Source organism: Daldinia loculata, assembly GCF_022478755.1.
Source record: "Daldinia loculata strain CBS 113971 unplaced genomic scaffold F4817scaffold_24, whole genome shotgun sequence".
Taxonomy (NCBI): domain Eukaryota; kingdom Fungi; phylum Ascomycota; class Sordariomycetes; order Xylariales; family Hypoxylaceae; genus Daldinia; species Daldinia loculata.
The window spans coordinates 1-249,203 of record NW_026054878.1 but is presented as its reverse complement, the minus strand read 5'-3'; the positions used below and the strand labels follow the sequence as shown (position 1 = coordinate 249,203).

At 44.4% G+C, this 249,203-nt stretch overlaps 93 protein-coding genes and 1 non-coding gene across 94 annotated transcripts in view; 52 read left to right on the top strand and 42 right to left on the bottom strand.

The window, feature by feature from the left end:
• Positions 1–1,467, top strand: part of F4817DRAFT_107054 (MFS general substrate transporter) — a 2,875-nt gene extending 1,408 nt beyond the window's left edge. The window contains exons 4-9 of the mRNA XM_049297421.1: positions 1–124; positions 180–379; positions 438–795; positions 854–919; positions 973–1,026; positions 1,086–1,467. The exon at positions 1–124 is cut by the window's left edge and continues 52 nt beyond it. Of these exons, the coding sequence (XP_049159128.1) occupies positions 1–124; positions 180–379; positions 438–795; positions 854–919; positions 973–1,026; positions 1,086–1,401 (1,118 nt within the window). The 3' untranslated portion in view covers positions 1,402–1,467. The remainder of the gene's footprint in view (positions 125–179; positions 380–437; positions 796–853; positions 920–972; positions 1,027–1,085) is intronic.
• Positions 1,468–1,533: 66 nt separating this feature from the next.
• Positions 1,534–3,351, bottom strand: F4817DRAFT_358719 (heterokaryon incompatibility protein-domain-containing protein; the record flags this gene model as incomplete). The annotated part of the gene is made up of 1 exon (XM_049306062.1): positions 1,534–3,351. One exon carries the CDS (start codon positions 3,349–3,351, stop codon positions 1,534–1,536), a length of 1,818 nt encoding a protein of 605 aa, XP_049159127.1.
• A 919-nt stretch (positions 3,352–4,270) lies between these two features.
• Positions 4,271–6,471, top strand: F4817DRAFT_106982 (putative amidase). Its single transcript, XM_049297418.1, has 5 exons — positions 4,271–4,779; positions 4,828–5,017; positions 5,082–5,914; positions 5,976–6,132; positions 6,192–6,471. Exons 1-5 carry the CDS (start codon positions 4,525–4,527, stop codon positions 6,359–6,361), a joined length of 1,605 nt encoding a protein of 534 aa, XP_049159126.1. The 5' UTR covers positions 4,271–4,524; the 3' UTR covers positions 6,362–6,471.
• Positions 6,472–6,581: 110 nt separating this feature from the next.
• F4817DRAFT_358717 (glycoside hydrolase family 36 protein) lies at positions 6,582–8,961 on the bottom strand (the record flags this gene model as incomplete). Its single annotated transcript, XM_049306061.1, has 3 exons — positions 6,582–8,136; positions 8,198–8,807; positions 8,880–8,961. 3 exons carry the CDS (start codon positions 8,959–8,961, stop codon positions 6,582–6,584), a joined length of 2,247 nt encoding a protein of 748 aa, XP_049159125.1.
• F4817DRAFT_106993 (glycosyl hydrolase) lies at positions 8,914–10,415 on the bottom strand. Its single transcript, XM_049297420.1, has one exon. The coding sequence runs from the start codon at positions 10,204–10,206 to the stop codon at positions 9,535–9,537; it is 672 nt and encodes a 223-aa protein (XP_049159124.1). The 5' UTR covers positions 10,207–10,415; the 3' UTR covers positions 8,914–9,534.
• F4817DRAFT_106992 (uncharacterized protein) lies at positions 10,416–11,448 on the top strand. The gene has a single exon (XM_049297419.1). The coding sequence runs from the start codon at positions 10,625–10,627 to the stop codon at positions 11,339–11,341; it is 717 nt and encodes a 238-aa protein (XP_049159123.1). The 5' UTR covers positions 10,416–10,624; the 3' UTR covers positions 11,342–11,448.
• Positions 11,449–11,809: 361 nt separating this feature from the next.
• Positions 11,810–13,764, top strand: F4817DRAFT_337411 (uncharacterized protein). The gene is made up of 3 exons (XM_049303300.1): positions 11,810–12,452; positions 12,508–12,864; positions 12,926–13,764. Exons 1-3 carry the CDS (start codon positions 12,335–12,337, stop codon positions 13,489–13,491), a joined length of 1,041 nt encoding a protein of 346 aa, XP_049159122.1. The 5' UTR covers positions 11,810–12,334; the 3' UTR covers positions 13,492–13,764.
• Positions 13,765–14,030: 266 nt separating this feature from the next.
• Positions 14,031–15,692, top strand: F4817DRAFT_337410 (uncharacterized protein). Its single transcript, XM_049303299.1, has 3 exons — positions 14,031–14,864; positions 14,929–14,956; positions 15,029–15,692. Exons 1-3 carry the CDS (start codon positions 14,101–14,103, stop codon positions 15,452–15,454), a joined length of 1,218 nt encoding a protein of 405 aa, XP_049159121.1. The 5' UTR covers positions 14,031–14,100; the 3' UTR covers positions 15,455–15,692.
• A 2,239-nt stretch (positions 15,693–17,931) lies between these two features.
• On the top strand, positions 17,932–20,080 carry F4817DRAFT_337409 (FAS1 domain-containing protein). Its single transcript, XM_049303298.1, has 5 exons — positions 17,932–18,222; positions 18,288–18,767; positions 18,820–19,163; positions 19,217–19,644; positions 19,702–20,080. The coding sequence occupies exons 2-5, from the start codon at positions 18,656–18,658 to the stop codon at positions 19,964–19,966; spliced, it is 1,149 nt and encodes a 382-aa protein (XP_049159120.1). The 5' UTR covers positions 17,932–18,222; positions 18,288–18,655; the 3' UTR covers positions 19,967–20,080.
• F4817DRAFT_337406 (proline-specific permease) lies at positions 20,081–21,996 on the bottom strand. Its single transcript, XM_049303297.1, has one exon. The coding sequence runs from the start codon at positions 21,797–21,799 to the stop codon at positions 20,150–20,152; it is 1,650 nt and encodes a 549-aa protein (XP_049159119.1). The 5' UTR covers positions 21,800–21,996; the 3' UTR covers positions 20,081–20,149.
• A 711-nt stretch (positions 21,997–22,707) lies between these two features.
• F4817DRAFT_358713 (fructosyl peptide oxidase) lies at positions 22,708–24,377 on the bottom strand (the record flags this gene model as incomplete). The annotated part of the gene is made up of 7 exons (XM_049306060.1): positions 22,708–22,909; positions 22,956–23,264; positions 23,322–23,428; positions 23,486–23,645; positions 23,715–23,824; positions 23,884–24,042; positions 24,096–24,377. The coding sequence occupies 7 exons, from the start codon at positions 24,375–24,377 to the stop codon at positions 22,708–22,710; spliced, it is 1,329 nt and encodes a 442-aa protein (XP_049159118.1).
• A 567-nt stretch (positions 24,378–24,944) lies between these two features.
• F4817DRAFT_106788 (MFS general substrate transporter) lies at positions 24,945–27,631 on the top strand. The gene is made up of 9 exons (XM_049297416.1): positions 24,945–25,700; positions 25,807–25,892; positions 25,956–26,276; positions 26,351–26,434; positions 26,516–26,692; positions 26,741–26,824; positions 26,883–27,194; positions 27,260–27,334; positions 27,395–27,631. Exons 1-9 carry the CDS (start codon positions 25,503–25,505, stop codon positions 27,543–27,545), a joined length of 1,488 nt encoding a protein of 495 aa, XP_049159117.1. The 5' UTR covers positions 24,945–25,502; the 3' UTR covers positions 27,546–27,631.
• A 240-nt stretch (positions 27,632–27,871) lies between these two features.
• On the bottom strand, positions 27,872–28,984 carry F4817DRAFT_315854 (cyclin-like protein; the record flags this gene model as incomplete). Its single annotated transcript, XM_049300591.1, has 2 exons — positions 27,872–28,114; positions 28,169–28,984. 2 exons carry the CDS (start codon positions 28,982–28,984, stop codon positions 27,872–27,874), a joined length of 1,059 nt encoding a protein of 352 aa, XP_049159116.1.
• Positions 28,985–29,236: 252 nt separating this feature from the next.
• Positions 29,237–31,846, bottom strand: F4817DRAFT_337399 (Metallo-dependent phosphatase). Its single transcript, XM_049303296.1, has 2 exons — positions 30,198–31,846; positions 29,237–30,132 (listed from the first exon to the last, which is right to left on the bottom strand). The coding sequence occupies exons 1-2, from the start codon at positions 31,301–31,303 to the stop codon at positions 29,484–29,486; spliced, it is 1,755 nt and encodes a 584-aa protein (XP_049159115.1). The 5' UTR covers positions 31,304–31,846; the 3' UTR covers positions 29,237–29,483.
• Positions 31,847–34,931: 3,085 nt separating this feature from the next.
• Positions 34,932–36,480, top strand: F4817DRAFT_358709 (BAR-domain-containing protein; the record flags this gene model as incomplete). Its single annotated transcript, XM_049306059.1, has 4 exons — positions 34,932–35,058; positions 35,125–35,295; positions 35,360–35,475; positions 35,539–36,480. The coding sequence occupies 4 exons, from the start codon at positions 34,932–34,934 to the stop codon at positions 36,478–36,480; spliced, it is 1,356 nt and encodes a 451-aa protein (XP_049159114.1).
• Positions 36,481–36,759: 279 nt separating this feature from the next.
• On the bottom strand, positions 36,760–38,745 carry F4817DRAFT_106689 (Clavaminate synthase-like protein). The gene is made up of 5 exons (XM_049297414.1): positions 38,221–38,745; positions 37,922–38,058; positions 37,739–37,816; positions 37,126–37,641; positions 36,760–37,069 (listed from the first exon to the last, which is right to left on the bottom strand). The coding sequence occupies exons 1-5, from the start codon at positions 38,629–38,631 to the stop codon at positions 37,039–37,041; spliced, it is 1,173 nt and encodes a 390-aa protein (XP_049159113.1). The 5' UTR covers positions 38,632–38,745; the 3' UTR covers positions 36,760–37,038.
• A 366-nt stretch (positions 38,746–39,111) lies between these two features.
• F4817DRAFT_106558 (fungal-specific transcription factor domain-containing protein) lies at positions 39,112–40,936 on the top strand. The gene has a single exon (XM_049297411.1). It carries the CDS (start codon positions 39,185–39,187, stop codon positions 40,532–40,534), a length of 1,350 nt encoding a protein of 449 aa, XP_049159112.1. The 5' UTR covers positions 39,112–39,184; the 3' UTR covers positions 40,535–40,936.
• A 21-nt stretch (positions 40,937–40,957) lies between these two features.
• On the top strand, positions 40,958–43,591 carry F4817DRAFT_106632 (Saccharopine dehydrogenase-domain-containing protein). Its single transcript, XM_049297413.1, has 5 exons — positions 40,958–41,548; positions 41,618–41,765; positions 41,832–41,904; positions 41,971–42,095; positions 42,161–43,591. The coding sequence occupies exons 1-5, from the start codon at positions 41,338–41,340 to the stop codon at positions 42,852–42,854; spliced, it is 1,251 nt and encodes a 416-aa protein (XP_049159111.1). The 5' UTR covers positions 40,958–41,337; the 3' UTR covers positions 42,855–43,591.
• A 28-nt stretch (positions 43,592–43,619) lies between these two features.
• Positions 43,620–45,274, top strand: F4817DRAFT_337389 (PLP-dependent transferase). Its single transcript, XM_049303295.1, has 2 exons — positions 43,620–44,580; positions 44,640–45,274. The coding sequence occupies exons 1-2, from the start codon at positions 43,733–43,735 to the stop codon at positions 45,160–45,162; spliced, it is 1,371 nt and encodes a 456-aa protein (XP_049159110.1). The 5' UTR covers positions 43,620–43,732; the 3' UTR covers positions 45,163–45,274.
• Positions 45,018–47,425, bottom strand: F4817DRAFT_106538 (DUF500-domain-containing protein). Its single transcript, XM_049297410.1, has 2 exons — positions 46,353–47,425; positions 45,018–46,269 (listed from the first exon to the last, which is right to left on the bottom strand). The coding sequence occupies exons 1-2, from the start codon at positions 47,089–47,091 to the stop codon at positions 45,452–45,454; spliced, it is 1,557 nt and encodes a 518-aa protein (XP_049159109.1). The 5' UTR covers positions 47,092–47,425; the 3' UTR covers positions 45,018–45,451.
• A 195-nt stretch (positions 47,426–47,620) lies between these two features.
• On the bottom strand, positions 47,621–49,843 carry F4817DRAFT_337386 (26S proteasome subunit P45). Its single transcript, XM_049303294.1, has 4 exons — positions 49,485–49,843; positions 49,357–49,419; positions 48,398–49,207; positions 47,621–48,342 (listed from the first exon to the last, which is right to left on the bottom strand). The coding sequence occupies exons 1-4, from the start codon at positions 49,485–49,487 to the stop codon at positions 47,836–47,838; spliced, it is 1,383 nt and encodes a 460-aa protein (XP_049159108.1). The 5' UTR covers positions 49,488–49,843; the 3' UTR covers positions 47,621–47,835.
• A 171-nt stretch (positions 49,844–50,014) lies between these two features.
• F4817DRAFT_337384 (succinyl-CoA synthetase-like protein) lies at positions 50,015–51,894 on the top strand. Its single transcript, XM_049303293.1, has 5 exons — positions 50,015–50,398; positions 50,539–50,567; positions 50,650–50,776; positions 50,846–50,934; positions 50,988–51,894. Exons 1-5 carry the CDS (start codon positions 50,232–50,234, stop codon positions 51,575–51,577), a joined length of 1,002 nt encoding a protein of 333 aa, XP_049159107.1. The 5' UTR covers positions 50,015–50,231; the 3' UTR covers positions 51,578–51,894.
• Positions 51,895–53,358: 1,464 nt separating this feature from the next.
• F4817DRAFT_106488 (MFS general substrate transporter) lies at positions 53,359–55,806 on the top strand. Its single transcript, XM_049297409.1, has 7 exons — positions 53,359–53,695; positions 53,762–53,787; positions 53,845–53,944; positions 54,004–54,287; positions 54,374–54,702; positions 54,795–55,095; positions 55,172–55,806. The coding sequence occupies exons 1-7, from the start codon at positions 53,540–53,542 to the stop codon at positions 55,701–55,703; spliced, it is 1,728 nt and encodes a 575-aa protein (XP_049159106.1). The 5' UTR covers positions 53,359–53,539; the 3' UTR covers positions 55,704–55,806.
• A 346-nt stretch (positions 55,807–56,152) lies between these two features.
• On the bottom strand, positions 56,153–58,196 carry F4817DRAFT_106478 (uncharacterized protein). Its single transcript, XM_049297408.1, has 2 exons — positions 57,724–58,196; positions 56,153–57,660 (listed from the first exon to the last, which is right to left on the bottom strand). Exons 1-2 carry the CDS (start codon positions 58,013–58,015, stop codon positions 56,234–56,236), a joined length of 1,719 nt encoding a protein of 572 aa, XP_049159105.1. The 5' UTR covers positions 58,016–58,196; the 3' UTR covers positions 56,153–56,233.
• Positions 58,197–58,488: 292 nt separating this feature from the next.
• On the top strand, positions 58,489–60,146 carry F4817DRAFT_337375 (ubiquitin-conjugating enzyme/RWD-like protein). The gene is made up of 3 exons (XM_049303292.1): positions 58,489–59,186; positions 59,272–59,543; positions 59,606–60,146. Exons 1-3 carry the CDS (start codon positions 58,923–58,925, stop codon positions 59,778–59,780), a joined length of 711 nt encoding a protein of 236 aa, XP_049159104.1. The 5' UTR covers positions 58,489–58,922; the 3' UTR covers positions 59,781–60,146.
• Positions 60,147–60,500: 354 nt separating this feature from the next.
• Positions 60,501–61,926, top strand: F4817DRAFT_337373 (uncharacterized protein). Its single transcript, XM_049303291.1, has 2 exons — positions 60,501–61,205; positions 61,273–61,926. The coding sequence occupies exons 1-2, from the start codon at positions 61,050–61,052 to the stop codon at positions 61,639–61,641; spliced, it is 525 nt and encodes a 174-aa protein (XP_049159103.1). The 5' UTR covers positions 60,501–61,049; the 3' UTR covers positions 61,642–61,926.
• On the bottom strand, positions 61,927–63,950 carry F4817DRAFT_337370 (DUF89-domain-containing protein). The gene is made up of 6 exons (XM_049303290.1): positions 63,774–63,950; positions 63,620–63,690; positions 63,424–63,554; positions 63,241–63,357; positions 62,313–63,168; positions 61,927–62,256 (listed from the first exon to the last, which is right to left on the bottom strand). The coding sequence occupies exons 1-6, from the start codon at positions 63,793–63,795 to the stop codon at positions 62,026–62,028; spliced, it is 1,428 nt and encodes a 475-aa protein (XP_049159102.1). The 5' UTR covers positions 63,796–63,950; the 3' UTR covers positions 61,927–62,025.
• A 1,964-nt stretch (positions 63,951–65,914) lies between these two features.
• Positions 65,915–68,533, top strand: F4817DRAFT_106369 (MFS general substrate transporter). Its single transcript, XM_049297407.1, has 5 exons — positions 65,915–66,239; positions 66,294–66,904; positions 66,967–67,219; positions 67,287–67,409; positions 67,466–68,533. The coding sequence occupies exons 1-5, from the start codon at positions 66,031–66,033 to the stop codon at positions 68,031–68,033; spliced, it is 1,764 nt and encodes a 587-aa protein (XP_049159101.1). The 5' UTR covers positions 65,915–66,030; the 3' UTR covers positions 68,034–68,533.
• A 4,212-nt stretch (positions 68,534–72,745) lies between these two features.
• On the top strand, positions 72,746–74,015 carry F4817DRAFT_106336 (uncharacterized protein). Its single transcript, XM_049297406.1, has 2 exons — positions 72,746–73,235; positions 73,289–74,015. Exons 1-2 carry the CDS (start codon positions 72,887–72,889, stop codon positions 73,591–73,593), a joined length of 654 nt encoding a protein of 217 aa, XP_049159100.1. The 5' UTR covers positions 72,746–72,886; the 3' UTR covers positions 73,594–74,015.
• Positions 74,016–76,474: 2,459 nt separating this feature from the next.
• Positions 76,475–77,762, top strand: F4817DRAFT_106304 (uncharacterized protein). Its single transcript, XM_049297405.1, has 3 exons — positions 76,475–76,481; positions 76,539–76,866; positions 77,056–77,762. Exons 2-3 carry the CDS (start codon positions 76,819–76,821, stop codon positions 77,368–77,370), a joined length of 363 nt encoding a protein of 120 aa, XP_049159099.1. The 5' UTR covers positions 76,475–76,481; positions 76,539–76,818; the 3' UTR covers positions 77,371–77,762.
• Positions 77,707–79,000, bottom strand: F4817DRAFT_106274 (uncharacterized protein). The gene has a single exon (XM_049297404.1). It carries the CDS (start codon positions 78,726–78,728, stop codon positions 78,117–78,119), a length of 612 nt encoding a protein of 203 aa, XP_049159098.1. The 5' UTR covers positions 78,729–79,000; the 3' UTR covers positions 77,707–78,116.
• A 211-nt stretch (positions 79,001–79,211) lies between these two features.
• On the bottom strand, positions 79,212–82,930 carry F4817DRAFT_337355 (uncharacterized protein). The gene is made up of 7 exons (XM_049303289.1): positions 81,189–82,930; positions 81,076–81,109; positions 80,518–81,008; positions 80,394–80,418; positions 80,260–80,341; positions 79,893–80,200; positions 79,212–79,832 (listed from the first exon to the last, which is right to left on the bottom strand). The coding sequence occupies exons 1-7, from the start codon at positions 82,262–82,264 to the stop codon at positions 79,599–79,601; spliced, it is 2,250 nt and encodes a 749-aa protein (XP_049159097.1). The 5' UTR covers positions 82,265–82,930; the 3' UTR covers positions 79,212–79,598.
• A 1,420-nt stretch (positions 82,931–84,350) lies between these two features.
• Positions 84,351–84,658, top strand: F4817DRAFT_337342 (uncharacterized protein). The gene has a single exon (XM_049303288.1). The coding sequence runs from the start codon at positions 84,386–84,388 to the stop codon at positions 84,596–84,598; it is 213 nt and encodes a 70-aa protein (XP_049159096.1). The 5' UTR covers positions 84,351–84,385; the 3' UTR covers positions 84,599–84,658.
• An 11-nt stretch (positions 84,659–84,669) lies between these two features.
• Positions 84,670–86,446, top strand: F4817DRAFT_106152 (Clavaminate synthase-like protein). The gene is made up of 5 exons (XM_049297403.1): positions 84,670–85,110; positions 85,170–85,400; positions 85,455–85,528; positions 85,592–85,761; positions 85,828–86,446. Exons 1-5 carry the CDS (start codon positions 84,873–84,875, stop codon positions 86,363–86,365), a joined length of 1,251 nt encoding a protein of 416 aa, XP_049159095.1. The 5' UTR covers positions 84,670–84,872; the 3' UTR covers positions 86,366–86,446.
• A 2,859-nt stretch (positions 86,447–89,305) lies between these two features.
• Positions 89,306–91,186, top strand: F4817DRAFT_315833 (carbohydrate-binding module family 43 protein; the record flags this gene model as incomplete). Its single annotated transcript, XM_049300590.1, has 5 exons — positions 89,306–89,386; positions 89,468–89,891; positions 89,964–90,386; positions 90,441–90,918; positions 90,970–91,186. 5 exons carry the CDS (start codon positions 89,306–89,308, stop codon positions 91,184–91,186), a joined length of 1,623 nt encoding a protein of 540 aa, XP_049159094.1.
• Positions 91,187–91,657: 471 nt separating this feature from the next.
• F4817DRAFT_106049 (uncharacterized protein) lies at positions 91,658–93,180 on the bottom strand. The gene is made up of 2 exons (XM_049297402.1): positions 91,872–93,180; positions 91,658–91,817 (listed from the first exon to the last, which is right to left on the bottom strand). Exons 1-2 carry the CDS (start codon positions 92,812–92,814, stop codon positions 91,711–91,713), a joined length of 1,050 nt encoding a protein of 349 aa, XP_049159093.1. The 5' UTR covers positions 92,815–93,180; the 3' UTR covers positions 91,658–91,710.
• A 331-nt stretch (positions 93,181–93,511) lies between these two features.
• Positions 93,512–95,773, top strand: F4817DRAFT_337333 (acyltransferase-domain-containing protein). Its single transcript, XM_049303287.1, has 4 exons — positions 93,512–94,248; positions 94,308–94,551; positions 94,618–95,066; positions 95,134–95,773. Exons 1-4 carry the CDS (start codon positions 94,034–94,036, stop codon positions 95,489–95,491), a joined length of 1,266 nt encoding a protein of 421 aa, XP_049159092.1. The 5' UTR covers positions 93,512–94,033; the 3' UTR covers positions 95,492–95,773.
• Positions 95,774–95,893: 120 nt separating this feature from the next.
• On the bottom strand, positions 95,894–97,794 carry F4817DRAFT_337329 (oxidoreductase). Its single transcript, XM_049303286.1, has 2 exons — positions 97,423–97,794; positions 95,894–97,330 (listed from the first exon to the last, which is right to left on the bottom strand). The coding sequence occupies exons 1-2, from the start codon at positions 97,473–97,475 to the stop codon at positions 96,262–96,264; spliced, it is 1,122 nt and encodes a 373-aa protein (XP_049159091.1). The 5' UTR covers positions 97,476–97,794; the 3' UTR covers positions 95,894–96,261.
• Positions 97,795–98,055: 261 nt separating this feature from the next.
• F4817DRAFT_337328 (ATP-NAD kinase) lies at positions 98,056–100,216 on the top strand. Its single transcript, XM_049303285.1, has one exon. It carries the CDS (start codon positions 98,578–98,580, stop codon positions 99,985–99,987), a length of 1,410 nt encoding a protein of 469 aa, XP_049159090.1. The 5' UTR covers positions 98,056–98,577; the 3' UTR covers positions 99,988–100,216.
• On the bottom strand, positions 100,217–104,529 carry F4817DRAFT_337326 (uncharacterized protein). The gene is made up of 6 exons (XM_049303284.1): positions 104,508–104,529; positions 104,372–104,406; positions 103,592–104,255; positions 102,754–103,555; positions 101,199–102,572; positions 100,217–101,088 (listed from the first exon to the last, which is right to left on the bottom strand). Exons 3-6 carry the CDS (start codon positions 103,961–103,963, stop codon positions 100,658–100,660), a joined length of 2,979 nt encoding a protein of 992 aa, XP_049159089.1. The 5' UTR covers positions 103,964–104,255; positions 104,372–104,406; positions 104,508–104,529; the 3' UTR covers positions 100,217–100,657.
• A 785-nt stretch (positions 104,530–105,314) lies between these two features.
• Positions 105,315–106,198, top strand: F4817DRAFT_337320 (uncharacterized protein). The gene is made up of 2 exons (XM_049303283.1): positions 105,315–105,755; positions 105,827–106,198. The coding sequence occupies exons 1-2, from the start codon at positions 105,596–105,598 to the stop codon at positions 105,985–105,987; spliced, it is 321 nt and encodes a 106-aa protein (XP_049159088.1). The 5' UTR covers positions 105,315–105,595; the 3' UTR covers positions 105,988–106,198.
• On the bottom strand, positions 106,199–108,100 carry F4817DRAFT_337317 (glycoside hydrolase family 79 protein). Its single transcript, XM_049303282.1, has 5 exons — positions 108,074–108,100; positions 107,753–108,015; positions 107,324–107,691; positions 106,915–107,271; positions 106,199–106,855 (listed from the first exon to the last, which is right to left on the bottom strand). The coding sequence occupies exons 2-5, from the start codon at positions 107,932–107,934 to the stop codon at positions 106,275–106,277; spliced, it is 1,488 nt and encodes a 495-aa protein (XP_049159087.1). The 5' UTR covers positions 107,935–108,015; positions 108,074–108,100; the 3' UTR covers positions 106,199–106,274.
• Positions 108,101–108,402: 302 nt separating this feature from the next.
• On the bottom strand, positions 108,403–110,976 carry F4817DRAFT_358687 (subtilisin-like protein; the record flags this gene model as incomplete). Its single annotated transcript, XM_049306058.1, has 2 exons — positions 108,403–109,783; positions 109,853–110,976. The coding sequence occupies 2 exons, from the start codon at positions 110,974–110,976 to the stop codon at positions 108,403–108,405; spliced, it is 2,505 nt and encodes an 834-aa protein (XP_049159086.1).
• A 1,039-nt stretch (positions 110,977–112,015) lies between these two features.
• On the top strand, positions 112,016–113,184 carry F4817DRAFT_337315 (uncharacterized protein). The gene is made up of 2 exons (XM_049303281.1): positions 112,016–112,166; positions 112,219–113,184. The coding sequence occupies exon 2, from the start codon at positions 112,450–112,452 to the stop codon at positions 113,122–113,124; it is 675 nt and encodes a 224-aa protein (XP_049159085.1). The 5' UTR covers positions 112,016–112,166; positions 112,219–112,449; the 3' UTR covers positions 113,125–113,184.
• On the bottom strand, positions 113,185–114,856 carry F4817DRAFT_337313 (putative cinnamoyl-CoA reductase). Its single transcript, XM_049303280.1, has 2 exons — positions 114,506–114,856; positions 113,185–114,421 (listed from the first exon to the last, which is right to left on the bottom strand). The coding sequence occupies exon 2, from the start codon at positions 114,389–114,391 to the stop codon at positions 113,372–113,374; it is 1,020 nt and encodes a 339-aa protein (XP_049159084.1). The 5' UTR covers positions 114,392–114,421; positions 114,506–114,856; the 3' UTR covers positions 113,185–113,371.
• Positions 114,857–115,498: 642 nt separating this feature from the next.
• F4817DRAFT_105854 (uncharacterized protein) lies at positions 115,499–117,139 on the top strand. The gene is made up of 4 exons (XM_049297401.1): positions 115,499–115,896; positions 115,955–116,414; positions 116,481–116,554; positions 116,603–117,139. Exons 1-4 carry the CDS (start codon positions 115,671–115,673, stop codon positions 116,983–116,985), a joined length of 1,143 nt encoding a protein of 380 aa, XP_049159083.1. The 5' UTR covers positions 115,499–115,670; the 3' UTR covers positions 116,986–117,139.
• Positions 117,140–117,266: 127 nt separating this feature from the next.
• F4817DRAFT_337310 (FAD/NAD(P)-binding domain-containing protein) lies at positions 117,267–119,630 on the bottom strand. The gene is made up of 4 exons (XM_049303279.1): positions 119,133–119,630; positions 118,417–119,077; positions 118,205–118,365; positions 117,267–118,152 (listed from the first exon to the last, which is right to left on the bottom strand). The coding sequence occupies exons 1-4, from the start codon at positions 119,259–119,261 to the stop codon at positions 117,322–117,324; spliced, it is 1,782 nt and encodes a 593-aa protein (XP_049159082.1). The 5' UTR covers positions 119,262–119,630; the 3' UTR covers positions 117,267–117,321.
• F4817DRAFT_337308 (aromatic prenyltransferase) lies at positions 119,631–121,993 on the bottom strand. The gene is made up of 2 exons (XM_049303278.1): positions 120,469–121,993; positions 119,631–120,391 (listed from the first exon to the last, which is right to left on the bottom strand). Exons 1-2 carry the CDS (start codon positions 121,740–121,742, stop codon positions 120,253–120,255), a joined length of 1,413 nt encoding a protein of 470 aa, XP_049159081.1. The 5' UTR covers positions 121,743–121,993; the 3' UTR covers positions 119,631–120,252.
• Positions 121,994–122,131: 138 nt separating this feature from the next.
• Positions 122,132–124,192, top strand: F4817DRAFT_337306 (benzoate 4-monooxygenase cytochrome P450). The gene is made up of 7 exons (XM_049303277.1): positions 122,132–122,571; positions 122,631–122,993; positions 123,047–123,130; positions 123,191–123,330; positions 123,379–123,546; positions 123,621–123,870; positions 123,958–124,192. The coding sequence occupies exons 1-7, from the start codon at positions 122,287–122,289 to the stop codon at positions 124,138–124,140; spliced, it is 1,473 nt and encodes a 490-aa protein (XP_049159080.1). The 5' UTR covers positions 122,132–122,286; the 3' UTR covers positions 124,141–124,192.
• A 972-nt stretch (positions 124,193–125,164) lies between these two features.
• On the top strand, positions 125,165–125,568 carry F4817DRAFT_337304 (uncharacterized protein). Its single transcript, XM_049303276.1, has one exon. It carries the CDS (start codon positions 125,186–125,188, stop codon positions 125,537–125,539), a length of 354 nt encoding a protein of 117 aa, XP_049159079.1. The 5' UTR covers positions 125,165–125,185; the 3' UTR covers positions 125,540–125,568.
• A 420-nt stretch (positions 125,569–125,988) lies between these two features.
• Positions 125,989–128,171, bottom strand: F4817DRAFT_105775 (uncharacterized protein). The gene is made up of 4 exons (XM_049297400.1): positions 127,663–128,171; positions 127,515–127,592; positions 126,596–127,441; positions 125,989–126,540 (listed from the first exon to the last, which is right to left on the bottom strand). Exons 1-4 carry the CDS (start codon positions 127,816–127,818, stop codon positions 126,163–126,165), a joined length of 1,458 nt encoding a protein of 485 aa, XP_049159078.1. The 5' UTR covers positions 127,819–128,171; the 3' UTR covers positions 125,989–126,162.
• A 401-nt stretch (positions 128,172–128,572) lies between these two features.
• Positions 128,573–129,942, top strand: F4817DRAFT_105768 (glutathione S-transferase). The gene is made up of 3 exons (XM_049297399.1): positions 128,573–129,003; positions 129,050–129,361; positions 129,573–129,942. Exons 1-3 carry the CDS (start codon positions 128,924–128,926, stop codon positions 129,832–129,834), a joined length of 654 nt encoding a protein of 217 aa, XP_049159077.1. The 5' UTR covers positions 128,573–128,923; the 3' UTR covers positions 129,835–129,942.
• Positions 129,943–131,419: 1,477 nt separating this feature from the next.
• On the top strand, positions 131,420–133,438 carry F4817DRAFT_337295 (uncharacterized protein). Its single transcript, XM_049303275.1, has 3 exons — positions 131,420–131,899; positions 131,958–132,024; positions 132,078–133,438. The coding sequence occupies exons 1-3, from the start codon at positions 131,739–131,741 to the stop codon at positions 133,125–133,127; spliced, it is 1,278 nt and encodes a 425-aa protein (XP_049159076.1). The 5' UTR covers positions 131,420–131,738; the 3' UTR covers positions 133,128–133,438.
• An 8,964-nt stretch (positions 133,439–142,402) lies between these two features.
• On the top strand, positions 142,403–143,995 carry F4817DRAFT_105685 (putative ACC synthase). Its single transcript, XM_049297397.1, has 4 exons — positions 142,403–142,708; positions 142,758–142,962; positions 143,017–143,429; positions 143,503–143,995. The coding sequence occupies exons 1-4, from the start codon at positions 142,520–142,522 to the stop codon at positions 143,983–143,985; spliced, it is 1,290 nt and encodes a 429-aa protein (XP_049159075.1). The 5' UTR covers positions 142,403–142,519; the 3' UTR covers positions 143,986–143,995.
• On the bottom strand, positions 143,761–145,923 carry F4817DRAFT_105737 (uncharacterized protein). The gene is made up of 3 exons (XM_049297398.1): positions 145,815–145,923; positions 145,106–145,477; positions 143,761–145,035 (listed from the first exon to the last, which is right to left on the bottom strand). Exons 1-3 carry the CDS (start codon positions 145,858–145,860, stop codon positions 144,005–144,007), a joined length of 1,449 nt encoding a protein of 482 aa, XP_049159074.1. The 5' UTR covers positions 145,861–145,923; the 3' UTR covers positions 143,761–144,004.
• A 225-nt stretch (positions 145,924–146,148) lies between these two features.
• F4817DRAFT_337286 (methyltransferase) lies at positions 146,149–147,456 on the top strand. The gene is made up of 5 exons (XM_049303274.1): positions 146,149–146,673; positions 146,725–146,738; positions 146,786–146,872; positions 146,923–147,161; positions 147,217–147,456. The coding sequence occupies exons 1-5, from the start codon at positions 146,266–146,268 to the stop codon at positions 147,330–147,332; spliced, it is 864 nt and encodes a 287-aa protein (XP_049159073.1). The 5' UTR covers positions 146,149–146,265; the 3' UTR covers positions 147,333–147,456.
• F4817DRAFT_337284 (uncharacterized protein) lies at positions 147,410–148,762 on the bottom strand. Its single transcript, XM_049303273.1, has 2 exons — positions 148,201–148,762; positions 147,410–148,142 (listed from the first exon to the last, which is right to left on the bottom strand). The coding sequence occupies exons 1-2, from the start codon at positions 148,648–148,650 to the stop codon at positions 147,828–147,830; spliced, it is 765 nt and encodes a 254-aa protein (XP_049159072.1). The 5' UTR covers positions 148,651–148,762; the 3' UTR covers positions 147,410–147,827.
• Positions 148,763–148,955: 193 nt separating this feature from the next.
• Positions 148,956–149,906, top strand: F4817DRAFT_337283 (uncharacterized protein). Its single transcript, XM_049303272.1, has one exon. The coding sequence runs from the start codon at positions 149,073–149,075 to the stop codon at positions 149,439–149,441; it is 369 nt and encodes a 122-aa protein (XP_049159071.1). The 5' UTR covers positions 148,956–149,072; the 3' UTR covers positions 149,442–149,906.
• A 344-nt stretch (positions 149,907–150,250) lies between these two features.
• On the bottom strand, positions 150,251–151,409 carry F4817DRAFT_337282 (S-adenosyl-L-methionine-dependent methyltransferase). Its single transcript, XM_049303271.1, has one exon. The coding sequence runs from the start codon at positions 151,132–151,134 to the stop codon at positions 150,295–150,297; it is 840 nt and encodes a 279-aa protein (XP_049159070.1). The 5' UTR covers positions 151,135–151,409; the 3' UTR covers positions 150,251–150,294.
• F4817DRAFT_337280 (S-adenosyl-L-methionine-dependent methyltransferase) lies at positions 151,410–152,587 on the top strand. Its single transcript, XM_049303270.1, has 3 exons — positions 151,410–151,692; positions 151,776–152,309; positions 152,377–152,587. Exons 1-3 carry the CDS (start codon positions 151,524–151,526, stop codon positions 152,502–152,504), a joined length of 831 nt encoding a protein of 276 aa, XP_049159069.1. The 5' UTR covers positions 151,410–151,523; the 3' UTR covers positions 152,505–152,587.
• Positions 152,588–153,959, bottom strand: F4817DRAFT_337279 (S-adenosyl-L-methionine-dependent methyltransferase). The gene has a single exon (XM_049303269.1). It carries the CDS (start codon positions 153,558–153,560, stop codon positions 152,733–152,735), a length of 828 nt encoding a protein of 275 aa, XP_049159068.1. The 5' UTR covers positions 153,561–153,959; the 3' UTR covers positions 152,588–152,732.
• Positions 153,960–154,268: 309 nt separating this feature from the next.
• F4817DRAFT_337277 (uncharacterized protein) lies at positions 154,269–156,289 on the bottom strand. Its single transcript, XM_049303268.1, has 4 exons — positions 155,746–156,289; positions 155,569–155,685; positions 155,110–155,486; positions 154,269–155,055 (listed from the first exon to the last, which is right to left on the bottom strand). Exons 1-4 carry the CDS (start codon positions 156,205–156,207, stop codon positions 154,596–154,598), a joined length of 1,416 nt encoding a protein of 471 aa, XP_049159067.1. The 5' UTR covers positions 156,208–156,289; the 3' UTR covers positions 154,269–154,595.
• A 12-nt stretch (positions 156,290–156,301) lies between these two features.
• On the bottom strand, positions 156,302–157,492 carry F4817DRAFT_105574 (thioredoxin reductase). The gene is made up of 2 exons (XM_049297396.1): positions 157,002–157,492; positions 156,302–156,934 (listed from the first exon to the last, which is right to left on the bottom strand). Exons 1-2 carry the CDS (start codon positions 157,400–157,402, stop codon positions 156,397–156,399), a joined length of 939 nt encoding a protein of 312 aa, XP_049159066.1. The 5' UTR covers positions 157,403–157,492; the 3' UTR covers positions 156,302–156,396.
• A 183-nt stretch (positions 157,493–157,675) lies between these two features.
• F4817DRAFT_337275 (uncharacterized protein) lies at positions 157,676–159,228 on the top strand. Its single transcript, XM_049303267.1, has 2 exons — positions 157,676–158,156; positions 158,215–159,228. The coding sequence occupies exons 1-2, from the start codon at positions 157,735–157,737 to the stop codon at positions 158,771–158,773; spliced, it is 981 nt and encodes a 326-aa protein (XP_049159065.1). The 5' UTR covers positions 157,676–157,734; the 3' UTR covers positions 158,774–159,228.
• Positions 159,229–159,279: 51 nt separating this feature from the next.
• F4817DRAFT_337274 (major facilitator superfamily MFS_1) lies at positions 159,280–161,487 on the top strand. The gene has a single exon (XM_049303266.1). The coding sequence runs from the start codon at positions 159,474–159,476 to the stop codon at positions 161,160–161,162; it is 1,689 nt and encodes a 562-aa protein (XP_049159064.1). The 5' UTR covers positions 159,280–159,473; the 3' UTR covers positions 161,163–161,487.
• On the top strand, positions 161,348–162,976 carry F4817DRAFT_105522 (microsomal dipeptidase). Its single transcript, XM_049297394.1, has 3 exons — positions 161,348–161,766; positions 161,839–161,998; positions 162,055–162,976. The coding sequence occupies exons 1-3, from the start codon at positions 161,532–161,534 to the stop codon at positions 162,935–162,937; spliced, it is 1,278 nt and encodes a 425-aa protein (XP_049159063.1). The 5' UTR covers positions 161,348–161,531; the 3' UTR covers positions 162,938–162,976.
• Positions 162,976–164,513, bottom strand: F4817DRAFT_105531 (membrane bound O-acyl transferase family-domain-containing protein). The gene is made up of 3 exons (XM_049297395.1): positions 163,722–164,513; positions 163,576–163,662; positions 162,976–163,461 (listed from the first exon to the last, which is right to left on the bottom strand). Exons 1-3 carry the CDS (start codon positions 164,430–164,432, stop codon positions 163,015–163,017), a joined length of 1,245 nt encoding a protein of 414 aa, XP_049159062.1. The 5' UTR covers positions 164,433–164,513; the 3' UTR covers positions 162,976–163,014.
• Positions 164,514–164,742: 229 nt separating this feature from the next.
• F4817DRAFT_337271 (cytochrome P450) lies at positions 164,743–166,711 on the top strand. Its single transcript, XM_049303265.1, has 7 exons — positions 164,743–164,969; positions 165,021–165,149; positions 165,205–165,301; positions 165,353–165,421; positions 165,478–166,077; positions 166,124–166,358; positions 166,411–166,711. The coding sequence occupies exons 1-7, from the start codon at positions 164,784–164,786 to the stop codon at positions 166,613–166,615; spliced, it is 1,521 nt and encodes a 506-aa protein (XP_049159061.1). The 5' UTR covers positions 164,743–164,783; the 3' UTR covers positions 166,616–166,711.
• Positions 166,712–166,961: 250 nt separating this feature from the next.
• On the top strand, positions 166,962–168,306 carry F4817DRAFT_358666 (S-adenosyl-L-methionine-dependent methyltransferase; the record flags this gene model as incomplete). Its single annotated transcript, XM_049306057.1, has 2 exons — positions 166,962–167,229; positions 167,279–168,306. 2 exons carry the CDS (start codon positions 166,962–166,964, stop codon positions 168,304–168,306), a joined length of 1,296 nt encoding a protein of 431 aa, XP_049159060.1.
• A 513-nt stretch (positions 168,307–168,819) lies between these two features.
• Positions 168,820–170,669, bottom strand: F4817DRAFT_315802 (DUF567-domain-containing protein; the record flags this gene model as incomplete). Its single annotated transcript, XM_049300589.1, has 2 exons — positions 168,820–169,091; positions 170,345–170,669. 2 exons carry the CDS (start codon positions 170,667–170,669, stop codon positions 168,820–168,822), a joined length of 597 nt encoding a protein of 198 aa, XP_049159059.1.
• A 1,362-nt stretch (positions 170,670–172,031) lies between these two features.
• Positions 172,032–173,455, bottom strand: F4817DRAFT_337266 (uncharacterized protein). Its single transcript, XM_049303264.1, has one exon. It carries the CDS (start codon positions 173,084–173,086, stop codon positions 172,295–172,297), a length of 792 nt encoding a protein of 263 aa, XP_049159058.1. The 5' UTR covers positions 173,087–173,455; the 3' UTR covers positions 172,032–172,294.
• A 3,630-nt stretch (positions 173,456–177,085) lies between these two features.
• Positions 177,086–179,209, bottom strand: F4817DRAFT_315800 (uncharacterized protein; the record flags this gene model as incomplete). Its single annotated transcript, XM_049300588.1, has 2 exons — positions 177,086–177,473; positions 178,686–179,209. The coding sequence occupies 2 exons, from the start codon at positions 179,207–179,209 to the stop codon at positions 177,086–177,088; spliced, it is 912 nt and encodes a 303-aa protein (XP_049159057.1).
• A 373-nt stretch (positions 179,210–179,582) lies between these two features.
• On the top strand, positions 179,583–181,659 carry F4817DRAFT_337258 (Prolidase/Aminopeptidase P-like protein). The gene is made up of 4 exons (XM_049303263.1): positions 179,583–179,986; positions 180,067–180,720; positions 180,768–181,105; positions 181,176–181,659. The coding sequence occupies exons 1-4, from the start codon at positions 179,661–179,663 to the stop codon at positions 181,367–181,369; spliced, it is 1,512 nt and encodes a 503-aa protein (XP_049159056.1). The 5' UTR covers positions 179,583–179,660; the 3' UTR covers positions 181,370–181,659.
• Positions 181,660–182,372: 713 nt separating this feature from the next.
• F4817DRAFT_365286 (uncharacterized protein) lies at positions 182,373–182,770 on the top strand (the record flags this gene model as incomplete). The annotated part of the gene is made up of 1 exon (XM_049306851.1): positions 182,373–182,770. Exon 1 carries the CDS (start codon positions 182,471–182,473, stop codon positions 182,768–182,770), a length of 300 nt encoding a protein of 99 aa, XP_049159055.1. The 5' UTR covers positions 182,373–182,470.
• A 1,648-nt stretch (positions 182,771–184,418) lies between these two features.
• F4817DRAFT_358664 (peptidase S28) lies at positions 184,419–186,276 on the top strand (the record flags this gene model as incomplete). Its single annotated transcript, XM_049306056.1, has 4 exons — positions 184,419–184,517; positions 184,637–185,745; positions 185,802–186,084; positions 186,133–186,276. The coding sequence occupies 4 exons, from the start codon at positions 184,419–184,421 to the stop codon at positions 186,274–186,276; spliced, it is 1,635 nt and encodes a 544-aa protein (XP_049159054.1).
• A 772-nt stretch (positions 186,277–187,048) lies between these two features.
• On the bottom strand, positions 187,049–189,166 carry F4817DRAFT_337234 (glycoside hydrolase family 93 protein). The gene has a single exon (XM_049303262.1). The coding sequence runs from the start codon at positions 188,751–188,753 to the stop codon at positions 187,509–187,511; it is 1,245 nt and encodes a 414-aa protein (XP_049159053.1). The 5' UTR covers positions 188,754–189,166; the 3' UTR covers positions 187,049–187,508.
• A 5,249-nt stretch (positions 189,167–194,415) lies between these two features.
• F4817DRAFT_337231 (kinase-like protein) lies at positions 194,416–196,582 on the top strand. The gene has a single exon (XM_049303261.1). The coding sequence runs from the start codon at positions 194,722–194,724 to the stop codon at positions 196,255–196,257; it is 1,536 nt and encodes a 511-aa protein (XP_049159052.1). The 5' UTR covers positions 194,416–194,721; the 3' UTR covers positions 196,258–196,582.
• A 1,159-nt stretch (positions 196,583–197,741) lies between these two features.
• On the top strand, positions 197,742–198,450 carry F4817DRAFT_365285 (uncharacterized protein; the record flags this gene model as incomplete). The annotated part of the gene is made up of 3 exons (XM_049306850.1): positions 197,742–197,891; positions 197,949–198,058; positions 198,111–198,450. The coding sequence occupies 3 exons, from the start codon at positions 197,742–197,744 to the stop codon at positions 198,448–198,450; spliced, it is 600 nt and encodes a 199-aa protein (XP_049159051.1).
• A 1,299-nt stretch (positions 198,451–199,749) lies between these two features.
• Positions 199,750–202,242, bottom strand: F4817DRAFT_337229 (uncharacterized protein). The gene is made up of 3 exons (XM_049303260.1): positions 201,614–202,242; positions 201,115–201,450; positions 199,750–200,938 (listed from the first exon to the last, which is right to left on the bottom strand). The coding sequence occupies exons 1-3, from the start codon at positions 201,696–201,698 to the stop codon at positions 200,412–200,414; spliced, it is 948 nt and encodes a 315-aa protein (XP_049159050.1). The 5' UTR covers positions 201,699–202,242; the 3' UTR covers positions 199,750–200,411.
• Positions 202,243–203,275: 1,033 nt separating this feature from the next.
• On the bottom strand, positions 203,276–205,738 carry F4817DRAFT_105232 (cytochrome P450). The gene is made up of 7 exons (XM_049297392.1): positions 205,457–205,738; positions 205,070–205,387; positions 204,458–205,011; positions 204,141–204,411; positions 203,796–204,078; positions 203,501–203,735; positions 203,276–203,445 (listed from the first exon to the last, which is right to left on the bottom strand). Exons 2-7 carry the CDS (start codon positions 205,139–205,141, stop codon positions 203,289–203,291), a joined length of 1,572 nt encoding a protein of 523 aa, XP_049159049.1. The 5' UTR covers positions 205,142–205,387; positions 205,457–205,738; the 3' UTR covers positions 203,276–203,288.
• F4817DRAFT_105276 (general substrate transporter) lies at positions 205,731–208,074 on the top strand. Its single transcript, XM_049297393.1, has 9 exons — positions 205,731–205,993; positions 206,050–206,159; positions 206,215–206,343; positions 206,400–206,482; positions 206,536–206,575; positions 206,631–207,354; positions 207,417–207,546; positions 207,597–207,663; positions 207,714–208,074. The coding sequence occupies exons 1-9, from the start codon at positions 205,917–205,919 to the stop codon at positions 207,839–207,841; spliced, it is 1,488 nt and encodes a 495-aa protein (XP_049159048.1). The 5' UTR covers positions 205,731–205,916; the 3' UTR covers positions 207,842–208,074.
• A 298-nt stretch (positions 208,075–208,372) lies between these two features.
• On the top strand, positions 208,373–211,304 carry F4817DRAFT_337217 (P-loop containing nucleoside triphosphate hydrolase protein). Its single transcript, XM_049303259.1, has 3 exons — positions 208,373–209,630; positions 209,684–210,825; positions 210,881–211,304. The coding sequence occupies exons 1-3, from the start codon at positions 209,010–209,012 to the stop codon at positions 211,005–211,007; spliced, it is 1,890 nt and encodes a 629-aa protein (XP_049159047.1). The 5' UTR covers positions 208,373–209,009; the 3' UTR covers positions 211,008–211,304.
• A 298-nt stretch (positions 211,305–211,602) lies between these two features.
• Positions 211,603–211,703, top strand: F4817DRAFT_t90. The gene has a single exon. It is a non-coding gene; the product is annotated as a tRNA-Arg (tRNA).
• A 2,285-nt stretch (positions 211,704–213,988) lies between these two features.
• Positions 213,989–216,616, top strand: F4817DRAFT_365276 (ankyrin; the record flags this gene model as incomplete). The annotated part of the gene is made up of 4 exons (XM_049306849.1): positions 213,989–214,943; positions 214,986–215,308; positions 215,348–216,109; positions 216,538–216,616. The coding sequence occupies exons 1-4, from the start codon at positions 214,080–214,082 to the stop codon at positions 216,614–216,616; spliced, it is 2,028 nt and encodes a 675-aa protein (XP_049159046.1). The 5' UTR covers positions 213,989–214,079.
• Positions 216,617–216,803: 187 nt separating this feature from the next.
• Positions 216,804–222,004, bottom strand: F4817DRAFT_337208 (uncharacterized protein). The gene is made up of 3 exons (XM_049303258.1): positions 221,832–222,004; positions 217,461–221,745; positions 216,804–217,393 (listed from the first exon to the last, which is right to left on the bottom strand). Exons 2-3 carry the CDS (start codon positions 221,719–221,721, stop codon positions 217,236–217,238), a joined length of 4,419 nt encoding a protein of 1,472 aa, XP_049159045.1. The 5' UTR covers positions 221,722–221,745; positions 221,832–222,004; the 3' UTR covers positions 216,804–217,235.
• On the bottom strand, positions 221,789–223,739 carry F4817DRAFT_105171 (uncharacterized protein). Its single transcript, XM_049297391.1, has one exon. It carries the CDS (start codon positions 223,501–223,503, stop codon positions 222,451–222,453), a length of 1,053 nt encoding a protein of 350 aa, XP_049159044.1. The 5' UTR covers positions 223,504–223,739; the 3' UTR covers positions 221,789–222,450.
• Positions 223,740–226,347: 2,608 nt separating this feature from the next.
• Positions 226,348–228,883, bottom strand: F4817DRAFT_105157 (uncharacterized protein). The gene is made up of 3 exons (XM_049297390.1): positions 228,686–228,883; positions 228,208–228,633; positions 226,348–228,144 (listed from the first exon to the last, which is right to left on the bottom strand). Exons 1-3 carry the CDS (start codon positions 228,721–228,723, stop codon positions 226,425–226,427), a joined length of 2,184 nt encoding a protein of 727 aa, XP_049159043.1. The 5' UTR covers positions 228,724–228,883; the 3' UTR covers positions 226,348–226,424.
• Positions 228,884–231,667: 2,784 nt separating this feature from the next.
• On the top strand, positions 231,668–232,998 carry F4817DRAFT_105135 (uncharacterized protein). Its single transcript, XM_049297388.1, has 3 exons — positions 231,668–232,436; positions 232,495–232,571; positions 232,624–232,998. Exons 1-3 carry the CDS (start codon positions 232,145–232,147, stop codon positions 232,675–232,677), a joined length of 423 nt encoding a protein of 140 aa, XP_049159042.1. The 5' UTR covers positions 231,668–232,144; the 3' UTR covers positions 232,678–232,998.
• On the bottom strand, positions 232,625–235,402 carry F4817DRAFT_105153 (alpha/beta-hydrolase). The gene is made up of 3 exons (XM_049297389.1): positions 234,499–235,402; positions 234,198–234,447; positions 232,625–234,146 (listed from the first exon to the last, which is right to left on the bottom strand). The coding sequence occupies exons 1-3, from the start codon at positions 235,161–235,163 to the stop codon at positions 233,289–233,291; spliced, it is 1,773 nt and encodes a 590-aa protein (XP_049159041.1). The 5' UTR covers positions 235,164–235,402; the 3' UTR covers positions 232,625–233,288.
• Positions 235,403–236,238: 836 nt separating this feature from the next.
• On the top strand, positions 236,239–240,063 carry F4817DRAFT_337183 (Retinoic acid induced 16-like protein-domain-containing protein). Its single transcript, XM_049303257.1, has 4 exons — positions 236,239–236,463; positions 236,564–236,677; positions 236,745–237,682; positions 237,733–240,063. The coding sequence occupies exons 1-4, from the start codon at positions 236,455–236,457 to the stop codon at positions 239,555–239,557; spliced, it is 2,886 nt and encodes a 961-aa protein (XP_049159040.1). The 5' UTR covers positions 236,239–236,454; the 3' UTR covers positions 239,558–240,063.
• Positions 240,064–240,591: 528 nt separating this feature from the next.
• F4817DRAFT_315783 (ankyrin) lies at positions 240,592–242,700 on the bottom strand (the record flags this gene model as incomplete). Its single annotated transcript, XM_049300587.1, has 1 exon — positions 240,592–242,700. One exon carries the CDS (start codon positions 242,698–242,700, stop codon positions 240,592–240,594), a length of 2,109 nt encoding a protein of 702 aa, XP_049159039.1.
• Positions 242,701–243,419: 719 nt separating this feature from the next.
• On the bottom strand, positions 243,420–244,588 carry F4817DRAFT_337180 (alpha/beta-hydrolase). The gene has a single exon (XM_049303256.1). The coding sequence runs from the start codon at positions 244,524–244,526 to the stop codon at positions 243,558–243,560; it is 969 nt and encodes a 322-aa protein (XP_049159038.1). The 5' UTR covers positions 244,527–244,588; the 3' UTR covers positions 243,420–243,557.
• A 985-nt stretch (positions 244,589–245,573) lies between these two features.
• Positions 245,574–246,749, top strand: F4817DRAFT_104962 (uncharacterized protein). Its single transcript, XM_049297386.1, has one exon. It carries the CDS (start codon positions 245,857–245,859, stop codon positions 246,469–246,471), a length of 615 nt encoding a protein of 204 aa, XP_049159037.1. The 5' UTR covers positions 245,574–245,856; the 3' UTR covers positions 246,472–246,749.
• F4817DRAFT_104997 (putative allantoate permease) lies at positions 246,678–249,012 on the top strand. The gene is made up of 11 exons (XM_049297387.1): positions 246,678–246,949; positions 247,009–247,017; positions 247,074–247,155; positions 247,209–247,432; positions 247,508–247,841; positions 247,899–248,089; positions 248,140–248,202; positions 248,268–248,415; positions 248,471–248,586; positions 248,646–248,736; positions 248,792–249,012. Exons 1-11 carry the CDS (start codon positions 246,838–246,840, stop codon positions 248,919–248,921), a joined length of 1,500 nt encoding a protein of 499 aa, XP_049159036.1. The 5' UTR covers positions 246,678–246,837; the 3' UTR covers positions 248,922–249,012.
• Positions 249,013–249,203: the final 191 nt, after the last annotated feature.

Below are 249,203 nucleotides of genomic sequence, written 5' to 3'. Positions count from 1 at the left end.
TCTCCTCTATTTCGGAAGACTCTTGGCGGTGGATATTCCGTTTGAATTTGCCTCTTACCTTGTTGACCACTTGCTGCGTTGTATTCGTTATGCCGCTAAAGAAAGTGGAGGGGGACTGGAAATTGTAAGAGAACGCCATACCCTTCCTAGTGTTGTCACATGCTAAAGAATACCTCTAGAAAGTTGAAAGCTGTCGACTTTCTCGGTATCGTCCTTACTCTAGCTGGTGTTACCGTCCTAATGCTGGGACTGACATGGGGTGGTTCTGAATACCCATGGGATTCCGCTGCCGTAATCACTACGTTGGTTCTCGGGCTCGTACTATGTGTAGCCTTTGTTCTGTGGCAATGGCGTGGACCACGATATCCTTTAGTACCCCGTAAGCTCATCTTATCTAGTGACTATTTGTATCTACATGTATCTAACCGTCGATTTAGTACATATATTCAAGTCTAAGATCGTCAATGGCGCGTGCCTTACTATGGCTATCAACGGCTGGAACTTCGTCGTCCAAGTCTACTATGTCCCTACGTTCTATCAGCTCGCCTACGGGTACTCCGCAACCAAGGCTGGCGCTATGCTGCTTCCAATTACGCTCATACAGACGCTTAGTAGCACACTATCGGGTCTAGTGGTTCACTGGGTTGGTAGGTACCGCGAATGTATCTTGTTTGGATGGGTCTGCTGGGCTATTGGTCTCGGGTTGATGTCAACACTGGACGAAAACTCAGGACTCGGGAAACAGATAGGATATGCCATCATTATTGGAGTAGGGGTTGGCAATACACTCCAGCCGTGAGTTCCGAGTATCCTTATTCTCATGAAATCATTGAAACTGATACATGATATATAGATCTCTAATAGCCTGTCAAGCTGGAGTCGGGAGGCGAGACATGGCCGTTGTGACGTCTTTTAGAAAGTGAGAATCCCTATTGTTATTAACTAGAGCTTTTTCTAACCAACGTCTTCCAGTTTCGTACGAAATCTTGGAGGAACATTGGGTCTTGCTATCTGTGGCACCCTACTGTAAGCAATTATTCCCAAGATTCATAATTAGCTCTTTTTTGACAGACCTGGTTCTATAGGAATAACATTCTAGCAAGTTCCATTTCATCGCTGGAAATTGACGGCGCCGACCTCAAAGATCTCCTCAACGGCCCGCAATCTTACTTATCGTCTTTACCCTTTGATGAGGCGTTAAGGATCCGCTCGGTTCTCATTCCTGCATACCGCCAAGGATTCAGGGTGATATTCCTTGTAGGAGCATCTCTGGCTGCTTTTGCATTCGTCATTGCTTGGTTCATGATGCCACAAGTTGAATTAAGCCGTCCTGATGATGAAAAACTGAAAGAGGAGGGCCGAAGGCAGCAAACGGCAAAGCAGAATGCCCCAACCCCTTAAAGATATCGCGATGACCATCACAGTTATCAATCCTAGATTTACTACAATGGGGCGGCTCAAAGCTACAAGACAACACAAAATCCAATATTTTCAAATTGCCGTTCGACTCATAAGACTTTAGGTTCTATTTAATCAAATTAGAGTGATATCTTGAAGTTGCCAAAGTCCCTTCCTTTGTCCTTCGACCATGTCTAGATCAATAAGTTCTGGTACCCAACAGCAAGAGACAAACCGATATAGCTCTCTGGACTGACCAACAGGTCGTAGTATGTAAGGCACTGCAGAACCTACGAATACGCACAACTTATCTCCAATATGGACATCCCGGTTTGCCCCCGTACTTCCCATTAGACCCGACGCTGTAATGAAAGGCTTGCGGAAGTTACAATGAATTCCTAACTTTGAGTTCAAGTCTACAATAGCGCGTACTATTAAAGGACCATCGTTCATCAATGGCACTCTTCTGTTACGATTAGTTAGCAGGTCGTAATTTTCGCTCATCTCGGTCTTATCCCCCGGTAGCTCATGAAAGAGTGCGCACTTCCAGGCCTTACGCCGCTCAGCTTTCGTTGTGAATGTTTTGCGTGCACAAGCTTGGCGCTCCATCTCGTCTTCCCATTCAATAAGTCGTGTGTGACAGACTCTTATCGAGTCATTAAGGGTTGCGATTTGAGATGTACCCGATTTGAAGCTTTTGCCTGTGTGCTGGATACTTGGGGTAAAGACGTGTCCTTTGATTGTGACTTCACGTAAATCAACCGAGAAACGCGGTGGGTTTGGCGGTGGTTGCATCCCCTTTAGCTCGTGGATTTGCATGTAGGTCATAATGCCGGTCGAAAGCTTCGAAGCTGTATCACCCTCTAATTCGGAAGTCCATGTCGATGCCCATGATGGTAAGCCCTCCATAGGACCTACCACGGAACAGAGAGCATGGGACAGCAAACCTCCCTTAAATAGGAAAATTCCCAAGTCCCTAAACATATCCGCAACTGGTTTTGTATAGTCGACTTCGAGCAACTTTTCATTTTGCGCATCGCCTTTCAACAACCCAAGGATTCCATACAACCTGTCCCTGGGTTCGGTCTTCTCGAAGAAGCGAGTCTGCCAGAGTAAATCAGCTAGCTCCAGGTGGATCGGCTGGCGAGATCTGTCTTGAGACCTGGCAGTGCGAACCCGTATCCAACATCTCTGTATACTATCCGCTCTCGATGCGCCGCTCAACCGCCAAACATGAGTGTGCTGGCCAAGTTGAAGCCTACGCAGAGCATCTACGGCTTCCAGAACTCGATCCCAATCTATTAACCGGTCTCCGTAAACCACCGTCGCAGACTTTGCCAGCACAATTTCTTGAAGTATCCAGACGCGATTGAACCATGGTTGGAAGAAAAACTTATGCAGTAATTCTATTCCGTATAGTGAATTGCCCATTTTGACCATTATCGTGACTGCAGCTTCGGGATCTTGGGAATTTGTATCAGCCAGTAAGTTCAGTAGGTCGATTGTCTTGTCAGAGACGCATTCGCCTCGGATAGAGGTATCTGGACCCAACCACACAATGATATGCCCAGCCTGGCTATAGATTTTGCCCATTCGACCGACCTCTTGGTTTCGCTCTTGAACATTAGCTTGGTTGATACATAACGCATCCACCCAAATAAGCCTCTTTCTGTCTCGAAGTCGTAATGCGCGCAGGGCAGCCTCGAGGTTTCTTGTTACTTGGAACGGTTTCTTGTTAAGGGTGATAAAAGCTGTGCTAGAAGCGTCGCCCCATACATATGAGAGAGCTTCGTATTCATGACTGTCTATATTTTCAATAAAGGGGAAATTCTCAAGAGTACATTCAATATTTTCGCCTTCCTCTCCTTGGTGAATTGTTACTAGGCGGATTTGAGAGCCATCTGTAGGTAGTGCTCCATAACTATTGGTGTTGGTAGATTTTTCTATTGTCATATTTGAAGTATATAGAAAATATTTTGATGATAATGGGTAACACTGTAGTTGTGATAGGGTGGTCGTTCGAATCTTTAAACCCCCTGCACAGCCTAACAGCCTAACAGCCTGACAGCCTACAAGAATGCCTATTGCTTAGAGGGTGACATTCTTCTATCAACCCCTCACTCTTACTCGCAACATCAAATAAGAAGAGACTTCACAGCCTCTTTTTTGCGGCATAAACTCGGCTTTCACCATCCACAGGAAACGACAAACCAGCCCATAAATTTATGGGCTTCTTGAAGTAATGCTTTAGAGCGAATGTAAGAACTTTACTACATCCCGATGAGTTCATCAGAGCTGATATTAATGCCTTGGATACTTACCTGGGTTAGGTACCTTGCTTAGCATTCCTATCTAATATTCTACAAGATATGAACGGTCAAAAGTGAATCTACGCAGAGAGCTATTCCTTAAAAGAGGAAGAAATAACATTGAAGCAACTAATCTGTCAAAACAAATAGGGTTAACGTTGGTCTCGGATCTTTTTACCATCACAGTATGTTAACTTAGAAGTAAGTGTCCATAAGAATGCCATTACCTAGATTCCGCGGAGATAACTAATTCTAGGTACTTATAAAATGTCTCAAATAACACTATCAACAAGTAGATAACCCTTCTTTACCTATAATACTTGTTATTAATTCTCGGTCTAGAACTGGCATTGCCTAGTAACCGAAATCAGGGGCTTCTTTATTTAGGTAGTTTGTATATACGAAGGCATTAAGGGGAGAAGAAGTATATACACCTCCTAAGGGGTTTATCCAAGTACCTGCCAGTGAATCCCTAAGTTGACCTACTTACATGCATATAAATACATTACGCCGTAGCTCGCAAGATAACGCTATGTTGGTGACAACCATGCTTATCCGTCTCCGATTTGCTTGATCTTCATAGGTGAAGGATTATAATACAACTTCCCCCATATGCACTCCGTACCCCGCCTGCATCACCTGGTGGATATTAAAGCCAAGAGATAAGATCGTGTCAAGCAATTAATATTAGAGCCGAATATATCATTCTATGATGCACCCTGCTTCATCTCTCTCTCTCTTGGTATTCAGAAAGAGACACTATACTCGTAACCTCCTTTAGATAAAGCTTTTTAGGTCCACATTCGCAAAAGCCAGAATGTCAGTCCCTCAGCTAAGAACACCTAGTAGAAGAGTCGTCAAAGACGAATTACAACCGATTCTTGCAAAAGCCGGGCTAGAGCTTCCTACTACTCTCTTAGAAGACCACAGTGCATTTATATCTTCGTTGGATGATATAATTGCGTCTCTCCCAGATGATAAGAGTATATTGCCCTACCCTGACCTCACCAGGTATCCGCGTACGGATATCCATGTCCCCGAGGACAACGAGTTAGGCGCATGGGCAACTAAGGTAGAGTCTACCGAATTGGCCATTTGAAGACTCTAATAGGAAAAATAGGTTACTGCGAAATGTATAAACCCTACGAGCGACCTGCTCAGGGGCCGCACTATAGCACTTAAGGATAACATGGCATTCGCGGGAGTTCGGTGTACGAACGGAACGTCCATGGTGGATTGGACTCCTAATATAGATGCAACAGTCGTGACGAGAGTTCTGGACGCTGGAGCTACCATTGTCGGTAAAGCCGGTATGATTCTTTGACTTAACGAGGTCCTCATTTGTAAAGTTTGCGTGGGGTTAATACGATACAGCATGCGAAAACTCGTGTCTCGAAGGAATGTCTGGAACAGCCGTGACTGGACAGGTCCATAACCCATTCGCAAAGGGATACAGTGCTGGCGGATCAAGTAGCGGATCGGGACGACTCGTGGCGACCGGATCCGTTGATCTGGCCTTTGGCTGCGACCAAGGTGGGAGTATTCGGATCCCCGCTTCATCTTGCGGCATTGTTGGTCTTAAGCCGACTTGGGGCTTAGTACCTTATACTGGTATTCTGAGCTTAGATGCGACTATTGATCACGTAGGCCCGATGACCAAGAACGTGAGAGATTGCGCTTTATTCCTCGAGGCGATTGCGGGACCAGATGGATGGGATGATCGCCAACCACCACTCGGCCTCGAGGGAGATAGATTGAAGTTTGTGGCTCCTGTAGACCTGACACTTGGCAAAGAGCCAGCGAAGATGCTCGAAGGCTTCAAAATCGGCGTGCTAAGCGAGGGTTTTGAAGTCCCTGGGCAAGATACTGCCGTCGTGACATCCGTCAAGTCGGCAATTGAGAAGTTCAAGTCACTTGGAGCGGAAGTCGCTTCGGTTTCGGTGCCGTTACATAAAGAAGCCCCTTTACTTTGGGCATGTGCCTTACCTTTGCCAGGGGGTCGACAGTCCCTCCTTGGCGATATGGATGGGAGGAAACAGCTATACTTAACGGACCGCGCTGAACTAATAGGCTCAAAGCTGACCCAATCTCAGTTTGACGCTCTAGGACCCGGAGCATCCAATATGTATATTGGGTATCTGTGGATCCAAGAGAAATACGGCGCCAAGGTGCAGGGGAAGGCTATGAATCTCTTGAAAGCTACCAGCGTAAGATTTCTTGCTTCAAGTATTACTAGCACATATAGGCTGATTACCTGTTACCTCACAGGATGCCTACGACAAAGCGCTTGAGGCGTTTGACGTTTTAGTTATGCCAACTCTGCCTTACCCACCACCACGTTTGCCAGAGCCCGAATCAAACGAAGGTCCGCGAAACTATTTGGCTCGGACAACTGGATTAATAGCCAATACTTGCCCTTTTAATAGTAGGTGAAAATTCCTGTTCTACTTCAGATAAAGATCACTGACGGATACCACTGAGAAGATTCGGGCCATCCTGCTCTTTCACTGCCCGTTGGTTTCGTGCCTGCTCGGGAAGACCCGACTGTAAAGCTTCCTACGGCCATTCAAATAGTAGGCCGCAAGTATGCAGATGTCGATTGTCTAAAGGTAGCAGCCGCATGGGAGAAGGAATTTGACTGGAAGGTTCTCTAGGATCAAACGGCCGGCCTTAGCCGAAATCCTCCCTCTTGGACGTATCTATGGTTACCGGGAATTAGAAGGGTCTATGGCAGGGAGATTGTCTCTTCATATTTATTGTTGGATTAATGGTTCTATTTAGGTTGTATAAGTGTTTAACAAGTAAACTACACATAGTTCGAGACTTTCCAGACATTGAAGTTAGGCAATTACAGTGAGGCGTACCGCAAAGAACTCAATGTCTATCAAAAGTCAAAATGATACTTTCGTAGTCAGAGGTTGGCCAACTCAAACTCAGTCCGGTATTCATCAATGTTGAGCCAGACCAATTCTGCTCCCAGGTCCCATTGCTCACCGTATATTTTGCATTTGGATCTAAGCCCTGTAGCTTCAGCGGCGGTGGTAATGGTTTCAGGGCAGATCGGATCTGAAAAGCAAATAGGACAGCGGAGTCATGCTCGGGAGAGACGAACATAGCTGCAGGCCAGTTGGACTGATCCGGGAGTGCTAAGCGGTAGAAGTCGCCGTTAATCACGATAGGGTTAATTTTCTGCTGTGTAGATATCAGCTTGGGAATCGCATCGAGTTCCTCTTGGGTAAGCGTAGAAGGATCTAGCTCGAAACCGAACGACCCGCACATCGAGGCAACGGCTGCTCGAAAGGCTAAAGGAGTAGTACGGCCGGTTTGATGATTCGGGACAGCGCTGACGTGACAACCCATTGCTGAGGGCGGATAGGGATACGATGTGCCAAACTGGATGTAAAGACGTTCTAAACCATCTGTATCATCGCTCGTCCAGCTCTGTGGCCAGTAGTGAAGTAAACCGGCGTCGAACCTAGCCCCGCCTGACGCACATCCTTCCCACAGGATCTCTGGGTGTGCAGTCGTGAGATTGTCAACAACTCGATATAATCCCAATATATAAGCGTGGCTTGCAGAAGGAGATGACATCTCATGAATGCCACGGTTATTGTCCCACTTGATATACTTGATAGGAGCAGAATCAAGTATCCTTTCGATTACCGTAATGATATAATCTTGGACTTCTTGAAGGCCAAGGTTTAGAACAAGTTGGTTTCTTTGAAGTGTACGGTTGTGATTTCCCGCATGCATGCACCATCCAGGATGCTGTTTATACAGATCAGAATCGGGACTGACCATTTCCGGCTCAACCCATAGTCCAAACGTCACATGTTCCGAGGTGTTCTGGACCATTATATTATCCACCTGTTCGACATAGGGTCCGAGACCGTCAGGAAACTTGGCTGGATCAGGAGTCCAATCACCCAAGCCGAGACTATCATTATTTCGGGGATAATCAGTACCGAACCATCCATCGTCGTTAACAAAAAGACTACAGCCAAGGTCAGCCGCATCTTGGGCCAATTTAACCATTGAAGACTGATTAAAATCGAAACCAAGACCCTCCCAAGAGTTCAGCAGTGGTGGGCGAGTCTCGAATGTGTGATTTGAGCGAGATAGATGGTTTCTATAAAGCGAATGGAAAGATCGGGACATTCCTCCCAAACCTTGTTCTGAGTAGACAGAAACTACCTCGGGGGAAGTAAATACCTCTCCTGGTGCAATAGACCACGAGAGGTGCAGTGGGTTCAAACCAAGGAGAACTCTAACCCAGCCTGTCGACCAGCGTTCGACGTCGGCGGAGAATGAGCCTGTATAAACCAAAGAATACCCGGTCGCCGGACCGGAAGACTCGGTAGTGCTCGGAGAAGCCAGAGCAAGAAATGGGTTATGGAAGTGAGACGAGTACCCTGCAGACGAGCGGAAGCTAGTAGAATCGTTAGTTGATTAGGTCTATTGGGAGGAGGCCCGGAAGAAGTCCAGCTCACCCTTGTTCTCCGTACGTAACCGGGCGTCTATTAATGCGAGCCTCTGCCGCCCAGTCACCATGGAGATCAATCATCTCTAATTCCTCATTCGGCATATCTATGCTCCAGCTACTAGCTCGAAGCACCGTTACATCCCGGCTTCCGTTATTCGTAATCCTAAAGCTGCGGGTAACAGCGTTATACTTAGGAAAGATGGAGTAGTACAGGTCTGCAGAGATATCGGAGTAGTTGTCGTATAAGTGTATAATGAGTGTTGATACGTCCCCTTCGCTGCCATAAGTGGCCGGTAAGCCGGGGAGAGACGGTTTCCCTGGGATAATATCATAGCCCGTATACGAAAATGCCGATACGGTGTTCCCGTCGGAGTGTTGAATATGGATTGCTGGCACTCGGAAATCGCCACGACCAAGATCGGGAAACTCGCGCCGACTGTACGTGTATGGGGTGCCCCATCCGGATACCACACCGTTAAAGTCGGGAACCGTCTCGGCCGCATAGGCTCCCCAATGATCATGGATTAAATCCAACGTCAACGGATCAACATGGAATTGATAGGAGATATTGGAGGAAGATAAAGAAAACGAATGACCGTCATCACCCACAGAAATCCCTAAGAGGTACCTAGGTAGTTAGAAGCTATTTCAATTGTTCGATTGAGAGATAATGATAAACCGTCCCTTACAATTCGCATTATCTTGACACAACGCCAGCAAGGGGAATAGAGACCCTACCACGGTCGTGGCTAAGGGGGTTTGAATTCTCATATTGTATGGCTCCTTTGTTAAAGAAGGAGAGGGATCAAACGCACAAACGCATCGGTTTTATTTAATCCGCTTAGCTAGGCACATATTTATTATTTCACTTTTTGATCCTTCGGGAGGAATCAATCCATTTCAACTCCGAGATTCCGTGCCGGTAGATACGTCATCTGCAGCCCAAGATTCCTATCCTTGTCAGGTCTATTCAGCTCGGCTCCGGTACATCTGACATCGAGAGCAACTCGTTGCTAAATTAAGAAGTAAACTCTTAAGAATTAGGTTACCTAGATACAAGGTACAATACAATAAGCTATAGCTATCGCGCGTACGACTAGTTATTAGTATAAAGAATTTCCATTTTAAATCTTGAAAGTCTGTCGTAAGGAATGTGGAGGTAAAAGAGACAAAGAGGCAAAGAGGCACTTCGCGCGGAGCTTGGTGTTGTAGTATGCGTCCTTGGCTCTCCTAGCTACTCCGCACGGGCATCGTATCATCCTACCTTGGTCATCATCCCCATGATTATAAAAAGGAGACATGCGGGGAAAAGGTGGATAATACAGATCTAAGACTTAAGTAAGACTACGGTCTGTACGCTGCCCATAGAATACCATTTAGTAAATGTTCCATGAAGTTCTGATCCGAATACGCGTCCCCGAAGTGACCCAGTGATGTGTAAAAAGAACGCCCACCGTCGAACTCTCGACACCATGCTAGCGGATGGTCCTGGCCTAATTTGCCCCCTTTATAAGTCTCTTCGTTGATAGATAGCAGCACGGTAACCTTCGCGCGGGGGTTCGCATCGAAGTTGTACCATTCATCAAACCACTCCCACTTCTCCGGTAGGTCGGAGACGATGACATGGTCTTTCTTTTCAACAGTCAGGACGCCGGGCTGCGGCTCCGGATGATCAGTAAAGACGGCACCGATGAGTTCTCCGTACCACGGTTCTCTCGTCATACCAGCTGCGGCACAGTGAATTCCCACAAACCCTCCCCCGGCTCTCACGTAGCTCTGCAATCCAGCTAATTGTTCGTCATTGAGAAAGTCACCGCTGGTCTGCAAGAATTTGACGACTGCGTACCGGGATAGGTTTTGGCCGCTGATGTGAGATGCATCTTCCGAGGAGTCTACAGCGAACGCATTAGATGTGGCGCCAAGACGTCGGATGCCCTCAATGCCCGCAGGAATTGATTCGTGTCGATAGCCTGCCGTCTTACTAAAGAGGAACACGGCAGGTTTATTAGACGCCATGAAAAGGTATAAACCCGACTACGTCAAATGCTGAAAATATGAAAATAAAGGACATTGAAATAAAAAGAAATCACGCCGGGTAGGCTCGTGTAGGGGCTTGTACTTGGGGACCAGTTGGGGTCATATTATCCTAGCAAGCAAGCTAACCTAAGGCGTAATATTCCCTGGCGGGTTGGTATCGCATATCTTTGGCGACAGAGTACCGCGCGATGAAGCTGAAATAGGAGAAATATATATAGAGATATATCCAGGTGATCTTCTCTTGGTGCTATTAACTTAAGCCACGATCTGGCCGTATGAGTCATTACACAGCACTATTGCGCAGTCAACATAGCTATAAAGCCCATGGACTCGACCATTTGTTGGATCGTCTTTTAGTCAAGTCTCCGTACGTACCTAAGGTGCGATACATTTAATCATGGCAGGACAGGGCAAACCAACCCCTGCATCTGCTATGTTCTCTGAGCCCTATGTGGTTGAACTGGACGATTCTTACTACCACGAAGAAAACGACCCCGAGATGCTAGATCCACAACAGCCCAATCACGAAGGTTACAGATACGGCAACCATAATCTTCAGTTTTCGCAGCTCAATGACTTGGTTCAAAGCCATACTGCCGCGCCCGCAGCTGCGATTAAACGTACTAGACCGTACAACGATTGTCATTCTCGTGAGCTGCATAACGAGCACCAGAGAGCTATCTGGCAGCATATACGAGATCAAGCCGAAGCTGATGCAAATATACCCAAAGCGCTGTTCTCGCCTCCACGGACTTACATTGAAGTGCGGGTATCAGAATGGCCTATTTCGAGTCATTACTGTTGCCCCTGTGACATTGAGGAAACAGACTGCGAAGTCATCGAGATCCGAGCGCCGAAGGATTCAGGGGAGGGTATCACGAAGGATATATTCATTCAGCAAGTTAGCGAGGCGATGTACGGCCGAGCCGTGGATGCAGAGGAAAACAACGAAGGCACCAGATACCGGATAGGTGGTGAAGATGATAGGCCGGTTATCGAGCAATTTGATTATATGATACAGGGTGGGCATTCTAGTGAGGTTAACATCATGGGACACATCTTTGCGCTGACGAAGGGTATTTCGCCAAAGCCGCAGTACGAAAAGGCTACCTAGGTAGTTAATACCTGGTAATCAAGTACACAGCCAGGGATGAGAAATTATGGGAAACGATAGGAGACGTGGGAAACACGCACCCTACCTTGTAAATACCTATGCATAATTCGCGTACACATAGACACAGGGACAGGTTATTGGAAAGTCGCAGCAACTTGCAGCAACTCGGTTGAAAGGGCTATATCAATTCTTGAAAGTTGATTTATTCGGTCGCTCATAGTGTACGTGCATGGATGTGACTGTGACCAAGATGAGACGGCCGTGGGCGACTAAAGTACGAGGGATAGATGATGTTAATAGCAACAACAATGAAAAGAAGGAAAAGAAATTGTAGCTACAAGGCAAATTTTATGATAATGCATTAATAAGTTACACTAATCGACCGCGTCATGCTGTTTGAGCTGTTCTCATTAAACATGATTATTATCTCCGAATATGTGGAGAGAAGTTGGCCGCAGTTTGTTTCTCCACCAAATGAGACGAGATATAGCGAATTAGGACTCAAGGAAGACTCAACACATAGTTGAAGCTCTCGGAGACTCAAGGGGTTTTGTATTTCGGTTCCCTCAAACTCCGAAAGACAAAGCACCCTCATTAGAAGTCCATTACTATGTAGAAGCCGTCGTTTTAGTGCCATGGGGGGCCTTCAAGGTAACTCGACTCGACTACAGGCCGTTTCAAGGGGTCGAGCAAGGGGTCGGGACCAGGGGCGAGGCCCCCCCACCCACACGCAACGGCAGTGGAACGACCTCCTGTTAGATGCTGTTAGATGATATGCTACTAGGTATATATCCGTATAAGATGAGACGGCTCTGGAAAGGATGAGTTTTCTTGTTCTGATCTACGATTTTCCCGTTCATCTCCCGTTCATCTTCGTCATTTTCGTGTGATCAGCCGGTCTGCTTCGATTCTTTGGGTAGTTAATTGTTTTCGTACAGCGTTCTGTCTCTCATTCATTTATACTATTCTTCGTCTTCTAGTTCTGTGAACATCATGTTTTCCCTTAGACAGATCATTACTGCTTCGGCCATTCTGGCAGTGGCTCACGGCCAAGGTGTTATAATCAAAGCGCAAGGAGCGAAAGGATCGCCGGCGAGTCTCGGCCTACAAGGTATGTTTAATAGTCGTGTCTATTCCTAGTGCACATTCACTAATACGCGTTCAAGTTAATCCCGATGACAACGGCGACGCCAACTTCATATCGCAAACCGAGATCGTGACAAACATCGTGAACCAGTGCGGGAGAACTTTACAAGCCGGCAATATCGATGTGGGCGCTAATACCGAGGATGCTCTGGCAGCAAACCAAGTCACCAAGGTGACCAAGGGCAGCAAGGTGAATATCACAATTCGCCAAGTTAACGAGACCGGTGCTGGTCCGTATACTTGTGATATGGACTTTACGGGCAACACGGCTGGAGCCACGGGCCAGGTCAATGTTACAACAACCGAAAGCAAGGCCAACAAAAACGGAGAAATTACTCTCGAAGTGGCGATGCCCAACGACTTGGCATGCATCGGATGTAAGTTCATACCAAACCTAGAACGATCTCAAACGGTATGATTAACGAGTCATCCTCTTAGCATCAACTGGTGACGTTTGTACTATACGATGCCGTAATGCGAACGAATTCGGCGGGTGTGTCGCAGTGCAACAAACCGATACTACGCCAGCTAAAAACACGCCGCAGAACATCCAAGCATTCCAATCGTTGGCGGGCATCACCACTCAGATCCAGCAGAACGTAGCTGATCTTCCAGCGGCTGTCAAGGCGCTCTCGGAATCTGGGAAGTCTGACGCGGAGATCGGTACAGCTATCGTAGACGGAATCCAAGCGGCAGACCCGGCGACCGACGGACTTGCACAGGACCAAGCCAATGCCGGCAACGCCGGTAATACTGGTAATACTGGTAATACTGGTAACACTGGTAACAACAACGGCAATGCCAAGGGCAATGGTAACGGCAACAACCGGAACGGTAACGGCAATGCCAATGCCAATGCCAACGCCAACGCCAACGCCAACGCCAATGCCAACGCCAACGCCAATGCCAACGGTAATGCCAACAACCGCGGAGGAAGAGGTGGTCGCAACGGAGCCAACAACAACCAGCGACGCTCAATGATGCGCCGTCGCAGATCAGCATAGACAGGCGTGTTTTAGGCAGCAGAAGATAATGGAACCTACCTCTCTGCTCAGTTCAGTGCGTGGTTTCGGTGTATCATGGAACTTCGGATGACCAATGAATGATGTACATTGATTGAAAACAATAATCCCACTTGTGTAAATAGCAATATTCATAGACTCAAAGCTCCCGGGTGAGCTCCTTGTATTTGTTTGATCTATTTTTGACCTTCACACCAGTCGACTTTCAAGATATTGGACAATGTTCTAGGAGCACGTTTTGCTAGAGATGACAGGTTAGGTTAGGTACTCTAGGATTGAGTACTTCCGACTATGATATTCCTGTCCGGTCCATCTCATCTATCATATCACACCATTCGAGCCATACCTAAGTGTAACGGTTTTGAATCCAATGTTGGTAAGTTCTAAAGGCGTTAGCCTAAGTTCTAGGGTGTATTAACAGCATGTCAAAATATCCTAGGCGTGTCAGACAGCTCAGTATAACGAAACTTGATTGGACAGTTTCCCTGAACAAATTCGACCTCGTCAAAAGTGAGATTCATGCTAAATATTGCTACTCTCCTAAACACTCTAACTACCTGAGTTTACGTCAGAGCTCCCAGGGCGATCAAGATGCTTGAACGCTTCATAAACCCTTTCTATCCTCCCATCGAGGAGCGTCTGCCGCTACCGATCCTATATACGCCCGGGGCGTTCGTAGTACTGGTGTTCGGCTATGCAATAGGACCCGGTCCAATCCGGATAGCTGCCATCAGCTTATTACTAGTCCTCTTCGCTCTTCAGAGACCATACTATACCGTCGGTAACGCAGCACAGGACTACGGTCTTTCCGGCTGGTTCATCGTTTTCTTACTATTGTTCCTAGACTTCAGTGTTACGAACCCGCGCTGGATAGGCCGAATAGATGAATCCTCATCGAGAAAAGATAGCAAGGGTATCACGCGGCATGATCCCAAGATATGGCCACAGCGCCTCGCGTGGGCACTCCGCCTAGCCGCGACTCTACGTGGTATTGGCTGGGATTGGCAGGTCAAAAGCGTGCCGGAGCATCTGGAGCCAAATGCGCCACGCTTACAATTTGTCGGCAAGAGGGTACTGGACCTCGTCGTACATACTTTGGTGAAGTCAATAGCTCTTTACAGCATCGGGTTCTGCGAGGCAATCCAGCAGAAAGCACTATCATCATCGCCGTGGACTGGTTGGCTTCTTAGAGTTGTTGAAAACTGGTGTGGCGCAATATGGTCCTGGAATACGGTCGGTATTGGGTACGCGGCCATATCGGTAATTGCCGTCCTCCTAGGTATCTCTGAGCCCTGGGAGTGGCCACCAATGTTGAATTCGGTGGCGATGGCTACGAGTGTGAGGAAGACGTGGAGGTAGGTGGTTCGACCGAGTATGCGTAAAACGACAACGACGAATGCTAATACTAAGCCCAAATAGTGTTGCATATCATCAACTCTTGCGTAGGGTGAGTACCTAGACAATCAAAAATTGCATTATGTATACCCAGATTAGATATCTAACGTCAGTTTCCTCATAGACCGTACAGCAACCCGGTATCAGACTCGCACGACTCCTTGGTTTTAAGAAAGGCTCTATCCCTTCTCGCTATGTTCAACTTTATTTAGCATTCTATATCAGCTTTTCTATTCACTGGTGGCAGCAATATGTGATTACACGTGGGGATAAGGGAGAGTTTGCCTTCTTCATGATACAACCCGTAGTTATTACTCTTGAGGATTTTGTTCAGTGGGTTTGGAGAAATGCCATAAATCCTAAGCGAAAGCAGGATCTTCTCTGGTGTGAGCTTGCTGTTGGCTATGTGTGGACGTTTACCGCTTTCGCTTTCACCTTAACGCCTTTCGTAAAGGGGATGGTAGCAACAGGAATTATTGGGGGCAGTCCGGAGGAGGCTATGGCGATGTCACTTGGGCAGAGACACGGTGCCAAATACTTACAGCATTGATGTTAGGTCGACCATGTGTCACACCGGGTATTATTAAGCAAAACGATGAAGCCAGTCAGTATCCTTACTACTTGTTATGAGGTGGAGCAAGAAGCATAGAAACAACTCCGTTGTTCAGTGAGGAACTCTAAGCAGGTACCTGTTACACCTCCTGACATTTATGGGAACTGTTTATAGTTGAATAACACCGTATAAGTCTTAACGCTCTTAAGATAATTTGGGCGAGCCATGATGTGGCGCTATCTCAAAACTGGAATGTCCGACAAGTTAACACAATTAAACTTGAACCAGAGAACTGATTTGAGGAGTATTGAAAGTTGAATTTACCAGGAATCTTTAGTCTACTTTCGCTTCTTGTAAGTGTCCAATACACCTAGTCTACGGATGTCTATATAATTACTTGCCTTTGGTTTCTTATCTCCCGTTTAGACCTTCGCACTATATGAAGGATTCAGCATTGACTCCTTCATGTTGTCAGGTACCTATGCATACCATAAACTGCAGGTACTGGCGGATGACCTATCTTTATATGAGCGCAAAAAAATATCTTTGATGAGCGTAGCGATGTTGGGAAGACTGGATGTCGGTGGACTGGTGAATGATATAACTCAAAACAGTATCATATTGACATATATCATACCACCTTCCATGCATATTTAACAAGGATTTAGATACCCGATGACATCTAGGCCGCCTTATAGTTAAATCCTACATCCTGACTCTATTATTTTTATCTAGAACGGCTATTCCGCCTGGCTGAACGGATATGTAATAGCCTACTATGTCTGCCAAGCATTCAACGAGCCAGGGTTACGATCCTCCCCGCGAATAGAGCTTTACTAGTATACAGAGCTGGAGGTAATTCCTAAAAATATCATGATATTATTCATTGGGTATGGACGCTTTAAAAGAACTTTAGAAGCCAGCTTATGTTGTCGCCTGCGGTCCAGCCATATCTTAAGTGATGCATCTAGACACCTTCAGTAATATCTAACTGATAATTATTTTTCAGAAAACTTCAGCCAATACCAATCAAATCAACGATGTCGATTATACTACTACTGGACCCCCCAACAACTAAACGAAGGGCGTCTTTATTAGAATATTTTACGATTTTAATTCTATTCGTAACCATAATCATTCTAGTTTGGTTGGTACTTCCCGACGGACAGGTTACCATATGGATAAAGAGCAGTGAATTATGGTTGCTGTCTAAATTCAAAGGACCATATACCCTCACCGAGAGTCTATTATTATTAAGCTCGGCATTCAGCTTAGTGGTATCTATATTAATAGAAACTTTTCTTCCATTCTTTCTGAGGAATGCGTCGAAACGTGTAAGAATCTATCAAAATGGCCTATAGAAGCTACGCAGCAATGCTAATCAAAACGATAACACAGGCAAAAACTTGGTTTAGATATACATTAATGGCGATACTCTCTTTGAATGCCATCTTCGCCTTGATTGCATTTATATATGCTTCAGTAAACGCCGGGGTATTTAACGAAGAATGTACCGGGAACCTGAATGATCATACCAAGCAAAACGAAACCAACTTGTCGAAATGGGGTCACAGCAGCCGTACTAATGTCTTTTCACATTCCGACGCAATTCTGTGTGGGCGGCGAGTAACTTCTTGCTGGCTTGGCCTCTTAATTTCCCTTTTCTCTATCGTACTTATGATTTCGGCGTGGCTGGATTTCCGGGAGCAGGATCTACAAGAATCAGTGACTGCAACATCCAGTGAAGAATCACTCAGTGAGAAGGGTCTCATCGAATTTGAGTAGATGTTAGGGAAATTATCAATGCCGTATATTTTGGCTTTCGAGACATTACACATATAGCAGTTAGCAAATCGACCCCTAATAATCCAAGCTTGTGAATGTCTCCATATAATTAGATAGAATAATATATTAACTACCTCCTAGGTAGTCGAGAGCTTTATTGTAGTTATAGATATATTTACCATGAATAATAGGGGACTGGCCTGAAGAACTGGTGCCACTGCAACAGTAAATATATTGAGAAATTTCGAAAATTAGCTTTAAGATGAGGGTCATCTTTCCATCAACGGTGCTACACTTAACAAGTGATAGTGATATTTTACATCTCATTTATTTCCTTCTGTTCCCTCGGTACCAAGTGTTTCGTATGGATACACTTTATCCCCTGCTTCCGCACGCAATCTTTGAGAATAGATATGAGATTACACGATTTCTTTCAGAGCGTAATGCAGAAAATCTACCACGTGCCTGCTTGGCATCATTGCCTTATGTTTTAACGACGCGTTTCCTGTTTAAGTGCTCTTTATTAACCTTCAAGACTAACCGGCCTATTACACCATGATATGTAGATTATGAGTCTATGACGTTTGGAATATTGTGTCGAGGAAGACAGGATTACTATCGTACTGCAAAAGCTACGCACGGTCCATCTCCCGTATAATTCAAGTCTTGTCCAACTATTTTCTATTCTCATAGAAACAATTCAAGTTTAAACATGTTTAGGTACTAAATTACCTAGGTAGGTACCTAAGAAACTCAGCCTCAGCTAGGTACCTAGGTGATCGCTGCTGGAATATGCTGTGTACCAAGCCACTTCGATCTTCCTTGGAAAGATCACGTCAATGGCCATCAGATCCCCGAAATGCGGAGAACAAGCCAACAGCTAACTACAACCATATTTCTAGTTTCGAAGCTAAAGTATCATTTATTGATCAGCTAATCTGATCCTCACTTGACGACATACTTGAATTCTTTACAGAATGGTACGTAAGAAATATGTATCCTTTTGTCTCGGTAGTGTTGAAGTTGTGGCTGACAACTCGGATAGGACGGCTTATACAAGCACGATTAGTGGCCTACGTTAGCTTTTGCCTCGTCATCAACGCCGTGCCAGAAACTAGGCCATAGAATATGTCATCCTTGATTGGCTTCAGGCATGCAATTAGGCCATGCCGTCGTCTTGGCCCTGATTCTCGACATCATGACTTCATCAGGTCTTTGTGTTGGTTAACAACCCCGCCATCGTCGCCGTCAATGGTTGCGGAGAAAGCTTCTTTAAATGGAGGAGAGCACACCCGAACATCTCTCCTCTTCCAATATGTACCAGGTAGTTAACCATTAAGCAACATTCGTGACGCCGGCTTCGTATCACATCCAGTGCAACTTTTTCATCTTTCTCGCCGTCAGTTAGTTACCATGCAGTATAAGAAAGCTCTTCCCTTGGCGCTGGCCTCTCTTGCCGCCGCTCAGACACCGAGCTTGAGTGACGCTCTAGGTTCTCAAAACTCGTCTCTGTCGTCTCTGAATGGTATGACAATCTATACCCCCTAGTACTTGGATTTATGGCTCATACCAGATAGCTCTTATTGCATCTAACTCCCAATTTTTCGAGTCTCTGAATAAGTTGCAAAACGTCACCATTCTGGCCCCCAGCAACGATGCTATTAGTGCTCAGACTAGCAACAATGAAACCGCCTTTCAGCTTGACGACTCCGACTATCTGCAGGCTTTGCTGAGTTACCATATCCTGAATGGGACATACCACAACGATAGTTTTGGAAACGAATCAGTCTTCATTCCTACATTGCTGACCAACAAGACGTACACCAACGTAACTGGTGGTCAGGTTGTTGAAGCCCGGCTTCACGATAATAACGTGACCTTCTTCAGCGCTCTAAAGGAGAATGCCACTATCATCACTCCCGTAAGTACTTCGCCTGAATAGGGAGAGATAAGTCTCGACTAATGATCTCGTAGAATGTGAACTTCACTGGCGGCACAATCCACATTATAAACAGTCTCCTCGTTATCCCCCAGAATGCGACAGAAACTTTGTCCAACGCAAACCTCACTGCTGCTAAGGGTGCTGTCAGCACGGCCAATCTGACTGACTCGGTCATTGACACTCCCAACATTACCATCTTCGCCCCGAACAATGACGCCTTTAACGCTATTGGAAGCGTAATTGGAAACCTTACTTCGAACCAGTTGACTAATATCCTCGGCTACCATGTCGTCAACGGCTCCGTCAACTATAGCACAAAACTGCAAAATACGACACTTACTACCGTCAACGGACAAGACATTACCATCACCGTGGTAAACGGCACTGTATATGCCAACTCGGCAAAGATCACGGTTCCCGATATCTTGTTGGAGAACGGCGTCGTCCACGTAGTCGATCAGTATGCTTCCTCCCATAGCGCAGCCATATGAGCATATTTTGCTAACACATGAAACAGAGTCTTAAACCCGGGTAACACGTCTGCGGCCCCTGATACGACAGCTTCGTCAGCCACACCTGCGTTCACCAACGCCAGCTCCGGATCTGAAGGTGTACCTTTCACTAGTGGCGTTACAACCCCTACTACCACTTTCCCCGCCGCTACATCAGCAGGCGGTCCGGCAGAGTCGTCTAGTCCAGAAGGCGCAGCTATGCCCATGAAGACTGGTGCCGTTGGCGCTGCTGCTCTCTTCGGTGGCGCAGCCATTATCGTAAATTTGTGAGGAATATTGGTTGTGCTCAACTAAGAATTAATACGAAGGGAAGGAAATTATGAGGGGGTATACGTTCCATTAGTGTAATACATAAGGCATATCGCTTATACTAGGCAGTATCTAATACTACTAGGTTATCAAGACAGTCGCTCTGCTCGTTTTCATCAATCGTACCTTTTAGTACCTAGATTTTCATGCAATCCAGAACCAAATTCTTTCTAGGAAGTTCCTTGGCTTCACGTCCGGCCATGTACCCTCCAAACGGTCTACCTCTGCCTTGCCACTCCACAGGTCCATATCGCTTAGTTTAACCAGTTTCGTCCGTTTAATTATTTTATACCCCAAAAACAGGGAGAGAAATATCGGAATGTCAATATAAGGCGGTACGAACGTCTTTGCGCTGAACTTTCCGGGGAAGAAAGCGTCGTACCCATTGAAAATCGCGACAATGAGACAGAAAAATATGGCGAAGTAAGCTAGGAACGGTTGCCAAGGCGACTTATAAGGCAAAGAGTCTCGTGAAATCCCATTATAGCGTAAGCCATAATAGAAGCGCAAGTAGGTAATACAAATAGCCGACCAGACAATTAGCGTTGAGACAGCCGAGATATTTGAGAACCAGAAGAAGACCTCTTCTCCTTGGTTATTTACGTTCATATAGGACAGCAAACTAAGAGCTGTCGTTGCGCCGACACAGGCGTACGGGACACCCCATTTCTCGTACTTAAGAAACTTGGGCGCTTTACCGTCTAATGCGGCGGCATATAGAACTCGGGTTGATGAATAGAAGAAAGAATTGCCAGCGGACCACGCCGAAGTGAGGATAACGGCATTGATAATAGAAGGCAAGACTTTGACTCCACCGTTCTCGATAGCGATGACGAAAGGTGATGCCGCGGCGCCGGGAGCCGAGCTCTTAATGGCATCTAGGAGACGGTCATCCTGGGAAGACACGCATAGAGTGACCAAGAATATAGCGACAACATAAAAGAGGGCAATTCGCCAGAAAACTCGTCGGACTGCCTTGGGGATATTACGCCGTGGGTTCTCGGTCTCGCCGCTAGCAATCACCACCATCTCGGACCCCCCATATGAGAACGTGGCTTGTATGAATACCTTCCAGAAGGCAAGAAATTTCCCGAGTGATCCCGTCGTCAGATATTCGTTCATCGGTCCCGGGTTGTTCCAGTACCTAAACCCAATCCTCTCACCGCTAGGCGTCCCGCCCAAGGTGGTGATAAACATGAGGATGATCAACCCGACGATCGTCGTGAGCTTAATAGCGCCAAAGGCAAACTCTGCTTCGCCATATACACGCACGGGGAAGCAGTTAATAATGACCATCGCCAAGAAGAAGACGGTGATAAGCGCAGATTTGGGAATATCGTTTGGCCAGTAGTCTACAACCACAACTGACACCGTCACCTCGATCGGGCAGCCGATAGCGAGTTGGTACCAATAATTCCAACCGAGGACAAAGCCCAACGCCTCGTCGACATATCGCGAAGCGTACACAGGGACGGCGCCTGGTAAGGGGAGATAGGCTGCCATCTCGCCTAGGCTATGAACCACACAGTAGACGTTGAAAGCCGTGATTAAGTAGGCAAGAAAGGCAGACAAAGGGCCGGCAAGTGATAAGACCTGACCGCTGCCAACGAAAAGCCCCGTGCCAATGGCGCCCGATAAGGCCATGAACTGAACGTGTCGCGACTTAAGCTTGCGATCGAGGGTACCGACATTGCGCATTTCCTGTTCGGCTTTTAGGTCACCGATGACATCTTCCTGGTTATCAGCGACATTCGTCTTGATCTCGTCCTTTTGCCCTGCTTCGACGTCCGCCATTGTTACGACTTATATATACGACATGTACTTCGTAATGCGATTATATCTGCTCGGAGCTGTTATGTGTCGAAGACAAAAAGGAAATCCGCATGGGAACGTAAGTTATAATGATAACCCTCTCGATAACAAAGGAATTTACACATGTATATATATTTATATATATATATACCTACAGGTATTTAGTATTTATCTACTCCGCACGCTGCCAATGTGTTTATCGTGAGGAAGCTCGATACCGGATCAGGGAGGTGGTCGGAACCAAATGCCACGTTACCAGGATATCGTCGCACGTCAGGGAGAACTATTACATCCTGTGATAACACTGCTCGCACTGCTTCTGGTTATCTAGACGTTGGCTTAATTACCGCCGGGACGTAACCGAATCCTCCAAGGCTGGGCGCCCCCCATCTTGCATGGAACATTGCAAGAAATCCGGGGAAACTAGATGAATGCTTACGCGACGGAAATCGACGAATAAATTAGGTCCATACGCCAATAAAGCTTATAGTTCCGTGACAAGGTTACCTGGAGCAGCTGGGGAGATGTTAACTTTTCCGGCATCAGAACATTTCGAATGGGTCGCGTGGTGTAAATTCTTGTTGTACGTTTAGTTGAAAGCAGCTAGGATTCGCTTCCCTACCTAGGTACCTATGTAAAAGATAACGGATGTTTGATTCCTTGTAATAGATTATGAGGAGGTAAGGGACTGTATGTACAGGTGAGAAGCTCACTACCGATGCGTTTTCTAGGTAGAAAGTGGTTTAACGTCTCTTGGCATGTTGCCGGGATGGAATCATACTTGTCGAAAAGTTATCACAACCTGTAACTAATGGAAGATAAGAAAGGCACTCCTCAAATAATATGTTTGCCTGCTGTTTAGGTAGGTAGGTAGTTACCCCTATTCCCGTTCATAGTCTCGCCCTGCTCAAATCATCATCGTGATTCCATCCGGGCATATCTGCAAGGTCTTTCGCAGGCGCCGCACGTCTCGACTTTAGAGCATCGCCTCCTGGTCGCCATCTCCACGCATGCGCAAGGTCTTCTGCTAGATTATTTTCTACAAGTTCGACCACATGCTTACCGATAATAGGTAAGAGTTTGAAAGTGTGTCTGTAGACGTTAGTGACTATTCCTAGCGAGCTATCTGGCCACTTACCCGCTGTCTCCTGTAGCAAGAATGAAGTTCTTCCATCTTGGGTGCTCGCAGATCAGCAATGCTGCGTCCGCGGTGTCTGTACACCAGCACAGCGCTCGATTGAAGAGTTCCTTGTGCTTGAACTGCGGTAAGAACGTCGAAACGGCTCTGCGGATCGACTCCTCTGATGCGTCGGGATACGTGTCTGTAGGGTGCTTTGCGTGAGATCGGGCAACTGATATACGTTTAGGGCTTGCGGCGCCGTATGGCTGATGCTGCTTAAAGCGAGTGAAACCCGGAAACTCATCGCAGACCTTAATTATACCGTCCCTGAAGATTGTTGGCTTCCTAGTTCATTTATATCTTAATTATAGGGTTGTCACTCACTCGTTAGGTTCGAAGAAGAAACCAATATCGCCATTGTATACCACAGGAGAGTCCTTATACTCGACAGCTTCTTGAGGCGACAATTTTATCATGGCATATACCCATGCCTATCATTACTGATTAGTATTACGGCATCTCTACTCATCGAATATCGAAATACGTACTTTAGAACAACATTGATCCTCCAAATCTACCAATGCGGGACTCCAAGCTCCAGTAGCTAGAATGACCTTGTGAGCGTAGTATTTGGTTCCATCTAACGTTTCAACGCCGATGCATATCGTCTCGTCGTCTCCGAAGAGTGGTCGCTTGAAGGATCCTGAGCTATTCGGGTTACAAGTTAGTAAATTCGCAAGTCTACCTAATAAGAGGATTTGTAATATCCTTTCTCACCCCCCGAATCCGAACTTGACTCCTTGATTTCGCAGCTCCTCGCCGATCGCATTGATTGCCTTGCCGGCGGCTAACCAACCACCATCGCTACTAAATATGGCTTTCCACCCCTACGTCATCTTCGTATCAGCACATCTCGCTCACGTATAGACAGACTGGGAGATCTCACCTTGATTTGGTCTCGTTGCAGCAATGGCATCTTAGATAAAATCGCATCTTCGCTATCCAGCCACTCATTACTCTTCTCTAATCCAGCACCTGCGTCAAGTAGGTCTTGATACTGCCGTCGGAGAGAGGCTATACCTTTCTCGGTTCCTTCACAGTCAAGCTAGGTCGCGTCAGCGTCAAAGAGATGCGCGAGAGGGGTGACTTCTAAGTTACTCTGCCAGTATTATGGAAGAAGGGCTTAAACAACTCATCATTCTTCCACATATCTCTCGCCTCCAGGCTCAGCTGTAGGTCGACCTTATTCCGTAATCGGATGCCCATAATCTTGTTAAGGTCATTCCCGGCGGATTGCGCAGAAGGGATAGGATATGTGTCAAGGACGGTGATATTCGACGGTGTATACCCGCTGCGCACAAGATGTAGAGCGGTTGATGAACCGATTGTGCCGCCTCCGCCGACGACGACGATTTTCGTGTTTGCGCGAGACGTGGCCATACTCTCATACAGATAGTATGCCTTAAGTTTTACGATTTGACCTCTATCTAGTCGAGATGTCAATTATTTGAAATTAATATTGACGATTAAATAAAGAAGCATGCCGTGTAAGGTTCCTCCGTCAAAGCCAAATCGCAACCCCCGGTCTTCAGTGGCACGATATTAATCGCGACGTGGACTTACATAGTACTCTTCCCCGGGGTATACGGAATCAAGGCTCAAAGTAACGGCTCCGTTGGCCGGTGACAGGGGAAATTTACTAATAGCGTAAGGCAATGCTCGCCTATTAATTGGGACTGTGGGGAGGTTGAGCTTTTGTCAATACCCCTATCCCTATCTCTATCTACTTGCGATGTAGATTAAAACGTAGCGTTTAGATAACTTCGCTATCTTCCTTCTAATAAGATTGCTCGTCGGCTCTAGAGGCTCAGCAACACACACCTACGCCCAGCTGATAGACTCGCGGGTCGGGACTGTTACGGTTACCAGAATAGGGAAAGCGAGTAATAACGACAAAACTCCTGGCTGTCACTTATCGTTAAGTCACGTATGTTATTGGCCAATGCAGAGTCGTATGCGTCGGCATTGATTCCCTAAAACTTCAAAACGGCACAGTCTAAGGCGGGGCCAGAAAACCAAGCTCTAGGGTCTTTACATGCTCCCATAACTTCGGGACTGCTATCGTTTCCTAAATCGGTCTAATGCTGCCGAGTTGACTATGTACTTTGGCGCTCGCCGCGGTCAAGTAGAGGTGAACCGGATAAGACAGCTTGGTCTTCGAACATACTATTCACGTGGGCTCTCATGCCCAAACCATAACGTAAAGGCTTTCTCAGAGTTTCGCGGGGCCCCAAGATATCTTTACCCTAGTCTGCAGAAGGACTACCCGAGGAAAGAATCCACAGATTATCTAAACCGCCGCCATGATAAGCAGAGGAAAGCTGATGCTCGGTATCAGACTTCGCGATATGGCTGGGGTATATACATATATATCTACCTTGTATATATATCTAGTGAAAGGTCGTGAGCATGTCTACTAAGAACCTCCATTTCACTTCAGTATTCAGTATACCAGACTTGTTATACTCGTACGAATAGTAATAACAGTCGAGACAGCGTCAAGTCATGTCTAAATTCGATGCTGCACCTCCCAATACCCACGCCGGTGGGGACGATGATGCACTTCGAGGACAGGGTTCACTCCCGATGAACCCGACGAACGATGCTGACGAGAGGGTCGATATGGACGCCTACAGGAAAGCAGTTCCGTTATGGAAGCGAATCCATCAGCACAGCTTGACACAGATGCTTCTGCTCAGCGTGGTATGTACGGAAACACAAGGTAGTCTCGGCACCTGAAACTCTTAAACGCCCAAAATACGTTCCAAGTTCCCCTATTTACGGCGGCTGACATTCAGTACCTACGTAGCAAGCGTTCTGCGGTCCAGCAATGGCAGACGCCATCGCGGGTCTCGGTGGCGGTGGTCTAGCAACTCCCCAGACGTCTAACGTAGCGTACGTTCCTAATCCGAGAGAGCACCTCAGAGGTCAACTATTAACTAAGGCCTTTTAAAATAGCACGGCGATTAACTATGCAATGCTCGCTACCGTCTGTATGTTTGGCGGTCCCATCGTCAATAAGCTCGGAACAAAGTGGGCGTTGGTTATTGGCGCCATGTCATTTCCTATCCGCGGATCATCGTATTACTGCAACAGCAAGTTCGGGAATCAATGGTACCTAATTTTCGGCGGCTTCTTTACCGGCATTGGCAGCGGTTGCTGGTACGTCGCAGAGTCGGGATCCATCATGTCACTGGCACCATCCGGTGCTCGTGGTAAATACCTAGCATTGTGGATTGTCGCCAGAAACCTCGGACAGCTAGTCGGAGGTGCTATAAAGTCAGTATTTCGATTGCACCACACCGAAAAACATCGAGAAAACGCAATGCTAATGATGATGATCCTCATCTCAGCTTGTCCAAGAACCACGTGAAAGGAACAGTTGGCGGAGTTACTCCTGACACTTATATCGCTTTCTTAATCATTGAAAGTCTAGCGTAAGTAACGAGCCAACTAAAGCATAACTCATTACATTTGTGTGAACGTATATTAGGAGGTACTTATACTGATATACCTAGGCTGCCGTTCGCGTTCTTAATCTCGCCTCTCGAGAGGGTCGTGCGGTCCGACGGCACGCGCATTCTAGTCTCGGAGAAGCTCACGTTCAAGCAAGAATCTAAGCTCATCAAGTTCACTATGACCTCGAAGCTTATCCTACTTTCATCTTTATGGGCAGTCTGGTCGTTCTTCTACAGGCAAGCTACTACGTCGACGCTGGCTTGACACGAAACTAACCAACGTAGTGGTACATGGTCTACTTATCTTGGTACCTATTTTTCCGTCCGCTCTCGCGCTTTATCTTCACTCGTCTCTCCGTTCTTCTGCATGTAAGCGGGCCTTCTTTTGCTCTTGTGATCTGGGATCTATTGCTAAATAAAGCCGCAGCGTCGGATGCTTCGGTCTTGGCTTTATCCTCGACATGAAGTCTCTCAGCCAACGTCGTAGGGCGCAAGTAGGCCTATTTACCGTCGTTATCCTCAACCTAGGCGTGTACATCTGGTCTATTGTCATGCAAGCCAGATTTAACACTACAAACCCCGGTAAGATCGACTGGGATGAGTCGATCTACGCCTCATCTTTCTTACCATACTTCTTCGTCCAAACCACGGGTCCACTGTCGCAGTCGTATATGTATTGGCTCCTATCATCATTTGCGACAGATGCTCAATCCAATGTTCGTAACGGCGCAGCTTTCCGGTATGTTGGTCGAGCCGACGACGCGTCGCATATGAAGTGAATACAATGATTAACAATTTTGATAGGTGTTTAGAAGCTGTCGGCCAAGCTATTTCGTACGGCATGAATACGCAAATCGAAGCCAACCCCCTGATCGGATTGTATGTGCTGCTCTTCCCTGAGACAAATTGCTGGCATTTGTACTAACAAACATTCCTTAGCTGTGTGACCTTCGCTCTTATGGCAGCTGCTGTAGGTCCAATGCTAGTTCTAGTCAATGCTACGCCAGATCGCATTCCGGCCGACGTGATACTCGAAACACAAGAGGCGCAGAAGGAGGAAAAGCTCCAAGGGCTTAAGACCGAGGCATAGGGCGCTTAAGTACGGGGCAACTATAGAAGCTGATTATTAGCGGAATGTAACGTCTACGACTTATATAGTATAAGAAGAGAGTATAATAAGATTTATAACCGATAAAAAGTAATGTTTTGTCATTTGACTAATTGGATAAAGTCGGGGTTAATTACCTATCCCAATATACCGGGCTCTAGTCCACGACAACACACTATAAGTGATGTCTCTCAAAGGCTCTCGCTACCCTAGCCGTCGTTCAGGAGAAACTAGGATGTATACCTAGTCGAACAACTATCATGCTTGGAAGATAAAGGGGGTTATTTCTTCGGTACTCGTAGACATGTTCATAAGGGAGGTCCAAAAGGGTCACCTCCTTCTGGAACAACTTTTCGTCTTTTCGCGTCTCGCCCTTCGCCGGTTCCATTCCCAAATACCTTCTCATCTGCATCGGAGCCCACCTTTGGTTTCTGCTTCGGCACGGTCTCTTCCCTTCGCGCCTTCTGTAGGGCGACTAGATCGGCTCTATCAGGGTCTCTACATTTAATGAGCTTCCTCCGCAAAGCTTTAATGGCTTTAGTACTTTCCGGCTATCACCTAGTAGTTAGTTACGAAGAATCAGGACCATATCTAAGCTCACTTACATCCGTCCAATAGGTGGCCATCTTCTCTGGAGGTTCCTTCTCCAGCATTTCTTTGCAGTTCTGTATTACGCTCCAAACTTTAGCTTTGGCCTCTTCGCCTTCGCCCGCGAACGCCTCTCGAAGCATACGCTGCACCAATTCCTCATCAGCTATTGCCAGCGCGGCATACATAATCTGGCTGGGTGTGTAGTGGAAATATGCATCGGTAACAAGTGGACTAAATTTCAAGATGTCCCTCGTTCTCTTATGCGCGTGATTTATCCTGTCATGGTCGAAGTCGCCCAGTCTTCTGAGTTCCATAACAGCTCCTTCTAGGGCACGAAACGGATGCCTCACATCGAATGCAAAACGTATGCCCTGGCACAGAACGTATTCGGCAGCCAAAATCATCTCGCCGGTCGTATTCGGAAAGGTATCTGCGATCTTTTGTACACGTATAAAATAACCCTCGGCCTTGCAACCAAAGAATATGCAGGTCTTGATAAGCTCCTGCGGCGGGTAGGTCATTACGCTATTGGTAAGATAAAAGCGCCGTAAAAATATGGCAGCGGTCGCTTGGATATCGGTTGGGAGTTGGCAATAAGGAGCGGCGCGCAGTAGCTCGAGGGTGAAGTGATTCAAGATGGTATATTCTTCGTCGGGGGTCAGGAAGTTAGGTAAAGGGTCCACAGGCGAATCTGAGGCACGCAGACGATTAGAGATGTGAGTTCGTGCGAGGGTGTTAGTCTTCTCGCGAAGGGTAGCGAGATGTGACGGAGTAAAGGACCACAGCCGATATTGGCTTGACTGCCTGTATCGGGCGTCCTCGGTTGCCATGTTTATAGTTGTTGTTGATGTCGCGAGGTAGACTCGATTAGTTGTATTAGGTTATGTACCAAAATTGAATTAGCATGCGGGAATGCGATACTCGGTTTGCGATCTGCTGTTGTGAACTATCTGTTTGATCAGAAGCTTTTAATGTTGTGAAGACCAAATTAACAGGAGGAATTCAGAAGGAATTGTTTACCTAATGTGTACCTGTAATCCTTTGTTGATGGAATGGAATATAGGTACCTAGGTACCTAAGGTAGGTGCTAGGTATACGCAAATCTCCGATAGCTACATGTACCTCCTAGCCCTACATCGTTATCGATATCTCAAGCATCTAACTGAGGTCCTTAATTCTTTTCAAGTCCAACAACAATAAACATTAGGGGCTGCTATGTACATGATTCGGCATGAGATTGTCACCGTGACAATATCTTGGACTATTAAGAATTCCATCGAGTGTTTACTATTCATTAATAACCCCTATACGATTATGCTATTAATTTGTCTATAGCAACACAACACCTAATAGGACTGTTACCCCTAGATATATCGATATCACGCTGCCCACCCCTCCAGCACCATTCGGAGTCGTGGTTGGCACAGGCGCACCGTCCGTAGTCGTAGTATTAGTCCCCGCGTTACCACTAACAGTAGCTATCCTATCATCGAGCTGGAAGTCAATCGGGCTCGTCTTGCGGATATGGTCAACTAGCACCTCGTCTAAAGTATCAAGAATAACCACATCTTGAACCGGTTCTAACATATTGTCACCACCACCGGTTATGAAATCAACTGTGACAACCGTATACTGAGCCTCTTTATCGGCGGGCTTATCACCGATCGTAAGACGAACAAGACGTTCGCCAATAGCGTTATTCGGGTTATACTCGACTTTAACGCCACGGCTGATTTGGAAGAAGCTAGTGACGTTCCGCTGATTGAACTGGTTGACGCCGCTGACGAGACCCTCGAATATCTTCCATAGGTCCGCACCGCTGTAATCAACCTCAACCACGGCATTACCGAAAGGAAAAGACGTGAGCACCTCGCCTCGCGTGATAGGTCCAGAATCGATGGTAGCGCGGATGCCCCCTGCATTCGTGAGAGCAAAGGCTGCTTTGCTCCCACCGTCTACACGATACTGCAGCATTGAGCTGTAGAGATATCTATGTTAGCACCCCCCCGAAGAGATGAATACACACGGCTGTCTACAACTTACTCGGATACCAAGTCACCCAGGGTGCACTCCTGCTTTTGACAGGTCGATTGGTCGAGCACAACGTTCGTTGTACCAATCTCCTCCGCTGCGAACTTTTCGAATGGTTTCCTCCATTCTTCAACCTGCGCCTGCAAGTCCTCGTCTTGCTTAGTGGTGTTCGTCATATGTATCGGGGCACCGTGGTAGGCAAGTATTTTTCCCTCTGAATCGTACGTAACGTCGATGTAACCCAAGTACTCCCCCCAACGATAGGCAGTAACGATGAAGACTTCATCGCCGTCCTTGTTTGTCTCGAGGGTGGGATACTTGCCTTCTGCGCCTTCCATATCGCCAAGTAGCGTGTGACTATGACCACCCATGATGAGTTGAAGGCCGGTAGTCTCACGAGCTAGACGCTTGTCTTCTTCGTACCCGATGTGCGTGATAGCTGCGATTCGAGTGATGTTCGTCGTGCTGCGGATTTCGTCGATCGAGGCCTGAACTGCGGCGATCGCATCCGTGAACTTCGTGCCGTCGCCAGGATTGCTGATCCCGGCTGTTGTCTCAGTTGTCACACCAATAACGGCTAGTTGGTACTGCTCGAAGATATGGTATGGTTTGATGGTAGAGTTTAGCTTCTCATTGTCCGATATAATGTTTGCAGATACGATAGGGAATGTCAGGTTTTTTAAGAAGTCGCCTAACTTGTCGTCGCCGCCATCGAATTCATGATTTCCCAGGGTCATGGCGTCGAACCCGAGTTGATTGAGAGTCTCGGCGATTTTTTCGCCACCGTAGAATGAATAAAACAGTGTGCCCTGAAACTCATCCCCTACGTTCAACAACAAGCTGTCGTTATGATCCGGTCGTGTGTCGTCAATGACCGTCTTGATACGAGCATAACCGCCATAACAGCCCTTTGAAGGATTGGTGCAATCAGTCCCTGATGAAGAGAACTCATCTAGGTGCGCGTGCACATCGTTGACGTGGTAGAAGGATATGTTAAAGTTGCCGTCTGTATCAATGAAGCGCTTCGACAATCGCTTGCTATAGAGCGAGTCTTCAGCTAAAGCCAGGCCAGCTATACTGACGGCTATAGAGAGGACGGAGAAAGAAACGCGAACCATTGTCGCATGACCGAATTAATCTACTTGTTGAGCCTCTATAGTACACGAGAACGACGAGCAACGCAGCGGAATGCTCCCGGCTCTTACTCACAAGCTGGCTAATGAGTGACGACTCTTACTTACACCGGAAAGCAGGAATAGGCGTCGGGTTTAAATAAGGTACGTATGTATGTAGTCCCTTCCGAGCTTTCTTCTCAGTTCGGACCTGTGGTATCACGACGGGAAGCATTTGCGCGACGTCGCGCGACGTCGCGCGGCACAGGTACAAACATTATCTCCAAAGGAGCTTCCAATTCGATCCAGGCCATGCTAGTATCTGGGCCGCTTAACCCGATAAGCCAGGTAGATGAGATACGCAGCCTTGGCGGTGAGCTACAAGAGTTGTCCAAATGCGAATCTCATTAGCACGTGGGAAGTCAAGCCTCAAAAAAGACGTGCATGAGGATAGTATCCCACGTGGGTTAGATAATATCTTACAAATATGTGCAAGGTAATATCTTGATAATAGAGTAGAAATATCGGAAGGCCTTGGCATTGTTATCTATCACAAGTCATGAACAAGCACCAATGGCAATTAAGTGAAGCCATTCGAATTCTTGTTGTCCGGACTGTATTGAAAACCAACATCAGCGTTCTAAGCCAGGGAGATGATGACCACAATTGTTGCGTGCCTTATTACCTTGTTGAGAGACTAGATTACTAGACAGAACCCCCAGAAACCCATGCAAGTCATGCCGTATTACAGCCTCTCAAAGCTGATGCAACGGTATATATATTTGGAAGAATAAGACAACGTCGCGAAGCTGATTCCAACTGGCAAATGTCAAATCAAGAGAAGGGCACAACTATATGTTAAATAGGCGAATATCCTTTAAGCATTAGGGCGTTAAACTTATACCATTAAACAAACTAGGTAGGTATCTACATAGTTAAATTAGCACGTCTCAACTGAATAAAGTCTGCTTGCTTTACTGTTACAGAAAAAAGGGCATGACACGCTACGTCACAGACCAGACGATCGGATGAAGAGTGATGTGTGATCGACAAGTGGGGAGGATATCTGGGGTCGGAACAGTTTGGGATCAGTAGACGAAGAGCGCTTTGACAAGCGCCGGCATGAAACTTTAGCGAAGTCATTGAGACGAAAATTCTAGCTCTCCCACATGTGTATCGAGGAGCTAGACGTTATTGATCATGAGTTGACTTACTACCGGAAGTGGAGTACTGTGAAGAGGTTTACAGTTACCCAATGCTTTGACGGTTTTAGACAATCTATTGTAGTCTGAAAGAGCTTTAGAAGTTTGCTAGCGTTTCTTACTGTTGGATATGAAGATAATTCTATGTACTAGTTTATATTATCATATGTCCTTGGCATCGTGTTTCCAGACGTCTATAATATAGATTCTATATGTACAACGAAAATCTCAAGTTATATGTCATAAGCGTTAGAGTATGCCTTTAAAAGTGTCTAACTACCTACCTGGTAATTAACCATCTTCTTCGCTACTGGACATGTCTATTTGAATTTCATTCAGCCTCGTATCGAGTGTCCTTCAGGAAAACTACTATGGTTGAGTTCTACTCTAGTCTTTTTATTTAGTTAAATACATATGGCTTTGTTAATACTCACATGCTGGCATATTTTACTTAATATTGTCAAATGCGAACAGGGGCTACAATGGAAGGATTAATATAGGTAGAGTATTTAGGTAGATATTTAAGGTAATGATTCGCTTCCGCGAATCTGGACGGTCATTATCAGGAGAAACAAGTTATATCTGTTGTTGTCCTGGTTGTGGCATATGTACAGGGTCCATTTCAACTATCACGACCAATGCTTCAGGAATTTCGGGAGCTCCGATCAGTTTACATGATTTCAAACTTGGGTACGCTAAGGGTTCACTAACATCCCGAATAAAATTCTGTAGCATAACTTATAAAGAATAATACGTAAGGTAGGTAGGTATGTTCCTCTAGACAGCCGCTATAAGCGCTCATTCGGGCGGTAAATGTTGGCGTCAAAACGCTCATTATCCAGCCAGCGGCTACGATTCAGGCGTCGAAAATAGAAAAGAGAGGTGACATGCGTTAATTGAGTAAAGTATTTCGTATTTCATCAGATAATGCAATGCAGTTAAACATCCATCCCCATCCTCATGCAGACCCCCCGTCGGACCAATGCAGTCTAATGGTTCTAGCCGTTCCAATGATTCTACCGGCCAAGTTACAGAAGCCTTGGAACGATTTCATCTCTGTAGTAGTAAAAACAACTGGATAGTAGGTGCGCTTGTTGAAACGGGTACGAAGGGGCGCAGTTCGGTCGTAATACGAATTAGCGGTTTGTAATGGGTAAGACACGGTCGAATTTACTGGGTGCGGGCAATTGTCACTTTTTTGTGAGTCGATGGTGGTATTTAGATCACGTTGAACAAGACGAAGTGGTTTGTTGATTTTGTATTTATTGAAATCTTGTTTTTTTCTTTTTCGAGATTGGAGATTGGAGAAATCCAGGGTCTTGCAGTGGCTGTCCGACCCCGCGGTCGGCGCGTCTACGGTGTATGTATGTAGGTACCTAGGTACATATATGTACAATTCTTGGAAATGGAAGGTGGTTAAACCAATTTATCAATCTCGGTAGCCAATAAAGGCTCCTGCCCGAAGTTCGCAATAATTGTTTATTGTCATCCATCATCTCTTCTCATCCAACGGTATCTGACTAGAATCAAGGTATTTTTAGTGTTTTGGATTGGGTCCGTTCTTATTCGATACGAAGCTTGTTTTCTCATCGGGCAGCTCAAATGCTGAACTCCATTATGTACCTAGGTACTTGAATATAGGTCCACTATCCACCTACAAATACCGTTCCAATTGACCAATCGATAATCGATAAGATACAGGTAGATACATATGCTAGCAGGTACATAATCCATTACGTGACCCCCCCCTCACCCCCCCTTAACCGCCTCAATCTCTATCCGCTCTGCCACTGTAACCTCCTTTTTAGTTGCCACGCTACTACGCTACTACGTTGATCTCGCATTGATAAAACATCCTAGTCGTTCAAGCAGAGCCAAGTTTTAAAACTTGTTTAACTCTGTCTTTACCTTTCATTCTGAGTATATTTTTCCCTTCTTTCTTTCTTCTCTTCTCGCCTTAAATAATACGCCAGAATAATAGAGTTGCTAGGTAGTCTCTTAATCAAAGGAACATCGTCTTTTCCTTATATTTTCCTTATACCAAAAAGGAAATTGGCGTGCGATACTCGGCTCTTATTAACGTACGAGGGTAACCGGGAGCTCTCCTCCGCTTTACCCCCTATTACCCTATCCCCTTGATCTACATCGTACGCGTCTAGCCTTAGATCGATTCTCCACCGCGATCCACCACGTCTACAGCTCGTTCCCCATTCCAGAAGCCCCAGGCCTAGAGCTTCTTCTCCTTGAATCTGTTCTTTATCCACGACCCGAGTCAACGCTAAACATATATCCAATAATTATTCCATACCAACACAACTCTCTTTTGGATTCCCTTTCTTTCTGGTAGCAGGACTCCCATAGTGCATTTTATATTTTCCATTCCTTTTAGACGACCAATCAGCCCGGACACATCAGTTAGAGACGTCGCCAGTATGAATTTCACTAAGAAGATGGATCGCGCCTTTCAATGGGCTGGCGAGAAGATGGGCAATGAGGCCAAAACTGGTCATACGGACGAATTCAAGAGTCTGGAGACAGAGATGGCTCTTCGACATGACGGTATAGAACCCGTACATTATTTGTCGACTTCATTACTAGTTAACTAATGTTCGTTTTATACTATAGGCTACGAACGTCTTCAGAAATCTATGAACACCTATGTCAAGTCGCTTTCTCGCAAGGGTGAGACATTCGAAGACAAGGAGAAGGGTCTCCCTGTCAGCTACCTTGGACGGACAATGATGAGCCACGGCGAGGATTTCGAGCCGGACTCAGAATTTGGCAATTGCTTAGTTGGTATGTTGTAATATCGGGACGAAGAATATGATGAGCAACAGCTGACATTGGAACGATGGTGTAGCCATGGGCAGGGCCAACGAACGCATCGCTGGCATTCAGGAGACATACGTTGCGCATGCTACCTCTTACTGGTTAGAAGGGCTAGAGCGGTCTCTGGCTATGATGAAAGAATATCAGGTTTGTTATCCAATACTCGTACGTGAAGGTGTTGTTAGACAGGCTAACGCCAGCTTCTATTAGTCTGCCCGTAAGAAGCTCGAGAACCGTCGTCTCACATATGATGCAAGCATGATAAAGATGCAAAAAGCGAAACGGGAAGATTTTAGACTTGAAGACGAGCTTCGAACCGCGAAAGCCAAGTACGAGGAGTCGTCCGAAGATGTACTTCGCCGAATGCAAGATATCAAGGAGGCCGAAGCTGAATCCGTCCGCGACCTTACGTGTTTTCTTGATTGCGAGTTGGACTACTACGAACGCTGTGCCGAAGAGCTCCGGCGTGTGAAGCAGGAATGGGTTGGTAGCCAGGGTCAGACATCCGGCGGTTCTCGACCTTCTGAGCTTAGTGTCTCGCGACGTTCGACGAGAAGTAGGAGCAACACAGCCCAGTCATTTTCGGAACGAAATGATCGCACTGAACGGTGGGCAAGCCGACAAGACAATCACGAGCGAGACGAACCAACCCCTGAACCTGTGCAGATGCCCATTCGCTCAAGTCCCTACCGTGGAAGTGGATCAGTAACTCCCGAGGCGCAAAGGCCGGGGATTAGTCGCGCAACTACACATGCGGGTGCGTTTGATGGGCCATCACCAAGACAACAGTCGTACCGCGAACCTCCAGTCCCGCCTTCCGATTCACTACGCAAGACGCCCATGGCACCGCCCCCGGCTATAGGATCTCTCCGCAATAATCTGCGCCCAGTAAATAGAGTCCAGACCAGCCAGAATTTGAGCCCCGGCGTCTACGTAGATGATTACGACACGACCAATAGTAGCGGGAGTCCAGACTGCGATCGCAGCGAAAGCCCGGCTACGAGCTATGGGAGTTTAAGTCGCAGTACCAGTAACACCGGGTTACGTACTATGGGGACGACGGGAGCGGTAAAAAAGGCCCCTCCGCCACCACCTCCGAGCAGAGCTAAGAAACCGGCGCCACCTATTCCCACCAGACCAGCAGGGTACTAAGGTAGCGGTAAATCGTGTCTTATGATCTTTCATACCTCTACAACTCATTTTCTATCATGGAGTGTGGGCCCCGGGCACTTGAAGTAGATATCTTGGCGATCAAATAAGTGTAATTTCTTAATTTGGGATGTGTTTTACATAGGTAACAGGCCTGTGGCCCTATGCTGAACAGGGAAGGATTTTGATTGCGCGGCGTTTGGTGTATTTGTATGTCATAGACTGCAGCGAGGATGACTTCGTGAGTCAAAGATACATGGACTGGCTCCTTTGTTTAGATACTTTATCTTCTAAGACTATTCGTGATCTTGTCTTGTGATATCCGTACCCATCGCGTTGTCCGACGATTTCGTGAGACCCCACTAGATAGTGGCGTGTATTGTTGATATACGCACTTCATGCATGCCTATCATATATTATGATGCAACTACGCGTGAACACCTCTCGAATCATATCCCGGTGCCCAATCGGCAATATTCCAATTCATCTTTAACGAAATTGTTACTAGGGATTTCTGACTTGCGGATGAGCAGCTATGGATAAATAGCCCATTACCCGTTCTCATGTTAGGAGCGCGATATGCTTTAGCTCACTACGATAGTAAGTTAGTATGATAGAAGTAGAGATTTAGAAAATTGGGCGACTTGCTTCTGGACCTGCTGTCCTACTTTCATAATTGCGTACTCAACTTCGTCGCCCTCGTCGCGACCAAGGTCAAAGTTAGCGGCACGCACATCCCTGGCTCGCGCGGCTAGCGCAGGAATAGGCGCCAGGTCATAATCGCTGCTTAGGTGCCAGAAGAAGGTGCTGCTAATGCGTACGAGGGGCCGATCGGGGTGCTCCCGCCGCCGCGCGGCAACAGTGTTTAGCGTGGACGAGTTGACCACTACTTCGTGATATCCGGCCTTCACCAGCCCGCCCGTTAGGTGCTCTAGCTGCTTCCCGGCCTGTACAAGCAGGTAGCTCCCTGACGAGGAGGCAGACGGACGCGGGATGCTGACAGCGATACGACGACCCGTGTTCCGTGCCCAGATGTGAAGTCCCGGATATCGGGAACGACCGTGAATCGTTAAGAAATTTAAGTCCGTATGAAAGCCGGCCAAGATGGTGTCCTTTTGCCCAAATTTCTCAAGGTCGGATGCCGTTGGGGCTAGAAGGTGTGGGCTAAATTGTCATATGAATTAAAGGTTAGAGTTTTGAATAACAGGATTACCTGGGTAATACAGCAGTAGGATATGGAAGAGAGGTAGGTGTAACTTACCCATATCGCCCAGCGTCAGTGAAGGTTTCGGCGGGGAGTCCCATGCCAATGGCGGCCATCTCGGCGAACCCCGAAACGCTAACTCACGAGCAATCGCTGTTAGTCAACGTGATATCTACCACACTGCTCGAATGGGAGTTTCCCAAGTAGAGGAAGCGGATAATCAACCCAAGCCATACTCACGCGCTCTTCATACTCTTTCCCCACGTCTCCATAACGGGCGTCCATCTCTCCCTGATTTCAGGGGCATCCGGAATCACGTTCTCGGCGTTCAGGCCCGGAAATTGCGTAACGTAAGGCGCGGGCTCGCCCATGCGCCACTGCGACAACGAAGGTTAATATATATTCTTGTAAGTGAGATACCTCTATGGTTTAGATATGTTTTTGAAGGCATAGTTGGGTAGAATGTGGAAAGCCTTATATAGGTAGGTAGGTAGGTATATATAGCTCCTGGAATGAACTACTAATACTAAAACACGTACGAAAAAACGACATTTGGGATCCGGTTGATGGCCACTGATGTCAAGTGGTCGCTCCTCCGGAGCTAGGCGCTCGATGACGCGTAGGCATGGTTCGTCGACGGCACACTTGGGCTTTTCGGTATTTTCAAGTGTAACGCCGACTTGGTAGCCCAGTTCCGGCCGCTCGTCACGCCGTAGAAGTTCAGCTGGTTGTGCGAAGTAGTCTTCCAGTAGGTCTAGGAAAGCCTCGTTGTCCGATTCTGACACCCGCGAGTCGTGTAGCACCAACGCCCCGTACGTTGCGAGCGCCCGGGCCGCGCGTAGGCATTCTTCCTGCACCTCCGGACTAGTGGCCGGGTTGTTTCGGTAGATGTCTAGATCGATAACCGGGAGATCCATTGAGGGCTCCTCAGCTGCCACAAATTCGGACATGGTAGGATTATTTAAGAAAAGAAATTACCTGTTCTTTCTTTTGCTCACTCCTTACTTTATGGCAACTAAAAGCAATGTAGTTCGACGTAAATACCTTATGTAGGCGCCTAATGAATAGAATGTTGCTGTTATAAGTTTACGTCTGGATAGTTAGGGAGAGCAGATAAGAGAGTAAAACCTTTAATTATAAATGACTGCGAAAAGAACTTAGAGCTCAAGTTTCGGGTTATCACACGCCGAAAGAAGAATCAGCTGAGATGCTAATCGTTCGTGGTAGGTAGTACTTTGTGACAGGATCGATCATGAGGATTAGGGGAGCATCGCCAATTAGAGAACGAAGAATTTAATGTATTCCGTACCTCATAGTCAAATCGGAAACCGCCGGGTATAGTCGGTCCCCACCCCGTGCCGATTCGATTAAATGTTCTAGAACCTCTGACTAATAAATCCGGATGTGTTTGTCACGTCTCCACTCGATATCCTTTGCCCATTTCAACTTAACTATGTAATTTTGTATAGTTTGATCTATCACGTCACTGACATCCATTGTAAAATGCCATTCTCGAGGACGAGGACTGGTTGCTATACCTGCAGAGAGGATGGCTATAAGTGTGATGAGCAAAAGCCATTTTGCGGGAGATGTATTCGACTCCAGAAGACGTGCCAAGGATATGGAGTCAGACTTAAATGGAAGCCCCTTCAGGGGTTACCAAAATCGAAGCGGGCCAGAAACACACGGCAGCAGAAGGAATATTCAAACGATGAGACTATCCCGACATTATCTAGTGAGTCTACAAGTCAAATAGTAAGATATGACCCATCACGTATTATACCGAATGATGTTCATCCGGTAAATCGCTATCTCCTTAATCATTGGTCGACAACACTGGTCACGATGGTATCCATGGTATCGACTTCCCAAAACCCATTTCTTGTTCACTTAACTCCAATGATATCGCATTCAATAGCTCTACGGTCTGTCTTATGCTCAATCGCAGCTTGCCATTTGGCGATACTAAGGAACGAGAATTCATTTCATACCTTAGCGACCCGGTATCGACTCGTTGCTGTCTCTGCCCTGCGGCAAACGATTCAAACAGAAGACCCGGAGCTGTCGCTTGCCACCATTCTAATGCTCCAAGTCTCCGATAGACTCTTCACCGTGGATTCCGGGGTCGACCATCTATCCGGGGCGAAAGCTATCATTAGTCAGGCTGGGACTAATAAATGGAACAGCTCTAGGGCTTCGTTCCTCCTTAGTCTTTGTTCTTATCACGACATATTGGCCTCCGTTTCTCGGGGGAAAAGTCCAGTTTTTGAATTTGATGGAGAGTTTCCGATCGAGGGTATGGAATCTATGAGGGAACTCACTTCCGTACTACGGATTGTTGGGCAGATTAGTAGGATGCGGGACCAAGACGCGAAACACCTTGATGCATGGGGTTACGCCATTGAAGAAATTCTCAATGCACTCGACCAGTCTGAGGGCACGATGGGAGACGTGGAACATACCGTACAGGCATACAGATATGCTGCATATATCTATCTGTACCGGGTTTGGCATAACAAAGGTGCACCAGATCCATCTTCGTTGAAGTATGCTCGAAGCTGCCTGGCTCACCTTGGCCTTATTGCAGTTGGCTCACCTCTCGTATCGGCCCAGGTTTGGCCACTTTGGACTGCCGGCTGTGAATCCATCGACGTTGACCAACGTCAATTTGTACGAGACAGGATTGATGCTATGTATGAGGCTCGTCATCTTCCCTCGCTCCGAAGGATTAAGCAAGACATTGAGGATGTCTGGAATATTAAAGACGAGCAACGAAACTTGATCGGGGTCGATAACGTAGACTGCATCAAAGCTATATTACGAAGTCGACAGAGAGAGGCCGACCTTACTTGATGATTGACAACGTACTTTGATATGGAGAAACCCAAGCTATACGGTGTCGCTCTATACTCTACGCCACCAATAGCTCCTTGTTTGACCTTACCTTAGGACTACAAAGAAACTAAGTCCTCAAGTTAACGCAATAGCTATGAGAATATGCCGGGACCGCGATATCTTGGGCTTAATCACATTGGACTTGAATAGGAGCCGTGAATACTTCTCGCTATTTCGCGACGCTGGAGGAATAGAATGCGAAGGAACGTTCGTGATTTTCCTTGACCTCAAATCAAAAGTGCTCTACCATATACTTAACTTACTTCAGGATACTCTCTTAGCGGTTTCTTCCCCTTTACAAGATCATTCGATCTGAAGGAATTGGTATTCGGATCAGGCCCCGAATATTCAACTACATACACTAAAATGTCGATAAGTATCGTATAAATACACCTACCGCCTCAAAAGAGAACCGTTCGAAGTTATGCCGCCTTCGGAGACTTCTCGGAGACTTTTCGCGTTAGGAAACATATCTACCTACCGGCTTAAGGTATGGGACGGAGCCCTGATGACTTTTCTCCCGAGCTGCAAGCAATAGCATGAGCTCGAAATACTTGCTGCGCGGTGGAACGCACGGACTATGTTTTATGGTGATGTGACAAGATCAATTCATCCGACCTTTTTGTTTCTGTTTGGCCGATCCGGCGGCGCATCCCGGAATCGTGACAGAGAGATGGATTATATTAAAGTCATGGGCTTTTATACTGTCCAACGTTGGCTGCGCTGTGTATGGAGCTTTGTATTTGCTTAATATTAATATCATGGATAGAGTAGTCGAAGAACGGAGAAAGTCTCGAAAATATGATATCCTCCTACTTGGAGCTACTGGGTACACCGGGTTACTGACCGCTGAGTATATTGTTCGACATCTTCCCGTTGATCTGAAATGGGCTATTGCTGGTCGGTCAAAGTCCAAGCTGGAAGGTCTCTCTAACAAGCTCAAAGACCTGGACCCAGAGCGTGTACAACCAGGTAAGCAGTCACTTACGACTCCGCTTGGCTACACCCATCATACCGAATCAACTAAGAAAGATTATATAGAAATCGAGGTAGTTGCATTTGATGATTCCAGTCAACTCGGTTCCGTTGTTAAGAACAGTAAAGTCTGTATTAGCGTGGTCTTATACTGGCAGGTTGGAGAAGTCGTTGTAAAGTCTTGTATCGAGAACGGCACAGATTATATTGACGTGTAAGTTTACTGTTCTACGTTAGGTATCTACCTCATTTATCTTTGGCAATTTCTAACGTTATACAGGGCTGGAGATATACCACTGCTGCGTACGTTTGTCGACAGATATCACGATGCGGCTGTAAATGCTAGTATTGCCGTAAGCACCTAATCTTTAATACGGCTCATCCGAAGCGAGGCCTTGGCTCACCAGTATCGGTAATAGTTAATTCACCTCTGTGGAGTATTTTCCGGGCCGCAAGATCTTCTCACCTGGGCTGCAGCGCGGGAGCTGGCGCAGAAGACGTCTCTGAAAACGAGGGAATTGGTTTTTTCCATAACAGAGTTCGAGTGAGTATTAAATCCTAATTTTTTCCGTGTCGCCCCTCATAGTTACTGACTTTCTCTCTGGATAGGGCTGGTGTGAGTGGTGGCACGGCTAGTTCATTGTTAGCTGAGAGCACTTATGACCCTCGAGTTGTCGAGGAAGCAAAACAACCATGGGTGCTGTCACCCATTAAGAGACCACAGACTCCTACACCCGCCGGTTTTCTCGGCATGCGTAAGGACCCAAACCTCGGTTTGTTGTCCGCGTCATCATTTGGTGCCATAGAGAACCGGGCATTGGTGCACAGGACATGGGCTCTGTTACAAGATACAGACCAAGGGTACGGGCCAAATTTTCGGTACAATGAATACATCAAAGTTTCTTCCGCGACAGACGGAATATTGCGCATGTTGACACTTGTCCTTATGAGGGCTGCTCTAAAATTTGGGCCCTCGAGGCGTATCTTGGGGTTGATCCTCCCGAAACCTGGTGAAGGACCCGATGTCGAAAAAGAGCGCTCGTCACGACTGAAATTCGAGGCTATAGCTATCGCGGACACGAGTAGCGATAGTGCGCCTCGTGCATATGCAAGCTTCTCGTATCCCTCAGGCGGGTACCATACTACTGCCCTCTTCCTAGCGCAGGCAGCTGCATCATTACTCTACACCAGAAATCTAGCAGGCCAGTTTTCCGGGGGCTGTCTCACCCCAGCCTTCCTCGGTGAGGACTTTTGGAGGAGAATTCAAGAAGCGGGCGCAGTCCTTCAAGTCAACATGGTTTAAGAATATTTAAGCCTAGAATTCTATATATAAAGACAATTGCTGGAAGTTGAGCAGTTCCCTCGGGTATAAGAGAATTGAATACATGTAGGTTTGCTTTCACATGCAACTTGATATTTCTCGAATGATAATCTGGCTTGTTGCTCGGGCAACCAGCGAGAGTCGATCTTTTTCGCTATTCGAAAGTCTTCCTAATGACTTATCGCTGTACTCAATCCTAACTGACATGTTGTCCCAACTTGCCCGCTTAGTTTTGAGCTGGTGATATATCAAGCGTTTGAATATATCGCCAAAAGTCAGGAAACCCTTCCCAAAACAGTCCAGTCAAGGGTGGTCGGGCTGTTAACTTGTAGGTATGGAAAGGGCCGGACTGGGCCTTTCTCTACGTCCCGAAGCGCATGCCCTGGTGTTATATCCCCTACCTAACGTTCGTTTGAACTTTGATGCTATTCGTTCTAGTACTCCTTCTAGTATCCGGCCGCCTTCTTTATAGTAGGATTGCTGAGCGCGAATCTTAGCTCTTTAGGAGGAAATAAGACATCACTAACGTTCACATCGCTCCCAAGATAGTACGGCTGTTCAGCATTAAAGTTGGCAAGATATTCTAGGACGTTCTGCCTGGGATGAGACGGTTTAGAATAATGCTATAGATGAGTTAAGTCTGGCCTATTTGACTAAATCAAGTTAGTTTAAATTCGACCTCCGTCTCTCGGAGACGCAGTGCTTGCGGGACAAATGATAAATACCTCTATAAATTCTTGTGGCTTGACTTGCCCCATCATCTCAGAGCCACACTCATGTCATTCCGACGTATATAGAGATATTGTCTAATATTGTCTAATATATTGTTTAAGAGGACCTATGATCCTGAAGAATCAAAAATGAAACCGATTGACCTATTAATTGGTCGGCCAACCCCGAACTTACAAGCAGCGGACAAGCTGGCAGCAGCGTCTCAAATAATCCTGTCGCAGCCCGAGAAATCGGACCTGGCATTGACATACGGTCCTGATCATGGTGATGACGGTATTCGTGAACACATTGGGGATTGGCTCAGCCAGAAATACCGTCCCTTATCCGGCCATATCACCCAAGATCGTATCATCATTACCAACGGCGCCTCTGGAGCACTTGCGGGAATTCTGCAGAAGTTCACAGACCCGTCATATACGCGTCGCGTGTTTCTTGTAGAACCAACTTACTTCCTTGCTGTTCAGACGTTTCTAGACGCAGGCTTTGGTCAGAGAATGCGAGGTGTCCCCGAAGATGACGAAGGTATCAACCTAGAGTATTTACGACATCAGCTGGAGGAAGATAGCAAGACTGATGATATCTTGAATACTGGCGCACATCGCACCAAATTCGCCTCTCAGGGGTATAGGAAACTTTTCAAGTATATCTTATACGTGGTCCCAACACTATCAAATCCCAGCGGGAAAACAATGTCAATACACCACCGTACAGCACTAGTCGAATTAGCACGGCAGTATGATATCCTCCTGATTGCAGATGATGTCTACGACTTTCTTGCCTGGCCAGCGGATGACAATATCTCGCACGAAGGTCTAGAACTGCCCCCGAGGCTTGTGGATATTGACCGGCAGATGGCTGGATCGAGCGAATGGGGGAATACTGTAAGTAACGGATCTTTCTCGAAGCTGGCTGCTCCCGGCCTTCGGGTAGGGTGGTGTGAGGCGATGCCGAACTTTATACACGGGCTATCTACAGTGTAAGTCTGCGGATCTCTCGAGCGACTGGGAGAAGTAGTTTTGACAACCTGGCTTCTAGCGGGGCGACTATGTCCGGCGGCTGTCAAGCGCAGTACACTTCCTTCTTAATCGACGAGATGTTAGTTTCTGGGATTTTAGAACACCACATGCAGAATACTTTGATTCCGACATATCGAAGAAGATATAAAGCCCTCGTGGAAGCCATTAAAACTTATCTATACCCACTCGGAATAAGGATATCAACGGGGAAGCCATACGAGACATTTGCTATAGACGGCGGGGGTAACCGTGTGCCAACTATACTGTCGGGAGGATTCTTTCTTTATATAGATTTCCCAGACGGGCATCAATTTCCATCGGCAACCGAAATCATCCGCATTGGTCGTGAGGAGTACGGCCTAACTATTGCACCAGGAGAGATTTTCGCTGTCAAAGGAGATCCCGAAAGTCTCAAGAGGGCCCAGTCAACTTTCAACCTAGGCACTAGGCTATGCTGGGCATGGAATGAAGAAGCGGTGCTGATTGAAGCAATCAAGAGGTTTGCGAAAGCTATTCAGCGAGCACAAGTATTGCGTTTATAGTTCATTAGGGGTATCTTGATGTATGCTTAAGAGTCGGCCATATTTGAAGTTGGCTGTCGTCTACTAAGAAGCGTTGATTCTCACTCTAAATGTCAAAGAAAGGGGTTCACTGGTTAACTAAGAGCAATGATACCTTAGGTACCTAAAGTACCTAAGGTGAATAATATTTGTACCCGATTAACTATGATACCTATTTGGCTCTTAATCTAGCTACCTGCAACTTATAATTATATCCCTTCCAGATTTTGTCGTAAGGAACTGAACGTACATTGAAGTCACGAAATATAGCCTAGGCGAATCTTAGCTTTTCTGCCGCATCGGCATCCGTCTTCTGAGAGAAATGCTGCTGTTCGGGACCCGGCGAAGGTGTAGGTGTAGGGGCGAGATCCCCAGGGGTAGGCTGGTTACCAAGCTTGTTCATGATACCCTCATCAGCACGCTTACCCTCAGCTGCCTTCAACACCTCCATTAGTTGCCTTCCGCCCTCGGGCCACATCACAATATCTTCATTTTTGTTCTTCCCACTCTGAATACCATCTCCGACCTCACCCTTAAGAATCTTATCCACGCTGATCTGGTCTGTTCCGTAGAAGGCTGCATTCGCATCGGGTCGCTGTAAAATCACCGTCCCGTCAACCTGCACGCCGCCGTAAATGCCCCGCGACTTCATATAGCTCCACACTGGTTTAACCCCCTTTCCCACTGCGGCCTCGACGCTTGTCCCCGCGCCCACGGGCCCCGCCGCGACGGCGACCTCGCCACCCAAGCTGAAGCGCGGTTTGGTGAAAGCTTCAACGGCAGCGGGCGTGTTGAGCACACACACACAATCGTATATATCAAGCCCAGCAACAATTCCCGCACCTATCGTATGCACAAGAAATCCGGCCGGCGGTGACCAGCTACCGTCCGGCAGTCTGGCGACGACGAGCCCTGCACCCCCTGCCCCTGAGATGTGAAACCCGGTCCGGAAGGTGGTAAAGATCGCCAGCCCCTTCGCGTTAGCGATCACAGACTGCGGGATCTTTACTAGTGCTTTGGACTTGCCGCTTGGGCCTGAGGGTGAGGTACCTTGGGTTGATGCGGATGCGGTGGTATAAAAGCCGTCTTCTACAGACATATGTTAGGTTCACTTAGGTTCACTTTGCCTAAATAGGTGTATGAAATTTGAATAGTGCGTGGGGGGAACGTACTGCAAAAACTCTTGAGAATACGCGCCGCCTTATCGCATTCCTTGTCCACGCTTGTGGGCATGAAACCTTCAGAACCAAGCTTGTTCGTCAGTTTGTTAATAGGGGTACCGACCTTAATACCCCATTCGTATAGCTTACGCCCGAAGCCCGGTTTTGACGTAGAAGAAGAGGGAGCATCCGTGTTTGTTGTAGACGGCTGTTGCTGGTGCTGCTGGTGCTCCTGGTCAGGATGAAGACTTGCAGCTATGTGAGGGAGTGAAGCCTCGGTAGGAGGGGGAGGGAAATGTGGCGCCGATTGCCCTCCTTGTGATGAGATGGGACGTGGTGGAAAGACTGGTGGCTTTTCATCAGTCACCATAACCTCGGGTCCGGCTTCGATTTCCGAATAGCTCGGCGGAGGGTAGCTTGGGTTCTCCTGTGATGGTGTATAGACCTGGTTCGGAGGGGGGCCAGGTGGCGGAGGCGGGTAGTACGGTTGGTCTAAATTTGAAGGTGGAGGACCTGGAGGCGGCGGATAATGATCATGATGTTGAGTAACCGGAGGAGGGCCAGGCGGTGGTGGTGGGTAGTAAGTCGGGTCGGTGCTAGAGGACAACGGAGGACCTGAAGGGGGATTGTATTGTCCTTGCTGAGTCGTACCAGACTGGGATGGAACTGACTGAGGATCATTCCCGCTTAGTTCGGCGTAGTAATTAGGATTATCACCTGGAATAGGCGAATGGCTTGGATGTGCGCTCATTGTAGAGTCAAAACGAGGCAGGACTAGTTAGTGTAGAATCGGGTAAATAATATACTGCTAGAATGAAGCCAAGCAGGGAGTTGTTTTAAGGAGTTGTCTAAAAAGAGGACGAGGTCGATTATACGTGAATAAGAATAAAGCGCGGGCCGCGACATGGACAAGATTGTCACTTGATTTTAGAATACGCGTATATAATAGTGGCTTAGGTGTAAGCTTGACTAGCATTTAATTGGGTGTTAGCCTTTAAGAAGCCCGATAGGTGAGGTAAGTTGGTGAATACCTCCTACGCAAATATGTTATTCGGTGCTGGAGGGGGACAAGACCTGAACGATACCTGATGTCATCACGACATTCGAAGCTAGGCGCAGATGACATGTACCTCCTAAGGTAACATGGGGCTATAACCAATAGTATTTACCTGCGCGTTTACCTGTATCTAGTTAGATCATGATGTTAGGTACTAGAGGTACATTCGTTATTAAAGCTGACCTTCACAACTACATACCTCGGGTAGATATACCTAACGTTTGCCAGTAGTCTCAAAATAGATGATATATCAAGAACACAAGTACCTAAGAGCTAAGTTAAAAAGCACCAATCGTAGAGCACTCGAAATAAAGTACGGGTAGCATTCGTAATAACTGCAGGGTCTCCTATTATCATATATTAACCGCTACAGCGCCGACAACGCGCATTTGCCGCAGCCTACCCCCTTCTTCGTAACTCTACAATACACGTAATAGACTACAAGTATAGGCCTTCGGGTTCTCCCTCTTGTTTAGTACGAAGGACCCTCTCTCTTGCGGCCCTAAAATCCGCCATCTGCACACGCATACGACGTTCACGTAGAGCCATCAGGCCAGCCTCGGAGCATATAGCCTTGATGTCCGCCCCGGATAGATCATCTTTCTGACTGATGAACTCATCCAGGTCAACATCTTCGTTCAGGCTCATCTTGCTCGTATGAAGATTGAAGATCTTGCGTTTCGTGTTCTGGTCTGGATTCTCGAAGAGGATTTTTCGGTCAATTCGGCCGGGTCGGATCAAGGCAGGGTCGAGAGTCTCGATCTTGTTGGTTGCCATGATAACCTTGACGTCACCACGGTCGTCGAAACCATCCAGTTGGTTAAGGAGTTCCAACATAGTTCGCTGAACTTCACGCTCGCCACCTGATGTTGAATCGTAACGCTTCGTGCCAATGGCATCGATTTCATCAATAAAAACAATAGAAGGAGCGTTTTCCGCGGCAACCTATTATAATATTAGCATAATACAATATTGAGGGCTAATACAGCTATTATCATACTTGGAAAAGCTGTCGCACGAGTCGCGGTCCATCACCCAGATACTTCTGGATCAGCTCGCTTCCAACGATGCGTAAGAATGTGGCTGAGGTCTGGTTCGCTACGGCCTTTGCCAACAGCGTCTTGCCGGTTCCAGGAGCACCGTAAAGTATGACACCCTTCGGAGGCTTAATACCCATCTCCTCGTACAACTCCGGGTGAAGAAGTGGTAGTTCAACCGACTCCCTCACTTCTTGAATCTGCTGCTCCAATCCACCAATATCGGCATAGGACTCGGTTGGTGCCTTGTCGAGTTTCATGACATTAACGGCCGGGTCCGTATCATCCGTAAGCACGCCGACGATAGAGACGCTCTTGTGATGCAATAACACAGAGGCACCGGGCTCTAGTAGGTCCTTGTCGACGAAACTCATGATGCTGACGTAATACTCAGGACCGGTGGTGCTGGAGACTATAGCGTGGTCATCATCAATCATCTCCTCGAGAGTACCGACACCCATCGGGCTTCCACGCATGTCGTCGACCCGACCACGTTCGTCGGCCATGCGGTCGGGAGCATCGAGATCAGGAGCAGGGCCAGTGTTGTCTTTAGCGGCCTTAGCTTTTCTTAGACGCTCTTGATTCTCGACGAACTCTTCTTCGAGTAGTAGGTGGTCATGGATACGTTGCATTCGGAGTAGACGAAGCTTGCATCGACTGGTCGGGTAGACGGCGGGGAGTTTGGCAGCCGCAGAAGTACCAGCAGCCTTTCTCTTCTTACGTCCGATACGAGTGGTTGGGCGGGGTGGCGGTTCGTACTTTGGCTTCTCCTTCTGTTGAAAATATACGAGTTAGAAATACGAATTAGAAGTCACTAGTAGTTTGAAAACGGAGCTTCACTGCTGACAGCAACGACGCTGCTGTTGATATGATGACGGCGATGCTGTTATTGTGATGGTGTATGAGATGTCCATCGACGTACCTTCTTATCCTTATCATCCTTTCCATCCTGGCCGGCACCACCCATTCCGGATTGGTTTTGACCCTAAGTGCGTGCGCCGTGTCAGTAAAGGGAAGATATATAAGTAGCGGCGGTAATATTAAACTGACCATCTTGACAAGCTACTGCCCGGTGCGGGTCAAAGTAATATGCAAAGCGCTCTGTTATGGGCACTGATAAATTATTGATGGACAAGAACCACGTCTACAAAGCGAAAGGCTGATGATGATTGAATTCGCTTGTAGTGGTGATAGTGGTGATACCAAGTGCTGGATAGAGAATGAAGTAGTAAAGTTGACGTTCAAGTTGTTGAGTGGGTTCCGATGGCAAGAGGTAGACGAAAGCTTGCTAAGGTTCGCTGACGCTAATTTACCTGTACTTTTAGGTACCTAAGGCTTAGTCGCAAGCTCAGTTGGCCCTACATGTACGGTACCTAGAGCGTCAGTTTAGAAATCAGGCACCAAAGAGGAAACGCATGCATGCCAAGATAAAAAAAAGCTTTGGCCAGCTTAAGTAATTCAAAAGTGATAAGTGTAGATAAGATCGGAATGTACATGTACCTAAGTATATGTAACCTAGGCAAAACAAAAAGGTGCATGTGGCCAGTGCATGTGGTGCAGTTACTGGGTCGGTGTCGATTTGGAAAGAACTGCGGCATTACAACGGGTTGCAATTTAGCATTTGATAGACGTTGAAGCTTGAACCTTGAACCCTTTTTTTTTCTTAATCATCGTCGAAAATAACTCTTCACTAACTTTCTACCTTTCTCTACCTCTCTACGTACCTATATTCGTACACTCGGGCTCTTTATCTATCGGAAACTTCTCTACAGTTTCCTATAGGTCAATTGCTGCAGGATGCAAGCTTTCTCGAGACATCTGCGGCCAGGCGCTGCCATCTTGCGCCAGCTCTCCCGACGAGCCTACAGTTCTACGACCTCCCCTTATTCCCAGACGATCGAAAACCTGCGCATTAACGGAGACACCAAGGTTATCTTCCAAGGATTTACCGGAAAGCAGGGAACGTAAGCGCTCTCCGTCCTTTTGAAGCTGGCCGCTTGTCGAAGATTATATCGTCTTGATCTCCTCAATATGCCATATCACATATCGCAATAGAAAATAGAAAATAGAAAAAAAGCTCATGCTGATATTCGGATTCCAACAGCTTCCATGCCCAGCAAGCTATCGAATATGGTAACTACATCCTTTGCGCCCCGTTTCCGCGATAAATTTATACGAGGTCAGGAATACATATCTAATAGAAATCTACGGATAGGGACTAAGGTCGTTGGAGGCACAAACCCCAAGAAAGCCGGCCAGGAACATCTTGGTCTTCCTGTCTTCGCCAATGTTGGTGAGGCCGTAAAGGAGACTGGCGCAACCGCCACTGCCATATTTGTGCCGTAAGTATCGGGTTACTGGTGTGAAATACGAGGTTCGGGTATGCGTTGCTAATCACTGTTCGTATCCAGTCCTCCTCTAGCTGCCGCTGGTATCGAGGAGGCTGTCTCTGCCGAAATCCCTCTCGTCGTTTGTATCACTGAGGGCATCCCCCAGCATGGTATGTCAAGCCATATAGCCTCGAAGCTTTTGCCTTTTCTAACAGACTTCTAGATATGGTCCGCATCACCGATATCCTCAAGTCGCAGTCCAAGACTCGTCTCGTCGGCCCCAATTGCCCTGGTATCATTGCTCCAGGCCAGTGCAAGATCGGCATCATGCCCGGCTTTATTCACAAGCGTGGTCGTATCGGTATCGTCTCCCGCTCCGGCACCTTGACTTACGAAGCTGTCAACCAGACCACCCAGGCTGGCCTTGGTCAATCTCTTGTTGTTGGCATTGGTGGTGATCCCTTCAGCGGGACGAACTTCATCGACTGCCTCAAAGTCTTCTTGAAGGATGAGGAGACGGATGGTATCATTATGATTGGAGAAATTGGTGGTTCAGCCGAAGAGGATGCCGCAGATTTCCTCAAGGCGAACAATATCGTCGACGGTGGTAAGCCTGTTGTCAGCTTCATCGCCGGCATCAGCGCTCCTCCAGGACGACGAATGGGTCACGCCGGTGCCATTGTATCAGGTGGCAAGGGCGGAGCAGACTCTAAGATCAAAGCTCTAGAGGCAGCTGGTGTAGTAGTAGAACGCTCCCCTGCCGCCTTAGGGCGCGCAATGAGGGAGGCTTTCGTCAAGCGGGATCTTTTATAAGAAGCTTGTCTCATACATAAATGTAGAAAGGGCGGGTCACTAGATACGGTATAGGCCTCGACGAGCCTCATGTGTTGTGGATCGCCAAAGTCCAGGGGTATTAAATACCGTTCCCGAACGGGGGATAGATATCGAAGCATGTGTGGTGGTTGGTAAGCTGGACTGCATTTATTGCCAGGAGAACATCCTGAGTGTGTTTTACTTAACTCTGATAGATGGAGGGGCGGATGGCGAATAATGCATTGTATTTTTGTTGTGTCTGTCCCCCTATCATCCTTATATATATCATGAAGCCTCAATACCCCTGAGTGTTTTACGCCTGGTTGTCTTAATGTAAAACGGTAAAAGTAAAGTGAAACTACCACTAATATTGACGAAAGTTAATGGAGTGTATGAACGAGCAACTACGAGACTTGGGTATTTTACGAAAATAATTTTAAATAATAAAGAAAAATAGAAAGAATCAATCTAATGTGTGCTTGGAGATTGACCCAACAGTGCATTCGATATCTTAGGTATTTTGAAATACATTTGACTGTGCTCCTATTTTACCATGGAGATAAGAGAAGGGGACATAGGAAATTATAAACGGATTTTGTATATAAGCGTTTATTTACGTTTCATTTTTTTTCAAAATAATTCTAGGAATAAAGCTCATATTTATGATTGAAAAGATAAGAAGGGACATCCATCTTACTTATAAATGTACTAGATGCACTTGCTTAACGGAACATAAATGCTATAGTGGCTAATGACTGGATCATACTTATACCTAACTTATATACCTAAATACATGCTTATATATAGGTAGTCTATATATCTATTCCACACTATTAGATTCAGGGTGAATTTATTTAGCACTTTAACTTTTAGGAGGTGCATTTTATCCTAGTGACACGTTAACCCTTTATATCAGATACCTATATAGACCGTCGATTTCTAGTGTTTAGGAGTATACTCTCCCATTTATCGCTTAGGAAGAGCAAGTGGGCATTCTCGTGCTAAAATCCTAACAATACACGAGATGGTAGAGTTAATATCAAAGCCATTGTTATTAAGGACAGCAGTGTCAGGGTATAAGTCGGTTAGGGATGGAATCAGGGTAAATCTACTATATAAGAGGCGCGTAGCACCCTCGTAACAGGGTAGAAGACAGGCGTTAATAGTTCAATTCTATCTATCTTAACATTCACTCTATGTATGACATCAATCAAGGGTACAATATCTGACAGGTAGATAATAGTCGTGTCGTGAAAGGGTAACGTTAGAGACAGGTGAGTTAATATTAAGAAGTAATTAATGAGTTTCTACTGGACTTACTAGGTAGGTTAGGTACTTTCTTCCTTTTATGGGTGTGATTATTATTTTGAGGCTTGCAATGTAGCCAAGTTGAAGTAAGTTTTAAGAAATCTACCGAATTTGTACGCAACCTACCTGAGGTAAGTATCCAAGAAGATGAAGCTTAGCTCGTACAATATTGAGACCGTGGTTGAATAACATTAGAAGCTTTCCCCAGCCTTTTCCCTAGAAATCTACGAAATGCCACTGGCTCTACGCCGAGGTTATTGGCATCAATACAGAGAGAGCCCCAAAGTTCTAGATGCAACCCCGCATGGTATCCCAGCTGTCCATGAAGCATTATAACTGCCGCGTAGAATCTGGGGTCTCCGCATTGATCCTCCAAAGTGGTTGGACGATCGTCAGGGTTGGTTGGTGTACTATGCCTGGATTTGGGGCACAGATGCCTGGCCTTCTATGGAGCTAATATTACCTACGCCTGCAAGAAGTGAATGGTCAATGGTATATATCAATCATAATGCCTACCTAGATAAGAATGAGCACTGCTATTCGAGTGATTCTTATGACATACTTTTATAAAAAAGGAAGCATTCAAACGTCAAAGATTGATTATTGCTCATTTAAGTCTGCTGGTTTCTTTCCTTCGAGAGCCCTATTTTGTTTATGACTATAACTATGACCATGCTCACGGACGCGGAGAAGCAAGCTGCAGCTTTGGAGGATCAGAAGTCAGGGATGCACGAGGAACTTGAGGTAGTCCCGACCGATCAAGGGGTAAACCATGAAGCCTACAATGTTCATCTGAGTTGGAGATCATGGGTATGAATCATACCGATTTTGTGTTGTGCTGAACCGTGTGTGTTGACAATTGGCTTAAATATGTAGTTAGTGGTGTTTATAACCTGCTTCGCGTAAGTTCGATGGTATATTCGCTCATCTGTGACCCTATCGCTAATCACACCAAACAGCGTCATGGCCCAAGTATTCGTGGTAGTGGCAGCGGGCTCAGTCATTGCGTTCATAGTCCGCGATCTGGGGGACGCTTCCATAGCCGGCTGGGTTATCCAGGTACTTATCCACTGCTGCATTCTCCCAATAACGTGGTATAACTAATTAAGAGACTCTAGGGCCCGCTGCTCATGCAATCCGTACTATCCCCTATAGTTGGCCGTTTATCAGATGTATTAGACAGGAAATTCCTCGCGACAGTGCCGCCACTCATTGCATTCGTGGGCGCCGTTGTGTCTGCCAAGGCAACGTCAATGAGCATGCTTATCGGCGGCGGCATTCTCATTGGGACCACGTTAGCTACGATCTCTGTCGTACAGGCGATCCCTTCCGAGATACTGCCCTTGAAGTTCCGCCCTCTCGCTAATGGCTTCGCTTTTGTCGGAGGTGCTGTAGGTGGATTGTAAGTATTCACTAGTCCTGCTGCCCTCCCACTGCCCTCTCGCTGCCCTTATATCGTTCTTTGCAAAGCTAAGTAGATGAGGACAGGATCGGTTCACTCGGTGCTGGCGCAGTAACTAATGTTGATGCTGGTGGATGGAGATACATATTCTGGATGCAAGCCGCCTTTCACGGCATGACCGCACTGGGGCTCTTCTGTCTCTACTGGCCACCGAAACATATCGAATACCCTAAGATGTCGTTACGGGACTATATATGGGCTTGCGATCCTATTGGATCTGTACTCTTCGTCGGCAGCGCAACTCTTATGTTACTCGGACTTGATTGGGCCGGAGGAGCCTACGCTTGGTCAAACCCTCACGTCGCGGTCCCAGTCGGCTTGGGCCTAATGCTGTTAGTTAGCTTTGCTCTATACGGTAAGTAGACAGTTAGTCTCTAGTCTCTGACGATATAACATGTGACAGGTCCGATTCTTGATAATGTACAATGTATTAGCTAACGATACTAGAATGGAGGGGACGATCCGATGGCCTGGTTGCCCACGTCTTCTTTCGGAAGAATGCTAACTTCGTTTACTCGATCTTCGCCTTCGCGGTTGAAGGCTGGATCTTTTACAGCGCCGTGAACTCTGTCGTGCCTCAGATCGCGCTTAACTTGGGATTCGAAAACAATGCCTGGCGAATCTCCGTCCGACAACTCAGCTACCAGCTCCCTGTTTTGTTTGCCTCCGTGCCTATTACGTGGTATGCGACTAGATTCAAGGACTTACAAGCGCCCCTCCTCGTTACTTTTACAATATTTCTCATCGTGTAAGTTAAACTTATATCATATTTTTGGAGCTACTAGGGTAGTCAGACAGCGGACTGATAAGCACGCGTGGAATAGAACTATCTGCTATGCCACTATCCGGCCTTCGTGGAGCTCTGCGCAACTCGGCTTCAATGTACTTGCTGGCATTGGTCAAGCAGGACCCCTGACGCTCCTCGTAGCCTGTATCCAGTTCACGGCACCGCACGCTTTCTTATCGACGGCGACGGGCCTCGCTTTTTCTGCACGCGCTATTGGCGGCGCCTTCGGGTCCGCTGTTCTAAACGCTATTATCAATGGCCAGCTCGCTAGCCATTACGCAGCAGGTGTTGAAAGCGCAGCTGTAAATGCAGGTCTTGCTACAGGCAGTGTGCCAGCTTTGCTGGAAGCGCTGGCCGCCGGGCAGATAGGGTTAGGAGTCGACACGGCAACACCTGCGGTCTGGGCTGCAGCCGTTGAGGCCAGCAGGTGGCAATACGCTCATGCGTATCGACTGGCGTGGGCCAGCGTGATCCCATTCGTTGTGTTAGCTATCGTGGCTGTAGCTCTGTTGAAAGGTGTAAAGGATTTGATGACGGAAGAGGTCGAGGCTACCGTAGAGCATGTTTGAACATGAAGGTTAGCTCGTATACTCCCAATCTACCAAAAAACGGGCGGGAACTTTTAACACAAAAGATTAGAGTGTGGAAATGGTAACTCTCTCAGTCATAATCAGTACAAAGACTCGGCTTTAGGTTAGTTGCTTAGTTAGATAGCACCGCGTCGTGGGATTCTTCTGAAATATAACTTCAAGTGCTGCATGCTGGAAGGTTTGGTATGGGTTTTCTCATATGGCTTCTGGTGACGTCGCTCTTGAGGATTTTACATGTAGAACTAGCGTTGCTAATTGGAACGTATTATATGTTCAAACTTGATGAACAACCAAGATACCTATTGTCAGCTGTCGCGTCCACGCTTGGTGTCTTGATGGACACTTGACACATTTGAGAGTAAACAGGCCGAGACGAGGTGACACTGACTCTTTGATGGTTAACGGGCATGTGGCAAGTAATTTATGGGCTTCTTGGAACCCCCCGTTCCGTACTCTTGTTTCCAGGGCCCTGCAGATAGCGTGCCAGTATATTCGTTCCGCGCTTATGTTCAAGACTGCTTTTGCGGACGACCATCAAGCCATTTGCTCATGTAGGGTCCGTCCAACCAGTACCCAAGCTTTCTATAATAGCTTCTCACCCCGACACCACTGATAACGCTGATCTTATCGCTTCCGTGCTCATCACGCGCGATGCGTTCCGCCTCTTCCATCAGGAGGGTACCGAAGCCCTGATGTTGGAACTTTTTGGGATCTCTAGCGTGTACTGGAACGGCAGTTCCGTATACGTGAAGCTCCCTGACTAGACTGGTTTGCTGGCCAGTCAATTCATCACGGTAGGTGTACTTTTCGGTGCATTTGCGCAAACGAAGCAATGCGACCAAGATATCTTGCTTGGGATCCTCATAGGCTAGGAAGGTCTCCCACCCACCATTGGCCGTGTAATCCCGACGAATGAGCTCGATCTGATTCGGCCGAATCTTGTGTTTGACTTCGTTAATCCCGACCTCGCGGGTTCTTACATCACGGCACGTTGTACCGAAATCCTTCATCCGAGCAAGCGCTAATTCTCGGAGATTTCCATTTTCAACACCCGAAGTGACCAGTGGCATGGGAATGTCTCTCTGAACTCGATAAATTCTAGTCCACGGCGGCACCAATGCTAGGATCCTAGCAACAATGTCGATTAAATCGTTAGGGGTATAATTCTGGTAACGGCCTGTGCGCCATAACTCGTAAAGCCCCGTGCCACGAATAACTAGCGTCGGATAGATCTTTAAGCCATCGGTCCGGAATGCTGGATTCTCGAAATATTCTCTAAACTGATCTAAATCGCGCTCCATGCCCACATTTGGTAAGTCAGGCATCATATGGGAAACAACTTTAAACCCGGCGTCTTTAGCAAGACAGAACGTTTCCGCGACCGCTGCCACGGTGTGCCCTCTGTTGGTATCTCGGGCGACATCCTCATACAATGATTGAACTCCGACCTCTAGGCGCGTACATCCGTAGCGGAGCATATCCGTTAGATGTGGCTGCAAACAATAGTCTGGCCGAGTCTCGATGGTAATACCGACGCATTTGACATTGCTCATCTCACCAGCCTCAACCGCCTCGTCTACGTTCGTCGTTTGATAACCGCTCAGAGCGTTATGCAACTGGGAAATGAACTCTTCTCGGTACGGTACGGGCAATGACATGAATGTACCACCCATTATAATATATTCGACTTTGTCAACTGAGTGCCCGAGAGACTTGAGCTGGTCGACACGGCCACGAGCTTGTTCGAAAGGGTCGTATCGGGCGCGAATAGCGCGCATGGACGTAGGTTCGTATCCCGTATAGGACTGGGTACTATATTCGAAGTCGGAGTCGGGTCCACCTGGACAGTAGACGCAGATGTTGCCAGTGTAGGCGATGTGAGGACATCTATGCGGCTTACACATAACAGCTACAACGGCGATTCCGGAGGAAGTGCCTAGATATCAGTTAGCAGGAACGGAAATAGCATTTCTTAAATGTTTTTATAGTAGTGACATACGAATAGGCTTTGCGATCAGTTTTGGCAAGATATATTTCTTGTAGTGTTCGGGGACGGCGGCGATGATGGCAGTGAGTGGGGGCATGCTGGCGATTTTGTGTTTTCTAGAGAATTTGGAGCGCAAGCTGTTGAGGTTGATATCTCGCTTAGAACTCTTGGGGTCTTTAGAAGCCTCATGGTCCTCGATAAGGGCGTTGGCAATATCAGCGCAGCAGCGCAAGAATCGCTCGTTCTCGGGCGGGAGGTTGGCATCCTTCTTCCGGACGGTTGCTGTTATCGTGGTCGTCGCCATGTTGGAGCTCGCATGTGACGATTCCGTACCTAGGTATATAAGCTGCTGGCAGTATATTGAGCAGGTGGCTAGATAGGTTAGATATGACCGAAGAAGGTTTGTATAAAATAAAATAATAAAATAAGGTAGAAAGAAACCTACGTATATTCTGTACTATTAGGTAGAAAGAAAGATGTTAATACGTAAGAGGCTAGTGGTAGCGAAAAGTGTAGATGGTGGGGTTAGAAATCTGAAATTATATTGTGTCCAATGAGATTCAATGCAATGACTCTAGGACCTTGTAGGTACGGAACATTATGTACCTACCTAAGGTATGCATGTGTAACCCCGCCATGCGCCTGGCGGTCTGGCAGTAATCCGTACTGGAAGCAATACCTGATATCTGCATAAACTACGTACATGTATGACCTCAAAGGTTACCTAGGCGAAAAGCAGTTGCGGCCGGGGGGTCGCGGGGTTCTGCATACATGTACCTTGCAACTCCTCTTCGTAACTCGCCGTAACTTGTCGTAACTTATCAGTTTTGTCTCCAACTTGTCCCTTCCCATTTTCAATTCTTCCATGAATATTCAAAGTCTCATGCATTCTGAGCTGTCACAGTCAGGACTGTCAGGTTCTGCAACCTTTTTATTTTACTTGCACCCTGCACTGCCTTATATCCAATAGGTACTTGTATTTGTTTTAAATAACTACCTGTAAACAGAGCAAAGCGTTCTCTTGGCTTGCTTCTAGCCCATTCCTCATCATTCTTCTTTCCATAACCCTTTCGTCTGTATCTCGATCAGCCTCTCAGCTGCTTTGGCGACAAGTCTACCACATCATATTCTCAGCCGATAGTTTCTGGAGCGCGGTTCCTTTATTTTCTATCTAATACCTTCAACTCAACGACACCGGGGACTAGGCAAACATGGCAACGAGCAGGATGCGCAGGGTAGCTAAAGAGCTCTCCGACATAAAGGCTGATGCGGATTTATCCGGTATCACTGCCCTGCCCGCCGACGGTGACGATGACTTTACGCACCTCAAGGCTCGGATACCTGGTCCTCCAGGCACTCCTTACGAGGGTGGGAGGTTCATCGTGGACGTCAAGATCCCCAACGAATATCCTTTTCGCCCTCCTGTTATGAAGTTCGATACCAAAGTCTGGCATCCAAACATTAGCAGTCAAACTGTAGGTTTTCTTGGACATTTAGATGTGCTACGGTGTTCTCCGTACCTACCATGGAGCTAGTTTTGCTAATATATTAAACGCGCAGGGTGCCATCTGTTTAGATACCATAAGCTCCGCCTGGTCTCCCGTCCTCACTATAAAGTCCACCCTTCTATCTTTGCAGGGCCTTTTCGAAAGCCCCGAACCCAAGGACCCGCAAGACGCCGAAGTAGCCAAGATGATGATAAACGACAGAGAAGCTTTCAACAATAAGGCGCATGATTGGGCTGTGCGCCACGCCCGTGCCCCTCCAAATCCCAAATACCAATACGTCCAGCCGCGGACCACCATCGCGCCACAGCAGGTCGACGACAGCAGGTACGATCCTAAGAAGTATACGATAGACATTGTGACAACTAATTAGCTAACCGGCTATGTAGATACCAGGGCTACAACAAGGATCTCATCGATAGATTCGTTAGTATGGGATTCGATATCGAGCGGGTTGTAGAGGCCTTCCAATTTGTTGGTATCGATAGGCTTGACGGACAGGATTATGAGCTGGAGGAAGCGTACATGGGTGATATCACAGCTCGATTGTTAGGAGAACCCTAGTGCAACAAGATGGTCCGACGACACGCATGCCCAAATCTCACTTTACCGCTATCATATACCGGCTCATCTTTCTATTCGAGACCTCCTATGTTAACCCACATAAGATTCTCAAATATCAGTAACAGAATAGGGTTATATCAGGTGCACTCAGTAGTCAGAAATGTCTTCACAGACTTGCATAAGGAATTAGGCGTCGGGGGTTCTCGGTTAGGGTGCGCTACGCTTTGCATGAATCAAATTACATGAATTAAATTCCTCCTTTAGCTATGCCTCGGGGCTATGTTTATATGTTTTAATTATATTCGCCTTGTCTCTGGTGTGTTGATTCCTATGTAGCTCTAGGTGCTTGTGATTCCTTAGGTGGGTAAGTTAGGTACCTAAGTTCTTCTATCATCTCCGGTAGAGACAAAGTTTAGCAAAGGCAAAAACCACTGGGAGCTTAACACGATACTTGGCTGAAACTCCAGAATTCAACTTTGGAAGTCGGAATATAAAGCCAATAGGTAGTATCTGATGGTGATTTGGATACCGAGGAACGGCCCGCAAAGCGCAACCAAGATGGCGGGCTGTGCGGGTAAGGTCCCATCTCAAGTAATTCTAGAAGTGTTAGTGGGTACGATCCGCCTACGATCCGCCTACGATCCGAACTTCCGAGCTAAGGTTCCCGCTACTTTTAGTTAACCAGAGCTAATTAAAGCTACCTGTTAACCTTAGAAATAAGGTAGTTAAGGTAACCTTAGAAATAACCACATACAACGTCATTCTTTACCTCAGACTCTCAACTTCACCATTAGTTACTTCTACATTTTCACGTTTTCGTACTTCCACGCGTCATCACATATGTCGAATTCTAAGGTCCAAGGTAGTGCGACTTACATGTAATAACATTTGAAAATTTAAACATCTCCCTTAGGTAACATCTACATATCTCCCTGGCAGGTGCTTACCATCTTATGGCTCAATCTTAATATCTTCGACCTTGGCCCCTTGGTCTCTTCCACTCTCCCATCTTATGTTCTCCCCGTATCCTGTCTTGTATGCTATGTTCCCAAAGACGCAGTCGCAATAAGTCATCTCTAATTCAACAAGTTATCTATCAAATCCATCGTTAACTTTCCAATCCCCTAAGTTCACCATTACAAGTCTCTTGCTTTTCATCTTCCAATCCAAATCCTCCAAGCGATCCAATCCGTGTAATCTTCTAGTCATCGCCCTTCGTAACCAAGCACTATCTATCATCCATTCTATATTGCCCACAGCTCCTCCACAATGACAGTCGACGACGTCTCCTCGAGCGCTAAGACCAGGGCCAACGAATTGCTCGCCTATGGCCAACGTCACGTCGACCGAGTCGTGAGCCCGCCTACACGACAGAAGGCCTACGACTGGATTTACGACTTGTCAACCGAGAAGCCTATTCTATTTGTAAGCTTCATCTAAACACCTATTAACTATTAAATAATTACGTTGACCCTCTCATACCTCCCCTTAGTCTTTCGTCGCCTTTCAATTTACCCTCTGCCTCGCTCCTCTGCTCCTCTTTGCAGGCTTTGCCGCGACAACTATCGCTGTCTCTTTGATCTCCGCCGTCCTGTTCTCGCTCTTTTGGATCGGTGTCGCCACGCTTTTTCTTGTGCCGACCCTTTGCCTCACCTTCACCATCGCTCTACTACTATGGGCATGGGCGGCTGCCACCTTCTTCGCTGGCCGCTGGGCTTACAATAGGCTACCGTTTAGCGTTGATGGACATGGCAGAATAGTGGCACACGACAGCGGCGAGAAAAGGATCATCTATGATCGGAAGAACGATACTGGCGCCGACTTGGACATCAAGGCCGAGGTGGTCGAGGTCAAGGAATAGATTGCCGGCGAGGTTCTATGGATGGCGATGGAGGTTGGCTGGTTTATGATACACCAGGGCACCGTGGCACTGTTGAAACTCAATTTTTGGTTCTAGAATTGCATGGGCCGACTACACCTTGTGTCAACGACGATTGATAGATCATTTTTATGTGCGTTTGCGTTGGCGTTTGGTTTTGGTACAGATACCCGTGACAATATGCAAAGGAAACGGCTGGTGGCCGGTCGAGGATCGTTGGGATGGACCTGTTTCTAGCACACGTAATCATCGGTATTAAAATACGATATTATCGATATACACTGCGGTCTGACTTGATCTTGCCAGCGAAGACGCAATCTATCAAGTCTAAAGTTTATCTACACCCTTGACATAACCATCGGATATTTATTTCCCTTCCGAGAAGGACACAACAGCCCACTTACCACTCCACGCCCATTTCCTGGCACCGCTATCTCCACCGCCGCCCTCCGTAGCCCGGAGTTCTTCGTCCTGCCCCGGCTTAAGCCCGACGACGACATCAGCTTTGCACGTTCGGAGAGCAAGTACATTAACCCCCGAGCCGGGACCGAGGGGTCCAATAGCTTTAGTGAACGGGGTTGTCGGGTCCCATGTAGCCTATTGTAAATCAGTACGCTTAAGTGGCTAATTATCAAAGGAGTAGCTATGCTTACATCGCCGGTTAGCTTGCGGTAGTTCAAGTCGCCCTTGAATATGACCACCTCGCTGCTCTTCAAATCTTCGTATAGACTCTTCTCAAACGACGGTAGTCTCCAATAACTACCCGGGTAAGTCCAGAAGCGGTTTGGCCTAAGAATAAGCTGCCCCTCGGCGTACATTTGAGACCATTCCTGGAAGAGGAAGCCAAGATCCGCAACATCTTTATCGGAGAGGGCAGAGGGTGTTCTGTCCTGGAGCTTATCGTCGTCGGATGGGGTTTCGTAGAATTGTTTGGGGTTTACCAGGGCATTAAGGAGAGCAGCAAAGTCTGCTGGCAAAACATCCGATACAAACCAGGGGATCGACTTTGGATGAAGGACAACGAGCGTAGCTAGTCCCGACGACAGCAGAAAGCCAGCGAGGATAAGATCGACGTATAATTCAAACCCAGCATTATCCAATACAATGTCTACGCGGCGCTCCTTTTTCCCTTCGGACTTGGCCTTTTTCAACACATCATACGTCGCACCTAGATCATTGACGAGGATGTTCTTCTCGGAAGCCTTTCTGGCCTCGGAACCTTGCAGCTTCTGAATATCCTCGTAGGTGAGACTGGTCAGGAGAGATAAATCCGTGGCGTTACCCCATAAGCAGATCTCGCACATCTCAAAGAATAATATCTTTTCGGCCTCTTCGTGCTCAGCGCTAGTCGAGTTCCCATCATGTTTTATCTGCGTTACCAAGTCCTTGTACCGAGCGGCAAGCTCGAGAACAGCAGGCCGGGACGATCGGAAGGTCTTGATCTTCTGCCGGTAGAATACATCATAGGTCTTCCAGTGCTTAGAGAGGCTGAAGGACGTGTGAAGACGTCTATGTTTCCCGTCAGCGCCAACTGCCACGAGTCTCGACGGGCATAAATATAATCATTATACGTTCTAGTACCTGTAAAGATAGCATTCGGAGAATAGCCAAGGGATGTTGAACCAGCTGGGTGTTCCTAACTGCTCCAACTCACGGTTATATATAGCTACGTCGGCAGCGCCATCGTCTCTTATCGGTCTAAGTCGCGAGTTAACATGATTCCGTCCTTGATTAATTAGTACGCTTACGCGTGTTGGAACATACGTGAGCTGTCGGTCGTGTTGGAGTTCGTATTTGAGGCGCGCGAGCTCTTCTATGATTCTCTTGCCCTCGTTCTGCTTTTCGGGTTCTTCACACTCGGATACCGAGCGGTATAAATCATCAATAGCTTGAGTCTTAGCAGTGTAGGGTTAGTCGAGTATCACCGATAGCAAATAGGTTCCTGTTTTTATAAACTGACTATTATAACAGGCCATCGATCTCGAGCGGATACGTAGGCGAAAGAGGACTTGTCGCTCGTTAGATATGGAGCTGATGGAGGATGGAGAAGGTTAGCTATAGAGTATTGTATAATATAGGAGCAGTGTGCAAGAGAAATGAATCGAGATGCTTACGAGTCTTGGTGTCAAATTCCATTTTGATGGTAGAATAATTTGATATGTTGAGCGCGCCTCGGAAAAGGTATTGAGCATTATGTCACTTATAAGTTATAACGCGCAGAGGTACATAAAGTAAAGTTAATGGCGGGGCATCCTGGCGGGGTACTAAAATGCGCTTAGATGTACCTAAGTACCTAAGTACCTAATCGATTAGAACGTTGCTAAGATCCGACAATACGGTCCAACTCTATTTATAGGCAAGTATTCCATTGCTCTAATAAGGCTGTAAAGTTCCCACTTAGATGTTGCAAGGTACCTAAGAGGTATAGATAATTTAACCCATAAATTATAATACAACACGTCTCTTACAGGCTTCAGCCTACTTCTTCTCGCCAAGATACCATCTTATAAGTGTGAGAACATACGTAAGGGTCAACGCAGAATAATCAAGTCTAGATCTCTCTAGTTTTCGAGTTGAGCTCCAGCTTAGGACTTATACCACTCATCCGCTGGTTCCAATTACTATCGACGCGTTCTACAATGCTATCATGTCTAGTAGTCAAAGAGTCGATCTCGTCTAGTTTTCCATAATAGTGTACGAGTACACCACCCTTCCTCTTCAATAGGCAGGTCCGATAGTTATATACCTAGCCTTTACGAACAATCAAGCGACTAGAATTCGTGATGAGACAACTGATTAGCAACTTTATCTTCCAGTTCTATTCTCACATGCCGGATGATGAACGGTCTAAATGGCTCATCAAGGAATCGACAAGGACGGTTCTCGAACTATTATAAAACTAAGATCAAAACAAGTATTCGCTCCCCGTCTAGCATAGCCTGTTATACGAGGCCGGTTTAGTCCATGTCTAATATAGGTACTAAACCTGATCCTTTAACGCTGTATTTGTATCCTATGTTCATCATAATAGTTAACTCTCACGAAGGAAAATGCTATAGAACATAGGAGCAGTACATGATGATGATGATGATGATGAGAACGTTAACGTCTATTGGTTTTGCTATAGCTAGGTAACTACAGCAAGGCGCATCTATGGCGCTTTAGACGTCTAGAGTACCTCGACCTCCTTAGAGAGACAGAGCTAGAGTTTCGCATGACATGAAAGATCCTCCACTTCCTATCCCCAGCCCCTACCTGCCTATAGCATTACTCTACCTGGTTAGCGCCGGCGCCAGGTAGCCGACTTTAATCAGGGGAAAAACCGTCGAACACGCCTTCTTATAACGGAGATGGAATCACCCTCAGCGCCCGGCAATGCCCAAGGAAAAACCTGAGTTGGACCATTTTTGGTTTGACCACAGTGGGATTCGAACCCATTTGTGTTGCGGCCCGTAGGCACGGACATAGGAGCAGTACAGAAGGCTTACTAGGTAGAAACCCATTCGATCACTGTCTAATCCGTAACAAGTATCACAATCAAGAGGTAAACCCCCCTTACAGTTCAAAGGCAAAATACTCGCTCAAATTTCGGGAAGGACTCCCTCGCATAAATATCAAACCAAGCAAACTTGATGTCTGCCATATTTAATGCCAATTATGACTAATGCCAAGATAGGTACTAACACAGCAGAGGAAAATAGAGTCTAAGTGCTACTATGTATAAGACCAATACCCATACGGAGTGGCTACGGCGTCGAAGCGACGTGGAGCGGCGGGTAGATAATGCTACGTAGTATACGAATAACCAAGGGCACAGACCAGATGTTAACCGTGATAGGTCACAGACGCCGCCTACTATCGCATGCAGCAGGGATTCTCCTACCAGCCTCACGCAAAGACCACGGGAAGACCCCCACTCAATCATCTTATCAGATCATCTGATAAAATTTGCAGTTCTCGATCGTCGGGGACAAGCAGGAAGATTTCGGAAGGTTGTCAAAATATTTGTTCGTCTACCGGCTTTATTGCCTTTTTCGGGGGAAGCGTCTTCGACAAAGTCGTCGTTCGGATCCGTTCCTCGGCCGCCGGGTGCTGCCAACAGGGCTACTTGTACATAAAGCCTAACATCATGTGTTAGTCTTCCAGCTGAGATCTAAGTACCTATGGATTCTAGACCCGAGGCAAGTAGGGGTAAAATTATATGGTGTTACGAGATCTGTATAATCGTAGTTTGTATTAAATCACTACCTACCTCTTAATAAATGCTAGTGACCAGCCTCCCTTCTTCATTTAAATCCTCTTTCCCCCTGCGCCTACGATTTGGATAGGAAGATAGGTAGGTACGCACGATTTACAACGGTCCGGCTTACAATGTCGACCATCTCCCCTGCTGAGGCGCATGCCTCTACCGGTCGCGATATCGAGAAAGACCTTTTCCCGGTCCAACCTGCGACTGAAGTACCCGAAGGCTCCAAAACCGAGTCAGACGACGACTCGACGCACGTACAAGATGGTGTCAAACGAGTTGAAGCTATCACTACCGTCTGGTCGAATAAATCCCTATGGTCTACTTTCGCTCTGTAAGCTATAAATGTTTACTCAAAACCCGTACAGTCGACCTCTAACAAATGTAGCCTTTGGCTTGTATCCTTCGTGTCCGCGCTGCTCTCGTCTATCGATAGTTCCCTATCTCCATATGTCACGTCCTCCTTTTCCAGGCACGGCCTACTAGCGGTCATCAACATCGCTGCTAGAGTGATTGGTGGCGTTGTCACACTTAGTCTTGGCAAAATTATCGATATTAGGGGACGTATGGAAGGCTTTGTCGGGTCATTACTTCTAATCACTGTTGGCATGATCATGAAGGCGACCTGCCAGAATGTTGAGACGTATGCCGCAGCCCAGGTTTTCGCCTGGGTCGGCAACGTCGCTCTTGGTTTTGTTATCGATGTCTTCGTAGCCGATATTACTACGCTCAAGAACCGAATGTTTATCTTTGCGCTCAACTCGACTCCTAACCTTGCGACTACTTTTGCTGGCCCTCGAATTGCCGAGCTATTTTACACCAAGGTCAACTTCAGATGGGCATTCGGTGCCTTCACCATTATCTTACTCGCGGTATCTCTACCAGTGGTTGCTATCCTTTTCTATCACGAACGGAAAGCAAAGAAGTTAGGCCTGCTGCGTCCGAAATCAGGTCGCACGCCGATACAATCTACTCTACATTATATCATCGAGTTTGATAGTAAGTCATATAGGGGTTTAGCAAGGAATATCTTCACTACTAACAAGCTGTGTCCTATCTAGTTATGGGCGCGATTTTAGTTTCGGCGGGATTCACACTCATCCTCCTCCCATTCAGTCTTGTGAGCTCGGCCTCGCACTCGTGGCAGAGTGCAAGCGTAATTGTCATGATTGTGATGGGCGTGGTCAGTCTCGCCGCATTCGCGATTTGGGAGAGATTTTTCGCCCGTGTCAAGTTCTTCCCTTTCGAGTTTCTAAAGGACAGAACCTTCTTAGGCGCTGTACTGTCGTATTTCATGGTCTTTTTGACCACCTTGTTAGTTTCCTCTTTATTCTTGCCCGAGTGATTAACTCGAGCAGCCCGATGCTAATACTTAGTATAGTATATGGGATGCTTATTACAGCTCTTACCTCCAGGTTGTCCAAGGCCTCAGTATCAGTATCGCGAATTACGTGCTCAATGCTTACTCTCTTACTTCGTACTTCGCCGGTCCATTCGTCGCCTTGTAAGAGCACTAGAGCCCCTAGTTGTCAAGAAGCCTGCTAATGCCATCATCTTCAGATATATTCGCTACACCGGTCACGTCAAGTATCCTGCTCTGGTCGCCATCCCCATATATCTATTAGGTACCGCTCTCATCATATATTTCAGAGTTCCTGGCGCTCAGGTTGGCTACCTTGCCATGTGCCAAGTACTTGTCGGCTTTGGCGCGGGCGTACTTAATCAGATGTCTCAGCTTATTACCATGGCATCCGTTAGGCACCAAGATGTTGCTGTTGCCCTTGCTATTTACGGCCTATTTGGCTCCGTCGGCTCTTCTGTTGGTTACGCTGTTGCAGGCGGCATTTGGACGAATATTCTTCCGGTCAAGCTATATGAATTCCTCCCTGAGGATAGCAAGAATATGACTGCTGCTATTTACGGAGACATCAATAAGCAAATGGAGTATCCAATCGGCACACCAATTCGAGACGCCGTCATTGAAGCATATGGCGATGTAATGAGGAAGATGGTTATCGTCGGCTCTGCACTTATTCCTCTGACAATTATCTGTGTCATTGTTTGGAGGAATATTAATGTTAAGAAGCTTGAGACGGTTGAGAAGCGATCCAGGGGAAATGTGTTCTAAGGCTTGAATCTATAGACGTGATATCACGGTCTATTCTTTACACGTCCTTGCCACACGCACGACGCCTATTCTCGGCATTATATAATTAACATGTCGTCTTGGGATGCAAAGATTAGGTAGAGACATCGACTCCTTGTCATACGCATTGCCCCCAATACCATCTGAGATTCGGCTTCAACACAAGGACGTGCCAGTGGTTAAAACACAGCATCTGTTATGACTAAATCTATAACGTGATCATGGAAGACTCCTACGCGGTTTATAATTTGCTATTAGTTGTTAGACTGACATTTGTTCCCCGTATATGACTGCATACGGCTAGAAAAAGAAGTATTCACGACAGAGAAAATCTATCCGAAATCTCGCCGGTTCAGTAGCCGGACGAGGCCATAAATCTTATCACTACATTGTTGCATTACTTAACTGGATTAGGGACACGCCGTCGTAACATGGCTCGCAGCTTCAAGCATTGTATAATAGAACATGCGTTTCGTTATAGCACTCAATATAAAACGTAATATCTATCATACATGGCGATTCCAGGGTATGTCAGTGGTAGATAACAAGGTGTAACCATTACATGATCACGGCGAGATACTGTGATGTTCCACGTTGATGTGTTCACTTGAATATAGCTTAAGTTGGTCGCAAGGGGCTACGATACCAATTGTCTTCGGGTTATAGCAACACATATAATTCGGAATACGGAATACGGAATACTCGGTGGCTACAAAGATTCAAGTACCACTAGTCATTTATGACTCAGCCGGCGAAGCAAGACAGTAAGTATTACATAAATAAATACTTTCCTACTTCCTTGGATCTTATGAGATGAATCTCCATCTTAGTAAATCTACCTAACTACCTAAGGTATGTTCTATCGAATTCTTCGTTCCCCAAAGTTAAAGCCCTCATTCCAACGATCCAGAGTTTATTCTTCGCAGTGTTGTCGCTGATATATTTATCTAACATTCGACACATTCGACGATATTTTACAAAGTCCAATCAGTTCGAGGTCGCAGACATGGTAGCCGATATCTGAAGAAAATTAGTTTTATCTTTATTTCGTAGACGCTTCCGGATCACGATCTAGGAATGTCTTAAGTTTGTCTCGGGCTTCATGTCCATAATAGCAGTGTCTCCTTATTACACGAGCTCCCATGAGAAACTACCCCATGTGTATATACGCCGCGGCCAGAAACAATATGTTGGACAGTAGTTGACAGTTATTCAGATAATATGCGAGTTTTGGGGAATGTATCATGTGAATATCATCGTATGGGATGATATTGGCCTTGGCTACTATATGGGAATTCTGGGAGTTTCCTCGTTTGAGGCCGAAATGGGTACACGAACAGTTCAGCCCTTGAGAGAAATTCAACCGACAAGAAGCCAGGTTAGGTACTCAGATATCAATCTAGAGCCTTGAAATCTTATAAAACCTCCTCGATGGCCATGATGATGTTCTAGCTATCCAAATCCTTCAATGCGGTTACCATATTCTCCCTATTCCTCATTGTTAAGAAACCTACGCAGGGTGAGCCATTGAGGCAAGCCGTCGTCTTTGTGTATCACAGAGCTTCCTGTTCATCCATATCATGATCTTATAATTCTTAACATCTTATTTCGACGCTAGGAGCCTCAAGGACTGGCCCAGAGCGTCCAAGGATCTAAATCGCATTTTCGTGTCATGTAATAGTTTAAATCGCCAAAGGACTAATTCTCGGTCCCAGAGGGAGCCCTTTTTACCCGGTCTTTACTCATGGTCTAAGATATCCCTACGCTAATCTGAACTGAGATTGACGTTAAGCACTCCAAGAAGCAAATATGTGTACATATTATTACCTCCATTATCACCACTTGGCCCCTTGCACCCGGGACATCGAGTACGCAGTACACTACTCTTTCTGTCCGAATTCAGCACCCGTCACCTTGAGTTTGAGTCCCCCAAGTTCTGTTGGCGCCAGCAATGTCGAGAATGGAGAGCAGTGGATTCAACAGCCATGCGAGGCGCTTACTTATGCCCCAGAGTACAACTCCATTGAGGGCCTAGACTACAACAACCCTTGCGTTACTGGGGGTTGCCTCATCTCGCAACAATGCAGTACTGGCAGCTGCAGGCTGGAGGATGTCGGTGGGTGTTGGATTTGCTGCCAGTGTAATCGCGGAGGGAATACCCTCAGGTGGTGCATTCGTCCAATGAAGAAGATCCCCGATGCTCTTTGCTATCATTCCATATGTCAGAACTGTCGTCCGGATCATGGATAGAGGGTATGTGTGCAAAGGGGAGTTTGATAACTCGGACAGAGAGCCTGTCGTTTTGTTCGGTATAAACCTCCGCGGTGTCTCCTCCATCACTTACAAGATCTTTGTGATTCCTTCTCCCCTTCTTATCGAAAATTTGGGATAGAAAAGCCAAGATGAGCCTCCTTATGCTAAGAGTTAGGAGAGTGAGACCCGTTTCGAATTTGGGAAGTCATGCTAGATTATATTGGTTGCATTATTGGGTTCTCATTACGAGATCGGCGACTTCGCCACGTGGTAGCTTGATCTTATGTATGACAGCTTTTGATAGTTGCGCTCGCCTTGTCGAGCCCCATGAAGAATATTTTTGCTTTTCTAGAAGTAATCTGTCTTTCCACACAAATGTGGCTTCCCGAGCGATCGTACATCATCTTGCGTGTACCCCAAGCGCCCCTGGATATTGGTACCGCGCGGATGGTTGCTTCACCCAGGTCTCTGGATCATCCGCCGCGTGGACCAGAGTGTCGGGACGTGATTCGACTACGGTAGGCGAGCACACAACGCTATAAGCAATGATCGCAATTTACACGTGGGTTTTAGTTCAATAATTCCCGATTCATAGAATAGATGGGTACGCTAGATTTGGTCGCCGACGTCTGCAAATAAACTTCGACCGATCTACAGGTATATTCTAAGAAGCAGATACAACGAGAATCAGGCACGTTCCATTGTACCTACACTACGCAAAAACTAGGGCGAAGCACAGGTAGTCCCAGAAGATAAGAACCACGCATGTGCCGGCCGCCCAAGTACCAAGCAAGACTCGACGTAAACAATATGACCTAGTTCTACTCCATTCTCCCCTTTCTGTCTAGTATCCCAAGATTCCCCCCAAGAAACCACATAACCATATCATGTGTACCGAAACAGCCTATACGCTCCGGTGCGAGCACGTCGTTACCCGAACCCTCTACTGCTCGGATGCTCCCCCGCCATCTCGACAGTCACGCAAGGAACGGAGGACCTGTAGCAGGGTCATTCGAAATGCCGTGCCTTGGCCACCCCCACCACAGTTTGGGACACAGGCCACATGCCCTTTGACAAACTGTCCCTTCGAGGAACGAGGAGGTTATTGGAACTGTTGCTGGTGTGGCAAGGAGTGGAATGACCAAGGCAAGTCGATACCATAATTCTAATCAAGAATCAAGGCTTTCTGCGGTTTCTAACGTTGCCTTAGGTCGTTGTAGTTGCGTGATGATCATTGATAGACAGGAGTATCGCTGTGGGCATATTTGCTGTGAAACATGCGAAGCGGCTACTGAGGCTTAGTAGGGAGGAGGGCTACAGCGATAAAAGGGCTGTGTATTAGCGAATCTTGGAAGGAAAAGTTCACTGTTTGGGAACCAGGCCTCGATATTCAACTCTACGAATAGGGGGAGGCCACCTTTGCATAAAAAGATGACTTCAATTCGTGGATTAGTTTCGGCATATCTTCATTGAAGCTGTGTAAGATACGATGATTAAATGTGGCGGACCTGAATGAAAGATTAATACTTCGTTACGGGAGCCACAGAGAACAGAATAGGAAGGTAATTTAAAAGCAATAACATCGCACTCCAAGAGCCGTACAGGAAAGAAAAGAAAAAAAAGGGGAACCTGAGCGTTAGAATATGACGGACATGTTGTTCATAGCTCACGATGGCCTTGAGTACCGTACCCTAACGAGTTTAATAAAACTAAAAATATCGATCCGGAAAGGAGTTGAAAGTTGAAGAGCAGGTCTATTTAGGAAGTGGTAGATGTGGAAGATTGCTGGCCAGCAAGCGAAAAAAGCAATGATCCTCAGCCAACCTAATCCGGCTCCTTGGTTTCTGGTCGATCTCAGAACCGTACATGACGCCACAGTAACTAGAACACCTTCCGGGTCTCAGTCGTGAAAAGCAATTAGCTGGATCGCCCAGATCGTGTGAGATCTATACCCAGTCAGGCCCACCCGCTCGGCAATATACGGTGTCGTACATGATGCACATGTGTGTCAAGTACCCAATAGTGAGTCCGGCTAAGGGGGAGGAAGAATAAGCATAGATGGGCTGACCTAGTAGGAGCGCGAATATCGCGATTGGACTGTAGGCTGCTGCTGGGGGCGTCATAGTCGCACTAATTCACACTGCTACCCGAGACAAAGATCTGTACCTCGCCCAGGTCGCTGCCATCGCTCCTGGGTCGAGGGAACACGCTCGCCAATACGAAGGAAAGAGCTGCTGATCCTTACCCCCGGAAATCTTGTTCACTCGACGTGTTGCAGAGTTGGGGCGTCTTGCTTGTGACGCACCAGATAGGGGGGGATGTGTGTCTTCATCATTATCGACACAAGGATGATCGAGGCTGGAACTTGTGCGTGGGAGGAAAAAGACCCAACAGGCTACCAGTACTCACGTCGCTCCCGGAGAAATACATAGGTTCCTACGAGTACAGGTAAGCATATATAAGAGGTTGAAGATGTCCGGGACTTGGGTTGAGATTGATCAATTCGTCCTCTTCGGCAAAACACTAACCTCGTAGTCGTGTGCCGTCATATTTTAAGTCTTCGCACCAAAAAACCGGCGAAAATGTGCCACGGACACCCTCACTATCACCCCTGCTCTCACACATCGGTCAAATGGCTGTACTGTCCGGAAGCCATGTTCGATCTGGACACGGGATATGAGACACCCTGCTCGAACCCGATCTACTCAACGCCGCAGCCAACCAACGTCGACTGTCCCCTGCAGAACTGCAACTTCAAGGCCCTAATGGGGAGCTGGATTTGCTGCGTCTGCGGAAAAGGTCCTAATACTCAGGGGTGGTGCACCTCATTATGCCGTAGGACGGATTGGAATCCCCTAACAAGAAAGGTTGAGGAGATGGAGATGCCTTGTGGGCATGGTTGCTGCAGCTCATGCAGCCCATCCTGTGAGGGTATGAACTAAACTGCTGTGCACATGGGAATAGATCCTCCTGACTATTCATAGCGACGTCGCGAGGCGTGAGTCCGGAAATATCGTTCGCGGAAGTTCGAAAAGGGAAGAGCAGCCGCAAGGCTCATAATACCGCGCGAGGCTCCGCACACAAGCGAGGAACGGCGTACGACTTCAGCCACAACAACGTGAGTCGTCCCGCCGTGTCAGATGAAAGCGAACCAGTCACTTCGTCAACAACTTCAAACTCTCGAGGCTCCCGTCGGCTAAGCCACGACACGAGCGCTGAATATTCGAAGAAGCCAAAAATATCGAACGGGAAGAAGAAATCACACAACAAGGGCCGCATCCATCATTGAACTGTATACGCGAGTCTATACCAATGAGGGAAAGAAAAGGACCATAGTCTCTACTGGCTTTTGGGTTGACACAGTAGGCCACACTCACTCGGTATAACAGTCAGTTACGGAGGGAAACGTTGTTGAAAGATAGTATACTCATATAGGGCTGTATCGTATCCATAGCATACATGCGGAGAGAAAGGGATATCTGTGAAACGTACCCTATACATTACTTCACCCTACTAGTACGCTTGACCGGTTGATATCTTGCCGCTCTCGGACCTTAGCAAGAGTCGTACTAGATATACGATTAGTCATTCAGTCATTCTTGGTATAATGATGGTGGTTGAACTCGTCGCTTTAGCGATCCCAAAATGTATCATGTCTTTTCGCTGCCCTCACCGCTAAGAGTGTCCCATCCGTAGAAATGTCATTAGCATATGTGGTCAGCTTCTTCTCAGCATTACCCCGTTCTATGCGAGATAGGGTCATCACTAAACTGGCCTCAATTCTCGCTAATTTGAACCAGGTATGGCCAAGGAACCCGTATCGGTTTCAACATGAGTACTACTTTCGTTTAATATCCACCAGCTGAGACAGTAATTCGTCTTTGATAAAGGAGAGTCCTTATTCGCTTCAAGTAGCGGGTCGCCACTGACTGTAACCGGCTGACCGGTAGCAGAGTGAGACCAGATGAAACTCGGCGTGTTGCCAGCTACTCGGGTCTATTATGAAGTGTGAATGTGAAAACTTGTTGGTTTCTGCAACGTAGAGGCAAATGTCTAGCGGATGAGAAAAGGAGCTAGAACGCAATATCTAGCAACGGACAGGAAGTTACATTGCCCGCACGAATATTGCGCCTTACCTTAACAGATACCTACCTAGATAGGTGCTCAGCAAATAGTGTACGTTTGGCGGCGGTTCAATTAAGAATTACAGCTTCGCTCTAGGTCTCAGCCGCCAGTTAGGAGCTTAATATGAATAACCGAATAATATATCTGGTCTGGGCCTCGCGGCAAAGCTGACTACTTCACTGGTATCTTCAATACATTACGGACGTTAGTTAACAGACATGGCGGGTCGAGGCATTATTAGAAGCGGGTGAGTGTAAAGAGAGGCTGTCCTACAAGTAATGTGAATATGAAATATCATTGCATACCTCATCTCCTATTGCGCGATGTGTATGTATAAAATACCCTTGCCATCCGGAGGCTGTCAATAATACCCCAGGGTTACATTCAGCTTACCTTACCGCCACGTGCGCAACATGCAGGTCTGACGAAAGCTGTGAGATAGGCTGGACCAGACAGGGATCCCTTGGCCGTATGTTTTGCAATTAGCAACGATCCAAACTTTTGATAGTGAAAAATGGCTATTCCTTAAGCCTGGTTGGCGGGTTGGCGGGTTGACGAAGTGATAACTCTCTCCCTGCATGTGTCTGCAAGTGTGATACATTACATATTCAGTATCATTTCCGTTTATGAGAATGCAAGTCGCATATCATCACCTATCCCGCGATAGGGCCCCCTCAATTAGGATTGGGTTAGAGCCTGCTACCCCTCGAATTATCGTCGGTTAGAGTCTAGGTCGATGGAGGTCCTTCATTGCCTAGGTTAGGTAGAGAAACGGGATTCCTTGGCAGATCGACATGATGATCATTGGGCCACGTGCTGGTCTCCATGGAACTCCTCGCCAACAAAAGATAACGAGGGGGGAAGAACCTTGTAGACACACGTTGCCAAGCAAAAATACGTCCGGGCGTCAAGGCTATAAATCTGCCTTGGCTGCTTGGGCTGTTCGATACGAATAATCCTAGGTTAGGTAACTAGTAGACTTTCTAAGTAACTTATGCTAGCATAGGCAAATAACTATATTAGATATCTACACGATAAAATGACTCATGACGATAGTTAATATTCTGGGTATAGGTAATGAATAACTACTTACTTCAAGGTACGGTAGGTTTTCACGCGTGTAGCAGTAACCGCAGGATCTAATAGCGCAGTCGTCATGTTGCATGATCAGCAGAAACCGAGCTCAAGAGAGACCTTGGGCGGAGTCAACCAGGTACCATTTTACCTGAACTTCCATTCCTGTACAGGAATCCGCGGGGGTATTGTGGCAAGAATTACATATAGGTATTATGAGGTAGTATAGGTAATGCATTAGAAAAGAACGGCACGCGAGGCCACGACATTCTTGAAACAAGACAAGAGAACGACAAAGGCTACTCTCAACTATTTTCTTATTCATAACATAGGTACATATGTACCTAGGTAGATAGCCTAGTCATAAATCGGTGAGCCTCCCTGGCTGGCTGGTAGCTGACTGCATGCTGCATACATGTGGCCGAGAGGCGGGTTCAGAGCCATGTGGCCGCCGTTACCTACTCATAGCGGGACAGCGGGACAGGGGAAGACGGGATACAAACTTCACATAGATGGTAGATTTTATTCAAATAACTAGGTATAACTATACCAAGTAAGTAGTAGATAATAAAATTGGTCAATGCAATACGCCTAGGTTTACGTCAACTATTATGCATTAAGTCTTTACGAGTTAGTTTCATGATGCAAGGAGTTACGATTGTTATTATTATTATTATGATATAATACCGCTCAGATCGTTTTATGATGATCTATCCAGCTTGCCTCGCAGGGTTCCTTAGGCTGGCTGGACAATATAACCTAACATAGCACTTACATAGTAGCATTCCCACGGCTCCCACGAGTAGGTATGTAATCTGCATTTCAACCACTTACACGGGTACCTAACACACCATCACCATCACCCTCCCCCCCTTTTTTTATGTGTCTAGATTCTGTTTTTTTTTCTTGATGCTTAGCACCCCCTATTCCATGGTTTTTTTTTGTTCGTAACTATTTCTATCGTGTGATATTTATATAGTTGCGTACCAACATATTTTCCCTCTTACAGCGAACTACTCAATTGATAGGCATAAGGTCATTCATACATGTATCGATTCAATCCCGTCTTCGTCCGTCCCATCCCTGCATAGCGCCGTTTCGAACTTCGAATCCACCACACCACTACCACCATACTACCACTTTATCACTCTACTACTCTGCCACTACTTCCACTACTTCCACTACTCCCAAACCAACGCTTCTTTTCAGTCAGCATTTGCAGTTAAATCTGTCATAAAAACCAGCCTGTCGTAACCAACCCACCACAAAGAGAAATCGATATTTAGTATATACCTAGGTAGACCTCGCAGAAACGATGCCTACTTCGTTAGATTCATCGCGCCCTATCATGGCGCCTTCTACTGTACGTAATAAATGTCTTTTTTATTTTTATTTTTATTTTATTTTTACCTCATTCTCATCTTACCTGGCTCGTGTTTCGCCAGCCTAATCTATTAACCTATGTAGTTTGATCATCGGTCTTGCGCATTTATTATAGAAAACAAAACAATCCCGAGACATGAAGAGCTAACACGCGCCGTTCAAAATATAGATCGGCTCCCCCCGCGCATCAGTGCGATACAGCACATATAGCACAGCGCCGTCATTGACGGCAACAGTACTAACGACCGATTCGGCGCACGCTGAGATTCGCGAAATCGAGACCGGGCTCGCGCGCATGGAGAATAGGGCTCTGTCAAGTCAGCGAGTCGTCCTGTCTGAAGAGAAGTCGGCCAACCTTAACAAGCTCGCCCTCGGTGCTAAGCTCGACCGTGCGCTCGAGCGTCGTATGACTAGTCAAGATGCCGTCATGAGGCCAAGGAACCGAAGCATCCGTGAGAAGGATCCGGAAAAGCAACAACACTAAGGCTACTGTAAATCGAGAGGAAAACGAAACAACCCGAAACGAGAAGCAAGTAATTAAAGGACGTTGGAGGATGATACCAGGCGAGCGACAGCGATAGCTCTAAAGCATTTCCTGTTTTTTTTTATGTTGTCGTCGTTTTATCTCATTGTTAGTCGGTCTTAAGGATGAATTCGAGAGGCCGACATATCATTTCTATTCAAATCTTTACCTACGGACCGAGACACGCAGGCTGATTCAGCATCTGGCCTAAGAGGAATGGAGTTTGCGACAGGATCACATCCCTTCACAAATCCAAGTCAGCCTACTAGTTGTCTATGACGGATACGATAGACGAGGCGTATCTGGAGGGGTTCGGCTGGAGCTCGATATTAAAAGGTAATATCATAAGTCCCGGGAATCATCTTCCTAGGTTACAGCCATCACTAGATGGTTAGGGAGCATGCATAGGGTAGATTGTGGAAGAGGCTAGAAAGGGAGATACAAGCTAGAGACTGGCATATTTTATCCATATTTCAGCAGGCAATCCACTTGCATGTCAAATGTCCCCTCTCTCCGACCCCTTGTGTGATTCAGCCCTTCAGGAATCGGCAAGGTTTAGTCAGGTCCAAGGTCAATGAGGGACGATATAACAAAGTCTGAAAGAATGATATATACATAGCCTACCAACCAACTCCCTAGACGCCTTTAGAGTGAATACCTGATCTCGGAACGTAAAACTTGAAAGAAAAGCAACGCCAGTGTACACTTTAAGAATTACTCTTCTCCAATTTTACGTTAATGTCCTTCAATAAGGCGACCAGCTCGCCCTCTTCGCCTTCCATCTCCAAGCCCTTATTAACCCATTCCTTGGCCTCGACCAGCCGTCCCATCTCCACCAGACACTTGCCCCGCCTCCACCAGGCCTTCGAGTTACCGACGCGCTTGGCCTCAACGCTGGCCTCGGCATCGGAGGCGCCCTCAGCCCAGTTCTGCAGGGCCATGTGAGCTTGGGCGCGGTTGGCGTAGAGGGCAGCGACCTCCTCGCGCACCAGCTGCTGGGGTTCCCACGGCGGCCGCGTCAGGGCCATTTGCAAACCCAAGGTGTAGAATTTGACGGCGTCGGCGTGCTTTCCCTTGCGATATTCGGCGTTACCGCTATCTCGCAGTTTACTAACGTTGGCCGACCGCTTCGGGTTCACGGGGAGTGGCGGGGGCGGGACCTGGTTTGGCGTATCGAGCGCGAGGAGGGAGCGGTGTAAGGCGTTGAGCGAAGCCAGCTCGGATTGTAGAGCGCGCGAGCTGGACGTCGCTGTTAGTGCCTTGGTCTGAGGGTCGATCTGCAAGGGCAGCATGATGAAAGTTTCGAGCTCGGAAGACATGTCGGCGGTGCGGTTTTCGGATTGCCAAAGAATCGAGGCTGGACTGGTTATTTGGTACAAAGTAGGAAATGTAAATGTATATAAATTGTAGAACACTCAGATTCGGATCGTGGATGACAAAAGTGGGAGCGGCAAGCGAATTACCAAAAAGGTGGCAGCGGTCGGTTGGGTAGAGACAACGACGAATTGGCGATATTCTTAAATGCGATCTGGCGACTTTTACAATTGCGTCGCTACCTTGTACGGGTGCTTTTCAGGTACCTACATGTACATACCTAAAATGACAGATGTATTGATAGGAGGCCACTTGGCAAGATAAGAATTACACTACTGATCCGTAGGTACCTAATCATGTGTATGTAGGGTCGTACATGCTGTGGCAACAGTGGCTTAGCTCTACCTAGCTACATGTACCTACCCTTTCCACCCCTTACATTCGGTACGAATTACAACCTTCAGACCGCATTTTAATTAAAAAGCTGCATCTTTTCTTCTACATCTTAACATATTAAATGTAATATACCTCTTAGTCACAAGAGAATGTCCGAACTTATTCAAGGCATGCAGTCAATATAATGTGATTCGTGGAAATCCCAGCTGCTAAGTCCATGCCGAAGTATGCTGATAGCAACTATCGTCACCTTTGTCCCCCTTGCTTCGCGTGCGCATCAATACCTAAGGTATATATATATATAAGGTATATATAAGTGTAGGTGCATTCCTTCTCATTTCTACCGGCTAAATGTCTTACGCGGATGCCAGTTTTCTTCAAACATCTGCGATACAAAGTAAAGGTCGTGCTCCCATTCCAACTTCTGCCCTGCCACTGTATATTATATTATTCGTCAGTCAACACGAAGGTGTAGGTACCTAAATCACTAGAAGGCCAAGATGCTCACATTTTCTATAGGCCTCGTGCGTTTCGATCAGTAGTTTCGCCTCGCCGGAGCTCAAAGTTCCCCAGACCGCGTTCTTCCTGTCCTCGGATTCTATTTCCATCATCAATGTATTGACGTCTCGTTTATAATAATGCCAATGGCTAAGGATATTATTCGCCCCCTCTTGGAGCCCTTCCATAAACTTCGCCAGATCGTATCGGTATTCCTACATACACATTAGATTAGCCAAGCCGGCTATGAGCTGGCATCGCTTCTCAGCGCTCACAGTATATTTATTGTCCTTGGCCCGGCGTAGCCTATCGGCAGAGGTGAACGAAACTTCGTGGAGAAGCATGAACACGATCAGGTAAACAAAGTAAAAGTGGTGCGGATTCTTGCCCGCCATTACCTTCCATAAGTTCTCGAGTACAAGCTTTCTTGATCGTACAAGCACCCGGTTTCCGAGGGAGTCGAACTGCGCTGGGATCATCCGCGGTATTGGTATCGTCCCACAGTACGGACATTCGGGGTTATCTATTGCCTTCATATCCAGCGTTTCTTCTCCCACGATGAATGCTGATCTCAGAGTATTTCCTGCTCCTCCAAGTCAGCCATCCCACCAGGCCCAGAGATACCATCCACAAGCTACTAACTAGTTGCAAACCACAAGTAAAAATACTGTTCGAGTAGAACCGCATTCTTCATAGTTTCTAATCGCGATTCAACCGAGGTATTCTAAGAGCAGCTCCTTAGTAGAATGTTACGCGACTCGGGTGTATAATCTCACTTTACACTTCTGAGCGTATTCTATCCTGCGGAGACACATTGTAAGATTTGTTCCATTCGACGGGATTCATGACAGTGGAAAGTGAAATCGTCCAGACACAGACACTGAGGAATTGTTTACTTACGCCGCCTGGTAAGTCCTTCGCACCAAAACATCGACCTGGCGATCTTGAGCGTACTCTCGTATAGCCGGGCGCGCGTAATCATATATATATTCCTCGTATCTTTCAGCAGTTTCCCAGATGCTTGCGAGAGCATAAGGTTCGATATCGATTTTGTGTTTTTCCCCCTTCGTATCAACCCAGTATTTACAAGTGACATCCCCACCAATAGGCGTGAACTTCTTGACCTTCAACACCATCGGGCGGCGGCTTCCCATGACCATATGAATTGTGCGGACGTCGTTGCTGTTAACCCAGTCTCGCGGTCCAAGATCTTTCATTTGGGTACCACCCCATCGTTTCGTTAAATCAAGACCACCCTCGCGGAAAAGGGCGACTTCGGCAAGCTTCCATCGCAGACATGGAAGTCTATGGATCACTTTCTTAGATTCTAATTTGATGTCACGGCAGGTCAAGCAATCAACTCCTCGCGGGTCTTTCGGATCTGCTTTGCACTGTGGGATAGGTGTGAGTAGATAATATTTCGCAGCATCACATACGCTTAATAATTGGTCTACCTACTTTTATTTTCTGCATACGACATCGAATGCAGGCCCGTAAACACGTCAGCTATTGACAAGACGCTACCATAGTACGGCGTGTAAGAAAGGGGTGGTTTAAGAAAAGAATCTACCTTTAACTTTCGGGTGCTTCCCGTCTCCTTACGGTTCTGATTACTCGGGCGTGACCGGGAACGCCTCTCGGGGTGAGACACTGGGCAGTTTTCATCAATGGCAACGTCGTCTTCATCGACATTTTCCCATAATTCTTCCTCGGGTATGGGAGTGCTTTTACCTGAGAGGTCGGAAACCTGTGGGGAACCGTCGTGATGGCTAGCACTGTCCTTCTCTATCGATAGCCCCAAATCTACCCACCCTTCATCTATAGGCTCGCTTGGATTCTTTTCATCACGCCCCTCCAGGACTAAGGGGCTGGACCCGGGTGGCCGTCGCTCCGGAAAAGAGGAGCCACCGTCAAGACGGGGTCGATATTCGACGAGCATGTCTGGCGTCTTCACCGGCTTCCAAGGGGGGAGGAAGGTATAGGTAGGATAGCTGGGCGTCGTTAAACCTGAGTAATCTGCCAAACAACCTCCCGGAAAATTATAGTACGATGTGGGTTCTTGTGTAGTTAGATAAGAGACTAACGGGGAGGATACTGAGGGAAAGCTGCTGCTACTTGAGGCCAATTGGGCTAAATCGTTGTCAGACCAGTCATACCCTTTCGGACCTTGCTCCTGTGTGAGGGTAGTAGGTGACAGGCTGAAGTGATCCCTCGTTGCATTTGATACGATGGGTTCTACACCGTAATTAAGAGGCCCCGGCGGAATGGAGTGGCCCAAGTTAGTATTAGTATTAGAAGGGTGGTGCCTAAGATCGTCCGATGTTGCGGTGACGGCGGCGGCAACTGAAGTCACAACGCCGGCAGCTGTTCTTCGTCTCTTGGGTGACGGTTTAGTCAGCGATGAGGGTGACAGCTTGGACCCATCTTGCTTAGAGTTATTGGTTTTCGTGATCCGTGAGGAAGGGGGAGGAGGACTGGGGTTATAGTTGGCTGAGGAAGGGGATAATGTGATCCGAGACCGTTTCCCAGGTTTCCATGACGTCTGGTCAATTGGCGTAACCCCGGTAGAGGTCGAGCGGTGGACTGAAGAGGAGTTTACAAGTGTGGGAACAGGTTGGACCACGGAAACAGCAGTTCCATCCATCATGGGCTCTCTCTACCTAGTGATCTGATCTCATTTCTTAGCCAGCTAACAACGACAATGATCCTGACACTAGGGTGTGTGCATGTGTGCGCGTGTGCGCGTGTGCGCGTATCAAAACTGCCTGTTACTCAAAGATTCGCTGTACGCTGTACGCTGTACGTCACATTCACCGTCGTCTCGGCCGGTGAAGAATAGCAAAGTGGCGCAGGGGGGGTGTTAATCGTTGTTCTTAATTCTTCTAAATTCGAAACCGGCGAAAATACTGTGTAGCAAAGAACCATGAGTGGGTAACTGCTGGTCTCGTAATACGCAATATGGGTACGAGTTTCTCCCCGGTCAGCTTGATTCTCGTGGCAGGATAGGATGGATGCAGCACGACGGGGTATCTCAAATCCAGGAGTTTTTTTCGCCGGATGAAAAATAAAACTCCCCCCTGAGATAGCTACTTTTGGACGATCGTCAAGCCGGAAAGTTATGCAAAGGTCTCCCCGCGACGGGCTTTAAAAGCTGTGTGATGGTGATCTGTGGCAAGACGTTGTAAAGAAGTAAGCTTACGCATTTGCCTGTACGTTTATGGTATACACACGACGCCCGACCAGAGAGCCGACCCCTCAATGGCCATTGGAGTGGTCTGGATGTAGAGACTAACAAATTATTCGCACCACACCGAGACCGAGATAAAAGCAAGAAGTCAAGCCACTGCTTAATGCGACTTACTACTACATATATGCAAGTTTTCTAATCAACAAAGAAATATAAAAAGATTGAATAAAAAAAAAAATAGGACCCTCGTCCTCTCATTCCCAAACTGTCTATTATTGTTGTTGTTGTTATTATTGTTATCATTGTTATCATTGTTATTATTGTTATTATTGTTATTATTGTTATTATTGTTATTATTGTTATTATTGTTATTATTGTTATCATCATAATCCTCATATACATTCATAGTAACCTATATACGTGTGTATATGCTTAATAGGTTATATGATTAACAGATATACCTACACTTGCAACAATATAAACAGCTAGCACACATCTCCGTATGCTTACCTGGGTACCTAACACATGACAGAAGAAGACGGAGAGGTAATAATGCAGGGCCGGCCTGTGTCTTCTCGTACCGCTCGTACAGCATACAGCATGCTGCAATGTTGTCTTGGACTGCACATTACATAAGGAATAACGACAAGGATGAGGATTGAAACTTGCATGAAGGCCTCCAGCCTGACTTCTCAACAGCCGCCGGTCGAGTTTTGCGGGTCATCATCATCATAGAACTAATAATACATAACTTATATTCCACTTACAACATGGGTACATAAGTACCTAAGGTAGATATAAAATTCTACAGCAGTCATATAGTTAAAACTATCTTCATCTTCATCCCCCTACTTTGTAATGATTCGTGCGGACTTGTCGCCGTCATATGCCGCAGTTACACGATCCTAGAGATCCAGGCTCAGGTGCCATATGTGTTTCCTCGCCGGTCTCAATCCCTGCTCGTCAAAATGCTGGACCGCAACTCCCCTTCGACGACAGCCTCATATGCGATCGACAAAAGGGAACAAATAAGGACCAATCGCCATAGTGGTCCTACTAGACGCTCCCCTTGGAAACTCATCCGAGAGGTGCGTTGCCAATAAATAGAATCTTTATGGAAAAGCCATTGTCCCATCTTAGTCTTGCCTTACAGCAAGGGCACCCTTTCCGTTTTTCCCGGTCGCCACGTTAGGCACAATGTCTCCTGAGGTTCGTGGGGGAAAACGCGGGAGTGTGCCCCCGGGGAAGCGGTTGCTCACATCATCAAGCAGGAATATTGTACTACGTGAACTCGACCGCTGTCCCTTAATAACTTAAAGATGCCAATGTTCCGTAGCCCTGACCCATACCTGTTGTAGCCCATACACCATTAGAAGCTTCGTCTTCGTTGGGATAAGGGAATTGGCAGACTGTAAATTTGGGCGGCTCTGGCGCTCATCAGACGAGACGTTACCTACTCGATGACGGGCTAAGAGCTTAGGTAACGAAGCTTCTGGCGGCTTCCTCTCTCCTTTTTCCTTTTTTATTTTTTATTTTTTATTTTCCTTTTTCCTTTTTCCTTTTTCCTTTTTCCTTGCGAAAATGCCAAACCGCCCTTCAACTCTAGTATTAGGCTTCACTATACCCACCATCCCGCTTACCGCGGCGAGGGCCCTCCCTTCTCGAAGGAATGGCAGTCTACATTTACAGCGATACAGTTTCTTTCCGGGAATTCGGCCGGATGAGACCACAAGAACTCCCCGAGTCTCTATAGTGTTACCACATCTATTTGCGTCTCGCCGGTATGGCCATTAAGGGGTCTCATGTAAAGTCGATGCGATTAGTTTCTCGGTTTGTAACTCAAGTCTAAATGCCCTATTTTAATTCCAGGAAAAGAGGAGTTAGCCCTAGCCAATGATAGGTAGCATGGAACACAGCTTTGTGTCATAGTTGAGCCAGTCGTCAAGACTGGTATTCTGAGGAAAACGCCTTAAGTAGATGCCACTATAAGTCGCCAAAGTGATAACGGATTCTCATCCTCAAAAACAACCCTTAAAGCTCCTTTAAACGCACCATTATACGAATCAATATGACAACCCACACAGTCCCGCAGACCTCCGAAAATCCCGTCAGCCTGCAGCCTTGGATGCATCGCGAGGACCATGGTCTTGCCGCGGATGTTTTGTCCCGGCAGCAAAACGGCGTCTCCCAGCCACCCAAGGGATTTCCACCCCTTATCCATGGACCTGACAAAATACAGCCACACAGACTTGACCTAGATGGCCCCGATGTAGCGGCAGTAGAGGAGACTTTGAATTCGTCCCATGGTAAGCTCCTACTAAACTTCGCGCCCCGGCTCTACGTGATTTAACTAGGATCTGCACAGAACTCGAGCTGGATGGCGACGAGGTAACACGGGAGTGTTTCCCTCTTCAGAGCCTTCAAGATAGGCTTGAAAAATGCGCTTTTGAAGTTCACCGTGGCTGCGGGTTATGTATTGTTCGTGGACTAAACCCCGATAATTATACTATTGAGGATAATATTGTCCTCTTTCTCGCGATTGCAAGCTATATTGGAGACGAAAGGGGTCTTCAAAATGCCAAAGGCGATATGTTATGTAAGTTTATATGCATCTTGTTGGTTTCTGCCGCTTGCTAATTCATAGGGAAAGCCCATGTTACCGAGTCCAAGTCCTGGACGGTACCTAAGGAGAAACGCCACGGGATACATACTAACTATAGTTTGGTATGTAGCTAATTTGCCTCAGAAGATACAAAGATAATTTGCGACCTAAGCTGACAGTCTTAGCCATTCCACAATGATATGGGATGCGAAATCCTGTCTATTCAAGTCCGAGACCGAGCCGATGAGGGTGGGCGTACCTGCGTAGCGTCCATGGCCGCCATTTATAACGACCTAGTACAGACGAAGCCTTGGGTCCTTCACGCCCTGGCGAAACACGACTGGCCAATTCAAACGTAAGTAGAACCTATAGTCCATACCTGTGAATAGTAAGACAAGCATGGCTGACATCACTTAAGAAGTTCTAGAAGAGAGCCCCCCTTTGTTCTATGCCCCTTAATAGAGTACCATGCCGGGAACCTATTAATTTCGATGGACCCTTCTCGTATAGGACCGCATCCCTTAATTCGCAACGGCTCAATTCCGAATCTTACACCAGAGCAACAGGAGGCACTCGTTGTGCTCGAAGAGACAGCACAGAAGCACCAGATACAACTTGATACCCAGCCTGGCGACCTTATATTTATCAACAATCTTGCCCTTCTACATGGTAGAGAGTCGTACCTAGATAGTAATACTTCATCAAGACATCTAGTGCGACTATGGCTACGCAATACGCAACTAGGCTGGCCCATCCCTCCTTCGATGAGCATGCCGTGGGACGCTACCTTTGGAGAGAGAGCTAAGAGGGTGATGGATAGATACTATCCCATAATGCCAATGCCCGAGTATATAGAGTGCAAGTACTCTAACGGGACGGCAGCGTTCGTCGCTGACGACGATAATTTTGACGGCGGGAATGATTCTGGGCTCAACTACACAGGAAGATCTTTCAGCTAGCTGGCATCTCGAATGATTTAGAATGATAGAGGATCTTCTGAAATTTACGTTGTGTCATACTGTTATGACACAATTTGACCATGGCTTATGGTATATGACATTATATGTCAAGATAACGTTTTTGAACCAGTCTAGCAATCGAGGTATCGATCTGTTGTAAATACAGATACGTCTTCTAGTCAAATAATAACTCTTGTTGCTAATTTCATATTGATAATAGATATTACAACTTTACTAAAGTCTTAACTATTCTTCTTATAATTTAGATTTCATCACCCAGTCGTTCGGTCCTGATTGTATATCATACTTGGGGAAAAACCGTGTAGACTAAAGGGAATAGCAGTTGCTATTTATTATCAATCCATCGACTGAAAGTACTTACTTTATGTAGGTAGATGACCATATAGAAATTACAGAGTTAACGAATGAGCGTTTAGTGCGTGGTGATTAACTTGATCTTGACACTGTGGTAACACTCGTTCTTATGACCGGTAACTACAGCGCATTATAACGAATAATGAGAGCAACCGATCCAATTTTAAGACGTATGTAGTGATTTCAAGATTTATCACGATACGACGGGCTAGGGATCAAGGGATAATAAAACATGCTAGGTCATCAACGAAATTGAGTGTGGGTTATAAGGGAAATACTAGCTGTATCACCGAGATGAAGATGAGTACCTAGTCATTTTAATGCGACCGGGGGACGGATATCACGGTCTGCCGGCTTCAACTGAAAATTTGTATAAAGGATCATCGGCAGTTCCACAATAGATAGGACGGAGGCGTAGCCGTGTAAGATGTAACAAGACGTGATGATTGCTGTTCGGCTTCGGAGCGCGGCTGTGGTCGAAGATCTTGCCGCGTACGGAATGAAATCCCGGAAAACATTTATCGGGGCAGTGAGATATCAATCTATTGGTGACGAGACTGGATGAGTAGTGACCTCTTATGTCATAAAGCAAGCGGGTAGAGACAGTAAGATTACCTACCTACCTAACCTACCATATACTGACAGCTATTAATAGTTATACTGTTAGGTGTGCCACTTTTTTTTTTTTTTAATAATATTTCTGTCTCGTTCTTACATAGGAGGTCACAGAAAGGGACGATTCCAACTGGTATCGCCTCTTTTATGTAGAGGGATACAGCACTTCATAGAAAGAAAGACAAAGGGGAAAGGCTTGGGACGATACGGTCTCGAAACAATCCTAGGCTTGGCGTATGCACTGCCTATCGGTTTCCCCTATGTAATTTACGATACATGATATTTGACTTTGACAGAATAGTGTAGAAAAAGTGTGTTGTGCGTAAGGAGTTGACGATCATGCGAACCAGAAAAAGGAGAAATGTAAATCGTCGAAGATCGCTATCATCTCGTGTTGTTCGTTACCAAGAAGAGCTAAAAGCAGCTAATGACTGACGTGACCAATTGTCCTGCAAAGTACCTACTAACATAGCCTACCTTGGCCTACCTTGTAGTCTACTCTATGTACCTATTTACTACAATTGTATTCCGTACCTACATACATATAACTGGAGAATTGGCGCAAGGAATTGGCAGAATTGGCAAAGCTTGGCTGTTTGAAGATAGGAGTACCAGAATTAATCGAAAGAAAGCAATCAACCAATGCAATGCTAAGAAAGGCTATTAGTTGCAAGTATGTTAATTATCCCGGTTGGCTGGTTGGTCGATACCTATTCTTACTTATATTTTTATAGCAGACAACAAAGGATTTATATACATAGATAGGATTCGGTTGAACAAAAAGTAAGACAAAGACATTTGGGAAGGAAACAAATGGCAAAATAGGTAAGTATGTAGCTAATAACAGAACCAGAGTTGAACAAAATAAGTAGGTGTTAATGTCTCACTATTCGCTGCTGCGCCTCGCTTGGAGATGGGGCTAGCAAACCATCAGGACCCATTTTTAGTCTCGGCATATTGTCGACTAGTGTTAGGTACAGTGAAGATGGGTCGGGGTTAATTGGTTAAACAGTTCTAGCAGTTCCCCTAAGATCGACAGGTACAACGAGATAGAGTGCATATTAGCGCCAATCTAATAGGCGTTTTAGTACGGATCCGTAAATATGACATGTACCTACATGAGGTAGGCGCATCTGATATATATATCGGTACATACGTTGGGGATGATGTATCGAATACATTACCTACCTACATCTAGATATTATAGCGTTTCGAGACAAATCCTCACGAGAAGTCTCAAAAGTTTGAACATTCCCAGCTAGCCACCGGGAGGAATATCACATGCCTCGTGTAAAGTAGGCTTGATCAAAAATAGGTAATAATATGTACAATAGCTTCCTCTGGCAAATCTGGATTTAGGAGAGCTAGAAAATTAGGAGAAACCCCCTGCATCCCCCCTCCCCCCCCCCTTAGCTGTTCCCCCCTGTTCATCTGTATGTACATCTACCCGCAAAAGCCCCAGTATTCCACTAATCTACATCGGTCTTTTTAACTGTGGTCCCAGCCAATCAGAACCAATTAACTGAACAACCCCATTGGCTAGAACCAGTTTTAATCTCTCCTGTTGAACCGGGGTCCCCTTCTCCTTTACTTGACATCTCGTACTATTTTTTGCTTCTCTTCCCTTTTTTATGAGACCAGGCCTTTCATTTTTATGCCACATCTTTTCCCTCTCTCTGTCTCTAACAGTTCTCTCATTTTTCTAGCCTTTGTAATTAATCGGCACGCGAAGAAGGATAAGAGGTATCCGGTTATTCCAACTACGCACACTCATTGACGCGTTATTCATACACTCCTTATTGCATTATTCAGTCCATTACTAGAAAAAGAGAAGCAGAAGAGCAGGAAGGCTTATACCGAGGTTATCTCTACGTCATTCATTAATCGTCATAAGAGACACATCAGCGTAACTCGAGATCCCGGAGATCAAGAAATAATTAGCAGGTCAAGATGGGTTTCTTACAATCAGCTCTTACAGCATCCCTGCTGCTTGCTAGCAATGCTGCCGCCTTAGACCCTATCATCATGAAGGTATGTAATGCCATTGGTTCCTTAGAAACCACCAGCAATTGAGCGCAAGAGTAAAACGACTAACATGCCTGCTTTGGATAGGGAAACAAGTTCTTCACCAAGAAAGGCGACCAGTTCTTTATCAAGGGCGTTGCCTACCAACAAGAGGCTGGTGGTGGGCCTGGCGGCAGCACGGACTCCAGTACTAAGTACGTGGATCCTCTGGCCGACGAGACGACTTGCGAGCGTGATGTGCCGTTACTCGAGAAGTTGGGAGTGAACACCATCCGAACATACGCCATCGACCCTAAAGCCGACCACAGCGCGTGTATGGCTCTGCTAGAGAAGGCCGGTATCTACGTCGTTGCCGACTTGGGTGAACCAGCTCTTTCTATCAACCGTGAATCTCCCGCTTGGAATGTTGCCTTGTTCGACCGCTACAAGGGTGTCGTTGACAACCTTGGACAGTATGACAATGTCATTGGTTTCTTCTCCGGAAATGAGGTTACCAACAACAACACCAACAGTAAGTTAGCGTGTTATCATGGTATCTAAGTCTATTAGTAATTCTAGGTGATGCTAACGTCGGTTATCACAGCCGATGCTTCGGCCTACGTCAAGGCCGCTACCCGAGATGTTAAGAAGTATATCGCCGATAAGACAGCTAAGGGTGGTCGATGGATGGGCGTTGGCTATGCCGCGAACGATGACGCCGATATTCGTGCCAACATGGCTCAATATTTCAACTGTGGTGACCAGGACAGTGCGATTGACTTCTGGGGTTACAACATCTATTCCTGGTGCGGCAAGAGTAGTTTCACCGAGTCTGGTTATGATGTCCAGGTCAAGTTCTTTTCGAACTTCTCTGTTCCCGTCTTCTTCGCCGAGTATGGTTGCAACACTGTTGGTGGTGCCGAAGGCCGTCTCTGGGATGATACCACTGCTATCTACTCGAGCCAAATGACCGGTGTCTTCAGCGGCGGTATCGTCTACATGTTCCACGAAGAGGAGAATGACTACGGTAAGTTGTCAATTAGTTAACTCCATATGTCTCCAGGATCTAATAGCTATTTAGGTCTGGTCAAGGTCAAGGGCGACACTGCGACCCCCATGAAGAACTACAAAGTTTTACAGTCGAAGCTTGCTGACGTCAAGCCTTCGTCTACATCTATGGCTGCTTTCGACCCTACCAACTCTCCTGCCGCGTGCCCAGCCATCTCCAAGAACTGGAAGGCCGCAGAGGCTCTCCCTCCTACTCCTGACAGCACCCTTTGCGACTGCATGTACAAGTCGCTCTCTTGTGTTCCTTCCGATGACCTTGACGAGAAGGACTATGGCGACATCTTCGGTTACATCTGTGAGAACGACGCCGCCGCTTGTGTCGGTATCAAGCATGATACTGAGAGCGGTGTCTACGGCCCTTACGGCATGTGCAATGCTAAGGAGCAGCTCGGACACGTCCTCGATGCCTACTACACTAACCAGAACAGCGCGTCCACTGCTTGCAGCTTCAAGGGTGCCGCGCAGATTGTTGATGGTACTAAAGACTCTACGTAAGTAAATGTCCAATATCGTCTCTGTGGCGATGAGCTAATATAGATTAGGTGTGAGGCATCTTTGGCCAAGGCCAGCTCTGCTATCGCCGTTGTTGCCACTGCTACTGCGGGTTCCGCGAGCTCCTCTTCTACCGGTGAGAGCAGCGAGAATGCTGCTGCGCCTGCATCCGTCCGTATGACTCCTCTTATGACCATGGGTGATATGGTTATTAGCCTGTATGTGTTGGTGGCCATGGGCGTTGGTGCTGGTATGGTTATGCTATAAAGGAGTTATATCACACGGTTGAATATGGCTTTTTTATATAGTATTTTCTGTCCCTGTATTCTGGCGTAATTCGGCCAAGCTATTTTTCGAAGAGATTCATACGTAGTGGTTACGTTGTATGGCATTAAGGGATGCTGTGCTTTTTTTCCGTATTAGACTCGCAGAATAACTAATTGCAACTATCAGTATTCATGAGTTAGTATATTGTAGATATTTTGATGCGGACGTTTTGGTGTATGAGTTCTTTTGTCTTATGTGTCATCCTTTATTTTGTCGTCGCAGCTTATGTTCGAGATAAGCTTATTGCCCTTTGGTCTTCCTATTGTAGTGGCAGATGTGGGTTATTTATGACTTCATTTTTAAAGACGGCTTTGCATTGCCATATGCTTGCTTCGTGGAGGCTGGTCTCAAGTGCTTAACAGGGATATTTCTGACAATAGTGTATTATATACACAATGATAATCTACTTTATATTCCATATATCGTCTCCTTCCCTCAATATCACGGACGCTTTCCCCATAAGTCTAGTTCTTTGAAGACGTCGTTGTCGTATCTAGTTCTCTCCCGTAGCTAGGACTGTATATCTGGTTAATCCACAAACTCACTTTTTCAGCAACGGCTTCACTATGTCCTGTGTTTTATTTTAGCTCCTTTTTCAGTACCGAGTCGAGTTATATTTGCTTACTTATACAAAACGCATGAGGGATGTTTCCTTCATCTACTATGAGTCTTGTGCGTTCGACTTGCTTCTGCCTCTTCTGGATGAAGTCGTCCCTGTAGTGATTCGCAACCCAATGATCGTGTTTGCCGAAGAAGAAAAAGAATTTGGGTATGACTTTGTCGTGCGTCTCTGCTTCGTGAGCAATTTCCCACAATTCTTCATCCCACTTGTCCTCTCCGATGACTTGCATTTCGTCCATGCCCATATGCAGCGCCTGCCACACCCCGTCCCGGCTCTTAAGCCAACGTGTTGTTACTTCTGCTCCGTGAGCTGGGAATCCCATTACGCTGCGCACGATCCACCGGAGGGCGCCTTGGGGGAACAGGCGCAGGAATGCCTGCGCGATCCGGTAGGCATTGTCGCCTAGTATGGGTGTTTGGCGGAGTAAGTCGAGTTTCTTCCCACTTGGGGAGTGTGATATGTGGTGGATAGTCGGGAACAGGAGGATTCCGGACCCAAGATTTAAATGCGGAGCTAAATCCGGGTCGCGCAAGAGCTGATGAAAGAGCTCGAGGGCAATATAACTGCCTACAGAATGTCCAATGAGTAGGACCTCGTCGTATGGAAGACCTTTGCGTGGTCCCGAGTCGACGCGTAGCCTCTTTAGGGCTGCAAGCGTATGCTGGATCTGGTCTTGGAGGTTATATGGTGTCCTCTGCGAAGTGAAAGGTTCGTGGTCATCGTCGAGGAATCCGGCTAGATTCTGGCCGTAGATGTGAAAGCGTATATGCTCAAGTGATTTTGCCTCGTCTAGGAGTTCCCGAAGAGTTGATAGGAAGGGCTCATAGTAGTCAACGAGTCCCGGATTACCAGGGATGAAGAAGATGAGGATGTCACGGGATCGCGAGTCCTCGGGTCCGTTGTCGAGCGGACTCGGAGGAAAGGCTAGGAAGTGAGTAGTGGTCATTAGAGTAGTGGTATGGTTTGGTCTTGATGAATCTTCTATTGGTCCCTATTTATGGTATATAGAACCTTACTTACAACCTGCTTCACTGACCTGCTTGTACCAATCAATAACCATGTACCTAAAGCTCCTAACGGTACATGTAGATATATTCGTAGCCACAGGAAGAATTTGAGCCACAAGAAACTGTGGCTCGTTTCCTAGTTCCGTCCTGCCTTTTAAAGAGATCTGTCGTTATTAGAGAGTGCTGCAAATATTAATAATTGGTAGGCAATTGGTCTAATAAGGCACCTAATGCACATGACCCCATGCTAAATGCGCTAGGCAACCCTGGAAGAATACAGGTACGTGTGGGCAAGCTGTCCTATTATTCACATGCTCACATGCTCACATGTGCGCTTAACTTACAGACTTAGACCTGCCTTAAACGAACCAGAGGCACGTGTCGTCATTGTCAGCCTAGGTAATCGTAGACTTACATACAGGTAACCGCAACCGCAACCGCCTACCACTATGTACCTACATGTATGTATGTATGCATCTGCCTACGTGACCTAAATTCAATTAAACTCGACCAGTCAAATCTTCTTCTCTCTTTAGTGCGAATCCCACTCATCTCCCCATCTCTTAAGCCACGATGCTCTTGTTATATAAACTCACTTCGTGTATTCATTCCCATAGGTTCATGTCCTTATCGAATGCCCTCTACTCTTATTAAAAAAAGAAAAAAGGTGGCATAATACTTGCGATAATTTCAACATGGAGCTCGGAGTCTGATACCGCATCATTTATTTATTCTTCGGAATTCTCGGTAAGTCCCGTACCTAAATATATATATCTATCTACCTACCTACCTAGGTATATACACATTCCATCTTCTTCCAAACTGCACGAGGTCGCCAGAGTCTCGGTCTCAAACGGAACCTAAGAATGTCGACTATTCTAACCTCCCCGCCTTGCCACTAGTCATCTTTATCCACTTCCCTTCTCTTGTGTCTACCTATGTTAGGTACTCATCGCCTCGGCTCTAATCTAACTAGACTTCTACTTTTCTAGGATGTCGATGCGACCCCACACACGTTTACTTGTGACAGTCGACCGCGGCGTTTGAGGTCCTACCATCTACTACCGTTCTGAACCCGCCTAAGCTCTAGGCCCTTCGTTATTCTCCCTACGACTACCTCCTCCCTCCACATACTACTGAACTCTTCTCTGCCCTCATATGTTGTCGCGTTTTATCGCCATGAACTCCGCGGAGCTATGGCGACGCCCACCATTACCCGGCGATGCCTCGAACCCGAAATCAGCGGCCGGCGTTTCCGGACCGACGCTAGATTCGAACACCGCTCACCCTGCAGGCAAGGCTAAGTACGGTCGCTTTAGGGCGTTCCTGCGTGCTGTCTCTGTCTTTGTCTATTTCGCAAGTGGCTGCTTGTCGTATGGCCCCTCATCGTATACCCTAGGTAGAAAGAGGAATCTTTCTGATATGTATACAGCATACACCTTACTCAGATCATCGGTTCCCCATTATACTACGCCAACCGCGACCTCTACTATGCGTATATGTCCTTGACCAAGGCATCTTTCGGCCTATTGATAACTACCATGACCCAGTGGTGGGCGCCTACGGTGATAAGAATGAGCGGCGATTCTTCTGTTGCAGGGCAGCTTAGCTTGGCGCCTGATGGCAGGGTCCAATGCGCTTTTCCGGAGCGCATGGTTATGATCGCGAACCACCAGGTCTGGAACCAGATTGATGGCCTGCACCAAAGAACGTGAATGGCTGACAAGTACGTTTTGTCGCAGATTTATACCGACTGGCTATATCTGTGGTGGGTTGGATATACGAACAACCCTCACATGCACGGACATATCTACATCATCCTAAAAGAGTCTTTGAAGCGAATTCCCATCCTTGGACCGGGCTGCATGTTTCTCGGCTTCATTTTTATGTCACGCAAGATGGCCGTCGATCAACCCCGTCTAGCCCACAGGCTTAGGAAGCTAAAAACGAAGCATACGGACCCTGACGGCGAAAGCTATTTGAACCCAATGTGGTTACTTCTTTTCCCCGAAGGGACTAATTTATCTTCAAACGGCCGAATCAAGTCAGCTCAATGGGCCGCCAAGACGGGACTGAAAGATACGGAGCATTTGATGTTACCTCGAAGTACCGGCATGTTCTTCTGCCTTAACGAACTTAAGGGGACCGTGGACTACGTGTATGATTGCACCGTAGCCTACGAAGGCGTTCCGTATGTGCTGCTCTTTTGCTATATCTAGTACTTCTCTATGGCCTTGAGTAACTAACATGCCAATTAGCCGAGGGAAATACGGAGAAGACTATTTCACCCTATCGAGTACCTACTTTCAGGGGCGGCCTCCTAAATCGGTCAATTTCTATTGGAGGCGGTTTGCCCTAGCAGATATGCCTTTGGATAACCAGGATGATTTCGATAAGTGGCTTCGTGAACGATGGTATGAAAAGGATGCTCTGCTGGAGCAGTACGTTTCTACAGGCCGATTTCCGGCAAACGAGGCCGGCATTAAGGGTCATATCGAGACGGAAGTTCGAACTCAGTATTGGTGGGAATTCGGCAAAATTTTCGTCATGCTTGGTTCGTTTGGGTTGATATTTAGTTTCTTTCTGAGAACTCTGCGTACCCTCGCACGTGGTTAGTCGATTGATAGCGGGTCATTGCTTGCTAATAGATAATCTGTGCGGGTGTTGCATGAACGATGGTAAGAGACGAAGAGAATTATCGTTAGATACCAGCGACGACATATATCAATGATACCATGAAGAATATGTAACATAGGGGATGGGAGTTTCGGACTGGGTGGGCGAATGCATAGCTCTAAATTTTTGATAGCCTGATATTCTAAACTGTGTTGATCAATGGTTTGGGGTATGATATTTTGTAGGAAATAGGTGGTAAATATTATATATCCTCTCCGTTAGCTTAAGTACCTGTGAAGCATTGAGATTTAGGTACATACGTCGACGATCACATAAAACGTACTGCGACATAGGCAATATACGGGAAGGCCGGAATAAGCATGAGTGCTTTCACGTAATTTACAGGTAAATTGATGGAGCATATTTTAGAAACGATGATTATTGATCATGAGAATTGATATAATTGGGTTCTTGGAAGAACATCTGCTGTAGTATGTATATGCTGCTCTCTGAAGCGTTGAGTCGTTGCGTATGAGGCTCCCCGGACGCTGAGATGGCATATTGAATAGAAATCCATCTTCCCGCTATAAAGAAAGAGTGTAACCTAGGCTTTAAGAGGTATAGAGGTCCTAAAATAATAGTAGGCTATTTGTACCATGATGTATGATGCTCTCTGGGGAGCCTACTCAAACCCCGAACCAGGCGACAGAGGCAGAATATAGAAACTGATTCGATACTATCAAAGAAAGAATCGCGAGAGAGACGCTTCACTAAGAAAGTTGAACCTGGCGCTGGCTTCTCGCACTTTCTTTAGTAGCTTCAATGATTCGTAGGACATCTCTCGCTTGCGATGCTGGAACTGGCAAATCTTCTTCGCGATTTCGAACAAGGGCCTCGCCAAAGAGCTCAAAGAGCTTGCTGTAGGTTTCAGGCTCCACATTCGGACAGTCTTGTACGCGGAAACTACCGTCATCATTAACAAGAGTAAGTTTTCCATTCCACTCCGGGCTTTCTCGTCCAAAATTAGCGTCGTCCGTCTTCAAGCCGGACCGGAGCTGAGGCTCTTGGGTGTCGAGACCCTCCTTGCGGTAGCTACCTTTAGTACCTCTGATCCAGAATCTCGGCTGCCGTGTCTCGACGCTCACGCTGGCGATACGCACGAAAACGACTAGGCCGTTGTCGTAGAATAGCTGTGCGGTAACGCTGTCGGGATCTAGATCCGGGTTCTGCGGGCCTAGCAAGAGCCCGTCCTGCTGGCTGGCTAGGATGCCAAAGACGCTCCGTGGCATCCCGAACAGCACGTATGCCTGGTCGATTAGATGGGTGCCTAGGTCGTAGAGCGCCGAGCCGCCTTGATCCATGCCGAGCGTGCCCTTCCAGGTGGAAGGCTTCTCCAGCCGGAAGCGATCAAAGTGCGTCTCGAACTCAACGATCCGACCTAGCGTGCCGTCGGCTAATAGCTTCCGCACCGTTAGAAAGTCACTATCCCATCTGCGGTTCTGGTACACGCAGATCAGTCGACCCTTTTCTCTGGCGAGCTTGATCAGGGCATCCGCCTCGGAAACGCTCGGGACGAAGGGCTTCTCTACGAGGACGTGTTTTCCTGCTTGTAGGGCCTGCTGGGCAAATGAGAAGTGCGTCTCGGGGGGAGTGGTGATGACGGCCACGTCGAGGTCTGCGTCGGCGAGGAATTGGTCCAGAGAGGTGAAATGCTTCACGTCGGGATGATCACGCGGGGCCGACTTTCCGGACTGGCTGGGATTGCGCTGCAGGATGGAGTGAAGTTTTAGGGTTGAGGTGGTCGTGATGAATGGGATATGGAAGATGGTAGCGGATAACCTGGGGAGGGGGTAAGTGAGTGAGTGAGCTTATACATAGCATACTAACGGGATATATGATGTATGATATATGAGATGAGTAAAACGTCTTACCCGTAACCGATGACGCCCACGTTGAGCGGTAGGTTGGTGGTTGAGTTGGCCATGATGTTATCGTTTTGAAGATTTATATATAGATAGACACGAGTGGTTGATATTTGCTTGTGTATTTGTTTTAAGAAGATGAACGAATACCTCCTGAGGACATGACATCTAAACTTTGGGAGAGTCGAGTCATTTAAGTAGAGAGAGATAGATTCTACCTACTTATAATCTATTACGTTACGCTACGTATGTACTTACATACGAGTAAAGTGAGACGATCTAACCTAGTGATATTCCGTCATCTAGGAACTGTTCGCTAGAGATAGTTACCTCATATAATAAAAACTTACATGTTGCGTGATGCTTTCACGATGCTCTGCTCCAACTGGTCAACTGTTAAAGTTTCCTTTTTCAATCATTTGCGGGTCGAATGGTTCCATTTTACGTACCTGTTTCGGCGTTAATTCGTACTGGATATATTAATATATTCATCGTGTAACTCTATGAAATATTGAATATTGAATATTGAACATTGAGATACTGTGCGAAGTTTGACAGAAGAAACTGTTCGGTACTCGGTCTTCCCCATTATTTTAATTTTCATTCTTTTTTTTTCTGTACGGAACTAATTACAAGGTAGGTACCTACATCATCGGATCAAAACCACAGACATCCCTGCCTTATTCTCCTAATGACGACAATAATAACAATAATAACAGGAGCTACACGATAGAAATTTGAGAGATGGTATAATCGCACGTCTGTTGTTTGCTTGCATTACCACTGCGATCTGTGAAAAGGAGGGGGGGTCTCGACTGCTCGATCATGGGGTGAATTGGTAGATGAATATTATCCGCAATACTTCTTCTATCTACTAAATATCTGTTTTAGTCTTTTGATCTAGACCACCAGAAAACTGATTTCTAAAGCGCTATATGTGCTCTATTCGTTATTATCCACTTTGCATAGCCGTTGGTGCAAACCATGCGACTCTTGCGACTAATCATATCTTGTTCGGTTGTCGTTGCATTTACTTTTGGCAACGTGAATCGCGACGGACGATAGTTGTAGCGGCTGAGAAATTCTAAGTTGGAAAAGGAGAAAAGAGGAAAAGAGAGGCTGTGAGTGTTCGGTCCTTGGTCTAGGCAAAGATCAAACTTGAAGATGATGTTTAGACGGAGCTTTCCCCGTATCCGCCAAGGTCTGCTCGTACAACGCTGTCAGGATGTGAGATCTTTTTCTCTCACCTCCTGCCGCCGCGAGATCCGCGATGCCTCTGTACTTCCCGAGCGTATTATGCCCGAGTATAAGGAGAGTCCAACCTCTTCTCTGCTGTCTTTACATTGGCCGGAACCGCCGCGGAATATCCTGATCATTCCAAAGCTACATGCTCCTAAGGTGACCGCTTCTGCAATCTCTTTTGCGAACCATATTCACAGCGAATACCCCGATCTGAATCTCGTGTTCGAACGCCGAATCGCCTCTACTATGCACGAGTCCCTGTCTTTTCCTATATACTCTTCTGACCCAAGCCTGTTTCCTCGCAAGATTGATCTCGTGACCACCCTGGGTGGCGATGGAACCATTCTACGCGCAGCTAGCCTTTTCAGTCTACATGCGTCCGTGCCTCCCATCTTATCATTTAGCATGGGATCGCTAGGCTTTCTAGGCGAGTGGAAGTTTGAGGAATTTAAACGCGCTTGGCGTGAAGTATACATGAGCGGAAGCCGTGTTGCCGTATCTGACTTACAGAACCCTCATACACAGTTTGCTACCAACGGCCGGCCTGATGGGGACGAAGGCCGTCTTCACAGTAACTGGGAAGGCCTCCGCGGGAAGAGCATGGGTCTTACTCGGTCCAGCAAAATTCTTCTGCGTCATCGGTTAAAGGTTGGAGTTTACGACGCCGCGGGTATCAATATAAACGAGCAACTCATACCCACTCCGATCGCCGAGCCGCAGCAGTCCACGTCGGGGACACCTACCGATTTAAATCTTGTAGGGAGGAATGAGGGACAAGCCGGGTCGCGACCATTCCACGCCGTGAACGAACTTGTTATCCATCGTGGTCCAAACACGCACCTTGCCATTATCGATGTCTATGTGAATAATCACTTCCTGACGGAGGCGGTGGCCGATGGAATCTTAATCAGCACGCCGACGGGGTCCACGGCATACTCGCTATCCGCCGGTGGTAGTATTATGCACCCCTTGGTCAAGACGCTGTTGATCACCCCAATATGCGCTCGCAGTCTCAGCTTTCGGCCGCTTGGCCTCCCCTTGAACACTAAGGTAATTCTCAAGCTGAGCGAGAAAAATCGCGGACGCGAACTTGAAGTCAGCATCGACGGCAAGCGAAGGGCTGCTGTGACCGTTGGTATGGAGATCCGCGTCGAAGGTGAGACTGTTGGCCGTACTTCTGGCGGTAGCTGGGCTGGTGGGGTGCCTTGTGTCATCAGGTCTCCTATCAAGGGTGACGGTGATAGAGACGGAATTGCGGAGGATGATGACGGGTGGGTTGGTGGATTAATCGGCCTACTCAAATTCAACTATCCATTTGGCGATGGTCACTGAAATTCATATCCGTATCGGGGGTCAGAATATGAGTTTTACAGCATGTGTACGTGTTGGCTAATGAGTTAGTTGGAAGACCCAAGGTAAAGTTACCCTGAGCATGTTCTTGTCTAACCCCTTTCCTACCCTATTTGCCAGGAATTCGTTAGCTACCTCCTAGGTGCCTATCTTTCATGGCATTAAAGATACCGGAAAAGAAATCTCACTGCCGCATTGATATCGTCGGATTGTCTATGTTAGATGCGTTTCCTTGAGTACCATGAGCTGAGTGCAATTTAGTAGCTACCTAATCTACAAAGCTACGAAGCTAGAAGATACAATTATCGCATGTACTTGATTTGTGCCGTATAGAAAACAGGTAAGCAAACCTTACTATGCCCATCCGTCCATGTTTGCATCCTCATCGCGTTGACTTTAATCTCCAGTGTCACTCAACTGGTTGACTCCTAGGGGAGCCTGAAATCTCAGCGCCCTCTCTCTGCTTGCTGGCGGGGCTAGGCCATCCTGCCTTTATTTGTGTCTGTTGGGCCAACACCAAAAGCCTGCCTCTCTCCTCTCTCTTCATGTTACTAAACGCGAGCGGGATGAAGAGCTCCACCTCATCAAAGTATTTCCCGAAACCCTTCACCTTAGAATCGCTCGCCTCCCCATGGTGATATCCTTGGATCTTTCAATCCAAATAGCCGCTAGCCTTGAGTGCGTTTTTGAGGGCTTTCGCTGCATCTTGTAGATTAAAGACATTCAACTTCGATGAACTCTTAATCACATTTAAGATGTCCTTCGTGTTTGCGCGAAAGTAGAGCCGGGCTGTTTCCTTCCACAGTGACACCATATTGGGTCCGGAGACTACGTCTTGGGTTGTATCCTTCGCATTGACTGCCTTGACCCAGGGCAGCTGGGCATACTGCATTGTCATGCTTCGAACATTGTTATTGTATTTGTCCGATTGCGTCTTGTCTTTGCTGCACTCTCGACCGGGCTCGTTGTACCACGGCTCTCCGCAGAAAATCATGGCCTGTATGCTGACAAGCACCTGGAGCAGAGTAGACTGATCTCCTCTCCAAGGCTCCCCAGGCCACGTACCGAGTAAGGAAAGGCAAACTATTAACATCTAACGTTAGCAACTGTCTCGTCGCGAATTCTCTCCGCAGGCATTTTGTATTAATACCGATTTCGGGTGCAAGTCCGCAATGTTTGGGAGTATCACTTACTTTTGCCATCTTGGTATAAATTCGGGTTGAAGCGCGTTCTGCTGCCGTTCGGGGTCTTGAAAAGCATCCTTGGTGGGGATTTAGGGTAGTCCAGCGGGCAGTACAAGTCGAACTCGAACAGGCCGTGCTCGTAGGGTGTATCCCGAGGACCTATGATCAAGACTTTCATGATATCAAGCCGGGAAGATCCGTGGCATATGAAGATGCCTTCTGGTAGTGAGCTTAGCAGCGTAGATATCTCCGTGATCAGTCTCTTCATACGCCCACGTGATCCTGGGCACAGGGGGGGTTCTCTGGTTGCCTCCCGCGCGTAGGCGAAATTACGCAGGACCGCGTCGTCGGGGACGTCTCTGACACAGTTTTCGCGATGCCACTCGGAAAAGTCAATATCCGACTTGTCTTCAGTAATATCCATGGCTGTTTGGAGTTGTTGCATGTTTGCGATGTGCCGAGTAGACACCTCGCTTACACGTTGGCTAAGCTTTAGTAACTTCTGTCCTTCGGAGTTCAGGAACTCTGAACGGTTTAACTGGGCATACCGGAGGAGAGTCTCTAATTGGGCCGCCATGCTGCCTAGCAATTCGATCAGAGACTTTCCCGTGTCCCTCGGAACAATTCTACCTTTGCTCTTCTCGGGGCTGAGCGAGGCCTCCAGAAGATTACCCCCATTTTCGTAATAAAGGTTACGGTCAGTGTATACCAAGTCTGCAGTTGCTGGATGGCTTCCTAAAGCATCGAAGAAGTCCAATACTGAATCGTGAAGTTGACTTCTAGATGATATTTCGTCAATAGAGCCGTTGCTGAACATCATTGCAGAGTTTTCTAGTAAGGGGCTGCGCGAGACCATGTGTGATAAAAGGCTAGGCGGCGAGGCGTCGAACTGTGCTACTCTTTTGCAGGATGGGAGTAGGAGAGCTAAGAGCCTGAAATAAATTTCGTGCACAAGGTCCTCTTTAGTGTCTATGGACTGTTTTGGCATCGAACGCTTAGGGTGATGTGTATACTGACCAAAGAAGTAAGCATGAGGAGTATTCCCGTCGCCGTAACCGACTCCTTTCCCAGTGACCGGCGGGTGAGGTCCTCGTAGCTTGTCGAGCACTGAAGCTTCCTTAATCTTGACCTTTCCTCGAACCCTTGTGATCATATAACCAGCTCGAGACTTCGACCTTGGGACTTTCCAACCGCAAGCGAGAGCCCAGATCGCGGCCAGTCTGCCATCATCACAGCACCACTGCACAGTGGCACTCGTTCCGGCGACATTGAGGGTAACACCTAACGGGTTTGTCATAGTGAAATGAATTGCTTTCCCGCAACCGAGACATGTGACTACTTCGCAGTACTTTTCTTGACATTTCAGACCAAGGCTAACCTTCCCTACGTCGCGTTAGAATAGAGAGTAATGCATAGAGAGTATCATCTCAAGGATAAAGGTCACAACTCTGTAGTAGATAGAGTACCTTGTACACTGTCACACCGATGTGTCATATATAACAAAAAGGGAAATATTGACACGAGAGGATCAAAAAAAAAAAACCATCGTATAAGAAAAACTCACCATTGCCACTAGTCCATGTTGCCGTCATATTCACAACATCTTCAGACCCCATGGTCTTCTTTTTATGACATCCGGCGCAGGCATGATTAAGGAGCCCTAGGACGAATGACCCTAAGGGCTTCAAGTCAGCCAGAGTTGTTTCGATCATGGCTGTATTTTCGGGAGGTTGCTCTAGGTCCGTTGACTCGGTGCTGTCTTCGTTGCTATCCTCGCTGTTGTCTTCGAGGCTTATGCCGTCTATTTCCATCTTGTCGCCTTGAGGTCCCTGACCTGGGTGCAGAAAGGGAGAGAACATCTCATAATCATTTACTGCAAAGTACTCCGGCGCAGTGCCATATTGATCGAGATAATAGCTATTCCACATTTGCTGGTCATAGGCTAGTCCAGGTTGGTTATTCAACGTTGGAGTTTGTTTGGACCCGGCTCCTAAATGGAGAGGCTGTGGGTGGCCAGTTAGGGGCTTTACTGGATGGATGCCTAGAGGAAGAGGCTGTATATGGTGCATAGGTAAATGCTCTGGGAAATATGATGCTTGAACCCATGACGAACCTATGGGATCATCGGAGGCTAAGGGAGGAGCAGGCTGTGTGTGCAGATGAGGATGGCCCTCTGGGTATTGTGGAAACCATGTGATAGACGCCGGATATTTCTTAGCCGACGTGCCCGATCCTTGAGATGATCCGGAATGGTCGTGCGATGCCGTAGAGAGATAACCCTTGTGAATATGTATGGTACCGGATGGGTTGATCTGAGTGAAAGGACCTCCGGGGTTTGGTATACTTATTGGCTTCTTGCCCGCTGACTTGCCCGCTGACTTGCCCGCTGACTTGCCCGCTGACTTGCCCGCTGAGGGGTTGCCTGGCGACATTGCCTGATATGAGATTCCACCTGCGGGTGGTTGTGCAATAAGATATGGATTCAGTAACTGTGCAATTGTATTGCTCGAGGATGTTGGTACGGTTTCAGGGACAAATGGAATCTGAGACGACAGGGGCAAGTTGTTGCCATCTTTTTTAGGAAACATTGCAAGCGGTTGGTTGCGTGGCCCATGCGATTTGGGTTGGACTGGATTTGACAATGGTTTCGCCATAGTTGAGTTGGGGACCTGAGAGGGCTTGCCGTTATCGATCGAACCTTGGTCTTTGTGGTTTCGCCCGAAACAGTTGATCCGGGCAGAGATATCCTTGATATCTTTTAAGTTAGGAGCCATTACGAATATGTTCCGTATGGCCGTTAGGCTGTAACGGGATTCATTCAGTTGGAGAATGCAAGTATCCGTGTCCGTGTCCGTGTCTGTGTTACCAGTTGGTCACGTAGGTAATATAATATCAGTACAGTACCTAAGGAAGGATATGGTTTGGTGGCTGATAAACGGGAAGGGTTGTTCGCCTTGATGTGACGGCCCTTTTGCGGTATCTGAAGGCACAGTCCAGGCACAGGCACCGTATTAAATATTACCTATGGTCGGGGAGAGGCTGAACACAAATAAGCTATCCGAGTACCTAAAGATAAACGCGTGTTAGTACGAACGAGAAGATGCTTGCTTGTATGTGAACACGCGTGTGTTAATGTAAACGGTGCGCGTCAACTTCTTTCAACCTTCGTGTTTAAGACTGACTATACTTTATGGTTCCCGCACTGAACCTGGTTTTTCTAGGCGGGGTACAGTGTAAGCTTGTGAGCATGTAAATCAACATATTCTATCTATTGGACGGTAAAGAATAAAACAACTCAGCTTGATCATGTGCACATACCTTTAGTACTCCTATGGTTCCCTTAGAAACGGAAGAGGAGTCAAACCGTAAGGCTGTAAGTACTTCTTAAAATGTAAAAACTCGAAAGGGGAAAAGTAAGTAAAGAATAACCTGCAAAATTTACTTTTTGCGGTCTTTGGTAAGGGATGTAAACGCATGAAGATATAGTGTTCAAGAAGTTATTTGTATTTATTTATTGAACAGAAAAAGTAAAGTAAAATAAGAGCTCGAGTCATCTACACATGTGTTGCTACGGACTTGGGATGCTTTCCATAGGTAACCACTAGAATGATAAGGCTGTGCCTTACCTGGTACCTATGTGAGTGCTATGTGAGTATTATGTGAGTACTGCGTGACGCACGTATTTGTTTTGTTCCGCGTGTAAAAGGTATGGTGTTTGTCTACCTAAAGTGATGGTATCTGCGTCCCTGTTTGAATTTATGTCATCTATTTTAATTGTACTGTGTTCAATAAAGAGGGATATGTGTACCTAGGTATCTTGGGCAAGTTTACACCCATTTTCTATGCAGTAACAGGCTATAAACATGTAGCACTTGTGTTTTTTTACGATATATTTCAGGTTATTATTGCAGATGTAAGGAAGTAAATACCTTTCATGTAAGGTATGATATGTCGATAGGTACTTACCTCAGCCGCAGCGGGGTAGATGATTTACTCCAAAAGGGCGTTGTGAGGGGTATGTACCTATGTACATACCTTAGGTAAGGTATTTGCTGGGCATTACCTAAGGTACCTAGGTACCTAAAGCATGCTCCATTAATGGACTGCATTAATGAACTGGTGCTAACAACTTTGTCGAATTATTAAATCGACTTATGAAGATTATATGAAGCTGCCAAGAATTTGCTCCTCTTTGTTTTTAAACCCCGTGACATCACTCTCTTCCTAGCGCCACTTACGTTGCCATACCCAATTCGATATATATTTCTTGATTTATCTTTCACTACGTGTCAACTGCTGTTCTTCTAACCTTCGATTAATAAAGATTTTTGGTATATTTCAATAAGAACTGTAACTTGTCTCTGCAAAGACCTCTACATTTGACCCTAGAGTTCATTACTTTCATTATGGATTTCATCAATAAGATCACGGGTAGCAAGGACGAAAAGGATGAGAACACCCCAGAGGATGGGCAGCAGAAGTCCAACACCGGTATCATGGACAAACTCAACTCCATGGCTGGTGGTGGTAAAGAAAGCGAAAAGAGTGAAGACGCCCTCGATAAAGGTACGTGAGTTTATGGTTGTCTGGACCGTCATTTCGTCTTGCATTATATACCTGACATGTGTCACATATAGGAATTGATTGGGTACAAGAGCACGTACTAGGTCAAGGAGATCAGAGTAGCGAGAGTGCTGTTGAGCAAGCCAAGGATGAGCAGATCTCCGACTATATTCGTGACCAGTACAAGAAGACAACGGGCTCAGACATCCCAGTCAAGGACAAGGAACGCTTTTGAACGCCTTGTACATTGTGAGCCCCAGGCACAGAGCTATGCGTAGCACTAGCATGTATTCGAGATTTATGCAAGGGTAAAGAGGTCGGATTAAGAAGGCTACACGGAGTACTAAGTGTGTATGATGAATTTATTATAACTCTAGTTTATTCCTACTGAGCGGATCTCACACAATAAATCAGGATATAGTGGTAGAGAAGTTATAGAACATCCAGCCTCTTATAGCTCAGGTTACAACTTATCTTCTTGGACTGCTATGAAACTACCTAATCTACACGATTTAAACCAACTCATTGCAAATAGATTAACAAGGCCTCGCTAGCTTTTAACGTGATAGTTACTTGCCCATTGGAAACAGATAGAGACTCGGTGCTCTCAGTCCCGGCAACTTTGCAGCTGCCGTCAGTAAACGTCTGTCCTCCGTAAGTGACCTTACCACCTTGGTCTACTCTGGACATGGCACTCTCTGCTGTTAGTCTTTTAGCCTTCAGCGAGCTTCCCGATAAACCGCCAATATTAAATGATTGGCTAGAACGGCTCCCGCTCCCGCTAAAGTAGTCAGAGTTATATAGAAGCGCTCGTAGAGGCGTGCCGTCGGAGCTAAATGATACATATGCTGCGTAATTGGTGGTCCCGTCGTCGAGAGCTGTGAGATAAGAGGCCTTTGCTAATAACGCGGTTGCCGCGTACGCACCATAGTAAGGCGCTCCCATGCTATATCTTCCCCAAAAGCAGTATTGGCAATTGCCAACAGTTCCGTGGTGGAAGTACGTCCTTGATATATTACTGTAACTGGCACGGAGAACATAGTCCATGGTCCACAGCGCTGCTCCGAAGGTGGGTGATACCCCAGCAGCTCCTCCTCCGGATACTACGAGAAGTTTAATTAATATCGTGCGAAATGACTTTGGCGATTGGGATAATATATACCTGAGTTGGTCTCGCCGAAAACATATGGTTTGCCCTCTTTCAACGCTGCTGTCACGTCGGCGTCGAAGACATGCAGATTGCTAGAGATACTTTTATGGCTCATCAGCGAGTCCACGCTCCCTCCCGGATAATTGTGATGGGCATATGTCTTGACATAGCTCTTGACGGTTGCGTTTTCTGTTGCGATCAATTCTGCCGCACCCCACGTTGGGGGAGAATCGTTGGAGTTGCCGGCTTGAATGATTGACGACTTCTGGACGGCCGAGCCAACTGATAATGCCCAATTATTCTGCGAGGCGGCATCGATAGCCGGAGACCAGCCGCCAGAAGCAATGGGTTGACCATTCCTGGAATAGTCTAAGAGGAGATCAGCTTTGGTGATGAATCATGGAATAGATCGAAAACATACACTCCGGCTCATTACCCAGTTCGATAGCAAGCAAGTTCTTCACCTCAGATATTACAATCTTTGCCGCATCGATCGTGTTCTGGATCTGATTTTTACCCCTATTTAATCCCACTACGACGCTTCCCGCGTAAGTTCCTGCTAGAGTCAAGAAGCTCGAGCCAAATGTCAAACTCGCAGGCGCGTCAGCCGGATTGGAAACACTATACACGACGTAGGCCGAGGTTTTAGAGTCATATTGGGCTCTGTCCTGCGTGGTACCTCCAATGCGTATCGGTGGCCAAACTCCCGTCATGTCTTTCCAATTGGAAAGACACTGGTTTGTGGCGGTCACATTGGAAAAATAAGATGGAAAGGCAAAGAACTCGAAACTAATAGGGGCTTTGGTGAGTACCTATAGCAGTGCTAGATTTCTGTTTTTCTATAACTTACGATATACCAACTGGTGCAGGGTCTAGAGGCGCGTATCTATATCCCCCTGTGTGTGCCTGCTTAGGGACGGTAAAAGTCACCGCTGCGATCGCGCTTTGGATCACAGCGAGGAAGAGTATCAAATTTCCGAAATAAGAAGCCATTATGCTGATAGAAAATATGGACCGTGTCGTGTCGATCATACTTATACCTTGAGCAACTATTAGCCTATTTGGATACGTCGAGCATCTAAACGAGAAATTGGCCTGATTGGGTGACGGATCCTACATTGCTTGCGTTAGCTTTGGATGAATTTAGAAGTAGACTGGGAATGTTACGTCCGCGCTTCTCTGTACAGCTGCACTGCTACATATTCAAGGGTTAAAGCGAAAGATGCAGGGGCATGCGGAAGGTAAACGTGGGAGTATAGATCTTGGTGATGATAAATTTCCACCAATAAGCAATCACCCGGTGATGAAATTGAATAATATTCAACCTTAGTGTCTTTGTAATTTACGCCCAAGAAGTTAATATATTGGTATCCTATTATAAGGAAGATTTCGCTATTGATATACTTTACAACAGTTTTGGGATAGCTGGCTAACGGTAGTAGCATGATCAATCTCAGCACTCGACTACTAATAATGAATTACTCATCGCGTCAAGATGCCTTATGACTTATACTTGAGTATAAAAGGCACCGTTTCAACGATATCCCAGTCGTCCTCTTTTGCAGGGTCGCCATATACTCTGACGGCACTAGTGACGAATTTATATGTGCCTTCTGGGATGATGGTTCCGTCATCCAATAAACCACTGAAATAGCTTCCTCCTCCATTCCGGGGGACCAGATATAATGGGTAACCTGGTAGCGAACCAATAGTTTCGTAACCTTTCCATTTAGTCGTCGGTAGGCTGGTGGCAGTTACGGCTACGACATCGGCGCGGAGTGCTGGCACGCCTAGGGTGGGCCATACTACGAGCTTCGGGTAGACGATACCACTGGAGCTACTGTTACTCCTGGGGCGATCAATTATAAATGTGGTATTTGCGTAAACCGGAATATTGAAGTGACCGTCGGTATTGGTGAGGTAGACTCCCCCGTCATAGCCGGCCTGAACGACGGGAGTATTGTATAGGCTACCGACAACGCCTAAGTATGGCAGCACTAATGACCCCGATTTAGTGCTATTAATGGTTATATAGCCGCTGTAAACAGGAAGTAATGTTTCATTAAGATTCTGCGGTGGTGAGAGTATAACCGTAACCTCAGAAGTTCCGCCTGCAGGCACGGTGATCTCATCAGAGGCGAACTTCACTTCAGCCCAATCGTCTGCGGTAGGATTTGGAAATGTGGTGCTTTTAAGGACGGGACTGGAGTTATCCGCAAAGGTGTACATTGTTAAAGCTTTTGTGTGCCCAAGAACATATGTTACATCTTCGCTGGCAGTATTCTGAATCGTAAAGGTCCTCTCGCCGACGAAGTGGTCGCTGTCGTTGAACGAAATGCTGCTTTCACTGAGGATTGTATATGTATGTGCAGCATCCCACGCCTGAACAATGCCCGCTCCCTGTTGTGCGACTGGCGCGAGGATGTTGTCATGCGCGGTCGTACCGTCAAACCAGACTTTGGGCTTCGCAGTAGCAGAAACTAAACTACGGAGGATTTGAGGATCTTTGGTCCCGCGGGCTTCGGAGATAAGTGCAAAGATAGCCGCTAGCAGAGGAGTCGCCATTGAGGTCCCCGATAGAACAGCGTAGCCACCCAAGGCTAAGGGATAAGTCGACAGGATGTTGCCACCCGGAGTTGTGACCTGAGGTTTGACTTGGACCTCCTGAGTTGGACCCCAACTACTTGATCTGCTCGTATATCCACCAGTTACCGGGTTATCCAGATTTTGGACATATAACCCTGCAGACCTCGAGTCGTTGATATCTACAACGATATCTTTCCCTTCATTTAGTAGCGTTATAAATTCGGTGCCTTGACTAGAGGATATAGACCCGACACCCTTTATGGATTCATTGGAGATCCATATATCTGGAACTTCCCTAGTTATAATTCACTTATAAGTAACTCTGCTTAGGGAAATTTTCGGAGCTGAAACCCCATGTGCTTACCTATTTGACTGGCTATACCATAATAAATACTGGCCTCCCTTCGCCGCAAGATTCGCAGCCTGAATTTCCGCGGTGCATTCCGAACTCTGAGTTGGCATGCGAAGTAAAACAACTGTTTTGGATAGATCTGGAGTGTCGTCAGGAAATGGCTGGCACGCATCTGTTTCCGAAGCTGTATTGTTGCTTGCAGGCCATAATCGTAAAGTAATATTCGCTTGATAAGAAGGGCTGCCAAACCTGACGCCGAAACGTTCGGATCGAGTTGAATTACCAATAGTGAAGGTAGCCTCTTTTATTAGCATCGGGAGAACGATATTCTCAACAGAGCCAACGGCCGTGACATTAACACCGGATGCTGGCGTGGACGGGTACCATAGACCCAAGTTTCCTGAATTCCCGGGAGCCACAACAACAGGAACACCAGCAGCAGCGATACGCGAAGCGACAATAGCCCAGGGGTCTGAAGCCCAACCAGAATCGTCACCGGCCGAGCAAGAGATGATGTCACTTCCAGCCTCGAATGCGGCGTTGAATCCAGCAATCAGCATCTCGTTAGTTGTCATCCCTCCGCAGCCCGTCGCCTTATACATGCCAAGCTTGACTCCAGGCGCAGCCCCTGTAAAGTTGTGCTCATTAAGCTGAGCGGCAATTATTCCCGCGACGTGAGTCCCATGCCCGACGCAGCCGTCATACGGGTCCGGATCCGGAATTGGGACGGGCGACGTGTCGTTATCTCCATTAAAGTCGTAGCCGTATTCAACGAGACATCCTTCACCAAAACAGCCGCCAAGGGCTGGGTGCTTATAGTCGACGCCCGTATCAACCAACCCGATGCGTAAACCTTTACCCGTGTAGCCTTCGGCAAGGAGCTTGTCAACCTGAGTCATGAGGTGCGGAGTGAACACTCCATCTGTGACTTCTTGCCGTTTAACACGTTGGAGGAACTCCGTCACGTTGCTCCCGGTTAACGTCGTGTCAGGTTTTGGAAATGCGATTCTTCGAACTGGCCAGACATTCTTGACACGCGGTTTTGAGGCGATTTTTATCGTGTCCGCTTCGATGCCCGCAATATCACCCCTGAGGTGGAACGATGCACCTTTAAAGAGCTGGAATTTTAAGTCCATCCGGTGCTCCACCTCAATGCCGTCAGCTTTGAGATCTCGATATAATACATCTGAACCCTCATTGTCATCGAATTCGACAATGTACGCCCCTTCTACAATAGACTCATCCGATAACGCCGTTCCGTTAGGGGCTGCGACGGCACCAGCAATGAAAGCTTGAGCCCAGAGAAGGGTCGCCAATGCGGGTTGGACTCTCATTGCGACTAGGACTGAGAATATCGGTTATCCTGCTCTGGCATGGCAAACAAAAGGGGTAACACTACAGAGAAATTTGCCAGCGAAGAGCTATTTAACCTGAGTCCCTGAATAGCACCTCAAGATCGAACGACTATAGATTCTTAGTATTCCGCCGCCAAGCGGGAACTTGCCGGACCCCGGCCTTCACGGTATGGGCATGGGTAAGCGGAGGATGTCCTTGTTCTGTTCGAAGGACCGAGAATAATTCCCCACAAATCAGCGGCTATTCTCTCCCCAGGTTGGAATTTCTCGTATATAATCTACGCCAAGACTCTTCACGAGATGTCTATAACTGAACCTTGCGGCTCCTCGTGAATTGTGCAACCTCATTGTGACGACTTTCCGGTTTGGGATATTGATACCCGGGAGCCTATAGATCGGAATTCTTCGCGTCTATTACTCCATCAATCATTGAGCAAGAGTCGCTGTTTTTCGTGATAGTCAATGATAGTAATGCATTAGTTTACATATTCCCTTGTATTCTCAATCGTAGACATCGCCAGGTGGACCGGGATCCTCCGAGCCAATACAAAATCCCTATTGCTACCTTGTATATCGTTAACAAAAGCTTATACTCGGTCAAGTTAACTGCTTCTTCGGGTGCCAGTGATAGGGATCGAATATGATATATGAGACGAGATATGCGGACAGATGTCAGCCGAGAGGTTGGAACAACAGGAATAGGGGGTAAACTAGCTAAAGAATTTATGTATTGTTACAACTAGAGTCGCCGCAACCTATAAATATCAAGATATTTAGTAAGATAATACATAAGTTTTCTTTAAACACCTTAGGTGCCTATTCTAATTTCAGCAAAGCTAGAAATGTTTCCCAGTTCACATATGTGGCAAAATCATATCCGCGGCCTGGCTGCCGCTATTATGTCTAGAGGTTCCGAGCACGCCTACTCGGAAAATAATCTGAGGCTGTTAGCGGCTTCACGCTTGTTCATAGTAGTACCCCTCAAGTTACTTTCAGTAGATTACCAGAGCTAAGCTGTGACAGATTTTGCAAACACTCTCATAGAGACGGCCTACCTTTCTTTCCGACCCTTTACGACAAGACCTATTTCTTATTCACTCCGCATTTACGTTGGAAATAAGAGCGGCGCAGTATGAACTCAAGGATCCGATCACGATTCTGGAAAATAACCTCCACGATCCACTAGATCATCTAATAATAGACGTCGCTTCGACAGCTGCCGTTGCCTCTAAATATGACCAATTACTTGCGAATATGTCAGGGGTAGTTTCCCACAGCGCCAGTGACAGCGGAAAGACTCTAATTAATCTGCATAATGAAGCCGAAACACTATTAGTCCGAATCGAGACGCAGCTTGCGTGTTGGTACACGACCATCTGCGAAACCCCACTGACAGTCTGGCTTTTACTGACAGTCTGGCTTTTGAATCACCAAAACGCGAGCGCTGGGTTCTGGTCTACAGTGGAGTCAGATCTCCAATACGTCGTCGACACCGTTCTTTCATTCCGTTCGATGAGGGACTACCAGATCTTTACCCTCCAATGTGCAGCTGCTATGTTTCTTCGGCTTCTTATTAGCGATATGCTAGCCCTGACGCGCACTATGAGGCTACATGCAACATTCATTGATCCATACGACAATATTGAACGACATCGAGTCAAGCTTATGGGCTATGCGCAGAGGGTACTGCAAACTATCGGCTATGGCGTGCTAAAAGAGAGCAGATTGACAGCTCCCTTCTTCCTGGCAACTGCTTTCCAAATGGCGACTGTAATTACGGAAAGGGAACGTGAGATTCTTAAAGCACAAAACGGTGATAGAGATCTGATAAAGAGATGCGAAGATATGAGAGGTCTGGCCATATATTACATGAACTGGGCCACGCGGGATAAAATCTCAATCAAGATGGACGTGAGCCCTCCTTATTAATAGGTACATGAGTTGACGGCTTATGAAGACAGACATCTTTATACTAGATTGAGAGGTACCTACCTGTCTGGCTTATTGGAAGTTCGGGGTTTCTCCCTACGAGAATAAATACTAGACGCTAGTATGGTGTAATTCAAGAGTGTTTATATTTCTAAATATCCTTTACATTGTATTTAAGCCCGGTCGAACGTCAGCCATGTTTAGCCTGCGCTCCATCGTTCTTCCACCCGGGTCATAATCCCGCGCATCATGCCTTTTCCTTACCCAGCGTCTCAAGATATTGGGCAGCGACGTCGACCACCGCACTCTCAAATGTTCTCAACTTCTCGCCTAGCAGCTTCTCTACATCGCTGGAGTCATACTCAACAGGCAACGTCGGGACCGTACCCCTCTTGAAGACCCCCTCTGCAACAGCCTTGGGGAATGCCTTAGCGACGTGATCGAATATTGTTCCGTAGTCTACCTTCGTCGCAATACCAAAGTCCTTAGGTCCATCCGATTGTGGGTCGAGGAATGCCACGCGTAGATGGGCGTCCGCCACGTCGTCGATGTGCGCGAAGCCGCCGTGGATCGGGAATGGCAGCTCCCCGCCCACCATGCCCACCATCAGGAAGTTGTTGGAGCTATTCTGCGTCTGCATCATAGTGGCGTCGAGGGCGAGCTCGTTGTGGCCGAAGACGTATCCGGGCACCACATGGGATACGGTAAAATGAGGACTGTGCGTCTTGACGAACTCATCCGAGTTATGTAGCTCGACTATCTTGCCCAGCACGTACGCATCAAAGACGTTGTCGAAAGTAGCGGGAACGGGGTCAGGTAGCGGAACGCGCGTTTTCGCCGAGACGGCGGTGGGGGGCGGCACGGCGCCGAGATTTGCGACAATGGATGAAGTTATGATGAGGCGCTTCACGCTGGGTGTTTTAAGCGCGGATGAGAGCAAGCCCGAAGATATTTTTATCGTGGGTTGGAATATCTCCGTTGTGGGCTCGTAGTTCGGCAGGGGCACGGGTGAGCCGGCGTGGATGATGTGTGTGACACCTTGCAGGGCTGAATCAAAGGCGCCTTCGACAGTGAAGTCGGGTATGATGACCGGAGAGAGGCGTTCGCCAGGCGCGAGTCTCTGAACAGCAGGGTTTGAAGAGACTACCTTGGCTTTATCTTCCGATCTAACCGTATAACGCACATTGTGGCCGGCGGCGAGAGCGGCAAGAAGGATGCGAAAACCGATCAGGCCAGTAGACCCCGTGATAAGAATTGTCGCTGCCATCTTGTCTCGGCTTGTACTTGGTGTATATATCTGGTATGTAGTTTAGATATACTGGGCTCTTTACCGCGGTGATGGTGGTTGAGTTCTAGCCTGCTGGAAAGGGGTTGTTATTACCTGGATATCGCTTACTCCTTTACTCTAGGAATACGAGTAAGGAAAGATAGGAGTTGAAAAAAAGGGGGAGCGATAGCGAGAGGCAGGAGAACAACCTCTAACATTTCGGTGTGCAATTGCAACGCTTTTAACGACTCCTTGTTTAGGAAATATTGTATATCCTACGCTCTTCCTTTCTAGGGGACCGCTCGGTAGCATCTAGCGGCGCAGTTATGCAGTTATGGTACAATAGATCGAGGGGTTCGGCACATGCATCAAGGATGATGAGGTGCTGTGCCGGGTACGGGCATCATTCTTTATTGGGCTGACTTGAACAATATAGTGGGTTGGGAGGGTGGCTTATATTTTCCTATATTACCTTGCCTAAGGTACCTAAACTACCTCTACCTTGAACTCGATTCTATTATAGATTTGATATCTCATTACTATAGGAACTCGTTGATTAAAAGTAGTTAATCAATCATTTATTTTTATATTTATTATCCGATTTTGTGTTTCAAATAATGTCAAGCTATAATAGGAAAACCACGTTTCGTCCCCACGCCCCCCCCCTTATCCTTGTCCCTGTCCTTGTCTGTATTCGCCACTTTACTCTAGACTTCCCCTCTTTGACTCGTCTCCATTTTCAACCTAATTTTAGCGATTTTGAGCCACCTCTAGCAATAAGCGCTGCAACGCCGAGTGGCATTATCACGCTCGAAGGATTCACTATCGTATGCGTGCTTAGAGGCATTGGAGGAGTCTGGCCGACCTGTATCATCGCATCGGAAGGATTTACTAGTGACGTTGCAATCATATCATCTAACGCGAAGAGAGCATGAAAGGATGGTCTTAGATGTTCTTGGGTGGTCATCTTGAATATGATTTGGTCCTTTAAATGCTTCAGCGTAGCTTACGCGATCTCGATTCGTCCTCCCCTCCTTTGGGGTCTGTTCTGCCATTCTTTGCTATACCTACATGTAGTCGTGTACCTATTAATCAAGCCTTCGGCCTGCTAGTACACATCTGTCAGCAAGCCCATTAGTTTTTTTTTCAAGACGTTCAGGTGTTACGGTAGTTGGCCGAAAAACACTAGAAGCATTACACAACTTCCAACCAAGCTGTTGTGTCATCACCAACAAATTAAAAATACAATCGAGAGCCTTCTAGGACTAGGTACCTAACAATGGCGGCGCCACCTCCATCACCAGATCAGTTTCCACCTGGGTATCTAGAAGAGGACCACGGCGGGCGAGTGATTGCTGCCGTTACCACTATTCTCGTTATAACCACAGTCCTTTTTGGGCTACGACTTTGGGCAAGAAGCTTGACAACAGCACAGCGAGGATGGGACGATCATGTATTAATTCCGGCTTATATATTCTTACTAGCATTGTGTGGGAGTCTATATGGTAAGTTGAGAATTTTGCTTCTTCCTCAACTGTGTGCGTACTAATTGCTCTATGATAGCCGAAGTAACACAGGCCGGGCTTGGTAGACATACCGTGGCGGTGGTGATGGAAGATCCCAACAAGGTGACCAAATATCTGCTGCTGCTGTATCTCTTGGATTGGTTCTACGTCCCGTCCAACATGCTGTCCCGGATATCGGTGGTCATCTTATATCTACGCATCTTCACCGACAAATGGGCGCGAGCTGCTTGCTGGGGCGTCATGGGATTCTTGATCGCGAATTGCCTCGCCACCGTCATCGCTGCCCAGCTCGAATGTACGCCCCTTGCATTTACCTGGGACAAGAGCATCCAAGGCGGCAAATGCTTCAACCAGATACTATGGTATCAACTTACCAATTTCCCGAACATCATAGGCGACGTCATGATTATGATTCTACCTATTAGAACCGTCTGGGGACTAAAGGCCTCTGTCGGGCGAAAGGCCGGTATCGCAACTGTCTGCCTGACAGGTAGTATGTAAGTAGCGGCTTTCTCCCCCCCCCCCCCCCCCACGCGTCGGCATCTTGCTTACATCTTCTTCAGCGGTATGATAGCCTCATGCGTGCGTACCAGCGTGTTCTATACCCATGCGAATGTGATTATGAACGACCCAACATGTAAGAAGACCTCGACTCGTTTCTAACCTGCCTGCTAACCCCCCGTAGTTGCTGATGAGGCATTCTCATGGACGGCAATCGAATGCGGCATGTACTTCTCAGCCGCTTGTCTGATAGGGTTGCGGCCACTCCTTTCTCGCCTGCCGCATTTCGTCAAAAAGCGCGTCCTAAATGCTTCCGACAATGCTGGGGGCACATACGCGCACCAAACTGATAAGTTGCGCCTGGGCAGGTACTACAACAGCCAGTATGCTAGTATCGTAGGCGACGACGAGTTGGGTCTGCGGAGCCGAAGTGAGATTCCGCTTCGGCCTACGGTACCACCCGCGCACTTTTCCCGCGATCCTTACGGTAAGGATCTAAGCAAAAGCGAAATTCGCGTAGAGACGAATATCGAGATTAGGAGGGATTTTGACCGGTCTTATCCCTGATGTGGTTTCAGGCGGGAATTGGGTTTTTTCTTTTTCTTCTTCTTCTGGTAATTTTAGCGGACCAAGGGATCGTGGCATCTCTGTATGTATAACATCCAAAAGTATATAAAAATCTCTAGCTTGATATTAATCTAGAGTGGACTTCTAAACACAAGTATATCTTAAGACCCTTTCGAAGTAGTTCTAAGTTTAGGCCTAAGGCCTATGGTCTAACTGAAGCATCGCCATTTACTTGGTATCGGATATACGAGGTTCATACTAGAGAAGGAAGCCAAAGCATCTAGGAACAAGAAGGATAGGTATACGACATAACATTCTATAATTTACTATCTATCCCTATGAGCTCTCTGCCGCCGCCTGCACTACGGCCTTCGCCTCTTCCGGCTTCGGCTTATCAGTCGGCGCCGCAACGGCCAGTTTTGCCTGGCGGTGTAATATTCTCGGCGACATACTTCCGCTCTTATTGATTAATCCGTTACGCTTCCACCGACTGTTCCACACGCCGTCATCGCTCTGTCGGATGTAATACCCTAAGTCTGCCGTGGGATCCCATTCCGTCTGGGAAATCCCGTTGCCCAACCAACTGAACCTGTTCCCGGCATACTTGACCTCCCAATCGTCCCAACGAGGCTCGCGGATCGCTTCAAGGTAATGCAGCGTGCTCCCAGGCCAAGTAGTCGGCACGCGGCCACCCACCTTATGATTATTGTGTGAGTTGCGGCAGTTATCCGTCCACACGGCTTTATCCATGAAGCTAGCTACGTGCGCTTTGAAATCGGTACAGGCAGCTACCTTCGGTGCCATACTGTGGATCGGCTCTGTTTGGTAGCGATCGATGAACGAGCAAATATAATCTGCTTGGGCTTCGATGGCAATAAGTGTGGGACCGTTAGAGACCGGTGTGTAAGGGCCTAGGAGCGTAAATGTGTTGGGAAACTCGGACGCGCCCACACCCATGTATCCCATGATGGACTCAGACCATTCCGTTTGTAAGTTTCGTCCTTCGGGACCATAGATCGGATAATGAGATATATATGACGTGTCGAAGCCTGTGGCGCAGATTATCACATCGCCGTCGTAGCTAGACCCCTCGTTGCTGATAACACCGGATGATGTAAAGGATTCAACACCGCTGTATACAGGTGTGACGTTTTCTTTTTTGAGGGCCTTTTACAACTAGATTTAGCAGAATCTCCTTAGAAAGTAGTATGTAGCTTACCCTAAGATATCTGAAGCCAGAAGGGACCACTCGTTTGCAACCGACCGCGAAATTGGGGATCAATTTCCTCCGAGATTCTTCGTCGTCGAATATCTTCTCCATCTCACCTTTAAGCAGAGTCCTGCACTGCTCCTGTAACACTGTACCTTTGAGGTAAAGACCTATCTCTATGGTTATTGACGAGCACCACTATTCATGTTAAGACGACATACTGAAAATACTATTCATAGTCCTTTCGTTGGTTCGTCGTAGCTCTAAGACGGTCTCCGGCTCCTTCTTGAACTTCTCAATCTCCTCTCGAGTGAACTGTCCAGCCTCAGTAGAAATGTCAGGGAGTACCCAGGTGGGGGATCTAATGAATATGGTGACATTCTTGACAATAGGTTGAATCGTGGGCAGGATTTGTACGGCCGAGGACCCGGCCCCGATGAGTAGCACGTTTTTACCATCAAGCGGTATACTCCTATCATAGTCCGCGCTATGGACCTTGACACCTTTATAATCGTCAATTCCGGGGAGCTTCGGCCAGGATGGCTTATTAAGGTAGCCACAGGCGTGGATCAGGATGTGACAGGAATCGTGGATAACCTCTCCGGTGTTCAAGTTCTTGACTTCAACCTGCCATTGACCCATATCTTCCACCCACGTAGTCTTCTGGACGGCATGGGATAGTTCAATGTGTTTGTTTAAGTCGTACTTATTCGCAAACTCTTCAAAGTAGTTCTGGATCTCATCCGAACCGGCGTAAACAGAGGAAAAGTCAGGCTTCTGTTCGAAAGAGTATACGTAGTTGTGCGAAGGGACATCACAGGCACATCCCGGGTACCTGTTCTCGTACCATGTACCCCCTACGCTCGGATTCTTCTCGTATATCTAGAGATTTGTCAGACTTTTGATGTTATTATCGCATTTAGATCATGTTTCAAACCGTTAGAGAATAGGATCTAAACGACCGTTGAAGCTTGTATGCCAAGCATAGCCCTGATGCGCCTGCTCCGACGCATATTATTTTGACATGGCGTTCATTGTAGACGGCCTCCTCGCGTAATGGATCCATGATTGTCGCGTATAGGCTAGAGCCGATGAATGAATAGGTACTTACTTACACCCTTTACAAACCAGTTTATACAAGTTAGTTATGTGGTATTAAACGTTACAAATACTCAAGGCGGCGTAGCAATTTGATATACACATTGTAACCAAGCCTACCGGGGCTGTACAGGATTAGATTCATGCTGATGGCGCACTTTACGATCCATATCCTAGGTAAGAAGGATTCGACAAGGTAAACAATCCTAATAGTATATCTACCGGATATAGTATGGCATTAGTCGAGTTGGTATATGTATGAGGAAAATGGCCCGGAATCCTGGAATGTAAGCGGGTCGTTAATCAGGCGTCATGGTTCCATAAAATTTCAGCAACGGACAGTAGATGTTTATATGTATAACGATGCTAGTTACAGTTACATCGTTTGGAAATTTTGATAATAATTGTATGATGGTATCCCACCTTCCTAAATCCAATACACGATAAAGAAGTAGATATCTACAGGGGGAATCATGAAAGCTGAGCCCGTAGCTAAACCCGTAGCTAAACCCGTTACGCCTTGCCTTGCCTTGCCTTGCCCGGAACTAAGGAGAAAAAACAAGATGCATGCTATTGTTGGTACCAGCTCACGAGCGGGTACCGCCGATGGTTGGATAACTTGCAAAGTCCCATGTCAGCCCACGTGAAAAGGCCTAGGCCCCAGAGCGAGGTTAGAGAAGGTTACCATATGCATAGTAAGACCAGGTAGAGAAGGTGACACGGCAGATAGCAACCCATAGGGCTGAGAGCTCAGGGGGTTGTCCTTGGTCGTTTTACGTACATATGTAGCCGTTAGGATGTAGGGATGGATCAGCCGTTGAATCCACAGTCCATCCTTACCTAGGTATGTAGTCTGCCCCTGTGCCCCTGTACCTGATGGAGACCCTACAAGGATAATGAAAATAGAATAATCCAATTCTCACAATCCAATTGGGCAACTCGGTCTACATCCATGCAACCTAGATCTCCTCGGGCACATGGGCAAACTTCAATTGGCGAGGATTAATGTACGAAACAAGGCGTAGCTCGCCACCTGCCTCTACGGAACATCCAATGTAGGTATGTAGTCCGCTACGCGCCCTTAACGCTTCTCGCGAGCTGCTATTGTTAGTGATAGGGTAACAGAGAATAACGAGAAAGGAAAAAGAATGCGACGAGCTATGTAAGGCACTTACAATATCGTCCCCATAGCACTCCGATAGTTAACCATGCTGACCATGTTTACTTTAGACAGGGGACTGGCTCCGCGCAGATGCGCATCAACCGCCGACATGACAGCTTCCTCGCTTCGTGCGTAGTGCCGGACAGGCAAGTAAGCCTTAACCTTGGGACTTTTGCTTCCGTACTTGAACTCCACATTATAGAGGATACCAGCTGTTCGATGATCCTTAGCGGGGAGTTGTGCGTCATCACCATCTTGATTCGTACCCTTGCCCAATAATGCGTGGTATATCGTCCGTAAATCCTTTAAGCCTCGCTCCATGTCCGGCATTCGAACACGACCCGCCAAAGTCATAGCAGCCCTGACAGAGGCGAAGCTGGTATCGCGGATTCGAAAGTAGATCTTGAAGCGGGACTCGGCTGGATCCACGAGATCTATGGCTAGCATGTCCATTTCTAGCTGCGGGCTCGACGGATCACAGACGTACTCTTGGAACACCTTCAGAGCTTGAAGCTTCTCCGGTGAGCTGCCAGGCGCCGTCTGGATCGTGTCGGATATGACATCAAAGTTGGATTGTCGCGTCGCCCTTGCCATGAATCCGGGGAAGAAGTATGCTTTACTTATGACGCCGTCCTCTCCCAAGTCAAAGGCATAGAATTCCTTTGACTGGTGACCTTCTACCGAACCTATTACCTCCTCGCTGCTTAGCCTCAGCCGGAAGTGGGCAAGCCACTCCATGTTTGCTTCAGGTAGTAGCTGCAGCATCGAGTCCAGGAGCCTAGAGGCAGCGTACTGATTATTGGGATCGAGATGAGTCCCGGCGTGAACCCCAACAGGTTCGATAGAAAATCGTATCTTGGGCGATTTGCCACCCGTACGCCAATCCCAACTCAGCTCTATGGGATTGTGATCATCCGTCATGAAGCTCTTCCACCGCTGTCTCTCAGGCACGTAAGCAGCGCCTAGGCTAGGTGTAATCGCCTTAACGAATTTTAATATGTCGTACTGCGCATGGCTAGAGTATCCTGCTTTTTCAAGAAGAACAGCCAGCGCGTATCCTGAAGATCTCCACCAGTACCGCGCATGATAATCAAGGTCAAGTTGAGCTTCCGAGTCTACCCTCCGGAACGCTGTCGTCGTCGGATATGAGGGTTTCGTAACTATTTGAGTCTGCTTTTGGCCGTTTATCCGCAATACAAGTTTATGAAGGTAGAAGAAATACGAAAGGAATGGATGGATAAACCCCTTTAATGGGCTGCTCCTCATAGAAATGTGCATATGAGCCATCGTGGTGAAGATGAAGCTTAGCCGTGGAGAGTGAATAGATAGTCGTCAACTTGCACCGCAACGGGTAGAATATACTCGTAGGTCTCCCAAGGCCAAAACTATTGCCGTCATCTTACCTATAACCCTAGCCAGCTGGGGCAGAGCTGGGTAAGTTATATGCGTCATCAGGCATTATTTACGGCACAAGTCCTGGATCCGCTACTGCGTAGGCCTAGCTCCTACTGCTACGTTAGGTAGGTAATGTATTCAAGATCATATACGTGGAGACAATGGCCAAAATAGCTGAGCCACGGGCGAAGGAAGCTAAAAATAAATCCATATGATTACCCACAACCATCACCAGTCGCGTTTAGAGTGAATACGGCAATGCTCCGCATCCTTGTTACATGCGACAAGGTATCCCGCCGAAGGATCATGGCAATCGGCATATAAGATCGCACTATGGCTAGGAATCCTGCCGCGCATAGGTATTATTTAATAGTCTCTGGATATGCTAAAGGAGCTCTAAACTCGCATACGCTAACTGCGAACCTCCATAGTAAGAATGGCACTCGTTTCATTTGCCCTCGCGGCGATCGTTTTGATCGTGTATCTGCAACTCTTGTATACGCGATACCGGAAACAGTTAAACTCCATTCCTGGACCCTTTGTCGCAAGCTTTAGTAATTTCTGGAAACTTGCCGCCGTCTACTATGAAGATATGCCCGGCTGGAATATGAGCGTGCATGAGAAATACGGCCCTGTCGTACGCATTGGCCCCAATCACGTATCATTTGCTAGTCCGGACGCCTTCCAGATAATTCACGGTTCACGGCAGGCATTTGCAAAGGTGAGGGTGTGCTTGTCTTCCTTTATCAACATAAGCTAATCATAACCTGCGGTGACTAGTCGGACTTTTACGAAGTAGGAGCTCCTATCTACCGTGGGGAACCACTCGAGAACCTGTTCTCGCTCAGAGACGTCCAACGCCACGCCACTCTGAAGAGGAATATAGGGGGGCTATATACGAAGTCCGCAGTCAAGGACTTTGAACCTCAGGTAGACAGCTGTATCGACTTATTTATGAGGCAGCTAGCAGACAAAACTCGAGATGGACCTGTAACTCTTGATATGTCTGTATGGTTACATCTGTTTGCCTACGACTGCCTCAGCGAAATCAACGTCTCGAAGAAGCTGGGGTTTTTAGAGAGGGGCCAGGACGTGGGCGGTACTATCGAGTCCTCTGACAAAATATTCTTCATGGTCGGACTGGTATGTCTGTGGCGTTCCGTACTCTTGTTATTACGTCTTACTAAGATGACCAGTTTACGCAAGCACCCATCCTCCAATGGCTCTTAGGATTCCTCAGATCGCTCGTGCCAGCGGAAGAGGCGGAGCCAGTATTAAAAGTAAGTCCGCTTGGTCCTACAACCGGCACACGGGAGCCGACGCTTATTAATGCACCCCAGTTTACGCTCAGCGAGGTAGAGGCTAGGAGGAAGTCATCTCAGACGCAGACGGACATGCTGGGCAGATTGCTCGACCTTCATCTAGAGCAACCAGACAAAGTCTCCATAAGAGACCTTACAGCCGCAATATTCATCAACCTGTACGTACTAGAGCATGCTCCCATGGTAAGGTACTTACACATCGTTAGCACGGCAGGACATGATGTTTTAGCTATCACCATCCGCGCAATATGGTATCACCTTGCTCAGAACCCCAGCGTCCTAAGCAAGCTTCGAGCCGAAATAGAATCCGCCAGTAACGAATACTCGACTTCTTCTACAATCCCTTTCTCCGTTGTCGCTAAACTCCCTTATCTGTAAGCTATTATTATTATTACTCTCCCCCTGCCCACGACGTTTTAGAATGCTAACCGCCGGAACTTACTTGAAGAAACGCCGTCATACAGGAAACATTACGCGTTCATCCTAACACTGGTACGATCATCGAACGTAAAGCACCGCGAGAAGGAGCTGTTATAGACGGGTATCACATCCCCGGAGGTACCACCGTCGGCGTTAATGCTTGGGTCCTTCACTATAATAAAGAAGTTTACGGCGAGGATGCCGACCAATTTCGACCCGAGAGATGGATAGAGGCCACTGAAGAGAAAAGCCTAGAGATGAGCCGGTGTCTATTCTCTGTAAGCCTAAACCAATATCCTCGAGCCCTGGTGTTTATGCTTTCCAACTCATTATGGCTTTGAGCTAACTCGGCCCTTTGCGAACAGTTTGGGGCTGGTACGCATACTTGTATCGGAAAGAATATAGCCATCTTGATGATAACTAAGTTGGTGGTGGAGTTTTATCGAAGATATAATGCCACGTTAGTACATCCCGACCAGGGATGGAAAGTCCACGGTAGCTGGGTCACCAAGCAGACGGGAATGGACATGATAATTAGTAGGTTATAAATTGATTCAGATGTTGAGATTATATAAGTATAATTAATGAGTTAAACGACGAGTTACAATCATTTATCATTTTAATACGGTATTTTTGGTTTCCCATTAAAACCTACCACTTCTGTCAAGTAATATACTGGTTTGACCTTAGCACTCTAGTCGTTCCGCACGGTATGGTCGCGTTGTAAGTGTGATAAGGGATTTTATGGGGGTAAGGTATAATAATGCATTATCGGGATTGCCTTTACAAGCGATGTGTAGGGGCTTACCGGGTAGCGCCTACTGACGCTGATTCGAAATCCAGCAATGTTCGCAAATGCGTCACGATACCTGTACATTTTCCATACCCGACCTCGTTAACTATATCCCTTTAACTTACTCCTGTTCACTCATAAAGAACCTCAGTTAGCTAATCAAGTAACCGATACAATTCAAAAAATTAATCTTTTTTCTTTAGTTGCGGTTATCTAACTATTTGATTATAACACAAGGGAGTTCAATATAGCGTAGCAATGTTGACTTTGTCGAGCCAATGTTTGTGTTACCACTCTAGGCATGGTTCAAGACGATACCTTAGGCAAATATAGAGGTTACTAGACATGCAAGGCGAGTGTAAAGCAAATAAACCATACTAGGTAGAATTTCAATGGCCTGTTTGCCATCCTTAATAGGTTCACGTTACCTCTATCCTGCCTCGAATCCCCGTGTGGTTGATTCTTTATCAGACCTACATTCATCATTTCTTCCGCTAAATATTGCCAACAACACATACCGATATATTAAACAATATAAGGTGTCCCGGGACCGTGTCAGCCCTATGTGCCTATCTGGAGCTTTTTAAATTCTTCGTCCTCATATCCTGCTGTGACACCATGATCTTCATTAAGGTAGTGTCTATCTACTTGATTTCTCTACCCCTTTTGTTCGCCTTGAGCGCTACTAACTTTATTCATCCTCTTGATTATAGGTATAAGTCCGCCGGCCTTCCTTATCTTTTACAACTACTGAGAACTTCTCACTTACACTTCTACCATCTCGTCTCATACAATCCCAAATGGCAGCTCCAGAATCTCTACAGAAAGGAGCGTCCTTTTGGTTAGTTATCGTCTCCCTATGTCTCATCGCCTTCACGTCGTCCCTTGATGGATCAATCCTCGCTATCGCCCTTCCGCAAGTCTCATCTTCTCTGAACATCGCAGACAAATACGTACGCGGGTGTATGGGCTATGCTCCAGATTGTAGACGCGCTGGGTCGTGCAATGATCCTTCCTACAACACTTCCTGCGATCTTAGCAAGCCTACCAGAGAAAGATGTCATCGCAGCTACAGGGGTGTATTCATTTCTACGTGGCTTTGGCTATGTTTGGGGAATTACAATTCCGGGAATCATATTCAACAATCGTTTTAGCCAACTTTCTTACCAAATTTCGGATCCTACTGTAAGAGAAGCCTTAGGAAATGGAAGAGCATATTAATTTTCGAGCGGGTCGTACGTACGGATGTTGAAGCCGGCTCTGAAGCCGGAGGTTCCGGGTGTGTATTTAGAAGCGTTGAAAGTAGTTTGGTATGTGGCTATGGCATTTGGCGCTTCGGGTTTCATTGCAGTGGCGACTGAGAAACATGTACCACTGAGAACAGAACTGGAGACAGAGTTCGGACTTCAGGAAATGAAAGAAAACGGGGAAACTTCCGGAAAACTCGACGATGCTGATGAAAGAGGCCCTTGTAACATATAGATTCACTCAATAACTACCTCTAAGGTAAGTAGGTAGCTAGCCACCTCTGTTTATCTTAGGCACCTATGTCCTGCAATCACAGTATTAGTAAAAAGAAGTGATGAGGTAAATCACACAAGGAACACCTTGAATGGCGTGGCTTTTTTACTTAAATGTAATTCGTTTGAGCTACCCCCCAAAACCTCCAGTCCAAACGCCCGTGGTCTATGCAATAACCATAATGATATATCTCTCCCTTTAAGCCAGCCGTCATTATTATCGTATAGATTTTCTGCTTGACTGAATCTCACAATGATCAGTGGACAACCCCATTACTGTTTTTGCCAACAGTGCTTGGGCTGTTCAAGCCGCTGTCATCATCTCTCAGTCGTCTTGCACTATCGTCCTCGTCATCGCTCATTAAACCTTCCAACTCAAACTCCTGGGCATCCCTCACTGGTATATTGCCGTTTACTCGGGGCCCTAATCTACCATTTGCTACTTCTTTATCAGGAAGGGTCGGAGCACTGTTCCGGTCGTAGACGCCGACAAGGACATTTACGAAGAGGAAGAGTAAGAAGGCGAGGGAATACAATATTAAGATATAGGCAACATGGTCCATGCCTGAAGAAGCGACTAGAGACATCTGCTCCTCCGTAGCACCCATAAATAAGAATCCGGAGGCGTAAAGCAACTTGAATACATGTTAGTGAGGCAAAACTTTCATTATAGTGAACTGGGAGTCTCACAAAGACGGGGACATATTGGAAACTAGTTGTTTCGCGGCCATCCTCGGATGAGCCAGGTCGATCCCGAAGCACAAAGGATATCTCGATGATACGCGTGACACCAGCCGCCATGAGGGTATATCCGAACATCTTATGGGTTTCGGCGCTGATCATCAACTCTTGGGGATGTGCACTCATTGCCCATCCGGTGATCAAGAGGACGAAACCTGGGATGAAGTTGCGCTGAGGTCGGCCATCACGGTCTTTGCTCAACCAAACTCCAGCCAATCCTGCAGACCACCAGATTATACCCATTGCGGTATGCTGCCAGTCGTTCTTCACCCATTCAGTTCCCCATCGGTGTTCGGTAAAGGTATTAACTACTCCCCAAGCAGCGATGACGGCACTGTCGAAGAACTCTTGAGAACGTCCAGTACGTCTTAGCCAAAGCTGCCCGACCAGCAATAGCAGCGTCAAGAGGATCCCGTAAGCGATGAAAGCGCTTCCCATAATAAAATGTGCTAGGCATTGGCCGACGTGATCACCCTGGCAAAAACCAAGAGCTGTAATACCGCCGAAAAGCATCTGCGTCCATGAGAGGACAGGCAATGCCTTACCAACTATTCCATGCCCAATCTTCACGAACCGTCTAATCTTCCCATTTATGCCCTTCTCGAGATGTAGTTTCAAGTAAATGCCCATAAGAATTTGAAAGAAGAGTAGTAACGAAATCGGCGATGCGAACTTGGAGTGGACGTTGGAATGCTGAAACTCGCGACCGCCGTGCATATGACCTAGGGCATATCCGACGATCGCCAATGCTGTGCCGAGTACCTGAACGGGGACGTGCCATCGGGATTTGACGATCTAAAAATGGAGAATATAGTCAGATTTCAGATCGATGGGCGAGGGGAGTTCGAGTATATGATATGATGCATACCCCAAGAACCATCCCTAAGGGGAAGATGATGCCCCAAGCAAACATCTGTATGAAGATATGAATCCATAGCGTCGTGTCCTGTATGAGCCATCAGTTTCCGGCGCATCCGCCATAGCCAAATCGATTTTAGTTAGTTGACAGGACATACAATCGGATCAACCGAAATGGCCTGGCCATCCTCAATATGCGTAGAGCTGTGATCGTGTGCGGAAGCCATAGGTAATGCAGCTAAAACCAGCAAAAATGTAGGTAAAAGAGAAGACGAAGATGTCTTCGCTTTCTGAAGAAGCCGCAATCCTGACATGATGCGTTTCGGAGCCACAGTCTGGGTCCAAAGCTGGTCTGGATCGAACCCCTGGAGGGAACCGTGTTTCGACTTATCAGGACAAGGGGGGTTCTACATACATAAAAAGATAGCTAGACTATAAATGATAATTGGACAGCGGTAAGAGTCTGTAAGTAGCTTAAATCAGCCGCCCATTACAGAAATCCCAAGTATGGGTCGCAGTCAAGATGTTGAAGAGGGGGAGAAGTTGCTGACATTTGTTAATCGCAACATTGAATTTCGGATCGCGACAGGACACTAAGGTACTAGGTACCTAGGTACTTTCCCTTAGCACCACAGTAGCTGCGCAAGTACTCCGCTGTACCCGAGGCCCCATTCTATTTAGCCTATGTACACTAGTGTAAAGCTTATGTACGAAGTATACAATGTTCGTACCTATTGGCCTTGCATGCGTCTTACGTCACCATAGCTGCTGGAATGCACGCATGTACATATGCAGTATGTACTTAAATAATCATATCACATATTGTGAGATGTACCTTAGTACATCTCAACACGTGACTGCTCGTCACGTGTCATTCAGACATTCGGATTCATCCTGAGTGTTTGTAAAAAAAAAATAATAATGTTTTATTTTATTAGTTAGTTTAATAGATCAATTTATCGAACACATATTTAAAGCTTAAGCTATTAAAGTAAAAGTAGTTTATTTTAACATAATTCGTATCAAAATGACAGATTAATGTAAAGGGGAAATAGTGATACTTTATCTCTCCTAATAAAAATAAATATTCGAAAAATAATTAGTAAATCATAAATAATACACCATAAATAAAGGTTTACTTAAAGAGGTTACCACCATTCTCGGACAAAGCAATTCTCAGACGTGGTGGTAAAAGCAACGCAAGGGTCACCTGCTGTTGCCGTCACAACGACAGCGGTTTGATCTTGCCCGGTATCCGATGAAGTACGCGACGAGGGCTCCGATTGGTTTAAGGCCCGCAAAGTAATCCAAGTATATTGGTCAAGATATATATTTACACCTGACCCAACCAATAAACGGCTTGGTCCTTTTTACCAGTCTATTAAGCTCCGTTACTATTCCTGCTACTGTCTTAAGTGAATGTCGAGGGAAGATGAAATTCGAGGTGGTCCAAGGCGACCTAGCCTACGATGGCCGCGTCATTTTGTATATCATCAAAGGTAGGTGGTTGACATCTTAATGAGAAGAAGAATACTAATGGATGAGGCCAGCTGATGCAACGAATTATATCAACTACATGAAACCGTTGATGTTAGCTGAGGAACTCCAAATTGATCACGTTATCTCCTTAATCGACACCAAGTCCGATTGGTACAGACGGATTCACCCGGAGAGATACGTGCCAGCCATTAAAGACTGGTGTCCTGTGACCAAGACTGAGATCAGTGTCTTTGAGAGCACTGCATGCCTGCAGTACCTTTCAGAAAGATACGACGAGAATGGTTCCTGGACTGGGAGAAATGCGGCAGAGAAAGCCGCAGTCCTATCATGGACCGCGTATCAAACGGCTGGACTCGGGTAGGTTTATCGTCGCTCCTATATTCGAGGTGATAACTCACATAGTTCTTCGAGGCCTACGGCAAAATACTGGTTATATTTTCTAAAAGGCTATCCAACCCGCCAAAACCCGACCACACTACCAAAAACTGTGGCCAAGTACGTTCTTCCATATTCCCTGTCTGGGTTCTTTCTTTCTTCAGTTCTTTGCTTATGGGAATCTAATGGATAGATTGCACGAGAACTGTGTCAAACAATGGGATATTTTAGAGCGACGACTAGATATCCCTGATCAAGATTATATCGCTCTCCCCGATAGACCAACGCTGGCAGATATATCATATTTTCCCTTTTCTATGCCATGGATGTTTAAATTTCTTAATGTGGATTTGGAAAAATACCCCAATATCAAATCATGGGGGGACAGAATGATATCAAGGCCAGCGGTGAAGGCGGTATTAGAACGTGTACCAACATATGGCCATGACTTATGAGTTTTAAGGGGCAGCTTCAGATTTGTTTATAAACATATTCATATCCGAAGAGGTTAAAAGACGATTTTCATACAGCATTCACGTCTAGTGCTCGTGAGACTATATATAATAGTATAAATGGCTATGTAATCCGTATTTAATGAATAGTTCCCATCTTCTAAGGTACTAAATATTAACTAGCTAAATAGGTACCTACCCACCCATAACGTCATCCAAAAATTCATAACAGATACCAATTCCTACATGTTCATATCAATGGCTAACGGACAAGGCGATATTGCAAAATTTCTAAAGGGAGAAGTCAACCGTAACGTCTGGACCAACACGCACGGTAGAATTTATCGTATATGGAATAGAATGAACTTGGAAGTGAGTTAATATGGCCTAGCTCTTGCACTGACGCTGACTTTGAAAAGAGTTTTAACCGAACCGGAGCAGATCAAGGACGTATATGGGGACTCGGATGAACATTACAAAGCAATCAACAATAACACCGGGTGACTGGTGGGAGAGCTGCTTGGAAAATGCCTAAGGCTGATTTCTCAAAACGAGTGGTGACAAGTTCATACCGCTATGCGCGATGCCTTCCGTTATAGAAGCGCTGTGCAGAAGATTTCGCAACTTGTACGTCTCACCACTGATTATTTTGTAGACTTGTACGCTTAAGGAAGGCTAGGTAAAAGGGTTATCAACCCGGTCAAGGACCTATGGCTCCTGCCGTTCTGGATTGTTGTCGACTACCTATATGAAGAGTTGACATCGAGCTTGCGGTCCCAACTACAAGACCTTATATCGCTCGGGGAATCCTTGTTCAGTCAGGCAATTCAAGGAGGGGAGGGATGACTTGGTTCGCTTGGAGTAAGTACTTACCAACAAAGGTGAATGGAGATCTGGGAAGACTTAAGGATGCATGATGCATGGAAAAGATTCAATGAAGCTGCGCTCTTAGTTTCTAATAAACAACTACCTGGAGAAGATTCACTACCTACCTATAGTCCATATGTATGAACGCATGAGGGCGGGCATCATTAATTAAGATCACTTACTATAGACCATGGTCCATGGACAAGATGCTGTTTGCAAATCTGGATGTTGTAATTGGTAGCCCATGGTGTTTTTTGCAGCGAACCAAGACGTGCAGGCTGAACTACGACACGGGACCAAAGAAGTATGCAACATACCTAATCACCCTTTGAATAAAAACCAAAATCCTTATGCATATTGGCGGCAAAGAGGTACCAAACATTACTCGTCAGCTCTTTTTAATTAACACTTCAATGATACACTGCATATGCCGGCGATATTAGTTGCTTTTCTCGCCTATTTGCAGCATTTCATTTCCCCGGATGACGAGGTATTTTTAATAACTTTGCATACACACATAAAATCACTTTCTTGCCTTAGTCTTCTTATATAATCCTTTCTCCTGTGTTAATGTGTTAATGAGGGTGTAACTTGTTAAGTATCGATCGATAAAGAGCAGAATTCTTACTTCGTTCCTCGGCATATTTGTTATTGGATTGAGTTGGGTTGAATTTGAACTTGACGAACGATTGAATACTAGCTATTTAAAAAAAAAAAAAAAAATCCCCCCCAAAAACCTGGTCAATACGAAGTAGCAATACAAATCCTGCAGGCTGCGCACCACAAGTGACCAGTTACATGAGGTGCCATTGAAAGACACCTTATGTAAAGACTCCATCCTTCGTCGCGTTTTGAAGCCGTTATCTGTTGCAAATGGTTCACTGTAGGCGCCATGGCTGATTCCCTATCACCATAGTGGTTACGCACTTACATTTATGACGGATAGGGTTGCATAAGTACCTACCTACCTATCTTACTCTGTAGTATACTACAATATTAAATCTAGGTGGTACCTCTTGAATGTTTATTTGACTTTTAGAATGCCATTATCCAGGCAAATACAGGCGCTTATGTTAGGTCTTTTGTTTTATTTCCTACACCTTATACACTTATGTTTCGAGAAGTTTTTAACTTTTGATTACCTCTCATCCACCTCTGGATTACACTTCATACTATATACGATGCTTCCTTCTCCCCGCAGGTAGGTATCGTCGTATGGCATAAATATCCCGCGCTGATACATGACATAGCTCACAAAGCCCGAACGCCGGTCGAGCGCTACCAGTCAAACTCCGCAGTGCGTGTAATCAATGTTGTGCAGCAAAGGTAAGTCTTCAAATGGTTATTGACGAGGGAACCTACAACTGAGAACACTATAGGTCAAATGCTCAGGGGAGAAGAGTGGATGTGAGCGTTGTAGTAACACAGGGGCGCAATGCATTTACTTGGAGTCGAAGGTCGGCAAGGTCCCTGGTATACGGGCGAAAAAGAAACAGCTTCATAGCCAGGGACCAGAGCCATCGCAAAAGCGGGCTACAGCAACTCACAGGTCTGGGACACCTATTACCTCTCTATCGGACGTTAATTCTTCTCCCGATCATGGGCAAGATGATTCTACAGAGTGGGCTACTGGGTGGAACTTCAATACGTCCGATGAGACCGCCAATTTAAATGTTGATCTTCATACTTCCACTGAAGAATCATCTGTTTCCCCTGGAGCTACCATGGACTTCTCTTCCAATGAGGAATACCCACTGGTTGCTGTCGAGGGAAGTCTCGAAGAATTCTTGATGGCTCAGCCACCCATGCCATCTTCATCGACAGAGCAGGTTCAACAGATAGCCCCTCCCACTCACCGTCCTACTTCGTTCGAAATATCCCACCAGAGGCAGCTCGATAGCCAGTGCTGTGTCGAGTGCTGTAAGATAATAAGCGAGCTAGAAAGTTATATTGTGGCAGATTTGAAAGTGCTTAAAATTGTGTTGGTGATCTTGCGGGGAACGCTTGAGAAGGTGGCACATCTAATCGAGCTTCAGCAGAGTTCCAAGAACCCGAGGTGTCTGATGTTGTTTTCTACACTCATGTACCAAGTTCTAGAGCTTCTGGAAGTCTGCCTATCAATCGTGATAGACGAAAATCACAGTCAGCGGAGTCGTAGCCTGATCTGGGGCTCTACGGGTCTTGGAGTTGGTGACTTTTCCCTTGAAGCAGAAGACCAGTCTGCTTCCAGGACACAAACAATAGCCATTGCCAAGATCATTCGACAGGCAATAGAGGCTCTTGGAAAATTGCAGGACTTAGCCGGTGCCCGCCAAGACCTGTTTTCCACGCATCAATCAAACACAGTCTATGGGAACAGGAGAGATTGTTACGCTGATCTCGAATATAGATTTAAAGAGCTAACTGTAAGATCAGCTACGCAGGTTTAAAGCTAGCTCTGTACTTACCCACATGAGCCGCAACTTAAACGAGCCAATGTATGTTTACGTAGGAAACTCTTTTCTACCTTCATGTTGCATACGAGACCTATCAAGATATGGGTGATGGATCAATTTTGTGACTGACGTGTATATAAAAGCCCTTACCCACTATAACTCTTTCTATATAGCGCTTTTGCTTCATTTGTTCCGTCGGAGCCAGCAGGAAAAATACAGGGCATTTTAATTGCGATACTTTACCGTTGACTTTTCGATTATGTTTAAGGTAACTGGTTCAAATTTTACTTATAGCAATTTGTCCCATTGCCTATTTACAATATATATTAACATCTTGGGCGAGGCCTTGGGTGTTAAAATTAAACGTAGGTTATAAGGTATATATAAGTTATATTATTATATTATTTATTAAAAGGGTTAAATAAGTATATTTATTATATATAAGCCATAAATATAAAGCGTATTATTAACCATTTAATTTATTAACTTTATATATTTTAACATTTTTACTTAAATTATACCCGTAATTTACTTTTAAAATTCTTTTATAATAATTAAATTTATATAACCTTGTATTTTTTTTAAAACTTTAACTTTACATATTAACAAAAACGTAAATTATTAAAGTTTTTGTAAAATAAATCTTTAAATTATACTTATTTTTTAATCTTTTTTAATAATAATAAAAAATAATAATTTTTTCCATTATTTAATACATTAATGTTATATTATATTTTAACTTTATTTATATATTTTTATTTTTATAAATATTTTATAAATAAATGTTGTTTTTTTTATAATATTTATTTTTAATAAATTTTAATTAATGTTATTTTTATAAAATTATAATTTTATATTAATATTTATTTTTTTAACTTTATAACGTTATTAATAATAATTATTATAAATATATGTTAATATTTATTTTTTTATTTGTTATTTATTAATCGTTTGTTAAATATATTAAATAACTTTATTTAAATTTTTTTCCCGATTTTAAGTATTAATTTTATAAAGTTATAAAATAAATTTCGTAATAAAAAATTAAATATATAATTTATTTAATTTATTTGATTTAAATTGTTACGGAAAAATATAACTTGTTAATATATATAAAAAATATAACTTTAATATATATTATTTAATAATTATTATAAATGTTTTAAAATTTCGGTACCAAGTGTTTTAAAGTAAATTTATTACAAATCCATTATTTATTTTTATATTTATTATTAATTAAATTGGTAATGTAAAATTTTTTACGTTTTTTTAAAAGTAATCTTTTTTTAATAAAATAAGTTTAAACTTTTTAAAGTTATAACAGTTAATCTTTATATATTAATATTTTAAAAGTATATAATTTTAATTATTATTTTAATAAATTTATTTTAATCATTAAAAAAGTTTTTTATAAAATAATTTTATTTTATAATTAAAGTAATAAAAGGCTTAAATATATAATTTTTAAACATACTTTATTGTTATTATATATGGTTTTTAAAGTGTATTAATTTTAAAGCTTTTAATAATATATTTTAAAAGTATATTTTAATTCGGGTTTAATTGTAATTAATGTTTTTAATTATACTTTATATTTATATATTTTATAATTGTGTATTTTATATTAATATAAGTTATTTTATCGGTTATAAAACGTTTATTTTTTATTATCTTTTATTTATTTTATAAATAAAAGTTTATTGTTTTTTTAAATTTAATAAATGTGTTTTTTGGTAAAGGTTTAATAAAGTTATTAGTAATTTATTAAGCTGTAAAAGTATATATAAAGTTTATTTTACCGTTAATTTATTTTTTATAAATAAAATAAATATTAATTTTAATATATTTAATTTATGTATAAAACTATAAATTTTTAATAAATATTAATATCTTTTAATTATTGCCATATATAATTATAATAATAATTTTATTTTTTTTAATAATTAATTTAATTAATAATTAATATAATTAAATTATTTTTTTTATAACATTTATTATACCTTTAAATTTAAATTTATAAATAAAAGTAATAATTATTGGTTGTTTTTTTAATAATTAATTAATAATATTGTTATTTATATTAAAAATATATTTTAAAATTAATTTTTTAAATTGTATATATTTTATATAATTAATATTTATTTATTTTATAAAATCTTTTAAATTATTTTAATATATAAACTTATAATTTAAAATTTTTTTTAAATATTTTAAAACTTTTTTAATTACAAATATATATATTATAATAAGGTTTTTTATATAGTAATTTAGGTATAATATAATATATGTAATATTAAAATGTATATTTATTATTATATATATAAAATATTTTATAATTTATGTATATTATTTAACGTTAACGATAATTGCTGTATAATTATTTAAAAATTTAAAGATTTTTAAAATATTTATAAATATGTTAATAAAATTAAACTTTTATTAGTTTAAATTTTTAATAATTTTTTTTAAGTATATTTTTTGATTAAATTTAATTGTTTTATTAAAGTAATTTTTTTTAATAATTATTTTTAAATAATATAAATAAAAGCTTAAATTAATTATTTTAAATTTTTTAATTAATTTAGTTTTAATTTTGCAATTTCTATTTTTAAAAAGTTTAATAATAAATAAATTATTTATATAAATTATTATATAAATATAACTTTTAATAAATACTTTTATATTTAAATTAAGTATTTTAAATCTTAATATTTATAAATATATTATTAATGTTTAATATTATATTTATAAGGTTTATTTTAAACTATATAAAATTTTATTAAATTTATAATATTTACCCGTACCGTTTTTAAATTTAAAAGATTATTTAATATAAATATTTTTATTTATATTTTTATATAAAAAAATAGTAATAATATTTATTTATTTTAATTTTAAGTTTAAGATTATTGTTATAACAAATATGGCTTTATAATTTATAAATTTAATTATTAATATAAAAATATCGGTATAATTTAATCTTTTAACTTATTTAAATCTTTTAATTACCCATTTAATTTTATACCGGATAATTTTATCGTTTAAACCTTTTTTAATTTTATATAATTATTTACCAAATAATAATTTATATTTTATAAATAATTTATATAATATTTATATATAATTATTTATTAATAATTAATATTTAATACTTATAATTTTATACTATTAATATTATTTAAAATTATATTTAACCTTTTTATATAATTTAAATTTAAATTTAATGACTATTATTATTATATTAATTAAATATATAATATATTAAAAAATTTTATTTATTTTTAATTAATATTTATTAAATAATACAACGTTTATTTATTACTTAAAATTATATTTAAATAAGTTACATAATAAATTACTTTTATATTAATTAAACCGTTATTTTTTTTCATTTATAAAAATTTTTAAACATACGCCACGGTTTAAAACGTTATAAGATTTTTTTATTATAAATTATACATTAAAATTTAAATAACGTAAAATATAATAATTAAACATAATAAGATTTATTATAAAAATGAGGTAAATACAAGATAATTCCCAAATAAACTTAATTAATTTTAATTAACTTATTAACAAATATAAAAGTAATAACAATAATAATTTTAAACGTTTTTTTAACGTTATAAAATTTTTAATAAATATATATAAATATTTTTTTTTAAATATAACATTATTAACATTAACAATTTTATTAAAATTTATTAATAATACTTTATAAATATATATATTATTACTTTTATATCTTAATATTTTATATATTATAATTTTACCTTAAAATATATTTAACTTTTAATTTTTTAAATAATAACCGTTAATTTTAATTATAATTAAATAAATTAAATTTAAAAAATTATTATATTAAACCTTATAAAAGGTTTTATTTAAAACGTTATAAAATAATTTATTTATTAAATATACCGTTATTTATATAATAATAAATTAATATTTATTAAATATATTATTATTATGTATTTATATTAATATTATTTTAATTTTATTTTTTAATTTATTTATAATATTTTTAATAAAAATTTTTAAATTATAATTATTTTATAATTATATATTAAATAATTATGCCTTTTTATTAATAATATTATTTAAACTTATTATTTATATATATATTTAAAATATTTAAAATAATAATATAATAACAACATTTAAACTTTTCTTATTATTTTAAAAAATCTTTAAATATTAATAATTAATCTTTAAAATTTTTTAATGGTATAATTTATATTATATATAAATAATTATATATAATAATTAACCAACCTTTATTATTATTAATATTTATAATATTTATAAATATATTTATTTTATTTAAATATAATAATTTTAATTTATAAATATTTTATTTTAATATATTTATATAAAACTTTTTATTTATTTTACCTTTTATATAAATTTTATAAAAATAATATTTTTTTAAAAATTTAATATTTATAAATATGTTTATTAATTTTTTAAAATTTTAATTACTTAAATAATTTAATTTTTTATATTATATTTTTAAAATTAAATTAAAAATAAAATAAAAATAAAAAGTTATGTTAAAATTTATTATATTAAAGTTATTATTTTTTTAATTAATTATATATAAACCATTTATTTTAATTATTATTAAAAATATTTTTTTACTTTTAACGTTATATGTTAAATTTTATTAAAATAAAAATTTAATATTTTTTTAAATAAATTATAAAACCGAAATAAAGTTATAAATAAAGTTAAAATAATAAATTACGTTTATAATTTTAACTTTTTTAAATTATTTATTAATAACAATTTAAAAAATAATAATACTTTATAATTTAAATATAATAATTTTTTTACCGATATTATAAATGTAAAAACTTTTATATAAACGTAAATTTATAAATAAAATTTTATTATAATAATTTATTTAATTATAACTATTATTAACCATTATAACCTTTTTTAATTTAATAATTAATTTTTTTATTTTAAGTTTAATTATTATTATAAATTTTATTATTATTAAAACATTATTAATTAATAAATTTATAAAAACAAAGTTTAATATTAAAATAATTATAAAATTAATAAATTTTAACAATATATTTTATATTTCCGTTATAAATATATTTTATTATAATTTTTTAAATAAACAATTTTAAAAAGTTTTTAATAAAATATTTAATTTTAAAAAATTAACTAATAATTTAATTAATAATTTTTTAAACGTTATAAACATAATGGTGGTAATAAAAGTTATTAACGTATTAATATTATTTTAATAAAATAATGCAATAATTACGTTATTATTTTTATTAATCTTTAGTTTTTTTTATCTCAGTTCTCAGACCTGAATTCGTTGAAGCGGGCTTCGCCCGCTTGTTGGGCGCCTCAGGCGCCACGCAACGCCTGGCCCGTGTGTTTGTATCTGTGGGGCATGTGTGTAAGTTTCAACGAATTCAGGTCTGAGGCCCGTCTAGACCCAAGCGTTACTTACTTTCCAATTTGGTGGTAAACAATGAAAAATCATATTTACGATGTCTTAAAATACCATAATAACGTACGAAATAGCTTCAATTAAAATGACTCGGGGCTAGTAATATATTTAATCTATCTTTTTAGCTTTTTTGCATACGCATACGACGTTGCGTTTTTATATACCAGGCCAAAACGTCAAAAAGAACTTGATTTCTAAAACATCATAATCAACACCACAATTAATACCACGTATGTGGGAAAACGCTTTCTATTTTAACTCTAGCCTATTACTAGTGCTATCTAAGCCTTCCTGCCTTTTTATACACCCGTACGGTATCGCCTTCTTATATATCAGGCCTTGCAACGTCAGGCCTTGCAACGCGTGTTGCGACCGGTGTTGCGCCCGGTGTTGCGGCTAATATTGGCCACCTTCATCAACACCACAACAACACCCGCAACCACGTATAAAATACTTTAAGGGCTATTATTCAATTGCCCAAACCTTCCCGGCTTTTTTTTTATACCTGTACGTACGGCCTTGTTGCGTATTGCGGCTACCGCGTTGCGACCGGTGTTGCGACCGGTGTTGCGACCGGTGTTGTGGCTACTTTCAACACTCCGAAAGATTTAAAACGCGTGGAATTCGATAGACCTAATAATAAGATTAATACGATTGTATAATCAATTATTACTTACTGTAAAAGCGCGTTGATATCGTTGTTTTTAATGATCTTATTGATTTGACGATGTTTTTGGAAAATAGGAACGATTTTTAATAGGGACGTGTCCAGAGTGACCTCAGACCAGAGTTTTGATATTTTTTGGGGGGTTGTGATTGGTTGGGGGGGTGGTGTGGCTGGGGGGGTACATCCCCCCGAACTAAATATCGAAACTCTGGTCTGAGGTCACTTGAGATAAAGTTTTTTAAACTTATTTTTAAATCTATTACGCTAATTTTTAAAACGTTTTTTAAAATGTTTTTAAAAATATTTTATTAAGTTATAATTTATTGTTTAACGTTTTATAATTATATAATAAATATATATAAAATTATTTTTACATTTATTATTAAATTTATTAAAATAATTAATAAAAGCATATTTGGTATTTTTATTTTTAATTTTTTACGTTTATTCCTTTTATTATATTAATTTAATAACGTTATTTATAATAATTATAATTTTAACAATTTAATTATTATTATTTTAAATTAAAATAATATTATAGTTTTAAAAAAAAGTAATAAAAAACATATTATATTCTAAATTTAAAACATTAAAAAATTTATTAATTAAATATAATTTATTAATAATATAAATTTTGTTTAATTTTTTAAAATTAAATTAAATTTAACGTAATTTTAATAATAATATAATTATAAAACTTTTAATATTAAATAATATAATATTTTATTTAAATATTAAATTTTAAAATATAACGTTATTTTATAATTTATATTTTTTTTAAAATTTTTTAAATTTTAACTATAATTATTTTATTTATTATTATATTTTTAAGATTTTTCTTTAAATAATATTTAATATAATTATAAGTTTTATTTTATTTGTTTTATTAAGCTTTAATTTTTTTGCGTAATTTAATTAACGTAAAACTTTAATTTTTTTTTAAAATTATTTTATTTATTTTTTTTAAAAATATTTTTTTATAACTTTAAATTATTAAATAATTTAATATCTTTTATTTAAACATTAATTATTTATTTATTAAATTTAATTAAATAATATTATTTAAAGTTAAATTATCCTTTTTTATTTTTATAACTATTATTAATAAATTAAAAGTTATTTTTTAATAATATAATAAACTTTATAAACTTTATTTTATAAACTTATTTTATAATAAAATAATTTTTTAAGTAATAATTTAAAAAATTTATAAATAAAACCAAAATTTATTTAAAATAATTAATTTATTTTTTATTTAATAATTTAAAAATAATTATTTTTAATATAATTTTAGATTTTTTTAATAAATTAAATAAAATAATAATTTTAAAACTAAAATAATTAACATTTAAATTTAATAATATAAACATAAAAAATATTTTACTTAAATTTAATAAATATAATTTAATAAATATAAAATTAAATATATAATTTATATTTTTAAAGTAAATATTTTTTAAAAAGTTTTTTTATTATAATTGTTTAAATTTTTTAGTAAAATATAAAAAATTTTACTTATTTAAATATTTAAAAAATAATAACTTTTATAATAACTTTTTTTTAAAATTATATTGTATTATATTATTTATTTATTAATAATAATAATTAAAATACGTTATTAAAATAATATTAACTTTATTTTATATTTATAATTTTATATTATTAATTTTAACGTTATATTAAAAATTTTAATATAATTATAATATATATTTATTAAAATAAAATAAATTTTAATATTATTATTAATTTATTAAACATTTTAATTTAAAGATATTTTATAAATAATTTTATTAATATTAATAATAAAAAAATCGTATAAAAAAATTAAAAATTTTCTATTATTATAACTTTAATATTATTAACTTTAATAATCCATTTTTTTATATATTAAAAAAAAGATTTTAAAAAAATAAAACCGCTTTTTATTTAATTATACAATAAAAATTACAGTAATTTAAATTAAATACGTTTAAATGGTATAATAATTATTAAATAATTAAACAATTATTTATATAATTTAAATTATAAACTTTTAAGTTTATAATTTATTAAAATTAAACGTAAATTATAAAATATATATAAATTATATTATTATATTATTTATTAAAAAAATTAAATAAACATATTTATTATATATAAGTTATAAATGTAAAATATATTACCAATTATTTAATTTATTAACTTTATATATTTTATCATTAAATGTAATATAATTATAACTGTAAAAAAAACTTAATGTTAACGTTTAATTATTTAAAAAAACCTTTAAAAGCGAATTATACGTTTATTTTACTAAAATATATAAGTACCATAACGGTAAAATGTGGGTTCGTGGAATGATTTAACAATGTCGGAACGGTTGATAAAAGTGGAACGTTCCGCGGATCTAAAGCCTCTGATTGGCTGGATCCAGATATTAGTGGGGCGTTTCTTATGTAAGCAAGGTTTATTTTAAAATCGCATGTGAAATCGTTCCGCAAATGTAGGTAGCGTTCCACAATTTGTAATCATTCCGCATGATATTTTTCGAAAAAAAAAAATTTTTTTTCTAAGTTAAAATTTTACCTTTTCGAAAGTAAAGGTTATAAGGGCTAAAATCAAACAAATTTTCATTCCGAAATAATTCGATGAGATTGGCCACCTCGTCCCATTAGCTCAAACGTTTAAACTTTAAACCTTATTAATTGTGGGGTTTATAGTTACACAAACGCGGGAGCTGTGGGTTCGAGGCCCAGTCTTTTCACTTTTTTTTAATTTTTTTACTTTTACCCCACTTTTTCACGTGAAAGTCACGTGAAAGTCACGTGAATAGCAAAATCGTTCTATTTTACGAAACCATTCCACATTTTGGAATCATTCCACGATGTTGGAACGATTGGGTCTGAATTCAATGATTATTATACATGGTATAATTACAGGTGGGTTGGAAGCGTTCCACGAACCCATAGAGCCCCGCTATGGTACCTAGTTATATTGTATAAGTACCTCTTAAGTATGTTAGGTATAACCGTTAGTTGCACATAAAACATTGGCTGATATGGGGAGGGAAAAAAAGGGGCTGCGGGTGCTGGTGAGCAGCTTACAATTTCGGTTACCGGGCTCGTCCCCTTTTACCCTATAATAACGTCTGGGATCCCCTGTTACTTTCAGTTCATTTCCATATCGTCTTTTCTTTTAATCATGTTGAGCTTCTCCATATCACTCTAGACACATAGTAACCTCTTTTTGACAGCCTTATATCCAATGGAAGATTACGGACTTTCAGCAAGGGGTACAGCAAATGTTGCGGCCATATTTCCAAAAATCAGCAACGCCGTTGCGGAGCGCGAGGAAAACCCTTGCATTGACATGGGAACATCCGAAAATTGGCTGCTCCGGAATGAACTTGTGCAGTTTTACAAGAGGGCCGTGGAAGACAGTTTCTCCGCTAGGGTATGACTCTATGACCATTAATAGGTGTATACTACTAATAAGGACATAGCACCTATCGTACTCTACAGGGTTTGCAGGTGATCCAGACCTATTAGAGGCACTAGCACAATTCTTCAACACTTACTTCAAGCCATGCATTCCCGTACAAAAAGGGGACCTTGCGACCGCGCCTGGCGCGGCCTATTCGCTGGACGGCTTGCTTTATAACATCTGTGAGCCGGGAGACGGTTTACTGATACCCACTCCCTGTTGGAGTAAGCAGTGTGGCGTCTCTGTCATAAGTCGTATCAATATTAACCATCGCGTAGACGGGTTTGACTGGTTACTCAATGTTAGGTCAGGGGTCCAACCGGTTTTCACCCAACTGGAAAGCTTCGACGATGCCTTCACGCCAAGGCTGGTCCAAACATTGGAAAAATCCATTTATGAATCTCCCCACCCGATCAAAGGACTACTCCTCACAAACCCGCATAATCCGTTCGGCAAGTGTTACCCAAAGAGCCTCATCATAGAAATCCTGAAATTTTGTAGCAAACACAGGATACATTTTATTTCGGACGAAATCTATGCCCTGTCTCGCTTTTCGAGTCCGGATATACCTACTCCAGAACCCTTTGTATCGGTATTACAGCTGGACGTGGCAGCTTTGGATTGTGACCTGTCACATGTTCATACAATTTGGAGCGTAAGCAAAGACCTGGGTTCTAGTGGTCTTCGAATGGTAACTATCTCCCTATTTTCTACCTTCCCTGATTCCCATTCCAGTTCTCGTCCTCGTATTAACTCTAGACTAGGGATGCTGCATTAGTCAACAAAACAAGCCTCTCGTAACCGGGTTGGCATTAGTCTCAAATACTCAAATGTCATCCCTAACAGCTATTGCAGTTACCCATCTTCTAACGTCACAGGAGCTTCCAGGCCTCTTAGCACTGAATTCTCAACGCCTGGCCGACGCATACGCGAAGGTGACGTCGATGTTGAAAAGGCGCGGCATCCAGTACATCCCAGGGAACATGGGTCCATTCCTGTTCGCAAGGCTAGCTCCTTATGCTAGTAAGGACGACGAGGAAGCGGAGTTTGTTATAGGGTGCAAAGCTGCCGGGGTTAATATCTCGCCAGGAAGAGGATACCATGTTCCCGAGGGCGAGAAAGGCTGGGCGAGAATCAACTTCGCACTTCAAGAAGATCAGCTAGCTGAAGGGCTCCAGAGACTTGCGGCTGTACTAGATCATTCGTTGAAAACTCATGAGGGAGGGACCAACGTGCTTCTGGGATGAAATATACCAAACGTTCTATTCATCTCCTCGTGAAGTAACTTCCGGCTAGACATAATATAGCAGCTCCAACTAACATTGATGCAACAATGAAGACGCTATTTTGGCTTATGGAACTCTGTATAACGCCTAGGATTATAGATGAGAATAACCCACCCAGGCTTTCCATTATAGCTAGCCCAGCTAAAGCAGAATCTTTTGAACTAGCTATTGCGACCGTATAGCTCTTAATGAAACTGGGAGCAGCCAGTCCCAAAGCAACCAAAATAATCAAAACATATATATGCCATTCCGTCTTTATCACTAGGAAGGCAGGTAAAGTAACTGCCTGGATAGACATAGATAGAACCGCGTAGAACATGTTGCTATAGAACATGTAGGCCGTAGATCTAGTCTTGACAGTTGCTTCAACGTCAGCGTTACAGGTATTTCCTGCAGTCCCCACTGCTCCAAGTAGGCTTAGCACAACATGTAGCCATGGGATTATATAAAATACGGTGAATAGGCAAATTGAAGATGTACCCGCAGCTATGGAAACGATATAGCTGTTCTCTACGCTTGTAAACCCAAACTTCAAGGTCGCATATACCATGATAGCAGGGAAGAGGTAGGCTTGTGCGGTGTTGTAGAAGAAGATGGCCAGGCTTGCAAAAAGAGCAGTTGGTTCATAGACCAGGTATCGGATGGGTGTAAAAATCGAAAAAGAGCCTACGGCATCTCTCCCTCGATGGGACTCAGAGTGATCTCCATAGTCGCTCTCTGTTACCGGAGTCAATCCGGGAACAAAAGCAAGAAGGTAGAAAAGTGAGGATCCCAGCAACGTGAAAGCTAAGAGAAAGCTGAATAGGAAATGTGGTAACAATGTGACAAGCGCTGGGCTTATCGACATGCCAATCATGTATAGCGCTAATGAGGTCCCCATCAACCGTGGAAATCGACTCTCATCCCCAGCTCGGACGTAGACAGCAGCCAGAGTATAATGCAGTATATTGTCGGTTGCTAAGCCTTCAAATATGCGGCCTGCTATTGCGATGTAAATATTGTGGAAGATTACTTGATATAATATTTGTTAGTCTTCTAGTCATCGTGATTGATAGGCCGAAGTTTGGACTGGGAATCTTACCTCCAACCGACAGTACTATGACGCTTAACCCTCGACAGATTAACCATAGACACAGCCCTAATTTTGGATTGGTCTCCGCCCACTGTCGAAGAAGGCAAATTGCCACGATGCTGATCGAATTAGATAGCGTAGTCGCAATAGCAACGGCACCGGCGTAGCGATTTCGCTCGTTGTCCTCGCAATGGGTTGGATCCGTGCATAGGATGCTAGCGTATGCATATACGGTGGACGCAGAAGTGGCGGATATAGCAAACGCCGCTATAAATGCTATGGGGAGAACATAATAAACGCGCTCCTTGGTGGTCACCTTATTCTGTGGTGGCGTAGAGTGGGGAGACGTAGGCGACACTTTGGAAGTAGGAGCGCACGGATCTACACCGCTGGTGTTAGGAGTGTGATATATGAGCAAGGGGGATCTTTCTAGATCGGGCACTGATTCCATATTGCTGTAATCTTCCATTCGTTATGCTCGAACCGGAACACTGACAATGTATCGGAGACGATATACAAAAAGATTTAGAGGTCAGGTATGGACTCTAAGTTCGGATGTGATCCTAACTATGGAAGTAGAATAGGAGATATGAGGAGGGAAGGTCATTTCGACCGTCCAAGCAAAGGGTGACGATAATGGAAAAACTGCCTCATGCAATACGACCTGGCAAAAATCGAGCCTCCGGGACGCATATTCAGAGATCAACAGGTTCCCTACCTGCGTGGTCAATCATACATCTTTGTCGCTCTGTACCTAGGTACATGCCGGTGGAGTAGGTATCGACTATGTCTGCCCGAGGACTGGAAAGCTAGTACTCGAGTTTTACTCGAGCTTTAGCTCCCGGGGCAAATAGAAAGATACTACCCGGTGCATAGTCTCCCTAATCTCCCCAATCGGGGTCGACAAGACGTTGGGGAATTTGAGAGAGCCGGTCTCCGGTGTCTTCGGGTTCCGAGTCTGCATCCCGGTTTTAGTGCGGACCGAGTGGGTCAAAATGGGTACCGAAAATGATGTCAACGGTCCCCGGGTAGCTATGACGTAAGATAGATTCCCGATACTGCTGTATGATATTATGATATGTTTCTTGTTCTTCTTCTTCTAATTTTCCAAGGTTATGATTTGACTGTGAAGTCCATCCTCGTCCGGACTACTTGCGTGATATTTCAAAATGGCAATCGTTGAAAGCCGTATGTCCTTTTTGGAACCATGGGCTGGTAAAAAAGATGGACCATACGTCAGAATCAAAGCAGAAGAATCATTCCCTCGAACGAATTTCATCAATCAAGAGCATAGTGTCCTAGTCCGCGATGCCAGGTTAAAAAAGGGGGAGTTCAATCTCGACACCAACGGATTCGCTTTTCACTGCTGTAAACCTTTTGACGCTCAAGTCATAGACGCAATCAGAAAAAGAGATAACGGGCTAGTAGAAGAGATATACTACCCAGAAATTATAGACGTCGTCAAGCAGAAAACCGGTGCTAACAAGGTTATTGTATTTGATCATACCTACCGAAAGCGGGATCCAAGGCTTGCTACAACGGATAACCCTAACGGTAGAGAACAACCAGCTACTGTAGTAAGTCAAATCCTACTGCCTTGGAGCTTCAAGAAATAATGTAAAGTATAGGTACATTGCGATCAGTATGTAGGATTAAGCTCGGCCCATTATTTTGCTCATGGGTTTCTAGGTCCACCTTAGGCGCAATTGGAAGAATCAAGCGCCATGCGGGAGAAGATGCTGATAGATTACTTCAAGGCCGTGCGCAAATTATTAAGTGAGTAGATGAACAGCCCATTGTAGAAACCTTGCTGATAAGCTTTTCAGCGTTTGGCGTCCGTTGAATGGCCCGGTTGAAAACTGGGCATTGGCAGTAATGGACTACCAGAGCATTAGGTACTCAGAAATATATCCCACCAGTATCTACAAAGAACGATTCGAAATTCAAGGACAGACGGTGTCAGTAAACCATTCCGCCGATCAAAAGTGGTATTACCTAAACCGGCAAACCCCAGATGAAGCAACATTCATCAAAATATGGGACAATAAGGATGGCGTGGCGGAAAGTAAGTAAAATACGTGAAGGACTGTATCTGTCGCGGTAACTTGCTAATAAATTAGTGTGTCCTCATTGTGCCTTCGAGAACCCCGAAGCAGCGACTGATGCCCAGTGCCGGGAGAGTATTGAAGTCCGCTGCTTGGTATTTTACAACAGTAGTGAGATGTCTTACAAGTGAAAGGTGTTATTGGTATCCAGGAGGAGAGAAAAATAGAGCCAGTTACTTGAAGGGTGAATATACGTAGATAGATGAGACGCCAAGTCGCCTAATACAATAGGGCTTGCAATTGATCCTGCCACCTGTGAGCAGAGTTCCCTTTAGAAGTCCGATTGCTTTGCCTCTTTCTATCAGTAAAACGACAATATGCCTGTTAATTCCCTTTAGTGGATAGGAGTAACACAACCACGCAATGGAACGATCGTGGAAATTATGTCTCTTATTCCCAAGGTATTTCAGTCAGAATTCTGTCTACATATATCATCATAACGGAGGCGCATTATATACCTAGGCACCTGGATCAACATGACTCTTCATCCTCCCCTAGGTTCCAAGTTTGATAAGATACTTCATTGTCATTTTTGACCATCTTCGTCGCCTTCAAAGTGGGATTATTTGAACTATCCACACAATGTAAGATCCCCATTAACAGTCGTAAAGATGCGTAACATGCATTCATGCACTGCGCATTCCGTCCCCTCTTCCCCAAATGGGGGCATGCACAAAATCATGATATGACCACATTGCCCATACCACGGCTCTCACCATGATGATTACCCAATTTGGAGCAGTTCCCGTCTTTCTATTTTTCAAACTGGCTTTTGTAACTCTCTCCATTATTGACATAACCGGCACCCAGAAAGCGAGGAACATAGCAGCCCCAACTCGACGAAAAGGTTTTCTGGATGGATGATATACTGGTATTTGAGCTAAAAACTTTTGGTACGAGATAGGCATGTGAGATTCAGCAGCACCTTCACGGAGAAGACCCTAGCAAATGCAGTGTTAGCATGGTCCATCATGTAATAGAGCAGAACCATTCAAATACCATATACCGAATACTTGGCCTAGCTTCTCTTCTTAGCAACGTTATTAGAGATCTTGTGGCCAAGGTAGCGATAGTTCCTCGAGGAAGCTCCGTATTATCGCCATGCAGGACCTGCGCCCTTACTTCGATTTCTGCATATGCGATCCCTCCACCCTCTGATGCGAGGACCTTGGTATACATGTCGGGGGTAAGCTCATATGCTGTCCCAACCAGCTGATCATATTTCTCGTTCTCTGACTGATCGATTGGTGATATGCTTGCAAAAGCAGGCTCTGAGTATGGCACCCCAGCACTATCCAATGACAATGTCCATCCCGGGACTGTCACAGGCCTTATAGATATAGGGACTATGCCGCGGTCGTGGGTGAATTTAGTAGAGCTCAAGTTTGAGCCGTATGCAAGATACCACACACTGGTTTTTGGTGATGTCAACGTCCGAAAAACTGTCATTTTGTGGTATGGGTAGCAGTAGTTTTACCACAACTACAAGGCACTGGTTAGATGATGATGAAATGCGTTACTTGAAGTTCACGACTTGGAAAATTCAAAAGATACATCGTTTCAGGGTAAGTAAGTGTATTCTGGGAAAGGCAGGTGGCTGCGTCTTTTCATAAAGCCTACCTACATATCGGTGCCCGAAAATAGATGACTCGAAACTTACCTAGGTAATCTAATCATGGCTAATGAGATCCTGATAAGCGCTTTACTGCCACAAGCAGAGAAACGAGAGTACTTTTATTTGGAGTGTCCATCACGCCTTGATTGATGGGTATTCCAGTATCCTACTACTGAATAAGCATAGGAGTCTACTCTCCGAGTCCTCAATACTCCATACCAAATCTCGTTGGCAGCACCATATAGATACAATCGACATGGTTCTTGGAGCACCACTCCTGGGAAGAGACGATTACGGTTCACAGAATGCAGTGAAATTATTCCTTAAGCCTCTCCCCCGTGCGAATTCAGTATGCCACATCTACTTCCTTAGGGTATTTCAACAGTCTAGTCAGGAGGCACTCAGTCATGCTGTTCCATGGGACCTACTTAGCAAGACCCTTGGAACTATGGCAACCTTACTAGACACACTCTCGTTCGACGTCATGGTATCTTATCATGAGAGCTTTAGTAAATTGGGTATGGCCGACATCGATGTCAACCCACTCTACGTCTGGGTCCAAGGGTTGAAATTTAAGCTCATGGTTGAGTTTATAGTTGTCAGTGATGATCTCTTGATTGTATGATTCGAATACAGTGACGACTGCTTTGACAATAGTAATATTGTGTTGCTCAGAAAATTGGTTGTCACAGCTCTAGGAATGATTGTTGATGGCACGTCGCTCGAAATTGCAAGATGTTGTCTAGTGGCTACAGAAAACATAGAGGGATTCGCTGGTGATTTGTCGATCTGAGTGAGGTTTATAGGGTACGTCTGGAGGACCTCTAAACTTCAAAGATTGACATACATCCACTCAAATATGATACTCGTCGCAACATACATATATTATTAAACTTAAACGGCGAGATCAGATGCACTACATACGTTGTACAACGCGTATATTAACCGATGATGCATCTGTCGTTGCGTTCTGTAAACAATGGCACGCGTACGTGTAGGCCTTCTAGTAGGTCTATAGGCCAAGGTATAACCGATAGACATATAGGAACTAAGTGCTATATATAACACCCCTGGTGTCCAACAACACATGTACCACCTACCTCATTAACATTAAATACATTCATGCGTACATACATGTACATATGTAGCTAGCCTTATGGTTTTAAAAAATTCTAGGTACCTTAACCTATATGGAGGGTCGCGTAAGTGAACACTGCAATCGGGACCCGAAGTTCGGGGCCCGATAATATTAGTTAATGACCGGTAATGTTCCCCTTGCTTCGGAGATAGGCCCGGCCAATAAGAACTTTTGCAGGATGTGTGAGTACTTGGGCGGTTAGTTTGTATAGTGTATATACGTACACAGCCCTCGCGTCCCGAAATTGGCACCTTGGCAATTTTCTGGTATTAAGCCGCGACAGAAGTTGAACTTGGTTGCAGGGAGAATAGTCGGAATTTGCATGTGACTATTTACGGGACTATTTACGGGCGATAATAGCGTTAGCTACTAGCTCAATCTTCAGCTGACCAGACTCTGACATCGTATACCCTTTGTCTTCGAGGAAACTCTTCCGGATGGTCTCTATTGCCCTGTCCCAGTTCTCTTCATCTGATTCTAGCCATCCCGAAGCCGGGCGTCCAAGGAAACTCCACATGACCTGTGCCAGGCGCTCTGTGTCCTCCACGTTGATGTATACCTTCACTGACTTCTGCTCGATCTTCTCATTCTCAAATCCCGAGAGAGCAGCGATGTTCCCCATATGCGACCCCAGTTGCCACTGCGGTGGGTACTCTCGCAGCGGGGGTGCATCAACGCCCCGGGTTGCGAGGTGTGCGGCCTTGACCGTCTCACTGTGTGGCAGGTGAGCCCAGGACGTAAAGATTGCAGCGCCGCCCTCCTTCAGCGTCCTATGCATGTGTCGAAGTGCCGTAACCCCATCATCTTGTGTCATAAAGAGCAGAAAGTTCGCGACCGAGATATCGAAGCTCTCGCTTGCGAATGTAAGATCTTCGGCCTTCATGGCGGTGACATTTACGGGCCACTTGTTCTGGAGGGCATGGCCCCGGAGCCGCTGTAGGTAAGATTCATCGATGTCGGTGGCTTCGATGAATATATCGGGGGAATGGGGGGAACTCATAATCACAGAGGTGACTTCACCAGCTCCGCATCCGTTGTCATGGATGCGAATTCCCGGTCTAGCTAGTGCCTGAGAATCCAATACTTTAGAGAAAACATCCAAAGTAGAGTTCGAGGTAATTTCGGCATAAAGATCAACATCTTTTGTGATGGCTTGACTAGGTACAAAATCGAATGACATGGTTCCGAAATGGAATAGGCACGCCAGAAACCGCCAATGGATATTCGGTTGACGATTCCAAGATATAGAAGAACAAGGCTTTCGTTCACGAATTTACACTTGTTCAAATATATTTACGATGCCCTTCATACTAAGGTAGTCGATACCAAATTGAGGTAATCTCGTAACAATGTCAGCGTTTTCGCCTTTGGCTTGTAAACGTATAATAGTAACTTCCCGGGATCCGGCCTACGCCTGTCAGCCGGCTTCCGATCATAAATTACCTAAATTTGAATGGTGAGACTTTATCTATATTTCGTCCAGTACCACTAAAGAAACGGCCCGTCAATTCCCGGAAATATCTTGTTCCCGCTGTCGCCAATCCACTCTATCATATATCCTTTCACACCATGGGAACTCCCGGGGCCCAAGAACAATATGTTCTAGAAGGAAACGAGGGCGAACTACAGAGACTGGCCGATCAACATGCTGTACTGAAAGCTTCTATGGGCACATTGGTACTAGCACCAGTTGATTTCTCCAGCCATCTTCGCATCCTCGACTCCGGGACAGCTGATGGTGAGTTTCGACTCTAACATCTTGTATTTAGAGTACCCAGTCAGAAGCAGGAGTACCAAATTAATTCATGATGTGTTCAACAGGCTTGTGGCTGCGGGAGCTGCAGGAATCCCTTGATACATCCCACACGTACGTGGGGACGGATATCAATGCTGCTTTCTTTCCCAAGGACCACCCAGGGGTTTCTTTGCAAGTTCAATCAATAACTCAAGACTGGCCACGCGAGTGGGCATCAAGCTTCGATTACGTGCACCAGCGACTGACACTCGTTGGGGCGGGGCAGACCCCCGTCAAAGATTGCGTGGCCAAACTTGTAAACTTAATCAAGCCGGGCGGTTGGATTGAACTGATCGAAGCCGATTTTACTTGCGAATCCCCAAATGGCCCAGCTATGCAGAAATATGAGACACTGATGAAGACCTTCTTCGACACCATTGGGGTGGGAAGTGACTTCGGCAAGTCGTTGAAAGGTTACTTAGAGGATGAAGGCTTAGAAGACGTGCAAGAAAGGGCCTTTAGTATTCCATATGGAACCGTATGCCATGACGCGACCCTGGCTGAGAAGGGCTCGTCACACTTACTGTCAGCACTGAAAGGTGTTTGGGCTTTCCTGCATGGTGAGTATTCGACGGAATTCTATAATAAGTGTCCAAAAATATATATCCATATATCTAATAGACTTAGGGAACACTAGCAAAAGTCTGGATGGAGAGTTTAGGGCGTTGCGGGATGAGGTTGAGAGAGAGTTAGAAGACAGAGGAGTTCATGTGAAAATGGTGGCAGTGTGGGCTCGACAGCCTGTTAGAAGTTAACTTGCAGTTCTCTTGATGGCCGGGTAGCGTTATAGTCAGACATATCGACAAAAGATTGACTAGTCTGTTTATGATTGTGAACTACAAAATATCCGAACAGACTCGTATATATTAGGTATACTATAGAGGTATACTAAAATAGTTTGAACAAATCCTATTCTGTGCTATCTCCGAATCAGACAAGTAGTACGTAGTGCAGACACGACATGGCACACTACGTGAAGTTGTCTACTTCTTAGCGACAGCAACACAAGCGACCATCTTAAGTAAAGTCTCGCCCTTCTCATTCTTCGAGATCCCGTCACCACTCGTCAGCTGCTCCACGATATCCTCGAGGGCCTCATCCCACTTATCCTCGTCGTTCTGGGTCCATCCACCTGGTACGTTACCTAAGTAGCTCCACGCCAGCTGCGCCCATCTCTTGAGATCGGGTACCGTCAAGTAGCATTCCTTATTCGAGCAGGTAATATTCTCGTTCTTGAATCCACCAGCCTGGAGCGCCGTTCGCAAATCGCCTTCATCGTAATGCTCTAGGGGAAGAAGAACAGGCATAGGGGCATCCTTGCCTCGCGTGCGCCAGTGTGCGTGTTGCAGGGCCTCGACATGAGGCATGAATATCCAGACAGTAGCAACAGCAGTACCACCCGGCTTAAGTGTGCGGTAGATATGTTTTGCAGCTGCGTTCTGGTCGCCGATGCAGTGGAAGGCGAAGCTAGTTATGGAGTGGGTGAAGTGATCGTCAGGAAACGTAAGTTGTTGAGCTGACATGACGGCAGCGGTAACGGGCCACCCGTTCTTGTCCGCTACTGCCGCGCAGCCCTTCACGAATTCGGGATTAATATCGGTGGCGTCGATGTGAATGTTGGAAGGGTTCATGCTCATGATGGTCTCTGTAACAGCACCGGAGCCGCAGGCATTGTCGTGGATCACGGCGCCCTCGGAGATGGCAGGGATTAGATCCAGACAATACTTGATGGAAGTCTCGCTGACACCTCCCTGAAGCTCAGCCAGATGCTCGGCCTGATAGTGGGTAATTTGTTTCGGTTGGAACGCCATTGTTAGAGTCGAATGTGGTAGTCAGGATATGAATGATGAGGACTTTATGGATAGAAGAAAGAGATTTGAGGTGGAGTGATTCCCAACGAGGAATGAGATAGGGGAAAGGGAGGTTTTAATATATTTACTCAATTTTGAGCAACAAGGTAGCTACGCAGCCTCGTCTATTAAAACAGGAATAAAGAGCCTGTCGGCGCCCGATATGGTAGCGGGATAGCTACAAGCCTACAACAACCTCACATTCTAGGCGGGGGCGGCATCCGGTTTCTCAATCCCACAACGTACCTGTTGGTCCGTATGCACCTTTTAAAGGACCAATGAAACTGCTGCAATTTTGAAAGTAATGTAACCACATATAAAATTCATTGTTAATGTTTACGAGGTATATATTATACCGTTGCTTGCCGGAAAATGATAGATCAAGCAAGGGACGATTTAGCTAATAGTTTCTTTTTTACTTAACTACCTCAGGTACCTAAGGTGCCTTACCTAGGGGAGTGCCCGAGTTGACGAGGGATATTTCCTAAAGCAATTTTATTGGGTGCATTCTAAAGTTTCAAATTATCTTTTCGTTCGGCTTTTACTATGAACGTAAACTTGGGCTATTGTGCAGCTCCGCCAGGGGTGCTTCTAATCCGGGTGATTATGTAGGTACCTAGGTAATTATAGCCCCTGATACATATAAGTATTTTGGATCTCCAAACACCACCTACCTCCTATATCTACAAAACACTTAATATAAGTACCTGGGTAGTACATAATTAATGACTTAAGTCAGGCGCTTTGAGCGGCCAAATGGAGGGAGATTAAATGTTGACTTTACGTCGATACTAGCTACCCGAGTGATAAGCGCGGAAAATAATACAATCCTATGAAGAAATTCCTCCACCCAAGCCACCGTCACTGCCTATCTTCACCTCTCAGACACGATTATAAGCTTTGCCCAACATATCATTATAGCCACCAGTAGCGTCATGGAAGACATAAAGTACCTAATACGCCAGCAACACGCACTGTCCCTGTAGCCGCATCTCTTCATTGTTTGCTAACCGTATAGGAGTTTGTAACGTTAATAGCTCTTTCGTGCTTGGGGTTTGTTCCTAGGGTTGATGTCATTTCGTGTCCCTCTGCCTGAATAGATAACTTATTGCCTAGGCTGCCTAGCTCAATCTGGCTGGATGTATCTTCAAGACGACTGAAGCCAACAGTCGAATCTTGGCGGTATTTAGACTCCAAATCCGATCTTTGTGACCTATTCGCCGTACTGCGACTCCTTTGCGTGTAGGTCAACAGGCGACTGGCCATGGATCGGAATAGCGGTGAAATACCTGCTACCGCGGGCTTTAAGATGGGGACGCAACAGCAAACGATACCTATAGGAAGTTCTAGGGTTTGGAGTAGAATTGTCAGCCACAGGTTGCCAGTTACATCCTCGGGAGGAATTCCGCTTAGATCAATCAAGCAGCTTATTTTTAACAGAGATATTATTGTAGCTCTAGTACACTATTAGGCCCGACCACGAGAAGTTAAGGGAATGGGTGAGACTCACATAAGGCCCAGCGTCAGCAGAACGGATATGACAATCTTGCTTCGTGTCGCTACCTGGAGGTTCCAGATCAGAGGCAAAGGAAGAACGAGGATGGCCAAGTCGAACAGGCAGTGTATCAGTCCAATGGAGGTACAGTATGGCTTTGAGGAAACGCAGTGGCCTGGTTCTGACGGATTCCACGTTTTGCTGACAGGTAGGCAGGAAAAGACTTCTGAGAAGAAACCAGCAATACCGAACGCCGCAATGAGAGCAATAAAAACGTAACAGATTCGACGGAAGGGAGCATGAACCCCGAAAATTCGGACATAGAAGGACAGAATGGAGAGTTGGACGATAGTCACAGTCACAATCCATAACGAGAAGTTCGCGAGGACAATCTAGAAGGGAAAAAAACAGATAATTCGTCAGATGCAACCTTCATTACTTAAGGTCAAGTATGATCAATGTGATTTATTGTACCTTGAGGAACGTCGCCAACGCATTCGGGTTGGTGCTAATAACTGTTGACATTGGAAGGCCGGCACCTCCCACAAAGACAGCCGCGAGGTTGACTCCTTGGAATGCCCATGTCAATACCTGCGGAATAGTAAATACCTAGGTACATATTCAAAAATCACACAGGACGTGAACACTTACAAGTGAGGTAAGACATAGCCAGTCGTCCCACATGAGTTTTAGCTGCTGTAACTGCCTCGCACGGAACCGCAAAACGACACAAACTGTCGCAACGAGTACTGCTACAACTGGGAAAATGACAATCATCAACTGATGACTGTTCGTTGCTTTGAACATGATGTCAATTTTCCTCGACGATCCCCTCTTGATTATAATAGCAGGTAGTGGAATGTACGATGTGTGGTTATTGAGCAATAAAATAGGGTTGAGCAGCTTGAAAAGCAATTGTTTCTTGTACAGAGTGAATGTGACGGATATCTTATGCTGTGTCACTACGGTCACCTTTCGATTGGGGCCGGGATTGGGGGAAGAAAGCCTTTGCTTCGCCGCATTTCGGTGCCCGGCTGAGATATCAGCCAGCGCAAGAAAACTCACGTTCTGTATGGTATAATCCTGTAATGTCAGGATTGCTTGCAGCCACATGAATGAAGCAATATTCGCACCTAGCCCCGCTCTAGCTGAAAATGAAAATAGTACACGCGACCCTTTAGGTTATTTCTAGTTGTCCCGTACGTAGACATAATAATCAAAGTCATCACCATTCTATTTGCGAATAATTGTTTATAGTTCCCACAAATTAGCCTAATATCTACCATTGACACTTGGATCCTGTTATTTGTTCGCAACCCGTGGTATGCTTCTTGCTAACCCACACCCAGCATATGATCCCATGCTCATGGCATTTGGAATATTTCGCAATGGTGAACAGCAGTCGCCAGCAGCGAACACTCCCTGAATGGTGGTGGAGTTAAAGGGTGGGTTAACCGTGACACCAATGCCAGGAGAAAGTTCGCAGCCTAACTGTAGGGGCAATGTGCTATCTAACTCCAGGTCTGGTTTATGTACGATAAAAGCGTGACTTTCTTGCTCGCCGCTGTCGAATTCGATTACCAGCCCGCTTCCATCACGACCACCGTGTAGCTGTTTCACTTTCCTGTTATCTACATGTAGCCCGCTGTCGAGTTTAGCCAATATCTCAGCTGCCAATGGCTGGTTGTCATCCGTGTATATTGTGACAGTGTCTGCGAACTTAAGAGCATCGCGGGCGTTTGTGAGGGCGTGCGCGTGGTTAGAAAGCAAGCCTACCGCAAGCAGCCCGGCGGTCGTGGCGCCACGCTGCTCGTACCCATAGCAGAACATGCAATTGAAGCTAGATATGAGTGCCGGGGTCAATATCCAACATCTAGGGACCCTCTAAGGCTATGTGAATGACTTACATGGTAGTCCCATAATGATCTGCGTAGCCAGGGATATCTGGATATTTTTCAATGACTCCAGTTGCTAGTAAAATCTTCCGAGATGTCCATTTACCACCGGCTTCATCTATGACCTCGAAAACATCATCCAGTACTTTCTTAGCGTGGATCGCGCGAGAGAAAATAAATTCAACGAGACCTGTCTCTCGAAGTTCTTTGCGCGATGCTTCCCTAAAGCTACCCGGGTTTTGATTCTCCCATCCAGACGTGAGGCGGGTCTGGGCAGAAAGGGCATTGCGAGGAGTACCATCGTCGAATATCAGGCAAGTATGCAGGGCACGGTATAACGTAAGAGCCGCTGAAAGGCCGGCATGGCTCCCACCGATAATAATAACGTCGTAAGTCTTTTGTTCTTGGGCCATTTTCGACAGGATGATAATGGAGTTGACAGTCGAAAAAATTATGGAAACAGTCACGCACTACTGCTTTGGATTACTGATAGTTGAGCGAAGTTGCCCCGGACTCTTTGGTAGCCCCACCAAACCGGGAAGAATGAAGCGGAGCGGATCGGTCACCGGATATTTGGGCCCACTTAGACGGTGCTGCGACGGGAGTATCCACTAACGGCTCCCGGGCACAAATTGTAAAACAAGTAGTTCGATTTAATATTTCTATGATATACATACCTAGTGAACCTACCAATTGCCGAAGATTTAATTGATTCAAGCCCAATTACGTCTCTTACTACAACAATATGGCGTCAACTGATTCATCGAAAGTCTTTGATGCTCTGATCGTAGGTGGAGGAATATCCGGACTTGCAGCCGCTCTCACACTGGCTAGGCAGCAACACACCGCAGTCGTTCTTGACTCACAGGTCTATCGAAATGCTCCGAGCCCACATATGTACAATGTTCTAACATGGGATCATGAAGACCCGCAAGACTTTCGGGCTGCAGCGAAGAAGAACATCTTGGAATACTACTCAACTATTAACTTTCAAAAGGTCGAAGTTGTATCTCTCGAGGAAGTCAAGAGCACCGCCACTCAGCAAACATTCAGGGCCACGGACCGAAATGGTGGATCTTGGTTTGGAAGGAAAATCATCCTTGCTAACGGCGTCCGTGATGTCTTTCCCGATATAGAAGGTTACGCGGAGTGTTGGGCTAAGGGAATGTGAGTCTTACTGGTTACTTCTGATGTACAGAGCGGCGTTTTGCTAAGTTAACCCCAGATACCACTGCTTCTTCTGTAAAGGATATGAAGCAAAAGGTGTCTCGACGGCCGGGATTTTGGCTCTTCCAGACCTAACCAGCGCTCCTGCCATCTTGCACGCTGCTAGAACGGCATCCCGGTTCGCAAAGTCTATCACAATCTATACGCACGGCTCTCACGAGTTAGAGCATGCTATTCAAGAAGCTCAAAGATCAAACCAGTTGTTCAAAGTAGACAACAGGAGTATCACAAGGTTTGAGAAAGGACCAGGGTTTGCAGATGTCATAATCCATTTCGAAGGAGGCGAAAAGGCTACCGAGGGATTCCTGGGACACAAGCCTAAAACAGAGCCGAAGGGGGACTTCCATAAACAACTTGGACTCGAAATGACTCCGATGGGAGATCCCGTAAGCAAACCTATCTTCCTAGAAACGACAAGAAAGGGTGTCTTTGTGAGTGGGGATGGAGCGTCCCCTATCAAGATCATTCCACAGTCCCTATTCTCTGGTTCGGCAGCAGCAGCGGCAGTCTGTGCGCAGATTCAAGCCGAGGACGCCGGTCAACCTTGCATTTTCTAACCGATGGGGTGGAGGTATCCTGTCAAGTAGCTTTCTTTATCGAGGTATAATCGATTCTATTTCCCTTTTGTTTATGATTACTTGTAGTTGATTGATTACTGGACCTCAGCGACTTTTTCAGGCCAATCTAGGTCAAATAAGCGCATGTACCTGGCGAGCGTACTATTAGAACGTTAAGATGAAGCAGTATTGGTATCAAATTCCAGATGGTCTGATTGATTGTGTTGAGGTCGTGAGAACGCGCTATGCACGAATAATTACAGGAGAACAGAGTTTCCAGGCCACCTAACACATGTATATTTACAAACAATTGATTCAGCATCCAATGGATCATGCCTACCTAACCTATGTTACACCGCGTGGGCATAATTTCATCATTTTGAAGCTCGGAACCCGACCGGTAGCCGTGGCGGTGGCAGGTTCCAGTTGCATAGGCGAGGCAATGTACCACGGCCTGAACCCTCATAACAGGCGACTTAGGGAGTGATTCTTACCACCTCAGTCCACCTTATAATGATAGATCTTTGTTTCTCGGGGTTTATGCTAGTATTCTGAAATCATCTACAATTCACTCCTCGGGTGTCAGCCCCATTAGTTATCAAGTTTTTTTTTCTTTCTAAAATATTCCATCCCAACCACTTGAAAACTACGACTTGACCTTTACTCCTAGGGACATATTCGCATTTTAAGTTACGCGCCCATGGCTAATGAACTGAAAAATGACGAGCCCCTAGATTCGGCGGTACAGGTTTCGGCCATAGACTCCCTAGCCGAAAACCCGTCTCCTGTCCCGGTTGTAGAACTTACGCCTAAAACTTCAAGAGGCTTGCGGTTCTGGCTCATCATCCTATCTGGTTGCTTGGTTGATTTTACGACTGCCTTAGACGCCACCATAATTACCACCGCACTCCCTAAGATCACAGCTGCGATTCATGGAGAGCAACAGTATGTCTGGCTGGCGAACACGTATGTCCTCGCTTCGACAGCCGTGATGCCGTTCGTCGGACAGACGTCCAACATCTTCGGTCGCCGAATGCCAATGATCATATCTGTGATACTCTTTTCCATTGGCAATGCTCTTGCTGGCGCCTCGGTCAGCTCTGCCATGCTAATAGCATCAAGGGTCGTCACCGGACTTGGCGGTGGAGGCATATTCGTGCTAAATGACTTGATTATCTGCGATCTCGTGCCAGTTCGGGAGAGATCCAAGTTCCTTGGCTTCCGAATTACAATCGCAACAATAGCGACTATCATTGGACCTGTTCTAGGTGGCGCCCTAGGGCAATCTTCGTGGCGCTGGGTATTTTTTATTAACCTCCCTTTCTCAGGCATAGCTCTGTTCATAATGGTTCCGTTCCTCAGATTGAAACATAAGCGAGAGCCTACATGGGCGAAGAAGTTAGCGCGCGTTGACTTTCTCGGTAATCTTATCTTTGTCGCCTCCATCATCGCGGTCCTTTTTGGGCTCATCATGGGTGGAACACTGTACCCCTGGTCATCTTGGCATATCATTGTGCCTCTGGTTCTTGGTTTCAGCGGTTGGGCCCTTTTTCACATCCATCAGGCCTCCCCCGCTTGCAAGGAGCCGAGCATGCCACCGCTGCTGTTTGGAAATCGGACTTCTGTTGTTTGTCTTTTTTTGACCTTCGTCGCTTGCGGGTTGCTAGAATGGGTGGTGTACTTTCTTCCCATCTACTTTCAAACCCTCAAAGCTGCATCGCCTCTGACATCAGGAGTCGATGTCCTTCCCTTCAGCATATTTTATGTTCCTTTGGCGGTTGTAACAGGTGGGATAATGTCAAAATTCGGCAAGTACAAGCCGATCCATTGGGTTGGGTTTGCATCTACATCCGTAGCCTGTGGACTGCTATCTATCTTGGACGCCAGTTCTCCTACAGTGGAATGGGTCTTTTTCCAGCTTATCCTTTCAGTTGGTGCTGGCTGTACTCTGATCAGTATTCTCCCTGTTATCCAAGCCTCTCTACCCGAGACATACGCGGCCACAGCGACAGGCACGTTTAATTTTGTTCGTAACTTTGGTTTCGTTTGGGGGATTACTCTCCCGTCAATCATTTTCAATGCACGCATTGATCAGAATCTTCACTGGGTCCAAGATGAGGCCATCCGCCTCCAGCTCCGCAATGGTGCAGCATACGGCTTTGCAGGTACAGGCGCAATCACCCAACTTCCTGACCAGACGATGATACAGGTGCACAGCGTATATGCATCTGCGTTGAAAACATTATGGCAAGTTGCCGCTGGAATCGCTGCCCTTGCATTCATCTTAGTGTTCATCGAGAAAGACTTGGTACTCAGCATGGAATTAGAAACCGATTTCGGAATGGAGGAAAAAAAGCAGGAGAAAGGATTGCCGGTTACCCAGCAGTAATATAGATGCCACGATCAAAATTGTGTAGTTGCCGTCGCTTAATAAACACGACTTCAGAAGCAGCAATGTACTTATCATATAATTACGTGTAATTAATACATGATTACGGGGCATAAAGGAGTGGAACGGCTTTGACGCTGGTCCCTTTTTGAAAATATTGACCAATTAATGTAGGCTTCGCTCTAGTAATAATTGATGGTATCACGATACCTCAGCTACCTGGAACGCCGGGGCCCGATGATAAAAAACACCTTTAAACCCCGGAACAAGCGTTCTCTTTGCTTTTTCTTTTCCAAAATATGTATATAGCTAAAGCACATATGGGGAGCCTCGTTTCAAATCCCAATTCCCCAAACCATTGATCTTGATATGGGACATGCCAAAATGTCTTTTCCCTCGTGTTCCTCGACTTACGAAGACTGTATCAAGCAGAGCGAAAGCCAGACACGGCGAGTGTGTTGGGATTTTCCCAGGAGGATTAAATACACTATAGCTGTTTCCCTCATATCCCTAGTGTTTCTAGCTTTCTTTCTCCGTCGCCCAGAGACTTTTGTTCTGGAGCAATGTGGCACCGAGGATTTATTCGACATGGCCCCTTTAATTGGTCAGTTTATTAGCATTAACAACACATTCACATAAGAGTTCCTTTTAAAGTGTTGACATTTCCCATTACTAGATGGCCACAATGATTTTCCAATATGGATCAGAGCCTTCTACAACAATCACATATATCAACAAAACTTCAGTCAAAGTCGAAAACTTTATGGGCAGGTTGACTTCCCTCGTCTCCGAACGGGAAATCTACGAGGTCAGTTTTGGAGTGTATATGTGGAGTGGTACTTCTCCCTATCCCAGATGTAAGCACCCTATGTCATCCCTAACAGCGTATTAGTCCAAGTGAACATGGAAATTACTCGGACGGCGTTTACAGAGAAATTGTACATGATACTTTGCAACAGATTGATCTTGTTCATCGATTAGTGAAAGAGTATCCCAACTTTCTGGCGCATGCGTCTTCAAGTAACGACATTCGAAGGATATTTCGTTCTGGTTCACAAATAGCTTCGCTACTAGGTGTTGAAGGTTTGCATCAACTTGGCAATAGTGCAAGCATATTACGCATGTACTATTCCTTGGGCGTTAGGTACGCAACCCTTACTCATACTTGCCATAATGCCTATGCGGATAGCGAAGAACCTTTGACACCACTTCATGGCGGTCTGTCAGAGGCTGGGAAAAAGATGGTAAAAGAAATGAACCGCCTTGGAATGATTGTGGATCTATCACATACAAGCTTTAAAACACAGCGTGATGCTCTGGATATATCAACTGCACCTATCATTTTCTCCCACTCAAACGCATACACGAGATGCACTCATACTCGAAATGTTCCAGATGATATACTCTGGTCTCTTAAGAAAAACGACGGTATCATAATGGTAACATTCTATCCTTCGTTCTTAGAGAATGATCCCACGAAGGCTACATTAAGTTCGGTCGCCGACCATATTCAATATATCGGTAGCATGATAGGATATCGACATGTTGGGATTGGGTCTGATTTTGACGGCATGGCATCAAGTCCTAGGGGTCTAGAAGATGTTTCGAAATATCCAAATCTCGTCAAAGAATTACAATTACGAGGACTTCGAAGGGACGATATACTAGGTGTGATGGGTCTTAATCTTATTAGAGTGTTGGATCGAGTGGAAGTTGTTGCTGCGTCAATGATCATGGTTCATCCTCTGGAGGACGATGTAAAGCCTTTTTTCTGAGACTTAGCCAGCACTCTAGTTCAACACACATTTCTTGATTTAATATTTTGATCATTCCCTTACCCTTACCTCGACTTTCATGGTGGAACCGGTACGTAAGCTTCGACAAATGGCCTTGTGAGCGGGAAGGGCAGAAAAGATCCAGTGCCGACCCGAAGCTTAAGTACGGCATCACCTACCAGGGGTAGACTCCACCACATAGACAAAAACACCCAGACATAACCCACTATGCTGTAATATTTCGGAACCCTCCCTTTACTCTCGCTCGCACTATTTCTATGCATAGCCCATATCGTAATATCCTCAACAGTAATCGCAACGGCCTGCCACAGAAAGAACAAGAGAAATCCAATAGAACATTCTCTTGAGGTGACGTCTGATGGACGAGGAAGATGAAGTTGCCCTAAGGCGTGAAAACATCCCGAGATCAAGAAAGCGAGGTAGAGTTTGGTATAGGAAGAGAGGTTGGTGCCCCGTCGGATACCGAAGGAATCCGCGAAGACGTCAGTATACGACGTGAACATCTACGAACCGTGCAGTCAGTATGGATCTTATATGAAGTACAAGTTGGGCCCTCAGCAGACAAAGTCACCCCAACTGGTAAGGTGGTAGGGAGAAGCGCGATTCCGTTTACTTACATGTCTTAATTGCTGATGCCAAAAACTCCCCCAAAATCGCCGTACAGTGACCAGGTTCTGCATAGCCCCGAAAGCCGGCGGCCAGTCCTGGGAGAATAATTGTATTAGCGGTAGAAGCTTGCTAAGACACATTGCTTTACAATTACCTCTGCTTTGCTTAGTTTGAATAAGACGAAGATAAATGCCCCTTGCGCATACTGCATACTCAACATAAAGTATGGTAGGAATGCAAATGAAAAGGTCTTTGCTAGACTCCAGCGCCAATCATGGTGTTTAATGGTCAAGTGTTTACTATTTATGTGTCCAGCTTGACCGTCAGGACTAGTTAAATTCAATCTTCGATGAATTTCGAACAAAAGATCCGCCATGCAGAGGCATCCGATGAATTTCCCGAGCTGAGCGGCTAGAAACTGTGATCGAGTCATCTTCGGCGACCCCGGTATATTCTTAACTTGGTGATTCCACCTAATACCACGTTGATTGAACATCAGGACTGCCGCCCACCGCATCTTCTTCCATCCAAAGGCCGAATATGCCTGTGCCTCCCGCGTAGGTCCATTAGCTCTCCAAAACCTCTCTTCGGGGCCACAGGGTCCAGAGAACATAAGCTTGGACAATACGGCCATGTAGAATGACCAAGCAAGAGAAAAGGGCTGCGCTAACCCAAAATCATTAGTAAAGTGTGGGTGAGCGTTGCAGTAAGTAGCCAGGGCGATGATGAGTGACGCAAAACACAATCTTCGGCCACGAAATGGGGGACATGTGAGCGCAACTATCTGGCAAATCCATAGTAGCACGTGTGGAAAGATCGAGGAATCAGGTTCCTTTAACTCGGTGTTGGGGAAAACAGACCCCATGTCACTTCAGGGGTACAGGATATGTTGGAATGTGTGATATAAAGAAAAGAACAAGTATACAGATACGTAGATGAAATAATGATGGCCTGGATACTTGGATGAAAAAGAATAACTTATAATCACAAAATCTTTAAGGAATGGTAGCCTCATTCTGACAATACTGACCTTTCGGTGCCCGACCGCGCCCCATTTCCCCGGCCACCCTCGCTTCACATACTTCCCGTAAGCTGCCCGAAACGAAACAGGCTATGTATTATTCATTATATATTGCTAGCCACCTAGGAGTGTGTGCTTCGAATAGCACCGTATACCTTAGGTACACACGGATTAGTCCATGGACATTGTTTTATAATGGAGTTACCTCACAATGAGTCGGCCGTGGTTCGTCTTAGTCTCATTTGCGGCATTCTCGCTGTCTTGTTACTACTCTGGACATCAAGAAGCTCGGATCCAATATACAGAAGTTTCAAGAGATATACCCCGGTGATATTTAGTAGAAAACCTATTCACGAAGTTGTCCAGATTGGATACGACGAGGTGTGTTAAGACTACATTCTAGGGGAATTTATTCATAACACTTGTCTATAGGTTAAAGGGAGGGAGCCTTTTGTTGTACGGTGGTGGGCAAATGATTTCATTGTAATGCCACCAAAATATCTGAAAGACATCAGAGGAGCCAGTTGGCGCCACCTCAGCTTCTTCGAGAGCATTAGTAATGTATTTATCAACCCCCCATTTTATGGAAAGGCATACCTAGTCCTAACGAAAGTAGTCTCTGCATCTACAGGTAAGCGCCGGTGACCTGTATACTGCCAACTCTTCACAGATGATGGTGGATGTCATAAAAAGGGGGTTGAACCCTCGAATCCGTAAGCATGCACATTCTACCATGTCTTGGGTAGTTGAGCTTACCTGTGCAGAAACATTAACGCCGCTAATCGTGAGGGAAATCGACTATTCGTTCGAAAAGCTGCTTGGGTCTAGTACAGGTAAATAATTCATCCAAAGCCTTTTGAGCTTGGAGAAGAACTGACGGCATACCTAGAATGGCAAGAAGTCAAGGCAACAGCTTTCTTTGGTGAAGTAGCGCATAGAACAGTAACGCGGGTGTTAATCGGTGAGGAGTTGTGCCGCAACGAGAGGTTCATCAGACGATCGACGGATTTCCTAGAATCCATATTTGTCACAGCTCTGGTAATCTCAAATTTGCCGTTGGGCCGCTTTCGCAGTTTCTTCGCCCGGCCTTTAAGCCTTCTTCACAGACGCAGACTTCGACATTGTATGGACATTCTACGTCCAGTTGTTAGGAAGAGGTTAAAGGACCACCGGGGGCTTCACCAGGCAAACAACATTGACGCAATTCGGTGGAATTTAGATCTTTTACCTCAGGACTTAGAATCTCTTGATGAGGATCGGTTTTTAAAGGAACTACTCCATAACCTATGGGCTGCTAGTTCTGCACCCGGGGGAATGATAACTGAGATTGTTTATCAACTTCTATCACGTCCGGAGGATATCAAGCATATTCGGGAAGAAGCTATTAAAGCCATGAATCAACACGGCTGGTGTGACAAGATGGACAACAGTCTAGTCCTCCAAGATAGTTACATCCGTGAAACGAATCGGCTCTTCCCCACTGGATCAAGTAAACTCCCTTTTCAACTTCTACGCACTGTCGCTAATCAGCCTAGTTACTTGCGTACGGACCGTCCTTGATAGCCCGTTTCGATTCTCAGATGGGTTGACTCTGCCAGTCGGTTCGCGCTTCGGGTTTCCTGCAATGGCCATTCAACGTGAACAAAACGAGATTGAGGATCCATTGAACTTTTATGGATTTCGCTTTGCAAGAAAATGCTCAACTGATACAGCTTCCGATGATAGCGAGAAGAGGTGGGCCGCTTCATCAGTAGATATGTCGAACCTACCGTCCGTGTCTCCTTCCATCGACAAGAAAAATAGTTGGCTAATTACTTTGTAGGTGGGGATATGGTAACCATGTGTGTCCTGGACGTTTCTTTGCCGTCAAGTTGATAAAATTGGTGATATCGAAGCTTCTAATCGAATACGAAATAAATTGGGACAGGAAGCAGCACGGTAGCCCAGCTAGGGTTCAGATTGAAGGGCAGTTCGTTCCAAATATGGAGCAAAGGGTGCTTCTTAGAAGGCGACGCAAGACAACTTAGTTATTCCGCTGATGCTTTAGGTAGGTAGTGCGTCTATCTACCTCCTACATGTACCTAGGTAACCAGCACAATACATAATATTAAAAGCCGAAGAAACACCCATAAGCCGCAATACGAAAAGGTCTAGGGCTAAACCTTTGTATGTAGGGTTACATGTATGTATGCACAACCTGGCCCTGCCGAAGGTCACCGATCGGGGCGCGAACTACAAATGTTAATACCACGTTATAAGGAGGGTTCTCCTTTGAGAGTTGGAGGTTATATATATCGAATCGTTTTGGTTTTAGTTATATGATATCCTTTAGTTTACTTCTAGACATCGACACGATCTAACAGCACCCCAAACATGACGGATCAAATCCACTCAGAGCCTAGTCAGGAGACAAAAGACGTACCAGGCGTCACTGGATCTCTTGCTAGCCTTAACACTCACCTTGCCCATCATTTAGATAAGTTAAAGTCCCTTGGTCCTTCTTTAACAGAGGCTCTTCACCATGATCACCTTCTTCCCGATCGAGAAGACTTGAGGCTGGCCGCTCGAGCCATTGACCTCCTACATGAACTACGAATGCTTCTCGAACCCCCAGTACTCATCCTGGCAGACCACTTCTTGGGTATATATACTTTCCACCATCTGCTACATCATATGCTTATAAATTGCAGGTTATGTCAGGTCCAAATGTCTTGCGACGGTGGTGGAGAGAGGCATCGCAGACGAGTTGGAGAAAGGCCCGAGGACACTTAACCAGCTTGCAAGAGCAACACACGCACGCGAAGATAGGCTTGTTCAAGTTATGCGCATGCTTTATAGCGAAGGCATATTTGCCTTCGATAGCTCTACCGGCTGCTACTCGAACAATGCTGCTTCTTCACTTGTGAGATCACATCACTGGACTCAATGGCATAATTGGGCGACCCTGTACGGAAATCAATTCTACGATATCGCCCGGGGCATTCCGAGTTCTGTTAAGGAAGATGCAATCAGGACAGCAGCCCAAATTCATTTTGACACCGATAAGGACATGTTTCACTTCTTCCGCGAGCAGGGCTGGTTACCGGAGTTGCATCGCACCCTTAGCGGAGGTGCCTCAGCTCAGATGCCCGGAATCCTTGAAGACTATCCATGGTATGAGGTTGCCGAGACTCTCGTCATGGACGTTGGGGGTGGTGGCGGGGGGTTCATGGCCGGCTTGTTGCGTAAATATCCAACAATGCAGGGCGGAATTTTCGATCTCGCTCCAGTCATTAATCACGTTCGCCCCTTTTTCCATCAAGGCGGTCAATATTCGGATATCGGAGACCGTGTCAGCGGAAACCTTGTTACGGGAGACTTTTTCAAGTCTGTTCCAATATGTTCGATATACACTATGAAGTGGTGCCTCCACGATTGGGATGACAACCAAGCCACGGCGATTCTCAGAAATATCCGAGAAAGCATCGTACTAGAGCCCGGTAGCAGATTGATTATCCTAGAATCGGTTGTATCCTCTGAACATTCCAATCGATTGAGCTTATATGGGGATATAAATATGATGATGACTGCCGGTGGTCGAGAGAGAACGATAGAGCAGTGGGAGAACCTGGCTCGGGTCTCCGGATGGAGACTAGATAAAGTCTGGGATCTAAGGAGGGCTTGGGTAAAGGCCATCGATTTCAGGCCCGCTTTCAAAGATGGTAAAGTCGAATATTAAGTATACCTAGTTAAGGCAACTTTGATTTTTAACGTATGCTCACTCTACTCAAAGTTGGCCGTTCAGTTCCCTCGCTCTAGGTGCATCGTACATTGGGTTCGTAGTGGTGCTTACCCCATATGACCTTGCTAGTTACGACCTCGTTTTGACCTCGTTTTTAGGAAGAAAGGATGGCTGAATAAAGCGAAGGGATATTGTCAAAGATGCCTACCTAGGTACCTATGTAGGTAGTTAGTTTGGGTTTGGGCGGCAGATTGGTGGTTTTCCCTCTGCGTTTATGCCTAAGTGGGTGAATTTGAGGCAGTCTCGTAGGGAACTCATCTTAGAATTAAGATACCTAGCCGTACTAGATCAGTATTAACTTCCCCTAAAAAGATTAAAACTCACGCCCGCGAAATTCCCCTGAAAACGTATAGGTAAAACGCTCCAAGGTATTAACACCGCTTATATTTGTCATAACCAAATTCCAAATTCTAAACCAATGTACAAACATTAAACGCATATATATCCTCCCTACGGAGCTTCATTCCTCTTCATGTCTAGGCAGATGCACATTGCGACAACGATAGCCATGTCGACGTTCGGCGCGATAGTAACGTTATAAGTCTGCTGGTCGGCTAGGAACTCCCGCGCATTCCAGCGATCACGGTAAACGGACGCGACGGTTTGGCCGGTGGCCTTGTCCGTAATATCGGCTGTCGTATCGGTCCAGTCACCCTTCATCACTAGCTCCTCCTGCTGACCAGAGGCCGAAGTAAATGTACCAATAAACTTAGAGCCGCCCACTATAATGTCTCATGTTAATTGTCTAATGTCATCCTGGTATCCTAGTAGCAGACAGGGATGGTACGGTTGACCAGATAAGGTATTATGCCAAAATGAAAAAAATCCGTAAGCTTAGCTTAAAAGAGTAGTTAGCTATAAGTTAGCGCAATTAGCTCGAATTATTATAGTATTTTATATTTTTATATGGGAAAAAAAGATTATTTTTTTTAAATATATACATTATAATGTTATATATAATATGTTTTAAAAAAATATGTTTATTTTAATTTTTATTTATTTATATATTTAAATAATTTTATAATTATAATAATTATAATATTATAATTAATATTATTTTATAACTTTAATTAAAACGAAAATAATTATTTAAGTTATATATTTATATAATATATTATTATTAAAATATTTAAAATATTTTAAAAATAATTATTTTAAAAAATATTAATTAAATAATTTTATATAATATAACTTTTTAATTGGCCAATTAATTAACATATATTAAAAATTATTTAAAAAAACTTTGTTTTTAATTTTTTTATTTTAAAATAATTATATGTAACCGTTTAATTTTTAATTAATATATGTAACCAAATAAAAGTAATATATATAAATAATTATTATATCGTTATTTAAATTAAATTAAATTAAATATAAAACTGTAATAAAAATGTGGTGTAAAAATAAAAATAAAGATAAAAATAAAAATATTATTAAATAAACGGTGTAAAATTTAATTAATATATAAAAAAACGCGCATTTTAAAAAAAGTAAAAAACTGTTTTATATTTAAATACCTATTATTTTAAAGACTTATAATTTGTACGTATACGTGATATTTTTTAAAATAATTGTTTTTAAAAAATTTTAAATATTTTAATAATAATATATTATATAAATATATAATTTAAATAATTATTTTCGTTTTAATTAAAGTTATAAAATAATACCAATTATAATGTTATAATTATTAAAATTATAAAGTTATTTAAATTTATAAATATCGGTAATAATTAAAAATTAAATTAATAATTAAATCTTTTAATTTAATTGGTTAATTTTTTATATTATATTAATTAAATCAATATTTTTATAATAATAAACCGTAATAAAGCTTAAAAATATACATTTAATATTTTTTAAATTGTGGCAAGTGATCTTTTATTAACTTTAGTTTAATATGCGATTATTTTTTTTATTTTGGCATAGTACCTTATCTGGTCAACCGTAGATGGCGTCAGAATGGCAAACTTACACCTAAATTTACTCCTCACTTCGAAGATCTCGTCGCCATTGGAATTTTCGGCGTAGTACGTCGTGTGTATGCTCAAGTGCTTCTTGCGGATACAGAACAGGAAGTTTCCGCTTGTATCTGTGATGTTCATGCGGCTGGAGAACGAGAGGGACTCGCCCTTTACTTTGAAGATGGGCTGACCGTTCGGGAGGCTGACGTCGAAGCTGTTTCCCGATAGCGACAAGCATTTTTCTTTTAGAATTAACGTTTCGGATTGCCTAGCGAAGAAATGCGGAACTATGCCTATCTGTCGAGGAAAGGGAGGTAGTTGCGGTGGGTTTCCCATTTTGAGGTTTGATTGGAAAGTCGATGAAGTTTGAGTTGAGGAGATTGGGACTGGTTGGCTAGGCCTGGATTGAGAACAAAGAGGATGAATCTAGACTATATCATAAAATACGTCCATGGGAGGTATATAAGCTTTTATACCCTTAGTAAGGTGGCAGGATAGCTATTAATTTCTTAATTTCTAATACGCCGTATAAGTCCTATGTGATGATGATCCATGGTCAATCACCTCTGAAGATAGCTATGAGCTACGTCGGTCCACCAATTGGTAGTTTGAATTAATACCACAGCCCTTGTCGATCCGCTGTACGGCTGAGCTGCCTGCTAAGCTGTCCCACTTTCACAAAAACGCATCTGAGCTCAGCAAGGCGGTTGGGATCAGCATGCTAATGGTCATTTTCCGCTAGAGATTTCCTTATTGGGTAGTTCTCTAAGATGCCCTGCATGTGTAGCTCAGCTCTATGTAGTACTACAGCTATAAATTTCGTGTTTATATTCGTATTGGTATACCGGTTAAAGTACTATACTTGCCAAGGACAAGACCCCGGTTTTAGTCAAGTTATCAATGACTGAAGCATCAGAAATTCGTTTGGAATTCGGTGTCACTAAGTGATCACTAAGTGAGGGGCGAGGAGGATTTTCGATAGCGCCAATAGAATAAAAGTTGGATTAGATTTCAAGATGAGGCCAGCCTCATTCTTTTCATTCCCCGGCTTCTAGAAGAAATAACAGACAAAAAGGTACTTTAGAAGTCCTTCATCTCGCAAAGAATATTAATCCAGCATCGCCAGAACCTGAATTTTAGGTTGGATAGCCATACTCCAGTCACTACAAGATCCGGTTGTTGGCAAATGGACTTAGCCTGTGCGTTATGAAATTCATGCATGGTATTTTACTTTTCGTGTTGCCGCTTTTAATCGCCCATTCTTATGTTGAGCAATTAAGATGTTTTTACCCGAATAGAACATTGTTTAAGGATGTAGGCTTTATGCGCTTATTGCTTGCCGTCAAATCACCATTGAGAGTGTCAATTATTCTTATAAACGACCTTGCTCCCCTTTCCTTAAGAGTGATGCTAAATGCACCTTAGTTTTTTTGAGCAAGTAGCATCACCTGCTAGAAATGGTTTAACACTTCTTAGTACCTATGCTTTTACTTATAATAACCTCACAATATCCTATTAAAATTTAAATTCCTTTGCGATATTATGGAACGTAATACAATAGAAAGTAATATCTGAAGCCCGATTATTTTTCCAATATTTATTGACGAAATTACGTATAAGTTATATTAAAGAAGCTAGAAGGTTGCAGTCGTAGGCTGCTAGTATTAATGCAGCTGGATAACTCCCCCCACCCCCCCCCTTTTATATATATATATATATATATATATATTATTGGTCTCGTTGATTTATTTCCTACCGGTACTACCCATTTTTTGAAGGACAAACTTCTGAGAAGGCTCCGTCTTCCACGTCTCGGCTCGAAGTTTTAGAAATGAACTTGGGAAGCAGACCCTTCATACTGGGGCTATTTCATTACAGCTCGTTATATAGGAGGGATCCCGTGCCTGGGGTTGAGTGTTAGGTGTTGTTGTTATAAGATAGCTCTAGTTCAACCTTGGCCTTTAGTCGACATCGAACTGAGTAAGTTTCCAAATTCCGAATAGAGCCCCAATCACCCCTTCCGTCTTGACCAGTCTCCTCTTCTTCTCAAACCAGTCCTTAATCCTCAGCCAGGAATCGTCCTCGCAACTTGCCCAGACTCCGATCGCGTGTGTAGTACTACGCATGTATGAAAGCGTATATACAGTACGTCCAATCCCTTGACACGTGATATACGGCAATTGCACCAGCCTTGATCGCCTTATTATAATATTGGAGACGTAATCGGCGACGGGCGGCTTAAGGAATACACCAACCGGTAGAAAATGAGGCTCGTATGTGTCAGACTTATCGTTGAGTTCAGTAAAGTGATATTCCTCGTAAATCTGCACCATACTGTAGTTCCCGGCGGAAAGGGTTTGGTGGGTTTGTAGTCTCCAATATTGATCTAGAGCGTTATCAGGCATCGAAAGACGAGATCTGAATTCATGCCTGCTGCTTAGTGGAGGGGCTGCGATGCCGAGGGACCTCTTGAATGGTTGGGCCTCAAAGTCGGTAGAAGCTTTGTGATCGGTAAAACAGGTCGTTATTGTTTTCTCCTGGGAGGCCTTCTTTGCTTGTCGCGTATTACGCCGGCACTGACAGGCATGGCGCTTCAGCTTCGCCATACATGTATAACAGAGTGCATCCAATTCCCTGCAACTATCGCACGGTACGTCGTAGATAGAGCAGGTACGCAGGTGGTCCACGACGTTTGAATCCTCCTGATCAACATCATAATCCCAGCCGAAGGTATCGTAATATAATTCGTCCATGATGTAGTTTCAGCTGGCGATAGTGTATAGGCAGTAATACTAGGGTGCTACTGGTGGTTGTAGGTGGTAGGTGTCGTGGCGGGTAGTACTGAAATAGTGGTTGAGAAGTTAGGGGACAGCGAAGGACTAGGGGCAAGTATTTTATAAAGTCCCGTTGCTTTACACTTGTTGATTGAGGAAAGCAAGATGGGGTTGATTGCACGCCGATAATAGTTTGAGAAGCCTTAGAATTGTAGACAGATGATTGCGGAGCTTTAAATATGTCAGGTAAGTATCGGAAACAGGTAATATACTTTGTTCTATGCTTAAGCAACTGTTTTACATGGCTTCGAAGTTTAAGTTAAAAAATACCCTGTAACACAACGAGTTGTGTTAATTGGAAAGCTTTGCCGGCGAAGCTTTTTAATTAAATACGTTAAAAATTAAAACCGATAGTTTAAAAGTTGTTTATAAACTTAAACTATGTTATATTTATGGTTTATAATACTTTAACATGTAAATAAGTTTAAATATAACTTGTTTATAAAAAGAATTTTTATTATAATTTAAATTAATTAAAGTTAATTTAAAGTTAATAAATCATTTTTCGTTTATAATTTTATATTTACGTTTTAAAATGTTTATATTTATAAATATATTATAATAAATAAAATTATTTTTAATTTTATTATTATTTTTTTTATTATAATGTTTTTAATGTTTATATAAATGTTATATACGTTATAATTATAACATATATTTTTTTTATAAAATTTTTTTTTAAAATATTTGTTAATGTATAAAATAAAATAACGGTGTATATTAAATAAAAAAAAAAAACATAATATAAAATGAAATTATTGCAATAATTGTTATTATAATGATTGTTTAATGTTATTGTTATATTAATTGATTAATGTTGTAAAAATTACGAATTATGTGTGTGGGTTATTTTAGGTTATTTTAGTAAATTTAAATTAAAATTTGTTAAATTAACGGGTTGCGTTTACCATAAACGCCACGTAACGCCTGGCCCGTGTCATTGTATTTATGGATTTAAAGTTTAAAAAAGTAATATAAAACTAAAGTTTTAACAAATTTTAGTTTAAAACATGTTTAATATATTTAACCATAATTAAAATAATCTTTTTAAAAATTAAACTTTATATTTACGATAATTTAATATTTAATAATAACGTACGAAATAACTTTTATTTTTATGATTTAAAGTTAATATTTTACTTTTTTTACTTTTTTATTTTTTTTATATATTCGTACGGTATTACGTTATAATATCGTAAGTTTTAACGTTTAAAAACATGTAAAAATGTTATATTAATATTTACATTTACGCGTTTATACTTATAACCACGTGTTTATATTTATAATTACGTTTAAAATATTTTTTATTTTTATAATTTAAAGTTTTTAATTTAATTGTTTAAACTTTTTAATTATTTTACATACTTGTATAATATTACGTTATAATGTTATAAACTTTAACGTAATATATTTTTAAAAATGTTACGACCGGTGTTATAACCGGTATTATAACCGATATTACGGTTAATTATTATTTTAAAAAACTTAAAACACGTATATTTATTATTAATAAAGTTAATAAATGTTTTAAATTAATTAAAACTTATTTTAAACGTATTAATATTATTGTTTTTAATATTATTTTAATATTATATTTTTAATATTAAATAATTAATTATGGTAAAAATCGTTTAAATTATTTTAAATTAAAAATTTAAAATTGTTTTTAAAATTATGTTAAAATTATAATTAATTAAAAAGTTTTATAGTTAAAAAAAATATAACCGTATAAACGATTTTAAATTTATGGTTTAAATTTATTAAAATAAATTTTAAATAACTTTAAACCAAAAATTTAAATTAATTTAAAAAGTTATACTTTTTTAACCATATCATTTTTTAATTAATCATAACTTTAAAACAATTTTTAAAATAATATTAAATTTTTAATTTAAAGTTTTATTAAAATTTATTTTTTTAAAAATTAAATTTATAATATAAAAAATTATTAAAATTATTATTATAATTATTATAATATTAACGCGTTTTTATTAATTTTATTATTAAATTTATCGATTAAACATACGTATTTTAAATTAAAATTAATTATAATATTAACCGTAATATCGGTTATATTAATTATATTAATTATATCGGTCGTAACGCATTAATTATAACGTATTAATTATAACGCATTAATTATAATACGCGTTATAACACGCGTTAAAACATAATATTTAAAAAAATAAAATTATATAAATATATAAAAAAAAAGTTTAAATAATAATATTATTAAATTAAAGTTAAAATAAAAAATATTTTATACGTGGTATTATGTTATTAATTAATTTATTAATTATATTATTAATTATGTTAATTTTTTTTTATTTTTTTATTAAATGTTTTTTTTAACGTTAAAGTTTAATATATAATAACGTAACGTTATATAAATATAAAAAAAAACTAAAAAAATAAAAAAAAATTAATAATAATATTAAATTATTAAAAAAAAAGCTTTTTTATACGTTATTATAATTTATTAAATTATTAAAAACGTTATTTTTTATTTTTTATTAACAATTTTATACCAAATGTTTTTTACAAATTTAAAGTAATTTTAAACTTAAATTTGTAAAACGCTTTACTTGTAACCCACAAATATAATTACATAAGCCATGCGTTACGTGGCGTTTATAACGTTAATAAACGTGGGTAAACGTAACCCGTTTATAAAACGAATTTAAGTTTAAAGTCATTTAAAATAATGTGTAAATGTTATTTAAAAAAAATTACCTTTTATGTAAAAAATAATCACGTGTTGCCACGTGATTATCCTTACGTAATAATATCCCATTAATATTATTAAAAATGTTATAATTTTTTCATTAAATGCGTTATAATTATAAAATATTTTAATGGATAATATTATTATAAATAATTATAAATAATTTAAAAAACACCGTTTTTATAATTTTTTAATTTTAAAAAATCGTTAATAATTTTTTTTAAAATTTATTAAATGTTTAAAAAAATATTTTAAAACATTTTACAAATTAAATTATAATAAAAATAAATTAATTAATACATTTAAACACATTGTTAATATTTATATTTATTTTTTATAATTTTTCTTATGTTTAAATTTATAAATAATTTTTTAAGTTTTAAATTTTAAATATAACGTAATAATGTTTAATAAATTATATTTTTTAATTAACCGCATTTAAAAATCTCGGGTAAACTTTAATTAATAAAGTAAATGTAAACTCGTAAAGTTTTATTAACGTTAAAATTTAATCTTTTTACAGACCGAATTTAACTTAAAAAAGCAAGCTTTCCAATAAATAAAGTTAAACATCTGTTAATGGGTACAAGGACCAGTACGGAGTGACGTGGAGGTGTTTGTGCCTTGCCACTTTAAATATTCCTGAAGACGATAAGTGACGGCCGGACCTAGCAGGCGCTAGTTGGAGTGTATATAAAAGGGGCTCCGCCCCCAGATAGCTGTAGGAAGGGCAAGCGTTACTGTTTATCCTATCTATCCCTATATGTATAGTCGATATACAGCGAGCCAGTTGCTTTTATCTCTCTGTTCATAAAGATCCTGACAATCTCATTATACGTAAGTATCCCCGACTAACTGCTGACTAAATTTGACTATGCCAATCCATCCCACCTACATCTATGTCCACTTTAGCCCATAACTACCGCTCTCAACGAGACCTAAACTATAATCAAAACACCAAGACCAATCATGCCCCCAAGCCGCTCAACAGAGAATCACTCTCATTTCCTCACGACAGCTCCCGGACCTTGTCGAGGAAGGGCCTTTGTCGACAAGCTGCAGTGCAGCTATAGATGTAGAGAATCTGGACATGGATGATGTTGTCATGGCGGTATATAGGGTGTGTCAGGATTCTAGATGAGACATCTAGAACAAAGGACATGTTCAGTATGTATAGACATAGATCCCCGTAGTTAGGTTAGAGTCCCTCGCGGAACAACGAAGTTGTTACCATACTGTTTAGTTCCACCTCGTGACAGGGTGTATGGTGTTCTATTTTCTGATGAACATGTCTCTAGGAGGGGGTTCCATTTTTGGTCTGTTGGAAATGCAGAGCAGACAGGCACCTGAGTTAGGAGGGGGTTCCGCTTTGGGTCTCTAAGGAGGGGTTCCGCCGCCGTCAAGGCGAAGAGGAACGAAAATGCGCCTATCCCGGTTAAGGTATTGAGATGGGTGGTAGCGGTGGTAGAGATGGAGCGGAACGTCTTGGTTGCGGTCGAGACGGATGGGAGCTCGAGGAGAGCACGAACGCAAAGAGGAACGAAGCCGCGGCTATCCCGGTCAAGGCATTGAGATGGCCGTCTATATGAGGAGAGTTTAGTCCTTAGAGAAGCTAGAATCGGCTGTCAGGCAGCTTACCTGGAAGTAAATTCTCGCCCTTAAACTCTCATCCTAGTACGACGCTATCCGACTAGTTTAATATGTAAGCCGAACACAGGGGACATGGGCAATGAGAAACGACGACAACCCACGCTTCTATCATGTACTTCACACCAAAACCCTCTTGTGGCCTATATCGTCAGTCGAGATTGAACTGTCGTGATAAAGTGATAGGGTATTGTATCATACCAGCGAGAATTCGAATGTCGACTCAAATTGTGACGGCAGGGAGGGCTGAATGAGTTAGGAGGGGGTTCCTCGGCGGGCCAAAAGGTACCGAGGTTGTCAAAAAGGTCGGGCGTGCCATCCTCATCGCCCCTTGTTAGCCCCACCCCTCTGAAGGGTGAGGACAGACGAAGAGGTCCCTGGTAGTATGCTGCAGAGCCAGCGAAACAAGGTGGGACTGAGTAGCTCAGCTGCCCGACCGGCCATTGCGATTAAGCTATATCTCGGTTAGAATTGGAAGTAAAATGACATATGACAGCAACATAGACATGTTCAACGGTGGGCTGCGGTAAGGAGTAGCATTAAGGAAATACTTACATTTTCTTCATGGTGTGACCCACGGAAACTCGAAATCGACCAGTCTTCCACCATTGCTTCACCGACTCCTGCAAACAATCTATAACGGCACCGACTCCGGCAGACCCGACCGGGCGGAGACCAGCAGTAAAAAATATGTTGAAAAACATATTGTCGCTTTGTTTCGCTTTTTATAATAATAAAACCTGAAAATAACATCAAAGAAAGGCCCGGGGGGGGGCGAAGGGGGGGAGGTTATAAGGATTCGGGTTAAAGAGAGAAAAGAGGAAAAGATCGAATTCGGGGACCTCGCAAACTATTTCACTTTCGCATGGCCGAAGGTCCTTCCGTCTCATTATAGCCTTCTCCTATGCTCCTACCTCTAAGGACTGCCTAGAAACCGAGTAAATTACATCACAAAAGCTATCTATCGTTCTGCGCCACTCACATTATATCCACAATAATGGGGGATGGCGTAGACCTTAGAAAATAAGGTATCCCCTCACGTATATAAGGTAAGATCAGGTCTTCCATTACTAAGTAATCTTGCATTATTTTTGAAACCCTAGGTACCTAGGGTAAATATAGGGTGATATAATAAAGCAAGTTAACCCGCCAGCATTATGCCGTGCAGCTGGTGGCCGTCCTCCAGGAATTGGCCGCACCCGGCCCATGCCCTCGAGGGCCGTATCGACCGCGATTCGCAGCAGCTCGCGCAAGGCGACGGTGTTACAGTTGGGGAAGCGGCCGTCGACGCCGTTGCGCTGCTCCGCCACCCGGACGTCGGGTTCTTCCGGGCGTGCGTGCGGCCTTCTCCAGGGACCTCGTGCTCGGCGCTCTACCAATACGCCGCCGTCGTGTCCATCATCATCATCTCTGTTGTTTCCGTTTCCCTCTCCGAGATAGATATCAGGAAATAAAGACACCGCCGGCGACGACAGCGGTAATGGTAATGGCACAAGTGTCGCGGCCCTCACACCACTGTAATCATAACCACCCTCCTCGTCGCCTCCAACATAACCGGGATAATGGTCCGGCCGCCAAGGCAGCTCCGCCGGATCTTCCGGCAGGTAATTTCGTAGTATGCGACGGGTGTTCTGCTTAGTGTGCATGTAAACGAGCGTTGAGGTTATCATGATACATATTAGGTACCTAGTTACCTCTAATCGAATACTTCCCATTGTGATTCCTAGAATAGTGGTGACATCGTTGTTAAGTTGACTATTTAGGATTACAGGATTAGGATCTAGCTATGTTTATATATGCATAGAATGCAGGCAGCAATTGCCTGAATCGTTGTTGCCTGGGATCCACACCATTTAGGACAATTTGAAAAACCCATCTTTAAGGTTAAGCAGAGGGAAGGATTTACTTACAGAGAGATCTGGCCAATCGGCACAATCATGAGATCGAAGAATGCGGATAAGAAGTCAGAGTCCAATCAGGGCTTTAATCGGGGTTGAAAAAATCCCAATGGATACTACGTGCTGATCGGTACAAGGTTTCTATTAATATTCTCTATTCTCCAAGACGTTGGCGTCCGGTAGTAACTTGTACCCCTCACTCACATCCCAGCTTCCCGCGGTCATGGAACAATCAACTCGAAAGGCCCTTCCGAGCTTGAGCCACGGCATTGGATCTTACAGAAGCCGTAGAGCTATTATCTTGGCCGTTTCATTATTCAATTTGGCATGTCTATTACGCACATGGATATTCCAAAACGTAAAGTCAGGACTGGATATAGCTCAGGTGCAGAGATGCGCCATCGATAATCTCCAAGCCGACCTATCTTTTCTCGACGGGACATCGCCGATAAGCAAATACGAGTTCATAGAAAGAAGAGATCGTCTCGCACGAGCTTTAGTCGCATCTAATGTCGATGCTTTTGTTCTCGAGCCAGGCTATACCTTCCAGTAAGCCTATACGAATCCTCAACACCTTACTCATAGTTATTCACGTGTTTTCACCTGACCTAACATTAATGGCCTGCTAGATACTACGGAAACACCTCACAAAGTGATTGGGAGCCCTGGGAGCCCGAAGAAAGACCGTTCTTGATGATAATCTTACCCGTAAGCTCTGAGTCCGGGGCAGTTTCTGCCAAGACGGCTTTTCTCGCTCCACATTTTGAGGAAGGCCGAGTCCGCATGCTCGGGATTCCCTCCCGAGAGCCTGAATTGGACATTGTAACTTGGGAGGAACACTGGGATCCTTACGGCACCCTGCGACAGTCTCATCTGTTCGCTGATACTGGCATGCATGAGCATGGGAGGAAACCTAGACTCATAATAGATGAAGAATTGCGGGATTTCATTGCTCGCGGACTTGCAAATGCTGGATTCGAGACGTTCGGATTAAGCGCCGAAGTCGAATTAGTGAGACAGCTGAAAAGCTCCGCCGAGGTAGAATTGCTCCGCGCTGTGAACACAGGGACTGTGGCGGCCGTAAGGGCGATGCGTCCATGCCTCGTGGCAGATTTGACCGAAGACGAGGTACGAAATATTCTTGATGCATCGCTGCTCTCGGTGGGTTTTACCCTCTTCTTCAACATTGTGCTCTTCGAAGAAGATGGCGCCTTGCCTCACGGTGGCTTTGTCGTTGGCCAAAAGAAATTAAGCCATGAGACAATGGTTGTGATCGATGTCGGGTAAGCACACTTGCAAAATTCTAGACGTATCTCTAAACTCCTTCTAGGGCGCATTACTTGGGATACTCTTCCGATATCTGCCGCAGCTTTTTCATAGACTCAGCAGCAGAAAGGGGCAAAACATACTATAGCTTAATTTCACCTCTCCTTATGACGATGGACCTGCTGCCTAGGTCCATCCAAGTTCCTAGAGGGGACCCTAAGCTGCATGCAGAAAAGTTGAAAGTATGGAATATTGTACTAGAGGCCCAGACGGCTGCATCTAGGGAGTTTAAAGCGAATAATACCGCGGCGAGTGTCGACCTTGCTGCCCGTAAGATCATTGAAAATGCAGGATATGGTCATGCCTTTACGCATCGGCTGGGTCACGGAATTGGAATTAAGGGTATGTACTTCTTAAACTTATTATACCTAGCAGGTCGGTCTTTTGATATCACTCACTCACTTCTCCCTAGCCCACGAGTCACCATACTTGAATAAGTGGAATACAAAAAGTATCCTCCAACCTGGGATGACTTTTACAAACGAACCTGGGATATATCTGGAAGGTAAATTTGGTGTTCGTCACGAAGATATCTATCTTGTAAAAGAACACGGTGATGCCGAGCTATTAACAGGGCGGAGGGCTACGGGTCCCTATGACCCTTGAGAAGTATGACATGGCGAAGGCCCTTAATTCCAGATTCCCGCTTGTTACAAACAAGACTACCTAGGTACCATTGATCTTATTACGAGAGAGTTCGAACTCCCTATCGGGTTTGACCACGTCAGTACCCGAGATGAGTATACGGCGGAGGCAACGATTCACTCACGGGCCCGATAAATGAGGAACTATTAAGACAGTAGAAAACGATACTAATTGTATTTATGGCGTCGTATGATTACCTTTAGTAGGCTAGGTACTTAGATACTCATACAAATTTGACTGAATTAACTCAACGTGATTGTATTTATCTGCGATTGTGGATCCCGCTACAGTGACTCAGGCACTGAATCTATTCAATGATTCATTGAGGCATGATTCAGGCAGTTACTGCATACCTATAGAAACAATAGCTAGATCCTAAATCCTGTAGTTAATCCTAAATAATAAACTTAACAACGATGTCACCACTATTCTAGGATTCACACGATTAGAGCTCTTCCGACTCTTTCTGGCCATCATTTTAACGTCTGTGGATAGGAAAACCTCAATTTCAATAGGCTGACACTAAAACAAACAATCATAGTGGAGTGCATATCTAAGATATTCCTACACATTCACTACTAGCCATATATCGTTACGTACTAGATCTAACTCACGATCCATTCATGATAAAGTTCTACCTTATCACCGCGACAAAAAAACATCGGACGGTACTAAGTACTACTACACCCCTTGTTGAAATGAGTGGTCAAGGGACTAATTTCAAGTACAATAGAATGTATATATAAGGACATCCCTCCTCACTCATAGAGTAAGTCAACCTAATACATCTCATATACTACCGATCTTTCGGCATCTCAAATATCTAGATGTAAATCGATCAAAATGAATTGGTGATAGACTACACGAGATGTCTTTTGAAGTCATGCTGGAAATATCTTGAAACCATCAGCGTGAATGCAGCTCACCGACTCGCTCTAAAACTAATACATATATAAAGCCAGTCCCCAAGGTCTCCTATTTCCTTTTCGATTTCCTCTAACAATAAACCAATCATCTCACAGAACAACACAACTCTTCCTCGACATATAACCCACAGCAGAAATGAATTCTGTATCGCTTGTAGCACTTGGCCATGCCATCATGAACAAAGTCCCGGAGATCGAGTCCTGGGTTCGCGGGCTTGACGTCGAGCATAGAAAGCTCTCTGATGATAACAAAAGAAAGCTTCAGGAGTGGCTCGACTGGGTCTATCACAGAAACAACGAACTTCGTTTAGCGGCTCTCCAGGACCCTAATGATACTATCATCAGGGAAGGTCCAAAGAAGTTGGACAAACTTGAATGCCTTATCAGAAGCGAGCTGAAGAAAAACGACGATTTGAACGCGGGAGGGCGGAACTAATATGGGCCGAGGAATAGTCGATCATCAGCGACATGGGGCAGGAGCTTGATTGCATATCAAATTTAGCCTGGATGTAAGCTTTTTTCGGGCACCTCGTAGGTCATCTAGATCTACGCCTTAGGGTTTGCGGTGGATTTCCTGTTGTTCGAGGGTACACTATACATCGTTCCTGTCTAGTCATCTTAGACTGAGGGAAGATTTTATTACCTGCCTATGTCAGGTAACGTTCGTAAGAGGTAGCCCTGAGAACTTTGCAGCCTTATGCTATAGTCGTTGAATTATTAATATTATTTATCTTCACCAACACTCCTTTCTTGGCCACGTAGCTCAGGTATACACGAGATGATGTTTCGAATAAGTAGAAGGAATGTTTTCAATCTAGGACCGGCTCGGATACTTGAAGAAGTGTTCGAAAGGACATACCATACCATGGTAAGCTTTGTTGAGTTGTTTGCTAACAGTATCTGAGCCCATTGTTAAGTAAAATGCACCTAGATAAGCCGCTAGTTTATCTACCGAGGTATCTAAATGTAAATATTGAAATGCTGATACTTTTATATTGTTTATTCGCTATTGGTGTTTCTTATTTGGTTATTGTTGATTTTGCCTAGGTTGCAACTGCGTCTAGCTTTACGACAATACATTCAAGCTACCTACCTGTACTCATCGGAATGTCTTAAGCGTATACGATTGCGACTAATTTGTGGCTTATATAAACACGACTTTAATCCGTAATGCTCGCTACATTGAATATGGTGAAGGGCTAACGCAACAAGACATCAATGATATCTAATGATGGCCATTACCATGCCTAATCCTTCATATAGTCGTAGATCATAGTATTTTAAGGAGGCGAATAAAAGTATAGAGCTAAGAAGCGCGATGCCTTAAACCCATATAACCTACTCTAAAAGCTGAGACAGCGAAGCACATGATACCGTCCAATCATATAAGACTAGAATCCTACTTACTCTGAATTTAATATGCTTGGCTACAACATATTGCCTATTTACTGTATACCTAGTTTGCATGTTGTTTTATCTTGGAAGGTTGATAATTCAAGGCCGCGGGGACAATTTATAACATACGATACACGCATTATCCGGCTAACTGAGAGAAGTCGCCGGAATACGTTTCCACTATTACACTAATGAAATGTATCGCCATATCGGTGTAAAACATCTCACATAGCACCGATCGGTATGTATAGGTACACATCGTGAGAGATCTGCCTCTTGGATATAAAGATTTTCTTAATTTAATAATATTAACTTTTTTATATAAGAGATGTTTAATCATAGGTAGATGGACGGATCTTGATAACGTCTTAAACGAGTGTAGCGAGACCTTCCATCTTTTGCCTAGCCCCGGGGTTTGACTGGGATCTGACCGCATATCGCCAAGGATCGTCACTCATTATCTCGGCTGCTCGGGTGGCGTGTCTGCATGTCCGGGGTTAATAATACGACGCTATCTCTCTTGTCCTGCCTAAAGCAATAATAACGACAACGGAGACTAGATATTGCACAATGCCAAGCGGGCCTCCAATTACCCTCTCAAATATGGGCGTGTCGCCCTATTTTTGGATTGTGTAGGTGACTCCTGTTTACTGGAATCCCCTCTAGAGGCGCATTTTCTCATCGTTACCATGGTTCGTTGCGGTGCTGTCGCGGGCCTACTGGCCCTTGTCTCTTCCGTTGAGGCAATTCAGAGACACCCCTTGCCAATTAGCGAACTTGCGAAGCAGGTATGTGAACATAACTTCATTCGAATGCAAACAGATACACCATGCCTTCTACCATTTGCCATCAATATACCATGTAAATAACTAGATAATCATGAGACTAACTCATCCAATTGCGGCAGGTCCAACGTAGAGACGCGTACGTCGGTCTCAGCGCCAGAGAGCTTGACCTCCAAGCCATTTATCCCGAGTACAATCTCTCGACCCCGATTGACCATTTCCACAACGATTCCTCTTACGAGCCGCACTCCAATGGCACGTTCAATTTGCGGTACTGGTTCGACACGCAATACTATAAGCCAGGGGGTCCGGTGATTGTGCTCTCGGGAGGAGAGACGGATGGAGCTGATCGCCTACCCTTTCTGCAGAAAGGCATCGTTTACCAGCTTGCGAAAGCGACCGGCGGAGTAGGGGTCATTCTCGAACATAGATACTATGGGAAAAGCATTCCCGTACCGGACTTCAGCACCGAGAACCTGCGCTTCCTTACTACCGACCAGGCCCTGGCTGATACTGCTTACTTTGCTAAGAATGTCAAATTCGCCGGCTTGGAGAACGTGGATCTGAGTCCTGAGAAGACACCTTGGATTGCCTACGGCGGCAGTTATGCCGGTGCTTTTGTCGCGTTCTTGCGAGTCGTATACCCGGATGTCTATTATGGCACTATCTCGTCGTCTGGCGTCCCCCAGGCTATTTGGGATTACTGGCAATATTTCGAGGCTGCCGCTGTTTATGGGCCGCCGGCATGCGTCGAAACCACCCAAAAGCTAACGCATATTGTGGACAATATACTTATTGGTAAAAAGGGCTCTGACTATGTTGGGCAGCTTAAAGCAGCTTTTGGTCTACCCAATGTAACGCGCGACGGCGACTTCGCCAGTGCTATCAATGGCGGCATCTATGGGCTGCAGAGTCTAAACTGGGATCCTTCGCAGAGCAGCGATAGTTTCTTTGTCTACTGCGACAAGGTCTCATCGGATGACGTGCTGTATCCTGCAACAGAAACACGCAGGGCATCTGTTGAAGAGTTGATTAAAATCGGCGGCTACGAAGACGAGGTAGAAACTCTTGCAAACCGATTCTTGAATTACGTTGGCTACGTGAACCAAACTTCAGTTGCAAGATGTTCCGGTGACCAGGATGCATGCTTCACTACTTACGACCCGGAATTTTACGCTCGTGATGATCTTTCCCAAACCTGGAGGTTATGGCAATACCAAGTTTGCACTCAGTAAGTCTCAAGCCACTGATTCACAATATGGTCTCAAGTACTCACCAGATATTTAGATGGGGTTATCTTCAAACCGGAAGTGGTGTCCCTGAGGACCAACTCCCTCTTATCTCACGTACCATTGACGTGGACTACTCGGCTCTGATTTGCCGAGAGGCTTTCAATTTGACTAAGCCAGCCGACGTGGAGTACATCAATAAGCTCGGCGGATTCAACATCAGCTATCCCAGACTTGCTTTCATCGATGGCGAGTGGGATCCGTGGAGAGCGGCAGGTGTTCATGCCATTGGTCTTCCCGAACGACCCAACACGCTAGACGAGCCCTATATCCTAATCGATGTAAGTTCGCTATTGCTTTTTCTATATCCCGTACTAACAGTTTATTAGCGGGCGGTCCACCACTGGGATGAGAACGGCCTATTCCCTAACGAAACGACAGCGGACCTACCGCCAGCGCCGGTTGCGGACGCCCAGAAGCAGATCGCGACATTTGTGCAGAAATGGGTGCAAGAATTCAAGGGTAAATACTAGCAGCAGGTGCCTGTACTTGCACTCGTCAACCACGGGAAGCTGACGGGAGTAGCAGGTGTTGTAACGGAGTCTGATGAACTATGACATAGCTATCAAATATAATAGCAATATGCAGTAGACTCAGTGTAATGCCGAACTTGAGCTCATTTATTTCTGCATGATTAACAGCCATAACCACTAAGCTGCAGGGGTTGCTTGATGCACGAAGCACCTATCATAATAAGGTCCGGTATGCTAACTGAGCGGCACGTAAGTGATTCAGTACCATTTCCAGATAGCGTTAGGGTGACTCAGTATATGTATCACTTCGGGTAAGTTTTAAATCTTAACTTCGAGGTTAATAGCTTGTACGAATATTCACATAGTCATGCCTGGAGGTGACTATAATTTAGACATTGTTATAATATCAACTTAATCATTAATCAGAATACCTAGACTGAGCTCTTCCGGTAACCTGGACTCCGTGCAGAAGCAAGCTATCCGGAAGCCGAAGGATGAAATCCATTTTCGGATTATGTAAATTCTAACTAAGAGTGATCAGATTGATGGGTTGAGGTGAGATGTGCCGCATTAAGGGATAGGCTAAAGCATTCGCAAATCGCGATTGACTGACACCTATTAGTCTTGGCGGGCAGGGTATATCACAGCCCCTTACTTGATCATTCCTAACTAGTAGTTATTTGTAATGGGATAAAGTTTATTTTGGTATCGAGAAACAAGAAACAAGATGATTAGGTATCTTGTCTGTGCCAACTCGCTGAGACACACCGCCCCCCGCCAACACAATTATTTGCGGATCTATCAACCCGTCAAGCAAGGCTTTGCTAAGGATTGTTTCTGTGTTAATAATGAACTACGCTAGTTCGTAAACCTATCGAATCAATAACTCTAACAACCATGCGAGGATTTTCCACTTCTAACAATATATGCTCAATTCTGTTTAATGCATGTTTAAAGGTATATACAATGCGTGTCCTCGTTAGTTCGGCTAGCCCTGTTTCCAAAGCCGTTGTCTCGATACCACCGCCATAGTGTATGCTGTCGCAAATGTGTTCAAGCCTAAAGCGTTTTCGCAATACCCCCATGATATCTGCAGTAACCGTGATGGTAAGGGATATCGTGAACGATGACCATAACTCCAATAAATGAAACCCTATTAAACCCCCAAAATTTCCAAGCAATGCGTTTCCAGTCTAGTGAATGTTATTTAGTAAATGTTATTCCTGAGGTTTTTAAACCCTCGTGATGATTCTTCCGTAAGGAACACCTCCGCGCTCGTAGACAGCCATGATGTTGTTGGCTCCTCTCTGGAAGGTACCTGGCCAGTATGAGCTGTCCTCCGAGATGTGGAGTGTCTGGCTGGTCCACTTGAGGTTACCGTTGTTAAGCTCCGAAGAAAAGATCATCTTGATATCGGCCTTGTTAGCCCAATCCAGCTTGTCGGCAGGCAGGTCCTCGTCGGTCATGAAGACCACAGCAAGACCTTTCCCAAGAGTAGCGATCTGCGGCGCCCCGGCGTTGTGCTTATTAGGTCGGTAGATGACGTTTCGCTTGCTCCATGTGTTACCGTCGTCGTACGAAAGCACGGTTGCGAGGTGGAAGTTCGGGCCGTCCTTGACTTCGAAAACCATTACTAGAGCATCTTGGCCATTGGCGTCTTTGATAGAAGCAATTCCCTGCATACCGTCTCGGAATTGCTGATCCGAGCTGTGTAACCTCAGGTTAACCGGCGTAGACCATGTCGCTCCGTGATCGTACGACAGAGTGCGGAATGTCTCCTGGTTGGTCTGACTTAGCTCGCCGGAGTAAGTCAGCTGGAGCGCGCCGTCCTTTCCGATCCGGATGAAGGGCTCCCATAGTCCGTTGTAGCCCGATGCGTTAGCGGGTTGTTGGGCGGCATGAGCCAAGAAAACCCACGTGCGACCGCCGTCATTACTTTTACAGACGGTGATACGGAAATACGTAAAGTGACCTTTAGCATCCTTGTCGTGGTTACGGAAGGCTGCAAGGACAGTTCCGGACGGAAGTTGAATCAGAAATGCGTTATCCAAGTCCCCGGGGCCCTGGGCGATACTGCCGATTACGTTGAATGTGGCGCCGTTGTCATCGCTCCTGGCAACTCTAATAGTTCGTACGCCATTGGCGCTGTAAGCTGATGCCGAGAGGATGCCGCTGTCCGCGAGCCTAGTAAGGCGAGGGTATGTCCCTCCGGGGGACAGCCGGCTTTCCCTATCGCCAAGAGAGAAGGAAGCACCGATCTCGTTAAAAGCTACCGTGGTGTCTCGGTACGTGAGGTGAAGTTTGTTCCTGATCGACCTCCATCTGAAGGCTTCCCTTAGCTCGCCCCTAGGCCCTACTGCCCTCGTTTCGTGAAGGGGATGAGCAGGGTGGAGAGGCCTAGCTAAACCAAGGGAGATAAAGCTGAGGCAGTGAAGTAATATGAAAATGAGTGACATGTTGGCAGTTCGTCGAGGCATTGCCGGTATAGTGAGGAGATGGCCTGGTAAGTTCTCGTTGTTGTTCCAAGGGAACCTATAAAGAAGTTGAACGGAGGGAGAGAGCCTTCTTATATAAAACTACAACAAAGACGTGCTCGTCAGTTGTACATGGGTAGTAGGCCGTGACAAGTCTTGACATAGACTAGCACACACATCCGTCCAGTGAATTTCCGACTGTGCCTTACTTACACCTCACAGCAACACAGAGTCACATGGCAGGTCGATGTCCATAATTTCAGGAAGGGGTGACGGCGGATCTCTTGACCCAAGCAATGGCTTACTTGCAGAGTCCTGGGGGAGTCCTGGGGGAGTCATGTGTTTTTGGGCGCATCGTATAATGGTCTGCCACGAATATCACGGACACTTCTGATTGGCGCGTGATGCGGTAAGGGGTGCCAAGGAGGTCGTAGTGCTTCAACATCGCGGTATAAGAAACTATAAGTTTAACGCCGGCCTATTGTCTAGCCAAGAGTTGCCGTGTAACCTGCAGTGATCTATAATACGTATATGATATGAGATTTTGTGATGGTTTTAGCGGATTTAACCCGGATCCGGTTAGACATTTGGTCAAGTTTATGTTGTTGATGCTTCTTTCTCGGCCTGATCCGGTGATTTTCCTTGCTTAATAAAATGGGTCGGACTGGAACATGTGTTGCTTGTTTCGAGCCTTAGTCCAGAATAACTTGCATAGTTAGATCTGGAGTACAGCTGCTAGCTACTTCACCCTACCACCACCACCATGCCCAGTCCAAACCCCTTAAGGGAATAGGATCTAAAGAATCCGAAACATTCACCAAATAGTTGACCTGCCTCGTCAAGATCAACATAGGCTAGATATATTAAACAAGTCATTTTATCTATTAGTTAACTAAGGTTATCTAGTAATTAATTCTAAGGCTAGCACTACAGGTAAGATTCCCCTCGACGGACCGTACTTGTGGCGCTGCTGACGTTGGACCGACTAGAAAACGAACTGTAAAGGGATTCGTTGTAAGTGTTGCACAGCATGCAGGCTAAGAAAACTTGGGATACATTAGCGCGCCAGTATGGGATCAGGACATGATCTTAGGGATAATCTCGACAATTTGAAATGATTTCAATTACGTGAACAGCTTTTGACGATCTTATAAATGAGTAATGTTGTTGATAAGATCCTTATGCGAATTGGTGATTTTTTTGAATTGGATACGATTATAGAAAAATACATCGTATTCAAAAGGACAAGGTCACGAAGTTCCGAGATTGTATGTAAAATACAAGGGTTTTAAGAAATAAGATACTTACTTTTTTGGGATAGTCACGTACCTCCGACATGGTCCCAGAGATCATTTCGAAATCTTGAAATTATGTCGATATAAGGATATATTTATTTAATAAAAAGGTCAAAAACATATAAGCGCATATATCTACTTACATATAGTACCATATTATTATTACGAATAGTTGAAAATACAGATATATTACTTGTTATAGTTGAGGCTCGAATTACAGGCTTACGATTACAATTACAATTACAATTACGATGTTACGTCTTTTACGATTGAGCTAAGTCTTACGTTGCTACGATTTTACGGGAAACAATAGCTGGCCTGTTGTTGCAGTATATAAGGCCGCAATAAGGGCAAGGCAGTTGCAACTGGAGATATAAGGTGGCAATAGCCTCAAGGCTAAAATCATCCCCGAGATCGTTTTGAAAGGCTGAGATCGTTTCGGAAGGCTGAAATGATCTTGGAAGGCTGAGATTATGTCGAATTTAACACGATCCTTATGACTATTTTAAACATGAGGCTATTTTCATTAAACATCGTCACGGAGACTCGAGATAATTCTGTATGCAGTATTATCCTGGTGACGATGTCGGGATATTGTAATAATATTTACATTTTTAAAATAATCTTATAAAGAGATATAATCCCTGAGATCATGTCCGCCTCCCACCCTGGCGCGGTAATGTAGAAACAGCGGAGAGGAACGCGGGAAACAGTGGAGCCTTACAAGTTAGGTACTTGGGTACAGATTCGAATGTTGGGTTCCAATTCACGTTTCTAGAAAAATTCTTAATTTAGCTTGGTTACATACGACAGCCCAGGGGAAGTGCCGGCGTACCTGTAAATTGTACATGTATTGATTGTACCGGGACCTTAGACGCACCTGCAACTCTGCGAGGAATCCGAGGGACCCGACGACTGACTGGGCACTTGTACCTTGCCTACCTAGTAAGCACCTACCTATTGGAACCTAAGGTAATATGACAGTTATGAAAAAACAACATTAGTGCATATCCTGGTTTCTATCCCATGCGACCCGCCAGGCTGGATCTGTTTGAGAATATTAACGAAACGGGCGAAATTCGGACGCTAAGGCGAACCGGCGCAAACGCCAACGTTGCACGACGTCTTCACCTACTATCATGTACGCGCCTCTAGTGACAGTCTAAATACGATCCGGAACTATCATTTAACTATTATATCACTATCGCACAGCGTTTACGTTGTCCTACTCTCACAACAAATTCATGCCGGTCATGCCGGGCAAACTTGTTACGCCGGAGCAGTGCAACTGTGTTAGTCGGACCATGGTTAACAGATGCCAGTAATCTGGATCCTGCATCTGAGCCCTGTAGGTCACACTCCAGCGCAAGTTCGTTAGGCTTTTTTTTTTTTTTTAATCTTTCGCATCCTGGGCATCCAAGATGACTTGCATCTTGCATCTAGCATCTCTAGCCAAATCATCCATTGAGCGGTCTCGATTTTTATTTGCTATCGGTCATGAGGCATGCAAAGTCGCGTGGCGACCCCGCGTTGGGGTATGTAAGCCACGAAGCTTGTTAGCTCAGATGCTAATACCACGCTTGTTTCCCTTACCTTAGTCCGCTCTCGAGTTAACGTTTCATGTTGGCGTTGTTGTTTGTTCAGTAAATACCTCGGAGAGCATGCGGCTATTCGGTTATTCGCGGTGTGGACACCGTCCGGTGCTTAAGGGTGGTCCTATTGAAAACCTGACAAGGCTATAGGCTACTATAAGTTACGGCAATCGGTTATACTACCAGTTACGGGTGACACACTGCACATATCCAAACGTCGATGGAAGGCTACGATCATATTTCGGGAATAGTCATTTCCTGTTTGCATTGTTCAATCTCCCTTGATACCAGGTCAGAAGAGCTAAATGGTGTAACATAATGCAGGTCACCAAGTCATCACAATTTTCTAAGTGCTCCGGAGCAAACAGATACTTAGGTAGGTACAATGAGAGGTTGAGTATAATAAAGAAGCGCTAGATATAACGAGCTAATGAAGAGTAGGTAGGTGAAGTTTGAGGAGCATTCGGGGAAAGGGAATGTGAGAATGCGCGATTCTCGCCGAGTAACTGCTAGTTTAGGTCCTAAGGTGTGAATTTTGAATGAAATTTGATCATTCATCTAAAGTGCTAAACTCCAATATACCCAACCTTCCCCTACATAGGTATTCTTTCCCTACACCTCATCTACACGGTACACCCACGCATAGAGCCCGATTAGTATAAGCTATTCAGAAGAATAGGATTAACTATGGTGTAATCCAAGAATGACCAGCACCTGTCCTAATATTTACAGAATAAACTATGCGGTTTAAATGCTCCTTCTCGGGCAGGAATGATTCTAAAGACTAAAGCAAGAACAAACTTATGGCACAGACACCAGGACCAGGCTATGACTTGACTTAGACATGCCTACTAGTCTATGATGAAGTTGGAATATACTATACATCATAGAAAAATGATAGGCAGTCATATTGGTCACATGAGGTCACCTCAAAGAAAGTGTCTAGCGTATGTTCCTTTAGGAGTTCGCCTAGTGACTATCTTTTATAAGATCGACGGGACTTAAGAACTTTATTGTCTGTTCTCCACATCAATTATAAACGTGTCGGACGGGGTATATAAGCTTATTAGGTGGGTCTTCCGCCTATATCTACCCACTAAGCACTCTTTATTATTTATTTTTCCGAAGGTTTATATATAGCTACCTACACATAGCCTCAGTACTTGGCAAGTCTAGGCAGCCTACGAGACTAATTTAGAATTCGTAACTAGTCCACACTCTTTCAACAATAAACATAAATGCGCTAGTGAGCGTCATGTGTTCCGGAAGTTCAAAGACAAATATAGGTACTCAGGTCGAAATTTCCCTGCTTTGATTTTGAAATCAATGATCGATAAAGGATTTATTCTATACGGTAGAATTAGGTAGCTTTTCTAAGTCCAATACAGTACACATAGCCTATGATTCGGGAGATTCGTATGGGGTATGCTAATTGCCATCTTTAAGCCCACGGTGTAAAAAGAAAAGTTGCACACTGTCATCAACGACTAAGGTTATCGTATTATAAGAAATATATTACTCCGTTTCCACAGCCAAAAACACTCAATCCCCAGCCTGTCTTATGGAGAACAGCAATATGTCACTTTTGACCTCATAGTCTAGAGTTTAATACTTGTGACTTCAATTATTAAACCACCGTATCTGTGATATTTTTTTTTACATTCAGGTGATCATGTCTCGACCTGAGGGGATGTTTAGTTGACACTATGGATCATGATAATCCATCACTTAACTTGCAAGTGTTATAGGTAGATCCATAGCAACTGAAAGAGGCTTTTTATTTTTAACAGTGCTAATTATCATCGACATCCAAGGCAGTTACTAAAAATATGGTATCTAAACCCATGGTAAATCGAGTCTTGAAGATGTTGTAATTGCCACTGTGGTGAGAGACAGAGATATTTCTCGGGGTATGTCTGGATCGTTTAAGCTAAAGGATGAAATGTAAAAGGAGATATTGGTAGATTAGGTACATTTGGGTTGCACGTGTCAACTTCAGCCAATCAGCATCAACTTCAGAACCGCAGAGGTCAACTCTATACACCTTCAGCATTCTAGCACATTTTTTGACCGTCAAGATTTCAGGAATTACTCTCCATACCTTAGGTAAGAATTAAGATGAGAAGTTATTATATACCATGCATTATTAAACGGATAATCATTTATTCGCGTTGATGTAAATGATGAAGCCCGTTTGCTGTTACAACAAATTTAATATCACTTCCGTATGGCTATCTACCTACCTCTACCTACCTCTATGATAAGGGCTTAGTCTATGATATCAATTGGTACTCATGTAGGTAGGTACGTTTATTATTAAAGCTTTAATCTATGATTGTGGATCCCAGGCAACAATGATTCAGGCAATTGCTGCCTGCATTCTATGCATATATAAACATAGCTAGATCCTAATCCTGTAATCCTAAATAATCAACGATGTCACCACTATTCTAGGAATCACATGATGATGCTTTCACCCTTATTTACGTACCTAAGTACCTAAGGTACCTGACCTGAGAGTTGCATTTTATAAAATCAATTACTTAGCCGAGTGCCTACCTCCTGAGATGTATTGTTTGCTTTCTTAGACATCTACGGCACAGTTCCACACACATGCACAGTGCATTGATAATTGAGTATAGCTCTGGGTGGCAACTGCCTGTTTGTTTAGTTATGTACCTAGGTACCTCCTACTTGTAAGGTGCACCAAAAACAACCTTGGAACAAGCGATTCACCACACCTAAGGTACCTGATCTAACTAACTACACCATAAATATGTGGGGATTTCTATCAAAACATTTCCAACAATCGCGTTGTGACAACTCTGAATCTTTGTCACGCATTATCCACCTACCTTTTAGCCTCTACCATAAATACAAAGACAATTCCATCCCGGAACTAGCGCTTTCTTCATTGCAACTTTTCTTTTCCAACAACGTCGCTGTTCAACTTCCCCAAATCACAATATAACTCACCCATCCATCATTACCAACCCGATACTTTTCTTTCCAGCCTCTAAGCGAAAGATTTCTGCCTTGGATCAAGTGACTACTCTACCTTTGCGCGAAAGCCTGCACTGCAACATGTCGACAGTCTCTCAAACAACCACATGCCTCCTTGAGGCCAAAAAACTTCCCTACGTCACACTCGATACTGGACTTAGCGACGAAGTAATCAAGTACCAGCCTTTCGACGGCATGCCAAATTTGGAAGATGTTCAGATGTACAACAAGGGCGGATATCACCCTGTTCACATTGGCGATATCCTTGATGGCCGTTTCGAAGTTGTCCACAAGCTCGGCAGTGGAAGTTTTGGAATCGTTTGGCTCTGCCGCGACATTAACCTAAAAAGATGGAGGGCGGTCAAGATAAAGACTGCCGATCAGTCATCTAATGGTACCGAAGAAAAGATATTCGACTACCTACGAGAGCAATACGCCCCGGAAGAACTTGAGGAAAAGCACATATCAATCCCTTTAGAACAATTTTGGCTCAAGGGCCCTAACGGTCACCATTCTTGCTTCGTGATGCCAGTTCTTGGCTGGAGCATTTCGAACTGGCGCCTGTCGCAAAAAGATTACGAAAGCCAGACTAATGTAAATGCGAGAAATGTATGTCGCCAAATCACAGAGTCTATGCATTTCCTCCATCGTAACGGTATTTGTCACGGCGACTTCAAACCAGGCAATATCCTTATGAAAATCGAAGGTATCGATGACCTCGATGTTGATCAACTTCTAGAAATCATGGGAGAGCCAGAATGTGCATATGTCGAGACAATCTCAGGTCAACCTTTAACGCCAAGTGCTCCTGAGTATTGCGTGATACCTCCGGATGAGTTCTGGTGCGAGAAATTAACAACAAACTCCATCGCAATCGTCGATTTTGGCGAATCGTTCTTTGTCCAGGATCCCCCTAGGTCAACAGGAATTCCAAACCTCTATGCAGCACCAGAAGTCATGTTTCAAGGTACTGGGATCCTAGGATTTCATAGCGATCTATGGGCGTTAGCATGTACCCTCTACGAAGTTCGGACAGGTTCACCGTTATTCAAAGATTTTTACGGTTCTGATCTTAGCAACACTGTTCGGCAAATCGAATCATACTTGGGGCCATTACCTCAGAAATACCGAACGACGTACGTGGAAATGCTTCGTGGTATTCCAGGAGCATCAGGGCTGGGCATTAGTAACCCTACATCTCAATCAGATAATCCAACCACCCCGTCTAAAAGGGGATCACGACCGGGTACACCAGATTCGAATAAATCCACCAAGTCAAATACAGATACATTTGAAGCGACACTAGGACGAGAGAGGAAAAGATACAAAAGAATAATCCCAGGCCAACAACCAGAACCCATCAAGTATCGATATCCTAAAGAAGATGTGTTAGGTCTAGCCGATCTTCTGAGAAAGCTGATAAAATATGATCCTGCTGAACGTATCAACACTGAAGCAGTCATGTCACATCCTTGGATCAGTGGGAATGGAATGGGCACTACCAGAAAGTGTACAAGAAACGGTAACATATCGGCCCGCAAAATTATGATGGTATCATCAGCCGTCGTCGTCAGTTTTGTTGGCGTGTTAGTTCTTGTTCGGAGACTTAGGGATTAGATTTGGTAGGAACTTGAATTAGGTCGTAGGCTTAGCCCTACATTGTCGACATATTTACGAATTCATTAAGATGGTTCATTCTACTTACCTGTAGGTACCTAGGTAAGGACCTAACTAGCCCCATCCTAATAAGGAGTGAGGTATATTATATGTTAGGTACCTTACAATAAAGATACTTATCAATTGCTTTATATCCATATTGCCGTGGAACTTCTATAGAGTTGTCATAGGTAATTTCACTGTTTATTTAAATACCAAGGACAAATATCGTTATTTTTCTTAGTCAGGAGGTAGTTAGGGGTGGCCGTTGGAAGGTAGTCTAGGCTGTTTATATATGTTTATATACGTTTATATATCCAAAAAGATTGTTTCTCTAAACTCGCTCCTATCTTTCATCATGTGACTCCTTAATTATACATTAGGAAAGCTCCCCCAATCCCCCCCCCCCCCTAATGTAGTGATTTGCTGCTCTTTCGTGCGTGGACAATCTTCCTTGGGCACTGCCGGGCGCTAAGAGTGATTCCATCTCCGTTATAAGAAAGTGTATTCGACGGGTTTTCCCCTGATCAAAGTCGGCTACCTGGCGCCGGTGCTAACCAGGTAGAGTAATGCTATGGGCAAGTAGGGGCTAGGAATTCTATAGGCAGGAAGTGGAAGATCTTTCATATCAGGCGAATTCTAGCTCTATCTCCCTCAAAATAAGTACTCTAAACGTCTAAAGCGCCATATATGCGCCCTCTATAGCTACCTACCTAACTTATAGCAACTAATAGATGTTAACGTTATCATCATCATCATCATCGTCGTGCATGGATAAGCCAAACTACTTCTATAATAGCATTAATAAATTTTCGAGACCGAAACTAAAAGCTAATATTATTTATGATAACATTCTAGGGACCCAGAATATCCCTACAACACCTTTTAAGGGACTATCATACAGTACTGGAAGGGCCTGATTCGGGACCTGACTCAGGGGGTTTTCTGGCTTTCCCAGACAACTCCATGAATATTATATCAACTGTCACTGATATAAATGTCATCTACCCACATAAATCTAAGTTTACCTACCTAGGTAATCTAGGTAATTATCTAGTGAAAATTTCTTAACACCCCAGCTGTAACATTTTCACGACCCGGCAGTATGTAGACAATCAAGATGTGGTTCGACGTCAGGTAAATATAGCATATGTGCCTTAGTAACCCCTGACTGTATGACCTTTATTGTCGTGACCGAACAACAGAGCAAACAAAAACCTCCACGGTCATGATTTTTTTACTGTCAATATGCATTGTTCAGGTTTCGATTGTTTGTTTTGTTCGTCTTCCTTTGTGTCTATGCATCTTGTGTACTCTTTGAAATAGATAAATAATTGGATATAAATTAAACTTCTCTCAGTATTGGAGTGAATTCAGACGATCCGTAGTTACCATAACATCACATCAGTTAGAGGTTATTTCATCCTTACAGATACCCATTAACAATGTCTCATCATCGACCTAAGGCTAAGGAAGGCATCATCTGGGTTCCGGGAATGCCACTCGGCCCCGGTGCTCCTCATAATGTAGAATTCAAAAGGAGACTCGAGAGTTCTGAAAGGTTTACTGGTTCGGGAACCGTATTTGACCCAATGGTAAGTCCAAATTCACTCAAAATCTTGTAACGGTAGGTAACTAACCATTATTATTAGGTCATTTGGCTTGTAGAAACTGCAGAACAAGACGAAGAGAAGCTATTGGCCATCGAGAGAGTTGTCAGGCAAGAAACTGCAAGATTTGGCCTAAGTTACGCGTGGCTTCAGTAAGTGAACCTTTACGTGATTAAGAGTAAAAGTTATTAATTAGATACACAGATCCGATGCTCATTCAACGAGCACTATAGCGGTCACTGCAGGTCGGCGCGTCATGAACCCAGATGATTTTCACGTCACCTTGCGAATGGGCGACAGGGAAGACAACTGCAAAGTCCACGGTCACATTTACCTCATCTGCGAGGACAATGACTTACACAACGTAGTAACTCGGCCTATGGAACACTCGGAACGCGGTGTCGTCGGGGGAAGAAGTCCCCAGCTATGGGTTTGGGGCAGATATCCTTCCCAATATCCTCGGTCTAATCTGCCGCCAGTGGTAACCCCCCACAAGATCATACCTGGTTCAATCCTGGCAGAACAACAGCGCAAGAAATTTTAATGAGACCCAGTAGATCGCATACGATTCGTACGCTGGGCTACGACCGCGCAAACAAGCACCTTCCCTCGGCGACAAGCCCTAGCCTCTCACAATGAACGTATCCCGTTTCAACAACTCTCACCAGAGGACGATTATTTCAGCTCAAACTCGGTTACCCTAGGATAGTACTTGGGAGTTTGCCGTACGTTAGTTCCCAGACCATACAATCATCAGTCAACCACCTAAGAGTTCCCGTTCCAATATTTGTGAGTATATCCCTTGACCCAATGCTCTGAAGGGAAAGCTTCTCTGGGGTATTGCAAGTGCTAAATTATCGTCTGTCCTCGTGAACTTTATTTCTCTTGAAGTGTTAAGGCTTATAATCATCTTTGAAATTATCTATCTCTTACCAGCTACCTATATTTGATTGACTTAATAGGAGAAACGGAATATCCATATGATTCATACCAGATATCTATATACTCTCTTCTAACGGAACAGGGGCAGAACAATACCCTTCTAGGTGAATAGGAGGGTAAATATTGGAAACAGCAAGCAAAATTACCTTTAAGGTAACAAAATCATGAACTATGTGAAAATACTTATTTACGGTTACGAGTCTGACTAATACAACTAGAATAACATCAAGATAAGATAATAAATATACTTCTAATAGTAAAAAAGAATGACTATTTCTAGAAGATTTTCTTCGTTCCTATTCGGGGGAAGAAAAAGAAAGGTTGTGTGGAATCAAACTATTCTACACATAATAATTGCGCTTACATCGCGGTAACCTTAGATAACAATCCAAATGAACTGTGCTTTTATACATACCGCTCTCGTAGGTATTAAACGAAATTCTGCTTCATATTATCCTTTTCTCGATCTTTCTCGGCATCCCTTAGCTAATGCTACGCTCCCATAGTAGACTGTAACCCCATGAGCCTTAACAGTTCCATCCGGAGAAAACATAATCACTATCGAAGACCAATTTTAGATTATCTGCGTAACGAGAATGGGGATATTGGTCTTACTCCACCAAAAGGAAAAGGGGACCGTGGGATATCCATAATTAATATGCTTCGCGCCAGTTAGACATATCCCCGACTTCCTCTTTCTAGTCACTTGCATGACATATAGCTAGAAGTATGCGTCCGCACAGATATATACGCCACCAGGACCGGAAATTAGAGACCACAGGAAAGCCACTACAAACAAATAGGTCGTGTCAGCTCGTTTATGGCCGCGTAGTAACTCGCTTCTAGCACGTACATAAGAGCGTGACTACATACATGAGCGCAGGTAAGCGGCATGCGGTGCAACAATTCAGCTGCTGTTATGATTGAGTCAGATCTGGCGGAATATCATCTAAGTGTCACATGGTCATATCAGCGGAGATTAGATGTGCATAGTTAATTTGTTCCTAGGGGCTTCACCGAAAGTTTCGACATGTCCCAACAAGAGTAGTAGAGAGAGCGATGAAAGTAATAGAGTTGGACCAGAGCATATCAGGTACTAATAAAAAAAGGGGTATGGATAACCAAGGTTTGCGTAACACGGCATGAGTAAGGGCCTTTGGACTTGTTTGGAGATCTTTCTCGATTCAATTCTCATGAAATCGTTTCTATGTACATTTCATAGCTCCTTCCCCTAAGTCATGGCTCATTGACTAACTGAGGAATATGTTGGCATTCTTGCGGTGCATGTCCAAAATCCCCGCTCCCAATATAGGACCAGCCAGATTGGTTGTATCAATTTAGGACCCATGGAATATTTTGATGAAGACCGCTGATAGGAGTGCATACTCCATTCAGTCTCCCTCAACCTTCCATGGTAAACTCTAAGCTGATCTCTGTGAGTTCCTCTGCGAAATTATTTTAGCTTAGCCTAGAATCCCGTGCTCGTGGAAGAACAGTGTGCCCGTTGAAAGTAATCATTTCCTAGAATAGTGACCCCTTTTAACACCATCCAAGAAATTCGTCCTATCCATCTACACCATTGACGTGATAAACAGGCCCTTTGTTGCATCCGTAAGCTTCAGGAGATATCGGATTCCCGAATTCATATCGAGGAGGTAAGTCATGAGAATGAAGCTCTACCCTTGTATTAGATCCATCCAACTCGCTTCTTACAAGGGCACTTTGAATCTCGACGGGGCGATTAATATTATGTAGCTCATGGTAAACTTGTGGTGCTTCCAACTCCCTCGCTCCTGGCCCCTGCCATATTGTATTCGTTAGTGGTGGTCCTTTTGGTGTTCCGGTTTGACCGGCCTCCAGTCTTGGATCTTGGGGGCTAGTAGCGGCTTCACTTTGTTTCTTCAAGCGTCGATATCGCCATATCAAGAAACCAACCACGGCTGCGATTAGTATTGCCCCAGCGGCTACTCCGATACTGAGACCAACTATAGCGCCTACTGACAGGCCTGAGCTAGCTACTGGAGTCGATGTTGCTGTCGATGATGTTGTAGCCGCGGGAGGTGAGGCTGACGGAATAGGAATTGGGGATGCTAAACGTCCCTGGGTTAGTACGGCACGTAAAGGGGCACAGGGGTTTATCAGATTATGCTATCTTAACCCACCAAGGGTAACTAGTACGTTCAAAAGTAGCTAGTTATTATATTTCTCAAAGCGAAAACAGAGGGTATATATAATGAAACGCCTAAAGTGAAGGAAATGAACTCACTCAGGTGATTGCACTCGTATGTCGCAAAACAATTTTTGCCGTCATGACTATACAAGTACGTTGACTCCATTTGCCAACACGAGAAGTTCGCGTAACCGTTGTTTCCTATTCCTGCGTAGTCGCCTGCGTTACCACGCTCTCCTAATACAGCTTTGAATGTCGTCCCAGTATCGGTGAAGTATGCCGACGTTGTCGTATTTGCCCAATCGCGGTATTGCCCATCAGTTACGGGTGCGATGTCACTTGGCTGGTTATTTGGAAGTTGATTGAAGTATGAGACTTCGGATGATAATTGACTTGAGTTCTGTGACCCAGTACAATCTGCGAGGACGACATCTATTCCGAATCATGTTAACTTAGGTAACAGATAGTTTAGATGAGGGTATTATATAATTTCAAGAGTATTGGAAGGATACCGATCTTTCGGCAAGCTCTAAGCCAACCAATAAATATGGATGCTACTCCGGAAGTTGAATATAATTAATGAAAATATTCTTACTTTCCTTGGGACGAGAGTCATCCCGTGCTAATGTAGGTGGTGGGGTAGCGCACGCAATGTTCAGCAAGTTCGTAAGAGAGCGCATATTGTATGCGTTGCTCCCACCCCAAGGGACGCAACCGATTGCTGTCGCCAGCAATTGCGAAACCTATCTCGGATGAGGATGGAAACGACCCGCTGAAGTCCAAGCTTTAGATTTGGTTGGTATGTATAAGACAGAGGCAGGATAGAGCTTTGACACGCCGTATCCTTAAGGTACGCTCGATGGACCGAACTGTAGATGAAATTGAGAGCAGGCAGTTCAGACAGCATCGAGCGCTCGGGGCCCGAGGGGTCGAAAGAAAAACGAAAACAACATGAGGGAACCCTCAAAACCGCCAGGGGTAATGGACGAGTGAACTCAAGGTGGTGGAACCCCCAGCCAAATTACCGATCAACTCTTACGTAAGATAGGATATAGAATTTCTAGAAGACTTGCGTTAGAATATGATTCGTCAAGATATTCTTTATGGTGTCAGCATAAGTCATTATCAAGTCCAAATCTGGCGAAGCTGAATTTTAGGTCAGACAAGGATATATAAAGTCGAATACTACATAAGCTTTTGAAAGCTTGGGTCGTCCCAGCAAAGGCGCAATCGCATCTCATTTTGGAATGGAGAAGCTTGGCAGTGGGCGGCCCTCCCGCCCTTGGCTACGTTGTTAAAAGACGGGTCATATTGCCGTGGAATATCAATTTTTAGCATTCTTCAAAGCTCTAGCGAAACTATGATTCTTTTAATAGATCATCGAATGCATGCGAATATAGATAACGTCTATATATTCACAGCTAAGTAGAGTTTTCGTTGAGTTTTTGTTCAGTAGGTATATTAATATATCTATGGCGGGTATGATAAGTCTTGAGAGCTGAGCTTAAGTCCGATTTAGTTTATTAATTGGGTGACATGATGCGGACACTCAAGCTTGACCGAATAGAGACCGGATGTCACATTTTCTTATGCGACTCTATGTAAGCAGATAGCCAATGACCAGCCTTAGGGTTAGCTGGTACTAAATGATAGATCGTTTAATAAACAAGACGCCCCATCACTTCAGCAGCTTCACTCAAACATATTTTTTTCAGATCCCAGTTCGCCGATTACCCGCAGTTGTGGGTATGAGTATAATCTCACTCATAATCCTTTTACCTTCAAATCCCATATTTATATATTCATATTATATGAGCTCAGATAAGAAGGATAGATACACTTGAGTGTGAGTGTGTCGGATATTACTAAACACCGCATCGTAATGTTACCCCGAATCTCAACTTATTAGAACATCCCAATTCTCATCGGAACCGTGTATCAGTTGCACATCAACTTTCTCATATACTTGCTACCCCTATTCTATATGAATTTTTATATATAAGAAGTAAGTTATGACGAGGCAAGGAGAAGAATGAAGTACTTGATCTTATCATGTTCTATTAAGTCTAAATATGAGCATGAGATTTTCAATTGGTCTAGTTACTCCACAATCCTAGGGTTTGAAATACCATTCACGATTCTCCAATCATCGAAACCCGTGCTTAGTAGATACGCCTCGTCTAGTCTAAGAGTAAGCACTATAGCCAATTATATTTATATCTTCTGTACTTCTCCCGAAGCATGATGAGAGGTGGATGACCCACGTCTCGTCAAGATACCTTGCTGTTAACCGCGGTATATGTTTTCAGGGATTCTGTGGCATCTTGAAACTCTTGCTCAATTACCTCCGCATGGTTGTGGGATCGCGGTTGTATCGAACAAGGGAATGGAAGCGGACTGGAGTTGAAGCCATCCGAGAAGGCGAATCTGAAGAGTTATGAGTATGTGATAGATGTAATGTGAGTACCTAGATAATGCTTACATGTCCACATCGATGTCGTCTCCGTTTGCATCTTTTGCGGGACTGACTTTGAAAGCCCATAGTATTCGCGCGATATTGAGTTCCACAGACGCAGAACCTAAGTGCATGCCAGGACAGATTCTTCTTCCCCAACCAAATGCACTATGACCAAATGTGCCAGGATACTCACGCTCTTCCATAAATCGTTCGGGTTGGAATTCGTTTGGCTCGGGGAAATCGGACTCGTTTAGGTGAACTAAGGATCCAGTCTTAGTATTAATGTGATTATACGCAATAGAATCTCCGGTACACTTACTACTCCATAGGGGTGCAATGATCGTGCTTCCCTTAGGAATAAACATTCCCTTATACACATCATCAGCGGTACTGGCATGTGGCGTACCTCCTAGCACAGCTACTGGTCTCCATCGTAGCGTCTCAGAAGCAACCGCTCTAACGTATGGTAATTGGGGTAAGTCTTCGAATGTTGGAAGCCTGCTATTTCCTACTACCTTGTCGAGTTCCTCTTGTGCCCTAGGAATAAACTGCGGACCGAACTTGACACAAGCGAGGAGAAAGCTGGCGAGTGAACCTGCGGACTACATCATCCTACATGAGCATAGTACCTTTCACAACCTTTAGAGGAACATGGTGGACTTACTGTCTCTACTCCCGCACCAAATGGAGAGCCTGCAGCGTATGCAATTTCCAGATCCGACATTCCAAGGTTCTCTTGTTCCTCTAGCAGGTGTTTGGCAAAACATGTAGGCAAAGTACCTTTATCATTCCTATCTTTAACTTCGGCCATAAGTTCCGTGTATAGTTGGATGTCTTTTTGCCGTTGCTTAAGAACCTGGGCCTTCCATGGTGCAAATATGCTAGGTATGTATTTGAGAGCTGGGTATCGCTCCACCTTATATTTACCGGGAATACTGTAAAATGTAAGTAATAGTACTAAAGAACGGGCTAGAAACCTACTTGACTTGTGTTAGGCGGTCCATTGACTCACCATTGCGCCGCACAACAATATCGGTATCAACATTTTCGACTCTTCGTCCGTATGTGACCGTAACAATAACCGAAGCAGCATAACGCTCAAGATGCTTTCGGAAGGCCTTAGGGGTTTGGAGCAAGTCGTGCATAAGAACTTTAGACTCTAAGCTCTGGATAGGTCGATAAGTTAAACTTTGACGATTCATAAACCCGCTATGTAACAGTTTGCGCCAGCGCCGCCAGAAAGATCCATATGGTGCCATAAGGCCTCTCATTCCCCCTGACAGAAGTTCACCGCCCATAATGAAGCGGGGTCGAGAAGAATATTTTGCTCCGCGTTTCTCTAAGAGATCCCATGCCGCCTGAGCTGAACCGAGTATGATAGTGGGCGTTGGCCCCATCTGGAGGTAGACTACATCACCATACTCTTTATTTAGTTCCCGAAACCACAGCCATGGCTTTCGAAGGCCAGATTTGATGACCTTCGGGCCTGGCGGAAGCTCTTTACGATGCGCATAAATTTTCCATTCTTGCAACAGCTATTCGAATCACGTTAGCTAAATGTCCCCTTGAAACTTCTCGTGATAAGCTACTTACTCTCGGGAATATCAGGCTAAAGTAAGAAAGCGACACAGCAAAGCCTATACTGGCAAGAATTGTTGCGTACATTTTGGCGTCGAGGCTCAGAGACTACCCATAGCCTTCGAATTTGCGACTCTCGACGTAGAAAGAAATGAGTTAATCTGCAGAGGGTGCCCCTCGTAGAAATACCAACACGGGCTACCGAGAATCCTCCTGCGCTAGTTGTCTCTATTCAAACTGCCGACCTTGGCGGGGAAGCCTATGTGGATATTTCCCCAAATTTGACGCCCATGTGTTTTGCGGATATGAAGACTAGACCCTCGCTAATAGGAACTGTATTTGGTTTAGTAATCTATCCTATTTGATAGGCACACATCACGGCAGAGACTCGCGCCCACTTACCTTACGAGAATATTCAAAGTTATGAAGATAAGTATAACTAAGTGTTAATGCTTGCCTAGGTTAGGCAAGAGGGTAGAAAGCTTATAAAATAAAATTTCCAAAGTTGCCTCTCCATGTAACCAGTTTCGTAATATTAACTCGGACGAGAAAGACTGGAGAGGCAACTCGAAACGAGAGACGACCAGGTTAGAGGCTCAAAGATGAGCAACTACAACTTAATAGGGGTAGTCTACGCTACAAAACAACCTGATTCGTACAGTATACCCCGCCCCTGGGCCCTTGGCGGACCCATCCCCGGATCCCATGAACCAAGTAGTCGGATACTAACCACGGATTTCTTCAAGCCTAGATGTCCTATCCTCAAGTTGATGCGGTGATACTTAAACCCATGTGAGTCCTCTAATCTGACCAAAGGGCCTCAGTGCACCTTCGATATTCCTCATCTTGCTCCGTAGTAACAATGAAGAATCAGCCGCTACTAAGCAAGCCATTTCTGACTTCTCTATTCCTCGGAATAGGTGGCTTTCTCTATGGCTAGTAAGTGCCCATGCTCGCGATGAAGCTTTATCCACTCAACGCTAACGGAACCCAAGCGATTCGGGAATCATTACGCCGAGTTTGGCGCTGAAGTCCTTCCTGGTTTACTTCGGGCAGCCCGATGCTGCCACCCGTGGAGCAATCGTCTCAGTTTATCAAGCCGGAGGTGATTCACACTGGTGTCTTTTTCGTGTTTCCCTTATACTGATATGTGGCTACAGCATGGCTTGGCAGTGCTTCGGTTGGTTTTACCAGCGACAGGTTTGGCCGACGCAAGGCCATAGCGTTCGGATGCATCTGGGGTGTGATCGGTTCGGCGCTCATGGCTGGAGCTGCCCACGTCGCTATGCGTGAGTGTAGAGGAAACTGAATTGATATGGAATGACCCTAATATATTGATATCCAGTCATTATGGGCCGCCTCTTAGTTGGGTTTGCTGTTGGAACAGTTACAGGCGTGGCTCCCGTTTTCGGTGCCGAAATTGCAAAGGTACATATATCGCAGGGGATGTCTCAGGGGTGCACTGACTTAGTGATCGACAGACACACGAGCGCGCGAAGATCACAGCAGCGAATCAGATGAGTAAGACGCAGAATCCTGAGAAACAAGTATTACCATTTTGCTAACGGGAGTTAAGTGGTTGCTTGGGGATTTTTCGTTGCATTATGGACCGGAGTTGGCGAAGGTAAATGGAACAATCCCAACCAATGGAGACTGGGATTTGCTATCCAAGGCGTCCCAGCTGTTCTACTTGGCCTCGGAGTTTTATTCATCAGTGAATCCCCAAGATGGCTATGTCTAAAGGGCCGCCACAAAGAAGCAAAGCAAGCTTTCCGCAACTACCACTACGACGGGTCCAACGATACGTGGGTTGACGCCGAGTTCACCATTATCCAAGTAAATATCGAAGAGGAGAGGAAGGCCCAAGGTCGCTTATCATGGGCGGACCTTTTGAAGACTCCGGCATTCCGAAAGCGCCTTTTCGTGGGATCGTTCGTATGGGCAGCTGCTATGTTATCGGGCATATCGTTTGTTCAGTACTACCAAACAGCAATATACGCGACCCTCCAGTTTGATCAGAATGAGCAGCTTCTTGTCAGTGGTCTTTACGGAACTGTCGCGCCCGTGGCTTGCCTGGCGTCTCTGTTCTTCGTCGATCGAATTGGCCGGAAGAAGATATTGATAACGAGCTCCGCTCTCCTCTCTCTTTGTTATTTGATAATTACTATCCTCGCCGCAGTCTACCCGGCACGTCCTGATTTCCCTACAAATGTTTCGGCGCAAAGGGGTCTCATTGCTTGCATCTTTGCTGTTTCGGCAAACTACTCGGCTCTCCTTGGTCCGATGACCTGGATTATTCCGTGAGTCTTATCTTTCCAGTTTTAATTTAGCTACCTGTTCATGCTAATGATCTCTCATACAGTCCTGAGGTTTTCACAACCGAGCTACGAGCTAAGGCGAACGCTTTAGTCCAGGTCATTCACTACTCCATTAGTCTAGTTATTACGCAGTGCTCGCCCATCGCACTCGCAGCGGTTGGATGGAAATACTACGTATTACTATCATTCCCCAAGATGTAATACTAATACTAACTTGGCGATAGATCCTATTTATTCTCACCAATGCACTTTGCGCTCTGGTGTTTGCCTTTGCGTATCCCGAGACAAGAGGTATGCACCCCTCGGTACCAACACAGACTTAGACAGCTAATAACTTTTAGGAAAATCGTTGGAAGAAATTGACGAGATCTTTGGAGATGTTAAAGTGTTTTACAGCGGTAGTGCCAAGATGGCTAATGACGAGGAGATTGCCGTCGAAACTTCGGAAGTAAGCGACAAAAAGGATTAGGTAGGGGTCGCCGAGATACCCAGAATAATCGTTTTATTATACTGGCAATTATATCTAGGTTAGAGTTGTCTTGAATTCAAAGCATACTCAACATGCTATGCTTGACACCTAATCGTGTATAAGAGATTAGTATTAAACCCCAAACTAGAGGCGTAGGAACCGATAATCGAAATTGAAAAATATAAATTGTATATAATGTACAGCGGCATTTATAGGTTAACTTGATTCAAGGATTTGCTTTCGTCTTTTTAAAACCTAAAGGGTTGTTTATGTCTCCATTCTGAATCGCGACTCTGATTCAGGGGTAACGCATCGAGACCAATATTCGTCCTATTGATACCTTCCATATAACGAGTAGGTGATATTATGAATATCAGCATATCAGCATATCAGTATAATGAATAATTCCTTAACAGGTAATATGTATTTAATGTCCTCAAGTTGCTAACTCTGACGTCAGCGAAGTTGGTAAGACGAAAGCGGTGCAGGTCGGACCCCGCCCCCACCATCACTAACAACTTTCTTGTGGCGGTAGGAAGTACATGATTTTACGTACACTGTATATTACATAGTGCGTAGTACCTACTACCTTCATACCTTCATATCCTCAGGCATCTACACGTGAATAAGGTTATTCCCGGAATCAACGAATGCTATTGTTCAGATTTTTACCATGTTCCTTGTGAAAGGGCGAAAATTTGTTAGCTCCACTATAAACCTTGGAAGCCCCCACAATACGACTCAACCCAACAAGCCACACAACCACAACAGCGCACAGGCTGAAAGAGAATGATAACACCAAGACTTGCACCAGGTCCGTTGTTTCTACAAACACAAGATTACGGAGGATAAATCTTTTTTTTTTCTTACTGTTCTCCAAGGTCATAGGTCATTTTTTCTCCCTTGATAAAAACCTACTTATTCAACTCTCTCGTTTAAATCGGTCACATTTGCTTGTGATCATATTTGACGACCTGCGTCTGTGGTCGCTATCAAGAAATAAAAAAAATAAGCCTAAGCGGGGTAGATTTCTTCAATCGCTTTTACTTATCGTCATCTCTATCGTCATCTGCATCTATATCAGCATCAGATTACCATCACCATCTCCTTCCTACGGTCGGCGATAGACAAAAAAAAAGGAGTAGAATAACAAAATCCAATATTCAAGATGGTTTCCGCATCCAAGGAAAAGAGACTCGCCAAGAAGGCAGCCGATGGCAAGGGTGAGAAGAAGACTCTTGTCTCCAGATCTAAGGCCGGTTCCAAGGCTGCATCCCAAAGCACCAGCGCTGCTGGCTCCGTCGCCGGCGATGACCCTCCTGATCTCGACGATGTCCCCGCGACCGACGATGCTAAGATGGAGAAGGTCAAGGCACTTTCTAATCAAAAGGACAAGCATGGCCTCTCCGATCGTATCACCACTGGTGTCCTCGCATCCGTGGTCACCAGCAGAGACGTGAAGATCATCAGCGCCAGTTTAACCTTCCACGGCCGTGTCCTCCTCAACGAAACCAACCTTGAACTCTCATTCGGACGTCGATACGGATTGCTGGGCGAGAACGGTTGCGGAAAGAGTACCCTACTTAAGGCTATTGCTGCGCGAGAATACCCCATTCCCGACCACGTCGACATTTACCTCCTTAATGAGGGTGCACCGCCCTCTGACTTAGGTGCTCTTGAATGGGTTCTCAAGGAAGCTGAAAAGGAGATGGATCGTCTAGACAAACTAGCAGAACAGCTGCTTGAGGATGAGGGCCCCGACAGCCCTGTGCTGATGGATATCTACGAGGTATGCATACCCCTTATACGATTCGGTTAATTCATGCTAACAGAACACAACAGCACATGGATAAGATGGATCCCTCCACCTTCGCCACCCGAGCCTCCCTTATCCTGACGGGTCTTGGATTTAACAAGGAGACCATTCACAAGAAGACGAAGGACATGTCTGGTGGTTGGCGTATGCGTGTTGCCCTTGCTAAGGCGCTCTTCGTTAAGCCTACCTTATTACTTCTTGATGACCCGACAGCGCATTTGGATCTTGAAGCGTGCGTGTGGCTTGAAGAATATCTGAAGAAGTGGGAACGTACATTGATTCTCGTCTCTCACTCTCAGGATTTCTTGAATGGAGTGTGTACCACAGTGATTGACATGCGAAAGCAGCAGCTCATGTACTACGGTGGTAACTTTGACTCTTACGTCAAGACCCGCAAGGAACAAGAGACCAATCAGATGACGGCCTACAAGAAGCAGCAGGAGGAGATCAAGCACATCAAGGAGTTCATCGCCAGCGCAGGTACCTACGCCAACTTGGTGCGACAGGCCAAGTCCCGACAGAAGATTCTCGACAAGATGATTGCCGATGGCCTCATCGAGGAAGTCAAAGAAGAGAGAGAATTCAAGTTCAGATTCACAGATGTCGACAAGCTACCCCCTCCTGTCTTGTCGTTTGACGATGTCACGTTTTCGTACTCGGGTGAAGCCAAGGACGACCTGTACCGCAACATCGATCTCGGTTTCGACATGGACTCCCGAACAGCCCTTGTCGGCCCCAACGGTGTCGGAAAGAGTACACTGTTACGTCTAATGACCGGAAAGCTCTCTCCGACCAGTGGATCCGTCCGTCGCCACACTCATCTGAAGCTCGGCTTGTACTCTCAACACAGCGCCGAGCAGCTTGACTTAACCAAGAGTGCTCTGGACTTTGTCCGTGACAGGTACCGTGACAAATCGCAGGACTACCAATACTGGCGACAATGCCTTGGTAGATACGGAGTCTCTGGTCCCGTTCAAACCGCGCTGATGGGTACGCTATCCGAAGGTCAAAAGAGTCGAATCGTCTTCGCTCTGCTTGCTATTGATTCGCCAAACATGCTTCTCCTTGACGAACCTACAAACGGTCTAGATATCCCCTCGATCGATGCTTTAGCAGACGCTATCGACGCATATAGCGGTGGTGTAATTGTCGTTTCTCACGACTTCAGGTAAGAATCACCCTTAATTCTAATGCATATTAACAATTGCTAACGCGTATAATAGATTGCTCGACAAGATTGCAAAGCAAATCTTAGTGTGTGAAAACCGATCGATCAAGCCGTGGGACGGTTCGATAGGAGAGTACAAGAACTATCTGCGCAAGAAGATGTTGGCTGCCGGTGCAGTTTAAGACGTACCATTTTCCACGATGCTCATTTAGCCCGGTTAATTATGCAGAGATGCTCTCGTTTACGAGTGATGATCGTACTATAAAGGTGGTACGGAAAAGGAGAGCGCATACGTACATACAAGGTCGCGGCTCGGAGGTCTATAGATTGGGCAACGAGGCATGGAGCCGCAACAGCCTTGAATCAAAAAGCTTTGCTTTCAAAAGGGGCTTTCAGGAACCGCGGAGAGCCGGCGCGAATATGCGCCGTAATTTCGCACATAGGAATAGACTAGATGAATTTAAAAAAATTCTGCCTTAGATATGTGACTGATATATAAATGTGATCTAGTATGATGTTGTATGTACCTTGTAAATGATAAGCTGCGGTTACTATTGCCACCAATATTATTATTGCTGTTATGGTATTATAAATAATAGGTAGCTAGCGAAGCGCCATATTTTACTACGACTCTTAAAATTCTACATGTTGATATCTTCTATGGTTCGGAAATTGGCCTGTCCATGTGAAGACGCGCTGTTCCCATGAGATTTCCCCTCACGCTAATTACTGCCTATATGTATGCCAATGGCAAACAAATTTTCAACAAGCACTAAAGGCCGCTTGGCCCAATGGTAAGGCGTCTGACTACGATCGAGCATGATAAAATATGCTTGACAGTTATCAGGAGATTCTGGGTTCGAGCCCCAGGGTGGTCATTTTTTTTTGATGCTATATTGAACAATGCAGCCGTGCATTCTCGTCATTTCCGTGACCCTTTTTTTTTTTCATCTCCTTCTACTCTGGTAAGTCAAAGCACCGTCACTGGGGCCACCCGTGTAAAAGCCATTTTAAAAACGCGACGCGTTCGCGATAAAGTTTACATATGAATTATTATATAATTAAACCAATTTTAAATTAATTAAAAAATAAAACTTATCATTTAATTTTTTATTTTTTAACGATTTTAAAATGTTTACTTTTTTAATTTAATTATATTGTGTTATAATAATAAACGATATTTTTGAAAATATATTTTTATAATAAACGTTTAAAAAACATTTTATTTTACGGTATTATTTTATAAATCGAATATTAAGCCATAAAATACGAAAAAAATATTTAAAAAATCGTTAAAAATTATTTAAATATTAAAAAAATAAATTAATTAAATAAATTATTACGTTAAACCGTATTAACCACGCGTTATTTTTATATTAATTTAAAAATATTATTAAAAAGTTATTAATTTATAATTGTTAATTTATTATTTTTAATATATATTAACATATACAATTTATAACCCGTTATTTTAATGTAAAAACGGTTAAAGTTTATTTAATTAATTATAAACGCGTTAATAACGTTATAATTAATAATATTAATATTTTTTTCAATTAATTTAAAACTTTCCGTATTGTTAATATTTTCCCCGATCGTATATATAACGTTAACGAAATAAAAATAATAGAAAAAGTTAAAAATAACGGAATAATTATCGGGAAAGTTTATAAAAAATATATTATCGTTTAAAACCATAGTAATAAAATTTAAACGTTATTAATTAAATGCGTTAATAATAATAACCGATTTTTAAATTTTTTTATTATATATATAAGTAAAAACGTATAATAATAGTAATTTTTTAATAATAAAAACGTTAAATTTAAAAGTTAACAATTTATTACGTTTTTTAATAATTAAATTAATAATAATATTACATTTTAATAATTTCGTAAAATCTTTTTAAAAAAAACAAAACCGTTAAATTAATAATAATAAAAATTATTAATTTTAAACGGTTATAATAATTATATAATTTTAAAATTTTTTTAAAAATGTTTTATAAATAAAGTTTACGTTATTTTTATCCCGGCGCATTTGTTACACGTTTTACAAATTATTAACGTAAATATATTTTTATTTATAAAATAAAATTATTATTATAAATTTACTAAAATATGCCAGTTATATTATAATAATAATTTTAATAAAAAAAAATTTATTATAATTTATTAAATAATATAAAAAAAACGGTTAATTAAAAATAATATATTAATTAGTTAAAAAGTTACGGGTATTTATTTTAAAAATCGTAATAAACCGTTAAATTACCGGTTTATATTTCGGAAAGTTCCCGGCGTTACCTTAACAATTTTAAGCTTAATTTTTAACTTTAAAACATTTAATTTTATCGAAAAAATGGCTTTTATACATTTAAAAACGCTTTTAAATTTATAAAATCTTAATATTTTAATAAATAAATTAACTAAAATCGATTTAACGTTTAAAAAATCCGTAATAAAACTTTTATTTAAAAAATTTAATAAAACATTTAATAATATTACCGTAAAATTAACAATAATAAAAACCCGCGCCGATTATTTAAAAAAAACACTAGTAAATGTAAAGCCGTAAAAATAACGTAAAATATTACCGGATTTAAATTTAACGTTTATAAATATTAAAGTTATTATAAAAAAAAAGGAACAATTAAAAGCTTAAAAATCAAATAATGTAATTATAATTAACAATTTTAACGTTAATTTTAAAAATAATGTTTTATCGGTTAAATCGGTAATAAAAAATTATATTATCATTAAAATATAATAAATTGTAAATTAATTAAATTTAATCTAATTAAATATTATTAATTTAAAGTTAAAGTCTTTATTTTAAAGGTTTAAAAATTCGAAGTAACCTTTACATAAGTGGCCCTAGTAACGGTGCTTTGACTTATTGAAGTTTCTAAATTCATATAACGTCTAGATTAAACTATGGAATAAACATCCAAAGGGAATTCTCAATTAACCCTATCAATGGGAAGATTTATCAGGCAATAAGTTTACCTGTAGTCTATGTACGATAGCAGAACAATCACTCTATAAAAATATATAAACCTGTTCAATCCCTTTGTCATATATTAGGTAAAACATTTCTATAAAATAGAGTCGCACAATTTCATTCTCATCCCACCGGCTTCCCCCTATCCAGCCGGCCTCTAGTTTTCTATATATTTGCCAACGCCTTGCAAATTCTTACCCATTTTCACCATCTCAATTACCCAAAGGCAACTACTCTAATAATTCATCATCATGGCTAAACTTATGGATCTTCCAGTTGAGCTTCTACAAATGATCGCAACGGCGGAAGTCAGGTCAGGTACCATATTGCGCCAAAAAGATCTGGCAAGCTTATCCCTTGTAAATCGGTGGTTACATAAAGTAATCAATCGCATTCTATACGTCTACAACGTAAAGCATATGGACGGCACTTTATTTAATTATGCAGCGAAGCACGGAAATCTCGATACTCTAAAAATTGCAGTCTTGTTCCGCCTAGAGCCGGAATCTTGGCATCACCTACTACTGATGGCTTGCCAAAACTGTCGCCGCGAGATTGTTACATGGCTGCTGGACCGTGGCACTCCTCTCCAAGAAACATCCGAGAAATTTTTAAACAGGTGGGACTATGATTTTTGCTTGGGTGATTTCACGGGATATCAACCTAGATGGAAGCGGACTATGATAGAGGGATGTCCAGCATTACTTGTTTCAATCAACAATAAGATGGAGGATATTGCTATACTCCTATTATCTCATGGCGCCAATGTATCTTTTGTCATGGGAGAACGGCTTAATTTTAGGTCGGTCCTACACTACGCGGCTTGTCGAGACATGGTCAAAGTAGTAGAATATCTCGTACAAAATCTGGGAATATCCGTTGACTTAAAAGACTACGAAGGTTATACTCCCCTGCATTATGCAATGGAGTACGCGCAAATACTAGACCAAAATACCAAAATGCTCGAGACGTTGATAAACCTCGGAGCCGACGTCAACAACGAAGTTAATGGTAAGCTTCCACTCACGACGACACTTTATAATGGGAGATTTCAACACGCAAATATGTTACTTGATGCTGGCTCAAAGATTAAACCAGACCACCCACAGGGGGGAGTCAGATATCCTATTCACACCCTTATGCACACGAAATTCAAGAGGAACATAATGTTCAGGAATTCAATGCAATGGTCTATGCTTCAAAGACTCGTCGATGCCGGTGCCGACCTAACGGAAAGATACATTTATGGGTACGAGCCGTTAGAGGAGGCGATCATACATGGAGATGCAAAAATGATGTCCTGTGTCCTAGCTATGAAAGCTGATAAGCATGGAGAAGAGTCTTTAAAACGAGACTATATCTTCGACTTCATGGCAAATAATCATCGCAGCATATACCTTTTCGTAAAGAAGGTGGAAACATTGCTGAAAAGTGGTAGCAGAATAGACACCCCTTTGTCCGATGGGCGTTCATTCCTTTCGTGGATATTCCGTCACGACTACGGTCACCGGATGCAAAGGATGGCAGCCATGGCTGTCAAGTCCATGCTTAACCACAGTCATCTTGACGACCTTCTAAAAGAGTTAGTCGCCGACTCGAAATATCTGAGGCATGTTGCTGACCCTGAACATCTGACCATCCTCATGAGCAGAGGTGCCAAGCTACATACTACTGAGGACATAAACCTGGCTGTGTTAAGTTCTTTACCCCATGCACGTCTTGTACACAACGGGTGGCTTGCTAGAATATTAGACATGGGTTTTCCGACACAAAAGATACCTAGTCTAATTACAGACGCCTTTGAAAGAAGAGTCGATTGTACAGTTATCAAATACCTGCTCGACCTTGTTGAACCCTGTATTTGGCAGCAAAACCCTCAGTGGCTAGATTACGCTATTAAAGCACTCTACCCTACTGCCATTGACAAGCTCCTGAGGGGCATTAAGAATGTAGATGTAAATTTCATGTCGAAAAATGGGGAAACACTCCTACTCAATGCATTGAAAGAGTGTTCACCCTATTACTCATTCCCTGACTCTGTTTTAGTGCTTCTACAACACGGTGCTGATCCATTCTCGCCAACAAGACATTCGGCTTGCCATAGTGAGAAGCACACAAAGACTTCACATGAGAAAGAAAAGTACTCGGCGTTTGAATTTGCTTTACATAACTGTTCTTATTGGATGGCCGAAAAAATATGGTATCATTCAGCCCCTGAAATGCGACCTGATCCAAAGACGTTCCTCGAATGCGTCCCAAATATTCCTGGTCGCTCGGAAAAGTTCCAAGCCGAAATGATGGAAGGGTTGAAACAACTTAACATGGAGGACAAGGCGGAGGAACTAGATGTTGAGATAATAGTCTACGGTTGACCACGTGACGTGACTAGGGTTGTGCCAACACACACCGCCCACGCAGGGTCCACACACATGTACATAAATAGATAATCTCCTACTTGGTAGATCTCCCACTTTCTTACCTAATCTAATCAGACCAATCAAGCAATACATACAGAACCTTGTCACTCCAACACTAGTAATTTTTGAAGAATTTTTGAAGGATAACTAGTGGTTATGAACAAAACGTATAAAGCTAATATAATAGTTTACGTTGTTAAAGTCTAGACAATGAAATATTTAATTAGCAGGCTCTGAAATATTAAGAGGTAGAATGTTGTATTGGTAAAGATTCTACTACTCCACTTTTAAGTGGTGGAAATCTTATATATGCCCTTATCATCATTGCTCCTTCATACAGCTCCTATCATGACTCGCGAACCGCCATTTAGAAATAAAGCCAATGTTAAGCACATCACCTCCCTTTACAATCGAGTCTCTACGATACCCCACAGCCACCGACTTTTTCAATACCTACCTGAAAAGCATCCCCAAAGACATTGCCACCTCAATCATGATTTTAGTAAATATAAACTCCTTACTACGCATTTCACTTGAGCAACAGACCGGGCATAAAGCTTCTAGTATCGCATTTATTATTGCCATTTTAGCTCCTCACCTTAATAAGTAGGCGTGCGTGCACAATGGTAGATTCCACGAGGTCTGCCCTTCTAATCGTAATCCTACAACGATACAGCGGGCCATTGTCCACAGCAAAAAAAGAAAGAAGATATGTTCGGAAGAGTATTCCGGTTTGCAAAGTCTAACCTCCTAATACGACGACTTTTAGACCACCTCCCCCTTTCTCTCCTTGCAAAAATGACGATTAACTAAAGCTCTATGAATCTCTGTATGTATTCGTCCCGCCGAGAGCCTGACCTGCACGTAAAATCGATGCCAATGTAACGCCGTATCACTCCTCTTATTTTGTACAAGGTCCTCGGCCCTAAACTTCTGTTTCAAGAAGCGCTATTCCCATTTTCATGTCAAGCAATTATTCTTGACACCGGGTTAAATATCAATCTCGCCATCAGCAATGGCAAGTCGCTGCTTTGTCGTCTTGGCCTTCTTACTGCCTCCTTTTCGTTTCTTTGCAGCTTTTGCGTCTCCGGCTTCCACTGGAGTGGCAGTGCCAGAAGGCTTATTACCATCGTCGAAATGACCCTCGCCTGCAAGGATACAGTTAGTGATTCGCTTCGATAAACTCAAGTGATATAGGCAGACGGCTTGACTTACCCTCGTGATACATCTCATCCAGACTGACAGCCTCCCGCTTTCGTTTGTTGCCACCCCGTTTCTTCGTTGCTTTATCCAGCTCGCCACTTTCAAGCAACTCTTTTTCACGCTGCTCAATGAGCTCGGCCTGTTCGTCGTCGGCAAGCCACATAGCAATGTCGCGGTTGCGATTTTCAGCTGGGCGACGTCCGCTAAAGTCAACACCCCGAGCGCCGCCTCCTTGGATAACAACTCGCTGCACTTCTTCTTTCTGCATCGCACGCTTCCGAATACGTTCTTCAATGGTCCCACGGGTTATGAGACGGTAAACGGTGACTTGTTTGGTCTGTCCGAGACGATGTGCACGATCCATAGCTTGCGAATCAATAGTAGGATTCCAATCGCTGTCGTAGAAAATAACCGTATCGGCAGACGTAAGATTGATACCCAGACCACCAGCACGAGTCGATAGTAGAAAGATGAATATTTCAGGGCGTGTCTGGAAATCATGAACGGTATCACGACGATCCTCCAGCTTCGTAGAACCATCTAAGCGGCAGTATTTATAGTTACGGTAAGTGAGGTACTCCTCCATAAGGTCAATCATTCTCGTCATCTGGAAGTATAGTAGCACACGGTGGCCTTCCTCCTTCAGCTTGAACAACAGGTGATCTAATTTAGCAAGCTTCCCGCTATCGGTGACGAAACGATGCATGCTAGGGACGGTAATATTTGTGAATCGCCGCTTCTCGTTATCGGGCTGAGGAAGCATCGCGGGTGGCGGGTATCGTTCGACTGGGACATTCCGCAAAACAAGAGCCTTCTCTTCCGGCTGGTTAGGTCCATACAGAATCTTTCGCATTTTCATGTTGAACAGCGTATCCTCGCGCTCGACGACTGGTGCTCGGGTACCCTCGCATGAAACCTGTATAGGCGGAGCGGAAGCACCGGGCAAAGCTGCTTGCTCAAGCCGGCCTAGACCCAAATCTCGCCACGTCCCCCGAGAGACATTCATGAGATTATCGAGCACACCCCCGCTCGTTATCTCTGCTAGAGGTTTCCGATCCGATCGTGCCGTGATCTGGAACAGGGCGTGGGCAGGGGTATAGTTATCCTCGCCAGGCTCGTCGTAGATCACATTCATACGGCCAAGTCGGTTCTGTTTCTTAATTAGGTCCGCAGCTCGCGAAAATACATCCTGATGGCTGGCTTTGTAGACGTCTTCCGGGCTGGCATCGGCAAATCGAAGGAAGGAAAACCCGTCACTACCGGAGGTGCTTTCGCGTACGTTTTCAGGGGCCCAGATGTTCATAAGATGGTTTAGGTATCTGCTCCTGAAACCCGCCTTCTCGTTGTCTTTCCCGGCCTTGTACAACCGACCACCTTCGGTCCAAACAAGGCGCGGCAACTGGTAGTCAATAAGATTGCGAGTCGAATAACCAACCGCGACGTTATTTCCTTCGCGTACAAATGAAGCAGTTTCAGCGAAGTAACCAGTGAAGAAGGGACTCGCCGTATCAGCACGCTCGAACAAGTCGGGATGGTTACAAACTTTTCGGAACTGCATGACGAGATTCATCAATGTACCCGAGTCCTGATCGTCCCCGAGCGTCGCTTTCTCAATGAGATCCATGATACTAATCTGGTTCCGTAAGTTTCTATAGTAAGCGCGCTGTCGGTAAGTAAGCTCGCAGAACACGTCGAGCTCGATCTTGTCGCCAAGTTCCTTTTGTACATGCTTCTTGACTCGGCGCAACATAAACGGCTTGAGAATCAAATGCAGCCGCCTAAGCTGGTCCTCATTAAGCGTCGTATTGCTCTGGGCGTGTGACTCGATATCCTTGGAAAACCATTCGCTGAATTCGTCGTGCGAGTCAAACAAAGAAGGCATGATGAAATGTAGAAGAGCCCAAAGTTCCTGCATGTTGTTCTGAATCGGAGTACCGGTAAGAAGTAATCGGTTACGACAGTGGAACCCAAGCAGGCACTTCCAACGCGAGCTTTGAGAGCTCTTGATAGCTTGCGCTTCATCGAGGATCATATATTGCCAACGCATCTTCTGGAAATAAGAAACATCCGAGACGACAAGCTGATACGATGTAACGAGGACGTGGAAAGGTGCGTCTTTACGGTATGTGTTATGCTTACGGTCCCAGAACTTGCGGAGCACTTTTCGGTCGCCAGCAGTACCCCAATACGGGAGAACCTTGAATTCTGGGACGAATTTAGCTATCTCCTGCTGCCAGTTGTGTAAAGTAGAGGCAGGCGCAACTACAAGGTACGGGCCCCAGATATCGTGGACCTCGGCGAGGTAGGCCATGACAGAGATAGATTGAACCGTCTTTCCGAGACCCATTTCGTCTGCCAGAATGCCGTTGATGCCTTGTTCGTAGAGATTGGCAAGCCAGTTTAGACCCTTCACCTGGTACTCCTTGAGCTGGCAGTTCAGCAGCTTAGGCTGCTCGACCGTCACATCGCCAAGACCAGTTGGATTCTGGAAGTTCATTTCGCCGTCCTCGTCCATGTCATTGTCGGGCTTATTGAAGCTTCGTGCCTTCGCCTGTGCCTCTGCAATAGCATTCTGAGCATTTGCCACGGCTGCTTGTCTTAGCGTCTCTTCATCCTCAGCGTCGAAGTTCAGATTCTTAAAATCAGTAACCTTCCTGCCGACAGAACCCGATGGTTCACCAACATCAACATCAGTGGACTTGGCAGCAGCATTGGCATCCGGCGCGATATCTGGGTTATCAGTACTACGCTCGACTTCGTCCGTCTTGATTTTCTTGCCGATAAAGTGCGAATACAACTCCGTCTGGGAGATCAAGAAGTTAAGCTTCCTCTTCTGGCGGGCAGCTTCGCGGTCGGCTTCCTCTTTACGAGCATTCTCAAGTTCCTGACGCTCTGCTGCCTTGCGAAGATCGCGCTCCTCGCGTTCGTTGCGCTTCCAGAAGCCCATCATATCGCGCATACAACGCTTTGCACGAGCCTGGAGGTCTTTAGTGCCTTTATTGGTACGAAGTTGCCAACGCTTAGCCTCTTTCGAAGCCAAGATAGCAGTCTTCTTAAGATTCGAAGCCTTCGTGCCATATGAATCGCTCGCCAGCTTAAATGTCTTTGGAACATCTTTGCGTGCGAGGTCGCGCCAGATCTGATCATAGATCTGGTTGTAGCCTTTGGATTGAAACTTGGCTTCGAGAGGGTTAAGTGGAGGCTCTTCGACGGACTTCTCCTTCTCCTTCGGGTCCTTAGTAGGGGCGTCCTTAGATTCCTTCTCCTTCTCTTTGGGCTCCTTGGACGACGACTTGCTTAACTTTATGCGGATCTTGGTCTCTTCTTTGCTAGGCAACTCTTCGCCCGCATCTAGAGCAGCTTGAGCGGCAATAGCCGAATCCTTCTCTGCCTGTTTCTGCTCCTTCGACTTCTTCGGACGGTTGCCACTACGGCCCTTGCTCTTGCTCTTAGAGCCAGTCTCGAGATCGGTCGCCTGGAAAGTCGACATCGTGCCACCTTCTAGATTTAGCTCAAGCGGTGCCAAGTTGCGTGCCGGACCCTTTATACCCTTTTGCAAGATCAGCTTTGTTTGCTGCGCCTTTTTATTGGCACGTTCCGCGTCTCGTAACCACTTCGCTCGCTCGGCATCGTCTTCGGCAGCAAGTGCCTTCGCCAAAGCCGCTTCCTTCTGCTCGATGGTGACCTGCATAGACTTTTCTCTACGTCGCTTACGTTGCATGTCCTTCTTGCGCTCTTTCTCGGCGTAAATCTCGCGTTCTCGGACTTCTTGCAAGGCATCATCGTAGTGGAGCGTGTCGTATCGACGCCTGCCATAGCTCGCATGTTCATTCAACTTGCTTGACAGCGACATAGCTAAGTCTCTTCTTCGACGAACATGGTCATCATCTTCCATCTGTTCAACGTCTAACCTACGCTTCTTTAAACGTCCGTGGAAGAATTCCTCTTCGGCTTCGAGCTCGGATAGGTCGACATCTTCCATCTCGGCATCGAGTTGGTCAAGCAGACTCTGGATCTTCTTTTCTTTGTCGGCCGAGAGGGTCTTCGGCTTGATCTGGCCATTGGCCTGCCTCTTGGGGGCTCTTGAAGGGGTTTCCTTCGCGTGGTTCGCAGACGCGCGACGCGAGTCTTTTCTAGAACTACTTTCAGAGTCCTTCAAAATCGACTCGCGTCCTTTGCTCTTGCGAGCTGGCTTCTCCTTAAGTTCCGTCATGATGGGAGCCCTAGGCTTCGGAAGAGGTTCGGCGCTGGAAAGGATGTTGGAGAAGGACATCAGCTCTGCTGCACGGCTAGGAGTCTTAAAAAAAGGGGGAGGTCAGCAATCATTATCATTATCGCGTGCTAGTATTAGATAAAGACCAAGGAACGTTACTAATCACATACATTTGATGATGATGTTGGTTCCGGGTTTAATAGTGATGGCAGTGACGGTGCCGGTGTTGAAGAGATGTTGCGATTGGTAGATGTGATGGAATCTAGTGCAGTGCGGTTGTGACGCGAGGGGGGAGAACCCAAATTAAGGGCTTTGTTGGAAGGGCTAATCGGTCGACCGTCGTTTTTGGGGTGCGAGTGTGAATGCGGGCTTCGTGGATATTTTGCATTCACAGGCGAAGGTGAGCCGTAACCATTGTAATATTCCGTCTTGGACTGCGAAAAATCATATGGGTCAGATCGCTGAAAGTGACCAAGGTTAGTTAAGGAAAATGTCGATGGTTCCTAATGACAGATTGGTTGCAATAAAAAAAAATTGATTGATGATGTTCCTTGTCCCGGGGCGAACACCGAACAAAACGTTATGGATGCTCGCACTGCCACTAAGCAAACTTATGTAGGTACTTTGGAATGAATATATATAAGAGAAGGTCTGAGTTGCTAATAACCCATATTTAAGATTTTGTGGTGTCAAAAATATGTTAAGACACATTCGGCCAACATAATGTAAAATGCTTAAAAAGCTCTAAAGTTGTGTTCGGGTATTGAGAGTGGGAATGTAGAATATTTTTTATTTAAAGCTTACCTGCACCTGCTTGGACCAGTTGTCGGACACTCTCCTCTCCCTGGTTGTATCGGTAAGCGGGTCATAAAAACTCCCTGATGCTTTTTCTCTGGACGGTTGATGGTAATCAGGCGGCGAGAGATGGCCTGAGGTCTTAGGAGGTTGCAGCGGCGATGCACTTGCACCATTCGTAGACGACATGGCAGACGATGATGCCATAATTGAGCTCAAGGCTCCCGGCGGAGGAGCCAGAGGAGGTAAGGAAGATGAGGGCGCCAACAGTGTCGATGAAGAAGTTGATAATTGATGCGACGCGTTACTATAGGGATGCGCGAGGGAAGTGGTTGTAGTGGGTGGCGGTCGCGTCGTCGATCTCGATGTAGGCGATGCAGGAGTCGTGATGGATGCGACGGACAAGTTGTTTTTTGGCGATGGAGAATGGAGGAATGAGGAAGAAGAAGTGGTGGTGGGATTATGATTGTTGGTTGTAGTAGTAGTTGTTGTAGTAGTAGTGGCGGCGGGCTGACGAAAATCTAGTGGTTTTGTCGAGGCCGTAACGGTCGGAGATGTGTTATTGCTATTCCTATTGTTGCTGGTACTGCTGCTTGAACCGGCACCAGTGTGCCCATTGTAGGTGTGGATGTGGGTGTGGCCGTGGCCGTGGCCGCGAGCGGCTTGATTTACGTGGGTTGGTACTTGCGCTTGAGCTTGAGCTTGAGCCTGGGCTGCGGCTGCGGCTGCGTGGGTAATGGGATTGGAATTAGTATTGGCGTCAAGGTTCAGGTCATTCGCGTAGCCTTTGCCGGTAGAATTGGTAGAATTGGTAGAATTGGAGAAACGTGGTCCTAGCGTATCTGAATATGTCATCCCCATTCCCATCCCCATCCCCGTACCGGTACTGGTATTATTGTTATTGCTAGACCCTATTCTTGGTCTTGATAGTGATCCTAGTTGCGATGTAGGAGTAACGCCACTCGAATTGCCATCTCTACCGTCGTCGCTATGATTATCGTCGTTTACGCGGTGGAGGACAGTTGCATGAAACCCATTCGACGCCATCTTCTCAACATTCAATTGCTCGCTTGCTCGTTATTCACATACTCTCTCTCTCTCTCTCTCTCTCTCTCTTTCTCACACACACACACACTTACACACTTCCTTCTTCGCTGGACCGGTAGCTGATTTTATACTTGTCTTATGTTCCTAACTCATCGTAACTTGGGTGCGACGTGACGGGGGTAAGACAAGAGGCTGACGCCTTGGGATTCGACAGCGGAGAAAACGGAGGAAATTCGGTTACAAATAGATGAGCGAATCTGGCCAAGATACGTCCAGAAGATGGCTGAAGGAAACGTGCGATCGTTCTATTAGTATGGTGGGATCTCGTTGTCGTGACGTGGGCGGCCAGAATATTTAGGTTTAGAGGCTACGGTAGATAGGTAGGTATTTGTCTACAGTAGTTCTTTGTCGCAAAGGATATGCGCATCGGCAAGAAGACTGCTTTGAGAGATGCAAACTCCAACAAGGCTAGTTCAGAGCGGACACTGAATTCTGTAATAGTTTGAACCGATCGGGGCGAAACTCTAGTCTAAATCATAGCTAGCGATACATTCGAAGCTGGGTGATGATGGTAGGCGGGTATGTTTATAGGGCTAGTGAATGCGACGATGCGGGTTGATGCGAAAACTACACCTTATGCGATGCAAGGGGAAAATAGCACCAAGGAAATAGGAAGAAGATAGAATGAGGAAAAAGGGGGGAAAGGAAACAGCGAAGAAATCAAAAAAGTGAAAGGGGCAGGCAAGAGAGACGACAAGAGAAGGGTGCAGGACTTTCAGGTGGAAGGGTCGAGAGACGAGAGACGAGAGACGAGAAACGAGAGAGAGACGAGCGAAAGAGCAGGTGAGGGCCGATGCGATGACGATGACTTCTTCAAGCATACTGAATTGTATGAATTGTATTGTACCTCAGGTAAATATCCAATGAGGATTCGCACTAAGACTGTGGACATCGTACCTACTTTCCATGGCAGCATGGCAGCATGGCAGCATGGGCATCGCATTAGAAATGGAGACACTGATTAGCCCGTTTTCGTTACTGCATGTCCTTGGATGCCACTGCCACTTTTTCTTCCCACATCCAGTGCTTGCTTCACGCCTTCTCGCCTTCTCGCCTTCTACCGCAGGCAGCGCAGGCAGCGCAGGGCAGTAGCTCTCCGCCAAGAGGAGTCGTTCCGTGACAGTGACGATCGATCCAGACGGGGGCACGATGGGGACATAACATTGAACTAGACCAGGTCCAGACCCATATTCTAACCCAGTCACAGGGCTCTCATACAAATTTCGAGGGAAAAACTCCTCCACACAATGTCGAGCTCAATAATCCCTGTCATCCCGCTCACCCAATTATAAATCCCTGTTCCCTCGCGTCTCCGCACTCCTTCTCTGGGTTGCTGGGTTGTATGCAACTCTGGATGTCCCGAACAAGGGAAAATACCACCTAGGCCGAAAAGAAGGAATAAAGAGAATAAAACAAAAAGATCTCAGCAAAATATAAGATCCAACTCTTACTTATTTAATATTTATGTAAGTTTTTAAGTACCTATATATATACTCAAATACCTACTTAGAGATGACCTAAAGGCAAGCAATAGTAAAAGTTAGGTACACTACCTATTATATGTGCATATGATCTGATCAATCTGATGAGAAGTCGCGTCCATACAACGAAATAATAAGATGGATCGCCAGGGCTGGGAGCCAATCGATAAGAGAGAACAAACACGCAGCTACGAATGAGAGCTCCGGAGCAGCCGCAATTTACAATACATGCATACAACATGATAAGAGCTTATCCTGTTCGGGTTAAATGTGGACCATATGCCAGGGGCGTTTCGAGCGACACGGGACTCTTAACGAAGGCTGGGCTTCCGCCTGCATACCTAAGAAGTACCTAAGGCTTCTCTGCCAACACGACACGAAACTGACCGGTGCAAAATCCTCTCACGCGCGAGTTTCTTCTACAGAAAAAAAGCAAAGGGATTGAAAAGAAAAAGAAAAATAGGGCTGTCGGTATCCGTATATCCACTTTCTACGCGTCAGCTACGATTGTACGAGGTTCTGTATAACGTAGGTTGTCAGATAGATGAGTTTTCATCCATCTATCTCGTACAGAGAGACTCTCGTACATGATTTGTTCACGCGCGCATCGCGATTAGTACAACGTACAGCTCAGCTGCATAGGCAGTTTTCGAGTTTCAAACGTTACTGTACACCACATTTCGACTGCATGGTTGCATGGTCAATCGCCTGCCACCAAATTCAAAATGTGAGGTCTCTTCAACTCTTCACCACTCTTCAACTCGGAGTAGCGAGCAAGGAATGAATGAACACAATCTCCGACTATCTTATGTAAAGCAGCTGATGTAAAGTATTCCCCTCCCGGCCAAGTGAAGGAGATGATAAGATACTCTACGAATTAAATGACCGAGAACGGCACCCAAACAAGGAATAGGCCATTGTCAGATGCTCGATTGGTACGTTAGGTACGTTCCAAATACCTCGGGAAACCCTCACAGTTCGTAGTTCATTGTAATAAGTACACTTCTCTTCATTTTCAACAGCGCACATATGAAGAAAATCCAGTGTATATCAATTATTTTCAATCGATATCATAGTGCGAGCAAGATCTCGAATTGCACCACCCCTGACTTCGTGATTAAGACAAGCCAAGCAAGCCATCTTCCCCGTCTCCACATGGTAAATAACAGCCCCCTTTCTAGAGTATGTAGAAGCGAAAAATGTAAAGTGATCCAAGGAAATAAATGAGCGACAAGAAGTGAAGTATGCATTTTAGTCTCCTCCCCCCCTTTTTATACGATACTCTCTTTTCCCTCTCACCCCTATGATTACGTTACCAAAGGTTAGGTAGGTAGTTTGGGACAGAGATGGAGGAGAGAATAAGGAGAGAACGGCAATTCATTAGATCATGCGCCAGCTGCGGCGCAGACGCTCGACGCCTTTGCCCTGCCGACCGCGGGTCTTGCGACCGCCCCACCAAGTCCAATTGTCCTCGTCTTCACTCTCCCGAATGGCCTCGTCGCTTTCATACTTGTCGGGTTTTCCGGTCGGGTATCCTGCGACGGTGGAGGTAGACTGAGGGTGGGTGACGAGAGTAGTAGGGACTGACGACGGTGCTGTCACTGCGTCGGCAGAAGACGTCCCATCGGGAATAATAGTGACCCCAGGCTCCATCGTTCCTATCGGGAAGCAAATCTCGCCGCCACCGTAGCCGCCAGAGATGCACGTACTTAAAGGCAGAGACGAGGTCGCGGTTGCGGCATCAGTGCTGCCGGTAGAACTAGGAGGGAGAGGCGTCACGAGTACTGTACTAGTGCTGGGGAGTGGCAGGCTGGTTGGGTAGCCGGGAACCGAAGAAATGGTGGGGAATGTCTCAGTGCTGCCTTTCGAAGAGATGGTGGCTGTTGTAGCGTCCGTACTTCCAGTGGTGGAGATAGAACTTAAGGGAACAGGCGCTGGCTGGCTTGACGTGCTTGAAAATTCATCCGAAGAGCTGGTGAGATATCCACTTGTCGGAAACTCAGAAGTTGAAGAGACAATTGAACCCGTGACTGCGCTTGTGTCCCCCGTGCTGTAGGTTGGAGTTGGTGATGTCGCGGGGATGGTGTAGCAGATATAAGTGTAGCCACCTCCATAGGTTGGTTGTTCAAGGCAAGTAGTGGAGACGGGGGCGCTTGAACTCGGAGTTAAAGCTGTCTCAGTGGATGCGGTTTCAGTCGACGATTCAGGGAAGCTAAATGTCATCGTACTCCAAGTATTTGAGCTACTTGTTACTCTAGATGTCGAAGAGGATGCGGTGCTAATTGAGCCCGATTCATTCGGGGAAGGGCTGGTTACCGCAGCAGTTGACGAGGTGCCTATGGCAGGGCTAGAGTAGAGGCTTGAGCTGCTTAAGGAAACAGTAGGGTAAATTTCTGAACTGGTTGTAATAGAGCCTATAACGACGGTTGTCGCCCATGAGAATGAATTGCTAGGAGTATAATAGGATATTGTATCTGTCCCAACAGTGCTAGACGAGGAGCTGTATGCAGAACTAGTTGTTACACTGATAGATCCTGCTGTCGAGGATGGTGTAGGTACTGAGTATGTCGTAGTTGACCCATTGGACGTATCAGTTGTGCCAGGAAGACTACCTGTCTCGGTGCTCAAAGACGAATGGGAAGAGGTTGTGTAGCTGTGAGACCAAGTCCAGGAGCCTGTGCTAAAGTTTGAACTGAAGATCGAGGATGATATGCCAGACGAAGCTGAAGTAGAGATAATTTCGCTAACAGTACTCGTGCTATGGGGGACCGTGCTAGAAGTACCGGAGGTCGAGGTATCTGACGCGGTCCAAGGGATTGGAACGATGGTCGTGGAAGTGAGAGTGGAGTCCAGTGAGGATGACCAAGAACCGGCCGGGTATGTCGAAGTTGGTAATGCTCCAGTCAACGTGCTGGGCTCCGATGTAGAGCTAACGGTCACGGCTGGACTGGTCGAATCTGTTCCAGTGGGCAATATCTCTCCCGTACTTGATGTGGACACATCGTGACTACTTGTCACTGAGTATGATGTGCTTACACCAGGAGTAGAAGCTGATGTGCTTATATCGGAAGAATCTGTTCCAGTTGAAAACTCATCAGTGCTATAATCTGTCAGTGTTCTACTCTGTTATCAAGATTAATTAATATTAGATGCTTTTTCTCACCATGTGCTGCTTGACGTCTCTGGCAAAGTATTTGCCGTTGAGCTCGTGACTGATCCGGCACTATGGGGCAAAGATGACGATGCAATGGTGGTGTTAGGAAATCCCGAAGAGTATGTTAGAGTAGGAGAGCTGCGAGGAATACTTGTCGACTCGCTCAAAGTGGCAATGGAGCTTGATGTTAGAGTTATAGTGGTATCGACGGAGGTAGTAGAAAGGGTAGAATAAGAGGAAGCTAAAGACGAAGATCCAATAGCAGCCGTAGACGATGTTCCCAGCGTGTTAGTTGAGTACCACGGTAAATTTGAAGACTCGGAACACCCGGCAGACACAGTCACAGTGGAAGCACAGCTACTATCACAAACTGTAACTGTGGTCGTAACAGTTATTGCTTCTGGCTGCTGAGGGAGAGCATTGATAAGAGAAGCTCTAAGGCATACGTTAGTATATAACACGAAATACTTAACATCAAGAAGCATACCCTAGGCCTAGGAAGGCCAAACGAGTGAATGAATACATCGTGAGGATCTCGAGATGATAACTAAACAAAACGAATGTAAAAGCCTTGAGTAGGCGAGAATCTTAGAGAGACGGATATAGAAGCGTATCTGATTCGAGAACATGTCCTCTTTATAGACCTACATATGTTCCAACTTGCCATTACATAACTGCATTTACGAAGACACACATTGCTCGATGCTCTATGGCAACATGGAAGGCTGATGACTTTCAAGGGGCATGTGGGTCTACGTTTGTATACACCAGGACAACCTTAGATCCATGCGACATCCCGACGGAACATGCTTCATAACTTGGTTCTTTACTGGGATCACCGACGATATTATATTGAATGGGCCGAGAGCAGTTGCTTGCCATAGTAGCGCAAAGCTCAACGACGTCGCCAGAATCATTATCATTCTAAGACAATCTGCAGATAACAGGGCTGTGATGTCGTTCGTATTAGACTATTGGGCAGTTCTCAGCGACAAAATGTCTTACACGCACGTTTCCTAATAGTAGGTACAAGGTTATTCGCCATTCTTCAGTGTTAAAGACTAAGATTAGAACTCGTTTGCGGCGTGCGACGTTGGTTGTGCTTCGGGATGAAGCCGCTAACTAGCTGTTGATATAACGGCTGGCTGCTTCCAAGATATCCGAGGAACTTTGTCCCGGTTACTACAAGCAAACGAATCGGTTAAGTTTGATTGGCACATGGTTTGCTTGACTGCACTTGGGCCTTTTGAGTTGCATACTCTAGCTTCTCGAACAAATAGCATAGGCTACCGGTGCTGGGGACGGGATCTTGTTTAACACGAGCTCCCCTCAGCCCCCTACCACATCTTGATACAAGATTTCGAGCCGAATTAAATGCACAAATCCGTTGCGCTACTTATGCAGAGTTACGATTAGAGATATCAGCTCACATACGTTATATATAGGTACCTGTATATAAAATCATGCTTGCGGCTTAGACTGTTGTTGCCACAACCGATACGTAGGCGATGCTTGCGGGGTCAATAGGTATCACGACTTATACAAAAATTGTCCCTTGCATATATGTTGAATATATTGATCAAGACCTAATGAGGAGAAAGTTGCTTAGGGGGTAATTTGATATGCCTTGCAGCTGCTGAAGATGCAGGCTTCCGGTGCCGTCCGACAAGTCACAGAAAAAGCGGAACATATTAGAACGTAAACCTAGATGAACAAGGTCAATCATCACGAGGAATAGGTAACAAGGTGTTACGAGCAAATATAATTAATAGGCAGGATGTCAATAACGTTAGTAGCGTTCCACGTTGCGTGGGTGAGAGTTTGAATTGATGAGAGGTATCTATTTGGTAACCTAGTCCGAGGGGAATTTGTAGAATTGAACAACACAGAGGTTCGGCTCACGGGAGAAAGGGATGCTGTAAACCGTGAATATGTCCTTCAGACACAGAAACTTCCGAGCCGTGATTGAGTACCTAATGGATGCGTGGGCCTAGGCATCTGCCGGAACCCATTGGGCAGACGGACTGGCTCACGCGTATAGTTGCTGACGGCACATTTTAATCGGCCGAGACCCGATGTTCTGGATGTGTGCTCGTGAGGAGACTGTATGAGCGCAGGTACCATCAGTTGAAAGTCAGGGTTGACCCAAGCGGCCGTCAATTCGCCTCAAAATGTCTCTTCGTCTACGTACGAAGCTTTCGTAAATAGATTAAGACGTGACATGATGGACTCGGAGGCCTGAGAGATGATATAAAAATTGTACTACTCAGACACAGCTTCTAATGCCACGTATCAATTCGTATTCCCCTGAGGAGGTATTCATTTCGTAGGTAATTTGTCTAATAATTCGTTCTCTAATGGTTGGGTCTCAGGAGGGTGGTAGGAGTTCGATGCTAACAATGCATGGATGTGAGACGACGTGTTATATGTCATAAAACGGTGACCTCGATAAGGTTAATTGGTAATATATGAGTATCAATGGACACTGCCAGGAGCAGCCGTTGTGGCTTTGTGATAACATGTACACACAACGTCGGTTTGGTACCGAATAAGCCACATGTTATGTCTCAGGGCTGTGCGCGGCACTGCATCGTTGCGGTGCCCCATCTACCATAGACCGATACCTTGGTAGATAGGTTAGGTACTTATGCATATAATGGAAATAATGACCCTAGAGAAGGCATAGGAGACAAGTGGGATGTAGGCAGTTCTGCGTCACTTGATGTATGGGAGGGGAGAGCTGTATGGTAAAGCTCATCCCTTCGAGAATCTCAACAGTTGAAAGATTTCTTGAGAAGTTCATGTTCAAATGCAGCTAACTTAGGCATATTGCTCTAGCTACCTCTAGTCTTTTAATGCGTCGTCAACTGTTCATAGCATATGAATGATCCGGTATATACTCGGTAGATGCCGAAAAGCCGGTGTAGGTTCGTGCAAATGAGAGACATTGGAATTTCTCATTCGAATGAGCGCGGAGAATGGTAACTCATAAGGCCCAAGCTCTGAGGTTAGTTCAATGGAGTAAATAGGAGTTGATGTATACCTGGTATCCAGCGAATTGACAAAACCAACAGGCAGAAGTAGAGAGAGGTAGTCGTTCTTTAAGGACAGGAATCTTAGGTCTAAGTGACTGGAAGGGCAGTTGCTATTATCCCTCACAAGCGGCCCTGGCAAAAGGGTTATGCTGTGGAACAATAACAGTTAAGACTTTACATCTCAGGGGAAGTCGGCCGTTGGCTCGTGTATGGAGGCCTGACGAACCTCCGAAACAAAATGCCTACGGTAGGTCGAACTCAAGGTCCGGTGTGAGGCTCCCCCTTTCCCAGTTGTTGATCGGCTTCAAATTAATCCTAAGGCACCTAGGATCCTAGCCTTCGCAATAGTATAGGAGAATGCCAAAGTAAGCGTCCTCGGTAATGCACGTCAATTTCCACCATTCCCTACTATATGCTAGCTGACTCTTAATTGTACCTAGCCTATTGACGGGATGAGGATTGTTGCGGCTCATCGTGGTCGGAGATCAACTGCGGTCTAATGCCAGATCATGTAGCGGGCAATTCTCCTGGTGGCGCGCAGTAGCGCTGGTGATATGAGACAAGCCATTCTCAAGAGTGTTCAGAACCCGCCGATCGTCATCGTAGGCCATTCCTCTACAGGGCGGAGAGCATCAATTATTGACGCTTGACTGCTGTATGGCGCCGAAGGGCGGAAAAGAAAGAGTTTGGAACATAGAAAACACGCGGTCAACATTTTAATATATAAGACCGGTCGACGACCAGTTCCTCTTCGATTCTTCTCTCAGCATCACCAGCATCAAAAACATTTAAAAAACGCACTCTCTTACAACACACACTCGTTTACATATTCTCATCAGCAACGCTCGTTTCGTTTAGCAATTTCACTCCATCTTTAATTAATCCTCAACGACACGTCCAAATCAGTCAAGATGCAGTTCACCATCGTTGCCGCTCTTACCATGGCCCTCGGCGCCCTCGGAGCTCCCCAGCTCGGCGGCCCTCCCAACACCCGTATCCCTCCCGTCCCCGGTGATGTCACTGTCGGCCAGGCTGGTGACACCTGTGGCTCTGACCTCGACCTGAGCTGCTGTGACAAGGTCGACCAGTCCGGTGATGCAATCAACACTGCCGAAGGTCTCCTTGCTGGTCTCCTTGAAGGTGGCTTGGAAGATGCAACAGTTGGTCTGTTCGATGGCTGCTCTAAGCTGAACGTTGCTGCTGGTAAGTCTATCCCTAGCAGTGAAATCTACTTATCTTTCATCACTAACATATTTTATAGTAGTTGGTCTTGACGATCTCCTGAACAGCCAGTGCAAACAGACCCCCGCATGCTGCCAGCACTCTGGCATGGAACAGGTTAGAATTCTACTCCCAAATTCCTAATTCGCTGATGCTGACTTTTAACCAGGAGGGCCTTCTCAACGTCGGTCTCCCTTGCCTTGCCCTCGGCAGCGTCTTGTAAATGCCAGCTTCGTTCGAATACAACTTGCATAACTGGTGCACAGCATTTTGGGGGAATGAGATATGTTGGGCTGTAATGTTGAGGAGAGTGCCAAATTGTATTGCTAGTAGCCTGGTTTTAGTGATTTAGAAAATCCAACTTCAGTCGCTCGTTACAGTATGCTCTTCCTACTGTGATTTGTCTCTATCTTCTTTCTATATCATCACCCATACTGACTTAGGTCTCTACACTATCCGCCTTCTGCATCTTGCTTTCTTCTTCTTCTTTTCTCCTTTTTCTTTCTTCATAATATCATTTCTCAGCACCTCTGTCATCTCTTATTCCTATATTCCATATCTAATTATCTATGTATCATTTCGTAATATTCCAGTTTCAAAACGCTTCCAGCGCGCCGTGCATCGAATTTCAATGAGCATATCATTTGACAAATAATCAATCAAACCCGTTTTCAACACCAAATCTTGGTATGAATCGATTGCCTAACTGCTTCCCATATGGTATCATCCCATAACGCCAAAGTAGATATATCATAATACGTCGTTAAAGTCATTAGATCAAGTCATCCCATGGTCATAGAAACCAATACTGTAATATACCTACCTCCCTCGACTTCAATATCCTCTCGCAGTGACAGCCTCAACTGCAAGCAACTCGACCCGGCCGATGTATAATTTCATAACATGGCAGACAGGATCGCCCCAGATAAGGCCCCTTAACTGCTCGTCAGTCGCAACCTGTGCGACGACACCCTCACTTAGCCGTTCTTCGACGGTCTTCGCTCGTTTAGTTTTGGAGTTTGAATTTCCTGACCTCAAGATAATAATTTGTCCCGCATTACTTAGAGTACTTGGCGGAACGTCCCATATTGGACCTGGGGCTTTCGGTTTGTTTGACTTCGAGGACGAGCGGGGTGAAGAGCGGCTAGATTTCACCGAAACCTTGGACGTTTTCGAAATGAGAGACGTACTAGAACCGGTGCCATGCGTCTTGCCGTGCTTTGGGGATGAGCTCTTCGACGGTGGAGGATGCTTGCTGGACTCCTTGACTTCTACTGGAGCTGGCGCAACAAAAAGTTCAAGAAGGCTTTTCACGTAGGCTTTATCGGCCCTCGCGACCGGGTCACCCTCGTTAACGAAAGTTAGGAACACGAACTTCTTGAATTCAGAACCAGAGGGTTTCTGCAATGGTAATAGCGAGACTGGAGGTGTGCCGAAGGTGATACAATGCACTCTCTTAAAACAGCCTGTTAGACTGTTAAGCTCCGATGACGCGGCTTTGGAAGTCGAAAGCATATGCGCATAAAGAAGAGACGCGACAGCCCCCCCAGCTGAATGGCCAGTGATTAGAAGCGAATATGAACATCGTCGCGGGTCCTCCTCTAAAAGATGGCGGAGCCTGGCGGCTACCGGAGAGATCATCTTTCGAGCAACCGACAGGAATCCTGCATGGCAGAAGTTGTTTGGATCGTCCTGGAACTTGTTAATAGGGCGTGCTGAACTTGCTAAGCGTTCATAACTTACCAAGAATCCTTTAGGCGCCGTTGGTGCAGTATTCAGATTGACAGACCAATCCATAAAAGTCGCTGTTCCTCGAATGGCGAACACAATAGTGTTCATATGATCCATCGGAACAGACTTGATGCGCATAGCCTTAGCTCCGGTTCTCCAATCAGCATCGACGTGAGCATCTCGTTCTGCCCCTCGCGGATTCTCATACACCCTTTCCGAGTACTGCGCTGCTAGGCATACTAGAGGATATGTTGGTATATGGCTGTTGAATATTAGTGCTGGTACGATATAGGGATTGGATTGCATCACATACAGGCGGAGGGGAGTTAAATTCGACGATAGCTTTGAGTTTGCATATAATTCCACCTTGGCGAAATAGCCCCGAGAAGCGAGTGACGACGTTATTGCATTCGCTTGCCCCTTGGAGACTTCCTTTGGGGCTCCTTTCTTCCCCTTCTTCGCGGGCCCCTTATGTACGACGGCATGTTGACGTACCTCTGCTGAAGGCGGAGGCACCGGATGAGATTGATACGTGAATAGATCATTCTCATTCCCAATGTACTTATCCCGGTCAATCAATGTCATCACATCGTTGAAGCTGCTAGATATTTGGTCGTACATCGCAGCACTTTGGTTAAGCATCTGCGTGCCATAGGAATGCCATCTCGCCGAAGGGCTTAAGTAGTAGTGTTGGTTTACAACGATGGGGAGATACGGCTGTTGACTTTGGTACTGAGGGGGAGGAGTTGGTCCGGAAGGTAGCGTATTACTCCAACCAGGGGGCGGCGGCAATGGCTGCGGAGGTGCCAGATAGCCAGCAGGCTGTCTTGGTGATGGAGTAGTATATGGGTTGTCGTTAGGATGCCATTGTTGTGGTGGCACTTGTGACTGAGATGGATTTGGTGGTACGAACTGGTCAACCTTGGATGGCGAGCTCTCCAGAGTTGGTTTCTTCTTGGATCGACTGAAGAACCCCATAGTGACTCACTTTTAGACTTCTAATTTTTTTTTGTATATGTGCGTAGAAAGTATCCTATGCTGCCAATGGACCAATAAGAGAGCTGGTCGAGGAGAGGTATCGGACAGATCTTGAAGACTATCATAGGTACGGGCTGAAATACGAAATACAAAACACAAAACTAAGGAAATGAGTAACAACTCGATCCGAAAAGTTGAACAAATGAATAAGAAATGACAAGAGGCCATCGTATTTTGTTAAATGTGTGTCACGGCAATGAGTCTAAACCTATAACACCCGTTCCGAATTGCTCCAGGCCAATGGAGGCTATCAAAGTTGGTGTACTTCTCGGCGGGTATGCCTTGCCGTTTATAGAATACCGACCATGAATCATAAGAGTTCCGAGTGGTGATTCGCTAGGTGATAATCGCTCAGCCCCAATCATTATTTCAGGGGTGATGGCAGTGGTACCATCGAGGCTGGTCCGGTAGAACAACAGACGAACCACGAGCTTCAGATAGAATGAAGATTCGAGCTTATGCAGGTAACCTTGCATGCTTGCCATGCGAGTGGTCCCCGGAAGCTATCGGGAGATGTCTCATTGCAACTCGGTAGAGAGCTCTAGGTGTCTAGATTCTACTACTTTGACAGCTCCTCGAGCTATAATCCCCTATAGCATCTTGGGATTTAGGGCTCCATGCATATGCGTAATGCGACTAGCCGCCGATAATAAAGGGTTCTCATTAGTGGGATAGAGTGTAATTAAGGATGAGATAAGAGATTCTAATACAGGATTGGAACGATGTTGACTCGAAGTGACTCGGATGGATAGGTATACAACTACCTACAACTATGTATGTGCAAAGTGATGAAAAGAGGAAAAGTGGAATTGTACATAAAAATTCAGTCTAAGGCAAGTAATGGTGGGGACTTCTTACCGAGGTGTATAGAGTTACAGGTACCTAAGATTAAGTAGCTTGAGTGCCCAGGTACCAAAATTAGCCTTGTTTCTGGTGTTACACAAATTTAATTAATGGTAGTAGAGTGAAGCCACAAAAGATCAAGCCTCACTCCAGCCATTGCGTAACCCAATATGGACCTAATTAATCCAGTAATACAAGGATTACCCCGGTTTGCCTAATCATCAAGAAACATCTTGGGCACCGGATTTGGAGGGTGATTTATGCGACTACCACAGTAGATTAACCGTTAGAAACTGCTTAAGATTCAATGCCTCAATGCTGATAATTGCAACTGCAACTTTTCTCAACACGTATTTTGAGAATTGAGAGAAATGCCTCTCAAGACGCTATGGACTTTGTCAGTCACTCCCCTCCCCATCTAAACTAGTTATTCAAGATATTTATTTCATAAACTATTCCTACTTTTCGCGACCGAGAATTACTAATTCTAGCTTCAGTGGTCGCGCCTCATAGCAAACACCCGCTTGTCCTCGGGGAGTTCGAGCAAGGATGCCGCACGAGATCCCATAAGACGTCGACAACGCTTCGAGAAGGAATACGGCCAACTCTTAGTGAGCCTAGCAACCTCTTTCATGTTCTATCCCTCGGCAATCCTCGGTAAACTAATTCCTTCACCAGCAAATATGGCGAAACTGCCCAAATATCGCCCAAGACGAAGATGCCGCCGAGAACATTGAACTCCGCCTCCAGGGGCTCACCAATATACTCGCCGACGAATCCCGACGCCCGTTACCTCATCCTTGTGTATCCTTCTCCGCTACCAAGCAGATCTACGTTCCGATCGCCAAGATAGCGACATCATCATACAATGAGTGGATTATTAAAGAGGCTGTCCTATTTTTTGCTACTCTCATCGAAAGTGAGGAGGAAGCCTTCGTCGAAAGTGATGCATTTTCCGCGAGCTTAACAAATCTCCTGGTTCGTATAACGGGTATCAACAGTATTCGATTAGGTCCCGACACCGAAGTCAAGGTTGTTGAATTGGCGTTTAATATCACCACTAAGATCCGCCTTGATCCCGGTATCCTCCCTGCTTGGTTCAAATCCCACCCCGAGAGCCATGCGAATGACGAGAAGACCAAGGACCAGAGGGAGAAGTTTGCCGGAAAGATTCAGAAGCAGGATTTTCCGCTTTTCTATCTATTGATGGACTATATACATCATGAAGGGAAAATTGGTGACTTCGCTCGGACTGGTCTGTTATACATCATCGAGGCCGCTTCTTCCTCTGTTGCCCTGGAACAGTGGATCGTAGAGAGTGACTTGTCGACCCTGATGGCTACTGGACTTGGCGCGTTATATAGTCAACTGAGTCGGAAGCTTGTTATCGACCATCCCCCGGAGAACCTCCCTCCAGTTCTTGCTTTGTCCGATTATCAACATCCCACATCAACCTTTGAGATTGTTAGTTCTTGCAGCCCAGACTTTCAGCTGCATTTAGAGACGTTCCTTTCCCATCTGCTATTCTGGCAGGATGTTCTCAACCACTGTCGATCGGTGGAAGTGAAATCAACTCTCCTCGAGCATTTTCAAGTCATTTTCCTACAACAACTACTGTAAGTTCTAATATAAACCTTTGCTATCTCTGATCTAACTTTTCGAAAAGGTACCCTTCCCTCTTGGAGTCTTCAGATGTAGATGGAGGCTCGTCAGTGGCCGTCTTAACTTATCTTCGACACATACTAGAAGCTTTAGATCATCCCGATATGATCAACCTCGTCCTTCACTACTTGCTAGCTCTCCCAGATGCGAAGTCGGCCGCGCCGCCCGATGCCGAGCCGTCGGTTAGCGCTGCGCGAAAGCGAAAGTCCATGGACCTCGCCACTATGATGGCTACTAAAGTTGAACCTAGCTATACACCCCTACTATTTAATCTAGTTGATTTAATTCGCTCATGCCTGAAGTCTCGGAATCAGCAGACCGTGTGTGTTACGCTTCAGCTCGTGGCGGCGATCCTTAAGCGGCATCACCGATACGCGACTACGACTCTTCTTCACACAGAAGGTATCGATACCAATACTTCTCGTAGAACTGTGGGTGCTCATGAACAAGAAGTCGAGTTTCTCACTACTCTAGCCGGGTCTGTTGGGGGCCAAGACAATTTCAATGAGATATACGAGAACATCCTGAAAGATAGTATGTCGCGTGTAGAAGGTCACCCATGTTCTCTCAAACTGGTTACCCCGAACCTTCCCACAAACAACCCCAAGTTACCAATAATTCCGGATTCCTTGCCTGGAGCACCTGGAGATGTCCCGCGACACACGCTGAGCGCAGAAGATCCTCTGTGGAATAGCATCCTGGACATTCTGGACTCCTTTTTCATTAATCCCGTCGAGATGAACCTATCAGCCACGGAGACTATACTTGATTTAGCCGTATGCGGGTATATATCTGTCGAGGGATGGCTTATGCGACATCCAAGAAGATATTCATACGATGGAGATACTGATGAATCTACATCTCTCCCCTTAGACCCCGAATCCCCTTCATTTGCCGATACCGAGAAGTTAAAAGATATTGAAAAGTGCCGTCGTTGGCCGGTGTGGCAGTCATCGGCCTTGCCACGTATTCTCACTGTTCTAGAGGCGCTTGCTGACCAAGTTGATTACTTCCGAGGTTCGGTGCCGCGATTCGAGGAACTCTTGCAGCAACGCCGTGAAGCCTTCCAAACGGCTGATACCGTTATACCAAATCAGAATTTTCGGCCAACCTCTACCACGGGAGCTTCTATACCAGATCAGACAAGTCAGGATGGATCCCGCGCGGCATCCCCACAGCGGCCTAGTGCACTTGAAGGGTTTGCGCAGAGGATATTGTCTGAATTTGGAAGCCCCAGCCGGTCAGGTAGCCCACGTGGGCGAAAGGAAACAATTCGAAGCTCGAGTACGGGATCAGGAACATCAGGAGGACAAGGGGTTACATCACCAACTCCCAAGTCGATACAACCTCCACCGAAAGAATTTCCTCTAAACTATGATAATCCGTCCAGAAGCGGACTGGCACGATCGCTCTCGCCTGGAAGTCAGCATTCTGGTAACGATAGTCCGATAGTCAGCGAAGCTGCTGCATTTGCAGCAGTCGATCAAGGGATACTTGCCCGACAAGTAAGCTTACCAGCGCAGAAGATCGAACCGATTCTATTAGACTTTAAACTAAAGAGCGCCAATGCCACAGCAGATGTCGAGGAGGAACAAGAAGGTGACAACGAAGGAAAAGCAGATACTACAGAGGACCAGGATAGTAAAGATGAGAGTGATGTTGCGGACCAATCTATTGCCCCAACACCGCCCGAGACACCGCCCGAAGTCAAGACAGTTTCGGTCTCACACATTCTCACCAACGTTATTATCTACCAACAGTTCTTATTGGAATTGGCGAGCCTGGTTCAGGTCCGGGCAAGTCTGTTCAACGAGGTTAGATTTGCCTAAGTGCAACTAGTAAATCGATGATGCGCACGACTATTACGGATGATGGCGATTTTCTTGGCCTCCTTTTCCCAGCACGAGGGAATACGACATTTTATTGGCGCCGGAGGCTACGTCTTGGCGGGGATTAGACGGCTTGGGGGAGAGTAGAGCGACGCTCGCATGTCGCGGGTTTACGATGCGCATAAGAGTTTGAGAAGAGGAGAAAGAGTCTAGGTTTCGTTACGTGGCCTTGTTGAGCAGTCTTCGTTACTTCTACGCTAGATACCACATATTCTGTCCAGCTCTCTCGTTTGAGAAGGGAAACGTGCTATAAATACAATTATGTTGTTCCGCCGTTGCGTATAGATAATTCGAAATCGTGTCTATTCGTACAGTCAGTGTCGAGCATAAAGTCTTTTATTTGTGTACCTTATTCTATCAGCCGCTGTTTCCACTCTTGTACCTATCGTACAGTCAGTGTCATCGCCTAGGGAGATAGACCCTAATAACCAGTCATCAAAAGGTATATAATTAATGCACTATTGAACAAAGCCTATAATTATAGGGTGTTATAGAAAATCAATCGTAATGAAAGAGGAAAAAAGACAATGTCTTAGTTGAGGTGATCGAAGATACCATTGTCTGCTTCGTATCGATAGATAAAATAAGCCAGAGTTATAATGCCCCCTATTCGATGGGGACCAAACTCAATCTTCTGGACTCGGATCACTTCAAATCCAAGATGATACAATAGAAAACGTTTAGAGTTACTAGGGTTCCAATATGATTTCACATTTTAGAAAAAGACATGTTTCCCAACCCATTGTATTTCAGTCCTTTCAATAATAATGTAATCATTCCGGACAAAGGAGTATAACATGCACATGTCTTTTTAGAAGCCCATAGAATTTGCTTGCCAAACTTTTACTTCTATGTAAATCGGTATGGTAACTTCGCGTCTCTGGTACCGGCCCAATTCCTTTCTGCTCAGAGGTATTAGCAGATATACTACACCTATAGCCACCAGGCGCCCCTCACTGCATCTTCCATGCCTATCAAGCCTCCTGGGCCACCCCCTCATCTTGAGTTGCCCCATTATCCTTCACACCGACTTGTTCCAACCACGCTACCACTTCAGAGTGACAGTCTTCTTTATCTCCTCCATCGTAGACACATGGGATAAATAGTCTCGGGTCAGGTCGGGCCTCGGGAGCAATCTTCTGCCACATCTTCTGGATCACTTCGAGGGGGATACCTTCATGTAATCCTATCTCGAAAGCTGATGCTCCCGGAAATATTTCATATCGCCGTGGAAATTTCCCGCCATTACAGACTGGATGATTGGTAGGCAAGAGTGGGTCAGCGCCGTGTTCCATTACCTCAAGAGCACATTCGTAACTGTCGACGCGGAATATTAACTTTCCCAACACTGTAGTTGAATTTAGCACAACATTTAAATCGGAACTCTTAGCGTACTTTAAGAGCCTAGTGATAATTCCGAAGTAGCTATATTTAGCAGCTTCATGTAACCACTTAGGGTCCAGCTCCGAAATCTTAGGCTCAATACGGTCGAGTAAATCGTAAGGGAGTAGTTTATAGGCTATTTCCATAGCACGTATAAGTAGGTGATGCAGTTGCTCGGCCGGTAAAATGTCGAACCCTGCAATTAACCAGTCCTGCACCTCCCAAGAAGTGTTTATGACATATAAGGAGACATTATATAGGTGATCGGGGCTTTTGAGTCTAGCGCCATGCTCGCCGAGAACCTGTAAGAAAGAATATGAATTGATCGCCCCGCTCGCAGGGCTGGTGAGTTCTACCAGAAGGTCGTCGAGGTAACCGCGGTCAAGCATAGCATCGGTCGCTTTGGTTAAGAGCTTGTCTAAGAAGTAGGTTTTGATACTGTTGTTACGGATGGCCCAGTAGAGGAATGTCTTCCCGTTGCTTAAAGTGGTGTCCATTCTGGCACCCCATTTCAGTACAACTTCCACCTTCTTGGGAAAATGGTGTACGCGCTCATAAGCCCATACCAATACGTCCAGAAGATCATTCGGATGTGGTTTCTCCTCGCCAAGTATACGTAGGAGATGCGACAATAGACTCTCGCTTCCGTTTAACAATGCCTCCCTCAATGGTGTATGGCCCCACATGTATTTCTTTTGTAGATTGGCACCAGCGTCGACAATCCTGTGGAGTATAGCAATCTGCCTCGGACACTTGTATCTAACCCCTTTCGAGCCGTATATCAGGGCATGGATAGGGAACCTGGCTCTTGGGCATGGCTGGTCTGGTACAACTTTCGACCCAGCATCAAGCAACATAGATGCATGCTTATACTTTGCCCTCGACAGTGCCGACGTAAGTGGGAGCTCACCACCAGCTTCACTGTCGACATTGGCCCCAAGCTCTATCAGCTTCTTTAGCATCCCGGTGTCCTGGTCCTGATTCTGTGAATATTTCACTGCGTAACGCAGGGGAGTAAATCCGCGATAATCAGGTAGATCAACAGATAGCCCTGCTTTTTGTATAAGATACTCTACAACTTGGACCATATTGGCACGCGCGGCCTCATGTAAGGCTGATATGGATTTGCCTTCTTTTGTGACGAAGAAAGGACTGGCACCATGTGATAATAAGAGTAAGACCATATCCTGGTTTCTTTTGTCGAATGCAACCTTCAACGCGACGCATCCTTTCTGAAGAGCGGGAAGTTTATCCATCCACCAATCCTCATTATCCATCCACGAGTCCCTATAGGCTCTCTGCCACGAATTGAATATGTCGCCTGCTGATTCGCCATCCAGTGTAATACCGCGGTCTTCTAGTTTGGTACCGCGGTCTAGTATCCAGGTAACAATATTGAGGTGATCGTATGCACAGGCTTCTAGTAATATGTTATGCCAAGATTTAGGCTCGGTACGGAATGTGACCATGGCCTTCAAAATATGAAGATTTCCACGTCGTGCCGCATAAGAGGCGGGGTTGCTTCCGGTACGAATACCATAGGAGAAGAAGATGCGATTTATTGCTTTATATAGCTGTCGATTGACTACGGATAGTCTAGCTAGGTCCTTCTCGTCTAGTATTTCCCAGGAAGTGCGGTCATCTCTTGCAGTTGCAATCATTTGTAGTAACTCTGTAGGGAGATCTGTGAGCTTCGCCATGTTGGTAGATGGATTTAGTTGTTGACGGCAACTGAACCGGCAGAAGAGAGCAGGGGTTCGTGAAGCGTCTTTGGATAAAACAAGGATTTGGAACTGGTTGGAGTAGATACGAACTGATATAAGGCAAATAAGTAAAAGAAAGTGTGCGATTTTGTTTTGTGTGAAAGCTTTTGTAAGTGACCACAGAATGGGTGAGTTTATATATTCTCACGGTGTGACTATTTTACTATTATGCATAGACCACAAGAAACATAGGTACTTACATCGAATAAATACCTGAGTCAGAGGTGTTTGGAATTGCACGAGATGTGGATGGTTGCAAACATGCGTGAACATAAACTACTAGATTTCTAAGATGATTCAGGTTGTATTTCGAGTGATCGTATGAATCACGGACAATTATTCTATTACTTATTACGTGGGACTGTCTAGACCACTACAATAAGTCCGTGACTACCTAATCCAGTGACGCCGAGTTCAAGGCCTAGATAGAGGCTACTTACAAGAAAGACGCAAATGACACTCTAAGGGGCATCTCGTATATCTAAGGAAGGGAGACCTATCCGAGAGCCTTTACAAATACAGTACATTGAGTCCAGGAATTCACTTTCAATTTATTTGCCTAGATGCCCAGCACAGCAAGCATAAAATACTCAATACACACAAATATATTAAAGACCTTGAAAGCATTATTATAATGATATGAAAGGCCGTTAATATAGAGAGGAGATAGCTTAGATTTCTATACAATTGTAGTAATGAAGATGTGAGTCCTGCAGATTACCTAGATACCTAGGTACAGAATCGACAGTTCTTAGAACCAACTCGTTAAAACCGAGCCGACTTATCTTTACTCATCATTTACTCTCAACTGTACCCAGCTCACCAAGCTGCTTCAATGCATCACGGGCCTTGTCCCAAGAGTTATCCCCGTAGAGTGCACTTCTCAGATATGCCAATGTCAATCTCTGAACTGCCGCCAGGAGTTGGGGACTCTCGTCCTGCGTCTCCCCTGAATCCCAACCACTTATACCCCCAAGCCCGTGCTTTCCCCCCTTGAGCCACAAAAGGTCTTTGGGACCTGGAGAGAGGTAATAGCTGTCTGCATGCCAATCGGCACCGCGAGTTGTTATTTGCGGGCTCACGTCTTGGTCTCCACATACAACAAGAGCTGGCGTCTTCATCTCGCTGAAGTCAGGCCCGTAGAAGGGAACCATGAGACGCCCTGTATCTGAAAGGTCCTCGCCCGCGGCTCCCGTGCCGGCAAGTAATACCCCGGCCTTGATGCGTTTCTCGAACTTCTCAAAGGGGGTCCCGTCGTGTGAGTCGATGTTCTTGGCGCCTAAAACCAGACTTGCTGTCCATGCCCCAAGGGAGTGTCCCGCGACGGCGACCTTGGTCTTATCCAACCGCCCCTTTAGTCCAGGGACAGCTGCCTCAATAGTGTCAATCTCGTCGAGAATTCTGACTAGGTCCTGGGCACGGTCTTTCCAATAGTACTCGTTGCCTTTGGGGGGTGCCTCAACAGTGACTGATAGAGAGGATAAGTGAGTAGGCTGAATCACTACAAACCCATGTGCAGCCCAGAATTCAGCAAGAGGGGTGTAGCCCTCCAAGGAGTTAAGGTTGTTGCTTCGGCCTTGGCCGTGAGAGAGCAGGATTATTGGAAGAGCATCGCCAGTTGCAGGGGCTGTAACTTTCAAGTCCAAGTCAAGGGGTCGGTCTGAGAAGGGCAGAACGATAGGGCTGAACGAAAAGACAGGAGTTTGAGGGTTGACGGGAATGTTCTTAGCTGCCCCAATAAGACGGTGTTCGTGAGATCGCATTTTGAATGGATGGTTTGTTTAATAAACTTCTAGTAGTTAAGTGTTTTTGATTTAATGTTTCTGTATCTTGTTTGATGCTGTTCAACTCGATTTCTAGTTGCCATCTAGGCTTGTTATATACACAACTTAGATAGTACATGGCCGGTTTTAACAATGGACTTAATATTCTACACCCGTTCACTAAGCTATTCTAGTAACAATATGTTGCATTTGTTAACTTTTGGAAAAGAGTGAAATGATGAATAATACCAAAGCCATGTTGTTTCGGACAGCGGATATTATTAGCTCGGTGTTCTTTGAATTCCGGAAAAGTCCGGTATACCGAGCTTGGCGTATGTAAGCCCGGCTATGATAACATAATTCCAGCAGCAACGGCTTGATATCATGACTAATGCACAGTTTCTATACGATGCAACTTTGGTATAGTGATTATTAACTTCCGGTTGTGGTTTACATAAGGTTTGTAATGCGGCTGAGCTATCATCGTCTCAAACAATTGAACAAGAAGTGTTTGTAAAAAGGGGTTTCTAAAAAGGGGTTTGTTTGCATGGGGATCCACAATAGTAACGTCCAGCCAATGATGTTCCTCACATTGATTGAGATACCAAATATATGCACGCAGGTGATATTTTGTAAATAATACCTATTATACCACGGCTTGTAAAACAGATATTAGTACGGGCTGATAACTTTATTTTGTCTGTACTTTAGGAGAATACTGAATTTTAACCAAGTCTTTATGTTTTGCAATTTTATCTACCAGTACTGCCAAGGCTTATCCAACCAGTGCCACAACCTTTGGTAATTTATTGAATAAAGTCAGTATCCAAAGACTTCAGAGTGATACAGACCTTCAATAGTAACGTAACCTCGATACTCGGCATTAGCTCAAGAAAAGTCGGGATTTATATAACAGCCAAGGGGAATTATTCAGCTGCGTAAAAAGAATCTATATTCTCGTAAACGGTAAGATTATCCAATTATATCATCCCATCGTAGTGAGATGTTGATGTCGGTGCATACCCGAACATTTTGTTATTTAGCCGGCATAAGTCATAGCTAACACGAGTTCTATATAAATCAATTATCTATGATTTCGGATGGACAAGAAAGCCTCGAACATGCTGTTACTACGTTGTACTTTAACGTTACCTACACATATTACTGGTGTAATTCATCATCACGAATTAAAGGCGAATATATATTTGCGAGCTCTTTTAACATAACTTTCCTTCATAGATAGGTTTCTCCCCTTGAGCATTACTCAACGTTTGGTACGACCCTGAAGAGAAAATCTCTGGATATCGCAACTAGCGAGTGACACGAAGAAATGAAGCTCCCCAATCCGTTATCCATCACCCTTTCTGGCCTCCTGTGTCAGTCCCATCTTGCACTTTCGGAAGATCCTCCTTTACCTCCGTGGTACCCTCTAAAGCCTTGGGAAATCTCCTCATTTCAGTACCGTAGCCCCCGTGTCGGCCCATACGGTACCAATGCCACGAGTCTAAATATCACCATCTCAAATCCTAGCAGAATACCGGCGGGACCTGCACCACACGCCTCGGGAGGTGGTTATGTTGTTTTCAGCAACAGCACCGCGCAGTGTTCAGTGCATTGGAAATTCGACGACAGAACGCCGTATGGACATACTAAGGACACCTGCTCCGCTCCGACGTCCGGCGCGACAACGCCTAACTGGAATATAACGATTAATGAGATTCAGCCCGGCTATTACATGGATTACTCTTTTTCGCTCGCGTACCATCTGCACGCGTATGGGAGCGATTTTTACAAGTTGTTGTCGGGACATATCCGCCTCCAACCCGAAGAAGACTTGGAGGGCGGATGCGATGAAAATGATATCTGCTCGTACACTTTGAAGAATGGAAGCGCCCCGCTTTTGATACAACCAGTATTGGCGGAATGTAGATACGCTTGTGGATAGTCCATTTTATAGACTTGTCGGAGTTTCGACGATTGACGGGAAGCATCAAGCTTGATGAGGAGTAAATTTCAAAATGTTCTGAAAAGGAATCATCTACCCGACCCCTTTTGTCAAGGGACCCTGCGAGACAGTCTTACAACTCGGTAGATAATATCTCTTCTTGATTTAGGGCGCACTATGTTAAGCTAGATATCAGATAAGTACCTAAGGTAGCTAGATCATGAACCACCCCCCGGTCATAACAATCATGAGCGGGGTTAGCCGAAGATAAGACACAGCTATATCAGTGAGGAGATTCCCAAGTCGAGCAAGGTGATTCGGTTTCTTCCTTCTATAAATCATGTCTAAGTTTAAGGGCTATACAATATGAATGTTAATCGATTAGCATTTGCGCAGCGCCATGAGCGGACGCCAGAGGAGCGCGATCTCGTTCGAAGACTAGACATCTTCCTTATGACTTTCGGATGCGTGTCCCAAGGTTGGTAACTAGATTCTCTATATGACATATAGATTGGCTAACATATAATTCTGCTCCAGTTATCAAATGTAAGCCTCGAACTAGTAATTCATAATAGAGTAGCAAGATGTCTGATGATTTAAAGATCTCGACCAGCAAAACATTAGCAACGCTTATGTTTCAGGGATGAAAGAAGACCTTGAACTAAACGGCAATGAGCTTAACTAGTAAGTTAGTAGTCGTCTACGTAAAGTTGATCGAGCCAGCTAACTTGGCGCAGCTTCACTACTTATTTCAGTGTCGCATATTGTATAATGCTGATCCCATCTCAAATTATCCTGACATACGTACGGCCAAGTTACTGGTTGTCTGGATTGGAGATATGTTGGGGTGTTATAACAGGTCTCATTGCTCTGGTTCATAATGCGAAACAAGTTTACATCCTTCGTGTCTTCCTCGGACTTTGCGAGAGTTCGGCTTGGCCTGGAATGATGACATTATTTAGTGAGCTTTTTCCTTTGTTCTTTTTCCCTCATCCTTACTGCACGCCTAGAGATACTTACCTTAACGCGCATATAGTGCATTGGTATACGCCTTCAGAACTCGCTAAGAGGATGGGATTCTACCATTCCTGCCAAGCAATAGGCTCTATGATGTCTGGGGCATTGCAAGTTGCCATCATCGATACTCTTCGTGATGCGAACGGCCTAGCCGGATGGCGTTGGCTATTCATCATAAACGGAATAATGACCGTGGTTGTGGGCGTCCTAGGTTTCTTTTTGTTGCCAGATCTGCCAAACCGAGTCAATCCTAGGGCATTTTGGTTTAAAAAGGAGCATGCCAAACTTGCAATGGAACGCTTGGAACGTCACGGACGAGCCGAACCAAAGAAAATGACTTGGGCGGGTGCAAAGTACGTAACCATCTCTGACACCCTTAAAATACACCAAGCAGCTCTAATTTGATATAGGCGCACTCTTTTTAACTGGGTGACCTACTTTATCCCAGTCTTATACATCGCGACGGTGCTGGCGCCGTGGGGATACGCCTACTTTAATCTGTTCCTGAAAAGCTTGAAAAATCCTGATGGTACACCTGTCTGGTCTACATCTCAAGTTAATGCCATTCCGATTGGTGGTGGTGCTATAAACGTCGTCTTTGGTATATACACATTTCTTACCCCTTTTTAGCGAAGCTAATTATATATCTAGTCTGGATTTGGGCTATTTTATCTGATCTCTTGAGGACACGATGGACTTTGATTGTAGCACAGGGTGAGTAGATCCCAAGGATTTGAACGTGCGATTCCACTGAAACTAATATGTACCTCATAATGTAGCTGTTATCGGCCTTGTCCCATGTATTGCTATGAGCATATGGACTTCCCATCCAGACACAACACCATTAGCTACCGCCTACGCAAGTTACTTTATCTCGTATTTAGCACTGGGGACTGCGCCTCTAATCATGGCTTGGCTGTCTGATCTGTGAGTTCACTTCCTACCTAGACTATTGATTGGGACGACAACTAAAGCCTCGTAGATTGCCGCAAGATCCGGAGGCCAGGACACTGGTTGTTGGAATTGCTATCGCAACATATTATGCAGTCTCAGCGTGGAGCCAAGTCCTAGTTTGGCCCGCTGTTCAGGCCCCTTATTGTAAGTCCCCGAGGGTTGATCTTATTAAACTACCTAGAGATAATACTAACGTAGACCAGACAAATATGGTTGGCAATCATCTATTGCCCTGTGGATTTTAGTCATCATAATGACCTGTGTTCTGCGATATGTCGATTTTAAATATCTGCTGTACGATATCTTTCATATACCTAAAACAGGGGGGTTTTGCTAACTCTTAAATTAGGCCACAGCGAGAAGAGTTTCACGCAACTCTGATCGTGGGTTCAAAATCACAAAGCCCTGAACCTGTAGACCCTGAGCTGGACATTGGAGATAGACCCAAAACACCAAAGACCCTTCCAACGGTCGCTTAAGCACAATGGTAGAATAGATTGACCGGGTGTTCCCTGGGAATCTCTTTAACCCAGTGAAAGGCTATCGGTTAATAGAAAGCACAGGTGGCAAGCAGTAATGTGATATAAGTAGGGCCCAAGTGACCAGTATTTTTATACATTGGAAGAATTCCGGGCGGTTATCTATGATCTTAGGCCGTTCCTATCTACTACGGTGGCATATTAGTGCGCAACCGACAAAACAAAAAAGCGGATGAAAATTCGTCCGACTTGGCACTCGCACTATAATTACAGCACCTACAT

What these genes read in the sequence shown, in the direction of transcription:
- F4817DRAFT_106538 (XM_049297410.1), bottom strand. Translation starts at nt 47,091, where the DNA reads ATGAGCGCACATCCAAGCCATTCGCCTATTCCAGGTGATAATCCTAAT. An exon ending in TATTCTCAAGAGTTTTTGCA is followed by an intron (nt 46,270 to 46,352) that starts GTACGTTCCCCC and finishes ATATGTCTGTAG; the next exon opens with AAGACGGCTTTTATACCACC.
- F4817DRAFT_337258 (XM_049303263.1), top strand. Translation starts at nt 179,661, where the DNA reads ATGGAACAATCAACTCGAAAGGCCCTTCCGAGCTTGAGCCACGGCATT. An exon ending in GAGCCAGGCTATACCTTCCA is followed by an intron (nt 179,987 to 180,066) that starts GTAAGCCTATAC and finishes ATGGCCTGCTAG; the next exon opens with ATACTACGGAAACACCTCAC. An exon ending in ATGGTTGTGATCGATGTCGG is followed by an intron (nt 180,721 to 180,767) that starts GTAAGCACACTT and finishes AACTCCTTCTAG; the next exon opens with GGCGCATTACTTGGGATACT.
- F4817DRAFT_106689 (XM_049297414.1), bottom strand. Translation starts at nt 38,631, where the DNA reads ATGTCCGAATTTGTGGCAGCTGAGGAGCCCTCAATGGATCTCCCGGTT. An exon ending in ATCCCAAATGTCGTTTTTTC is followed by an intron (nt 38,059 to 38,220) that starts GTACGTGTTTTA and finishes TCGTTGTCGCAG; the next exon opens with TGGCGCATGGGCGAGCCCGC. An exon ending in GGAAAGAGTATGAAGAGCGC is followed by an intron (nt 37,817 to 37,921) that starts GTGAGTATGGCT and finishes CTCGTGAGTTAG; the next exon opens with CGTTTCGGGGTTCGCCGAGA.
- F4817DRAFT_106788 (XM_049297416.1), top strand. Translation starts at nt 25,503, where the DNA reads ATGTCTAAATTCGATGCTGCACCTCCCAATACCCACGCCGGTGGGGAC. An exon ending in AGATGCTTCTGCTCAGCGTG is followed by an intron (nt 25,701 to 25,806) that starts GTATGTACGGAA and finishes GTACCTACGTAG; the next exon opens with CAAGCGTTCTGCGGTCCAGC. An exon ending in CCCCAGACGTCTAACGTAGC is followed by an intron (nt 25,893 to 25,955) that starts GTACGTTCCTAA and finishes CTTTTAAAATAG; the next exon opens with CACGGCGATTAACTATGCAA.
- F4817DRAFT_337274 (XM_049303266.1), top strand. Translation starts at nt 159,474, where the DNA reads ATGGCTAATGAACTGAAAAATGACGAGCCCCTAGATTCGGCGGTACAG.
- F4817DRAFT_337231 (XM_049303261.1), top strand. Translation starts at nt 194,722, where the DNA reads ATGTCGACAGTCTCTCAAACAACCACATGCCTCCTTGAGGCCAAAAAA.
- F4817DRAFT_104962 (XM_049297386.1), top strand. Translation starts at nt 245,857, where the DNA reads ATGAAGCTCCCCAATCCGTTATCCATCACCCTTTCTGGCCTCCTGTGT.
- F4817DRAFT_106992 (XM_049297419.1), top strand. Translation starts at nt 10,625, where the DNA reads ATGGCAGGACAGGGCAAACCAACCCCTGCATCTGCTATGTTCTCTGAG.
- F4817DRAFT_337282 (XM_049303271.1), bottom strand. Translation starts at nt 151,134, where the DNA reads ATGTCATTCGATTTTGTACCTAGTCAAGCCATCACAAAAGATGTTGAT.
- F4817DRAFT_337410 (XM_049303299.1), top strand. Translation starts at nt 14,101, where the DNA reads ATGCTTGAACGCTTCATAAACCCTTTCTATCCTCCCATCGAGGAGCGT. An exon ending in AGTGTGAGGAAGACGTGGAG is followed by an intron (nt 14,865 to 14,928) that starts GTAGGTGGTTCG and finishes AAGCCCAAATAG; the next exon opens with TGTTGCATATCATCAACTCT. An exon ending in ATCATCAACTCTTGCGTAGG is followed by an intron (nt 14,957 to 15,028) that starts GTGAGTACCTAG and finishes GTTTCCTCATAG; the next exon opens with ACCGTACAGCAACCCGGTAT.
- F4817DRAFT_105153 (XM_049297389.1), bottom strand. Translation starts at nt 235,163, where the DNA reads ATGGGGTTCTTCAGTCGATCCAAGAAGAAACCAACTCTGGAGAGCTCG. An exon ending in AATTTAACTCCCCTCCGCCT is followed by an intron (nt 234,448 to 234,498) that starts GTATGTGATGCA and finishes AATATTCAACAG; the next exon opens with CCATATACCAACATATCCTC. An exon ending in CGGCGCCTAAAGGATTCTTG is followed by an intron (nt 234,147 to 234,197) that starts GTAAGTTATGAA and finishes AACAAGTTCCAG; the next exon opens with GACGATCCAAACAACTTCTG.
- F4817DRAFT_337313 (XM_049303280.1), bottom strand. Translation starts at nt 114,391, where the DNA reads ATGGCAGCGACAATTCTTATCACGGGGTCTACTGGCCTGATCGGTTTT.
- F4817DRAFT_337329 (XM_049303286.1), bottom strand. Translation starts at nt 97,475, where the DNA reads ATGGCCAACTCAACCACCAACCTACCGCTCAACGTGGGCGTCATCGGT. An exon ending in GTGGGCGTCATCGGTTACGG is followed by an intron (nt 97,331 to 97,422) that starts GTAAGACGTTTT and finishes CCCCCTCCCCAG; the next exon opens with GTTATCCGCTACCATCTTCC.
- F4817DRAFT_105737 (XM_049297398.1), bottom strand. Translation starts at nt 145,860, where the DNA reads ATGTACCTAGGTACAGAGCGACAAAGATGTATGATTGACCACGCAG. An exon ending in ATGTATGATTGACCACGCAG is followed by an intron (nt 145,478 to 145,814) that starts GTAGGGAACCTG and finishes CCAGCGGTGTAG; the next exon opens with ATCCGTGCGCTCCTACTTCC. An exon ending in CATAGTACTGTCGGTTGGAG is followed by an intron (nt 145,036 to 145,105) that starts GTAAGATTCCCA and finishes TATTATATCAAG; the next exon opens with TAATCTTCCACAATATTTAC.
- F4817DRAFT_337370 (XM_049303290.1), bottom strand. Translation starts at nt 63,795, where the DNA reads ATGGAATTTGACACCAAGACTC. An exon ending in TCCGAATGCTATCTTTACAG is followed by an intron (nt 63,169 to 63,240) that starts GTACTAGAACGT and finishes CGGGAAACATAG; the next exon opens with ACGTCTTCACACGTCCTTCA. An exon ending in ACCGCAAGCTAACCGGCGAT is followed by an intron (nt 62,257 to 62,312) that starts GTAAGCATAGCT and finishes GATTTACAATAG; the next exon opens with GCTACATGGGACCCGACAAC.
- F4817DRAFT_105135 (XM_049297388.1), top strand. Translation starts at nt 232,145, where the DNA reads ATGCAGTTCACCATCGTTGCCGCTCTTACCATGGCCCTCGGCGCCCTC. An exon ending in TAAGCTGAACGTTGCTGCTG is followed by an intron (nt 232,437 to 232,494) that starts GTAAGTCTATCC and finishes CATATTTTATAG; the next exon opens with TAGTTGGTCTTGACGATCTC. An exon ending in AGCACTCTGGCATGGAACAG is followed by an intron (nt 232,572 to 232,623) that starts GTTAGAATTCTA and finishes ACTTTTAACCAG; the next exon opens with GAGGGCCTTCTCAACGTCGG.
- F4817DRAFT_337342 (XM_049303288.1), top strand. Translation starts at nt 84,386, where the DNA reads ATGCCAAACCGCCCTTCAACTCTAGTATTAGGCTTCACTATACCCACC.
- F4817DRAFT_337384 (XM_049303293.1), top strand. Translation starts at nt 50,232, where the DNA reads ATGCAAGCTTTCTCGAGACATCTGCGGCCAGGCGCTGCCATCTTGCGC. An exon ending in TTTACCGGAAAGCAGGGAAC is followed by an intron (nt 50,399 to 50,538) that starts GTAAGCGCTCTC and finishes GGATTCCAACAG; the next exon opens with CTTCCATGCCCAGCAAGCTA. An exon ending in GCCACTGCCATATTTGTGCC is followed by an intron (nt 50,777 to 50,845) that starts GTAAGTATCGGG and finishes GTTCGTATCCAG; the next exon opens with TCCTCCTCTAGCTGCCGCTG.
- F4817DRAFT_337208 (XM_049303258.1), bottom strand. Translation starts at nt 221,721, where the DNA reads ATGTCCTTCTCCAACATCCTTTCCAGCGCCGAACCTCTTCCGAAGCCT. An exon ending in GGATGAGATGTATCACGAGG is followed by an intron (nt 217,394 to 217,460) that starts GTAAGTCAAGCC and finishes GTATCCTTGCAG; the next exon opens with GCGAGGGTCATTTCGACGAT.
- F4817DRAFT_337375 (XM_049303292.1), top strand. Translation starts at nt 58,923, where the DNA reads ATGGCAACGAGCAGGATGCGCAGGGTAGCTAAAGAGCTCTCCGACATA. An exon ending in CAAACATTAGCAGTCAAACT is followed by an intron (nt 59,187 to 59,271) that starts GTAGGTTTTCTT and finishes TTAAACGCGCAG; the next exon opens with GGTGCCATCTGTTTAGATAC. An exon ending in CAGCAGGTCGACGACAGCAG is followed by an intron (nt 59,544 to 59,605) that starts GTACGATCCTAA and finishes CCGGCTATGTAG; the next exon opens with ATACCAGGGCTACAACAAGG.
- F4817DRAFT_337326 (XM_049303284.1), bottom strand. Translation starts at nt 103,963, where the DNA reads ATGGCTCCTAACTTAAAAGATATCAAGGATATCTCTGCCCGGATCAAC. An exon ending in GCAACCCCTCAGCGGGCAAG is followed by an intron (nt 103,556 to 103,591) that starts TCAGCGGGCAAG and finishes TCAGCGGGCAAG; the next exon opens with TCAGCGGGCAAGAAGCCAAT. An exon ending in TTTATACCAAGATGGCAAAA is followed by an intron (nt 101,089 to 101,198) that starts GTAAGTGATACT and finishes AGATGTTAATAG; the next exon opens with TTTGCCTTTCCTTACTCGGT.
- F4817DRAFT_106558 (XM_049297411.1), top strand. Translation starts at nt 39,185, where the DNA reads ATGCCATTCTCGAGGACGAGGACTGGTTGCTATACCTGCAGAGAGGAT.
- F4817DRAFT_337295 (XM_049303275.1), top strand. Translation starts at nt 131,739, where the DNA reads ATGCCATTATCCAGGCAAATACAGGCGCTTATGTTAGGTCTTTTGTTT. An exon ending in ATGCTTCCTTCTCCCCGCAG is followed by an intron (nt 131,900 to 131,957) that starts GTAGGTATCGTC and finishes TAGCTCACAAAG; the next exon opens with CCCGAACGCCGGTCGAGCGC. An exon ending in ATCAATGTTGTGCAGCAAAG is followed by an intron (nt 132,025 to 132,077) that starts GTAAGTCTTCAA and finishes AGAACACTATAG; the next exon opens with GTCAAATGCTCAGGGGAGAA.
- F4817DRAFT_337373 (XM_049303291.1), top strand. Translation starts at nt 61,050, where the DNA reads ATGACAGTCGACGACGTCTCCTCGAGCGCTAAGACCAGGGCCAACGAA. An exon ending in CCGAGAAGCCTATTCTATTT is followed by an intron (nt 61,206 to 61,272) that starts GTAAGCTTCATC and finishes ACCTCCCCTTAG; the next exon opens with TCTTTCGTCGCCTTTCAATT.
- F4817DRAFT_106152 (XM_049297403.1), top strand. Translation starts at nt 84,873, where the DNA reads ATGACAACCCACACAGTCCCGCAGACCTCCGAAAATCCCGTCAGCCTG. An exon ending in GACTTTGAATTCGTCCCATG is followed by an intron (nt 85,111 to 85,169) that starts GTAAGCTCCTAC and finishes GGATCTGCACAG; the next exon opens with AACTCGAGCTGGATGGCGAC. An exon ending in TACATACTAACTATAGTTTG is followed by an intron (nt 85,529 to 85,591) that starts GTATGTAGCTAA and finishes TGACAGTCTTAG; the next exon opens with CCATTCCACAATGATATGGG.
- F4817DRAFT_105854 (XM_049297401.1), top strand. Translation starts at nt 115,671, where the DNA reads ATGGCGGCGCCACCTCCATCACCAGATCAGTTTCCACCTGGGTATCTA. An exon ending in ATTGTGTGGGAGTCTATATG is followed by an intron (nt 115,897 to 115,954) that starts GTAAGTTGAGAA and finishes GCTCTATGATAG; the next exon opens with CCGAAGTAACACAGGCCGGG. An exon ending in GATTATGAACGACCCAACAT is followed by an intron (nt 116,555 to 116,602) that starts GTAAGAAGACCT and finishes AACCCCCCGTAG; the next exon opens with TTGCTGATGAGGCATTCTCA.
- F4817DRAFT_106274 (XM_049297404.1), bottom strand. Translation starts at nt 78,728, where the DNA reads ATGTCTTCCGAGCTCGAAACTTTCATCATGCTGCCCTTGCAGATCGAC.
- F4817DRAFT_337355 (XM_049303289.1), bottom strand. Translation starts at nt 82,264, where the DNA reads ATGATGGATGGAACTGCTGTTTCCGTGGTCCAACCTGTTCCCACACTT. An exon ending in GGAAGCACCCGAAAGTTAAA is followed by an intron (nt 81,110 to 81,188) that starts GGTAGATTCTTT and finishes GACGTGTTTACG; the next exon opens with GGCCTGCATTCGATGTCGTA. An exon ending in CGAAGGACTTACCAGGCGGC is followed by an intron (nt 80,419 to 80,517) that starts GTAAGTAAACAA and finishes GTGTCTCCGCAG; the next exon opens with GATAGAATACGCTCAGAAGT.
- F4817DRAFT_337317 (XM_049303282.1), bottom strand. Translation starts at nt 107,934, where the DNA reads ATGATCGACACGACACGGTCCATATTTTCTATCAGCATAATGGCTTCT. An exon ending in CCTGCACCAGTTGGTATATC is followed by an intron (nt 107,692 to 107,752) that starts GTAAGTTATAGA and finishes AGCCCCTATTAG; the next exon opens with TTTCGAGTTCTTTGCCTTTC. An exon ending in TTTCGGCGAGACCAACTCAG is followed by an intron (nt 106,856 to 106,914) that starts GTATATATTATC and finishes AACTTCTCGTAG; the next exon opens with TATCCGGAGGAGGAGCTGCT.
- F4817DRAFT_337284 (XM_049303273.1), bottom strand. Translation starts at nt 148,650, where the DNA reads ATGACAGTTTTTCGGACGTTGACATCACCAAAAACCAGTGTGTGGTAT. An exon ending in GGCCAAGTATTCGGTATATG is followed by an intron (nt 148,143 to 148,200) that starts GTATTTGAATGG and finishes TGCATTTGCTAG; the next exon opens with GGTCTTCTCCGTGAAGGTGC.
- F4817DRAFT_337286 (XM_049303274.1), top strand. Translation starts at nt 146,266, where the DNA reads ATGGCAATCGTTGAAAGCCGTATGTCCTTTTTGGAACCATGGGCTGGT. An exon ending in GGCCGTGCGCAAATTATTAA is followed by an intron (nt 146,873 to 146,922) that starts GTGAGTAGATGA and finishes TAAGCTTTTCAG; the next exon opens with CGTTTGGCGTCCGTTGAATG. An exon ending in TAAGGATGGCGTGGCGGAAA is followed by an intron (nt 147,162 to 147,216) that starts GTAAGTAAAATA and finishes CTAATAAATTAG; the next exon opens with TGTGTCCTCATTGTGCCTTC.
- F4817DRAFT_337310 (XM_049303279.1), bottom strand. Translation starts at nt 119,261, where the DNA reads ATGGATCCATTACGCGAGGAGGCCGTCTACAATGAACGCCATGTCAAA. An exon ending in GACTATGAATAGTATTTTCA is followed by an intron (nt 118,366 to 118,416) that starts GTATGTCGTCTT and finishes CCATAGAGATAG; the next exon opens with GTCTTTACCTCAAAGGTACA. An exon ending in CTGGCTTCAGATATCTTAGG is followed by an intron (nt 118,153 to 118,204) that starts GTAAGCTACATA and finishes TAGTTGTAAAAG; the next exon opens with GCCCTCAAAAAAGAAAACGT.
- F4817DRAFT_106488 (XM_049297409.1), top strand. Translation starts at nt 53,540, where the DNA reads ATGACTATAACTATGACCATGCTCACGGACGCGGAGAAGCAAGCTGCA. An exon ending in ATCTGAGTTGGAGATCATGG is followed by an intron (nt 53,696 to 53,761) that starts GTATGAATCATA and finishes TTAAATATGTAG; the next exon opens with TTAGTGGTGTTTATAACCTG. An exon ending in GGAGGTGCTGTAGGTGGATT is followed by an intron (nt 54,288 to 54,373) that starts GTAAGTATTCAC and finishes AGATGAGGACAG; the next exon opens with GATCGGTTCACTCGGTGCTG.
- F4817DRAFT_105522 (XM_049297394.1), top strand. Translation starts at nt 161,532, where the DNA reads ATGGGACATGCCAAAATGTCTTTTCCCTCGTGTTCCTCGACTTACGAA. An exon ending in CGACATGGCCCCTTTAATTG is followed by an intron (nt 161,767 to 161,838) that starts GTCAGTTTATTA and finishes TCCCATTACTAG; the next exon opens with ATGGCCACAATGATTTTCCA. An exon ending in TGGAGTGTATATGTGGAGTG is followed by an intron (nt 161,999 to 162,054) that starts GTACTTCTCCCT and finishes ACAGCGTATTAG; the next exon opens with TCCAAGTGAACATGGAAATT.
- F4817DRAFT_337399 (XM_049303296.1), bottom strand. Translation starts at nt 31,303, where the DNA reads ATGGTTCGCGTTTCTTTCTCCGTCCTCTCTATAGCCGTCAGTATAGCT. An exon ending in CTGGGTGACTTGGTATCCGA is followed by an intron (nt 30,133 to 30,197) that starts GTAAGTTGTAGA and finishes ATATCTCTACAG; the next exon opens with CTCAATGCTGCAGTATCGTG.
- F4817DRAFT_337275 (XM_049303267.1), top strand. Translation starts at nt 157,735, where the DNA reads ATGGCGTCAACTGATTCATCGAAAGTCTTTGATGCTCTGATCGTAGGT. An exon ending in GAGTGTTGGGCTAAGGGAAT is followed by an intron (nt 158,157 to 158,214) that starts GTGAGTCTTACT and finishes AGTTAACCCCAG; the next exon opens with ATACCACTGCTTCTTCTGTA.
- F4817DRAFT_337328 (XM_049303285.1), top strand. Translation starts at nt 98,578, where the DNA reads ATGATGTTTAGACGGAGCTTTCCCCGTATCCGCCAAGGTCTGCTCGTA.
- F4817DRAFT_105171 (XM_049297391.1), bottom strand. Translation starts at nt 223,503, where the DNA reads ATGGCGTCGAATGGGTTTCATGCAACTGTCCTCCACCGCGTAAACGAC.
- F4817DRAFT_337308 (XM_049303278.1), bottom strand. Translation starts at nt 121,742, where the DNA reads ATGGCTCATATGCACATTTCTATGAGGAGCAGCCCATTAAAGGGGTTT. An exon ending in AGTGCTATGGGGACGATATT is followed by an intron (nt 120,392 to 120,468) that starts GTAAGTGCCTTA and finishes TAACAATAGCAG; the next exon opens with CTCGCGAGAAGCGTTAAGGG.
- F4817DRAFT_337315 (XM_049303281.1), top strand. Translation starts at nt 112,450, where the DNA reads ATGTCAGGGGTAGTTTCCCACAGCGCCAGTGACAGCGGAAAGACTCTA.
- F4817DRAFT_337271 (XM_049303265.1), top strand. Translation starts at nt 164,784, where the DNA reads ATGGAGTTACCTCACAATGAGTCGGCCGTGGTTCGTCTTAGTCTCATT. An exon ending in TCCAGATTGGATACGACGAG is followed by an intron (nt 164,970 to 165,020) that starts GTGTGTTAAGAC and finishes ACTTGTCTATAG; the next exon opens with GTTAAAGGGAGGGAGCCTTT. An exon ending in GCTCTTCCCCACTGGATCAA is followed by an intron (nt 166,078 to 166,123) that starts GTAAACTCCCTT and finishes TAATCAGCCTAG; the next exon opens with TTACTTGCGTACGGACCGTC.
- F4817DRAFT_104997 (XM_049297387.1), top strand. Translation starts at nt 246,838, where the DNA reads ATGAATGTTAATCGATTAGCATTTGCGCAGCGCCATGAGCGGACGCCA. An exon ending in TGGAATGATGACATTATTTA is followed by an intron (nt 247,433 to 247,507) that starts GTGAGCTTTTTC and finishes ACGCGCATATAG; the next exon opens with TGCATTGGTATACGCCTTCA. An exon ending in GTCGATTTTAAATATCTGCT is followed by an intron (nt 248,737 to 248,791) that starts GTACGATATCTT and finishes CTCTTAAATTAG; the next exon opens with GCCACAGCGAGAAGAGTTTC.
- F4817DRAFT_105157 (XM_049297390.1), bottom strand. Translation starts at nt 228,723, where the DNA reads ATGTATTCATTCACTCGTTTGGCCTTCCTAGGCCTAGG. An exon ending in TTGGCCTTCCTAGGCCTAGG is followed by an intron (nt 228,634 to 228,685) that starts GTATGCTTCTTG and finishes CGTATGCCTTAG; the next exon opens with AGCTTCTCTTATCAATGCTC. An exon ending in GAGACGTCAAGCAGCACATG is followed by an intron (nt 228,145 to 228,207) that starts GTGAGAAAAAGC and finishes GACAGATTATAG; the next exon opens with CACTGATGAGTTTTCAACTG.
- F4817DRAFT_337266 (XM_049303264.1), bottom strand. Translation starts at nt 173,086, where the DNA reads ATGGACGAATTATATTACGATACCTTCGGCTGGGATTATGATGTTGAT.
- F4817DRAFT_337279 (XM_049303269.1), bottom strand. Translation starts at nt 153,560, where the DNA reads ATGGCGTTCCAACCGAAACAAATTACCCACTATCAGGCCGAGCATCTG.
- F4817DRAFT_337409 (XM_049303298.1), top strand. Translation starts at nt 18,656, where the DNA reads ATGCAGTATAAGAAAGCTCTTCCCTTGGCGCTGGCCTCTCTTGCCGCC. An exon ending in GTCTCTGTCGTCTCTGAATG is followed by an intron (nt 18,768 to 18,819) that starts GTATGACAATCT and finishes CATACCAGATAG; the next exon opens with CTCTTATTGCATCTAACTCC. An exon ending in GTCGTCCACGTAGTCGATCA is followed by an intron (nt 19,645 to 19,701) that starts GTATGCTTCCTC and finishes CACATGAAACAG; the next exon opens with AGTCTTAAACCCGGGTAACA.
- F4817DRAFT_105531 (XM_049297395.1), bottom strand. Translation starts at nt 164,432, where the DNA reads ATGGGGTCTGTTTTCCCCAACACCGAGTTAAAGGAACCTGATTCCTCG. An exon ending in TCAAACTAAGCAAAGCAGAG is followed by an intron (nt 163,663 to 163,721) that starts GTAATTGTAAAG and finishes TTATTCTCCCAG; the next exon opens with GACTGGCCGCCGGCTTTCGG. An exon ending in GGCATCAGCAATTAAGACAT is followed by an intron (nt 163,462 to 163,575) that starts GTAAGTAAACGG and finishes CACGGTTCGTAG; the next exon opens with ATGTTCACGTCGTATACTGA.
- F4817DRAFT_106982 (XM_049297418.1), top strand. Translation starts at nt 4,525, where the DNA reads ATGTCAGTCCCTCAGCTAAGAACACCTAGTAGAAGAGTCGTCAAAGAC. An exon ending in TACCATTGTCGGTAAAGCCG is followed by an intron (nt 5,018 to 5,081) that starts GTATGATTCTTT and finishes AATACGATACAG; the next exon opens with CATGCGAAAACTCGTGTCTC. An exon ending in ATCTCTTGAAAGCTACCAGC is followed by an intron (nt 5,915 to 5,975) that starts GTAAGATTTCTT and finishes GTTACCTCACAG; the next exon opens with GATGCCTACGACAAAGCGCT.
- F4817DRAFT_337304 (XM_049303276.1), top strand. Translation starts at nt 125,186, where the DNA reads ATGGCAGCTCCAGAATCTCTACAGAAAGGAGCGTCCTTTTGGTTAGTT.
- F4817DRAFT_337411 (XM_049303300.1), top strand. Translation starts at nt 12,335, where the DNA reads ATGTTTTCCCTTAGACAGATCATTACTGCTTCGGCCATTCTGGCAGTG. An exon ending in GGCGAGTCTCGGCCTACAAG is followed by an intron (nt 12,453 to 12,507) that starts GTATGTTTAATA and finishes TACGCGTTCAAG; the next exon opens with TTAATCCCGATGACAACGGC. An exon ending in CGACTTGGCATGCATCGGAT is followed by an intron (nt 12,865 to 12,925) that starts GTAAGTTCATAC and finishes TCATCCTCTTAG; the next exon opens with CATCAACTGGTGACGTTTGT.
- F4817DRAFT_337389 (XM_049303295.1), top strand. Translation starts at nt 43,733, where the DNA reads ATGAAACCGATTGACCTATTAATTGGTCGGCCAACCCCGAACTTACAA. An exon ending in ATACACGGGCTATCTACAGT is followed by an intron (nt 44,581 to 44,639) that starts GTAAGTCTGCGG and finishes CCTGGCTTCTAG; the next exon opens with CGGGGCGACTATGTCCGGCG.
- F4817DRAFT_337386 (XM_049303294.1), bottom strand. An exon ending in AGGATGATAAGGATAAGAAG is followed by an intron (nt 49,208 to 49,356) that starts GTACGTCGATGG and finishes TATTTTCAACAG; the next exon opens with AAGGAGAAGCCAAAGTACGA. An exon ending in TCGTGCGACAGCTTTTCCAA is followed by an intron (nt 48,343 to 48,397) that starts GTATGATAATAG and finishes ATATTATAATAG; the next exon opens with GTTGCCGCGGAAAACGCTCC.
- F4817DRAFT_105685 (XM_049297397.1), top strand. Translation starts at nt 142,520, where the DNA reads ATGGAAGATTACGGACTTTCAGCAAGGGGTACAGCAAATGTTGCGGCC. An exon ending in AAGACAGTTTCTCCGCTAGG is followed by an intron (nt 142,709 to 142,757) that starts GTATGACTCTAT and finishes ATAAGGACATAG; the next exon opens with CACCTATCGTACTCTACAGG. An exon ending in GATACCCACTCCCTGTTGGA is followed by an intron (nt 142,963 to 143,016) that starts GTAAGCAGTGTG and finishes ACCATCGCGTAG; the next exon opens with ACGGGTTTGACTGGTTACTC.
- F4817DRAFT_337320 (XM_049303283.1), top strand. Translation starts at nt 105,596, where the DNA reads ATGGATTTCATCAATAAGATCACGGGTAGCAAGGACGAAAAGGATGAG. An exon ending in TGAAGACGCCCTCGATAAAG is followed by an intron (nt 105,756 to 105,826) that starts GTACGTGAGTTT and finishes TGTCACATATAG; the next exon opens with GAATTGATTGGGTACAAGAG.
- F4817DRAFT_105768 (XM_049297399.1), top strand. Translation starts at nt 128,924, where the DNA reads ATGTCGAGGGAAGATGAAATTCGAGGTGGTCCAAGGCGACCTAGCCTA. An exon ending in CATTTTGTATATCATCAAAG is followed by an intron (nt 129,004 to 129,049) that starts GTAGGTGGTTGA and finishes CTAATGGATGAG; the next exon opens with GCCAGCTGATGCAACGAATT. An exon ending in TATCAAACGGCTGGACTCGG is followed by an intron (nt 129,362 to 129,572) that starts GTAGGTTTATCG and finishes TCTAATGGATAG; the next exon opens with ATTGCACGAGAACTGTGTCA.
- F4817DRAFT_106993 (XM_049297420.1), bottom strand. Translation starts at nt 10,206, where the DNA reads ATGGCGTCTAATAAACCTGCCGTGTTCCTCTTTAGTAAGACGGCAGGC.
- F4817DRAFT_337180 (XM_049303256.1), bottom strand. Translation starts at nt 244,526, where the DNA reads ATGCGATCTCACGAACACCGTCTTATTGGGGCAGCTAAGAACATTCCC.
- F4817DRAFT_337217 (XM_049303259.1), top strand. Translation starts at nt 209,010, where the DNA reads ATGGTTTCCGCATCCAAGGAAAAGAGACTCGCCAAGAAGGCAGCCGAT. An exon ending in TGCTGATGGATATCTACGAG is followed by an intron (nt 209,631 to 209,683) that starts GTATGCATACCC and finishes AGAACACAACAG; the next exon opens with CACATGGATAAGATGGATCC. An exon ending in GTCGTTTCTCACGACTTCAG is followed by an intron (nt 210,826 to 210,880) that starts GTAAGAATCACC and finishes CGCGTATAATAG; the next exon opens with ATTGCTCGACAAGATTGCAA.
- F4817DRAFT_105775 (XM_049297400.1), bottom strand. Translation starts at nt 127,818, where the DNA reads ATGTCAGGATTGCGGCTTCTTCAGAAAGCGAAGACATCTTCGTCTTCT. An exon ending in CCATTTCGGTTGATCCGATT is followed by an intron (nt 127,593 to 127,662) that starts GTATGTCCTGTC and finishes TGGCTCATACAG; the next exon opens with GACACGACGCTATGGATTCA. An exon ending in CCTTAGGGATGGTTCTTGGG is followed by an intron (nt 127,442 to 127,514) that starts GTATGCATCATA and finishes CTCCATTTTTAG; the next exon opens with ATCGTCAAATCCCGATGGCA.
- F4817DRAFT_337406 (XM_049303297.1), bottom strand. Translation starts at nt 21,799, where the DNA reads ATGGCGGACGTCGAAGCAGGGCAAAAGGACGAGATCAAGACGAATGTC.
- F4817DRAFT_337229 (XM_049303260.1), bottom strand. Translation starts at nt 201,698, where the DNA reads ATGCGCTCTCTTACGAACTTGCTGAACATTGCGTGCGCTACCCCACCA. An exon ending in TGACTCTCGTCCCAAGGAAA is followed by an intron (nt 201,451 to 201,613) that starts GTAAGAATATTT and finishes GATTCGGAATAG; the next exon opens with ATGTCGTCCTCGCAGATTGT. An exon ending in ATACGAGTGCAATCACCTGA is followed by an intron (nt 200,939 to 201,114) that starts GTGAGTTCATTT and finishes AGGGACGTTTAG; the next exon opens with CATCCCCAATTCCTATTCCG.
- F4817DRAFT_337333 (XM_049303287.1), top strand. Translation starts at nt 94,034, where the DNA reads ATGTTGTCGCGTTTTATCGCCATGAACTCCGCGGAGCTATGGCGACGC. An exon ending in TTCGCAAGTGGCTGCTTGTC is followed by an intron (nt 94,249 to 94,307) that starts GTATGGCCCCTC and finishes ATATGTATACAG; the next exon opens with CATACACCTTACTCAGATCA. An exon ending in TTATGATCGCGAACCACCAG is followed by an intron (nt 94,552 to 94,617) that starts GTCTGGAACCAG and finishes GTTTTGTCGCAG; the next exon opens with ATTTATACCGACTGGCTATA.
- F4817DRAFT_337277 (XM_049303268.1), bottom strand. Translation starts at nt 156,207, where the DNA reads ATGTGGCTGCAAGCAATCCTGACATTACAGGATTATACCATACAGAAC. An exon ending in GGCTATGTCTTACCTCACTT is followed by an intron (nt 155,686 to 155,745) that starts GTAAGTGTTCAC and finishes ACTATTCCGCAG; the next exon opens with GTATTGACATGGGCATTCCA. An exon ending in CGTTGGCGACGTTCCTCAAG is followed by an intron (nt 155,487 to 155,568) that starts GTACAATAAATC and finishes TTTCCCTTCTAG; the next exon opens with ATTGTCCTCGCGAACTTCTC.
- F4817DRAFT_105574 (XM_049297396.1), bottom strand. Translation starts at nt 157,402, where the DNA reads ATGGCCCAAGAACAAAAGACTTACGACGTTATTATTATCGGTGGGAGC. An exon ending in GATCATTATGGGACTACCAT is followed by an intron (nt 156,935 to 157,001) that starts GTAAGTCATTCA and finishes ACTCATATCTAG; the next exon opens with CTTCAATTGCATGTTCTGCT.
- F4817DRAFT_337183 (XM_049303257.1), top strand. An exon ending in AGGAATACGGCCAACTCTTA is followed by an intron (nt 236,678 to 236,744) that starts GTGAGCCTAGCA and finishes TTCCTTCACCAG; the next exon opens with CAAATATGGCGAAACTGCCC. An exon ending in ATTTTCCTACAACAACTACT is followed by an intron (nt 237,683 to 237,732) that starts GTAAGTTCTAAT and finishes CTTTTCGAAAAG; the next exon opens with GTACCCTTCCCTCTTGGAGT.
- F4817DRAFT_105232 (XM_049297392.1), bottom strand. Translation starts at nt 205,141, where the DNA reads ATGTACGCAACAATTCTTGCCAGTATAGGCTTTGCTGTGTCGCTTTCT. An exon ending in TTGGTGCGGGAGTAGAGACA is followed by an intron (nt 204,079 to 204,140) that starts GTAAGTCCACCA and finishes AGGATGATGTAG; the next exon opens with TCCGCAGGTTCACTCGCCAG. An exon ending in GACGACATCGATGTGGACAT is followed by an intron (nt 203,446 to 203,500) that starts GTAAGCATTATC and finishes ATAACTCTTCAG; the next exon opens with ATTCGCCTTCTCGGATGGCT.
- F4817DRAFT_105276 (XM_049297393.1), top strand. Translation starts at nt 205,917, where the DNA reads ATGAAGAATCAGCCGCTACTAAGCAAGCCATTTCTGACTTCTCTATTC. An exon ending in GGTGGCTTTCTCTATGGCTA is followed by an intron (nt 205,994 to 206,049) that starts GTAAGTGCCCAT and finishes ACGGAACCCAAG; the next exon opens with CGATTCGGGAATCATTACGC. An exon ending in CGGTTGGATGGAAATACTAC is followed by an intron (nt 207,547 to 207,596) that starts GTATTACTATCA and finishes ACTTGGCGATAG; the next exon opens with ATCCTATTTATTCTCACCAA.
- F4817DRAFT_337306 (XM_049303277.1), top strand. Translation starts at nt 122,287, where the DNA reads ATGGCACTCGTTTCATTTGCCCTCGCGGCGATCGTTTTGATCGTGTAT. An exon ending in TATTCTTCATGGTCGGACTG is followed by an intron (nt 122,994 to 123,046) that starts GTATGTCTGTGG and finishes TAAGATGACCAG; the next exon opens with TTTACGCAAGCACCCATCCT. An exon ending in GTCGCTAAACTCCCTTATCT is followed by an intron (nt 123,547 to 123,620) that starts GTAAGCTATTAT and finishes ACTTACTTGAAG; the next exon opens with AAACGCCGTCATACAGGAAA.
- F4817DRAFT_106632 (XM_049297413.1), top strand. Translation starts at nt 41,338, where the DNA reads ATGGATAGAGTAGTCGAAGAACGGAGAAAGTCTCGAAAATATGATATC. An exon ending in CCCAGAGCGTGTACAACCAG is followed by an intron (nt 41,549 to 41,617) that starts GTAAGCAGTCAC and finishes AAGATTATATAG; the next exon opens with AAATCGAGGTAGTTGCATTT. An exon ending in GGCACAGATTATATTGACGT is followed by an intron (nt 41,766 to 41,831) that starts GTAAGTTTACTG and finishes AACGTTATACAG; the next exon opens with GGCTGGAGATATACCACTGC.
- F4817DRAFT_337234 (XM_049303262.1), bottom strand. Translation starts at nt 188,753, where the DNA reads ATGCCTCGACGAACTGCCAACATGTCACTCATTTTCATATTACTTCAC.
- F4817DRAFT_337280 (XM_049303270.1), top strand. Translation starts at nt 151,524, where the DNA reads ATGGGAACTCCCGGGGCCCAAGAACAATATGTTCTAGAAGGAAACGAG. An exon ending in CGACTCCGGGACAGCTGATG is followed by an intron (nt 151,693 to 151,775) that starts GTGAGTTTCGAC and finishes TGTGTTCAACAG; the next exon opens with GCTTGTGGCTGCGGGAGCTG. An exon ending in TGTTTGGGCTTTCCTGCATG is followed by an intron (nt 152,310 to 152,376) that starts GTGAGTATTCGA and finishes TAATAGACTTAG; the next exon opens with GGAACACTAGCAAAAGTCTG.
- F4817DRAFT_106369 (XM_049297407.1), top strand. Translation starts at nt 66,031, where the DNA reads ATGTCGACCATCTCCCCTGCTGAGGCGCATGCCTCTACCGGTCGCGAT. An exon ending in CTATGGTCTACTTTCGCTCT is followed by an intron (nt 66,240 to 66,293) that starts GTAAGCTATAAA and finishes TAACAAATGTAG; the next exon opens with CCTTTGGCTTGTATCCTTCG. An exon ending in ATGGTCTTTTTGACCACCTT is followed by an intron (nt 67,220 to 67,286) that starts GTTAGTTTCCTC and finishes TACTTAGTATAG; the next exon opens with TATATGGGATGCTTATTACA.
- F4817DRAFT_106049 (XM_049297402.1), bottom strand. Translation starts at nt 92,814, where the DNA reads ATGACCACTACTCACTTCCTAGCCTTTCCTCCGAGTCCGCTCGACAAC. An exon ending in CCCTCATGCGTTTTGTATAA is followed by an intron (nt 91,818 to 91,871) that starts GTAAGCAAATAT and finishes AATAAAACACAG; the next exon opens with GACATAGTGAAGCCGTTGCT.
- F4817DRAFT_106336 (XM_049297406.1), top strand. Translation starts at nt 72,887, where the DNA reads ATGTGCCACGGACACCCTCACTATCACCCCTGCTCTCACACATCGGTC. An exon ending in ATGCAGCCCATCCTGTGAGG is followed by an intron (nt 73,236 to 73,288) that starts GTATGAACTAAA and finishes GACTATTCATAG; the next exon opens with CGACGTCGCGAGGCGTGAGT.
- F4817DRAFT_106478 (XM_049297408.1), bottom strand. Translation starts at nt 58,015, where the DNA reads ATGGCGACGACCACGATAACAGCAACCGTCCGGAAGAAGGATGCCAAC. An exon ending in ACTGATCGCAAAGCCTATTC is followed by an intron (nt 57,661 to 57,723) that starts GTATGTCACTAC and finishes ACTGATATCTAG; the next exon opens with GCACTTCCTCCGGAATCGCC.
- F4817DRAFT_337283 (XM_049303272.1), top strand. Translation starts at nt 149,073, where the DNA reads ATGGTTCTTGGAGCACCACTCCTGGGAAGAGACGATTACGGTTCACAG.
- F4817DRAFT_106304 (XM_049297405.1), top strand. Translation starts at nt 76,819, where the DNA reads ATGCCTACTTCGTTAGATTCATCGCGCCCTATCATGGCGCCTTCTACT. An exon ending in CTATCATGGCGCCTTCTACT is followed by an intron (nt 76,867 to 77,055) that starts GTACGTAATAAA and finishes TTCAAAATATAG; the next exon opens with ATCGGCTCCCCCCGCGCATC.